The sequence below is a fragment of the Crocodylus siamensis genome, chromosome 4 (assembly GCF_052110815.1).
Source record: "Crocodylus siamensis isolate JL-2025a chromosome 4, ASM5211081v1, whole genome shotgun sequence".
NCBI classification, from domain to species: Eukaryota; Metazoa; Chordata; order Crocodylia; family Crocodylidae; genus Crocodylus; species Crocodylus siamensis.
In genome coordinates, this window is record NC_143398.1 from 72,684,850 (window position 1) to 72,973,207 (window position 288,358).

The 288,358-nt window shown below is 42.8% G+C and overlaps 2 protein-coding genes and 1 pseudogene across 4 annotated transcripts; 2 read left to right on the forward strand and 1 right to left on the reverse strand.

Annotated features, from left to right (window-relative positions):
* Nucleotides 1–80,339: 80,339 nt before the first annotated feature.
* On the forward strand, nucleotides 80,340–211,319 carry ZDHHC17 (zDHHC palmitoyltransferase 17). Of its 2 annotated transcripts, XM_090042569.1 has the most exons (17): nucleotides 80,342–80,498; nucleotides 113,923–114,026; nucleotides 144,875–144,997; nucleotides 148,817–148,894; nucleotides 153,632–153,776; nucleotides 163,190–163,254; nucleotides 164,982–165,144; nucleotides 173,814–173,939; nucleotides 175,763–175,905; nucleotides 181,262–181,362; nucleotides 196,269–196,393; nucleotides 198,158–198,220; nucleotides 201,503–201,596; nucleotides 203,203–203,286; nucleotides 203,674–203,831; nucleotides 207,611–207,705; nucleotides 208,169–211,319. In XM_090042569.1, exons 1-17 carry the CDS (start codon nucleotides 80,436–80,438, stop codon nucleotides 208,305–208,307), a joined length of 1,869 nt encoding a protein of 622 aa, XP_089898695.1. In that variant the 5' UTR covers nucleotides 80,342–80,435; the 3' UTR covers nucleotides 208,308–211,319. The 2 variants fall into 2 exon arrangements, with proteins under 2 accessions (XP_089898696.1, XP_089898695.1); XM_090042570.1 differs by lacking the exons at nucleotides 163,190–163,254; nucleotides 164,982–165,144 and having other exon boundaries at nucleotides 80,340–80,498.
* A 6,063-nt stretch (nucleotides 211,320–217,382) lies between these two features.
* CSRP2 (cysteine and glycine rich protein 2) lies at nucleotides 217,383–235,053 on the reverse strand. 2 transcript variants are annotated; one of them, XM_090042572.1, is made up of 6 exons: nucleotides 234,932–235,053; nucleotides 224,804–224,922; nucleotides 221,989–222,157; nucleotides 220,745–220,877; nucleotides 219,656–219,749; nucleotides 217,383–217,687 (listed from the first exon to the last, which is right to left on the reverse strand). In XM_090042572.1, the coding sequence occupies exons 2-6, from the start codon at nucleotides 224,913–224,915 to the stop codon at nucleotides 217,611–217,613; spliced, it is 585 nt and encodes a 194-aa protein (XP_089898698.1). In that variant the 5' UTR covers nucleotides 224,916–224,922; nucleotides 234,932–235,053; the 3' UTR covers nucleotides 217,383–217,610. The 2 variants fall into 2 exon arrangements, with proteins under 2 accessions (XP_089898698.1, XP_089898697.1); XM_090042571.1 differs by lacking the exon at nucleotides 234,932–235,053 and adding an exon at nucleotides 234,727–234,881.
* On the forward strand, nucleotides 226,625–226,856 carry LOC149865867 (U2 spliceosomal RNA; annotated as a pseudogene).
* Nucleotides 235,054–288,358: the final 53,305 nt, after the last annotated feature.

Here is a 288,358-nt window from a genome sequence, read left to right on the forward strand (position 1 = left end):
AGTAATAATCACTTCTGACTGCATGTGTTGTGTGAGTCTCTCCGTTTTACTCAAAAGTATCATGGTTCTTTTATCTACTGTGTGTCCATATATTCCACTGGGCTTTAGATGAAATCAAGAAAAACTTCACAGTTACCAATATGTTTTCTGGCACCAAGTCCTTCATCTATAGCGGGGCTGTCCAACTTTCAAGCAGCCAGGGACCACATGCTCTGTGGGCTGCACTAGTGTTGCAGGATGACCTCTAGGGGTGCCGTGACCTCCCCTAGCGCCCCTACCTGCCGTGCCAGATTGGGTCTTGAATGCACCCTCTATCTCGCCCGCCACGTCTTGTTGGTATATCATTAATGGGAGGCTGCCTTCCTGCCGTCCTTGGCATGAGGCCTGCCTTGCTGTACCAGGACTCTGTCCTACTCCCTGCCATGCTCTCCCGGGGCCTGCTCCAATATATGCGCCCTCTCCCGGGGTCTGCTCAGTATGCTCGCCCCCTCGGGTCTGCTCGATCTGTTCGCCTGCTCTGGAGCTTACTGCGTTCTGTCACGGAGTGGGACCTAGGAGCGGCCGTGAAGCTCCCTAGTGCCCCCTTGCCATGTCCAATTAGGTGATTCAGCACCCTCAACTCACCTGCTACGTCTTTGCTGTTATAAAGTTCAGTATGGGAGGCTGCCTACTTTCACCTTAGACACCGCGCTGGTGTTGCCTCCGTTCCCAGTGGGGTGCTCCAACACTCCCAGCCTTATGGGCAATGCATGCCTCCTACCTCCCCTTCAGCACGCCCCAAGCCTCACAGTTGTCCCTGGACATTATTAGGTCCCTCGCCCTCTAGCGCCCTCTCTGGCACCCTTGGGCTTGCTGCACACCTGGCACCCCTGGGCTTGTCACACCCTGACACCCCTCTCAGTGGTTCCTAGACTTATTACGTGCCTGGCGCCCCTTCACCGGTGCCCCGGGCTGCAACTTGCGCCCCTCTTACTGGTGCCTCTGGGCCAGTCACGTACCTGGTGCCCCTTTACCGGTGCCTCTGGGCCAGTCACGTACCTGGTGCCCCTCTATCGGGGTCCCTGGGCTTGCCTCGCCCAGGCAACTCCCCACCAGGGCCTGTCTTGCGCTCTCCATGCTCCTTGCCCTCTCTGGGGCTCCTGGCCCCCCCCCCCCCCGGGGCCCATGCCGCGCTTCCTGGCCCCCCCCCCCGGGGCCCATGCCGCGCTTCCTGGCCCCCCCCCCCCGGGGCCCATGCCGCGCTTCCTGGCCCCCCCCCCCCCCCGGGGGCCCCCCCCCCCCGGGGCCCATGCCGCGCTTCCTGGCCCCCCCCCCCCCCCCGGGGCCCATGCCGCGCTTCCTGGCCCCCCCCCCCCCCCCGGGGCCCATGCCGCGCTTCCTGGCCCCCCCCCCCCCCCGGGGCCCATGCCGCGCTTCCTGGCCCCCCCCCCCCCCGGGGCCCATGCCGCGCTTCCTGGCCCCCCCCCCCGGGGCCCATGCCGCGCTTCCTGGCCCCCCCCCCCCGGGGCCCATGCCGCGCTTCCTGGCCCCCCCCCCCCCCATGCCGCGCTTCCTGGCCCCCCCCCCCCCCGGGCCCATGCCGCGCTTCCTGGCCCCCCCCCCCGGGGCCCATGCCGCGCTTCCTGGCCCCCCCCCCCCCCGGGGCCCATGCCGCGCTTCCTGGCCCCCCCCCCCCCGGGCCCATGCCGCGCTTCCTGGCCCCCCCCCCCCCGGGGCCCATGCCGCGCTTCCTGGCCCCCCCCCCCCGGGGCCCATGCCGCGCTTCCTGGCCCCCCCCCCCCGGGGCCCATGCCGCGCTTCCTGGCCCCCCCCCCCCCGGGGCCCATGCCGCGCTTCCTGGCCCCCCCCCCCCGGGGCCCATGCCGCGCTTCCTGGCCCCCCCCCCCCCGGGGCCCATGCCGCGCTTCCTGGCCCCCCCCCCCGGGGCCCATGCCGCGCTTCCTGGCCCCCCCCCCCGGGGCCCATGCCGCGCTTCCTGGCCCCCCCCCCCCCGGGGCCCATGCCGCGCTTCCTGGCCCCCCCCCCGGGGCCCATGCCGCGCCTCCTGGCCCCCCCCCCCCGGGGCCCATGCCGCGCCTCCTGGCCCCCCCCCCCCGGGGCCCATGCCGCGCTTCCTGGCCCCCCCCCCCCGGGGCCCATGCCGCGCTTCCTGGCCCGCACTCGGGGCTTCCCATGGTTGGGGCTCAGGCGGCCTTAGCCTTACCTGACTCCCAGACCCACCTTCTCGGCCCTAACTCACGCGCTTCCCATGCTTGGGGCTCAGGTGGCCCATAGCCGTGCCTGGCCCCTGACCCTTCTTCTGGGTTGTATACCCCACTGGGCAGGATACTGCCCCCTTACAGGGCCAGGGTCACAATACCCCACAATGTCGCGCCTCTCCCTGGCGCTCACCCGTAGTGCCAGTTCCAGCACCAATCACTGTGCCACCCTGGCACTGCTTGCCGTGCCCTTACTGGGCACCAGGAACCCCCGAATTATTGGGGAGCTCCTGTGAGGCCTCCTCGCACCCCTACAGCCTCACCCGGTCCTCCGGTCTAACAATAACTCAACCATGAGCCAAACGGCTGCAACATAAACAACAAGGAGCCTCCAGGCTCATAGCATAAACTTCAAGCCACCCTGGCTCCCAACCATACCTCGCTTAGGGTTTGCACTCTCCCGCATTATTGCAGCTGGTCAGCGTGTTCAGGCTGCAACCCTCTATTTGGCCTGCTCAGCTCTCCCACAGAGCTCCTGCTCCTGTGGCTGCCAGAAGGGAACTGCTCCCTAGGCTCCGGCCTGGGCTGTTTATAAAGGCCCAGCCCTGCTCCCTTCCGGCCACATGACCTGCCTGGTTGCCCCAGCAACCGGCACCTGAGCTGCCCTGATGATTGGCAGCTCTCCTTAATTACTCTCCAGGCATGGGGCACCCTAGTGCCCCCGTGACACGTACATGCCCTCTCCCGGGCTCCCTGCACACTCACCCTCACCAGGGCATCTCAAACAGCTCACCCGCTTCCGGGGCTTTTTCCCCTCACCGACAGTGCCCCACTGGGGCCTGTCTCTCCGCGCTCACCGTGCTTTTGCCCACCCGCACTGGGGCCCTTGCCTACGCTGGGGCCCTTGCCCGCGCTCCCCGCCCATACTGGGGCCTTGCTCATGCCTCACACGCTTTCCGCAGTTGGGGCTCAGGCGGCCACAGCCTTACCTGGCCCCAGACCCCTTCTAGGGTCCTATGCCCACTGGGCTTCTGCCTATGCCGAGCTCTTCCCGAAGCTGCCCACACTGTGCTGGGGTCGGGACACCCCCAAAACGCAGCACCCTCTGTGGTACTAGGAACTCCCCTTTTCTATCGGGGAGCTCCCTTGAGGCCTCCTCCACCCGTACAGCCTTGCCCGGTCCTCCAGTTCGTAATTACCACTATCAACCCAAAACAAAAACTCAAAGCCCCTCGGCTACAACGTAAATCTCAAGCCAACCTGGATAACATTCTCTCATCCCTGTCAGGGTCCTCTCCACCCTGTATCTGCACGCTAATGCACAACACCGCCCTGCTCACTCTAGCAGAGCTCTTGCTCCTTAGGCTGCCAGAGGGGAACTGAACTCTGGCCTCAGCATCCTCTGTTTATAAAGGCCAGGCCCTGCCCCCTTCCGGTCAGCTGACACAATCAGTTGCTTTAGCAACTTCAAAAAAGCTTTTGATCTGGTATCCCATGATCACCTCTTGGCCAAACTGCCCAGTTGTGGCCTTGGCTCCACCACGATCCGCTGGCTGGGAAATTGGCTTCGTGGTCGGACCCAGAGGGTTGTGATTGATGGCAGTCACTCATCATGGTGCCCTGTGACCAGTGGGGTCCCTCAAGGCTCTGTCCTGGGACCCATACTGTTCAACATCTTCATTAACTATGTGGACACTGGAGTCAGGAGTGGACTGGCCAAGTTCACCGATGACACCAAACTTTGGGGCAAAGCATCCACACCAGAAGATAGACCGGTGATCCAGGCTGACCTGGACAAGCTCAGCAAATGGGCGGACGAGAACCTCATGGTGTTTAACACCGAAAAATGCAAGGTTCTCCACCTTGGGAGGAAAAACCTGCTGCATCCTTATAGGCTCGGCAGTGCTACGTTGGTTAGCACTACAGAAGAAAGAGACTTGGGGGTCATCATTGACCACAAGATGAACATGAGCCTGCAATGCGATGCTGTGGCTAGTAAAGCGACCAAAATGCTGGCGTGCATCCATAGATGCTTCTCGAGCAAATCCCGGGACGTCATTCTCCCCTTGTACTCGGTCTTGGTGAGGCTGCAGCTGGAGTACTGCATCCAGTTTTGGGCTCCACAATTCAAAAAGGATGTGGAGAAGCTTGAGAGAGTCCAGAGGAGAGCCACGCTCATGATCAGAGGTCAGGAAAACAGATCTTACGATGACAGGCTGAGAGACATGGGGCTCTTTAGCCTGGAAAAGCGCAGGCTCAGGGGTGATCTGATGGCCACCTATAAGTTTATCGGGGTGACCACCAGGATCTGGGGGAATGTTTGTTCACCAGAGCGCCCCAAGGGATGACGAGGTCGAACGGTCACAAACTCCTGCAAGACCGCTTCAGGCTGGACATAAGGAAGAATTTCTTTACTGTCCGAGCCCCCAAGGTCTGGAACAGTCTGCCAGCGGAGGTGGTTCAAGCACCTACATTGAACACCTTCAAGAGTAAATTGGATGCTTATCTTGCTGGGATCCTATGACCCCAGCTGACTTCCTGCCCTTTGGGCAGGGGGCTGGACTCGATGATCTCCCGAGGTCCCTTCCAGCCCTAATGTCTATGAAATCTATGAAATCTATGAAAACTCACACCTGTGCTGCCCTACTGAGTGGCAGCTAAGCCCATGTTACCATTATCAGTAGCAGGCACCTTAGTGCCCTGCTACAACTAGCATGAGCCATGGGCTCTGTGGGCACCCTGGCTTTACCCGCAGCTTCTCAGGCCATGGGCTTACCCACAGGGCAGATCAGTTTCTGGATTATACCATTACAGAGCACTAAACACTGTTCAGTTTGATTAACTTGTGTAGACAGCAATGACATTCACAAAGGCTGACATTAGAATAGTTGGCATGATCAACTGCTGTTGCATAGTCCACACTTCTGGCAAAAGTGAATATAATTAATGGAGAGTCTCTGAATATTGCCCCTGCTGATGAGCTATAGAGGTCTGAAATTTGAACCTCTAAAGCTAGTCTTCCATTTTTGAGATATGATAACATATGGCAGTCTTTTCTGGATTTTTAAAAGAATTAATTAAATTGAAAGTTTGATTTATATTAGCACCTTTTACTGCCTCATTAGTTGCTACCTTTGTTAACTTATATTCCTTGTCTGAAATTAATTGATTCACTTCACAGGAATTAGAGATGAAAAAGTCTAATCAGGTACTTTCGTCCTTACCCCTTTGAATGCTCATTTAATTTATTTTACCTGCCTTTTGATTCATGTGTGTGGAACAAAATGCATTTCTAGGAGACAAACTACCATTGTTCCTGTATATATATATTACTATAGTAATACTTTATTTACAAAGCGTACATACTATTCTATACTAGATTTTATTCATTGCTTACTTCTCATATTGGTTGGAGAAATAAATCTTATTAATTATAAATGGAGTTGGGAGCACCTCCATTTACACTAATATTGGTGGAAACTTACTATTCCAAGAGCCTAAAATCACATGCTGATTCCTTTGCTAAACTTCTGCTGTTCAGACTGGACCTTTCTGGAATTGCTCAAGGATTCCATGCCGTAGGCCTTTTTTGCTCTCTCTCCCCTCTCTCTCTCTTGCATATATTTGAAAAAATTCAGTAAAAAAAATTGTTCCACTCTGCAGCAAGATTAGTGAAAAATATGTTGTTTTGTCCATGTTTAAAAAGTCCTTACCATCATGTCATAGAGAAGCTGTAACATCTCCAAGCTTTGACATTTACAATAGAGGTGTGAAAAATGGCTCAAACATAGCCAGATTATAAACATTTGAAACCAGGTCACATGTGCTCACTAGAGACACTGGAGTTCAACAGCAGACTTCCCTGAATATTTTGTCTACCTGAAAATATTCTGCAACTCAAAGTTTTAGAGTATGAATGGGACAGTCCCAGCAATTGCTGCTCCTAACTGCTGCAGCTTGCTGTGATACAAGGTACAAAGACCTTATCCCTTTTAAGTTCTCAGTGGTCCTCCTGCTGCCCTTGGGCAGGACTGAGCTGGTCTTGTAGAAATCATAGAAAAGTAGGGCTGGAAGGGGTCTCTTGAAGTCATCTAGTCTAGCCCACTGCCTAAGGCAGGATCATTCCTATCCAAATCATCTTATATAAGTCATAATCTAAGCTCTTCGTAAAGCTACTGTCAGCCCTGACATAACTCAAGACGTCATGTCCTGCACAGGTACAGGAGAGAAACCACGGCAGCAGACAAATGCAGAGCAGGCAAGAACTGGGTTGCAGGAGCAGGGGTTAGAGGAAACAGCAGTTGTGGACAGATGATATTTGAAGTGTTTTAATCTTCCAGTGCTGGTGGAGGGGGTAGTCAAGGACAGTGGAGGTGGGGTGGACAGGAGACCTCTCACTGATATCAGCTCTGGGAGACTGGATGCTACAGAGCCACACTGGCAGTCTGCTCTGCCACCAGATACACAGGTCACTGCATTTCCCTGCTGTGCCCCCTTGCTGGAGAGCATACCTCTGAATCAGCTCAGCTGGAGTCCATAGCAGGCAGCGTTAGATCTATCCATGGCTGAAATACTACATTTCTGAAGTGCTTCAAATATTACATCTGTCTCTACGCAGAACTTTAAGCTAGGACTCAGGCTTGCAGAAGAGGGAGGAGTTGGGCATTAGAGCCATGTGGGTGAGACAAAGCTGTGAGAAAGTCTCAGCTGACCTAGGATACACAGCAAAAAATGCAGAAAATCCTAGGCAAATTAAGTGAGAGGCAGGAATTCCATAGGGCAATATCATTTATTGGACCAATTATGTAGTTTACATAAAGTTAGACAAGCTTTCGAATGCAAGACATTCTTGATCAGGGCTGTCTTGCATTGAATAGCTTGTCTATCTTTACTTCAACTACATAATTGGTCCAACAAAAATATATCACCCTAAGATATCGTTGCCTTTAGGAAAATTAAAACATAAGACCATTATATAAAAATAAAATGTTTGTAAATAAACAAGTTATTTACAGTTTGTAAATAAAAGAGGCAAACTGAATCAGTGTTTAAAATGAGTAAATCATTCAACATCAGAAATCTGACGGAAATGGAGGAAAGAAACAGAAGAGTGAATGGGGTGAAAGGAAAGCAAAGATACAGAAAAAAAATCAGTGTATCAGGACTGGAGGAAAAAAGAAAAGAGTTTGAAATTATAAAATGGCAGTAACAGAAACAAATATAAAGAAGATTGTAATAGCTACTATAAGGCTTTACAAACCCAGATCTAAAGTGAGAAATGGTAATTTGCCCCAAACTTATAGGACTCGGTCAAATAACTTATTTTAGGTTGGTGGGTTTTTTTAGGAAAATTTGCCTTCAAGCTTCCTAAACTAATTGCACTTGCAAGGCAATTATCCCTCTTACTTGTCTAACAGTATTGGCAGGGCTGAAGAAACACTAATGCTCAGTCATCATTAAAAACATCTACATTCTTGATCCTTTACAGCACGCTCTGGGCACAACACAGAAAGGAAGAAAGGTTTAATAAACCGGATACAAGTAGCACAAGCTTCATTACTCTTTCTTTGTGGCTGTGAGGCTATTCTAGAAAGAGTAAACAAAATTAACTGCAGGAAATAGAAGGGAGAGAAGCAAATAAAAGGGAGAGAGCAAGAACTGTGGAAATGGACTCCTTAGCATATAACTACTCTTTAGTGCAGAGAAGCTGCATAGACTTCAAGCTAATTATCTTGACCACAGATCTACCCACTTCACTTTAGGGCTGAATTTATCTTCAGTCTTCTAGAATTGATATTCTATAGCTGAGAGAGAGCAGGCATTTCCAATAGCTTTGTCTCTGGTCAGAAAAGAGGGCAGAAGAATCAGGACTCTGAATTTTATTCATAGTTATACCACTGAGTTGCAAAGGAGAGATGATACCACTGTTACACACCATAGTTATACCACTGAGTGGTAAAAGAGAGATGATGAGTAGACTTATGTAAATACAAAGGCTTTGAGAAGCTTTCCCCACCCTTCTACATCTGTTCAGGAACCAAGCACAGTCCTGGTCCTTGTGCTCTTGGTACACAGGAACCGAAGAATTCCAGTGCTGAGTTGAGTAGACTTTTGGGAGACATACAGGGATAAAGCATTGGTGACATCATTATCCACCTGCCCTCTACCCAGTCTGAGAACTGTATAAGTATAGGAGAGGTAAAAGCTCACACTGTAAAAAAGGAGTAAGAACTGCTAACCATGTTCAGCTGATCCTTGTGTTTGTCCATGAAAAAATTCCTCATAGAGTAATCAATGACGTACTGCTACTGCTCATGCTTTAAGGGGTGGCTCAAAGCCACTATCTTGACTTGTCCCTACTTCATCCATCTCCAAAATGTGCAAGCTGTATATGACTTAGCATATACATGCAGAGTGTGTGTGTGTGTGTGTGTGTACACACACACACTCACACACGTATAAAATACACACACATATAAAATACACGCACACACACACACATATAAAATACACACACACACACACACACACACACACATATAGGAAAGAGCTAAGTTTTTCACATTCCCAAAGTGTAGACTTCAAGAACAATGCCACAGATCATGAGTTGGCAACACTGTAAATGTCTGTAAAGAAAAGGTTGGCAACATTTTCTGGCAGAGGGCTGGCACAACCCAGCTTGGGGGCAGGTACTAGAACCTGGCTGCTGCTGCTACTTCTCACCACCCTCCGGATGTGGTATAGTGAAAACCCTACTTTGCCAGAGGCCATGCTGGCCAGCTGTGGTATGGCATGGGCAGAGCTCCTGCTGTGCTGAAGCCCTGGACATTCAGCTACAGTGCTGTGCCAAGAGACCTCCCCTGCTGCTGAAGCCATAGCTCCAGTACAGAGGTTGCCAACCCTCAGTGTAAAGTAGTTTCAGGTCTTTGGAGGAAAGTCAATAAACAAATTACAATGGTAATTAGTAATGTTGCAATCCTAAATCAGTTTTTAGAGACCCAGTGCAGATGAGGATAAAGTGTTTATATTTCAGCCAAGTTAAATGTGGGCAAAGTGTCATGTTGAACAGACGTTAGAAGCAGCAGTCATTCTAGGCCTTAATTATCGGTATCTTTGGTCTTGCCATGTTTATCGGTATCTTTGGTCTTGCCATGTTTGAAATATAACTTTCTCTATTAGTATTTGGTACTTTTCCCAACCCTTTGCTTTTAGTTACCTGATGAGAGATTTGTTTTTATTTACTCCTATCAGCAACCCACTTCTCACATCTACAAATCTAGTTTCAGGTCTTCAGAACAAGTAAATCATTAGACATTATTTCCACAGATTTAATCTTGATCTAATCTGGCATGATGCAGTTGTCTGTATAAGTACCTATAGTTTATCCATCACCATGACATCAGGCTTAAGCTATCCCCTTGATGTTCTGCCACTCAGTTGATTTAAGACAGATCTCACTTCTTGCAAATCTACATATGCAAATAAGAATATGGAAATGAAAGTAGTGATGAAAGCTGTGCCTCTAAAGACTGTCCTCCTCAAAAAGTAGAAAGAAAGTGGAGGAGACGCTTCTGAACAGTAGGCATGAGGCACATTTGTCTGAGGACAGGAATCATTTCTGAATATAGGAGTGATTATCTGAATAGACATAGTACAAGAAAGGACAAAGCTCTCAAAAGGACACTGGAGCACAGCATTGACTGTGCAATAACTCAATCATTAAGCAAACGTGACACTGACTGATAACTTGGTTGCCCTGCTAACATTGCAGAAGAGGAATATCACCCATTTTAATTTACTTGTAAATACAGGACTAAAATTCCAGACCAGAGAAGTATGTAACATAAATATCTCAGATCAATAAAAGACTTGAGGTCATCTACACATGCGACTTCTAATTCTTCCTTAAAATCAGGTCCCAGGTATATCTAGCTAAAAACCCAAAATAGGAGGCCGCTCAGAATTAGAGGAAACTTGACATTTCAGTTGGAAAGTCTAATCTTTGTTGTGTTGACAGTCTTAAGAAAGGTATCATCTCCCATTCTTATGATGTAACATGGGGTCAGAAGTGTTTTGAAATTTAGAACATTCAAAGGACTTTCCCCCCACAAATTGTACATTGTGTTAAATTTCAGTCCAATGAGCAGAACAACTTAACTGGGACAGTTTATTCTCTCCTGCATGATGGAAAGAAAGACTGGATATATTATATAATTAAAGAGCCAAGAAAATAATTATGGTGCTATAACATGGAAGTTTGACATGGCATCATAAATGAGTGGGCAGTCAGGAGAGTTTGCCAGAATCTGTGGAGAGACATTTGCTGGAACTCTAAATGAAGTTGTTGAATACAGGAATATGCATCAGACAAGAAAGGGAAATCAGAAGAACATTTGTATTGGCAGTGGTAAAATAGTGTTGCTAAAATTACAGATAGAATCGGAGTTGGTACTGAAGAAAATTATCTTCATAGTTTGATCCTCTTATCTCTTTAAGAAGCAAAACACCAGCCACAGAGCAGCTGAGAAACTTAGTCAGGTTGCTCATCCTTCAGCTCAGTTTAAGCAGATAGAATGGAGAGCTGGAATATGTTCCAGAAAACTAATTGAGGGCAAGGAATGGGGCTGAGAGCAAGTAGGGCACATGCCAAAAAGAAAACAAGACTGCTTTAACCCGGCAAGGTAAAGCACTCTGTGTGTTCTAGCACAACGGTACCCAACCTTTTGACCCTGTGGGCCGGATGAGTGGTGCAGGGTTGGTCCAAGGGCTGGATCTAGTACACTCAGGGCTGGGGCATGTTGTGCCTGCAGCCTCTGTCCCAGACCCACATGTACCAGATTGGGGCCACCACCCAGTTCTGGCCCCACATGCTCCAAATCAGGGCCACTGCCCCAGCTCCAGCCCTGTGTGCCAACCAGGTCCCACACATGAGGCCATGTCATTGAGCCCACCAGACTTGGAAATGCGATGGTGGGCAAGCAGTGGCAATGGTAATGGCCACTACTCCCCCACTGCCAAATTTCTGCACCTTTGGGGTGCCCTGAAATCACACGGTTTGCAAGCCAGATCTGGCTCACAGGCAAGGGATTGAGTACTTCTGTTCTAGCAAATATAATCTACAAACACAATGCTAAATTGTGGCTAAAAGTCCATTGGAAAATAGCATGGAGAGGGCAGTTGCAGTGTTCCTGAAGGAATTCTTGACCACATTGCTAAAAATTATTTTTGTGACAGGAGAGAAAAATCACTGCACTGGACTGAAATTTCTCTCATATGAAGAGGAAGAACATATTCAAATAAGGTTTTCTTAGAAAAAAACTAAAATTTTAACAGAAAAATACTGATTTTTGTAAAAAAAAAAAAAAAAATTAAATGAACGAGTTGAAGTGCCAGCAAAAAAATCCTGAGTTTTTACCCCAAAAAAGTAATTTAAATGGCACCCACCAAATTGTTGGAACAGTCTGTACAGCTTAATTTAATAAATGGGTCATTATGTATTTTTCTTTCTAGTTAGGAAATAAATAAATGCTTTGGGCTTTTCTTTTTTTATCAGAAACCTAAAAATAAACTAATCTGGGCAATGTTTTTAAAGATAAGTCATTGTTGTTTTGATCACACCTATTCTGGTTTCAGAAACTGAAATCAAGAAATAAAAATTAGAGCAGTGAGCAAGGAAAAGGAACAGACACACCTAGGCAAAAAGAGCAACTTTACTTGCGTGATCTTGAAGTCAATCCAAAGGCATCAGCATTTTTGGTTCTGTTTCCCTTTGTATTTTTACCATTTTCACAGTGCTTGTTAACATATTTTCAAATGATAAGGATTTTTAATTTATTGCTGGACACCTAAACTCACGCTGAATTGCATTTCATTACTTGCTATGGTGGTGGTAGAAACAAACCCTAGGTACTGTACTTAACATGTTACACATACTCAGGGAAGCTATGTAGGAGCCATGAAACTCTACATTTCCCTAGGAAAAAATTCCAAAATAATTCCACGGTGCATGAAAGAGAATGTAGCACAGATTTTTGTCTCCTTTTGTTAATACTATGCTACTCTGTGTGTCACTTATTATGGGGCCCTATACAACCCAGAGCTATTCAATTTGTTAGTGATGATAAGTATATTCATACCTTATCTCTGTGACAGAATACCCTCTTTACATATTTACTCCTGTACCCCTACTATTTTTAGAAGATAACGGAAGTAAAAACTTATGTAAGTGTTAACAGTCATTCATGTTTAAGTGAAGTATGTGACCTACAGGCAAGCAGAGTCTATGGTGAAAGTGCTTTTGAAGACTCCATTGAGATTTTTCAGTTTCAAAAGCAGTTGATAGATTTGATTCCTAGTTGCCTTTTCCCTTTTTTGCAGGGTCTTCAGACATTAAGCTATGCAATTCACTCTGAGAGCAATGAAAAGTGAACACTGTTCTGAGCTTGTTCTTATGACAGTTTATCCTATCATCTGGTACCTGGCAGTCTTTCATATACATTGGCTTGAGTTGCCCAGGTCTTCAGGATAGGAAACCAGAGTAGCAAGGTTGAAATGGCAGAACTAATTTATATGGCACTTCTTTAAGTTACAAAGATCAGATGCCACAGAAATAGAGGGGGAAGAATGGGTTGCATGTATAGCTGACCATGGGGTAATAGTAAAAAGAAGTTAATTTTTTTAACATAATTTACCCCGTGAAGGAGGAGGAAGAACTGTGTCTGTTTACTTGTTTTTTGCTGGATTCTGCAGCTAAGATGTAGCCCATATTAAGGGATGGAGCTCCAACTGCAGCTCTGAGAGCAATTTCTCCCCACTATTTCAGGGGTAGTAATCTACTGCAGATTACGGGGCTTTCTGAGCTCCACTGCTTAACAAATCCATTTTCTACAACTCCAGATCAACCTCTTCCTCAGATTAGGGATTGCTAATCCCCTTCACATTACTGCAGTGATAGATACACAATTCAGGGTACAGTTTAATTGTAAGTGAGCCTTCATTTCTGCAGGCAAAGGGGAAGACCAACTTGTGGCCGTTATGAAAATAACTGCTTGCCTTTTCTATCTATTCCAGTGTCTCTTATTAAAGAAGGAAGGGGGAAGAAAATTTCTGGGCTCCTACAATCAATTTTCCTGCCAAGTACCTCCAGTATAATGATTTTGACTATGTTGGTTATTTATTTCAACGTCACTTCTTCCAGAGCAAGGGTATTCTGAATTCATTAATAGTCTTATTAATTTCTACTGCTACCTTAATCCAAAAGACTTGTGCCCTGGTACAGTAACACATTATTTTCCATGTGTTCTAAATTATACTCAGTTACCTTTTTACTGTATTTCTAGGGCTTGTAGGTACACAGCAGGACAAGGGAACATTGCTGAGTTCTGATTATATTATAGGCCATTATGCTAATTCTTGTCTAACTTAAAATACTGGCCCAGTCATCCAAATCATTGTATTAATGTGAAATACCTTCTCTCCATTTATTGAAGAAATGACCAGGATTGCTTTTGCTCTGACAGACTCTGGCAGTCATTCTTACTGGCATGTGAAAGTCGAATAAAGCCCTGAAGAAAAGACTTGTCAAAATTCCTGTCTCCTGCACTGTGAGGTAAGAGCAGTTTAGAGAAGAGGAGGTTTCAAAAAAATCAATCCGTTTCAGTAAAGAAAAAAAGAGGGAGTGTTTTTAAAGTCCAGTGCCTAGTGGTAAAATGCTCACATCACAAAACCAACAGTTCAGCTGGAAGGGGTAACACTTTTATATCAGTCATAGGATTTTTACTCAACCATATGTAATAACATCTAGTGGCATGAACTGAAATGCATGAGGTAAATCTCCCACAATACAGGGGAGAACCTTCCTTTTAAACTGCATTACTTTATACACATCTAAGACACTAAAATGATTCAAGTTTAAACCATGTTTTATCAGGATGAGCCACTGTGTGTGTATATATATGTATGTTTGAGAGAGAGGATCAGTTTTTATGCCTTTTGACTGTCTCTTATATTGCAGTATTTTCTGTATGTAATGTGAATATGCCTCATGATAAACTTGTGGATTTTAATACAGTCCCAATTCTCAGAAATGAAATTACTAATATTTTAAAAGTGGGATCCTCTCCCAAACATTTGTGCTACAGTAGAGAAAGATATTACAGCCCCATTTCTTTTATTATGTTGTTTGTCTGAATGAAGAAACACTGTGAAAGTGACAGTACAAGGAGCAGACATGAAAAGCAGCATGCAGACTACTCAGGAATATCCAGAAAGGCTTGATGTTAGTATCCTCTAATGAGGCTGCCAAATGCTCACTGAATTTCAGACACTTTTTGTTGAAAACACTGGAAATACCTATAAGCATCACCAACAGATTGTTAAAAATAACACTAGGAACACACCCTTTGTAGGTCAGAGCTGACTGTGAGGCCAAGTGCGCTGTAATTATAATGCGCAAATGAGTTACAGCTTGAGCTAATCATACCCTACTGAACTAAAAAGCTGTAATTACATACAGTTATAATTTTAGCTTGGCACTATTTTCTAGAGTAGTCAAACAGCATCTGGTAAAGTTAAAAGTCCAACTTGCTGGTCACTGCAAGCCAAAGCTTAAATAGGCCAAATTAAGGCTTAGAAGAGAAAGCAGACCAAGTCCTGTGCTCACTGACAAGTGAAAGTAAGTCACCTTAACTGTTACGTAAGACCCCTTAACAATGAAGGGTCGCTCCTCTAAATATGAGGTTAAAAATCTAAATTGCAATGCATTGAACAGTTTCATCTAATTAATGCTATTATATCAAAGATTAACAAGATCATTATAAGAACTGATGTAGAGCAGATTTACACCAGTGAAATGCTATAATTTGAATGGAGTAACAGCATGTAACAAAGAGCCTGGGGGTCTCCTGTTCCTTTAGGCTAGGGTCAGACATTTAAAGAGCCTGAGCCTGAATTGACTCAATCTTTGCAGGTTAGTCTAACTTGCAAAGCTTGAACAAATTTGGAGATGGATAGACATTCCCTTTTCATTCCAGAAATGTAGGCACATGCCTGCAGTGGCTCAGACTAAAAGCCAGGGGGGGCGCTAGAGCAGCCCTCCCTTCCCTTTCACAGGACTAAGCTGAAGATGGGTGTGGCCAGGCCTCGGCAGGACGCTTTTATTACCCTTTTCCCTGTGCTAAGCAGCTCAGCAGGGAATGTTTATCAACCCCCACCCATTAAGTGTCTTTCAGCCCATTAAGAAACAAAGCCTCTCTCCATTAACTAAAGGAGCTCTTCTTAAATAGCTCTTCTTAAATAGCTTTTCCAAGGAAGGATATTAAGCTACCTGTTGATTAACTCCAAAAAGCCTGTCTGCCCAACAGCACAGACTGTAGCCAGCATGTGGTGTGCTAGCTAATGCTGAGGTGTCTGCGTAAACCAGAGGGGAGGGGCAAATAATCCCTACTTAACAAGGAGAAGCCAGGCAGATGTTCTGTGCCTGCAGTCTCTGCTGGAGCTCCAGCTAGGGAGCAGAGGGGTAGGGCCAACCCTGCTGTGGAGCAGTGAGCCCTGCCCAGCCCAAAGAGCATGCTGGGATGCTGGGGGAGTCTGATATATCTTAAACCAACAAGGGGTCTGGGACAGACATTGCATAAACTGCTTTGACCCAAATCAGTTACATCTGATACTACATTCAACCAGGTTTATCTCAAACTGGTTTCATCCATTTTCAAACTGGTTTATATGCACTGAACATCTGTTCTGTTACAGGTTTAAACCAGTTTTGGATCACTTAAATTAGTTTGTGTGTAATGTCTGTCCCTAGCCTTAAGGTAAAAGCAACTTAGTTAGGGAGCACTGTAGGCTAGGCAAATGAAGCAATTAGCAGGCACCTGCAGGTAGCCTGCTGACTGGAAGTGGGCAGGGCCCTGGGAGGATAAAAGCCTAGGGCTTGGGCTGACAAGATAATCTAGGAAAGGAAGGATGAAGAGCAGCAGAGAAAGGACCCTGGACTTCAGAAAAGTAGACTGCTACTTGCTCAGGGACTCATGGGCAGGATCCCCTGGGAAGCCAGACTGAGGGGGAGAGGAATCCAGGAGAGTTGGCTGTACTTGAAAGAAGCCTTACTGAGAGTGCAGGAACAAACTGTCCTGATGCACAGGAAGACTAGCAAATATGGCAGAAGACCAGCTTGGCTTAGCAGGGAACTCTTCAGGAAATTAAATCACAAAAAAGGAAGCTTATAAGAAGAAGAAACTTGGACAAATAACTAGGGAATAATATAAAAGCATTACTTGGGCATGCAGGGATAAAGTCAGGAAGGCCAAAGCCCAATTGGAGTTAAAGCTAACAAGGGATGTGAAGGGTAACAAGAAGGGTTTCTACAAGTATGTTGGTAGGAAGAGAAAAATCAGGAAAAGCGTGGGTCCCTTACTGAATGGGGGAAGCAACCTTGTGACAGAGGATGCAGAAAAGGCTGAAGTGCTCAATGCCTTTTTTGCCTCCATTTTCATAGGCAAGGTCAGCTCCCAGGCTAGTGCACTGGGTAATACAGTTTGGGGAGGAGATGAGCAGCTCTCTATGATGAAAGAACAGGTTGGGAACTACTTAGAAAAACTGAATGTCCATGGGGTCGGATGGGATGCACCCAAGGGTGCTGAGGGAGTTGGCTGATGTGATTACAGAGCCATTGGCAATCATCTTTAAAAACTCATGGTGATCAGAAGAGGCCCTGGATGATTGGAAAAGGGCAAACTTAATGCCCATATTTAAGAAAGGGAAAAAGGAGGATCCAGGGTACTACAGACCAGTCAGCTTCACCTCAGTCCCTGGAAAAATCATGAAGCAGATCCTCAAGGAATCCATTTCTAAGCACTTGGAGCAGAAGGTGATAAGGAACACTCAGCATCGATTCACCAGGGGAAAGTCATGCCTGACTGATCTGATTGTCTTTCATGACGTGGTGACTGGCTCTATGGATGCAAGGAGACTGGTGTATGTGATGTACCTTGATTGTAGCAAGGCTTTTCATAGTTTTTAGGGGCTGGAAGGGTCCTTACAGATAATTGGGTCCAGCCCACCTGGACTTGGGCAGGAAAGACTGCTGGGGTGAGATGAACACAGCAAGATGGGCAGCAAGACACTTTTTGAAGATCACCTGGGTGGGTGACAGTTTGCTTTGGGTCACCAGGGTGGGTGATCTCTGGGGGGGAGCCTGTTACAAACCCTCAGTACTTGACTTGTTAAGACGCTTTTTCTTATGTTTAGTCTTAAGCAATCTTCAGCCAGCTTGTGCTCATTATTTCTACTCCTCTCCTGGGGGGCCTTGGTGAATAGTTGCTCCCCCAGGCCCCTGATATATTTATAGGCTGCCACCAAGTCCCCTCTGAGTCTTCTTTTTTCCAAGCTGAACAGTCCCAGGTCTCTCAGCCTCTCCTCATATGACTTGGTCTCTAAACCTCTAATCATGCATGTAGCCTTCCTTTGGACTTTCTCAAGCTTCTCCACATCCTTCCTGAAGTGCAGCGCCCAGAACTGGATGCAGGTCTCCAGTTGCAGTCTCACCAAAGCCAAGTAGAGCAGAAGGATAACATCTTTTTATATGGTTTTGAGTCTCATGAGATTCCTTATGGCCCAATCCTCCAATTTGTCTAGGTCACTCTGAATCCTAGCCCTACCTTCCAGCATGTCTACCACTCCCCACAGATTACTGTCATCTGCAAACTTGCTGAGGGTGCACTCTATGCCGTCTTCCAGATTCATGAAGACATTGAACAAAACCAGCTCTAGGACCGACCCCTGGGGGACTTCACTTGAGACTGGCTGCCAAACAGAGATTAAACCACTGATTACTACTCTCTGAGCCCAATGCTCCAGCCAGTTTTCTATCCATCTTACAGTCCATTCATCCAGCTTCCTTAGCTTACCCGAAAGAGTGTTGTGGGAGACCATATCATAAGCCTTGCTAAAGTCAAGGCACACCACATCCACTGGTCCCCACCGGATCCCCACAACATCACCCTTGTTTCTTTCTCCTCTGACCCCAGCCCAGAGACTGTCAACAGGCCTCTCTCCAGCTTCATACTGGAGCTCTAAGAAATCATATAGTTCTTTTACATAAAGTCCAACTCCCCCTACCATTCTCCCTGGCCTGTCCTTTTTGAACAGTTTGTACCCATCCATAATAGTGCTCCAGTCATGCCAGCTTTCCCACCAAGTCTCTGTTATTCCAGTCATGTCATAGTTCCATGCTGTGCAAGAACTTCCAATTCTTCCTGCTTGTTTCCCAGTCTGTGCATTTGTTTACAGGCACCTGGGGTAACTATTTGATTGCCCTGATTTCTCAGGAAGTATGAGAGTACCTCCCCTGCTGCCCCTTCCTACTTGCTCTTCCTCCAGGTCACCCTCTTCCTCACTTACCTCAAGGCTTTGGTCTCCATCCCCTGGTAAACCTAGTTTAAAGCTCTCCTCACTAGGTTAGTGAGCCTGTCTGTGAAGAGGCTCTTCTCTCTGCCAGGTGGATCCCATCTCTTCCCAGCAATCCTTCTTCTTGGAAGAACACCCCATGGTCGAAGAAGGCCAAGCCCTGCTGGCAACACCACCTGTGAAGCCAGGTGTTGATCCGCAGGGTGCACCTGTTCCTACCTGGGCCCCTTCCCTTGACTGGAAGGATCAATGAGAACACAACATGAGCCCTAGACCTCTTTACCCTTGCACCCAGAGCCCTGTAGTCACTTTGATATGCTCAGGGTCTCCTCTGGAAGTATCATTTGTGCCCGCATTGATGAGTAGCATGGGGTAGCAGTCAGAGGGCCAAATGAGCCTTGGTAGTCCCTCTGTAACATCTTGGATCCCAGCTCTGGGCAAGCAGAAGACCTCCCAAGACAAGGGATCAGGTCAGCAAATGGCTCCCTCTATCCTCTGCAGAAGGGAGTCTCCAACTACCACCACCTATCACTTCTTCTTGGTGGCGATTGTCTCCATCCTTCCCATCTCAGTGAGGTCTGGCCTGTCTTTCTCCACCAATGAAACATGCTCCTCCCTCTCTGCTGCCAGGGCTGCATATCTGTTCTCCAGACAAAACACTGCAGGTGGAGGTGAAGATCTCTGCTTGCTGCTAGAAGTCAAAAACCTCCAACTTCCACTCTCCTGGGTGCCCACATCCTCTTTCTCTAGTACTGTATCTGGCATTTCTTCCTCCACAATCCCGGAGTTTTCCTCCAGCATCAAATCGATGAATGCCTCATGGTGGAGGATGCTTCAGAGCCTCGTCACCTCCTCCAGTAGTTCTCTTGCCTGTTCCCTGAGAGATACCACCAGGAGGCACTGCTCACACCATAGGAACTCCCTGACCTGGCCATCACTGGAAGGAACCTGCAAGTTGCAATCCCCACAGTGCCAAACCTGGACCTTGGTTGAAGCCTTGATGGCGAGCAGTCCTGCCTGGACAGAAACCTCACAGGTGCATGCAGTGGCAGTGTCTCTGGCATTGCAGTGTCCTTCCATGGGTCTCTTACTCTGCTTTCTCTCTCTTACTGCTCTTCTTCCAAGTAGACCTTCCCTAGCAAACTCACCTGGAAGCTGGCCCGCTTATTGCTCATTGGCCCCAAAGGACTTCTTTTATTTATGCTTCCTCATGCCAACCTGAAAGTCTTACCCCTCAAAAAGAGGCGAGGGTGGGGAGGCAGTGGCAACATGTCTGGGGTCCATGGGGGGTGCACATGCACCCTTTTAAGGCACTGGTGCACTCCCAGCCAACCATGCTCACTGCTTAGATGATGGGCAGGGGGCCAGGTGGGAGTGCCGGTGCCCCCTCCTGCAAGCACTGGCTGATCGCTACAGCTGCTCCTAGAAGTGGCTGCAGCCACTCCAGGAAGCAGCCACAGTGATCAGCCATCATGGGATTTGCCGTAGGCATCCCCCTGGGCAGTGAGATTGACTGTGGTGGGATCCCCCCTGGTTGACAGGATAAGCCAGGGCCCTCTCCTCTGGTTGGCAGGACTGGTCACAGGTGGGGTACGTGCCCCCCCTAACTAAGGCAGCACCAGTCGCCCATGGGGAGAGGGGTCTGCAACCTTCTTACCCTGTTTGCAGCCCCTGGTCACTGGCTTTCTGGTTGCCTGGGGAGTCTCCTGCTTGGCCTGAACTGGCTCTGACCCCTCATTAGGACATCTGTCAGGCGCAGGCAGCTATCACTCAGCAATCACTCACAGCTTCTCAGAGTGCACACCGCAAACACACACATCCTACCAAACAAACACTCAGCAAACCAAAGGTACAGGCAGCTGGATCACTTACCTTCCCTGGGCAGGATTTGGTGCCTGGTGCCTGGCTTCTCTCTCCCTTCATCCTCTTGCCCCTAGCAACTGCTTGCAAACTGTTTACCCTTTTATAAACCCTGTTTGCTGACTTCCTGGCCACTGGCTCCCCGGTTGCCAAGGGAGTCTCCTTTTATACCCTGCTGAGCCTGGACTCAAGAGCCTTCCAAACCCTGTTCCTTCCCCATTGGAGCTTCCAGCAATTACAGTTTTAGGAAGTTTATATTTCAAAGCTGTACCCCTATACACCATAGTCAATACTCTCTGATGGACCTTTCCTCCCAAGAATCTATCTAATCTTCTTTTGAACTGGGTTAAGGTATTAGCTTCCACATCAACTTGTGGCAATGAGTTCCATAAGCTAATTACCCACTGTGTAAAATATAACTTATTTTTGTTGGTTTTAAAATTAGTACCTAATAGTTTTTTTTTCTCTAGTTCTAGTATTTTAAGACACCATAAATAATAAATCACATTTACTATCTCTGTGCCATTTAAAATTGTGTACACCTCTACCAGTCCCCTCTCAAGCACCTCTCTTCTTAACTGAAAAATCCTAGCTTATTTATTTGGTCTCTCCTCCTATGGAAGCCCCTCCATAGCCCTAATCATCTTTACTAGCCTTTTCTAGTTCCCTGTACTTTTTCTAGTTTTTCTATTTTCTTTTCAAGGTGCAGGGATCAAAACCATGCACAGTACTCATGGTGTGCACACTATTAATTTTTAAAGTAATACAACAAAATACTTTCTGTTTTCAATTCCTTTCATGATAAACTCCTAACATTTTTTTTATCCTTCTGATTGCACTGAGCTGATGTTTTTAGCAAACTTCACAATGATTCCAAGAGCCCATCAATATGAGGAATTTAAGTCAATGCCTGCAAAAGGTCATAAAAGGCTCATAAGCAGCAGGCAGACCAGCACTGTCAGCCAGGCCCCCCTACTCTGTGGGCAGTAAGTGTGGCTGTCAACTGAATACCTCCAAATAGACCAGCCGACAGGGAAACTGGATCATTGCTTCCTCAGCTCCTTCTGCATAACTGTGACAGGAGTGCCTCTTCTGGAGTCCTTCTATTGGTGACCCCACCCTCCTGTTATGGGCCAACCGCTTGCCTTCTCGCTTACCATGCCTTGATCTTAATTGATTAATTGATGTAATTAAGTGGGAGGATGCCCATTTCCTGCCCTGCTGCTAGGGGGCGCTATCTGTGGCTCCTTTTCCTCCCCTACACTCACAGATGATACCGACGTGGTTTGATCTGGGGCCTTGTTGTAATTTGGCCCTTCCCTTGTCCTCCTTGGGCTTTCCACAGCCCTATCTCACTCTATCTCGTTCTGCATCTTCCTGGTGCTCGGGCTCTCCGCAGTCCTGTCTGGCACTGCGCCTTCACTGGTGCTCACCGCCCCCTCTCTCTGGGGCTGAGGTTCCTGCGCTGCTGCAGGTCCTCTATGAGGCCTCCTCCATCCGTAATAGCCTCACCCAGCCTGCCAGTCAAAAAGCAAACACAAACACAAAGCCTCTAGGCTATAACAAAAATCCATGCCACTTGGCTAAAACATCATTCAATCCCTACCAGGGAATACTCCATCCCATAACAGCATCAGGAGCTGCTTGTCCAGTCAGGCCTCTTTTCTTTACTCACTCAGGCAGAGCTTCTTCCCCCTTGGCTGCCAGCACGGAACTGCCCTCCTGGCCTCAGGCCTGAGGTTTATGTGGGAGCCAGGCCCTGCCCCTTCTGGTCAGCTGACCAGGTGCAGATGCGGCCAATTCCCTCCTTAACCGGTTGTCCCAGCAGCCAGCACCTGGGTTCCTGCCTCTGCTCTGAGAGTAGCAGGCACCTTAGTGTCCTGCTTCAATAACCAAACAAATACACCCAGTATCCTATGAATTACAACTGCCCTGGAACCTTAAGATTTGTACTTCATGTGTCACTAATCAAGCTGTAGATAGCTTCCCACCATACCCAACCTCTACACTCTGAGTAATGATCCAGGGACAGGAAAATAATCCATGAGGTTTTACATTCATACTGGAGGCAGGGGGAAGTTTCACGGCTTGATAGGCTAGGAGGGATCTGGGCCTGAGGTTTGCATGTGGGAGCCAGCAAAAAACATCTATGCCTAAACCTGCTCAAAAAATTCCACAAAGGCCAGCTGGAGAAATCAAGCCAGCATGCTGCATGCCCCAAGTCACCCAGACTGTCCTGAAGCCTCCATGAGGGACTCTCTGCCTACTCACTGGCATTGGAGTGGCTAGCTGGAGTCAGCTGACTCTCCAGTTCCCCCTGCTATCTCTGACCCAAAACAAAAAGTGTCAGGGGACCTGATCCCATATTGCCTTGCTGGTTTCTCCAGCTTGTGCTCAACTCTGCTCTGTGCTTGATCTCCTGGCTTCTTGACTCAGCTTCCTTTCTGATTCCACTCTCTGCCTAATCCCGAGCTTCCTGACTTGGCCTGTTTCTAGATCCTGTTCTTATATTGACCTCTGGGCCTCCTGACCCAGCTTGCCCCTGGAAACTGCTTGTTCGTTCTGACTCCAGTTTGCACCTTGGTCCATGAGTGGTTCCAAGCCTGGCCACCCATGGCCCAGCATGACATCCGTGTCCATCACTTTGCACTTTTCAGATTGAATATCATCTGCCATTTTGTTGCCCATTTACTTAATTTGGCAAGATCCTCCTGTAACTTTTCATGGTCTGCCTTAGTCTTTTCACTTTGAATAACTTTGTGTCACAAGCAAACTTGCCCACCTTGTAATTCACCCACCTTTGATTTTTATTTACAAATATTTTAAACATCACCAGTCCCAACACAGGTACCTGGAGGACCCTGCTATTTGCTTCTAGCATTGTGGTCATGCTCTTCCTCCCCCTTTTGTAGGATTAAAGGTGGGATTTAACTTTTTTCCATTTAAATGTACAATATTATATGCCAGCAGTTCTATTATATTCATAACCACGCAAAAAATCTCATATCCACCAGCAATGGTGTTGCTCTACTCAACACTTTCATACCTTAAGCTACTCAAGGCATATGGTTATGGTAGAAAGCAAAGACAGTGCATCCCTCTCTGGAATATTAGGGGCATAGGAGATGTGGGGAGTCTGAGGTGAGTTGGGCAAAAGAAGGGAGCATATTTGTGCATGGGACTAGGATGAAGAGTTCCTATCCTTCATCAAATGAGCAGAAGATGGTGATAGTGAGGTCAGTTTTGCTTTGTGATGACTCTCACTTCTCCATTCTTTCCTCTGTGAAGGAGCAGGATGCAGCTGAAGGTATAGCATTGGGTAGGACAACACCAGGGCAAAACCAGTACTGCACACACACACAAAGGGGGCATACCAGGAACCCAGAACCATCAATATCCCAGGAGATGTGCTACAGAAAGTAGCTGCCATTTAATTTTAAGGAGTGCATACCCAATTATTAATCCTGTGGCATTAAAGTAAATGGTAATTTTAACCAAAGATTAGCGCAACCTTCTGAAAATGTCTAGCACAGTATCTAGGGCACTGAGACAAACAGATACAACTTAAGTAGGCAGATTATTTTTTTTAAACAAAATGCCACTTTATTTAGAAAAGGGTGGAGACACTAAGGAATTTGGGATTGAAGGTGTTAAACCAAACCCACAGGAAATAAAACAAATACTTAATGAGAAGCCATCTGTAACAGCTCAGAGAGAACCTTTTTGCCTAGCTCCTTATGCACTGCAGTCTGGAAGCAGAAGACTAAGGGAGTAGATTGTCATGCTTAACAATATGCAAATCTTATAATTTCTTCTAGGAAGAACACATCTGCAGGAAACTTCTCATATGCAGGTGAAAGCCAAAGAGCAGTTGATCAAATGACCGTGTCAGCAGAACGAAGCAAGCAATGATACTGCTGTTGCTGAGCTTGGTGGTGTGGCCATGAGTAGAAAAGGGCAACATTAGGGAAGAAGTAACAAAATGAAGACAAAATGAGAAAGAAGGTCAAAAGATTTATATCAGCTAGAGCATGTTAACGTTACATGAGTCCTATAGAAAAGTGCCATTTAAAACACCAGTGCCTGGACTTACATGGTCAAAAGGTATCTGTACAACTTAATAGGTTAAATATTCAAACACACAGAAGGTTGACAGAGGTTAAAAAAAAATCTTTCACAGTTTACAAATGCCTTTTAAGTTTCCTAAAATAGTGATCTGATATTTTAAAACCTCTTGTTGTTCTGTCCTACCTCTGCTTTCCTACTCTGTTCACTCCTGCCTTTTTCCCTGACTCAGCACCTAAAACAGAGCCTTCTGAATGATTGACATACAGCCCAGTTAGTGGTGCTGATTTAGCATAGTTGAGAAACAGCAGATGGGCAGAGTCTGACAGAAAGATATGATGGAATAATAAAACAGTGCAGGAAAATGCAGAAGGGAAGAACTAGTGCCCTTACATTCTTGCAGCAATAACATAAGTGTCTTTTTTTCTTCAAATGCAGGTACCATTCAAAATACATTCTCTAATTTTATAGATTTCTTTTATCATCCAGAAATTCTCACATGAATGAAACTATGCAAATGCAAAATTGGAATCATTATTATTTTCTTGCCCATTCAAATTCCTCTTGAAAATATCTCTAAATGACACACTACAGCTCCTCCCTTAAAATTCACTGGAAATTCAGAAGCAGATACACATCTGAAATCTGCAGTTCAGACAGTTTCCTAGTTCTTAGAGAGGCTCTTCCAGTTCATCTGTCTCTTTCCCCTTTAGATTTTACCAGATACCTATAATTATTGTACACTGAAACATAGTGCAGCAGTCATTAACCACACTTTCTCATAATTTCAAGTCTTCTAGGCTGCAGCTGTTTCCTCCAGTTTTCATAGAGTCGCCAATTCTTGAGAGTCTTATTGGTTTAAGTAGAAAAGTCTAGGAATTGCCAAGACCTCTTGAAGAGGAAGGCATTTGAAGAGCATTACATTATCCAAAAAATTAACATTTGTTTGCCATTCTCTTCAATCCTCGTTCACATATGGGTACATGCACAAACAATTCATTTGGTCTATTATTTTTCTATCTGTTCTCTCCTATCTTCACTCCCGAGTTCTTTTCCATCTCTCTGTCTCTTCTCACGATTTCTTCCTCCCTTAGCATGGCATCCCATCCTCCAGTTTTTGTCCTTTCTTTTATACATTGTAATCTTTATAGATAATTTAATATAAAAATATAAAACATCCAGGAATGTGCTAAGTACCTTTAACAGCTGGCTCTTGTGTAACACCTCTTAGCAATTTCTTCTCAAATTATCTTCATAACTTAATAGCCAATTTCTCTCACCTTTATGCAAACCATTAATTGCACTACATCAAAGGAGAGTAACACTTAGTCTTAAAATACTTCAGAATTGTTCTATTATTCCCTTCTTTAAAGGTTGTAGAGAGGGTATGGCTATACTGCAGATTGCATTGAAGGATAGAGATACCCAAGCTGCCTTTAAACAAGAAGAGGAGTAATTTATCCAGCATGGGAAAGTGCAAAAACAAACAAAAAAACCCCCTCAGACTGGAAAGTTACAAGTACCCTAAAAATCGTTTTTATAAGCCCCTTCTTATTGACTAAGTTGAATGCTGGTATAAATGCAGTGAAGACCAGGAAAGCAACCAGCCTTGATGACATACTTACTGAATAAATCAAATGATTTGTATCCTAGACTTGGGAATAGCTCTGTTGCCTATACAACATGTGCACAGACAGTTAAAAAATTGTAAAGATACGGCAATATGCTCAGGTAGTGGCATTTCTAAAGCCAGGGAAAGATCCATTCAGCCCAAAGAGCTTCAGACCTATCTCCCTGTTATGCTACACATACAAATTATACAAATGACTGATATTGAACCGGCTTGCCCCATATATACACCTGATCCCAGAACAGGGCTGCTTTTGCCCTGGAAAATCGACAATGAGCCAGATGCTAAATCTAACTTAACATATTGAGGACAGTTTTGAAAAAGGCAAAATCACTAGAGCTGTGTTCATTGACCTAACAGCCACCTACAATACAGTTAATCAGCAATGGCTCCTCCACAAAACCGTGGAAATGACAAAAGATCTACTACACCTTACAGAGCTGATAGGACGTCTGCTGGAAAACAGATACTTTTTGTCAAATTAGATAGCAAGCAAAGCAGATGGAAGTGACATGTTAATGGCCTCCCCCAAGGAAGCATACTTACACCCCACTATCCCACTGTCGAAACCCCGTTTGCCTTGCAGCCACTATCCCACTGTCCAAACCCCGTTTACCTTGCAGCCTTCCAGCCTTGATTGAACCTCTCATACAAAGAACACAGCATGAAGGCAAAAGCAAAGGTAAGCACTCATAACATTTTATATAAGCTCAACAACTCAAAATGGGGAAAGCCCCTCAACTATCTGAGCCACTGCTCTAGCTTTCAGCTTCTCCTCTGCTGCTTATGCATGCCTTGTATGGGAGAGATTCCTACCTGCTAAGCTCCTTGATCCCATCCTGATAGCTGCTGATGCATCACAGGATGTCTGAACCCTAACAGCCTAAATAGTGTGTATCTGCTGGCTGGTGTTAGCACTGGATTTATGACCCAGATACTTTATTCCAGGCCATCCCAAACCCTCAGACCAACCATGACTTCTCCATTTGATAATAGGCACATTTTATTGATACACAGTGATAGGAAATAAGAATAATGTACATCTGGCCAGTACATGAACTTCACCCCAAGGTTCTTTCTTGAATGTCAGATGTCATCAGCCTAGAGGTTGAGGGCTAAGCCTTCTCCTCACCCTGCTGTGGGGTGGATGAAATGGGCTGGTGATATGCCCTCTGTCCATTGTGTTGCCCCGGGTTCCCCTCTTGGGGACACTTTGCTGCTCTGAAATCCCTCCTTTTGTATTCTTTCTCCCCTATGATGACTCTTCATCCCCAGGCATTGTTGATTGGTCTCCCCGTGGTCATCATACTGTCCACATTCTGTTCTGTCAGCATATTCCTTTCTTTCAACAAACCCATATGCACACGTCTTAACATAGTTATTTACTGGTCCTTCTAATTTGGTCTGTTCACCAAAACCGGAAATCCCAAGGGCTTTGCAGTTTGGCACTGTGACCTAATGCCACCTTATCTCATGTATGGAACAGTGTGGTATATGTCTTCAGTTTCCCAGCCTGTGTATACCAGCTTGTCCATTGGCCTCAAACATGGTGTTTGCTGGTTCCAGACACAGTGAGCCTTCAAGGACAGAACAGTCTGCACTGTAAATAAACTCATATACTTCCTTTGCAGTTTCTTCTTCTGAAGCCTTTAGAGTATCTGACTTTGGAGCGCCCTCTTCTGAGAACCAGTGTTCGGAGACTGTTTTTTACAAATTTTTAATTTCTTGTTAGACATGCTTAAGTCTTCACCTGTGCTATTTTTATGTGGATTTTAATCACTCGATGGATTATGAATTTTTTTACTAACCCGGAGTCAGATTTCAGCACCCTTACTCTCTTTGAATAATACTGTAATTGCTGATTCTCAATACCCTAGAGTACCATGCTCACCAAACTGTCTTTTAATACTCCATCATAGCAGGCACTTCAGCTACTAAACTCAAGCATGTGAGGGGTCCCAATAGCCTTTTACTGCTCTTTTGTCTGAGGTGCAGCTCTTCTTGGGGCTGAGTGTATTTCCCCAATGGGATCTGTTGATTTCTGATGCTGGCAACTTCTGAAGTTGAACGTTGTTCACTGTTATACTTTGTAGGAAAGCATGCCAAACATTCTTGACTGACTCAAGTAACTGATATCTGGACTACACCCAAGGAAGCTGTGTAAACATTTTTATCAGAAGTTTTTAAGAAGTTGGATAGGTGTTGGTCCGGGATAGCTTAGAAATAGCCTATCTTGCGCTCAAGTGAGCATTTGGAATAGATGACCCTTGATTTCCTCTCCAAACCTCAGGTTCTATGATTCAATAACTCTCTTTTCCCACCTCTCATCAAGTGCATTTTTTCTGATTGCTAGCTCTTCCAGAGCTATTTTGGCTCTGTTAATTTACCATGCAATTTAAATTGTGGGCAAATTCATGTAAATCTTGATTTTTCTCTTGTTACAGGCCTTAAAAATCATAGGAACATATAAGTTATAAGCAGGGGTGGATCCAGGGAGGTGCATGGGTGCACTTGCACCCCTTTTGATCCCTTTTCTACCCAAAGTTTAAAACCAACTGTGTGGCAGTGGCACCAGCATTTCTAGTTAGGTAGCACTGAAGGAGTCAATTGACTTCAAGGCTCATTATAATCTACCTCAGGGGTTGGCATTGTTTTTGGCCAGAGTGCCAAAATCACTCCAATGTCCACCCACTCTTCAACATGGCATGCCAGAGATGGGGAGGCTACAAGGGGCCCAGTCCTCATGGCTGGGGGTGGCTGCACACGTGCCTCTGGATGAATGGTGGGGGAGGGGCCAGGGTTGTGCTGCCCAGCCCCTTCCGTGCCATGCACTGTGAGTCACGCATGCACAAGCTGCCACCATGAAGCTGCTGCTGGAGCCTGCTGCCACCATACAGCTGGGGCTCCAGAGCCCAGCGCAGCTGTTTGCATCCTCCCAGCTGCCTGCCACAGCTGTCCCAGGGCCCTTCCCAGCCATGTGCCCAGAGGTGCATGCACAGCTGCCACAGCCACGGAACTGGTACCAGGGCTGCAGACCCCATGAAGCTGTTTGCAGCCTCCCAGGTGCAGCCAGCTTGAGCCCTGGGCAGCTGCTGGCAGAAGCTGCCCCGAGTCCAGGTCAGCTGTGGCATGCTAAGGAAAACAGCTTCACTCTGGCACATGTTCCGGGGGTTGTCAATCCCTGATCTACCTGATACCTTCTTAACACTTCATTCCACAGGTGTTAATGACCCTCTCATTTTTAATGTTCTTGATGGTCTAGCAATCAGGCTATCCTGTGTTCAGCAATTCTGCTGTCTTTTTAGCTGCTCCTGGTAAAGAATCTCCTATTTCACAGCTCTGCAGATTGTTTTTACCACTTTTCAATGAAGTTATATTTGTTTTCCTTCAATCTTAAAATGAATAACACAGCCCTAGCATATTAGTAAAACTTCTAGTTTATTTTTAACTGGAGAAATCTGTGTTGTTTCGAATGTGATGATGACCCTTACCATCAAACCCCCACTTCCTGTCTTGAAATTCCAGAAGGATGAATAGATTTAAATTACTGGCAGATACTTAAAAAGAGCTTATTTTAGTGCTTCATTATTTGAACTTACCATTGGGTTCTGTGCAAATCCACCACTTAGAATGGCTCCTGTTACTTTAAGGAGATGCAGCAGTTTAAGCATGGTGAATGGAACTGTTGCACTTGCAAGTGGGTTTTAAATCTAGTGATTTAAGAACTGACGCAACACTTGGCTAATTAATAGCAGAAAGGCTTGCTTTAATAACTACACAAGTTATACAACTGAATGACAGGAAGTCTCTTTCTTAATATTTAATACATGGGCTATTACAATTCTCATATTATTTTAGCTGCAAGAGATTTTAACCCAAGCAGGCAGGAAGCAGTTCTTATCTTTACAGCTTTCGAAGAGCATGGGTTCTTCACTCATGGACTGGGTATAGGATGGCTTCTTGATCTTCCCTGGATTGCACAACTTGCTGGCAGTTTTGTTTTGCTTTTTATACTGTTTTAATTGTAAAGCTTCAGAGCATTTTTTCCTTGATGGTTGGTTGATTAAAGTCTGAACAATACAGGGAGGGAAACTGTGACCATCACATTACAACTGTTAAACTGGTTTTGGATTTGTCCAGTTTTGAAGACTTACGTTTATCGCAGCTACCGACTAGCTTGGCGTTTAAATGGGATAGGTCTTGAGTGGCTAAACAGGATACCTAGAGGCATTGGTTACCAGACCTATCTTTGGGTATTTGTTTAATAATGGGGCAAATTTGCACTAGCCTGTACCGGTGATGGTCTATTTACAAAACTCCAGACAGACATTGAATGATTGAGACATTTGTAACACCTTAGACATTGGATGCCTGTTTTGAGAATATGATTTATTTATATCAAGGCATGCATTTTTTGTCATGTATAGGACACCTTACCTGTACTCAGTGCACCTTTTACGGGTCTTGCTTGACATGTTTATTTAGTCTTTTGTCTTTTTTAGTTGCTAGTTCAATTGAAGTATATATGTAGTTTTCTTGCCGTCTCTTGTTAGCTAGCTCAGCCTTTCTGTCTTGCTTTCTTAGCTTGGAGATATATATGTGATGAGTGTGTCAGGTCTCTGCCAACAATTTTCCTTTTACAGGAACCATCACTCTTATTTTTATGGCATGGGCCTGGTATTGGGTGCCGCAAGCTTCACTTTCTCTATGCCTAATGTGTTGCAACCATAACGGAGACTTGATTTTTCTTGTGGCAGACTTGTCGCCACAACTCAGTCTTGCCCCAGCCACTGTCTTGCATTTTTGTGCAAGAGGCAGTATCCAAGCTGTCACAGCCATCAGGACTAGCAGCTGAGCCAGGGCTAGTCACTGTGAAAGAAGCTGGCCAGTAACAGCTGGAATAGGAGCTACCACTGCAATAAACACAAGAGTGAAGAGGACTATCCCAGGAGCTAGCTGCACTGCAATTAGCATCCCAGGAGCAGAACTTCAGGCACCACAGGTGTAACAGTTGCAGGCACCTGAGCTGAGCTCCAGTAGAAGAAGGAAAGGTGGCTATGAGACCTAAATGGAAACCCCCATGGGTGGCTGAAGAGCAACCTGAATGGAAGGGGTAGGGCTTTGGAGGTACATAAGGCCAGTGCGGAGATCAGGAAGTGAGTCTGGCTCCTGTGAATGCAGGGAGACGACGTCCTGAATGAGATGGCTGTGGGAAAGGAATTGACTACTACCAAACCTGTCCCAGAAAGCCATAAAAAAGAGATAAGTGGGAGTGATAACTCCCCCCAAACCAACATGGCCCTTTCCCCCACTCTTGGAACCCCTGCCTCCTGCTCTCAGAACCTGTGCGCCACCCCGACCCCTACTCCTACCCCTGTCCCCCACCCCTACTCCCACACTTGGAACCATGTGCCTCTTCCGCTTTGCCACAGGATTTTGTCCCAGGCACCAACTCTGTTTGTTACACCGCTGCATGCATAGGTTCTTAGCAACAGGCTGAACACCCTGTGAGCAATTATCCTTCTGTAATTGTTTGATGCTCCACTCAGAAGCTGACATGATATTTTCCAGTTGTCAGTATATTTGGACTAACTTAAGCCTTTCACTGCAGATCCTCCACAACATAGTGCTGGCTGTTCTGCTATGATCCGTTAAAACGTCATTAAAATCAATAGAGTGGTAAAATACCTGGTATATTCAGCTGCCCAGCAGATGGGTTTATAGACAATTCAAGGAACATGCAGTTGCAGAAGTCAAACAGTTAAAGAATTTAAACACTTAGAGCATCAAATGCAAAGATTTTTAATATAGTCTAAGATCAAAGTGAATCTTGTAGTTTTGGGAATCATGTCTATAGTTGAGTTACATTTTTATATTATTTGATCTATTTGCAGTTGGTTTGGGTACAGGAAGAATAGTAAGCAAGTCTCATTGTTCATTGACTTCAAATGACTTACACCTGGAAAAAAATTGGCCCTGCTTTTTGCTGTCACCTGGGGAGTAAAGAAAATCAATCCCAATTAGATATACAGTATTAACGAGCTATGTCCTTATTGTTTACAGGATTGCCTTACATTAATAAACCAGATTTTGTATTGCACGGCTAATGATAGTCAGCAATTACCAAACCCGGGGTGGATGGTTGCTTCCAAATTAGAATAGCAGTTCTCGTGAAAATTTGTACTCAAGGATTTGAAATAATAGCCTTAATGGGGCATTACTCTTGTTTCTAATTTTCAATAAGCACATTTATAGACCTTCACCTCAGATGTTCAATTTAGGTGATTATATGCAGCAAACTAGAAGACTGGAAATTGATTCAGCTGCTGCTTCTAGTAGGCCTGTTATTTCTGCTTTATCCTCCCTGTATGAGTCGAGGCAAAACTCCAGCATTATTAAAATATGCAGAAGTGCTTTTTTCTGTATAAAATGTTAGTTGTGTGTCAAGCGTATGTAATTATATGACTCAGCTGGTAGAAAATTGATGAGGTGCCAGTGACATCAACACCCTCTTTTCTTTGGTTATACTCACTTTGTCAGTGGCTGGAAGAGGAAACATGGAAGACTGTACTATAGATTTTTGCCACCAGTGATTTTTGCTATCATTCTGAAGGAATTCTCCGCTAGCCAGCTAAAACAGCCTGCGGACTGTCTCACTACCCAGAGCACCACCAAACAACCAGAGCAGGGGTTCTTGTGTGAGGAGTCATCTGTTTTAAAAAAAAACAGAATCCAGATCTCTCAAACTTGTATATCAGTTTTGTTTCTAGTATAGTGCTTGCCAACCCAATTTTGTGAATATTTTTTGATGTTCCTTAATTTACTGTGGGTTATTTCCAAACTGAGCATAAAGGAAATATACATAAATTATCAAATTCTATTTTAGATACTGAGATTTGTATTTTAATTATTCAAGGTTTCTCCAATTTTTCTATTTCATGAATTATTTGATAAAACAAAAAAAAGTTATTTTAATTTCCCCACTTACCTCTCTTCAGAAATATTGCCCTGCTGCATGCTTCCCTAGCTATCTTGCAGTGAAAAGCATCTGGAGGGGCCTTTATATCTTTTGGGAATCACTGGCATTTGTTGGTATGCATTGTGCTTGGCACTAACCTAAAGAAAAGTGTTCCACACTTTCTCTTCCATGAAAATCTGGCCAGCTTTTAGCCGGCTATGGCTTCTTTATTATGAATAATTCACAATATGATTTCAGAATGACAAGCTCAAATACATAATTTTTCTGTATGTACAGTTAATACAGCTTGTTAATGGGAATCTGGACTTTTCCCAACTGCCACAATAAAATGTTGAAATTGCTTTTTAAAATCAGAAATACTTACTGTATGTAGGTATGGGAAGCTCATTAATTACCTACAGAAGTCTAGGTAGATTAATTTTAATTGCATTTCTTATGCCCTATAGGCTTAGGTTTTATTGCTTTCTCATTTACCTACCATAGGCTTAATTTAATTTATTCTTTATTATGTCTATTGAACTAAACTATATCTTCTGAGTTTTTGTGAAGATAGCAACTAATAGCAACACTTAGGCATTCCAAGTGCAGTTTAATTTTCCCTTTGCTAAAATTCATATATAGAAAACATAAAACTCTAATATACCCCCATTTTAGCTTGTATTTGGACAGAAAACCACTTCTGTTGCAGCTGGAGATAATGTAGGGATAACAGAATCAAATAGTCAGAAAGGACTTACAGGTTTACTTCCACAGTGATTTTTACCTGAGGATATTAAAATGCTTCAAAATATGAATAATTTAACCCACACAACCACAGCTGCCTCAGTTCACATACAGCTAATTTCAGAAGTGGGATTATGCCACTCAGCCTGATGATTCAGGATGGCTTAACCTTTGAACAGAGTATGGAAGACACAGGACTAAATCCTATTTCACTTTGCATATGTAAATGGCAGTTATGCAGCCATGTAACTGCAGGTCTTGGCACTTACACACAGTTTGCAGTTCAGCTCTAGGTGTACAAATGTTCATGTACCCATTTGGTTTGCTCACAAAAACATGCTTTAGTACGACAGGTACACAACAATGTATGCTTACCAAGGTGCATGCTCGAGGCCATGCAAGCTCCAAAATAGAAGCTGGGCAAAGATCTGTGATTACGAAATCTTCTATTCCAAATTTTAATCCAATAGCTTAGTGGTTTGGGCACTTACCCAGGGAGCATGAGGCCCAAGTTCTACATACAGAAAGTATCTGAATCTGCATCTCCCACTTTTCAGCAAAGTGTTCTACCTACCAGGCCATGGGTTAACAATTATTCAAGCTCCTCTCCAGCCCTGGGTAGTAAGAGAGGGAAATATATGGGGCCAGGAGGAAGAAAGCAAGGCAGAGGGTATATGGGTAAGTACCATGAATGAAAGAGCAGTTCCCTGGTGCTGTTTATCCATTTTCCCCAATGACTGGCCTGTTAAGTGCAAAGTACAATGGATCAGTTTTAAAAGAGCCTGGATAAAGTTTCAGTTATGGCCTGGTGATTGGAGCAATTTGAGAAGCAGGGAACACAAGTTCAAACCCCTTCTTGGTGATGGGGGTCTAGAACATGCATCTCCTGCTCATCAGCCAAATGCCCTGGTCACTAGGCTCTTGGACTAAAATGTAGGAGGTGCCTCTTCCTCTAGTTTACCCCAAGCAGATATACACATGTGGTAATTTTGTTTTGCCACAAGGTAACATAGAATCCAAAACATGCATAAATACCGCAAGCAGTGGTTATGCAGCTGCATATGGGCATAAAGTGAAATACCATATTTACTAGAATACACGATTACCCTGATTATAAGATGACCCCCCAATGATTGTTTTCTATAAATATAGAAAAGTTATACATTTGTTATAATTTTCCAGGTATTGAATCAAATTATTGGAGGTTTGCCTTGAATGTGTCCCCATCTTACTGCTACAGCAGGGAAAATAAATCTGGGGGATCAGGCTCCTTTGCTCTCTGCTTCCACCCAACTTTTTCCCCTAGCAGCCCCTTCCCCTTCTCCTTACTGTCAGGCTCTGCTTTTCCTGAACATGTGCAAGTGAAGGGGCAAATTTGAAAACAATAGCCTTGAAATTAAACACAGCTGTAACAATTTGCATATGGTATCCATTAGGGGTGTGCAAAGCACGCCCTATTCAATTCGGATTTGGCCCAAATCAGGGATAGTGATGGACCAGTGGACCAAGTGGACCAGAAGTACTTTCGGAGGGTTCTGATTTGATTCAGAGAGATCAAAGGGTCCTCTGATTCAATCTATTTTTTTATTGTAGAATTTTTTTGGGGGGTGGGGTTTATTATGGAAAACTAAGATTGTTGGTGACTATAAGATGTGGCCCATGCCAACTGGAAGAAAATACCTTGGCTTGTATTTGAGTCATTATGGTTGGTAGTCACTAGTGACTATTTCAGTGGAAATAGAAGGCAGAATTAGAAAAAAGGAACTGAGGACCACAGTTTCAGATTACTTGCTCCATGAAATTGGGAATCCAGGGGGGGATGGAGATGAGTCAATAACTGGAGGGAAAGATGGAACTCAGGCTGTTCTGAATAGGAGTAACATTTTTATTTGTGATTGGAAGGAATATGAGTATGACTGGCAGGCCTTCCCCAGCTGCCCAAGGGTGGCTCTGATCTCCTGGCAGTTGTCTCTGCCCCTTCTGGGCCTGTTCGTCACCGGGGTAGTTCTTCTTCCCGTGCCACCAACCCCGCTCTCTCCTGCCATGACTTGATGTTCCCCAGTGGGCAAAGCTAGTTCGCGGGTCCCTCAGTGGCTCAGGCTAGGCCCGACGGTTGCTCATGGGGCTCCGCCACCCCTACACCCTGGCCTCACGCCTCCTTCATTGTGTCACCTTCTCATTCCCCAGGGTAGTCTCTGCAGGCCTCTGACGCCGTTCTAATTTTCAGAGCCAAATACTGGGGGGGAGGGGCACAACTACCCTGAAGTGTCGTACGCCCTCACTCTATCCTATAAAGGAACCTATGCCGTCACCTCACCACAAGCTCCTCCACCGTGCACACCTCTGTGTTCCATGCCCCTACTTGGGGATGCTGGAATCCTTACTACTCCTAACTGACCCTCCACCAGCTCCCCATCCGGGGACCCTTATGAGTAGGGAGGGCGCTCTTCTCTTGTCAGCTACTTATTGCCCAGCTCGGGCCCCTCCATCAGAGTCCAAAGCCTTCAGCGGTGATCCCGCCCCAATTACCCTCCAGCTGGGTTGTCCTCGGCTCTTTGCCCATCTTCAGTGTCCTCCACGCCCACTGTCTCAATACTCACTTCAGGGACCTCCGATGCTCTCTGGGTTGCCCCGGTCTTCCCCCACTTGCCCCATCGCTTCTCTGGAGATTGGCCAGTGTCCAGGTTGCCATGCCTCTCTCCTTGGCCACCAGTCCCTCCTGCATGCTGGATCTTCGGGGGCTTGTCCATGGAGCATGCTCTGCTGCTGATGCTGGCTGCAGCCTGGTCTCTGGGCTATCCGCCCCCTCTGGAGTGGCGGCTGCCATTTTAACTCTGCCGGCCGGTGTCTGACGCCGACGTCACTGGCTGGCCACAGCTGTAAAAAGAGGCAGCTAACGAGCTGTGCAGGTTTCTCTTCCTGCTCTGCATGGCTTTTGTACCGGGCTGAGGATAAGTGTTCCATGTTACCATGGCCCCCAGGACAATGAGAAGGTAAGGAGAAGAATGAGAACAAGTGTTGAGGGAGATTGAGACACTCAGCTCAGGAGGAAGATTGTGATTAAGGTTCCTAGGGACCCTGATACACGTGCATAGCAGGAGGTGCAATTGTGGGATTCCACATCAGATCCTATTGCGCCATATTGCCAGTGCAGAAGGAGCCCAATCCCTTGCTCCCACTGCATGATCAAGTAACCAGCTTGGCTTCCTGTTCTCCTTTGGCTGAGAGCCCAGGGCAGCTGATCAGAGCTCTGAGCCAGGGGAGTCCATGGTACAATCCCCAACTGGCAACCTCAATTAGCTGAGGGGTGCTCCCAGTCCCTAGAGCAGACGGGAGTCTTGAAAGGCTCCAGTGTGCTCCAGAGGCTAGACACTGGCCATATATTCAATTAAAGGAATAATAGGAACCAGTCACAAAGTTAATACACATATTCTGTGCATTGATTTTGTGGCTTATTTCTCTTTTTATCATGCCATTAATTGAATGAACACGTGGCCAGGTCCCAACTTAAGACATGATTAACTAGTTAATTACATCTTAAGTGTAATGTCTATCAGGGCATTTATCCCTTAAACATAATATCAGAAGACATGAAGCAAGATTATATTCTACCTATTATATATGTAGTGAGCAACATGGCCATGTAACTCCAAGTCCATGAAAAATATGTGTGTATCCGCCTCTTCTTGGCTGTTTTTTTATGACTCAGTCTTAAGAGTAAGATGATGGTGAGTTACCAAATAAATATATTTTCAGGACTCCCTTTCCTTCTTCATGTTCTTGTGACAGAATTTTGTAGCAGAATTTGTAGATTCATTGGAATCTGATAGGCCTTACCATGCCCACTTTTGCTACAGCCTCAAGCTTGCAACCTCCAGATTGTCAACCATGCACCTTAGTGCCTGCACCACCCCAGGTACCTCTCAGTACTTGAACAGAGTGGAATAGAATTGTTGTCAGACACCTACTTAGATGCCATACCTTAGTAGATGGAATAGAGTCAGGCCCATAGAGTAGAATTTTTTTTTCTTTGTGGTTCACTGTATTGTTCTTTTGAAAGTTGTAGAAAAACATCATATCTACTAAATACAGGAGAGAAAGAAATGGCATCTCATTTTTTTCTACCACATAAGGGTTGGATTCTTCTCTGACCTGTGATTTTCATGGGGTACTAGTCAGGCTAGTATGTGGCATGCTATGTTTCATGGTGATGACTTATAAGATGTAGGTATTTTATTCAGAAAGTGCTAAATCCTATCTACCACAGAAGCCAGAGTATTTTTTCTCAGTAGGAATCTATATTGATTTGGGGAGAAGGAATCCTTGCTAGGCTGCATTATGTATACTGCTGAAGAGCTCATAGAGAAGTCACTAGCAGGTACATTTGCTGATGGAAATTATTAGTCTTACTGATTTCCCAGCATGCCTTTCCTCTGCATAACCCACTGTGTAATAAGGACATGCTGAGAAATGTGTATTGATTCCTTGTGAGGGTTTTCCATGCCATTGCCCCTCCTCCCTTTTATTTTTCACCCACTGTGCAATAAACCACACTTTGCTGCACCTGGAACCTTCTACAACATTAGAAAATACCTACTAGGATTCACTTCCTAGTAGGTATTAAATTCATTTCGTAGTGAAAAATCAAATATCTAATGCCTTATATGCTCCATTTCAATAGGGAGAAGGTACAGTGCACTGGAAAGTACATATTTATGGGTAAAATAGCTGATTTTTCCAGTTCATGTACTAATCAGTGATTTAAACAAAGCTTTTGAATAAACAAGAATAATAGCTGTGGAGGACAGGGGATGCAATGTTTGGTACAAAGTGACAAGGAGGTCAGTGACATGAAGACTCTGTTAAAATCCAGGTGAATAGTTTTAGAAAATGAAGTGAAATTTAAATCAAATAAAAAGACAATCTTGCCTTTCTCTGTGTAGAAAGGGTGAGCCAACATACAAGATTAGAAACATGAAAGCGCAGATCAGAAGATACTCCCAACCTAAGGAGAGAGGAAATTTCAAGCCAGTTATAACTAGGGACCTACTGAATTTGAGGTGACTGCCCACTAATTTTGTAGGCAAAACATAGGGCCTGGCAACCATTTTGTTGGCGAAGTACAGCAGTCCCCCAACACCTCTAATTGGCCAAGGGACCCTGGTGGCTCCACCCCTCACCACTGATTGGCTGCAAAGGCTGCCTGTCATGTGGCCCCCACCTCAACACTGATGAGCTGTGAGGGCTGTCTGTCACATGTCCCCACCTCTTGTTGCCAATTGGTGGAGAGGGGTGGGGCCACATGACAGGTAGTCCTTAAAGCCAATCAGTGGTGAGGGGCAGAGGCCACAGTCATCTTGCCAACAGCCCTTTGAGCAGGCAGGCCCTCTCTCCCCTTCCCTCCCCACCCCGCAGCAGGCTGCCAGCTCCCTCTAAGATCCAGCATTTTATTTTCAGAAAGTTTTCTTCCCCTTCCCTCCCTCACCCTGTGGATTTTTCAGGCAGTGCTGGATTTTGCAAAATCCATAAACTTGCGAATTCAGTAGGTCCAGAGCTATAGCTTTCCCAAAATAACCTAACACCCAATCAATATGAAGAGGCTAAAGTAAACCTCCAAAGACTTGCACAGAGATAAAAGCATTGGTTTGGAAGTCGTACATTCATTGTTTTTATCCATACTTATTAAATTTTACCAGGGAGCTACATTTTTCTCTTATGTAACCTGTTTTCTGAAAAAATAGCTTAGCAAGGCAGTTTTTATTGCTGGGAATCAGGTGCATATGAGCTCTATAAGAATATAAAGAGCAGAACTCATTTTATGTTGAATAGAAAACAGAGGAAGTAATTATCTGCATAAAACAAAGTTCTAATTGATTCATTGGAGTGATGTGATCAGCATTTGAGAGGAAAGACCTCTAACTGACCTCAGAAGGTTAGAGAGGTTAAATCTTTGAAACATGCCTGTTGGCAGGTCTGGCTGCTTCATGTTGGAACCCTTCAATAAAGAGACCCATACATCAGTGAACTCGTGCAGCTACTGCCATAAATATGCCAAGTAAAATACAAGGTAATTAGAAAATGCTCTAATCCTCCAGAGTCTTTTCAAATGAAGAGTTTTGTTTTCATGCTACAGCATTTTAGAGCCTGCATACCATTTGTCACTTTCTCGCTTCATATTCAGCAGTGATCTTGCCTTGTAGGATTTTTGAGAGACTTTATTCCTCCTTTCTTTCATCTGTTTCCTCATTCGATGGCAAAGCTACAGATAGAGTGAGGTTTCTATACAGAGAGTCATTCTGTGGTGAGTGGAAGGGGCCATGCAATGAGGAAGTAGTTGACAAGAGAACTTCAGGAAGTATAGTGAAGGCTTTCTTTGCTTATTTGAACAATTATTGCCTGCTTCCTTAGATCAAAAAAGATCTAAGTCTGACCTAGTGTAACTGGGTTACCTCCAAGTAAGGCTGTGGAAATGTATTCTCTTATGCTTCATCTAATTTTGTTTTTAAATGTTTCTTTTTATTATAACTAGCTATTCATGGGGATCTTATGTCACTAATTCTCCTAAAGATAGATTAATGTTGCTCAGTAAGTCTTCTGGTGAAGAGTACTGAAGTCAATAAATTTAAATTTATTAAAAAAAAATCAAGTTCAGATAAATATCTTTTCAGAATCTGCAAGTTACCTGGGTATAAGAAAACAGAATCGTGACTTAGGTTCTTATAACAAAGGAACTTTTTCTATAACGTTATCCTGGTCTGTAATTCAGCTATTGGAGTTCTTAACCTTGGAGTTGTGAACAACTATTTATTACTGGGAAAATTCTGAAGTCTTCCAGTATTTTTTTGCATACTGCCTCTAGTTCCTTCAGGAAGCAGGGAGCCACATATAATCAGATTGTTGCCTTTTAGAAATGGTCTCTGTAGGGGATTCTTTTCAGTTTTGCATCTGTTCTATTCCCAATACCCACTTCCACCTCTCACAAAAGACTATTACAGGCAGTCCTCGGACTTACGACACAATTGGTTCCTGACAACTGCGTCTTAATCCGAAAAGTCATAACTCAGAACTGATTTTCCCATAGGAACAATGTTATAAGTGGGGGATTGGTTCCTGAACCAAGGCCCGATACCCTATTTTCACCAGAAATAACCCAGAATGTTGTACTCAATCAATTATTGATGAGTAATATAGATACATTAATATATTTATATTATAAACAGCAATTGTATTGATTTGGAAGGTCTTTTTGAGGTGACTGCTGGATTTTTTTGAAGGGCTCTTGGTTGGACTTTTTGAAGGGTCCTTGGCTGATGTCTTCTCTGGAGTCTTGGCTGCAGGTTTTTTTGGAGTCTTGTCTGCTTTCTTAAAGAAAGTATCCCAGGAAGTTTGGACAGATGTTCTCCAGGGAGATGGATAATGCAGCAAACTTGTTCGCTCGTGTGGCGTGGCATTGGATCAAGCATTGTAAAGTCAAAACTGATGTCAGAAAGTCGAAACAGAGTGTCAATTTATAAACATTGTAAGTGCCATTCATTGTAACTCGAAATGTCTTAAGGTGAGGACTGCCTGTATTTCAAGAGGCAGGATCTCTTCTTACAGGAGGGACAATAGAGGAAGTTCCATTACCATGTAGGGGAAAGGGTTTCTATTGCAACAATTTCCTGTTCCCCCAAAAAGATGAAAGATGCTCTTTCCTGTGCTTAAGGAAATTCAGTGCCTTGATTCCTAATTTCTGGTTCCAAATACAAAGGTCATCTCCATAATTTCATCATTAGGTTCTCATGACTTGTTTGAAATGTTTGACCGGCAGGATACATTTCCCTCTCTCTCTTGCTCTTTTCTCTCTCTCTCTCTTTCTCTATCTCTACCAAGATGCTGGTCATAGGAAGAATCTGAGAGTGTAGCTTTGACTAACAGTGAGCAGGACATCAAGAGAACTGAAGTTTTTTATCAAATGCATACCAAAGGTGTCAGTTAATTTCAGAAATTGGGGGATAATAGGATACTGATACCTCAATAACTAGTTGACTGGAGGAAAATCACCCAGCTATGGATAAAATGCCATGAGCTACTGGCAGGCTCCACTGATGCCACAACTCACCTGCCTCAATTCTATGATATCACCCTTGTCATCCAACTGCAAAAATCAGCCATGGTCATCACTGAGAAACTGTATGAGTCTTTTCTTTTTCATGACTTTCTGTATGCTCATGACATGCCAGGTTATTTCTATACTATCTATAGGGCAGGCATACTTTCTAAGTAAACACAAACATCCTAATGCAAGTTCTCCTCAAAGTCTTTTCCTCACTGAAATTGTGAAAAGATTTCAATAAGACATACAAAAGGAGTAACATCCTCTTTATCTCTCCCCATCAAGATCTCTGATTCATCTATCTGAGTGTGGAGATAATATCTAGATCGCCCTCAAGTTCAAGGAGACAATAATACACATAAACGTAAAAGAACTCAGGACAGTCTGTCAAGTCTGTGTGCTCCTTTTCCAATGGCTGCCTTCCCAGTGACTCAAGGATTGATATAGATTTTATGATGGAGCAACACCACTGTCACGTTTTATAAAACCAGATATGGAAAAGCGAGCTGATTCTGCACCCCTGGTCCTCGGAGCTTGGTTATAGAACTGGTGCATCTATCCTCAGGTCTTACCTATTATAGAGCATTCTTCATGACTACTGAATGCTTTGGGAAATCATTTAAGCAGACAGATCTCTGTGAACCAGAAGTGGATGATTAATGAAAAGGGATTCTCCTTGGACCATCCATTGACTTCTTTGGGATAGACAGGAAAACATGGGATGGTTGAGACTGCTGTACCATTTATGGTAACAAGCTCTAGGGCACTCAGAATTCATGCACAGCCGCAAGAGATAATGCTGGCAGAAGGTTCTGCCATCAAGCGCGTGGGACACATGCACAGAAACAATGGCTTATATATACACAAAACATCTAAAAAATCACTGTACAGTGAGTAACTATTTATTTTACTATACAGGTTTCCCTCGAATTTATGCTGGACATGAGTTCCTGGAAAATGGCACGTCACTTGGATATGCATAAAGGAAACCCACTTTACAATGTAACAAATAGGGATACATTCCAGGACCTCTACTGTACTGACCCCCAGACCCATTTCTACCATTTTTACAAGACAGTGTTGGTACCCACCAACAGCAGACAGTACACACAAGCACAGGGCACTATCATAATGGGGATGGCAACTATAGAAACACATGTCGCAGACAATGAGCAAGGAGCACTGATCCGCATAGGAGACTATATTTTGGTGCACATCAGTCCCCCAGTGCACTGCCCAAAGCAGCTGACTGCAGGCTTCCACAACACTGATTGCGTAAGAGTGAATTTACCTTGCATATAACGATTTTTTGATATAAAAAGGGTCATTGCATAAGAGTGAGTAAGCACATGCAGAACCCACATAAAGTGAGGGGAACCTGTATTTTCTCACATATAACATTCCCCCATGCTCACATCCTATTTTTGAAAGGGCCTGAGGAGGGAAAAAAATCTTACCTTGAAGCACCAGAAGTCTGGGGTTTCTGAAGCTGTGGAGCATGCATTGAGGCTGGGGGCTGAGAGCCATGTAGTGGGGCCTGCCCAGTCTGGTACACTGCATGGCAAGGCCCAATCTGGTGCTATACTAGCAGTGAGGCTATGTAACACAGCAGAACCAAATCAGGCACACCAGTGCTGGGGCTGCAGGCTCCCAGAATCGTGGCAATTAATGCTGCCACCATTCCATTCCCCCCCAAATCCCTGGACCATTGGGAGTGCTTTTCCATATATAAAATGCACACCCAAATTTTCTCTCACTAATCATGGGGAAAAGGGTGCAGGAAAATGTGGTACTCACAGTTTAATATAACAGGGGTTCTCAACCTGTCAGCACTGTGGACTGGATGAGTGGCATGGGACAGATCCCTCATGAGGTTTGGCCCTGCATACCTGGGCTGGGCTTTGTCTCCCCCCAGCCCGGTCCCACTTGCCTAATCTGGCTTGCAGGATCCCATTACCCAGCTCATGGATATTTAATGCACCCCCTGGCAGCAGTGAAGCAGCAATTAATGCTGCCACTGCTTCCTCACCATCAATTTTTCAGACCTATGGGGAAGCTGATGAGCCAGTGAGGTTGCTCCATGAGCTGGCTCTGGGTCATGGGCCAGATGTTGACCATGTTTGTTATATAATTTTACTTTACATTTCTCTAGTGTCCCCAGTACACAAATCTCAAAGGGAAAAAGCTATTGAAGCATTAATGAATGGTTCATTATTAATAATTCATTATTATTAATGATGACACAATGACAGGTAAATGTTGTTATCCCTATTACACAGGTAGTGAATTGTGGCACAGTTTTTTGATCACTCCTTTTTCCAAAGAACTTGACGGCAAAACTGGCTTTGATGTGAATGTGAGGATGCCTGATGAATAAAGAGTAAGGAAACTCTTATAACGGAGGCTGTAGATGAGCCCCCTTTGTATATGGCTCGACCAGTGCTGTGCACCCCTAAAGGGATACACTACTTCCTCGGGACACTCGCCTGCCACAACTTGATGGTAATAATTGGAGAATTCTCTCCCCAAGAAGGAAAAACTGGTTCTGTCATCAGGGCCGTGTCCAATATTCCAAAATAATCAGTTATGGCCTTTAACAGAGCCTTACAGGGGGTTCCTCCAACCCCAGTACCCCCACCATAGTCCTCTGGTTTTAAGTATGGGCTCCTGCTGTTAAGGCATCACAGCTAGGAGCAGGTCTCAGTACCTTCCTGGATGACTCCCAGGAAGCCTCTGCAGGTCATTAGAAACAAAAATGCAAAAATAATGGCCAGGGTATTCCTCACTGTGGCGGAGCACCTTTGGTGGGTGCTTGCCATTTGAGGGCTCTCACAGGCTTTGAGGGGAACCTGCTTTGGAGGATCAGCAGGGGAAACCTCCCCCAGGTACCATTTTAAGGGGGAAGGTGTGTGGCAGGGCACTGTTGGGGCCTGCCACTTTAAGACCAGAGCCAAGCAGCCACCAGGTGCTTTATTGCAGTGGCCATTTTATATCTCTGGCCACCCATACAAACAGGGCAGTTCATTGCTGGCAAGCCAGGCAGTAACATCACCTGGCTGCAAGGCTCCATAACATCCTGGAGGTAAGGGCAGGAGCTGCAGGGGATGGTTTGGAGGCTCCTGGTCCTGGGCATGACCTAAAACTGCACCCTGCCAGGAGTGGGTGTCCTGGTGGGTCTCTCAGTGGTATGGAAGCCCCCAGGAAATGCCAGGCCAGTTATCACCCCAGTGAAAGGCGGGTAGGGGCACCTTAACCCTAGCCCTCACCTTTGGGTGGGTCACATAACACTGGAGGTAGTGGGGACCAGGCATGGCTGTGGCCACCTGAGCCCTGTGGGGTGCAAGACCCCGAGGAGGCAGAGTTGGGGCTAGGCACGGCTGTGGCCACCTGAGCCCTGTGGGGTGTAGGACCCTGAGGAAAGACAGTTGGGGCCAGGCACGGCTACAGCCACCTGAGCCCACCAGTGAGGGAAGCCCCGTGGCCCTAAGTGGAAAGGGTGGTGTGGAGCCCCAAGTGGAGGGAGTGGGGATGAGGAGCCTCAGTGAAGTGGGAGGAAAACCAGAGAGCTGAGAGGTCAGTATTTTTATACATATAGAGTTGCCTCCAGAAGGGGCCAGAGCAAGCTTAGACCCAGTCAGGTAATTGGCTGGCGATTACCCTGGTGAGGGTCACAGGAGAGACCCAAAAGACAGTATGTCTGCCACCCAAGGTATGAACTAGGTAAGCCTATGGCCTAAGGCACCCACTCCAAGAGGGAGCAAAGTAGCATAAGTTGTCAATGCGTAAAAGAGACCCTGTGAGAGGGGTAGAGTGTGAGAGGCTCTTGTGAGAGGAGGGCGGTATGAATGTGAGTGTGTCTGAGGCCCGACAATGAGGCCTAAGCTTGGTCCAGCTGTAGGCCGGGAGCACTGTGTCATCTGGATGCCATCTGCGAGGCATGGGCTAAAGTGCAGGGAAGGATTGGAGCCACAGATAGTGCCCCCTGGCATCGGGGCAAGAATGGGCAGCCTCCCACCTTAATTAACATCGTAATTAATTAAGAACAAGGCGTGGCAGGAGAGTCAGGTGATGGCATGCACAAAGCCAAGTGGGGAAACTAGCACTATGGGTAGTCGGGGAGCCCCACTATGCCTCACTCACTCCTGGCCTCCGTTGCTTTCCAGTGCAGGGTTTTCCCTCTCACTACTGCTTGTGTCCTTTTGGGCTCTCTGCTGTACACTCCCAGCCTATCAATGCTGGTGTCTGGTCCTCAGATGTAGCTTGTCTGTCCTATATTGAGGGGAGACACCTGGGCTGAGTTAATATCAAGTGACTCCTCCTCTGAGGTTATAAACAGCCTGGGCTGTTCCAGCCCCATCTTAGTGTTTCCAAATTGGGCCTTCCCTTTCCAGGGGTTCTGTTTCCCAGTGGAAACCTTAAGGAAGCCAAACTGTCTCTGTGTTCTCTGGGGCTCTCTGCAACACAGGCTTTTCCTGTCAGGATACTTCTCCCCTCCACTTGAGAGCACTATGCAGGTAAATATTTAGTCCTTTCCGTGCTCCCAGATGTGTCTAGGGGCTTCTTCTGTTTGCTGCCTCTGAGCCGGCTCTGCAGTTCCCATTTCTACCGCTCCTGTGGCCTGCCCCTTTACTGTTGGGGCCACTTGACTTCCAGATACTAAGGGGAAGGGACCGAGTATAGATTTTCCTCCTCCTACTTTTCTACAGATGCGTAAGACTGAAAAATCAGGAGATATAAGTTATGTTCCCAGGTCTCTCACAGACTAAATAAACATAGTTGAACAATTTACAATCTTTCCACCCTCACTTTCATCTTCTGTCTCTCAGCAGGACTCTAACTCTGTTCTTTTTGTGCTCATCCTTGTTGCTTATATATGAAATATAGGTTTGGTGTTTACATCTGAAACTGTATTCATTCAATAAGAGAAATAATCCAAAAATAATTTATGGTAATAAATTTGATGGCACCCCCCTTTGAAATCAGGTTATTTTGATTAATACGTCAAAGAACATGTGCAGACTCTTCAGTTCCAGCATTATATTTTCAGCCAATATTTCCACAAGCTGCTGGAGTTGGAGAATAATGCTTCATACCATTTGGAATCTGTGATTGCAGGTCTTGGGAAGTACAGCTTTGTTTCAAGCATAAATCATTTTGGAGGCAGCAGCCACCTAAATTAGGTTAGAACTGAAGTGAACAAGGTGCATGGCAGGGAGATGATAATCAAAGTAGTGTGATTTTTACCTTCAGCACCTCATGAAACACTGGGTTTAGATATAAGCTTCTATGCATCTTGGAAAGCTGATTTCTCAGTTTTCCAATGGTCTCGAGTATTATTGTCTAACCCTGGTAGTTCATGAGTCATTAAAAATCAGTAGTCTCTCAGACCAGACAAAAATACAAGCCTTTTAGTAGGCAGGTCAGAATGCTTTCTTCCGCTCAAGTAACTTGTGCAATTTATGTGATACCACACAACCCTAGTAAGATAAAGGTTAGCCAGCAGGAAGAGAGAGACTCTCAAATCACTATCCTTTGTTCATGCAGATATTCCATGCGGGTGGCAGAGACTGAAATGCAGATAATGATACATAAGCAGAAGTCTCTCTATGTAGAATGACTTTCAAAGGCTTCCATGGGAAGTGTAAGGCTCTTCTACACGCACCACTTCTCTTGGAACTGCACTAATCACTCTCTGTGCACAGACCTTGGATTTAAAAACAGCTGCTTAGGGGGAAAAGAAGGTTCAGCTCTCTGCTTTTCTAATTCTATTTGCATTTGTTTTAAAACCATGCTTTGCATCCAAAGGCATTTGGGAAAAAAAACCTGTTTTTCATTTTCAGGATCTGTGGGTTACTGGATAGGATGGATAGACCAAGGCCATGACCACTGTTCTTGGCATTTCAAAGTCAGTTAAGCCAAAAATTAAATTACTTCTGATCCTCGAAAGAAAAAGGGATTGTAGGTAGTAATCAAACATAACATTTGGGGGAACCCACTCCCTCCCTGGACTACATGCATTTCTATGGAAGATGATAAAGAGGATCTCCAATAAATGTCATGGTTTTCTAATCTATTAGCAACTGATTAAAACTAATGGTTTACCATGAGAAATGCTACAACAAAGAATCTCCATTTTCTTTTTTTTATCCTACCTCACTTTTCTCCTTTAATTTGTCCTCCCATTGTCTCTTACTGTTTTTCCACTTCTTTGGTTCAGATTCCCTTTCCAACCTCTTGATCTTTACTGATTTATTTTACTCCATGATCTGCCCACTGCTCTTCTCTTATTTTCCTTTGTATTCTTGTGCAGCCCCTCCTCATATGCTGTATTTTATCCATTTCCTGTGTCACTTCTTACCACATGTATTGAGGATAGTGCCATTTTACGCCCAGGCTGCTGGCAGGGTGTAAGGTCTGGCTTCACGCTACAAGATAGCCTCTTGAAGACTGTAGGAGTGTAATAAAGCTAGTAGGTATCAGTAAAATCTTCATTATGCACTTGGAGAACTTGGAGACTGAAATACTTCTTTTGGCATGGAAGTAGGTGCAGAGTGTTCCCCTGACTCACTCAAAACATATGCACCCTCAATCCCTTAACCAATTCAGAAACAGTCTTATATAATCCTGGGTTGTAATATTCTAGTTTTAAATTAGTATCTAACGTATTAAGCCCAGATGTCAAAAAGTGGTATTTCACTGGGACAGCAAGGGTCCAGGCTCCAACCTCAGAACAGCAATGTAAAATGAGGAGCAACACCATTGATGTTACTAGAATTGCACCGCATTTACATTGACGTGACAAAGATAACATATGCCTCTACATGATGAAAAGAAATGATAGCTGAAAATATTGAACCTGATTCACTTGAGTTACTCCAGTTTTATGTATCTCCATTGATTTCAGTGGATTATGCCAGTTATGCTGTAGTAAACTAGAGTAATGGGTGAATCTAACTGATTTTCTTCAAGTAGATTTTATTGTACCTGCACAAGTACTTGTAGTACCTTGTAGTGTTAAAGATGGCAACTCCAGGACCCACTTCAAAAACCGGAAAGAAAAATAAAGCTTATGTTCCCTGGAGAAAATATTCCTTGTTGCTTTCTGTTCTTTAAGAAAAACTGACAGATCTTGTCTTATCATTTCAGGTCTTAGTTCATGATGCTGTCTGCCTTCTGAAACATCTCAATTATTTTCTATTAACAGATGTTTTTATTAGAATTATAATCCCATGCCTCATATCCCTACAACATCCTCAGTGTTCTACCATTGCTAAACAATTATCAAGATGTTATATTTTCTCCCTTATGGATTTCAAACTTTTCTTCCAGAAACTAGATTTTATTGCAGATTTTATAACAGGACAACAGAAGCTCATTGTTTCCTTTTAATTGTTCCCAATAGAAGTCAGAACTATAAATCTAGGGAGGGGGAGGAGGGAGGAGGAGTGGGGAGAAAGCAATAAACCAGGTAAAAGAGAAAAAAATTATGATGTCCAACATCCACATAAAAATTCATTGCATGCCTCAGATGACCTCCTTTTTGTTGATTCATGACAGATAAACAGAACACCTTTTTCCATTTTTTCTCCCCTGTGATTTTGTAGCAGGGAGGCCAGAGTCAGCTCTCTCACTGTGCTTTTTACTGTAGATTATGGATGCTGAGGAAAGGCAGAATAAGTTTTATGTCTTTTAATTTTAGACCATTTTTCTCTGCTTTCATTAACTTATCCCATTCATGTAGTGTAAACCTTCATCCAGAGGTGTTATTCTATTTCACTAATCAAAATCTCACCAAAACATATGCTGACATCCTCCCCTCCAAAAAAATTGAAGGCTGTCCACATAGCCTTTCTGCAATACTCCCAGCATTCTATAGCTAATACAGCAGAATTTCCAGGAGCACAAAATCAGATTACCTGCTTGCAAATAGTCACTGCACATGAATCTGTAGCTAGTGTTGAGTTTACACTTCCATTCTAGCCCTTATTTTCTATTCTTTTGCAACTCTGTTTTGCATGAATGCCACATGCCCCTGGAGGCTGGGAGGGCACAGTGAGCTCCCACAGGTGGTGGTAGTGGTGTTGGTGGCAGGAGCGTGGTGGTAGCAAGCGGGGAGCTACCACAGGCAACCACAGTGTTGTGGGTGGCAGGGGAGGCAAGCACCGACTGGCAGTTGGCAACCACCTGCTTAGATGCCATGAGCAGCATCAGTGGTGGCCAGCAGTGACTGTGGACCGCCTGCAGATGCCACCAGCAGTGTCGGTGGAAAAGGGAGGGGAGTAGTGAGTGGCAACCACCAGCAGTGTTGGCAGCACCTTTTCTCAGGGGGTACACTGCCATGTTCAGGGGTGCACATGCACCCACATGCACCCACTATACGTTGCCAATGCTGGTTTTGAATAAAACATGTATTTTGAAAAGAAGATACTACAAATATGACCAAAACAGATTCCCCTCTTCCATTCCCCACCCATTTCAATAGGTTTTTAAATATATCTTTTTTTAAGTCCCATAAGCTTTACACTTATTTCTTTTTTCCTGGTGCCAGAATTTGTGGATGTAACAGAAGAATGCCTGTGGCCCTGTTCCAAAGGGAAGAAAAGCAAAAAAAGAAAGGAAATGTACTTACCAGGAACTTGTCCTCCTGCTCATTGCAAATGATTATGATATCATTGGGATAATGAAACCTGGTGGGACTCCACCCATGACTGGACCATAGATATAGATGGTTATACCTTGTACAGGAGAGATTGAGTACATAAAAGGGGTGGGGGTGTAGCTCTCTATGTTAAGGAAAGCTATGTGTCCCTGCAAGCTGATGTTGGTGACCAAGGTGGACAACTGGAGACCCTCTGGGTTAAAATCCATGGGGAACACAGCACAGGGGACACAACGGTGGGAGTCTACTACAGACCTCCCACCCAAAGTCAAGGGCTTGACCAGGAGTTTGCCCGGGAACTGGCTGAGGCCGCATGCTCCAGGACCATGGTTGTCATGGGTGACTTCAATTACCCGGACATCTCGTGGGAGGATCATTCAGCAAAATCTGAGCAGCTGCAAAGCTTCCTATCATGCGTGGATGACCTCTACCTGACTCAAGAAGTCTATGGGTCAATGAGAGGCAAAGTGCTGCTCAACCTGGTACTGGCTACTGGGGATGACCTAATCAGTGACCTAGTGATTGATGGGAAGCTGGGTGACAGCAACCATGAGCTGATCACCTTCACAGTCCTCCGTAAAGCTGGCAAGTCAGTCAGCAACATGGAAGTCCTTGACTTTAGGAAAGCCAACTTGGACAAGCTCAGAAGGCTTGTCAGTGAGGACCTAAGGGACCATGACCCCAGGGGAGAGGAGTCCAGGAAGAGTGGTTGCTCCTCAAGGGAGCAATCCTCAATGCACAAGGTAATTTGATTCCATCTCGGAGGAAAGGCAGCATGAGGGCACAGCAGCCCCGCTGGCTCTCTAGGGACCTAGCAGACCTCCTGAGGCTAAAAAGAAAGGTCTACAAAGGATGGAGGATGGGATTCACCTCCAAGGAAGAATATTCTGCAGGGAGCAAACCAGGAAGCCAAGGCTGCAACTGAACTCCAACTAGCTTCGAGCATCAAGGACAATGTCCCAGGGAAAGAAGTAACAAGGAGTACTCACCGGCAACAGGAGATGCAGCACAGCAGGGGCAGAAAGAAGAGCCCGCATGGCTCATCAGCCGCCTCTTTATCCAGTTAAGGCCGGCCAGTGACATCACCCCCAAACGTTGGCCAGCGGAGATAAAAATGGCGGCTGATGCTGTGGAGGAGAGAGGAGAGAGCAGTGAGAAAGGGGAGCTTCCCACCTCTGGGAGGGAAGAGGATCTTTCCCATGGGACCTGCAGAGCCCAATGAGCTGGGGGCAGACACAGACAGTGTGGGGCAGAGCACTCTATCAGGAGCACGGATGGGAAGACGAATGGGTGACAGGCACTCTGGACTCAGAGACAGAGTCAGAGCCACACCCGACATTCAAGCAGACCCCAAGTGAGAGCACTGGGACGACCAGGGAGAGGAGGGAGCCCCCCCAGAGGGAAAAGACCTCCGGAGAGACCCAAGGGGGTTACAATTGGGGAGGGCACTGCCACCGGTCCTGGCCGGGTCGATGGGAGAATGGGAGTGAATCCCAGAGGCGACAGGCAATGAGAAGAGCATCCCCAAGCTGGAGCAAGGGGGAAGGATAGTAAGGGGACAGGGCGTAGTCACGTCAGGAGGTGGCTCATCACTTTAGTGTTTTGTTGACACGTTTTGTTTGATTGCCCTGTGCGAAGGGGGAGAGTAGAAAGTGCTGGGGTATCCCCGAGGAACGGGCCTGAGGAAGAGCCTCAGAAGTTTTTTTGTGTTTCCCCAAAGAAGGGGTGGAGGCAGGGAAGGCAGAGGGGCAGGCCTGTACAGGCGAACTTTGCCATAGGTGATGAGCATACAGATGTCAAGCCATGAGACGCGACTCCACAAGAGGGGACAAGACTGACGGAGGGACAACACACACAAGGGGGCATGAGGCCAGGCTGTAGGGGTGGCGGAGCCCCGTGAATGACCTCCGGGTGAACCACGGGCCGCCGAGCACACCTGACGACCAATCCCATCTACTGAAGAACAACAAGTTGTGGCAGGCAAGGACAGGGGAGGTGACTTGAGGAGAAGACACCTGCTTGGTCAATGACACGAGCTTGTAGGACGCCTTATGTTTACCACCAGGTCGAAGGTCGCATGAGAACGAATATTCAAAGCCCAGTGGCCACAGAAAATAAAAAGTCCTTTTTGAGGTATGAGGGGAGTCAGAGGAAAAGCAAGGGCAACATTGGACTCCTGCTGAACCAGATGGAACAACTGACAACTGACGCCCAGGAAAAAGCCAACCTATTAAATGGGTACTTTGCAACCTATTAAATCAGTCTTTCATCAGTCCCATGGGATGACCGTGCCCACTATGGGATCGGGAGGTCCAGGTGAGGGACATCCCCTGCCCTCCATCAATGCTGACCTCATAAAGGAACACCTTGAGAGGTTGGACCTTCAAGTCACCTGGCTCTGACAATCTACAACCCAGGGTACTCAAGGAGCTGCTGAGCATCATAGCCCAGCCTCTGGCATGGATCTTTGAGAACTTCTGGTGCTCTGGTGTAGAGCCCAAAGACTGGAAGAAGGCCAATGTGGTGCCTATCTTCAAGAAAGGGAGGAAAGTGGATCTGGCAAACTAGAGGCCCATCAGCCTGATATCTATCCCGGGGAAGATCTTAGAAAAGTTTTTTAAAGAGGCCATCCTTAATGGACTGGCTGACGCCAGAATCCTGAGGGATAGCCAGCGTGGGTTTGTTGCGGGTAGGTCTTGCTTGATCAATCTCATTTCATTTTATGACCAGGTGACCTATCACCTGGACAAGGGAGAAGAAATTGATGTCATATATCTTGACTTCAAAAAAGCCTTCGATCTGGTATCCTATGATCACCTCATGTGAAACTGGCCAATTGTGGCCTTGGGTCCACCACGATCAGCTGGCTGGGAAATTGGCTTTATGGTCAGACTCAGAGGGTGGTAATTGATGGAAGTCAACCGTCATGGTGTCCTGTGACCAGTGGGGTCCCCCAAGGCTCTATCCTTGGACCCATATTGTTCAAAATCTTCATTAATGATGCAGACATTGGAGTCAGAAATGGACTGGCAAAGTTCGCCGATGACACCAAAATTTGTGGCAAAGCATCCACACCTGAAGACAGGAGGGCTATCCAGGCTGACCTGGATAGGCTCAGCAGATGGGAGGACAACAACCTGATGGTGTTTAACACTGAAAAATGCAAGGTTCTCCACCTTGGGAGGAAAAACCTGCTGCATCTTTATAGGCTTGGCTGTGCTATGCTGGCTAGCACTATGGAAGAAAGAGATTTGGGAGTCCTCATTGACCACAACATGAACATGAGCCTGCAATGCAATGCTGAGGCTAAGTAGAGTGACCAAAACACTGGCTTGCATCCATAGATGCTTCTCAAGCTAATCCCAGGACATCATTCGCCCCTTGTACTCTGCCTTGGTGAGGCCGCAGCTGGAGTACTGCGTCCAGTTTTGGGCTCCACAATTCAAAAAGGATGTGGAGAAGTTTGAGAGAGTCCAGAGAAGAGCCATGCACATAATCAGAGGTCAGGAAAACAGACCTTACAATGACAGGCTGAGAGCTATGAGCCTCTTTAGCCTGGAAAAGCGCAGGCTCAGGGGTGATCTGATGGCCACCTATAAGTTTATCAGAGGTGACCATCAGTATCTGGGGGAACTTTTGTTCACCAGAACACCCCAAGGGATAACAAGGTTGAACAGTTATAAACTCCTGCAAGACCGTTTCAGGCTGGACATAAGGAAGAATTTCTTTACTGTCCGAGCCCCCAAGGTCTGGAACAGCCTGCCATCGGAGGTGGTTCAAGCACCTACATTGAACACCTTCAAGAGTAAACTGGATGCTTATCTTGCTGGGATCCTATGACTCCAGCTGACTACCTGCCCTTCGAGCGAGGGGCTGGACTCAATGATCTTCTGAGGTCCCTTCCAGCCCAAATGTCTATGAAATCTGTGAAATTACCAGGACAATGAGTTCTCCCGTGCATTACAGGAGACACTGCTAGAAAAGCAGATGGGTTTTCCTGGCTGTGGCAGCAAAGATCATGCTTCCAGCGCTGAGGATGGTCTAGGGCCTGGGAGAAAGGGCCTTGCAGACTGCAAAGATGGCCAGAGAGTTTGCTCTGGGTATAAGTACTTACCTTGTCAGGAGCAAGAGGCAAAAGCACAGGATGCACCAGAACTGCAGAAGACAGAATTTATCAGTTCCTGCTCGTTCCAGTTGGCTGGGTGTTTGATGAATGATATAGAATAGCGCACGCAGCAATGGGTGCAGGGAGAGAGGAGAGACATGGAGATAGGAGAAGTTATTGAAGGAGCAGATGCTTGGACTGTGCCCTAGCAGGGGCAAAGGAGTAGAGTAGGAAACTCTCCTTTTGAGGATCAGAGGACTCTACTCATCTGAGTTCAGGAATGAGAAGACGTAGAAGCACCCGTGCCTATCGTTTGAAGCATGCCTCAACTTTTCCATCAGATCTCTCTCAGTCTCAGTGGCCTTATGAGCAGACAGATTGCGCTTAACCTTGTATAACTGGGACTGGGGTAAAACCAACCACTCTTTCCTGCCGCAACTTGTTCTTCAGTATAAATTGGGAGGAAGTTCTTAGTCCTCACGTGTATTGTCTTTAATCCAGCTCTGGCACTGTCTTCTGGGGCTCTGCCTCTGCTACACCCCACCTTACGCCAACCTCTGAGATCTTAAATAGATGTTCAAGGGTATGAAGACTAGACTCTCCTATGTTGCCTTCTGAGGTAGGTAACGTATAAAGCAAAAGAATACACAACTCAAAGATTACTCCGGGGCTTAGTCCCTTCTTACAGTCCTTTAGCCCAGAGTCATTTGGCTCCTTTGAGCTGCCTCAGTGGGCTTGCTGCTGACAGGCTGCTTTCCACCTGTCGCTCCTCCTGGGGATTCTGGACCTCACTTCCAGTCTACCCATCTCCTCAAACTGGGCTGCTTTTAACCCAGGTGCAGGGTTCTTCCTGTTCATGCAGCAGCAGCACGTGCTTACAAAGCATGACCATGCTGGTGCTGGGGTTACCCCAGCGCTCATCTTTTACTCTGAGCTGTTTCTTGTTGGTGTTCCGCCACTCCCTGCTGACTCTGCAGGCAATCTTCTTGTATTTCCTCTACATTTTCACAGAAGAAGATGGGCCAGCATTTGGAGGGATGCAGTCTGTCCTGTTTGGGGGTACCTACAGGAGCAGAGAAGATGACTAACTGTGAATGGTGACATTTCAGGGCCCTGAACCAGCGGGACATGCCACAACCAGAGGTCTCACAACTGTGGGTGATTAAGTTGTGCTAGCTCATGAATGTGGACTATGTTGCTATAGAGAGATAACAGTCAGTCCCTGTGGACAGAGTCAGGGTCAAGTCTGTAGACACGTTGTTGTTGCTTGCCTGTGACCCAAAAGCAGGTCATATTGTGCATGTGTGGCCTCCATTACTTCACGGGCGAATGCTAGATCAAGTTCCTCCCGTTGGTTAGGCAGCCTGTAGTCAGGTCTCTCTCGCTGTACCTCCCCCGGAGCTTGACCCAGAGGGTTTCATGCTATTCTTCTCTGGGGCCAACATGGGCCTGTAGGAAGGTATACTGCTCCTTCCCATGGAGGGCAACACCCCCACCTCTCTTCCCTACCTGATCCCTTCTGTGAAGAATGTAGCCCTTTATGGCTATGCTCCAGTTGTGAGAGGAGTCCCACCAGGTCTCTGTGATCTTTACTAGATCATAGTGCCCAGCAGAAAGCAGGAGGACTAGTTCTTAAAGTGGGTGCTGAGGTTATAGAAGCTGAAGCCTTCTTGATGGCACCACTGTCAGAGACGCCGGTTCACCTCATCGATGCATTCTTGCCTCCTTGGACCGTGTTCTGCAACAGGGAGCATAGAGGAAAAAATTACCTGAGCCCCTGATCCTTTAAGGCCAGCTCCCAGAGCCTTATAGTCACTCATGACATGGTCTGGATTCCTCCTGGCCTACGTTATTATTTCCCACATGGATAAGTAGCACGGAGTAGTAATCTGTGGGATGGACAAGCCTGGGGATCCTTTCTGTGACATCACGGATCCATGCCCCAGGCACACCTCCCATGCTGTGGGGTCTGGGCAACAGATGTCTCCCTTCATTCCTCTCAGCAGGGTATCACCTACTACAATTACTTGATGTCTTCTCCTCCAGGCAGTAGCTTTGCTGTTAGAGAGAGAGACAAAGCTTTGCTGTCAAGGTAAAGCAGGGCTGGAAGTTCAGGGAGACGCATAGGATGAATGTTAAGACCCAGAAGAGATTGTGGGCACTTCACAGCTCTGATGGAGAGAGAGAGAGATGGATAGTGAGAGATCTACATATGGGCTTGAGAGGACAGACTCACAGGGCATGTCCAGACGAGCACAGATGTTTGGTTCCCCAGGGACAAGTAACCTTGCGCCACAGCTACTTGTCCCCAGGGAATGCCTGTGCGATGTGCACTTTGGCACACAGCAAGTTACCCCAGGGGTGGTAGGAGAGGCTGAGGCCAGCACTGTGCTGGCCCCAGCAGTCTTACCTGGGGTCCTGGGGGCCTCCCAGTGCTGCAGCCGCGGTGCTACTTCTGGGTGGAGCCTAGCTGGCATCCGCAGCGTGGCTCCAGGAAGTCTGATATCCAGGGGTCAAAAAACCTGTGGAAAAAAAACCACAGTAGCACACACACAGGCATCATACCTTTGCAGTGAGGAGAACATGGGACTGTGTGATATGTGGTGCTGTAATGTGTTTGCAGCGCCACATACCACGTAATGATGCTCATCTGGGCATACCCACAGAGTCCAGAGAGGGACTGAGAGAGGGGGCCAAAGAGCAGGGCGCAACCAAAGGTCACGAAAAGCTAGGGACTCACAGCCTGAAAGGTATGTGAAGCCAAGTCAGTGACTTGTAGCCCAGGAAGGGCTTGAAGAGAGTGGGACGAGATGGGTCCAGAGGCTTAAGATGGAGCTGAGGACAAGAGAGTCCTAATGAGAGGTCTGTCAGCCCAAAAGGGGCTCAGTATCGGTGAGGCTAGAGAGCCAGAGGTCTGCAGCCCAGGAGAGCCAAGTGTTAGCAGGGTCAGGTGCCAAACTTTCACTGGCCCAGGAGATGGGCCAAGACCCAGGGAGCACTCATAGTTCAGGGAACACAGTATTGTGGAAGTATTACTGGTAACACTGAAAACTCAGTTCTAATACACATCTCTCAGTGTCACTAGATGGTGCACCAGAGCAGTATTGCATTAGGCAAAATAGAAAGTTTGCAATGGTGGGAGTGGAGAGAGAAGGGGTGGAATATTGCAAAATGTTAAGATAACTTAAGCGTAATAGAATAAGGGAATGTATCCCATGCAAGTTGAAGATTAAAAGCAGAACATGAATTGAGAAGAGAATTTTAAAGCAGACCCTCCACAGTTATATTTGCCAGCACCTATCTGTCTATTTGCCTACAAACATAAAGCATCAAGAGTATGCTGCTAAGAAGAGGTATCAGCTTCAAAAGCTGAAGTATTAAACATGGACTGAGACTGAAGGGAAATGAAGAAACTTCTAAGAAGCTAAGAATTTGAACAACTTAGGTTTCATTGCATCCTGGTTTGTTCTTCCCTGAGACTGATATTGGAATTGTTAGTAGTACTGTGTAAGTAGCATGCAGGGGAATTTAATCTGCACAAGATTTGGTAAATTTGAAGTAAGCTCTGTTGATCTTCAAGTTTTTCATTATTGGTATAGACAGAAGTAACAATTGCATTGCTATCAAAGAGTACTGCTGTAAGCTGTTACAAAGCAGCTATATATCTGCATGATTTATGTTAAGTGCAGCAAAACTGTTCTGACTTTTAACCCTGCTTCATTCAGGGTCAAAGTTAGAACAATTTTTCTAACTTGTATTGCTACAGGATCACGTCTAACAATTACAGAGAAACATTTGATGAATTCTCTGAGCTGAAATGTGTTTTGTCCATTTCTTGTAACTGATTGTTTTGGTGTCAACCCTCTTTCATTATTTAAATCCAGTTTTATGGCACAAGCTTCGTTTTTATGAAAGCATATGCATATGCTACCAAAAATCCTAAACCCAAAATGAAACAATTAAAAATGAACTGTAGTAGGTTGCAAAGTGGTAAAATACCAGTACAGTTCTGTTACTATCAAACATGACCATTTATAACAGCTCAAAATGTAATTATTCTGTTATCTTTTAAATGCTATTCAGCATGCCAAGCCTTTCAGTTACACTATATTAAAGTGTCAATGAAAGAAAAAAATATGATGAGAGATTAAAAGAGTAACTGGAGTGCAAAGCATTGGGGGGGACTTAAATATGTCTCCCATACCTTTCATTTTAAATGCTGTTCGTGATGTTTTTATTTAGCTCCTGGTGTATTCTAGCAAAAAAGGGTAGATATGCTACTGCCCAGTTTTTTGCTGAAGCACAGACCAGTTTGCTTGTGCTGGGGCCTGTGCATACCATTCTTGCCTGCTTGTAAATACTGATACTATTAAACAATTAATTGAGTAAGCTGAGTACCCATGGATTGCTTTGCATTCTGTACTTGAAAGAATATTGTGATTAACATCAGTTTGTGTTCTCTGTCTTCTCTAACAATTTGAAGAACTCAGATTTTATTCTAAGATGAATGCTGAATGCTCCACATAGCCAGCCTATCACATTCTCCAGTGTTTTTAGAAAAGGTGACAGAGAACATCTGCATGAGGGTAACACAGAAAATGTCCTGAAAAATCACTAAGCTAAACAGCTTCTTTCTTTCTTTCATTCTTACCACATTAATATTTTATTTTTCATATATTTTTTATTTTTATTATGTCCTTTGTCTCCTTCTCAGCAAGAGCACAGGAAACATTATAGCATTGCGCAGATATACCCGCAGATAGACTGCAGATACAAGCAGACTTAGACAGGCTGGCACGTTGGGCAGAATGGAACCAGATGAGGTTCAACGGAGAGAAATGCAAAGTACTGCATCTGGGAAGGAAGAACCCCCAGCATACCTACAGGCTATGCAACACTAACCTGACCTGCACTACAAATGAAAGGGATCTGGGTGTAACAATAGACCCCAGCATGAATGAACCAGCAATGCAATGCAGTAGCCACTAGGGGCAATCTTTTCCAGTGTATCCTGCTTATTAGGGGTGTGTGAAATGGGCCATATTCGAACTGGATTCAGATTCGGCCCAAATCAGGGGACAGTGATTCGATTCGTTGATTCAGATCACTGTCCCAATTTGATTCAACTGAATACGAATCTGAAGATTCAATGCTGATTCAGAGAATCAGTGATTCGGCCATAGACAGGTTTAAATGTTTTTTCTACATACTTCAAGGTACCAGGTGTGGCTCGTGAATGGTGAGATGGTGGGGCAGAAGGACTGTCCCACAGGAGCACAAGGGGGCCCCCAGCATGCTCGACGGTGGACCTGGAAGTGGACTGGAAGTAGTTCTGGTTCACATCCGGGTCCAACTCCGAGTGTGCAGGGGACTCACCCCCCCCACGCTGTTCTGGCTCAGCGATCAGCCATGGGGGGATCCCAGGTGCCCCCCCAGACTCAGGAGACACAAGTTGCTGAGCTGGGAGGTTGTGGGGGGATCCCCTCTGGCCAAGTGCTTCTGATCCACTTCTGGGTCTGCCAGCAAGCATGCTGGGGACCACCCCCACACTCCTGTGGGATGCTCCATCCACCCCAGCATCATGAGCTGCCTGGTAACTTGAGGTATGTAGAAAAAACATTTAAAGCTGTGTCTACACCCGAATCATTGAATCTCTCCGAATTGATTTTGGAGGGTTCTGAATCAATTTGGAGAGATTAAAGGGTCTTCTGATTCAGTTTGGATTCAGAGATTCAGCCATCAAATCAGGTGGAATCTCCACCGAATCAAATCAGTAACCAAAACTTTGAGCGACCCTACTGCCCAGTGGTGATACGTAGGAGGTGCACAAGGGGTTCATGTGCACCCTCTGAAAGAGCTGGTGCACCCCCTGACAGACAGCATTCCCCACTTAGGCGATGGGCAGGGAGACCAGGCAGGAGCACCGGTGTCCCCCGCCCTGTGAGCACTGGCTGGGGAGTAGGGGTGTGCTAGATGAGGCACTACTGGCACTTCTGGGAACACTGCTGGCACTTCCAGGAGCATTGCTCACACTTCCCAGTTGGCGCAATTGGCCACAGGGGACTCCCCCCCCGGTGGTGAGATTGGCCATGGGGGGACTCCCCCGGTCACTGACTGGTCGCTTGGGGGGCATGTGCCTCCCCTGACTCAGGTGGCACCAGTTTCCCATGCTGCTGCCTATCACAGCAGCCAGTACTAGATACTTCACAGTACCAGCTCCCAAGCTATAATCCATGGATCATAGGTGGTCCATGAAGCTGCAGTAAGACCTACAGCTGATCCATAGACTGCACCTCTATAGGGTTTTCAAATTAAAAGTTTGATGATTAGGGTACATGACAGGTGTTCCTGAGAAATGTTGAGAGTTGTCACTGGTGTGTTGGTCCCAAACACTGGGGAACTGTGCTTCAGAGGAAGGTGAAACCCTTGCTATAAAGCCGGGGTGTCAAACGTACAGCCTGCAGCTGGATCCAGCCCATGGAGTGCTATGGTATGGTCCACATGTCTAGAACTGACCTGTGCAGAGCTAAGCTGGTGCACAGGCTGAACCAAACCGATACTGCACACAGCATGGGGAGAGGGTTGCAGTCCATGGTGTATGCTGCACATGGTGCCTATGCTGGTTCAACTCTAAGTGCTGGCTCCAGGGCCAGTCCAGATCAGGCTGTGCCACAGCTGACACACAGGGCAGTTCTGATTGTGTGCCACGGTGTATGCCTCATGCTGGCCTCATGTGCCCTGTGTTGGCCCCATTGTGCCCCATGCCAACCCCCTGTGCCATGTGCTAGCTCTGGTGCCTGGTTCTGATCCAGCCCACAGACAGCTTAGTGGTATTGATGAGGGCCTAATAATAGGTTACTAGTACTAGTGTCCATAGTTTGTAGCGAGTGATGGCTATTGAGGTTAAAATTGTTGTGATTGAGGATAAAATGGAAGGGTTGTGCAGTATGCTGTATCTAGAAATTCAAGTGTTGTCCATGGTCTTGTAGATTCTTCTGCCAAGGTGTGATGCCTTTGTGATGTGTGATGTTGATGGGTAGGCTGGCAAAATCTGTGGTGTCAAGGATGGCATTCTCAGGGAAGCATTTATAGATTTTATTGAGGAAATCTATTGTGTCTTATAGAAAATTCATTTTTTGAATGAGAAATGGCTTGAGGATGGTTTCTGTGAATCTTGATTATTCTTTGGAGATGGGTACTGAAGTTGTCTATGATATATCTGCCAGGATTCCCTTCTGAGTGTATTGTAACAGGGAACCCTATCCCTGTTACAAAAAGGAGAGTGCCAAGTGAGAAAAAGCAGCAAGCTCACTTTAAGCCAAGGACTTTTGTAGCCCAAGGGAGAGGGTTGACATCTTGCAGTTGGTGATTGGCAGCACCTGGGCCAAGCAGGTAGAAGGCTAGCCTGCTGACTGTGTGGGAGAGGATAACTGGGATATAAACCTTCCTCAAGGCAGTGGCAGCAGAGAAGGATGGAGCCCTCAAGGGAGGCAAGAGTGAATACAAGACCCGAGAGATAAACTGAGGCCTGAGAAGAGGAGATACTGAAGATAGGAAGGGAATGATAGGGAGTGGGGGTTCCTGAGGAATGGGTGCACCCAGAGGATTGGGGATTACTTATGTTGGCCCAGAAGGGGACCAAGGGATTGGGAGCCCTCCAAGGACTGTTATATTGACCCAAGAGCGGTTTGCTTTGCTTTTCTTGTTTTGTGCTGATTTCTTGGTAACACCTGGTAGATGGAGCAGCTGTGAGGGGAGGTATGGAGGCCGTGGAGCAGAATGCCCAGCACCTGCAATTTTTTCCCTATGAGTTTTTTTAAAGTTTACTCATTCCTTCTTTTTTCTTGTTAGTCTCAGAGAGGAAGGTAGGCAGCTGCCTCTGAGAGGCAGATGCACAGGAGGTGGTCAAATCCCCAGAGCAGCTAGAGGCCGTGAATCATGTTAGGTGGGTTGGGAGGTCAACAGAGTTGGAGCCCCAATGAACACTATAAGGAGAGAACAGTGGGGGAGAAAAGGGCATCTGCACACTACCCAGGTAGGTCAGTAGCCAAAGAAGGAGGAGAAGAGGCAAGGCACCCTCAGCTAGAGTCTAGCCACCTAGAGAAAGCCTCCTATATACCATTTTAACCATAACATCAAGGCATGGCAGACAGAGAGAGGAGTCAGATAAGGAGGCTAGGTAGGCAGATGGGTGCCATAAAGCCACCAGGAGGCAACATGGCCACCCCTGGAGGTGCACCCTGTTACAGCATCCAAGAGCAAGATTTAAGATCTCTCTTTAGTACACCTGCTCCCATTTGCTCATTCTAGCAGCTCTTTGGTCAATATGTTAGTTGTTTTAAATTCCCTTCCAAGGTACACAGATCTCCACATGCAATGGATGGATGCAATGGATCAGGGTTCTGGATTTTGCACTGTGGGCCAGTGTAAAAAACATTTCAGTGCTGATCATTTTGGTACAAAGTTCTTTTGCAGATCTGTGGCAGGGCACTATTTGTGCCTGACACTTTAAGATCATAGTCAAACAGCCAGCAGGTGCTTGATTGCGGCAGCCATTTTAGATCCCTGGCTGCCTATATAAACAGTTCAGTTGCCTGCTGGCAGGCCAGGCAGCAACAGTGTCTGGCTGGGAGGCTTCTTGGAACATCCTGAAGGTAAGGGAGGAGTTGTAGGGGATGGCTAGGAGGTTCCTGGTCCTGGGCATGACCGAGGCATGGTCTTGGGCATGACCTAAAACTGCACCCTGCTGAGAGTGGGTGGCCCGGACCAGACCGGTCAAAAGGGCCAGGGGGATGCCCAGAGGTAGGAGGGCCTGGGGTTTCTGACTGGCTTTGGAGGTGAGGCCTGTATGGCCAAAGGTCCGGGGGGGACCACACCTGAGACGGGAAGTAGTTTCAGGGAGCTAGATAGCCTAAATGAAGGTGTGGTAGGCCTCCTGAATGGAAGGATCTTAGAGGGATCCTGACTGGAGACGTCTGGGACACACTGTGAAAACTATGGATGCCATCTGTGAGGTATAGGCTGTAGTGTAGGGGATATATGGAGCCACAGATAGTGCCCCCTGGCATCGGGGCAAGAAAATGGTCATCCTCCTGCATAATTAAGATAATGAATTAATTAACAATAAGGCATGGCAGGAAAGAAGGTGGGCGGTTGGCCCAGAAACAGGTGGGCGGGCCAAAGGTAAAATCGGCCCCGAGAAAGCCCCCTGCTACAAGAGCTTATAAATCTTAGAAGTAATCTTATAAAATGAATAAGCAAGGAGCACTACTTCCATTTTGTGGCTGAGATATCTGTAAATTCCATATTTTATTTTGCAATATATCTGTAGATTTTACAGAAACTGGTATTATCCTGGTGATGCATATCAGCATGGTTTCTGAATGTAATTGTAATACAGAACAAGTTTATGTAAAAGTTGAATTGTTCTACAATACTAATTTTTGAATATGGTTTCTACTTTTAGTAAGTTCAAATTTAGAAAAAGCCATCATATTTGCTTAGTACTTAATCACGTGCATTGATGTTGCTTTATTTGACTTGTCACTGCATTTACCATAATTGCTCATAAACTGGTTATTTATCAACCTTCATAAAAAATTATACAGGTCTTTATACTGTACCTGCCTGTCTTGTTTTATGTATACTCTGCTTTGGGATTTGTAGGATAAAATGCATATAATTGGGTCTGTAAGTGAATCTGGTCCTTTTATGACTGCATTTCCAGCTGTAAGGCATACATTGAGTGTCATGCATTTAATCTGTTCTATTGCTCAGTAGCATTGCTGATTTTTTGTGTTTGACAAACAGTTTGTACTTTATTGTGTCCTTCAACCAAGTAGGTTGTTGCAAAGGCACGTTCTACATATTCTTCAGGTGCACTTGAAAAACTCATCCATATATATGCAAAAGGAGGTCTCTGGGTAAGTAAATGGACAGTGAAAAGAAGAATGACAGGACAAAGTTGCTGAATTGCAATACATGATTCATAGCTTCCTTTTAAAGTCTGTTCAATTTCCACTTACAAATACAAATTTATGTCTAGTATCACTAGTGATGCAGGATGAATTTTAGTTTTACATCATGGTCTGTCTTCCATATTAAAAAAAGAGCAAAATTATAGGTTTGGCATATAGAACAAATATAGGTTCTCAACCTTGATAGACTCAAGGACCTCCTTGTTAGACTTAAAGCACACCTCATTAGACTTAAGGCACCCCTCAGAAAAGGGCAGCTCTTAGCTTTCACATCTTTTGTGACTGAAAAAATAATAGCACCAGTCTTTTATTGCAAAGCACTCAGACCACAACAGATGAGAGTATTTTTGACACTGGATTCCTATTTGAAATCTCTGGTTTATCTTGTGAATCATGTGTAAGTGTTGGCACACCTAACAGTGCTAATATCATGTGGCACTGTGTGGCACCCTTAATAGGAACTTACAGCACCCTAATTGAGAATCACTGTGTTAGATGATACCAAATGCAGAGGATATTTTGGGGAGCAATGGTCTCAACTTGCAGCAAGGGAAGTTTAGGTTATATATTAGGGAAAACTTTCTCACTGGAGGGGTAATAAGACACTGAAACAAACTACCCGGAGAGGTTGTGGAATCTCATCCTTGGAGGTTTTTAAGACCCAGCTAGACAAAGCCTTAGCTGGGATGATATAGGTGGGGGTGGTCCTGCTTTGAGCAAAGGGTTGGATTAGATCATAGTTTCTCAACCTGTGGTATGTGTACCCGTGTGGGTATTCAAGACACAGACGGGGTACACGGGTACCCCAACACACTCTCTCGCTTGCCCTCTTTTCCTCTCAAACCTGTGGCAAAAAATGTGGTGTGCCACACATTGTGCAGCACTTTAAATTCCCCAGTAATAGTCTGGTAGCCCTCCTAGCTTTGGCCAACATTACCTGTAGCCCAGGTACCTACTTGAGTTGTGCACCCCCATGTAAAAGGTGGCAACTCTACTCACACCAGATCAGACATCTCTCATATCATGGCCTTATATACATTGCCCTTCTTCCAACATACGGCACACAGTAGTCTGCAAATATAAAATCCCCTGGAAAATTGAGTTTTGGGGTACTTAATATAATGTTCAGAAGTTAGTGAGTACTTACTACTTAAAAGGTTGAGAAACACTGGATTAGATGACCTTCTGAGGTCCCTTTTAACCCTCATTGTCTATGATTCTGTGTTCAAAGAAAGCTGACTGGCAAACAGATTTTTATTATCATAGATTTTTTTAAAACGTGCGCTAGGAAGTTAGGTATAATATCTTTCATACTCATCGCTCATGCTCTACTTTCAGTACATGATAGATCAGATGCTACTTTCAGTACATGATAGATCAGATGAGTGGTATGGGGCTGATGCATGAGCCAGATAAGGAGCACATGGTGTTGGCAATGTTAATTACTGTGGCTCCCAGGGTTGCAGCAGCTGCAGCTCCTCCTGGCACCGAATTTCTGGTCCTGAGGCAGACCTATGAGCCAAATGGCATGGTTCCATGGTTCGGATCCAGCCTGTGGGGCTCCTCATATCTCCAGAAATTTGACAAATGGGATGAGTGGCGGCAGCATTAGTTGCAGTGGCTCCATGGAATGGAAAGAAAGCTTTAAACAGCTTGTCAGGAATGATATGTTAGTTACTCCTTTACTTGACCTATGGGAGTGATCATCCTCAACCTTGAGGGATTGTCACTGCAACCGCTGCCATTCGTGCATCCAGTGTCTAACTTAAAGAAGCTCTCGGCCATATGCTGGAGTTGGAGTATTTTGACATGTAGAATTTCTTAATGTAATAGGTGAACTGGTCCTTGTCAACTTTTTGAAGCACCTAAGAGAGAGGATTGTCTGATGGTACAGTGTTTCTTCAGGAGGTAAGTCACTTGAGGTGAGCATAAGTATATATGAATAGGAAGCCTGTCTGAATCAACTCCAAAAATTAACATTAAATAAGTGAAGTAAGTTTAAATGTATAACCTAAGTAAAATCAACATTTGTCTATATTTGTCTATATATACCTATGGTGTATTCTTTAATACAAATACAAATCCATAGAGAAAATATTGGCTCAATGGTGGCCAACATTTGTTGCCTTCCCAAGGCATACTTAACTAAAGTTTTATGCCTTGGATGCCAGAATGGCAACGGGGGGCTCAAGCGTCCAGCCATGTGGAGTAGAGTGTGGAGGGGGAAGGCAGAACATTGTCATGAGAGGAGGTATCACTGCCAAGATATGAGATATGAGGCTTTCCTGGCCCTGCAACTGCTGCAGTTCTATATAGCAGGCAAGGATCCAAAACCTTTAATTCAGTTGTGACTGGAGAGCCAGGGCAGGGTTAACCTGACTCCTGATAATGACATCTGATTCATCCTCTTGCAGTAGCCTTCTCCCTCTCCTCTCACCCCACCACAGGGCAGGAAGCTCCAGCCTCCCTGCCTCCATTTCAGCAGTTCCCTTTACTGAGCATCCACTAGAACTTGCATTCTAACAGAAGCCCCAGTCACTTGTGACACATGTGCCATGGTTTGACCCCACTTGAGACAGATCATACGAAAACTACAAAGATATAGTCATGACAACATAAGAACAAAAGGCTAAATTTTGCTTCTTTTTTCATGCCTACACAGCAATTACCCAGATGCATGAAGACATGAGAGAGAAATAGAACTCTCGATTAGGTGAAAATTTTAAGTATCAAGCTAATGAAGAAAAAACAATTTGGCTTCTTTCTAATAACTTACAACCTGCCCTATCCTCTGTAGGTGTATTTGCAAAGGATAAGGGCCAAAATCAAATAGTTTTACATTTTTAATTCTATTTTTATCTTTTATTACTTTTTAATTTTTTATTCTACTATCCTTATTCTCAGTTTTTAATTTTTATCCTACTCCTATATATTGCTTCATTTTATTTATTTTTATAGATCTTTTAATGAATTAGTATGTACTATTGTCATATATTAGGCTTGATTTTACTTGTGTTTCAGTTAGTATAATGCGTAATGTTATTGTATGCTTTTACCAATGACCATAAAACTTTTAATTTTATTATTATATAACATATAATTTTATTGTTAGTATTCCTGTTTTGTTTTAGTGACAGCTGTAAATAAACTACTGTTATGACTGCACAGGTATAGTTTGGGGCACTTGCACACCATTTACAATTTAGCTCTGGGCACACAAGCATGCGCACATTCTAATGAGCATGTTCAGCCAAGCTGCATGTTGGCCAAGCAAATACGTGATGCTACATGTATAGCAGGCTTCGGCTTCCTAGACAATGATTCCTACATCACGACAAGAGACGTGCTCGGAAAGGATGGACTCCACCTTACCCCTAAAGGTAAGTGTGACAGGAGTATCACTATCGGAGCCTTTCCGGGAGTGGCTCAGCCCTCCTGTAATGGGCCAACCACCTGCTTACTCGCCTGCCATGCCTTGATCTTATTTGATTAATAAGTTGTTGTAATCAGCAGGAGGCTGCCCATTTTACGCGCCCCGACGACAGGGGGTGCTACCTGCGGCTCCTTTTCCTCCCCTACACTGCAGCCCAAGCCTCGCAGATGGTGCTGACGTGGTTTGCCCTGGGCCCTGTAATGTCTTGGCCCTCGTCTTTACTGCTCCCCACTGCCCCATCTCGCTCTGGGGCTCCCCGCTGCCCCCCCCCCTCGCTTGGGACTGGGTCCAATGCACCCTGCAAATGCTGCGCCCTCTCTGGTGCCAGGAACCCCCATGCTACTGGGGAGTCCCTATGAGGCCTCCTCCAACCCCTAATAGCCTCACCCGGTCCTCCAGTTAAACCGTAAACACAAAGCACAAAGCCCCTGGGCTATAACGTAAAACTAAACCGTCCAGTTGAACAACATTTGATCCCTACCGGGAAAAATACTCCAGCCCCTGGCAGTGAACCAGTGGATACTCGTGCAGTCAAACCTTGCCCCTCTCCCCGCACTGGCCAAGCTCCCCCCTCCTTGGCTGCCAGAGGGGAACTGCCAACCTGGCCTCCTGCCTGGGTTTAAGAAGGGCTAAGCCCTGCCCCTTCCTGTCAGCAGGTTTTGCTGGTTGCCCCAGCAACCAGCACCTGTGTTGCCCCGGTGACTGGCAGCTGCGCCTCCCCCTTCTTACCACTAGGGGTCTCTCTTGAGTTGTTTCTGTTCCCAGGTGCAGGGCACCTAAGTGCTCTGAGACAGTAAGCATGTGTTCTCTTCTAGGTTGGCAGATCTCCTCTGGCGGGCTTTAAACTAGGCTGATTGGGGGAAGGGGAAGATGAGGGCGGAGGAAGCCTTGGACTGCTGAACGAAGCAGCACCCACAAGTACAGCCCAGCCTGGACTGATGAGCAAAACATATACCCAGGTAAGCAACAGGGACCAGGGCAATGATGAGATTAGAGGGCCAGTGCACACATCCTCAGGAGGCCTCAACTGCCTCTACACAAATGCTCGTAGTATGGGAAACAAGCAGGAGGAACTTACCCTCCTGCTAGCTGACACCAACTCAGACATAGTGGGGCTCACTGAAACGTGGTGGGACCCAACGCATGACTCGGCAGTGAATATCAAGGGCTATAGGCTGTACAGGAGGAACAGGACAGGGAGGAAAGGTGGGGGCGTGGCACTCTACATTAAGGAGGAATACATATCCTCATCAAGTAACACAGGGTCAGAGGAGGGGCAAACTGAAGTGCTCTGGGTTAGAATACAAGGCAGTCAAAGGGAAAAAGACTTAACAGTGGGGGTCTACTACAGACCACCCAACCAAGGGGAAGAGCTAGACCAGGAATTGTTAAGTCAGCTCATGGAGGTAGTTAGGTCAAAGGACGTGGTCATCATGGGTGACCTGAACTTTCCAGACATCTGCTGGAAAGAGCAGTCAGCCAAGTCCGAACACTCACGTAGGTTCCTAGCCAAAATGCAGGACCTCCATCTAACTCAGGAGGTGCACAGCCCCACCAGGGGAGATGCCTTGTTGGACCTGGTGCTGGCCACAGGCCATGACCTGGTGAGGAGGCTGCGGGTGCTCGACCACCTGGGAGACAGCTATCTTTGCCTGTAGAATTCACCATCCAGCGCAAGGTGGCAAAGGCCTACAGCAAGGCAGCAGCCCTAGATTTCAGGAGGGTGGACTTCAATAAGATAAGGAGAATAGTCGGGGAGGCACTGAGGTCCCGGAGGGGAGGGGAGTCAGGTGTCCAAGAAGAGTGGTCTCTCCTTAAGGAGACTATCCTCCAAGCCCAAAGGGAGGTAACCCCAATATGGATCAAAGGGAGCAAGAGGGTGCAAAAGCCCCCATGACTCACCAAAAGTATCCGAGATTGTCTTCTAGCTAAAAGGGAGGCGTATACCCAATGGAAGGGAGGGGCCATCACCAGGGAAGATTATACTGTGGTTGCTTGGGGATGCAGGAAGGCAGTCAGGAAAGCCAAGGCGGTGATGGAACTGGGACTAGCTACCTGGATCAAGGACAACAAGAAGTCCTTTTCTAAATACATAGGGGGCAAAAAGAAGGTACCAGATAACGTGGGGCCCCTGCAAGACACACTGGGAAATCTGGTCGTCATACCAGACAACAAAGCTAACCTACTTAACAACGTCTTTGCCTCCATTTTCCTGAGCAAGGACCAGATCAGCCCCTGCACTGGGCCCTCTTGGGCCCAAGGGGAGGCACACCCAGACCAAGGGTCAGTGAGGATCTAGTCAGGGAACTTCTGGAGGGACTGGATGTATTTAAATCAGGTGGTCTGGATGATCTTCACCCCAGAGCGCTGAGAGAATTAGCAGAGGTCATTGCGGGACCCCTGGCATGGCTTTACGAGCATTCGTGGTGCTCTGGTGTAGTGCCAGAGGACTGGAAGGGGGCAACGTGGTTCCCATTTTCAAAGAAGGGAGGAAGAAGGACCCAGGAAACTATAGGCCAGTTAGTCTTACCTCAATCCTGGGTAAGCTTTTTGAGAGAATTATCCTGGCACATGTCCACGAGGGGCCAGCAGGGGAGGTTATGCTTAGGGGCAACCAACACGGGTTCATTAGAGGCAGGTCCTGTCAGACCAACCTGGTGGCCTTCTATGACCAGGTCACCAAATCCTTAGATGCAGGGGTAGCAGTAGACATAGTCTTTCTGGAGTTTAGGAAGGCCTTCCTGTCTCTCACCCCATTCTTGTTAAAAAACTGGGGGACTGTGGTGTCAACACCTGCACAGTCAAAAGAGTAGCTAACTGGCTGGAGGGCTGCACCCAGAGAGTGGTGGTGGATGGGTTATTTTTGACCTGGAGAGATGTGGGCAGTGGGGTCCCCCAGGACTCGGTCCTTGGGCCCGCACTTTTCAACAGCTTCACCAGTGATTTGGACGAGAGGGTAAAAAGCACCCTGTTCAAATTCGCAGATGACACTAAGATGTGGGGGATGTGAACATGCTATAAGGGAGGAATAGGCTGCAATTGGACCTAGATAGGTTGCAGGGGTGGGTGATTGAGAATAGGATGGGATTCAACACTGACAAGTGCAAGGTGATGCACCTGGGGAGGAAGAACAAGCAGCATACCTACAAGCTGGGGAACTCCCTTCTCATCAGTGCAGAGGCAGAAAAGGATCTTGGAGTCATCATTGATGCCAAGATGAACATGGGCCAACAGTATGGGAACATGGTCAGGAAGGCCAACCATACGTTGTCATGCACCCACAGATGCATCTCGAGCAGGCGCAAGGAGATGATACTCCCCCTCTATGTGGCACTGGTAAGGCCACAGCTGGAATACTGCGTCCAGTTCTGGGCACCGCACTTCAAGAGGGATGTGGACAACATGGAGAGGGTCCAGAGGAGGGCCACTTGCATGATCAGGGGGCAGCAGGGCAGGCCCTACGAGGAAAGGCTCAGGGACCTGAACCTGTTCAAGAGAAGGCTGAGAGGGGAACTAGTGGCCTGTTACAAACTAGTCAGAGGGGACCAGCAGGCATTGGGGGAGTCCCTGTTCCCCTGAGCACCACCAGGAATGACAGAGATTAAATTCAGATTAGACATCAGGAGGTGCTATTTCAGTGTTAGGATCTGCAACCAACTTCCAAGAGAAGTGATGCTGGCTCCTACCCTGGGGGTCTTTAAGACAAGGCTAGACAATCGTCTTGCTGGGGTCGTTTGACCTCAGTACTCTTTCCTGCCATGACAGGGGGTCAGACTTGATGATCTGCTCAGGTCTCTTTCAACTCTAGAAACTATGAAACTATGAAACATGTCAGCCTGGATAAGTCCCAAAATTGTGGCTGGGCCAAAACCCATGACTAGCAGGTTTTAGATGTAGGAGGAAAGTATTCTTCCCACCTCAGTGAGTAGGACACTCACCCAGGGAGTTAGAGTCCCAAGTTCTACCCCCCTCATCCAGAGGGACTCTGAATCTGCAGGCTCCTATATATGTGCAGGAAGCCTACTCTGACATGCTATAATTCCAGTGTGTCAGAGTAGGCTTGATTAGTTGTGTCTGCTGGAGCAGGGAAATTAACGTGCTCCAGCAGTCTCCAGCATCACATGTATCAGCATTCCCATGCTGAAAAATGGTGGCAGGGCGCTGTAAGTTAAAGCTCAAGCTTTAGTTCAAAGCACCCCACTACCATTTTTCAGCATGGGGATGCTGATACACATGATCTTCTGGGTGATTTTAATTAGCACGGCTCTCAGAACTGTGCTAATTAAAGCTTCCCCAATGCCTTTTGGAGCATGTGTATAAACGTTCCCTATGTCCTGTTTCTTAGTGAAGTGTTCTAAACCACCAGGCCACAAGTGAGACATTATACCACCCTCTCTTTCACCCTTCACTTGAAATCGAGTCCCTGGGCAGTCCAAGGAAGGCAACGTATGGGGCCTCAAGCAAGCCAGAGGGAGTGTTCCTTAATAACATGGATGCTGCCTTTAGTGGCAGGAGGCAGTGGGTTCTAGCCTTGGCGTTTAATATCAATAGGACAGATTTCCCCACTGTTCCCTAACCAATACATATTAAAAGTAAGAACAGTTGGTTAGCTTCAAGAAGTGTTTGGACAGTGCCTAACCTGTGGGCTGGTGACTGGAGCAATTTGCTAGGAAGCAGGAGACTGAAGGCCTTTGCTGGAGGATGGGGGATCAAGAGTTGGATAAGTGTCTTAACTACCAGACTAGTGATTCTCAGCCATAACCTAGTAATTCAGAACCTTATGGTGCCTTGAGATCCTTTCAAGGGTGCTGTGGGGTGCCCTGCACTGTTAGGTGTGCAAACATGATTCACAAGATAAATCCAGATAATTCAAATAGAAATCCATAGTGTTAAAAACATTCTGACTTATTGTAGTCTTTCTGAAGTTTTTGCAGCAGAAAAATTGGTCTAGTGTTTTTCTGTAGTCAAAAACCCACTATTAAGAGCTGCTGCCTTGAGTCTAACAAGGGGAGTCTGGCATCTGAAAAGATAGAACCACTGCACTGGTCTATTGGGCATAAGCATTAGAGGGTCTTCCTTCTCCACTTTGCTTCTAGCAGCTATGCACATGGGGCAGTTCGGTTTTACCACAGAACAAAATGGAATCCAAAACTGTAAAGAAGTGCTGAAAATTGTAGTGACATGAAAGAAGCAGGACCCTAGGATTCTGTCCAAAGACCCTAATATTTTTTGGAAAAGAAAAAATTTTGAGGATTTCAGTCAAGCAACATATAAACCTCTCTAGTGTTTATTTCACTTGGCTTGCACCACTCTTATGGTGAAAAGGGTTCAGAAGGCTGCCCTAAAGAACTTAATCACTTCCAAGCAAAGTGGTTTTATGGCTGCTTCATGTTGATACTAGTATGTAAAGTAGCCAGAGCATACTGGTAAATTTGCCACATGCCATTTAACTTGAGTTACATTACTTGAAGTTATGCCTGAAAAATGAGAGGAGAAACCCAGTGGCTTCTGAATATTATATTTACTCTCATATACTCTGTTTACTTTTGGGTGAAGCTGTATGTTATACCTAGACCACACTAAATCTGTGAAATGTTAAGCAGTGTTAAAGTTAGAACATGTTGTGACCAATTGTATGTTAATGGTTAATACCATTCCTTGCTTGCAGAGTTCTGACTTGCCACTGGAGAGCTGGTGAGCATGAGTGTGGTTAGAATCTAGGATACATGGGCTCTATATCCCTGATCTATGTGGTGCATCCTGGGAGCAGTCCATCCTGGGATGCTAGAGGACTGAAAATTGTTGGGTTTATTTCTATAGAGCAGACCGAAGTTACCCTAACATGAACTAGGTAGCATTAGCCAGCGTTAACCATTGCTGGAAGTGGTATAACTTTGAGATGTTCACAGAACACTTAGCATAAGTTTAGCATGTGGACGCTCACATTTTAAGTACCCTTAGTATGGTGCAGCTTGGCAAGCATTTTCATCCAGCCCACGGCACACACTAACAAACTGTACCCTGCCCAGCCCTTCCGCCCACAAAGGTGGGAGCAAGGTGCCCAGGTATACACTGCCCCCACACATACCCTATTCCACCTCACTCCCACCGTCGTGGCAGAAGTGCCTGGCCTGGCCAGAAGCTTCTGGGCAGCACTGCTCCTGCTGCCCCCAGGGACCTGCTCCACTTCTGTGATCTCCTGCTGTCTCCGAGCAACAGGTAGGAAAGCAGCAGGGCAGAGCTGCAGCTGGGTGGGAGTGTGGCACTTGGGGCTGGGGCTGGCAGCAGCATGGAGCCTGTGCTCAAGGGGGCAGCAACAGTTCAGAGCTCAGGTGGGCAACATGTAGGTGTGAGGGAGGGTGGTGGGGTGTGGGGACCTCCTCACACTTCCCCCCATGGCATGCATCCCTGGCAGGTGGTGACAGTAGCAACAGCAGGAGGTGGGGGCACTCAGGGTGCTTGTGCCTGCTGCAGGCACCCAGAGAGGCAAGGCTCTGACTAGCGCTGCATATTGCAGTGAGAGGCACAGCCTCCACCAGGCTGTCTGTATTGCTAGCACTTCCTCTGACACATGCACAGCCCCTGGACTCACTGGGCATAGGAGGGAAACCCCATGTGCTATAATTGGCTGCCTTCCCCGCCAGGGCTGTGATGCATGTGAGGGAAGCTCCAGATGCCTTCCCTTGTGGGTCAGAGAAGGCAGCCAGGTCCAGTGCCTGGGACTTCCCTCCCATGCCCAGCAAGTGCAGGAGCTGTGCATGAGTGGCAGGTTGTGCCGGCAATACAGACTGCCCAGTGGAGGTTGCGCTCTGAGTGCCCTGCCTGCTGCTGCTGTGCCATGAGGGAGTGGGGGGAGGGATCCCCATGCCCCCCACCCTCCCTCACACCCCGCACTCCCACACCCTGCCCCCAGAACCCCCCCACATATACACACCACCCAACAAACCTTATGCCCCCGAACACATAGCCATGTCCCTCTACAAGACCCCCATACACACCCCCCCACCATACCAAATACACATACACCCACCCTCCCATACCCGATCATACACACATACACTCACCCACACCCCATCATACACACACACACTCACTCTGCCCTCACCATGCACCCCCCCACACAATATACAAGACTAAGAATTTATTTTGAGTTATTATACAATCCTCTCTATATACAGTACGCAACACACGATGATAAAAATATTTTTCATAATAAAATTAAAATATGTTATAGTAGGTGTTTGACTTTTAGTATATGATTTGGTTTTTTTTCTAGTCTGAGGATGGCAAACCCCTCCCCCCTGCAAAAGTATTTCCAGAGTGTAGGAGGAGAGACTCCTGGTGGCCAAGTTCAGGGATTAGGGATGGGACTTCCCGTCCCAAGGTGGTGACAAGGGGGTGGGGCAGCAGTCATGGTGCAGGGCTACCCATGCAACCCTCATTAAGTGGCCCTCCCCTCAAAATAATTGCCTGCCCCTGGTCTAAGCATAATGTGTAACTTCACCCATTGTTTATCTTAGCCCCTCTTTTTATTTGTTTGCACTTAAATTTCAATACATTGCCACTTTCAAATTCTTGCCTGATTATAGCTGAGTACAGACACAGCTTTAATTGGGTAACCCGTTGAAATGCTTTCTTAATTGTTTTAAATAGCTATATACTGATAAAATTATTACCATTGGATTATATATGTTTTATGTGTGGTCAGCAGAACATGGACATGTTTTTAATTTCAGTGTTACATTCACAACTCAGAAAGAGTTAGAATTACCAAAGGGACATCATTTATAGAATACTCTATGCTTTGTTGTGTCCCCTGTAAATAAATAAGATCTCATTACTTCTGCAAAGTCTTATTTCTCTTAACAATTTGTTTAGAAAGGATGGACACCTTATTGTACAAAAGGCTAGCAAGTGCTGCTGAACCATTTTCATCTTGATCAAGTTTTGTTTGGATATTGGAAATAAATGATGCATGGATCTCGTCTGTCCTCCTGCACAGGGATGCTTTTAATCTAAAACTAAAAGGAAGACAAAATGAAAGTTCCTGATATTAGTGAATATTATTATTGTTTTTATCAGCCTGGAAGCTAACCTAATTTTACTGTGAATGTCATGATTTGCCAATATTATAGACTTGCCCTACTTCACCCCCACTGCACACATAGCAAATAGCATTAGATAAAAATCTCTTTGTTCAATATGGTAAACTTTTCACACATCAAATATTGATAATCCATGGTGACCACATACAAAAGAATGTTCTGGGATCAATTAAAAATGATTTCTTGCTCTTACAAGGCACCTTTAATCTGAGTACCTTAAATAATTTTGCAACCTTAATAAATTAATTCAAGTAATACATTTTCAAAACAGCCTTGTGAACTAGATTTGCAGCTGAGTAAACTAAGGCATAGAGAAGCAGAATAATTTGTCCAAGGTCACAGAGCCAATCACTGGCAGAGCCAAGAATAAAATTAAGGGTTCTTGGCTTTTGGGCAATCATTTAGATTTGTGTAAAATGGATGTGAAGTGCTACTGAAACAGAATATTGGCTTCTTATTGACTGTGTATTTGCTCTGCATATATATAATTGACAACCGACTATGAAAAGCAGGGAAGTATAAATTTTCCAAGGGATTGTACCTGTGCATGGGAGGGTTTTAGGGAACACTGAGTAAGGCAGGTGGACTAATGGGAATATACTTCCCCACACCTGGTTTAATTTGATGTAATTGTCCAAATTGAACGCGGAGAAATGTTAGGGCATTGTAACCTAATGCTGAAGATAATGTAGACTGGTGGAGGAAGGAACACTCAGGCTTAGGGAGGCAGAAGTATTCACTGGAAGAGATGACAACATGTCCCCTCAGCTCATGTAACTATAGGAGGATTGGGCTCCAAGACAAATTTTCTGCACTGGTGCAACTGAGAACAGAATTTTTCCCAATATGTACATTATGGAGATACATGTGAAGAGCACCTGTAATGAGTGGAATATAAATACTGAGATAAATGACAGCGTGGACATTTATGAGCCATTTAAAAATAGACATTGACTGTGGTGAGGGATGAAATACCATTCCTTTGGCCCTTAAAGATAAAGAAATAGCCTAATAAAATATATAAAAAGATGGGTTTTTGCAATTTTACTTCTATTAGTTTTATTACAAATATGTGTGAAATGCCATAATGATCTACATGCTTTATATTTCTGAAGTATGCAGTTAATAGGGTTGAGCTACAATCAAATTGTAGCTTACATCAGAGCCATGTTACATTTTATATTATACATAGCTAAAAATAGTTCCTCTTCTCCACTCTGTGCATCTTGTACTGCTCTTATAACACTTCCATGTCTCTAGCCTTCAAGCCTCATTTTTTTGTCCTGTACTTTACCTTTCTATTCCTCCTCCTCCTTCTGCTTGCCAGTTCTAAATTTAAATATATTTATATAGCAGAAGATTTTTATAGCTTTAATATTCTAATAATGTACTAAATTTTATTGATGCGTTTCCATCACATTTTATATGAGCTAGTACAAAATAGTGAAGAGGTGTGTCATCTGCATTTTTAGCTCGTGAGTTTAATATATAAAGAGATAATACATCTTATTATTTAAATACCCCTTCACACAAGGGAAATGAGAGCACTGTATATATAACAATCTAACAGCACTGACATGTTGTATTAAAAAAATAACTGTATTAACACATGCTCCTATTTGTGGGTCAAGATGGTGGTTAAATGATTTTGGAATACCAACTTGGTCTTCAAAATCTAAAACGGGTGGATAGTCAAAATAACAGAAAATATGAGAAACCAAAAAGCTGTTTCCCACAAGATCTAATCTGACCCCTGACACCTGCAACCTACAGCTTCGCCATCTGGACAGGATATATAACAGGATGTAAAAAAATCATCAGTTTAGTTAAATATAAAAGATCAAAAAGAACCCTTTGTGTACCTTCCTGTTGTAAATATAGGGTTGTAAAAATATTAGTAATCAAGTTGACAAGGAACTGTATTTTTAAACTCTTTCCTCACACTCTCATTTGTATATCAGCATCCATCAAGAGAAGACTAAGAAAAAAAGTTATAAAAGGCCAGGAGCTAATTAAAGCTCAGGATTTCCAGTTACCATAAAATTTCTAAATTTGGCTTCAGTTCAATTTGGAACAGAAATAGTTTTGGTTCTACATTTCCCATGAAATAGGAATGCTATAAAATTTCATCTCAGGGCCCTTCTAGGTATTCAGGTAAATGTGTGATAGGATCTGATGTGTAATCACACCTTTTGACATGCCACTCATGCATGACAGGAGGTGTGATTGAGGAATCCAGCATCAGATCCAATCGTGTCTTATTGTGTGTGCAGGGGGAGGCTGGGATCACTTCCCTGGGATCCCCCTTCTCCTTCAAGTAGTAAGCTCCCATGGCTATGAATCCTGCAGTTGATGAGGTGCATAGGCAAGGCAGTGGGTGGTGCACCCCTGTGGCTGGGAGCATCAGCTGATGGGGCTCCCAGCCACAGGGGAACACCTGACCACATGGTTAATTACTGGCATGATAAGAACAAGCTGCCATTTTTTTGCAGAATAACTTTGTGGCATATTCCTTGTTTCATCAAGCCATTAATTGATTGAACATGTAGGTAGGTTACAATTTAAGATATGACTGGATAACCCCACCTTAAGTGTAAGGTGTAGATGGGGCCTTAGAAACATACTGACAAAAGAAAAGGTGCTTTTCAGGACCTCTGTGACTGCTGACTGAAAGGGATCTGTTTCTTCTCAGGCTCCCTGCACTGACCAGCAGCTGTGACTCAGACCAGCCATGGGGAGAGCTGGGGTAGGGAGTCCAGACCTTCTGGATGTTCGCAATTTGGAGGCCATTTGTGTGGTAACAGCACTGCAGAACCGCATGCTTGGTGAAGTGGGGAGGCCAATACCTGGCAGGGTCATAAAATGAAACTAGTAGGTAGCAAGTTTAAAATGAACACAAGGATGTTTTTTCACACAGTGTGTGGTAAAGTGTGGCCTTTTTATGACCCTGCCTAGTCTTTGCCTCCCCACAAAGTTTACAACACCTTCACCACACAATAGACTCCAAACTGGGGCTGTTGGTTGTAGCCATGTTGGTCTAAGGACATCAGCAGACAAGGGTCTTTGGGTGGATGTGATATCTTTCATTAGACCAACTGAGTGTTCTCCAAATTGGGAATACCTAATGGACTGGACTCCAAGCCCCTCTGGTTCCCCCACATGGCTGGTCTGAGTCACATCCCCCCCCCTTTTTTTTTTAAAGAAAATTTTTGTATTCCAAGCCAAATCAGCCAAATGAAGTCAAAATCCATGAGTCAGTCCAGAACCAAAAGTGGCCCTACAACCGGAAAACATCCTCTACCCCTGCCAGGGGCTTCAGATATTTCCAAAGTCTTTTGGTGGGCATCCTACATGCAGGCCCAAGCCCGGAGGTGTGGGGTTTGAATGACTCTAGTTTCTCCTGCCCTCAGCCCTATGGCCACAGGAGCAAGCTAGGGAGGAGCCTTCCATTTCCATCAAGTGGGCTTTAAGCCCTGACACCTCGGCAGGTACTAAGCCACACCAGAAGAACAGTTGTCCCCTGGGGGCTTAAGGAAAACTGCCTTCATGGACCCAGATACATGGTGTTTCCCCAACCCCTGTGGGCGCTACTTGCAGGGAGTCTGGCAAGAACTGGGTCCTTTTCTGTCCTCAGCCGCAGAGGTGCTGAGGGACCTGTGTCCTTCCAGGGAGGGTGCCGGGGTGTTCCCAAGGCCCCGTCTGCACTCCACCCTTAAGAAGGGATCGACCAGCCCCCCACGTCTATAGCCACATGTCTGTAGCTACACTTCAGTCAGCGACGGCTGATGAAACCAGGAACAAGCCACAAAGTCGTTTCGCCAACGATGTGGAAGCTCCTCTCCCCAGCGCTGTGGAGGCGGCGGGGCAGGGGCGGGGCGGGGCAGCCGCAGGTCCCAGAGCCCGGGAGAGGAGCGGCGGGGCGGCGGGGCCGGTTCACCCGCGCTCTCCGCCCCGCGCCACGCGGCCCGGCCGCCGCCCTTCAGCACCTTGGAAAGGGCCGGCGGGGGGGCGGGGCCTGGGGCCCGACTCGGCCCCGCCCCCGGGAGCTGGGCCCCGCTCCTCTGCGGGACCGAGGCTCCCAGCGGCCGAAGAGAACAAGCCCCGCCCACCCCACGGCCCGGGCCGGCGCCCCTTAGCGGGAAGGGGGCGGGGGCGGGGCGAGAGCCGTCCCGGCATGCAGCGAGCGGCGGGTTCGCACCAAGATGGCGGCGCCTCTGGATGAGTACGAGAAGGAGGCGGGTTGCGTCCCCATTCTGCACCCCGAGGTGAGGCCCAGCCCGCTCCACTCCTCTTCGCTCGCGTGCGGCTCGGTCCGGCACGGGCGGGTGACGTCGCCGTCGCACTTGCTCCCCTCCATCCCTGGCTGGGGCGGCCGCGGCTCGGCCTGGCGGGGCCGGGGCGGGGCACGGGGCTTCCCCCGCGCGGGCCCGTGGGGGTGGGCCGCCTTCCCTTCCTGCCCGGCTGCCGCAGCAAGCTGCGGCCCACGGCAGTCGCAGGCGCTGGTCCCGCGCTGGCAGGTCGTGCCGCGGCCTCCGCCCGGATCCCGCTGTCTCGGGGCAGGGCCTCGTGTGCCGGCGGTGGGCAGCTGTCACAGGCAGGAGGGGTTTTGGCACTGTCTTCGTGCATTTTAGGGCTGGCAGGTTTGTTTTCTTTATGGGTCATCAGCGCAGAATCGCAGGGTGGAGGGTGCCCAACCTGGCCAGCAAATGTTTCCTGCCTGAACTTTCTCCCCGCTTTGTGCCAGGGTTCATCAGCTCTGGTTTGCAGGTGGGGAAAAGCTGGAAGTCTCAGTTGTTGAACAGACAGCGTTCCCTTTACTCAGTCGGTACTGTCAGGATGCTTTCAGGTGCCTTTAGGCTAAGCTGAGGCTCTAGTCTGAATGGGACTGTTCATTCTTCCTGCTCACCTGCCTTTCCTGGCTGCACTTAGATCTGGAAAACGCTGGTTGTATTACCAGTACCAAGCAAAGCAGAACCAGTGGCTCTGCAGGTTAAATGTTAGACCGTGCCCTATGAACAAAAGGTCCTTGACGGCACCTTAAGGTGTTTAAGTAACCATGCGGTATGTTTCCTCTTGGGGCCCAGAGCACTTACCCAAGTCATGGCTTTGAAAGGATCCTCTTGATATGGGAAGTTCCTCATGTCACTTCTGAAAGTTTTTTCCCTAATTGTCCTGCATCAGTCTTCTCACATTTTTCATGCAGCTGATGGTTACGCCTTTGGATAGACTTTAAGAAAAATGCTATCTTGGGCAATTAGTCTCAAACAAGTCCACTCCTACAGTGTTACCCATGCAGGTATACCTGGCTTCCTGACTTCATTGGATCCTCACATAAAGGCAGATGTTTGTCTGCCAAGTTCTCAATGTGGGATCATAACCTTAGTTTTTAGATGGGTAATCTGAATCGCGAGAGAACAAAAAATAAAGCGTGCACAAACTCTCCAGAAAGCCACTGAACTCTAGTGCTGAAAACTAGGTTGTCAGTGTCACTTTGGAACAGTTCCTTTATTTACAAAAGTCTATGACAAACAGAAATATGATGTCACTATAAATTGCTTGAAGAAGGTTTTGGTGTTGTAAAGCAGAATATTGTAATTCACGATCTAAAAGATTTACAGAGTAATAAGAGAACAAATAGATGCACTTTTCTTTTTACTTATCAAACCAAGTGTTGTCACAGTGTTTAAAGGACAGTTCTGTTCAATAAACAAAACATTGCCAATTTGATACAGCTTCTGTATAGAGTCCATTTGCAGGGTTGAGGTTTGAACTCTTGTTTTACACTCCATATAAACTTCATATAAATTTCATTGGACAGAGGATCAGAGGTTTAATTCCCCGAGGCAGGCTCTTTGAAATGGAATGGATTTTGTTAATATTTATGATGTTGGAGATGGAAAAAAGCAAATCCAGAATGGCCTTTTAAGAGCAAGGGTCCCATGCATACCCATGCATATCATTGCTCATGTGAAGAAGCCTGTTGAAAATAATGGGGACTGGTTCCAGACAAAACTGTGCACTTGAGTTCATTGTTTGAAGGTTGGTGGCTTACATAACAGTTTTATCCCTTTGTGTTTTGAACATAAATACTGCAGGTATACACTGAACCCTCTAATTAGCATGTCTGTCTCTCATCATATTTTTTTCATCTGGCCGTACCGGTTTGTGTGGTTCTGTAGAGTTGTTTTCAATGTCATATACTCAGTATAAAAGAGGATTTTGGAAACTACTACAATTGTTCAAAATTAATAATGTTGTTAAAAGGCACCAAACCTCTCCAGATGCTAAAAGATTGATTTAATTTTATTTTCTCAAGAGGTTCAACTGTAAAACACAAGATCAATAATGAACTGGTGTTATGTCTTGTGGTTGTGTCAAGGTTGACTGTGTAGTTCTGCTAATAGGTCAGGTCAGTGGCATGGGCCTGACTGGACCCACACACGGAGCATCCATTTTCGATCTGGAGTGAGCCCTGTGTGTGTGGCATGATCCTGCCCCAGTGGCTACAGAACTGTGCAGCATGGCTCTGGAGTCCCAAAGTGGCCACTTCAAGGCTGTGCTGCTTGCTGCAGCTGCTCCAGGAAGCAAGCTGCAATGAACGCTCTGCACCCATAGGTAGTACCCAGGGTAGATGCTGTGGGCCAGATGTGACTGATGACCTCTGGAGATCCCTTCCATCTGATTCTATGGCCCTCTAAACTTTGGAGAGCAAAGTTGAAAATCAGAGTCCTTTACTTAGTTTGTAAACTTTTGTGGGCAGGGAGTGTCTTTCTGTTCTTGATTTGCAGTGTCTCACCTAAAGATATACTGGTCCATAACTGGGGGGCCTGAGGCAGTGTGATATCTTTACCACAGTACCAGCCTGCCCCAAAAAGGAGTGCAGTCTAGGTTAAGGGATTTGATAGGAGAAGGTTTCATTTTACTTTGAGTAAACAATATTTAGCATTAGATAAAATCAAAGTATATCTTTTATAGATGAAGGTGTAGCTACATAACAGATTTCAGAAAATAACAATAGGGAATCCTTGATGACTTACGTTTTTAGTGGAGTTGTTGCATCTCCAACATTTTCATTAATGTTTTGGAAATAAATATGAAATGCCTACAATTTTAGATTTTGCAGATGACACAAAGATGGATGATGTGGTACATAGGGATGAAGCTAGGATGGTCATACATGGCAGGGGTTGCTAGGTACACTATTCAATAAGATATATTTTTAATACAGCCAAATGCGAAGTAATATATTGAGCAGCATGGAATGTGGGGTATACCTATAGAATGAAAAACTTTATGGTGAAAAGCAGTCACTTTGGTGCAGCTGGGGTCACCATGGAGACCTAGCCAAGACATGAGGGCAGTGGCTGCTGGGAAATGGAGTCTGGCTGCCAGCCAGATGAGCCATTTTGTCCACCTCTGGGGTAGGGGCTGATCTTGATGGGCAGGGGCATCGCCATGCCATTCATGTGGCCTGCAGGGCCAAAGCTGAGCATTACTGCTGTAGGTGATTTAATGATCCCATTGACCTTAGATCCATAGAGGTGATTAAACTATTGTTTCATAGATTTCATAGACGTTAGGGCTGGAAGGAACCTCAGAAGATTATCGAGTCCAGCCTCCTGCCCAAGGGGCAGGAAGTCAGCTGAAGTCATAGGATCCCAGCAAGATAAGCATCCAAATTTCTCTTGAAGGTGTTCAATGTAAGTGCTTGAACCACTTCCGATGGCAGGCTGTTCCAGACCTTGGGGGCTCGGACAGTAAACACATTCTTCTTTATGTCCAGCCAGAAATGATCTTGCAGGAGTTTATAACTGTTCGACCTTGTCATCCCTTGGGGGACTCTGAATAGTCATTCCCCCAGATTCTGGTGGTCACCCCAGTTACACTTATAGGTAGCCATCAGATTGCCCCTGAGCTTGCACTTTTCCAGGCTAAAGAGTCCCATAGCTCTCAGTGTGTCATTGTAAGGTCTGCTTTGGACTAATCTCATTCATAATAGGTACAAAAATGTGCTGCTTAAAAGTGTGCTTAGGGAGTATTTGTGCTAAAACTTCACAGCCATTTCAAAAAAGGTAAAATGTAGGGCTGTGTGAAGCTTCAGTCGGTGATTCAGTTTGGCAGACATCTGGTCCAAGTTTTAGAGGCCAAAACTCCGACTCAAACTGGGACCTCTTTAACCTCTCCAAATCAAATCAGAACCCTCCAAATCGATTTGGAGAGATTCGATGATTTGGACACAGATGCAGCCCCAAACGTTTCCTCTACATACTAGTCTCTCACGCTTAATTTTGGCGATGCTGGTAGTTGGATTGGGATGCTACATTTTCTTAGGAAATGTATTTTACACTGCCTATAATTTGTCTTGCATGCAGATATTTTTAACATTACCTGAAATGCAGAAAAAACTTAACTCTTCCAAACTCCAAAAATATACTATCGGAGAGAATATTTTTTAAGTTGTTAATGAAATTTAATTTTTTTCAGTCTTATAAAGATAGAGTTGAGCCTACTAAGCTATTATGGAAACATGGCAGTTATCAGCTATTATAAATCTCTTTTCTGGCCCCCTTTGTAAATGTTTTGACGTAAAAATGACCAACCTGTATAAAGACAAAGGAGAAAAGTTCCTGAAAGGTGAAAGAGGACTTGTCTAAGGTGGTGTTTATTAGAAACATTACTCTGATCAGAAGCATTTCTCTTTATTTTTGCTTTGTTGCTCAGTAACTTACTACTCCTCAGACTCTGTCTGTAGTTATACCTCATTGAGTGTATGTACCATGTGACTATTTTTGAGGGCAACTCTCTTGTTCGTTTGAGGCCATTCCTCCTTCTGTTAAGCTACTGAGAGTAGAACTGGCTGTTGTAGTCCCAGTCTTTCAGCCTGGTTTTCATGTAGTAAAGCATTCTGTTGAAGTCATTGGGTCTGGATGTAGGTACTAATGGGCCATAGTTTTAATTTAGTCTGTACATTTAGTCTGGTTATGTATCATGGAGAGACTGGAGTCACTGCAGCAGCTAGCATTCAAGACTCCATTTTAATGCTGATTGTCATTTCCTTTGTGATTTAAAAGAAAAGAAAGTCTGTCACTGCTTTGAATTTTTAAGGTTAAGTACCACTGACAATAAGAGCTTAGCTTGTCTTGTCATTAGATTGTGAGGCGAGAGGGGGCCATTGTGATTATCTTCTCTGATCCCTTGTCTAACACTGGCCACAGGATATTTCTGAGTTATGATCTAGTTTAGGACTGTCCAGCTTCAAGCACCCAGGGGTGTATGACCCAGGGGTTGCACCAGAGGTGGGGGAAGGTCCTATGTTGCAGGTGGCCATGGGCCCCCCAGACTACGTGTCACATGCATGTAGGTGCTTACCCCCTTGCTGCACCATACTGCACTGGCTTCCCTAACTGTGGACTGCTTTGCCCTGCTCTGCCACCCCTTATTGTTAGGGACACGCAGCAGAAGCTGAAAGAGGGAGGGGGATCCTGGAGATCATTAGCAGCTGCTGCAGCTAGAGTGGAACAGCAGTGGCAGCTGGATAGGAACCTGAGGGCTTCATGTTGACTCTTTATGGGCTGCCCGTTGCACAGCAGTGATATAGTTCAAAAAAGAATTTTCTGTCAATATTTATACAGCTGTGATATAAAAGAAATTCAGTGTTGGGGAATAGTCTTTGAACTTTGGCAAGTTATTCCATGGTTAATTATCCTTGCTTGTGGGTGTATATGTATAATGCTTTATTTCTAAAGTTAACTTCCATTTCCCATTGTCAGATTTTTTTATACTTCAGTCTGCTAGATAGAAATATCCATCGCTACCAAATTTCCATTCCCCCCCATAAGTACTTATGCCTTGCAACCATATTCACCCTTAACCTTGCTAAGTTAAACCAGTTGAGCTCCTTCAAGCTTTCTAAACCTTTAGTCATTTTCATGGCTCTTCTCTGAATTTCCTCCTATATCCTCCTTGAGTTGTGGATATGAGAATTAATCAGTATTTCAGTAACATTTTGAATTAACATCTGAACAGAGGTGAGAGAACCTCCTTATTCTGACTCTGTGTTCTTTTCTCTATGCATCCAAGGATCCCACAGGCCTTTTTGGTTACAGTGTTGTACTGGAAGATGGCTGTCTCCAGTAAAAAAAAACCCAAACAAACAAAAACAAAAACCCCGCCAGAAAAACAGAAAAAGCCCCTCAAAACCAAAATATAAATTTCGAGTCACTGCTTGCTAGTATAGTGTCCCGTCCTCCCGGTATGCCTTGTATTCTTTGCAAAGAACACATTATCTGGAAGTATTTGGTCCTTTAAAAATGTATTTGTGTCCAGTTAACTCAAGTGATTCAGGTTGTTTTTTATTGTTGATCTGTTCCCCTCACAATTTATTACTGCTTCAGTCTGTCTATTAAGTTCAGCCTTTATCATTTATGACTTTGTTTTTTCACTAATGACTTGGATTCTCCCCTCCCCCCACCTCTGCGGAGAGGAAAGAGGACATAGGTCTTTTCCAGATTAAATCTTTGTAGAAATGAATAAAGTGATTTTTTTCCCCCCAGGGCCTCAACCCCCCTCCCCAAAATGTTTATAGCAGAGGCAGACAACAGAGTGTTGATGTCTAATGTGCAGGAAACATGATTTAGAAATTAAACTACACAGCTTCTCTTGTAACTGTAGAACAGGGTTGGGCAAAATATGGCCTGCAGGCTGCATCCAGCCCACTGGGCAATTCCATCAGGCCCACAGGGCCCCTCCATGAGCCCCGTGTAAGCCCTGGCCTTCACTGCCCCTCTGCAACCCAGAGTGTCCCTGCAGGAGGTATGGCTCTGGTTGCTAAGCAATGCCCCCCCCCAGCCCTGAGACAGGGGGTATTAGAGGCAAGACGTGTATGCTTGGCAGAGGCTTTTGCTGGTGATCCCATGGCTGTTTCCAGCACTCCCTGCCTGTAAGAGTGGGAATTCAGGTAAGGGCCCCACCAGGCTGGGGCCAGGGACTCCCACTGGGGGAAAGGGGAAGAAGTGCTTGGAGCTGTGCGCTATTGGACTGGGTCAGGCTGGCCCTGCACACTGCCACCAGTTGTGGCTGGAGATTGGGGTGGGAGCTGCGGCTGTGGGGCTGAGTTGCTTTGTCCCCACACCCTGCCATCACATGCAGCTAGGGACTTAGGTGGGCTAGTCTGGCCCCACATGCTGCTGCCACTTGCAGCTCCCGCCTGAGTCCGTGGCTGCATGATATGGGGCTGGGTGAAGCTGGTACTGCACCCTGCCATTATGGGTGTCTGGGGACCTGGGCAGGAGTGCTATGGGGCTGGTCTCATATGCTGCCACCACTTATGGCTGCAGACTGGGGTGGGAGCATGAGAACTATGCGCTGTGGGGCCCAGCGGGGCTAATCCCACTTGCTGCCATCCCATGCAGATTCAGGGACTGGCATACTCTGGGGACTTCTAGGGCCCCCCCACATGCACACCCCACCCTTACCATATCCCCAAACATTCCCACACCCCCTCACCATAGGTCTTCACACACCCACACTCTCCCACAGCTCCCATTCCAATCACATACCCCATGCCTCTATGCATCCTCCCACCCACTGTCTCCCACACACCCTAACCACCATGCACACACACCCCCACTCCCCAACTATACCCCCCATATACACTTCCTTAGCCCTGCCCCACAAGATACAAGAGTGAGACTGTATTTTGAGCTGTTATACAGTCACCTCTACATACACTATGCAAACACACTTGGATCAGGACAAAAATATTTAAATATTAAAAAATAAAATGAAATAAGTTATAATAGATGTTTGGGTTGTGGGTTTTTTTGGGGGTGGGGAGGGGGTTAGTATATGATTTGGGTTTTTTTTTTTCCCCCCTGGTTTCAAGAAGGTGGCACCCTCCCTCCCAAAAGGAGTACTTTCAGGGCAAGGGGAGGGATTTTCGGTGGCAAAGGTCAGGGGCTACGGGGTAGGACTTCTGGGTCCAAGATTGTGACCAGGCGATGAGGCACTCATCAAGGGGTGGGACTTCCTCTTGCAGCCCTTGACAACTTGCCAAAACTACTTAAGCAGTCCTCCAACTGAAATAATTGCCCATCTCTGCTCTAGAAGCAAATTGATAATGTGCACCCACAATTGTAAAGTGCCCTGAAATCTTCAGGTGCAAGAACATGCATGTGCAGAGCATTGCTAACCAGGCATTTTAAAACAACTATCTGGTTTTAAAGAGAAGTCATTTGGTTCTACAGCCTGTCCTAATCTGAGGCAACAGTATCTCGCTGTCAGAACAGGCCTGTGTTGTAGCTTTTGTTTGACCTCTTCATCCCTGCTCTGTCGTATCTGTCTCTGCAGGCAGAGGTGACCAACCTGCAGAATAAGTGCACGCAGCAGATGCAGCATGAAGAATAGCAATAGATAGGGCATGGACGAGAGAGCACGGCAGTGGTTTGGTAAGGGGCTAGGGGTTGGAGTAGCACTTGGAGGGGTGGGACTTACTTTGAGCCATGTCTGCCAGAAAGGTTGATGCTCAGTGGTTCAGATGGATAAATGAACCGTGTATTTCCATAAAAGTATGTATTGTATGATGCAGGACTCTGGAGGCATGGTTAGTTTAACAGGCACCCTTCAGTTTAACCTGGCATCCTTGCTCATGCAGTTATGGAAGACAAAATATCTACATTTATCTACAAAAAAGGATGCTTTTAAACCCCCAAATTAGGGGATTCCAAAAAATCCCAACTAACAGGGGAGGAGTTTGAGGAGGGAAAAACACGAAACAGAATGTGTCAGAACAAGGAAAAGACTAATTAATTTTGAGCTTCCTTTTATGATGGTGTGATTTGATCATTCTAGGTGCCTCGCTATTCCGGCTACCAAATGAGAGATGCATAGGCCCCTGCCTTTGACACTTGTCATTTCTGTAAATGTGTACTTATTTTTTATCAAGTATGAAGAAATGCATTTCTTCATCCCAGAATAATAGCCTTAAACTGATCCAAAATGCGTGTTAATACACAAAGGTTACAGGACTACAAGATGACACAACCTTTTTGGAAAAGAAATCAAAATCGTATAAAGAAAAATATGGTTGGAAGAGACCTTAGAGCATCTGCTGTACCCGCCTACTGGATTGTCCCTGTCTAAACCATTTCATCCAGCTGTTGGATCCAGCCCATAGAGCCAAGGGCGTCAGCGGTGTCTGGCAGTGAGGGGTTTTCACTGTGGCTGAGCAGAATTGTGGAAAAAGCAGCACTGCTTGCCAGCTTCTGGCAGTGAACCTCAGATGTAAACTGGGTCATTCTGGCCTGCTGCCCAAAAACACTGCTGACAGCTGCTCTAGCCTGGTCCTAAAAAAAATTCTGATGGTGGGATCTCCATAACCTCTCTAGGTAATCTGTTGCAGTGCTTAACCACCCTCTTAGTTAAAAAAGTTCTTTGTAATACCAGATTTAAAATTTCATTTTTCCAGTATAAGATGTACAGGTAACTTTTTTTTGTTGGGTCAGAAAGAAAAATTATGTGCATATATGCAACTAGTTATTTTTGAGCAACTTTTTATATGTTGGTCTCAAGAAATATACTGTATTTACTTGAGTAGAAGATGACCTGGATTATAAGGTGACCCCCAAATAATTAGGTTCTATATATGGAAAATTTATACATTTGCTATATTATTATTGGAGGTTTGCCCTGAATTTGTCCCTCTCCCAGTGCTACAGCAGGGAAAATTAAATTTGAGGGGTGGGATCAGGTAGCCCTTTTGATCTCTGCTTCCACCTAACTTTTTGCCTGGGGAGCCCCTTCTCCCTCCTTACTTTCAGACCCTGCTCTCCCAGAGTACATTGAAGTGAGGAACAAATTTGAAAACAACAGCCTTGAAATGAAACATGGCTATAACAATTTGCATATAGCATCCATACACTTGATTGATGTATGTTATCTTTTTTTTTTTTTTTTGAGTTTTAGTATAGATGCTGTATAAACTCTGTTTTGAATAGCACTTTGGCACCTACTTATATAGTACAAATTATTTGTGATATTAGTCAGAAGCCAGAGGCTTGTGATTTATCGTTTAATTCATTGGGCTGCGCCCCATCAGAGTCAACAGTGTTTCAAGCCCTGGTGACCCCACAGCTTTGTACTGCTGTGTGTGTGTGTGCACGCCTTTCCCCCAACCAAGATTCATTTGCTAATTAGCCACCACTCATAACTGGAACTCAAGGTTCTTGTCTCAAGTCCTGTGATACTCCAAAAATTTATATGCAGGTGAGATGTAGGGCAACCTTGTTTTGATTCATCTCATAAAGGGTGGAGTCATATTAATTGTGTATGCTAGGCTGAGAGATGGGGGGTGACAGAGGGTTTCTAGGTAAACTGTTTTGTGATGTCTGCTAGGCATTTAAAGCTATTAAAGGAACAGGAATCAATGGGAATGGGTAAGAGGTACACCTAGCTGTGGGAGTGAAGAGGAAGTAAAAATGTGTGTAGTGCAGTGGCTCACTATGACTTGAAAAAGAGTTGGCGATGAGGGGGACTGCACTTAATGGGCACTACTATATGTCTTATTCAAATGGGTTGTGCTAACCTTGTGGTAGGTTCCCATCAGCATGTTTGCTTAGTGTGAGCCTTGTGTTTTTATAGTCATGCTCAGTATTGGCTGGATTTATTTACCTTCATAGTTGGTTTTCATTGCTGAACACATGCTGCTTTTGGCAGTAGTTTAATGATATATAGTGTATTTAATGAAATTTTCTTGTATGCGGTTATCAGATGAGGGGCTTTTCTCCATGCTCATTGCAGGGGGTGGAACCTTGTATTGTATTTGAGTAAATATGCTAAATAAAAATTGTACTGTTATTTGTTATATCAGTTGCAATTTTTCCCCATGTAAAATCATATCTGAATATTTTAAGGTAATAAAACACTGAAGTAACAAAAGTATGTGTAAAAAAAAAAAACAAAACAAAAAAACAAAAACAAAAAAACCCCCAAAAAAACAAAAACCAGAGCTCACAGGTAGAGTAGTTGTATTGTAATTAATACCCCCCCCACACACACACACACATTTTGTTCACTACTTTTTACCAAAATGAACTTCTAATGTCTTTAACTATTCATCCTTTGCTTTAAGTGCTTCTGTTTTGTAAATAAGTAGCTGTTATCACTTGTCTAATCTCAACTGTCTTTAGAAACCAGTATGCATCTGTTTGTGTGTGTAAATAAATAAATATATATTGCATATGCACAATATACCCCAAGGATCCATGGAAAAGTTTATACTCTGTATGCTAAGGATTTCAGTTCCCTGATAAAAACATATAGAGAATTTGCACTGGTTTGGGTATCTCTGATTTCTTGAAAATTAGAAAAAGTGTCTTTAGTTGTAGATGTTTTAAGAAAAATGCTTCCTTAAAGTGTAACATAATAGTTCATGTGATATTTATTATTTAGCATATGACACCTGCCAGTTGCATAATTTAGCCACATTCCCAACATACTGTACATGATGTTTGTAGCAAGGGAATTCTTAATTTCAGACTGTCAAACCAGAAAAGTTAACAGTAAAAATTCAGTGGCGAAACCAATGCTAATGCATTGATCACTATATCATTATTGACTCCAAGATGGACATGAGCCACCAATGCCAGACTGCAGCCAACAAGGCCAGCCATACCTTGTCTTGCATCCAAAGGTGCATCTCAAGGCAGTCCAGAGAGGTGATACTCCCTCTCTATGCAACTTTGGTCAGGCTGCAGTTGGAGTACTGCGTCCAACACTGGGTGCCACACTTCAAAAAGGATGTGGCCAGCCTGGAGAGGGTTCAGAGGAGGGCCACCTGCTTGGTGAAAGGGAAGCAGGACAGGCCCTATGAGGAGAGACTGAGGACCTGAACCTGTTCAGTCTCAGCAAGAGGAGGCTGAGGGGGAACCTGGTGGCTGCCTACAAACTCATCAGGGGAGATCAGCAGCAAATAGGTAGAGCCCTTTTCTCTCCACCACCACCTGGGGTGACAAGGAACAATGGTAATAAGCTGATGGAGAATAGGTTTAGGTTAGAGATCAGAAGGCAATATTTTACAGTTTGGGTGGCCAAAATCTGGAACCAGCTTCCCAGGGGAGTGGTCCTTGCCCTTACCTTGAGCAAATTCAAGAGGAGGTTGGATGATCACCTGTCTGGGGTCTTGTGGACCCAGCATTCATTCCTGCCTGTGTCAGGGGGTCAGGCTAGATGATCTGTTCAGGTCCCTTAGGACCCTAGCTACTATGAAACTGTATCTGTATCTTATTTAAAGAGGTTTTTAATTTTAAATGACAGTAGTCAGATTTTAGGACTTACTAGTTTGTACCAAATATTTATGTAGCAGGGCACTGAGATGCCTGCTACTTGTGGAGCTGTAAGTGAGGAGCCTAGCTGTGGGTTGCCAGGGTAACCACTGGGAGTCAGCTGACCAGAAGGGGTAGGGCCTGACTACGATATAACTCCCAGGCTGAAGCCAGGCAGGCAGTTGCCTGCCAGCAGCCATAGGGGTAGGAACTCTGCCGGAGTGAGGAAAAGGAAGAGGCTAGAATGCTTGGGTGAGAGATGGAGAAATCCAGTGACAGACTTGAAGGTGATTATGTCCAGATGGCTTAGGTTTATGTTATATCCAAAGGGCTTGAGTTTGTGTTGACGGTTTACAACTGGAGGACCGGGTGAGGCTATAAGGGGATGGAGGAGGCCTCATAGGGGAGCCATGGCTGTGTGGAGACCCCCAAGAATCCCCAGGGGGGGCAGTGAGAAGCCCCAAAAAGGGGGCTGTAGAAAGCCGTAGCACCTGTGGAGAGTGATTCTGAGACAAGGTTGTGGAAAGCCAGAGTCCCTGTGAGGCACGTTTCTGAGACAAGCCTACAGAAGCCGTAGCACCTGTGGGGCGCGGCTGAGAGACAAGGGCTGCGAAGTGCCCGGGAACCAGAGAGGGTGCAACGTCCGGTACATCTGCGAGGCTTGGGGCATGGTGCAGGGGTGGTTGGAGCCATGCATAGTCTATAAGGCTGGGGTGTTCGGAACCCTGTTGTATAAACAAGGATTGGGGTAGTAGGAACCATGACCAGGAAGACGACAGGCAACCTCCCTTTAACTTTCATAAGATCAAGACGTGGCAGGCGAGAATGAGGGTGCATTAACGCAAACTTGGCACGGTAGCACTAGGGGAGAGCACTAACACTAGGACTTTCCCCCCTCCTGGTACAATATAGAAAGCACATAATTTTAACAAATTAATTTTGTGTGATATTTTAATATGAAGCATTGCTGTTCCTTAAAAACCTGGTAAAAGATTGCTTTTCTTTCTTTTTTAGCAGGGGGTTGTACAATATTACCTTATGAGATCTTTTCCAGCCATATTTTTTATGATTCTGTGAATCTGCTAAATAGTGATACAAGTAGGAAATTGCTGTTAAGTCAGGATTCATGCATTGTTAAAATGATTTGAATGAAATACCAGTAGCTGACAATACAGATCTATTAGTAATTGATCTATTAGTAATAGATCAATACAGATCTATTAGTAATTGATATCTGTGTCTTAAAGCATCTGGAGCCGATTAGAAATGGGTATTGTAACATACCACTTTAAATGTTCAGTAGTTAAGTCTTTAAAACTAGCTTATTTTTATACTTTAAGCTTTAGGCTTAATGTATTAGTGTGCTTCCTGAATATTATAGCTTAAGCTATGCATTTAAGCTTTTTTAACTGGAAGTTTTTTTAACTGGAACTCAGGCAATGTATCTGGCCAGATACTCCCAATACTTGTGTGCTGTATCATTTTTGATAGTTGGGAAATTCTTATTTAACATATCAGTATTGATATCTGTTAACATTTCATACTGTCCTTCAGTCTGGAAGTGTTCATAAAGTTACTGAATGATGATAAGTCAGTGAATTAGGTTTGGACAGTTGCTTTTCAGCAAGCAGTACTTATTCTTCGTCAGCTGTATGTGAAATCACATAATTTTTCTGACTTAAATACAGTGGCTATTTTGTCTGCCTCTTTCTTATGGTAGTTTTTTTTTTAAAGTGCCCATTTGGGGATGTGCAGGAACATTTGCTCTGTTTGATGGATACTTTGCTGAGAAAATGCCTCCTGTAAACAGTTTCTTAATGTAAGGATTATTTTAGAAATCTTAAATCAGAGTATGTCTATTTAGTTTCCTTTTCTTTTGTGTAAGAGTGTGCTATAGACTTGAAACTGATTTCAGTTCCATGTAATGTGTGTTACTTTGTTTGCGGTATTACATTTCCTCTGCATCTTTTTGGCTTTACAGTCCTATTTTCACACTTCTCACAAAGCATGATGTCCCTATTGTTGGTGTGTGAAGGATCCATGCTAATAAGAGGGGACTGTAAAAGGGAAGCAATGAGATGGACCGTATTCGAAGCACTAAATGCACAAAAAATAAAGCAACTGAAAATGACAGAACCAGAATTATTATTAGCAGTATTATTTTTATAATGTTATACTTCCCTTTTAACAACTTTGTCTCTTTCTAAATCAGGCTTTTAGCTTTTAAGTTACAGGCTAGGCCAAAAAATATCCATCCGTGGCAAATAAGAAATCCACAATTTATGGATTCTTAGCTCTCATTTTATCACTTAAAAACTTAATCCCTTTCTCCTTTCTGCCTCCCCTTCCCTTTCTAATAAAACCACTGCCTTGTTTGTTTACCTGTCCCTCAGTGATCACTTAAATTTGAGAAGTTCTTTTTTCATATGTAGGAAGGGGATGTTAGGTATTAATCTTTGGAGGTACAGTAAAATCCCTGTTATCCAGCCTGAGTGGGGAAGGCTGGGGGCTGGTTATGTGAAAATTCCTCCCTCCATGTTACCTGAGAAAGCTGCCCAGTTGGGGGTGGGGAGGATGGCCACACATGGAGCGATACCAGCTCGGGGGAGGCGGGGTGGTGACAGTGGCTGCCACGTGCGAGCATTCCCTGCTTCCCTTGTGTCTGGCCAGTTGGCCGGAAATTCTGGTTAATAGTGTATTCTGGCTTGTAGAATGCTGGATAACAGGGATTTTACTGTATTATTTGCCATACTTTGTGCTAAGTTCTTTAATCTTTTGATGTAACATTTTTATAAAGAGTGGTTTGACTTTTCCACCCTAAACAATACTCTATAATTGCCAGTTTCACAATTTTCATTAATATTTTTTGCTTGAATCAAGACACGCATGGAAGAATTCAGTTGCTTGTGTAAATCAGCTGTCTATATTTTTTTCACACTCTCCGTTGCTTTCTTAGCTATCTTTTTAGATTGACAATTTAGTATGCTATGCTTATAGATATAATTTTATGTGATAATAGAAACTTTTAGTATCTTATTGGAGTTTTTTGGTAGGACTTCGTTTAACTCCATAGGAACATGAAATTTGTACAACTTTGATTACAGTCATTATCCCCTTACTGCACTATTACATAACATTTTAAAGGGTAAGGAATTCCAGCCATCTGTTCTGTCCTCCTGAGCTCCATGTAACAGCTGTAAGCCACAGTATTTCCCTCCCTTCCTTATGTCCAGGGAGGTAGACTGACCTGCTTGTTGTCTTTTGCTGTATATAAATTGAAAGTAAGAGTTGCTAACACAGTAACACCATTTTTTTTCCATTCTTAGTCTGTGTATTCATGCACTATATTTCTTTAGAAAAATTTCTGTGGATCGTCTCCCTGGAGTTTTTGTTTAAATTAATACCCCCTCTTTGTTCCTTTGTTGAAGAAGTTGGAGGGATGTGTGTTTGTTGTTGGGTAGAAGATTGGGATTTGGTATATTGGAGGAGTTGGATTGGGGAGTGGGAATGTGAAAGGTTAATATTGAAAGTACCAATGATTCATTTGTTTTTCAGAAAGGGGAAAAAAAGATGTCTTTTAGAGAATTCTAACTAAATAAAGATGAGATTGAAAACTTAAGCCCTGATACATTTCTGGTCAAGTTGTTCCCACCCAGTAAGAACTTAATTTTCTTCGCTTTTTTTAAGTCACTCAAAGATTTGGATCACGCACAAAATACAGCCAATGGGCTGTATTTGGCTACTGAGTGATCCTGTCTGGCCCACTGCGTGCCTTCAAGAGCCTGAGGAGGGAGGGCTGTGTCCTGCACTGCTCTGCTTTGCCACAGCTTGGGCTGGGCCATGAGCAGACTCCACCATGTCCCCCATTCCCACCCCTCCCTGTTCCCTGCCACCCGGCATGGTTTTCTGTTGGCTGGGCACCAGGACTGCACAGTGCTGCCAGTGTCTGGGCCCGCACAGGACATTGTGTGATGCAGCATGCCAAGTAGCCATCCTGCCTGCCTGCTTGCTGTGACGAGCCCCTACAGTGCCATTAGTCTGTGCTGGCCCTGGTGGGGCTTGGCCTGTGGTTGCCACCTCAGACTTTCCTGATGTGGCTGGGCAGCTGTCGCTTGTTGCAGTAGGCGGGTGAGATGGCTGCTTCTTAAGCTTGTGTAGGTCAGTTATTACGAAATTCTTCCTAATTCTTTGGATGGCTAAGTAGTGGAGGTAGGTTACCAAGACAGAATCTCTCTCAGGAGGTTCTTTCTTGCAGATTAGACTAACGTTTGTCAGGGATGATTTAGATGCATGTACTTCTGTACTGAGCAAGGGTTTGGGTTGCGAGGGACCTCAGGTGGTCTTCTAATTCCTTTTTTTCTGCATTCTTTCTGCCCCACTGTGCATCTCTTTATATCCTGTATTACTTTTCTCTAGTTTATTCCCCCCAAAATAGTACTTATTCTCTTCCCCTCAACCTTTGCAAATTTTACCGGAAAACAGACGGTGGAGTAATAATAGCTGCAGATGGACATAAGTGGAGCATTGTAGAAGCATAATTTCATGTGAAAAACCATCCCCCGCATGTCCACCCCACCACTGTTCTGATTTTCCATGAACAGAGCTGTGCAACCCATGTTTCATATTTGCTTGCAGCTAAGTGTCTGAAGTGGATGACCCTGTGTTCTCCTTCCCCATCCCAATAACCAACAGATTTTCTGTGGAAAGGATCAGCAGTAGTTTCCTTTCTCCGTTTCAGTCCATAGATTCCTGGCTTCACACATTTAACTGAGGTGTTGTACGTACAGAAATATGTTTAGCGTATCGCTTTGTTTTGGTTGGAAACATTTTTGGACCCTCCAAGTGAGGAGAATATTAAGGTTCAAATATGACTCTAGTGATGCCCTACCACCAATCAAAAACACCTATAAAAGTTGTTCCAAATGCTTGCTTGCTCACTCTGTATCTGTATATGTATGTGTGTGTGTCCCTGACAGTTTGGGAAATCGTTTTTTAAAATCCCCTATTTTCTCTCTCTCTCTCTCTCTCTCTCTTTCCCCTTTCCTGTGGTATTTGAGCACCCACATAAACCAGATGGATGGTGGTGATAGCAGAACTGAATAGAGGCAGTTTGTTGCCCAATGCACAAAGTGAATTAAAACAAGATGATTTTTTCATCCATTCTTGTTGCTTTGATAATGGTAGGTGAAATATTTGGTGCCAGAATAGTCGTTCTCTTTCTTAAGCTAATGTTGTCCTTTTAATTCCCCAAAGCAGAAAATAATTTGTATTATCACATTTTAATTTTCCTTTTTGTTCAGAAAATAAAAACAATTGACCATATCCACAATTGCCCAGAACTTTTATGACTCCCTTCTCGGGATTCAGCATCAGCAGCTGATTAATGTTGAGCAAACTCATCCCTGGTTTTATTACAGTCTGGATGAATTTGTCTCATTATTCCCAGGTCAGAGTGACATAGGTTGCTTTTTGTGGTAGCCTCCTATTAACTTCACTGGGACTCCATATGGGCTCTGGGGTTTCTCTACATAGAGTAGCATATTTAGCCAAGGCTGCAGTCCTTAATGATGCGCAAAAAGATATCGTGACTTGACATCCATTGCTTTTAAATTGAAGTCTGTTAAATTGCCATATTGAATCAACCCTCTCAAAGTGTTTGGAGAATGGAAAATGGCTAGATTGCTTGAACAATATATTTTTTGACTTTTTAAAGTGTACTACAAAATAACAGTTTAGAAGCACAAGAACTCTTGCTTCTACTTTAGTTTTTAGTTTCTAATACTACTTGGGCTTTTTATTAGTTTATTTCGAGGGAACAAGTCCCGTTATATGAAGATGATGTAGTTACGGTTGACTTTTAAAAATTTTTATTGGTCTGTGCAAAGTTCTTTTTCCTTTCAGAGTCTCAGTCTAAATGGTATCAGTGAGATCTTTCTTCTACACACTTTTTTTATACTTTTGCTAAATGGCAGATCTACTATTGAAGTATCACACCCATGCAGTAGAGCCCACAAGTTTGGACATAGAATGTCAATAGATTACCTGTATCATTTGAATCTTTGAATAAAGATTCAAATATAAAGAGAGAAATATAAAACCACCTGCAAATAAAATGTGGTTTTAATGTAGTGGCTTCATAAGTTATTTTCTGTTATTTTGCACCTATACTACATTAGCAGCAGGACTCCAGATATGGAAGTGGCTGCACAAGTAGGGTTATCTTGGTATTATTGACACCAGGCTTAGGGTTGAACTATATGTAAAATCTCTTCTGTGTTATTTTATCTGCAAGTCAGGATTAATGAGTGAATGTGTGTATTTGTTTACTATTTTAGCTTTAAAAGTTTTGTTAAAATGGTCACTTATTTTTCTCAGTATGTCTTTCACTGAAACTACTAAAGTTCCAGATATATGTAATGGGTAACTAGATTTTCAGCTATGTAATTATTAGGGTTTTTTTAAGGCACAGTGTTCAACAGCATCACATTTCTTTCCTCTTACATTTGAGTTCTTAAGTCACGTTTGGTGGTAGGAGGAATATTTTAGAGTAATAGTTTGAGCTTTTTAAACGTGTTAACAACTAAACCAACTAGCAAGAGATGAATATAAATGAGGGCGTGAGAGAGCTTGTGGGATCTTCTTGGAATCCCTTGTGATAAAAATGGTCTTTATAAATGATCATATGGCTTTACATCCTTGACCATGTGAAATATTGGAGTTTTTATGCTATCCCTTTTGTCTTATTGGTGACATTAATTTTAAATGTCTGTCTATTAATCACCTTTGAATACTTGCTGCCAACTCTGTAGTAAGTTTTTCTTGTTATAGTCTTTGACATTTGAATGAGGATAAAACCCTTTGTTAATTAGGATTGTGATAATCCAGTATATTCAGGTTTTAAATGTGAGTTTTACTTCCCTTCTGAATCACAGTATGCTGAAGCAGAATTTGCTTGCTTAAGTATTTACTGTAGAAGGAAATAAGTTTCAAGTTATGTTTTAACATGTTATACACTAGAAAAGAGGTAGTTAGAATCATAGAATCAATGAGTGGGAAGGGACCTAGACAGATCATCTAGTCCAACCCCCTGCCATGGGCAGGAAGGAGCACTGGGGGTGGCAGCGGTCATAAGACCCCAGCCAGGTGCCTGTCCAGTCTCCTCTTGAAGATTTCCAGGGAAGGTGAGAGCACCACCTCTCTGGGAAGCCTATTCCAGGGTCTGGCCACCCTTACCGTGAAGTAGTTCTTCCTAATATCTAACCTAAACCTATCCTCCCTCAGCTTGTGGCCATTGTTCCTGGTGACTCAATGGGAGGCCCTGGTGAACAGACTTTCCCCTGCTGCTGGCCCCTGATAAGGTTGTAGGCAGCCACAAGATCCCCCCTCAGTCTCCTCTTGCGGAGACTGAAGGGATTCAGGTCCCTCAGCCTCTCCTCATAGGGCTGGCTACGGAGGCCCCCAACCATACGAGTGGCCTCCTCTGGACCACAGTTGTGTTGCCTGTTTCTAGTTGGAGAGCAGTTTTTTCAAAAAGCATTTTTAATGTGCTTCTATATTGCAGTATGTTGCAGTATGTAGTTTTGGATTATGGGATATGAGAGACATAATTAAATTTTATCTAAGAGCTGGCTCCAACAATGCGCATGCTGTTTTGTTGGGGATTACTATGCGTTACACTTCAAGCAGGTTGGAAGAACTCTTTCTAACCTGGCTTGACAGTGACTGCAGTCAATGAGGCCAAATTCATATTGGGCATAAACAAGCATGATTCTGTTTCTAAAGGCAACCTAGACCTGATTTTTTTTTTTCATTAGTGACTGTACAGACTTCCCCCAAACCTCCTTTTCTGAGATAAGGCTTCCAGCAGTGTAAGGCTTGGATGTACTCCATTTTAGCTGTCACTTGGTCATGAAACATTCAGTTTTCTTACTTAAATAGTGTTTAAAGACAGAAGGGACTATTAGATTATCTGATGTGACCTTTTGTATGTCACAAGCTTTTAAATGTGTCCTAGAAAAATCATGTCATGTTGCATCTAGTAATTTTAGTTGAAATACTTCATTCCTCAGGAAACAAACTTTTTACATGGCACAGGTGAACAGGAGAAGTTGAGGTTCCTGCCAATATCTAAGATCCCTGCAATAGCAGGGATTGAATTAGGTAAGGGATGCCCAGATTATCTTAGTAGGTGATCCTCACGATATACTGCTGAGAAAAGCCAGGAGAATTCCAAGCCCCCTGCTGAATTTACCTGAGGAAATATGTCTTTCCAACCTCAAATGTGTTGATCAGTTTGAAAATATGAGCAAGACTTAATAGTCAGGTATATGGTATATCTTCAGCTGTGATTTCAAAAAGAATGCATGTGGTCAATTGTGCATTGGGGAAATAAATTCCGTATTTGTTTCCTGATGTCTGGTTATTTAGTGAGTATAGAGATGGTCATTATTTTTACGAGCATATTGGGAGTGAGTCAGATGACGCTATTCCTAATTTCATCTGCGAAGGAAAGGAATGGAAATGGAGACACTAACAAATTTCAAACCCAGAATTCCAAAACCATGATGACCATCCATGTGTTGGCCTGGTTTAAATATATCTTTTAGAACAGGGGTGTCAAAGATTTTCGTTATGGACTGGATTCATCCTGTGGAGTCCTATTATCCAGTTTGCAGTGCTTTCTGTAGATTTTATCAGACTGGCCTAGATGCCACACGGAACATGCATTGGTGTTAACTCTGGCTCCATCTCAGAGCCCATCTGGTGCAAGCTGCACACGGTGTGAGGGCTGGACCAGGGCTTTATGCTGTACAAGGTTTGTAGGATTGTTCCTGGGTACATGCTGTATTTGGTGCCTGTACTGGACCAGCCCTGTGTCACATCTCTAGGACTAATCCAGATCAGGCTTCCAGACTGGTTTTCTGTGCTGGATCCTTGTGCAGGGTTGGGGCCAGTGTGTGCTACATGTCGTGTGTGGGACAGGAGCTGGTGCATGTGCTGCATGCAGCACATGAGGCTGGTCCAGGCATGTGCTGTATGTAGCACTGGCATTGAACTGATCCAATGCACTGGATGTGGTGCATAGGCCTGTCTGTGGGCCTGTTCTGGACCAGAAACTTGCCCTGCACCCCTCCATTTGCCGCATAGGAATGAATGAGCTTGACACACCTGTTTCAGAAGAGTAACTACTGTATTTACTTGAATTCAAGTCAGTATTCTCCCCCACATTTAACTTTGAGGGGAGATATCCAACTTTGAGAAGTGGGTTCATCTTGGAGTAGAGTATGAGGTAGTGTAGGGGAGGCTGGCAGCTTGTGCAGCCCAGCTGGAGCTCCCATGCCACCCTCACTGCCACCAAGCCAAGCAGGGGGCCATGCTTTGTGCCCCAGGCTAGAGTGTGAGTGGAGTGAGGCTAAGCTGGGACCAGGGGGTAGAGGCTGTGGGGCCTGGAGGGTGCCGAGTCTGTGGGGGGCAGGCACAAGGGAGGCAAGTGGTGAGGGAAGCAGGCAGAAAGGGGCAAGGTATTGGGCAGGGTTCAAGTTGCTTGACTGCCCCCACCTGCCTCCCTACTGTCTCCCCTACCACCTGCCCCTCCCAGCACTGCTTGCCCCACTGCAGCAGTGGGAGGTAGAAATTTAAGATGGCCTTCCAGTAATTAGATTCTGTACATGGAAAATTACAATGAATTATATATTCTCCAGGTATAGAATCAAATTACTGGCTGGTCACCTTAAATTCAAGGTTCTCTTGGATTTGTGTAAATATGGTCATTTCATTTAAAGGACCCCCTCAAAATACTGGTGTCCCAGCCACCCTGATAAGTCTCTTACCACTTCTATTATTTGTTTAAAGCCCTCCTGACTACCTTATTCAGTCTGTTGCCCAGGAGACTAGTAGGCTTACTACCAAGATACATGCCATAAAGAAAGTTTGCTTTCCCTGTAAGGAGAAAGCCAAACATAGGAGATTGTTGCCAAGGGGGAAGTTGTGATGTAACAACTATAAACAGAGAGGGGGGTAGTTAGATGAGTTAGGCTGAAGCCGGGCAGAAAGCAGTGTAGCAATATACCTTACAGACTGACGAAATCAGAGGTGGCTGTTTAATTACCATAATTTCTAGGAAGCTGTAGTTTTTATTTCAAAATGGAATTTGTTTAATTCCAGTTTCCAGGTACTGAGTGATTTATGCAAATTTAAGAAGCATCCGCCCTCCCCCCCCTCAGCTTTCTGCATGTGTAACTACTTGTAAGGGCCTAGTTAAATTGCAGTTTCATAATTTTGTGGAAACCATGATAAACAATGATCTCTGTGGAAATTGGCTGCGATTTCCTGCAGCATCAACCCCACAAAATGCTTACAGGAATACAAACATTTGGTTTTAAGTTTAATTATTACACTTATAATAATATGATAATTTATATGATATTTCTGAGTCTTTTCCGAGCCTCCAGAGTCTGGAATAGACTCCCCCCAGAAGTGGTGCAAGCACTACTCTGGATGTGTTCAAGCAGCATTTGGATGATTATTTTGCAGGGGTCATCTGACCCAATTGAATTCCTGCCCTTTGCAGGGGGCTGGACCTGATGACCTCGCAAGGTCCCTTTCAGCCCTGTTGGCTGAGTCTGGAGAATTTGCTATTTATGAGGTTTTAGCCTCTTGGCCGATCAGCAAGAATGGACAGAGCTGCTTCTTTCCCTCTCTCTGCCAATCAACGGTGAGGGTTGGACCCTCCAACATGCTCATGAAATCAGCTAAGCTTTCCATGAGTGGGCCATGAAAAACCCTTTGTCTTGTCACCATTTAAGTAGGTCCCTACTCGTATGTAGACATCCCTTTTCAAGTCACTGTTCAGTAAGCTTAAGTTCAGTTTCTTGCACCATATGTCATTTAAGGCTTGTTTTTCTAGACCCTAGATAGTTTTGGGGCCATAGTATTCTTTGCAACATTGAAATACCTTCCTCTACAATGGATTTCCAAACTGGATACAGTATTCTTGTAGTGGTCATAAGTGCTACATGCAGAGACAAGATCATTTTTCATCTTCTTAACAAGAGAGTTGTTTAGCCCTTTTTGCCACAGCGTTGTACTGAGCACTTTTGTTGATAGTTATTCTCAGTGCCCTTAAGTATTTCTGTGTATCATTGCTTTCTAAGTTAGACTAACATCCTTCTGGCATAGTTCGTTGTCTTGGTTCCCCACTGTGTACCCCATGTTTTTGGCTTCATTAAAATTCATTATACCAATTAATTTAAGATCTGTTCTGCGGTGGTGATGTGCTGTTCTCATTATTTGTTAGCTGCTGGGATCTGGTGGTCTGCAACACTTGCTTGCTCATACCCATCTTAATTAGGACTTCATAAGCATTTAAGATCCTGTAATTTTGTATTGTCTGTGTCTCTGCAAGGTGAGATGATGCCTTATGTAAAGTGCTTCCCCTTCTTCCCATTTGGATGTTGTCTTATGAATGAATTTTAACCATAGTTGTTAATGAAGCACCTTTATAGACCAACTGAATTGGAGATGCAAAAACCTTAGTTCACCTCTGATTTAGTTTATTTTTGAGGTATATGTCTACACTGCTTTCTTCCTGACTTCAGACTAATGCATCTATCTACCCTTCTCTGTTTATAGTTGTTAATGTTACATCTCAAGTTTCCCTTTGGCAACAATCTCTTGTGTTTGGTTTTCTCCTCCTAGGGAGAGAAAACTATGATCTGGGACAGAAGTTCCATAAACCGGTTTGAGCCAAATCAGTTAATTCTGATGCTACATTAAACAGAATTTATCTTAAACCAGTTTTGGCCATTTTGAAACTGGTTTATGTGCACTGAACTTATGTTCTATTACAGGTTTAAAGCAGTTCCTGATTACTTAAACTGGTTTATGTGTAGCTTCTGTCCCTAGCATATATGACATGCTTCTTGGTAGTAAGCCTTCTGGTCTCTTGGGCAATACAGTAAGGTAGTCAGGAGGGCTTAGAACCAGTAATAAAAGTGGGAAACCTGAAGCTGCAGTAATACCAACTATGTTGCTATATTCTACTACTTGTTTATTATCTAGGCTCCTACCACTGGTGTATAGGCAATTAAATATGTTCCTTATGTCTTTGAATTTTACTCATGTTTGATGATATGTGGAAGCTGGTTTACAGATTTGGATGTTTGTATCCTTTTTACCCTTATCCCCTCTTATTGCTGCTTTTAATGTCCTCTTGACTTACCATATCTAGTATATTGGCTGGGAAAGTAGTATTATTACAACTGAAATGCATTGCGCATGGAGCATATGGAAAGAGGCATCAGCTATCTTTAGTCATTGAGGGGAAATTGTCTATAAAACAGTGGCCCTAAACTCCCACAGAAATTTTAGTATTTGTTGTTCCTTGTTAACAGCTCTATATTTTATAAATTAAGGTTTCATATCAATATCTTCCTATTTCTGGTTGAACTAGCAGCAGATGCCTCTGGGCAAGATGAGTGCTACAGTCCAATTTTTTTGCATCTTGCATTACAGCTGGTAATGTAGAGATCTTAATTGGAAAGAGAGATACAACTGGTTTCCTGAGTTCTGTGCCGTGGTTTCCTGAATCCTGTGTTGGGGTGTAGTGTCTCTGCCCTTCACATCTCAGTTCCTCTTCAGCCAGCTATAGTTGAGAAAGGGCAGGATAACTTGACTTGCTTTCTTTCCTGTTTATAGTGTTTCAGCATATGAGTAAACTACAGAAAGGACATCTTGGTTAGCAGAGCTGAAGATTTTAGCATAGTGACTGGATTTTTTCCCCTTTTATTTTTCCTACTTTAAGTGTACAAAATCAATTTTTAGGAGTATTTGGGAGAAGTGATTTAGTTAGCTTAACTGTATGGAGCTATAAGATATGCTTAGGAATACTGTGTTTTATTTGGACTGCAGCATTCTGTCATTCATAGTGTATTATACACTCTTCGTATTTAATGTAGCTCTCATGCTGTATTTCATAAAACAACATGTCAATACAATGACACTATTATACACACCCCTCTTCTCACTCTTCAACACACTGCATTATTTCTCCCAATAGTTAAGGTCTTGCTTTTTTCTTCCTCTAAATTCTACCAGAAAGTGGAGGTGCAAGTTCTGTAGTATGTATTTGTTAGATTTCTGCTTAGAGACTAGATTGAGAAGTTGGCCAACATAGTTTTGTGGTATACAGGAAGAGTGTTCATAACCTGTTCCGGGGTTTGGTCTTTTGCTACTGGGTAAAATTTGAGCAAGAAGGGACAGAGAGAAATATTTGCCTGCAGTTAACACTAATAATATCCTAGGAGTAAGAAGTCCAATTTGGATGAAAATTAGAGGATAAAAGAACAAATTGGACTTCACTACAGATAAGAACCTCTATCATCCTGTGGCTGAAAGAGGTATTGTTTCTAGAAAGCCACTGCCTTGGTCTTAAACAAAATATGGCTTCATTCCCAGATTTTAAGAGCATCAGCTGTAGCATGACTGTCCCTCATTTTGTCTTCACAGCAGATGCCCCGATGTTGCTCTTAGCTCACGTCTCTTGCTTGGATGACCGTATTAAACAGCCAGGCCATTGGACTATGGATATTTTTAATCAGTTAATCTGTTTAGCTTTCAGGCTTCACAGAATGGTGAAAGGACTGAATAGTGTATGAAACAGTGTCGCTGGGAAGTCACCCTCCATTTGTTGATTGTTTGGCTCCAGATGTTTTCTCATGAATATTGTCTTGCAGACATATAAAGAGAAGTTTATTTGTAAATTCTTTATAGGTTTATATATAGTTAGAGTAATCACTTATGTGGAAAATGGCAGTCAGGAAGCTATTATCCTTATTTTCAGGCTGATTGGTCTGAAGAAGTTTGGCAAACAATAGTGAGTGGCTACCATAATACTGTGTGCTTACTCCTTCCTTTTGCCTTTATTTATTTATTCATTTATTTATTATATCTGGAAAGCTTTGTGGGCCTTACTCACTCTGGAATAAAAGTTCTTTTGAAATCCAGATTTGGACCTGGCATTGCTTGCTTTCTCTCAATCTAATTATGTGTACACGGTCCTCTTGAGTAAAAGACTATACTTCCTTTCTTCTTGACTACTGATTTTACTTAGTGTTGTCTCTTAGGGACATTTCTGTTGCTTAGTTTTAAAGTACCAAACAATAAATGAGAGTCCATATGTAGATAGTGTTTTGCATTTTTGCCAGGATTGTGTATTTTATGAATGTAGCCAACCCTATCAATTCCAAACTCTTGTTAAATAGCATCTAAGTGTGTTTAGTAAGTACTTAATGGAATAAACAGTGCTCTGTAACTTCATACCTTGATTTGCCTCTTTATTGATTTAAGAGGGAAAAAACCTCTAAAATGTATCCATACAGACTAATCTGTACTGCCCAGTCGTACAGAAATAGTTTCAGGATGAAATGAAGAAGTTCTGAAAAACTTTAAATCTTGAGGTTGTATGGATACAGTAATGACTTGCAACCAGCAAGAAAGTGGGTTAAAACAGATTTGAATGTTACACTTTTGTACCCTGTTTAGGCCTACATTTCTTTTCAGAAAGAGAGCCAAAGCACAGTTTGTTTTAGAGAGACCATTTAGACCAGTGACTTCCAACTAGGGAACCCTTCCAACTGAGGGCCATGAGATCCTTTTAAGAGTGCTATAGGCTTCTCGTCCTCTTGGAGGCCCTAATGTGCATGTGCCTGTCCACAACTTAAGGGTTGATGCCTGTGTCTGGCTCTGTGCAGTGAGGAGGTGGTGCAGAATCCTTCTTCCTTCTGCTCCACACTGAGGTCACTACCTAGAGATCAGTGTGCTGCTGCTCAGCCCAGCATGCTGCAGGCCCTGAAGGACATGGATGGCCAAAAGGCTTTGCATCGGCTCCTTCGGGACCACCATGGCTTCTGGTGAGTTGGGGACCACCAAGCTCAGAGTTCAGTTCCTGCCCTCGTGCAGTTTAAGTCTCAGCTTGCTACAGCTCCCCAGTATAACCTGCCCTCCCCCAAGACTCTGCCCCAGCAGATGTCCCCTGGCCTACCCTTTCCCCTTCAGGCATCCTGCCCTGTTCCATGCACCTTTTTGCCCCTCTGACCTCCTTGTTGCCCCCCATGTACTAATGTGCTTCCATGTATTCAGCCTGGCGCCTTGTCTCCTCTTATGGTCCCAGGACCAGAGTTCGGAGGGAAGTTTCCCGAGGAAACTAAGAGTAGAAACTGACCTGCCAGTTCTCAGTCCTCGGTAGTGATCTGTCTATTTGTAGCCTTCAAGTACCATGGCCCCTAAGGCCCACCTGGCTAACTAATAGCCTGGGTGAAAGATGCACCAGAATACTTGGGACAACAAAGGCAAAAAGCAGGACAGGAGTGACATGAAGGTCAAAACATGAAACTGAGTGCGCCTGAGGGGGACACCGACCAGAGCCCCCCAGGCCACACTCACTGGTCCTCAAAGGCATCCAAGGAACTGGTGGATGCCGCCCACTGGTGTTCTGCCCAGAAACGTGCACAGACAAGTGAGAGGAAAGCGGCCCCGCAGTCTCTGGGAACCTACCTTCCTGGCCAGAACCCTCTTCCTGGTCAAGGGCAGGGCCAGAAGGAGGTTGACCAGGAGGTCAGGACTTGGAGCTGTGGATGGGGTGATCAAAAACAAAAAGATGGGGGTGAAATTCAACCAGAACCTCAGGAGGAGGTTCTGGAGTTGGAGGTGGAGGGGCTGTAGCCTGGTGCACTTGAATGTCATGTGCACCAGGGTCTCCCTCTTCTTGCAGAAGGGGCAAGAGACTGGGGTGTATGTGAAGCTTGCCATATACATTCCCATGGCCCTCAGTAGTAACCTGGAGTCGCATGTGGAAAATCCATGTGCCACTCTTGAAGCTAAAGTGTGTAAGGCCTGGCCAAGCCAGGAGAACAGTTCCTGCTGGTAGCCTGAAGGAGTCCATATTATATTTATGTTATATTTCCATGCTGTAATATATATGTGATTTAATATGTTAATAGTAATATTACACTATTTATATTATGCTATTTATACAGGTTTATCTTGGGTTTTGCTCATTCTGTATATGTGAATTCGCTCTTATGCAATGACCCTGTTTATACTGAAAATTCATTATATGTGAGGTGTGTTGGAAGCCTGCAGTCAGCTGCTTTGTACAGTGCGTTCTGGGAGTGATGCACACCAATATATAGTCTCCTGTGCGGATCTGTGCTCCTCACTTGTTGTCTGCAACGCGTGTTTCTGCAGTTGCCACCCCCTTTATGGTAGCATTTACCACCACCCTGTGCTTGTGTGTGCCGTCTGCTGTTGGTGAGTACCAAAACTGTCTTGTAAAAGTGGTAGAAATGCCTCTGGGAGTCAGTACAGTCAAGGTCTTGGAACATATCCCATTCGTTACATTGTAAAGTGAGATCCCTTTATGCAAATTTGAGTTATGCGCCGTTTTCCAGGAACACTTGTATAGCATAAAGCAAGGGAAACCTGTACTGTATTTAAAATTATTGTATTTATACTATATTTATATTATTTTTTGAAATGGTGTGCCACTAACTTCTGAGAAGTTACAGAAGGATACTTTGAATCTAAAACGGTTGAGAATGACTGGTTTGGGCACTAAACAGTTTTCACTCTTGAATGTTGATATTTGCTACTTAATACTTAGTTGTTTGCATTTGTTTTCTGATGCTCCATGACGTTGCTCCAATAAGATATAACTTTTCTTTTTAATAGTGTCACCTCTCTATGCACAATCTGAAGAATTCTCTTTGGAGTCCTATGTGTTTATTCTATGAAATCACAATAAAACATTTATCTAGTGTAATTTGGGCCCATGCATTAACAGAGTACTTAACTTGTGTTATGTAACTGGCTCAGTCTGTTTCTGATTTTTTTTTTTCCCTCCCGTCTAAAATTAAGCAAAAATAATACTGTTGTGAACTTTTTTTACTGTTAGTGAGTAATTGGAAAAGAAGGGATAGAGTGGGGTGAAGATATGTAGTGGCTGAATTGCTTCAAATATATTGTGTTTGAGCTTATTTTTATAATGGCAATCAAACTTTCCTGGACAGCATTTTACTACATGTTTAAAATTGCTTTTTCTGATTGATATCCAACAAATCTAGAACTCTGCTGAAATGAGTCTCAGGATGATGAATTCTAGAGAGATAAATTCAAAATTCTGTTTTCAAGCTTTATGGAAATCTGGGCTATATCTCTTTAACAATTTTTCTCTCTGAGTATAATTACTTGAAAAGACTAGGAAAAAAGTGATTATATTGTGTTGTGAAATATGAGAGGCTTGATCACTTACGTATATACAAACTGAAGACTTACTGTGTAGCCATTGCATTTCTTCATCAAATGTCTCACATGCTGCTTTAAGGCAAACATTATTATTGAGAGATGGTTAGGCTTGGCTGAATTCAATTTTTATTTTCTAATAATTATGATGGATATCAATGTTTGTTTGTTTGTTTATTTTTAAGCTTTTATTTTGATTTTTATCAATTTTAAATTTTCAGGATTGCGTGAAATTAGTGGTGTGGGGTGTAGAGACTTGCCAGCTGAGTGGCAGACCTGCCATCAGTCCTGGCACTGCCCACCAGTAGCGCTGTTGTCTACTTTGTTGCTTCCTTTTCCTCTGTTTCCAGTCCTTAGGGTTTCTGATACTTGCAGTCCAAACTACAGTCAACACAGTTCTGTAGGACTGCTCACCCTGTCATCACACACTCCTTCAGCCATCATTTTTCTCAGTCTCCTTCCTGTAAATTTCAGTTATTAACGATGGAAATTTATATCTAGCTATATATATATCTATATAGTTGCCCTGCAAGTTTGCTGTGAAATCTATGTTTATCAGTGTTTACTAATTAAAATCGAATCCTACCAAGACTAGAGATGGTGTTTAGTCTAGTTATGATGTAACTCTTCAGAACTGCCAGTTCATTTTCTAGGGTATATTTCTGTTCTTGACAGAGTGAAAACTGAGACTGACTTCTCATGCCTGTAAAATCTGTTATCCTGGACAAACTGTATCTGTGGTCTGTTAGCTTAAGTGCTTCTTCCTTAAGTGCTTTTTAATATTGGGATATAGGTCATTGATCACCGAATCAGATTTTTCCAAAGAATGACCGATTACATCATGCCTAACAGTCTTTTTGTGAAGGAGCATCATTTTTGTCTTTTGCTGGTGTGATCCATGGAGGGAAATGCCTTTTAATAAATAGTGTTTTCTAGGGTGCTGGAAACATTTCCATGCACAGCTGAGGAAACATAATTTTTACCTATTTAAAAAAAAAAAAAGCCTTGTTACTTATTTGGGGGAAAATACTGTCTTTGAAAGTGTTTTTAAGTTGAACATAATTTAATAAAAAGACAATTTAATTAAATGTATGGAACTGCTACTGTAGAAAGCTCTTTCTTAAATGCATTCCATCTGATGCAGTATGCAAACTCTTAAGCTCTTTGGTTTTTATGCAGATTTATTTAATTATATGACTGTACAAAGACACTAAATTACAGTATTTTCCATAGCTGGAAAATACTGTTCTAGCACATTACAGTGGAATAATGAACTCATTAGTCTTACTGACACTTTTTTTTTTTTTTAAATCTTCCACATGCAGATCATAAATTGTACTTTTGCTAGGTTACTGCCATAAGACTCTGGTGTTTTGTGAAGAGAGATAAGAAAGTGTATATTCTATTTCAGGAAAGATGAAGCATTAAAAACTATGTTCTGCAATAGAAAACTTAATAGCAGTTAGCAAAAATGACTGTGTAGTCCATCTAAATACAAGCTGCCACGGTCCTTTTGCACATTTGTGCTGAAAAGTTTATGGCAAAATCCAGTTGCTCCTCCTGCTCCAAGGGAACCTTTATTTCTTTTACTTCACACAAGTTTCTAATAGTTGCCCGGTAGTTGACTAGCTCTAGTCAACTTCAGTGTTCCTAGTAGCAGCCTTTTGGTATTTATTTCCCATTCACTGTTTCTGTACAATTAACCAGAGCACCATTATGTTTCAGAGTAGATCATGGGGCTTAAAGGTGCTATGCATCAGAGTGGCTTATGCACTGAACCAACATGCAGGTAACAGGAGTTTGTTGTAATGTAGGCAAAAAATGTTGGATTGGCATTTTGGAAGTACATAATTTGCTTAGCTGCATAATTGGCACACATGTAAATGGAGTGTAGTGTTTGTAGGAATATTGTGCAGTTTAGAATCTGCTTTTGTATGCTTCAACCTTTGTAGTAGCTCTGCCTTAAAGTCTATGGGTAGACCAGTGAGTCTCAAGTAGGGTGCCATGGTACCCTGGGCTTCCTTGAGATCCTTTCACGGGTGCTATGAGGGACCACATAAATTAAGCACTGTTAGGTGTGCAGACGGGACTTGCAAGATAAACTCACAGAGATTTAAAATGGGAATCCATAGTGCTGAAAACGTTATGATCTGCTGTGGTCTTTCTTAGTTCTTTGCAACAGAAAATTGCTCTGTTATTCTGGAGTCAAAAAATGAGTGAAAACTAAGAGCTGGCATTTTCTGAGGATCACCTTGAGTCCAGAAAGTTTGAGAATCACTGCTGTAGACTATAAGAATTTATCCCTTGGTGGGTAATTTTAAGGTTTTTGTCTCTATCAAGGAAGAGAAGCATTAAGAATTTTTGGAGTGGAGAAACTCCATTAAATTGATAGAACGTTATTGAAAATGGATCTAATCCAAAAATAGGTTGAATCATATTCAAGTCTCTTGGGCTGTTCTCTGTATGCATTCATATATGACCATTTATATGCTATGTTTTTTTATGTTGCTGGGTTTTTGGTTATAGCCATATTGGTGTAAGGACATAGGCAGGCAAGATTCTTTGGGTAGATGTTATACCTTTTATTAGACCAACTCAGTTATCACTTCTACCCAAAGAACCCTGCCTGCATGTGTTTTTTTTTCAGGAGGCTGTCAAAAAAGGCATTTTTTAAAAATGTGGAACGATAGTAAAAATGCTGTGTATCATTACTATGTCCTGAAAACTTTGGGCAGTTTTTTCCATATTTAATCTTACTGCATTTACTGGCTGAAGCCTGCCCTCCCTACCCAGTCAGTCCTTCAGAATTGGGGTTCATGTCTTACATGTGTAGGTTGAGTAATAGTAGCAGTATTTTGAAATCTGTGACTTGAAAATGAAAAGAAGGCGAGACTCTGATCAGCTCTACGTTCAAGTACAATCACATTCTTTTGCTGGCTCCCCACATTCCTTTTTCTTCCCTTTAATATATTCATGGCATATACCCTCCAAGTGCTCCATCACCTGTATGGAGTTTTCCAAGGGTACATGATTTATGCTGAGGGGAAGGATGAATAAATGGTTTTTGGGGACTGGGGTTTAAATGGATATTAATAAGCACCCTAACATTTGGGTCCTGCAGAGGTTCTGAGGAAATTACTGTACAAATTGAGCTGTACTTCTCTCTTTCCCCATTGATCTCTTGCTTATGTATTTTTATTTTTCTGGTGGGTGGCTTAGTACTTAGTGAGGCTGTTCATTAAATAGATTAAGGACTATGTGACATATACATTTTCTTACTATGCTAACATGGGTGGTGAAAAACCTAGCTTAACATTGTACATTATGTAGAGGAGAACTGGAAGATAAAGTTGTTCAGCAGTGGCTTTTTAAAATGATAATAATAGGTAAAACTGCATTTATTTATCCCAACAGTTTGAAAAGTTGCAAGTTAAGAATCCCTGGAAAAGTTGTGGGGTATGCTGTGTCTTCTAAAAATGTTGAAGAGTAAAGTGGTATTATTAATCCTGCTGGGAGGGATAGCCATTCTGCTGAAAAGTGGCATTAGCATGTGTCCGAGAAACTTGGTATAAAATGGGTTGGCAACCCATAGCACGCAGAACCATTGGACCTGGCAGGTAGACCAAGAATGCATCAGTAGCATTCTGGGAATGGGGACTTTGCTTGTGCCATACCACAGCCTTGTCATTCCATTCCACGATGGCAAAAAAGTTGACCTGTGATGTAAGAGTTGAGTCCTTCCCTTTCCACTTGTTAAATCAGTATCCAATATAAAATTAGAAATATTTCAATATCCTTGATGTGGTGTAAAATTAAGGACAAATTTTAAGTGTTTAAATTAAAAAATGTTTGCTAAAGAATACCTTGGTACATTGTGCAAACTATAGAGGATTGTGATCTTGTATATTGACTGTGGTCATATTTTTAAGTAACTTTTATTTGACATTCAGTTGGATACTGTAAGGAGTCTTTTGTTTGCATGTGGAATTTTTTCCCAAATAAATTACAATTTTAAAATGACAATTCCAGCAGTGATTCTGAACCTAATTTCTGAACATTGTTTCTCTCTCAGGAAATCAAGCCCCAAAGTCATTATAGCCATGGATACAGTGAAACTCTGGGCCGGAAAATCCACAATGATGATTATAGCACTTGGGACATTGTCAAAGCAACACAGTAAGTTTAGTTTTTGGGTTTTTTTTGCAGTTTTAACTTTGTATTAGTGGGAAGACATGAAAATATACCATATTTACTCAACTACAAAGGGAGGTTCGCCCTCCCCATTCAGCATGGGGGGGAAGCCCTTTGTCTTATGATTGCACACAAAGAAACCTCCTTAAATACATTGTCTGTCATAGTGGTTCCTGAACTCTGACAGATTGCGCACCACCAATTTAAAGCACTACACCCTTAAATAGCACCAGCATATGTTTCAGTTCAATTTTAAGTACCACCCGCACATTTTTTTTCATATAAAGAAATTATAATAAAACTGTTAATGCATACCACTGACAGGTTGTCTTTGTACCCCTGGTGGTACCTGTACCACAGGTTGGGAACCGCTGGATCATTTAGCTGCTGCCAAAAGGAGCATGTGCTCAGTAATGGAAACCAACTATGCAATCAGTTAAATGCAACGAACACTCAGCATGACTATAAAACACACAGCTTATATTGCGCAGACATACTGATAGGAACACACTGATGGTGTGTGTGTGTCCCTTTAAAAAAACAACAAAAAGTCCCCCCCAAAAGTTGCTTCTTCAGGAGGGAATGAGCACCCGGCCTGGATATGCTGCAGTACCAGGCTGGCAGTGGGAGAGGCTGGAGCAAGCTCTTACACCCCCCCTGGTGCCAGTAATCCTGTTTGTTTGCTTTCATGTTTGTTTTTTGTTGTTTTGCAAGGAATGTATCAACTACCTAGCTAAGCTTAGCTAGCGATCAGCCTGTCTTGTGTCCTCTGTGGTTCAACACACTCTTACAGTTGTACCATTTTCAGTCCTGTTACCAAAACTGCCACACACACCCTCATTACCATCGGAATTATGTAAAGGACTACTTCAGTGACCTCCCCTCTCTCTTCTGATCCCCTCCCCCACCCTCCTTCCCAAGTCCTTCGCCTGTTTGCCCAGTTTTTTCACTTGTCACTGTATTTATCATAGTCTCTATCATCATCATCATCATTGCTTTCTTTGGAAGGCTTGTCTCTGAATGTTTTATGCCAGTCCTTTCTCTTCTACGTGATGTCAGCCATCTTTTGCCCATGGTCTTCCATTGTCTTCCTGTAGTACCAGTACACCTCACCCAGTCGCACTTTAATATAGCCCTTGACTGGGAGGTCCTCTGTTTGTTTATGAGCAAGTTCCTAGCGTTTCTGAAGCAGGAGATGAATTGCTCTAAAGCAGGCTGTTAGGGTCCCTTGCTGCTTAGCCAAGTGCCTGTACAGAACTGCCTTGTTGGTCATTGTTATGAACCCTGTCACCATCAGGAGGAGTATGCATCTCTCTTCCACATCTCTCTGGCTTATAGGCAGTCCCAGAGGGGGTGGTTGATTTTTGTTTCTGCCTCCCACCAGCAGGATTACTTGGGGCAGTCTGGGCCTCTCTGCCCCACACTGTTTCTCCATGACTGCATGAGGAGTGTCTAGTGGGCTATTGACAGTTCAAGTTCAACACCTTCTCTGGGTCCTTGTGAAAGATTTGCTTCCACACAGGGGCAGTATGATGTCTCTTGCCCTTATCACTGTCTGCATCTTACAGTGATTTGCCAGGGTCACTGGGGCCTTGTTGTGCAGTTTGTGTTTGTGCAGTGGGAAGGGAACAAATTCAAGGCAAACCTCCAATAACTAGATTCTACACCTGGGATATTATAACACATTTATAAATTTTTCCATGTGTAGAATCTAATTATTGGAGGGTCATCTTATATTTGACTACATACGGTACTGTTACACGTTTATGTAATTAAATACCTTGCACCTGCAGAATGAACCATCGAGGCTTAATGGATTATACTCTTGATTCCGAATTTTGAGTTTCAAAAAACACTACTGTTGTTGGAAACCACATCTTTTTTGTAAGGGTGTGTTTAAACAAAATGTCAATACCCGGGCTGTTGTTGCAGGGGCAGGCAAATAAATATTTTTCTTTCCATTTAGGGTGTTCCTTGTTCTCTGGTGATTTTTAAATAATTTATTATGTAGGGTGGACCACATACAATTTGGATGTGTGTGATTTGAGGTATCAGATTTGGAGTAAAGCTAGCATGGTTAAGTGTTTTTTGGGGTTTTTTTAATTATTTTTTCACTGCTGCTCTGAAGTTGTAGTGCATATAAATCATTGTGACATTTCTAAATAAGTATTGAAATAAGTATCTCTTTCTTATGGGTACTGTTTTACCTTTATTGTAAAGCTCATCCTAGATATGGAGTTCCTTAATTTATACTTATAAAAAATATTTGTGGGATCTGGGTCAGGGAGTGAAGAGGTGGCTGGTTGTCTTACTGACTGTTTGGCTGCTTATATGAAGCTGTAAGGTTTTTTTTGATGTCTCCATGGCATAATAGTCCTGCAGAGTTCTCTGAGCTTGCTTGGGTGTCATAGTAAATAAGTATTGGCTTGTTATGTAGCAGTCTGTCCAGGCTAACTTATCCCTTTCACTACTTCGTCATATAGATGCCTGAAAAGCCTTTAACATAAAATCAATAGTGAAGATCCCTCTGGACTTCAGGGATACTCTCTTCTCTTTCAGGGTCTAAACTGCACTTGGAGTTTTATATTTTCTTACATAAGAAAATCCTACCCCAAGTGGAGTTACAGATATCTATATATTATTGTGTGTGAATCTGTGTGAGAGAGCACAGAAGTTGCGGCCTCTGGTGGTGGTGGTGTTTGTCTTTTGGTTTTTTTGCTGGTGTTCAAGGTTAGATGGTCAATGTTGAGTGAATACTAACTTGAGCATCTTTGTGTTCGATGTGCCTTCAGATACCAGAAAATTGGGTAACAGTTTAAAACTCAGAAATAGTTGGACGGGGTCAGCTGTATAGATTTTATTTTAATTGACCCTGAGAAAGGATGCCTTCAGGGTCGCTAGGTGCTGGTAGAAAATGACAGCATGATGATGATGCACTTGGGGGAGAGACTGTTTTTTTCCAGGAGAAACCTAGAAACAAGTACCATTGGATGTTTGAGGAGGAAATAGCATTTAGTACTAAAATCTAATGCTCTTTCTGAGGAAGGCAAGCGAAACTAGGGGCTCAGACAGAAATTACATTTTTTGTGCGATCAGTCCCCTGAAAGCACTCTATGGCTGTGCCATGACACACATGCACAGCTGCAGAATGCTTTAAATGTGGCTGATTGTGCAAAAAATTAACCTCCTCAGATGGGGTATCAGACAAAGGTGCTGTACTTGAGATGCCTTAGGGAACTCGTGTTCCCTACAGTTCATTTTGTCGTGCAGTTGGGGCCGTCAGCAGGAAGGGAGGGAGAACCGGTTTCCCTGGCCAGTGCTGGAGTGGGGTGGATGGACTGGAGTCTCCTCCCTTTGTGCCCAGCCTCTACCTACCCCTCCAAGTTCAAGCTGGCCAAACCTGAGTTGGCAGTTGCTGACTTCTTGATCCCTTCCTGCTGGTAGCCTCAGAGTTGGGAGGGTGGACAGGGCTGGGGAGGGGGGCAACTCTTCAGCTGGCTGTCCTCCTGCAGGAGGGCTTGATCTCTCCCTCCTCCTACTCCCCCAACCCAACAGGCAAATGTCTGTTGGTTAAGGGGGGTGGGGTGCTCCAATACATGGTACTTTGTTAAACACCATGAGTTAGAGCAGGGATCTTCACATCTGTCAGTGCCATAAGTGATTTAGTGCTATTTTACACCAGAGGTATATAAGAAGTAGTCTTATCCGGAGGGTTTCCACTACCTTAGGATCATGTTTCATATAGTATAAACCAGATTCTGCTTATTAAATATAATTACATCCAGCCTTTTCTGTGAAGAGCTAAGTGTGTGGTATAGGGTGCTTTTTAAGATCCATCTTGTGCCAGAAGGTTGGAATAAGTATGTTAATGATAGATAGTTGATCTAATAGTTGTTCTTCATTTAAATCCCATTTTCCCCCCTTCCTCTGTTTTTTGTTTTTTGTTTTTTTTTCCCCCCTTGAAGTACTACATTTGTTATTGTGGACATTGTCATTAGTATTGGCAAATCATGGTGATGATACCAAATATACTAACTGGCACATTTGCATGAAGATTGAGGAAAACAAGTTGTGATACTTATTGTAATGCATCAAAGTTCAAGGTCCATTTCCCAAACATAAGTGGCTCATCATCCCAGAATGGTTAAGTCATGCCAGTGCATGTAGCCAGGGTATACGTGTGCTATGGCCTGAATAATATTTAGCTATCCCTGGTTCCTCAAGCTGATCATCAGGGATCCTCATTTTTCCTGATTAAAAAATTGCAAATTCTCTGATTAAAACTCCCCAAATGTGCAATTAAAATGAAATGCCACTATACATAGGTGGCAATTAAACACACTGTTTTACTGATATATTTACAATTTTAAAGCGATTTGAAGCCTACCAGTGCCTTAATCACTACAGTAAAATAAATTCAAATTTTGGTATTTGATTGTGGGATTTTTTTATCATGGAAAATCGGCTCCCCCTGCTCCCTTAGCTCACCAGGGTACAGGTCCAAGCCCTTCACTCCCAAACCACAGCCCCATGTCCTGCCCCCCAGCTCTGCCAGAGGGGGCTACTAGTTGCCAGAGCTAGAGGGCCAGGGACCTGGGTTTGCAGACCCCTGTCCCCTGCAGAAATGCCTGAAACCCTAGCTGCCACCTATGGGAGGTGGCAGCTGCTGTGGCCTGAGCGGGGAGCCCAGCTTCCCCTCCCCTGTGGGCAGAACAGCCGAAGTGCAGCATGTTGGGGACGGGGGAGAGGAGAAGTGCAGGGTTTGGATAGGGGATGGGGCTGACTCCCCTCTGCTGCATGGACTCCTGGGGAACAGGTGGAGCATGTGCCCCCTAGATCTGTGTGTGTGGTGGGAACAGGTATGGGTTGCCTCTTGCAGGTTCAGGCTCCCTGCCCTGCTTCCCTTCCCCGTGGGGCCTCCGCAGTCTGGTAGGGGGGACATGGCAGGGCAGGGCAGGTCAGGGTAGAGCAGAGTGGGGCCACGTGGGGAAGCTCATTGTCATCGCTGTGAGCCCCTTGTAACCCTGGTGCCTGGGCCTGATGTAGTCAGCCTGCACCTGCCACTGCCCCATGCACAGATCTGTGGGGCATGAGTTTTCCTTGTCCCTCCTCCTTGGCCCCCCCCCCCCCCCCCCCAACAAGCCACCCACAGTTCTGTCCCAGTTCCCACCGGGCCATGCTGCTGTGCTCTGCCTTGGCTCTGGACCACCCTGTTACCGCTGCAAGATCCCAGTCAGGCTCTGGAACAGCTCTGCACCCTGCCAGTGCTGCTGGGGCCGGTCTCCATGGAAACCCTGGCCTTGTGCTATCACAGTGTGGCTGCTGCTGGGGTTTCCATGGAAACCGGCCCCAGTCATGCAAGCAGGGGCTGCTGGGAAATGGAGTCCAGCCACCAGCCAAATCTACCATTTTGCCTACCCTGATGTACATGCACGTGCCACCCCCTGCCGGACCACCCTCCTCCTGCTCCCCCCAGCCCCTTGCAGGCTGGAACTCTGCCAGCTGGCAGAGAGCTCTTTGCAAAAGAGCAAAGTCCACGTTTCTCTATTAAAATGAGTAACCCATGTTTTTCTCAGGCAAAAGGGAAAATCCACATTTTTTTTGTGGGATCCCTGCTGATCATCTACCCATTCTCAATTGAATTGATAAGGAGCTGCCTTTGGTAGAAGCCTGGAACAAGGGACAAACTCATATATCTGGACCTTGAGCAAAGCACCTGTGTTGTTCTGCCACCACACCTTCTTGTTCAACCTCCTATGTTGTGTTTTTCCACTTAAAGTGAAAAGACAACACATCTTTCAATCAAGAATATTGTCCAGCAAATAGAAATAGGGTGTTTTTTCCACCCCCCTGAAAAGTGTCATGCTCCAAAGGAAGGGGTGAACTTGATGAGCTCTTTATTTTTCACCTGCAACATGGCACACTATTGGTTATGAGAGCAGCCTTCTGTCCTTGGGAGCAATGGAAGGTTACAGTACAGAGTTGAGATGAATTATTTTCTGTCGTTGTTGTTCTTGATGACAGGAATTGATTAAATTCGCAGTGTCTGAACTGGAAAGTAACAGGAGCACAGAAAAAATTTAGAAGCATTTGACAATATTCAATTTTTCATAAGAAAATATTGGCTGAAAAATTATAGATTTATTCAGTGATAAAATGTTGTGTGTATGAAGCCACACTGAAGATAACTAGAGGTATCTGCTTCATGCTGAAGCAGATTGTGTAGATTCTGGAAACCAGCAGAAAATTGTATTTTTACTGTTTAAGACCCTGATTTTGCATTTGTGAAAGCTGCATTTTAGTTCTGTAATCTTTTTTCACAAAGAAAAGTTATTCCAGGAGATTTTGAAATATGCGGCATGCTATGTGGCATAGTATTGAGTGAGTTAGCTGTGGGGTGTCATGAAGGAAGAGTGTTTAGGGAGTGGTCTTTATTCAGGCTTTCAAAAAACAGCAGGTGAGAGAGGAGATGAGTCAGCTTGCCAGAATCAGTGAGCACTATGAATGTCAAGAGATGACCAATGCAGTACGAGTTACAAAGAGATGATCATCAAGGAGGCTATGATTTGTGTGTTCACACTCGTGTTAGAGGGCAGGCAGACCTATCAGTCTTCTAGTCCGTGGCAGCAAGCAAGGTGGGGACCTGCCTCAAAATGTAGGTTCCTCTACTGCCTTAATGCAGGCAAGTTGGAGTATGTATCAGGCTGGCTTTATTTAGTAGTTTCACAGGAAATGAATGTTAATTTTTTTAATGTACCACATGTATGTGTGTATATGTGTACGTATGTATATGTATACAAGTTGAACACAATGTTTTATTTGTCGATATTTGGCTATTATTGGCACCATTAGAAACAAGCTGCAGATACCCAAAAGCCACTGTCTAATTTAAGGCAGGTGCTCCACCAATGATGACTGAAGAGTTTAATATTACTAAAATCAATGCTTCTATCAGTTGTAATAACCAAAATGATGATTTGACTTATTCCACTTACAAATGAAAAACTGAGACTTCATAGGTCATATCCTGCCTCCCCCTTTCCTTCCCCACAAAGCTAGTCTCTGGAATATTCATTCAAAATCTTTATATTCCTGCTCAACCTATAGATTATCGGTGCCTTTTCCAACTCCATTTAAGCCTTTATGTTAATTTTACTAATTTACAGTTCACTTCCATGGAAACAAATGGGAACCAAGACCTCAAGCTGATTCTCTCTTGCCTGAAAACTGTATGTGCCAGTGGTCAGAAAGTAACTGTGGGCTTTAGGCTTTTTGTGGCTCTAAGTGTGCAGTATCTTGTATAACTTGGCATCTTTTCATATTGCTTCGTAAGCATGATCTATATGTTTATCTTTAGAGTTATCTAACAATTTAAAATGCTTTAGTATTCTGAGTCACCAGTTAAAATCCAGATATTATACAAAGCAGTAAGTGTATTGTACTACAATATAACAATTATTTATTATGCTAATCCAAGCAGGCAGTTTCGTAATAGTAGCAGCTAACCAGTCGTTTATAAAATTAACTTTTTTGATTGATGGTTATTCATATTTCATTTACATACACTGCATTGTTAATGATATTTCTCCTCTAATGTGAATCCATTACATTGCACATTGTTACAACATTTATCAAGGAAAACAAATTGCAGATGTGAAATGTAGCTCAATTTAATGTTAGGGTAGAACTCTTCATTCTTATAATGTATAGCCTTGTAAGTGCTTCATTAGAGGCAGAATTTGCATTCATGCAATTTTTTGTATTTAATTTGGTGTGCGTGCGCACATGGTTTGTTGTTTTTGTTTTGTTTTTTTAAAGGAAAGTTGTTTACACTACACAATTTGCAAACTGTCTACTTTTTCTGGTAGAGCTTGTGAACTTCCTTCAGTACTTGTTGACCTAATATGATTTTACATTCCCAGTCTTTGTATTGGTAGTTTACTGAACTAATCCATTACATGCTTCAACATTGCTGAATTTTACAATTGCTGCCTGTTTTTGAGCTTGTAAACCTTTTCATGTATAAAACCGGTGTCCATTTTAAGTGTGTAGTTAAATGTTGCTGATTGTGCTCATTGTAATTGTATTAAAATGTTTTTGTAACACTTTAAAATTAACTTATCGCGTGTAGTAGGTTCTCACTGTTGTTTATTTCTGTAAAATCAGGTTTTTAACAGTGTAAAAATCTTTTTTGTTGTTGCTGTTTCTTTTAATGCCAAAGCGGGAGAGTATGCAGGGGCGAGAGAAACTTTCAGTAGGAAGTAAGCCTGGAAAAACTCAGCCTAACGTGCTCTGAAATTAGTAAACACATTTATGTGAACACAGGTATACTGTAAACTGTTTTAGGTCCATGGTAACATCCGGTAAATAAAATATTAAAAGAACTTAATAGGGAAGGTAGCTTACAAAAAAAAAATAGAAAGAATTGCTCTTTAGATAAGAGCTTGATGGAAAAATCAGTAATTAATAGAGGTGCACCAAAATATTGGTTGCATATTGGATTAGCATTGGTGAAAAGAAAATTAACAGCTCTTTTTGGCCGGTGTAGCCAATAATGTTCAACAATAAATATTCCTTCTGGACAGTGCCCCCAGACACCGTGTGCATGTGTGCAGCTGCACTCATGCACATGGCCAGGAATGCAGCTGGGCAGTGCGGAGAGCAGTGCCCTGAAGGTAAGTCTGCGCAGGGGAAGGAACACGGGGAAGGCAGATCAAGGCCCCCAGGGTGAGGGAGAGAGTGGGGCAAGGGCTGGGAGCACCGTCCAGCCACGGCAGTGAATGGGGCTGGGGCATGGAGCAGGATGGAGCCGTAGGGGCTCGTCCAGGGGACTGGTGTCCTGACACTTAAAATTGGCAGTGGGGGGATGTGAACTAAAGCATGTCAATGTTTGCCTTCCCTCCCATGCCCCTTTGCCTCCACAGATTTAGCTGCACGGAGCTGCTCTCCACGCTGCCTGGCTGCATTCCTGTAAATCGGTTATCACATCGGTATTGGTGATGTGGTTGGTTGTTAATCAGCTATCAGTATTGGCCAAGGAAATCTTTATTGGTGCGCACTTAGTAATTAACATGTGCATGGTTAATCTGGCAGGGAGAGAGGGGACCTTTTCTTTTCCTTTATTTGTGATGTTAATCTACGTCTGCATTAATGAGAGAAGAAAAACCTACTATACATTTTCTACTAGTTCTAGGCTTTCTTGTCTTATTTTTTATCACTGGCAATGTATTCTTAGATGTTTGCTTTCAGTTAGGTACTTTATGAAACCTGTGGGTGGGGGCTGGGGGGGGAGGAGATTCAGAAAACGTTCTGCTTTTCCTTTTTAATGCAAGGGCTGTGCTGTTTAGAAAAAAAATCACTTCCATGACGTATTTAAAGAACCAACTTTATTTAATGTAGAGCAAATGGAAGCTCTCTAGATTTTTCTTGTAGTGGACCCAGACAAAGCTCCATTCTTGATGACAAATATAACATGACCCTTTTGCACATAAGTGGGGGGACTTGGAATATTTGCACTGGCATCTGCATTACTTTCCAAAGAACTGATGGCATACTTAAATTAAAATCTGCACTGCAGAAACTTGTTTTTGGAGGTTTTTCTGTTTTTTTACTGTGCATTGACTAGTCAGTCTAAGGAAAGCACTGTAAAGCCATGAACAGATATTCATGTGTAGCACTGCAAGTATGAGGGGTATACATCCATTCACAGCTGCTTGGCTGGAGTGCTGCAAAGTTGCCACAAAGGTATGTTTTCTAGCCAGGGGATAGTAGTGGGCTACTGCGTTGATCCTGTGTGCCCAGTGGAGCCCTTCAGTATGCCCAGTGAGTAATAGTATGTTTTCTCCCTTGCTGTGGAAAGGCTGCTGGGTAGGCTCTCAGCATCTTGTGGGGGCTGGCATGCTGTCAAAGAGCATGCTCTTGCCCTGGTGTGTGCTGCAGCACCAATAAATAGCCTTACTCTCGCTGCACCCCCCCCCTCCCCCCCAGAGGGCAATAAGCTATCAAGATGAGAGCAGCAGGCTCTGCAAGAGCTTGCCATAGCAAGCAGAGATGCAGCGTCCTATCCTGGCTGGGCTGTAGCTTTGCTTCTGGCAGGCTGTGAAGGACGCAGCCCTGCCTTGCACGCCCCGACCCTCCCCCCAGCAAGTCGAGCGTCCAGGGGTGTTTAGATGTTTACACACATCTAAAATGTTGTGCTACAGAAAAGTTCTTGTTTTAAACTGGAATGCCTTTGTAGCACTTGTGCCATTTGGTAGCACTATGGGGGAATGTGCACGTGTCCCCTCAACTTTACAAACATAACTTTTCTCAATGGCTTTTGGGGACACAAGACCACAGGCTGCTCACAACTAGAGTGGAAAAATACCTTTGCCCCTGTATGGGCAGCAGTGTTAAAGCTGTGTTTTGTTTTGTTTTTTATTCTTTGTTTAATTATAAGCAAACATAGCTTGCTCATGTACATGAAAGCAGAACTGACCCTTCATTTTATTCCCTCCCACCCCCCAGTCATGTTTATTTACTGGATCCCAGTGTTCAAATAACAAATTTAGCATTTGAAGATGGATCCTATTCTTCTAAGGTATGTATAAAGATGGATATTTATCTTCCATTAATGTGGCCTTTTTTTTTTTTTTTTAAACCCAAGTCACTGTCCACAGAGCAGTCTTGTATTCGGTTCTTTTCTTTTGGCCCTTGATTTTTAAATAAGTATAAAAGCATCCTTAAAATAATTGCTAAAAAACAAACCATACTTTTGTAAAGAGTGGAAATTTGAACTGGAGGTACACTGAACTTTCTCCAATAATCATTTAATTTATTTTACTAGTAATGTAGCAAGTCTTGTGATATGTCCTATCTTCTCAAAGCACACTTCTGGAACATATCATTTAAGTAACAGTAGGGTATTAAGATTCAGCTTTTCACAAGAAGTATCATGTTAAAATTTAAAGCACACTTCCTTTTTCTTTTTTGTTTTCTGTTTTGTTTTAAGGGCAGATATGTAAATGAAAAATATACCTTGTATTCACATGTATTGCAATATGTAATAGGATGTGTGTAGGAGGGAGAAACCAGGGACATTTTAATAGTGCCTGCTCTTCATGAATTGCAGTACTATTCAAATAAATCTCATTTAGCACACACTGTTCTCACTGGAGTTGAGCGTTTTCCCATTATGTTGTGAGGGTATTTTAAATAACAGTTATGAATATTAAAAATGAGTTCAAATGTCACGAATGCAAGTACTTTCATGTATCCTGGTTGTATAAGATTAATTTCTTAAGCATACTGTTATCGCTTTAGAATTAAAAGATCAATTTTTTTTATAGTATCCCTATTTCCACATACCAAGTCCCTCAAAGACTCTTCACTTGCAAAAGACTGGCAAATGGTGCAATGTATTGGCCACCTCCCTGTCATCTAGATACATACAGGAGACCCTCACTGTGGGAGCGCAGCAGCAGCAAGCGCAGAGCTCCTGAGGAGCTCCTTTAAGTGTATTTAAGATGTGGGTTTGGCATTTGTGAATACTTGAAACCACAAATGCCAAACCCATGAATAACGAGGGTTTCCTGTATTACTGTATCTCTTACTTTTTCACTTAGAATATTTTTTTTAAAAGTAGAGGGGGAGAGAAAGGTAGGGGTAGTACATGACTTGTTTAAAACATGCACACTTTTTCATATTTTCTCTTGTACAGATTAAAAAATAATTAACCTCCACAGATTGTAAAATCCTTTAAATGGCCAGACTAATCCCTCTTTCTCCCAGGTACCTTTGCATTCTTCAACCTAATAAGCCTTTTAGGCTCAATTCTCAGTTTCGCCTGAGTTGAGAATAAACTATCAGGAAACTAGTTATGGCCATTTGTCCCATGGTTTTGGAGCAATCAGACTGTTTGTACACGTTAAAAAAACCAAAACCAACCCCCCTGGGTATGTGCTTTACTGGAAGGAAGCAGCATGTTACTTCGGCAGATCTTGCCCAATGTCTATATAGATAGGGTGCTTCAGTGGGGTACTTTGACCTAAATCTGATTTAATCACCTACTAGATAAAAGTGCCAAAAAAGCTCCACTAAAGCACCCAGTCTATACAGGTGTTAGGTGAGCCAGGTCCAACTAATGCATTGTCTCTTCTGGGCATGTGCTAGGCTCAAGGCAGGGGTGTGTGGAGTATAAAGTAAAGCACTGGGTTTTTTGGTTTTTAACATCTGCAAGCAGCCACAGTGATTAGCAGAGTAGAGCTCTGTCACATACGTAGATCCCAGTAATTTCTAGACTCACAGATGGTGAGAAAATAGCTGCCAGAGGTTCTGGCTCTGCCAGCTTCGTTTTGGTAAGTAGTTTCCTTTCAGTGGAGAAATTTTTTCATTGTGTAAGACCAGGTTTCATCCCCTCTGAACCAGCTTAGAAGTGTAGAGGAGGTAGGCACATAATGAAGAGCCAACCCCATAATTTTATACCAGTGTTTAAGCATACAGTTTATGATTAGACAGGATTTGATAATGCCTCAATTAAAAATACTGTTTGATATCCTAGATAGGCATAATTGACCATAATTGATCCCATTTTAACAATACTATCTCATTTTGTTCTGCAACTGGTACTCTGCTTCGAAGCCTTTTGGTATTGAGATGAGACTTCTTCAATTCTAGGGTCTGGCTGCTATTTTCAAATATTACTTGGCCTTTAGTACTCTTTTTTTTTTTTTTTTGGTGTTTTTGTTTCATATTTCTGATTGTTGATTAATTATATCCCCAGCTTGTTTAACCATTAACTAGACTTTCTTCTGAATTATTTTGTGATTGTATAATTTTGGAAGTCTGAGAAGTGATACTTCTGGACTTCAGTATTCAAGGATATATTCTGAAGTTGCAAAAATTACAGATCAGTAGAGATGGTCACTGTACCTTCACTTGTCAGAAGAGCTGCCAGTTAGTGGTAGTTGTACTTGCAAAAAAAAATCATCATCATCAACAGTAACTTTTATATCCATTGCTGGGTTATGCCTGCTTTTATGTAATTTTCAGCGATTTGTAGTTGCATGTTATAATTGCATATATTACCCTGGTCTCCAATGAGGATGGGGCATCTTTTAGCTTCAACAGGTTGTGAATTACATGGGTCAGAAACCTAGCTCACCTTGGGCGCATTTACATATGGGCTTTAATGCATATTAGACTAATTTAGTGCACAGTCTATGTGTGTCACCATATACATGTGGGCCATAGTTAGGGCGCAGTAGATTAATTTACTCCAGCTCAGGATAATCCTGTCAGACACTGGTACTATCTGACAGCAGAGTAAATTACTGCACTTAAAGACGCATGTAAACTGTGGCATTGGGAGTAGTTTATTCTGGCTCAAATTACACCAGAGTTTATTCAGTTGCATAATTGTATGTGCAGATGTGCCTCTTGTCAGACATACACTGTAGAACAAATGCTGTTAAAAATGTTATAGCCCATGTACTCCTGGATTTTATAGCTGACTGCTTTTCTTCACCAAATAATCATGGAACCAACAAGAGATCATGCTATATTAAAGCTGGTTTTCGTGGGGCTTGTCAATTTAAAAACAACAATCCTTGGATTGCGTGAGGTAGTTAGCTGTGTTAGTCTAAGGCAGAAAACAGGGCAGGGTGGCACTTTCAGAAAGCTAACTTGTTCAGAGGCATGAGCCTTTACTAAAAAAAAAAAAGGCCCTAAAAAAAGACCTACATAAAAGCTCCTGTTTTTCTGAATGAGTTAGGTCTCTAAGGTGCCACCCTGCCCTGCCTTCTGCTTGGAGTGAATGATTTTGAGTTGACTCGGGTTAAATTTTAAGTAGAAGATTAAGCAAACAGGTATTTTGATTGTGAAAAAGCAAAAAAATAAAATGGAGAAACTACTTAATAAAGTCAACTAGACTTTAAGAGAATAGGTATTTGAATGTGGAAGAGCGTTGTAATCCCTAAGTAAAAGGTATAAACATGTCTGGAATTTGGAAGACAAAGGTAAAACCTGTAGGAAAGGGTTCCAATCTAACCATGAAAATGTGCCTAAAAGGACAATTAGCGTAATCAAAAAACCTTCATGGAACAGAGGAGGGAGTGACTTAAGAAAAAAAAGCTACACCTTGGAAATCTGAAAATATTGGATGCAGAAGAAAATTGCCAGAGGTAGATCTTTTAAAACAGAGGTGTTGGAGATATGCCCTTAGGGTCCTTACCTGCCCCACAGGGCTGGGAATTCAGGCATAGAGTGAGCAGGAACTGGGCCTGCCCCAAAACTCTGGCATACAGCACCTCTTTGCGGATGTGTGTTGGCAAGTGATGGCTGTGTTAAATCCCTGCAGCTCAAGAACCAGTAGCAGCTAATCCTGCTGCCATTCACCCCACTCCATCCTGAGTGGAGGCAGCCAAGGGAATTTAATGCTCTTATTTTAAAAGAAACTTATAGTAAAAGGTTGTTCACCATGTAAACAAAAGGAGAACAAAGGAAGAAGTATTGACTACTAGTAAGCATGGGGTCAAGATTAAAGATAATGTTTTGTGGTTCAAAAACTAGATTCTAGCTCCGTTTTCTGCAACAAAGATGTCTAGCAGAAAGAGCTAATAGAAATGAACAAAAGGAAATTTAAAGTTTTAAATTCCAAAGCGGTAGCAAACTTGAAATGGCAAGTATGCTTAAGTTGGGAGAACCAGCTAATTCCCATTCCATACATCTGGAAGAACTGCTGTGTAAAATTGCAAGTCCTGCAGCAAGCAGTTAAAATCAAGCCCATTCAGTTGTAAGTAGTACTATTTGACTGGAGAATAGTAAACATAGTGATTACAGGGAAGGAGAAAGTAATCTAGACTAGGGCTGTCCAACTGGAAGCCCACAGGTTACATGCAGACCTCCTAGGGATTAAACTATGGCCCCTAGGCATGTGGTCCAGGCACCATTCCTCCCTCCCCCCAATCACTCTCCTGCTGCTGGACTCCCCTTCTCCACCCCACTATTTCCCGCTTCTGAGGGGGTGGGGTGATATGGCACCATGGCATTGAGGGGTCCTGCAGCTGGGAGGTGGGGGATCTAAGGTGCCACCGCACTGGGAGGTGGGTGGCAGAGGTGGAGCTTGTGGCATAGCGTAGAAGGAGTCCCCACTGCGTGGCTTGCACTGCATGGCATGGTGCTGGAGTGGCTTATGGCCCCTGGCTACTCAGATATTGGACAGTCCTGATTTAGATGTTTGATAGTATCTAAGGCTTTAGAGTATACTTAAAAGAAACACAAATTAAAGACATAGATGGCATTTTCTACATACTTCTGATTTTTACTAAGGTTAGACCATGCCAGACTATGCTTTTTACCTTTCTTTGATAGGATAGCTGACAAAGGAGATAAAGTAAATTGAATTGGTTTGGATTTAAAGATACTGTTTTAATGCAGGGTCACATGGGGAATCATTAAAATGGAGAAGATTGGGATTAATGCTAGAATTGTTGTTTGGGTAAGGAGTTGGTTGGAAGGGAAAGGATAGCAGGCTGTACTGAAAGGAAAACCACTGGCCTGGAGGAAAGCTACTAGTAAAATTTAGGCAAGGAACCATTTTGACTTTAATGCATTCAATAGTGACTTTCCCACAAAAGGTAAGAGTGTAACTGAAACTTGCTATTATTAAAAATTAGGAGTCCTTACATTTTACTGGGAGAAAGCAGGGCAGGATAACAGTTTAGGCCAGTGGTTTTCAACCTTTTTTTGATTTGTGGACCCCTAAAAAAATTCAAATGGAGGTGGAGACCCCTTTGGAAACATTGAATGGAAGTGCAGACCCCTTTGAATTGTAAGTATGGGTATTCACATGCTTTTGATCACGGTAATTTTTCATGGATCCCTTAGACATAGTGTGCAGACCCCCAGGGGTTTACGGACCACAGGTTGAAAACTACTGATTTAGACAAACTGGTTCAGAGAGGCTTGAGCTACCTCCTCCATCAGATGCTTTGTTAGATGTTAAGTCCCATTCTTAGCATCTGAGTTTCCTCAGAAAAGCACATGCCTCACTGAAACAGTTAGTTTGAAAGTTGCCATCGGCCTGGACTTCAGACCGACATGGCTTACTGTCTCTTAGGTTTTATTGGAAGTTACTAGCCCTGGTGTACAAAATCCAAGGATGGTGCTAATACTTAAGAAGGGACAGTAGAAGACATGTTACCCACAATCCTGTGACATACATTACAGGGATGTTATCACTACTCTTTTATTTGCCACAACAGCAAGTCCACATTGGTTCATGCTGTTAGGAATACTTTGATTAACATGCCACAGGCTGAGAGGACTGGTTGGTTTGTTTGATTTGGCTTTAGATGCTTTAAAGACGGGATTATCCTGGAATCCAGGGAACTGACAACTGAACTGCAAAAGTGGGGTGTGGGAAATCCTTTAATCATTTTCTGCAAAACTGCTGCTTCACCAGTTTTCCTCCATTTTACATGGATGTGATTTGAATAGTTATATTCAAGTGTATTGCCTCATGCTTGTTCTTACTGAATCCATTTTATTTCAGACCATTTTTTCTACTTTGAGATCATTTTGAAGTCTAATTCTATCCTTCAGGAACTTGCTGCTCCTCCAAGCTGTCATCCACAAATTTTTAATATGTACACTTGCTGTTTCATCATCTTAGTCACTAATGAAAACAGAGTAGTATCCAATCCAAGAACAAATTAAAAAAAAAAATCAGACTGAGGGGGTGCAAAGAAAGTCTCTGAAAGATTGAGGGAGTGGAGAGATTCTCTTATAAGAGGCATCTAGAGGAGTTTGGCGTGTTGAACTTAAATAAAAAAGTGCCCAAAGCTCATGTGGCTGCTCTATATATAAATACGTAGCATGGGTATGCAGGGAGAACATTAGGAATGCCAGAATACAATTTGAGATGTGTCTTGCAAAGGGCATAAAGTAATAAAAAGGGGTCCTACAAATATGTCAAGAGTAAGAAGAGAGTGAGAGAAATCTTAACTCCTTTACAGAATGTGGAAGGCACTCTAGATATAGATGGTGCAGAGAACACTCAAGTATTTAATGTCCGTCTTTAATTGAGTCTTCACAAATAAGTGCGCTACCAGGTGATGTGTGCAGTTGGCAGCAAAGATAAGGAAGGAGACAAAAAGCCTACGGTAGTAGAACAGGTTAGGGATTACTTAAAGAAGCTAGATGCTTTCAGGTTGGCAGAGCCACATGGGATGCATTCTAGGGTACTGATGGAATTGACTGAGGTAATTTCAAAGCCACCAGCTATCCTGTTTGCAAACTCATGGAGGTCATGTAAGTCCTGGTGACTGGAAAGGGATGCCCATTTAAGAAACTGATGAAGGAAGATCCTGGGAATTATAGATTAGTTGGTCTGACCTCCATACCTGGAAAGATCATGGAGCAGGTCCTCAAGGAATCCATTGTGAAATACCTAGAGTTGTACAAGATGATCAGGAACAGCCAGCTTGACATCACTAAGAACAAGCTATTCCTGACCAATCTCATTTCCTCATATGATGAAGTGACAGGCTCTGTGAATGAAGGAAGAGCAGTGGATGTAATGTACCTTGACTTTGTCAAGGCTTTTGACAGTCTCCTTTGGTTCTCATTAACAAGCTACTGAAATACAGAGTAGATGAAAGTACACTAATGTGGATATATAACTTAGGTCATTGTACTCAACAAGTAGTCATCAGTGGTTTGGTGTCTAGTTGGGAGTCGGTATCAAATGGAGTTTCCCTAGGGTCTGTCCTGGGTTGGTATTGTTTCATATCTTTATTAATGGTTTGGATGATGGAATTGAGAGAATGCTTAGCAAAAGTGAGGACTTTACCAAGTTGGTGGTGTTGTGGATGCTCTAGTGGGTAGGTCTAGGATCCCCAATGACTTGAATAGATTGGAAAAATGGTCCGCAATTGGAAACTGTCTAATACAAATGTCTGGAGCCTTCCTAATCTTCTCTTCACTGTTCCTGGATGTTTGGAGAGTGAGACTGTTGAAGTGTGGCAGTCCAGTCACCACAATTGTTTCTAGCCACCATAGGTTGAAAAAATCAAGAACTTATCAGGATCTTCAGTCCCACTTCTTAGCTTGGACAATGCCTCTTTACACTATTAGCAGATATTTTAGGTTCTAACAGCAAAGGTTATTTAGTGTTTAGTTTTCTTTTCTTTAAAATCTTAATAATTAGCTGTGAAGAAGTAGAGCTGAGCTTCCACTAATGAGATCCTTTGAGATGCTCAGGGATTGAAAGGTTGGCTTGGGAAGATATGCCTCATGTCTTTGTCTCTTTGGCACTAAATACTTGTAAGATACTTAGCCTACCTTGTGGATGGATGAAGTCTCTTGTGATGCTTAAACATGTTGTACATTCAGCCTTAGGGCTCAAAAGAATAACAGAACCAGATGCAAGTATTGCCTCTGCAGGGGGAAGCCAAGCTTGCCTGAATCTTTGTATCATAGGCATGTCTCAAAGTCCTCTTAGATTCCCTTTCTGACCGTGACTAGATAGGTTCAATATGTGATCTCTCTCCAGTGCTGGCTGGCCAAGAATTATAGTTCAGACTTGGATTCCTGTAACAGAGGTGGTCATCCTGTGGCACATGTGCCACAAATTGCATGTACAACTACTTTCTGTGGTATGTGGCAGATCTGATAGGAAGCTGGGAGAGCAGCAGGAGATAAGGCAGGCAAGAAAAAACAGAGCAGTAGATCAGGCATGGAGAACAATGGCAGGTAGGACAGAGAAGAGATCAGAACAATAGATCAGACAGGGGAAAGGAATTGGAATGATACTCACAGAGTATGGGGCTTACCTTGTCTGCCAGGAAAGTTGACCCCTTGTAGTCTATCACATGGACTACAGCTATGTCAAAAAACTATTGCTATGTTTCTTGTGTTAGTCAGTTTTTAACTACTATGAAGGGGAGTGATTTTTGACACTTCAGCCCTATCAGTAACGATCACATCAGATCCTATCAACCAGGATAGGAGAGTACATTTTCACAAATTGATAGTTTGTAGTCCCTGGTATTTCCAGGACATGTTAGAGCTGAGAGCAGGCTTTCAAAGCTTTTCCTGCCTCATTACAGGCTGATAACCATTTACTATACAAAGAAGCAAGGACATTGTGGCTGTGTGAGAGGTGCGTTCAACCTGAGACTTACCCTATAGCTCCTATGTAGCAGGGAAAGAACACTTGCAGATTAGTTGAGCAAAAACACAACAGAATTTTACAAACAGCCATTAGAGTGGTTATTAATAGGAGACCTTCAACTTGCATGGCTTGTTTAGGTGAAAAATAGTTTTGCAGTCAGATATAGCATGATATATCCTACACCTTTTTCAGAAGTATAGGAAAAGAATCAGTGCATTTTGGGTTTATTGTTAACAAACTGAGAACATGGTGCTCTCTCTTTTTCCTTGTCAGAGTAATTACTAAGATGACATAGGCCAGAGCCCAAGTAATTCTAGTTTTCTCGCATGGTTGAAGCTACAGCAAATTTGGAAGCTCCTTTTACTATCTAAAAGGGTTTCCCGTCTTTTCTTTTTAGCCTACATCTGTAGATTACATAGTATGGAGAACGTTATTCAGAACTACCTTTATGCTGATGGCTTTACCTTTGTACGTGAAAGAATTAAACAATTTGTGCAAGTAATAATGTAGCCCCAGCCACATGTCCAATTCACATTATTTTGGAGCATCTTCAGTAGAAATTTTCCAGGTTTTCCTGTCATTGATCTAAGATCTATTTCGCACCTATTTTCTTGCTGAAGCCAATTTGTGTTCGCATGTTGCTCAAAGAAGAGATTTAGGCAACAGCTGACCAATATCCCTTTGCTGCTTAAGGTTTTTTTGCTCATAAGGTCCCATAACTGGTATATAGCTTCTGAAATCCTCCTTTGATGCAGTTGGAGAATGTTCTTTAATTAATATTTCAGTTATGATTAATATGGTATGCAATTAAGGAAAGACCATCAGCAAAAGCATCCATTTCTGTCCCCAGAGGAGTTGTGTTCCCATTTCATTAGAGCCAAGTTACCCTCAATACTATTCCGTAAGTACCTTTGTTTCACAGATTTATTTGCAAAACCCTAGTCTTTGGATTTAGTGTTCAGTCAGATGTTGACTACTTCAGTCCCTCTTAATTAGGTCACTTTTGTCCCAGTGTTCTTGAAGGGGAATTGACTACTTAAAGTGTTCAGTGAGTGGGAACATGTGAAAATTGCTTTTGCGCAAAAAAAAAAAGAAGTTTACTTATTTGTAACCTAGTTCTTGGATATACTGCCTATCTACCTTCCTCCCATCTTTGGAGATCTAATTATAAACTTGGATTTGAGAGAACTGCTGGAAGGAGCTGAGTGGGTTATGCCCTCTCCCGTATCTTCATCTTCTGAACATTGAGAGAGAGTGCACTGTTGGTAGTTGCCCTAAGTTAAAATATGAAGAGAAAATGTCTAAGAACTCTATTTACAACTGAGTAACTTGTTCTTTCTTGTTCCATTAATGATATGCTGACCTTTTAGGGAGAGTTGTGTTGTCGGCAATCCCTCAATTAAGGATCATCTCTAACAAGGCTTATTGATGGGCCTTGAAATGACTTAAAAGTCTAGTCCTTAAGTCACAGGCCCATCTGCACAAGCTGCAGGTTGTTCTGCAGGAGAGGGTTGGCCATAGGCCTGCTCTCTTTTCTGCTTCAAGGTCAAGGTGCTTTACCTCAAGACAAGCAGCCATTGGAGTTGGTCAGCAGCTAGCTCCTCCCAAGTCTTGACATCAGCATCCATTGTCTTGAGGTATGACTTCAGTGTGTCCTTGTAGCATTTCCTCCCGGCCACTGTGAGATCTCAGGCCATTACTAAATAGGGAGTAGAGTACTTATTTTGAGAGGCAAGCATCAGGCATCCTCACCATGTCTGGCCCAGTGAAGTTGAGGATCACTGACTTAATGCTGGTAACATTGCCTTCAGCAAGGATGCTGACATTTGTACCATGATCTTCCCATTTGATGTGAAGGATTTTTTGGAGGCATCGTTGGTGATACCTCTCTGGACTCTTGAGATAATGATGGTAGGTCACCCATGTTTCATGTCCATAAGAGAGTGGGGAGGATGACTGCATTGTAGACCTGGATCTTGATGTCTTTCCAGACATCATGATCAATAAAGACAGACTGAAGCAATTTCCCAAGGGAGGCACTTGCACACCAGATGTTTTGCTTGATCTCCTCATCAGTATTCACTCAGAGGTGGCTACCAAGGCAGGGGAAGTGCTCAACTATCTTCATGGTCTCTTCTTTAATGGTAATTTGGGAACAGAGGTGAAGAGGGTTACATTCATGGCCCAGGGCAAGCTGATAGAGCACTTCAGTCATCTGAATGTTGAGAGAGAGGCCTGAAGTTTGATAGGCTTCCCTGAAAAGATCCATTGTGATCTGGAGGTTTTCCTTAGTATCCTCAAGGATGGCATAGTTTTTAGCATATTGAAGGTCAAGGATTGTTTTGAGTACTTTGGACCTAGGCTGAAAATGCCCCAGATTGAAGAGCCCTTCTTTCATTTAGTATTTAATGTCAATTCTGGAAGGAAGGCAGTCCTTAATGAGAAGAGCCAGTATGATGGTCAAAAATGGAGAACAAAATTGGGGGGATGATACATCCTTGGTTGACCTCAGTTAGGATGACAAATGGGTCTGTTTCCAATCCACTGCATAGAATGGTCACAGTCATCTGGTGGTAGAAAAGCCTCTGGACCCTGATATACTTTCCCAGGCATCCAAATCTGGCCAGTATTTTCCTCAGGGCTTTGTGACTGATGGAATTAAAGGACTTGGTGAGATCAGTGAAGGGCATATACAGGTCCTGGTGTGGTTCCCAACACTTTACTTGGACCTGTTGGGCAACAGAGATCATGCCAATTGTCTCATTGGATGGTCTGAAACCACACTGAGATTCTGGCAGGACTTAATCAGCAAGGAGCAGAAGATGGTTCAGAAGATGCAGGCAAGCATTTTTCCTTGCTATGGAAAGGAAGGTGATACCTCAATAGTTCCCACACGCAGGCTTATCTGCTATCTTGAAGACGGTCACAATTGCTGGTATTGCTCAGGTCACTAGGGATGCCTTCATTTTTCCAAGTGTGTGGGGAAAATCTGTGGAGTCTCGGTACCAGTTCCTTGCTACCAGCCTTGTAGATTTCAGCAGATATGCCATCTGGTCCAATAGCCTTGGCTTCCTTGATGGCATGCCAGACTTCTGGAATACAAGGGTTGGTAAGGGATCCATTTTAAGAGTTCTGAGGAGATAGATTTGACTGGTATCTGCCCCAGTGGACTCATGGTGCAAAAGTGCCCAGGCCATATGAATGGTAGATTTAAACCCTTCCAGAGTTCTTCAGTATTGTCTTAATTTGTGTACGGGACAGAGAGCTTTTCATGAAGACACTGTTGGAGATCTTTATAGAGGTGTTTGGGTCTTGAAGAGATTTGGTGCTGAGAGACCTTTGTATAACTTATGACTTTTTTCAGTGTTTCAGAGCAAGCTGATTTTTTCAGAGTGGATCTGACAAGACAGTGATATGTGCACCAGTCAAAGAAGATTAAGGTCAGAAGGGACCTCAGGAGCAAGACCATCCCCAAATATATAATCCCAGCCAAGGATTTGCCTAGCTTAAAAACGTCCAAGGATGGAGATTCTACAACCTCTCTCAGTAACCTGTTCCAGTGCTTTAATACCCTCCTAGTGAGAGAATTTTCCCTAATATTTAACCTAAACTTTCCTTGCTACAACTTGAGACCATTGCTCCTTGTTCTATCATCTGCCACCACTGAGAACAGTCTAACTTCATCCTCTTTGGAACCACCCTTCAGGTGGCAGTTATTAAAACCTCACCCTCAGTCTGCTCTTCTCCAGACCTAAATAAATCCAGGTCCCTCAACCTCTCCTCAGAAGTCATGTGCCATTTTTGTTAGAGGTACACCGATAGCTTGGTCTGATATTGGATTGGCACTGATATAAAGAAAATTGTCTGTATTGGAAATTGGCCTGATATGGCCAATAATATGGCTGATAAATGCCTGTGCATGTGCGCAGCTGCAGTGCAGCACGTGCATGGTGAGGAGCACAGCCTGGCAGCATGGAGAGCTGCTTGCAGCTGGTAAGTCTGTTGTGGTGGATGGGAAGGGTTTTGTGGGGGCAGATCAAGGTCCCCTTGCAGTGAGGGAGGGAGTGGGGCTACAGCTGGGACTGGGACTGGGGCAAGCACTGTCCAGCTGGGGTGGGGCAGGCACAGGATGGCCTGGCTTGTCTCGGGGGCATAGGGAAGGGAGAGGGTGGTGCTGCTGGGTGCCACACATCTGGTGGCTCATTCCCCTACTCCCGCCACTTATCCAGGATGGGAAGCGGGGTGTGTACCCTCAGATTTGCACAGTATAGGGTGGGCTACTACCCTTTGAGCCTGATGATACAGCCAGTTTTCTATCCACCTTAGTCCTTTCATCCAACCTGGACTTAGCTTGCTTGTGTGAAAGTTGTGGGAGACATATCCAGAGGTTTGGTATGATGTCCGCTGCTCTCCCAGAATTCATGGAGCCAGTCATCTTGTCATAGAAGGCAATAAGGTTGGTCAGGCATGACTTCCGCTTGGTGAATCCATGCTGACTGTTCCTCCTTTACCTTCTTCTCCTCCAAATGATTAGAAATGGATTGCTTGAGGACCTGCTCCACAATTTGCCCAGGGACTCAGGTGAGGCTGACTTGTCTGTAGTTCCCCAAAGCCTCTCTTCCCTTTCTTCAAAATTGCTTCTATATTTGCTCTTTTCCAGTTGTCTAGGACCCCTTCTGATCGCCATGAATTATCAAAGTAATGGTTGGCAGCTCTGCAGTTACATTGGCCAACTCCTTTAGCACCCTCGGGTGCATTGCACCTGGACCCATGGACTTGTACACATCCAACTTCTCTAAACAGTTCCTAACCTGTTCTTTTGCCACTGTTGGTTGCTCACCTTCTCCCTAAACTGTGCTGCCAGGTGCAGTCGTCTGGGAACTGATCTGGCTTGAGAAGACTGAGGTGAAAAAGGCATTTTCCACAATGTTTTCATTAGGTTGCCTCCCCCATTCAGTAGGGGATCCACGTCTTCACTGATCTTCCTCTTGTTGCTGACAGATTTTTAGAAACCCTTCTTGTTACCCTTCGTGTCCCCTGCTAGCTACAACTTCAATTTTACTTTAGCCTTTTTGATTGTATCCTTGTATGCTCAAGTAATATTCTTATATTCCTCCCTAGTTTTGTCAAAGTTTCACTAAAGAGTTCCCTAAGCTGAACTGGTCTTCTGCCATGCTTGCTTGTCTTCCTGCACATTGGGATGGTTTTTTCCTATGCCTGCAGTAAAGTTTCTTTACAAAACAACTATCTTGGACTGTTCTCCCCCTCAGACTGGCCTACCAGGGGATCTGGCCCATCAGATCCCTGAGTGAATCAGTCTGTTTTTCTGAAGTCCAGGGTCCTTATTTTGCTGCTCTTCTTCCTTCTTTTCCTAAAACTTTTCCTAAAAACTTCCTTACTTCTCCAGAAATGGTTATCAGCTCCTCACATGGCTTGGTTGATACGGACATCCATTCCATCCCAGGCTTTAAGAATAACGTTGAGGAGGTGCCAGTTCTTAGAGCAAGGCTGCCTCCAGGTTTTCATATTTCATAGATTTCATAGACGTTAGGGCTGGAAGGGACCTTGGAAGATCATCGAGTCCAGCCCCCCGCCCAAAGGGCAGGAAGTCAGGTGGGGTCATAGGATCCCAGCAAGATAAGCATCCAATTTGCTCTTGAATGTAGGTGGTTCAAGCAATGTAGGTGCTTGAACCACCTCCGATGGCAGACTGTTCCAGACCTTGGGGGCTCGGACAGCAAAAAAAATTCTTCCTTATGTCCAGCTTGAAACGGTCTCGCAGTAGTTTATGACCATTCGACCTCGTCATCCCTTGGGGCGCTCTGGTGAACAAACGTTCCCCCAGATCCTGGTCACCCCGATAAACTTATAGGTGGCCATCAGGTCACCCCTGAGCCTGCGCTTTTCCAGGCTAAAGAGCCCCATGGCTCTCAGCCCGTTGTCTTAAGGTCTGTTTTCCTGATCTTGTATTTGTCACACTGCCTGAAAATGGCATTTGTGATGACAAGTCTATATTCCATGGATTTGCTAAGGAGAAGGATGCTGTTGGAGTTGGCTTTCCATACATCTTCATTCCCAGTGATGCTACTTGAGAGTTCCAGGTCACATCCAACTCTGGCATTGAAGTTACCCAGGAGAATGATCTTGTCCTCCTTGTGAGTGTTAGTACATGATCCAGGCTGGAGTAGAACTGTTCTTTGATGTTATTGTTAGGGCATACACACTGATGATGCTGACATATTGATTGTTGTATAGTTTAAGATGGAGGGTCATATCATAAGACATTCATTAATTCACACAGGTAGCTCAGTAAGGTGACTGACAAGCTGATTCTTGATAGTGAAGGTGATGCTGTGAGCCTATCTGTCCTTAACCAGTTTCCCTTTACAGAAGGTGTAGCCTTGACCCTCGTCCCTCAGCTGACCCATATCCGGTCATCTCATTTCACTCGAAGCTGCAGTGTTCATGGTGGAAGGGTAAAGTTATTATTGAAGAAGAATCTTAAGCAAGACAGCTCAAGAAACTGGAAAGAAGTCAGAATCCATTTTCCTTCATTACATTCTCTCAATCCTCTTTCACCAGGAACAGGCACAAATTATTTATAGTTTTTTTTCGAATTGCTTACTTGACTTTTCCCAGACTGGTTCTATCTTATTCTTTAAATGTGCCTTCCTTTGCAATTGAAGAGGAAAATAATTGTTTTATCTGTCAGCATTCTAGGCTTGGTTTGTGGCCTTGGAAACTGTCTGGAGATTGTAGTTAGGCATCCATGGCATGCCTAACAATCAATAATAGTAAGTCTAGAGACCTGATTATAGTGCTACTGCAAATGTTTATTTGCACACATGCACCAGTCTTTGATGAGGTGGTTACAAATAGCAGGCAGGCAACAGTCCCCTCTGCTGAAACACCCTGCCTCAAGAACTGATGATATAGAGGTTAGTGCAGTGGGCCAACTTGTTTGCTGATTACCACAGTTGGTCTATTTGCGACTATAACGGTTGCCTTTTTCCTACCTTTAGTGAGTAAGGCTAGAAGACTAACAGCAACATGGCACTTTTCCACCAAGACTAAAACTTTGCTGGAGAGCCAGAAAACCCTCTTGAAACAAAATAAAACAAATAAAAAAAACAAGTTCTCTTCTCACACCCCTGGAAAAAAAACACCCCTGTATACTGTGTATAACAGCGCCATCTGGTGTCCTTTCCCTAAACGGTATATTGTAATAGTGATTTTTCTTCTTTGCATGTTGTTAATCTAATGAAGATGGATTTTTGTGTTTCTGAGAGTCCCCCACTTTTGAAACCAGTAGGAAGCTACTCATCTAGTTTGTTTGTGTGTAATACTTGACATAGTTGATAAAATTGGCTCAATAAGGAACTGTTTCAGGAAAATATTGATACTCATCTGTCTGATTGGAAGTTTGATGCGTCAGATCTTCTGTACTGTTGGCATGGGCACAGTCCTGTACACATTTTGCCCTTCCAAACTGCGTTGCTGTCACCATTTGGTGGCTAGCAAGAGGATGCAGGCTGACAGGTTGGTGGTCCCTAGAATGAGCTGGAATAACTATAGAAATGTACAGCTTAAAATGCACTAACCCTTTTCCTTGGGATGTCATCTGGCATATTTCAGAGGGACTTGAAACAGGGTAATGAATGTGTATGTTGTTCCTCTATGTTGTCTCTTGGTCAGTTCAGTTCTTTCCCCTTTAAGTATCCCTCTGTCAGGGTGGTGGAGTCTGTATGCTTCTCCAAAAGAATGACTACATAGGCTGGTACGTTGTAAAAGCTCAGCCAGGTTAATTTTCCTACACAGCAACTACTTACTTAAACACGTGTCTAAAAGGTTACAAGTTGTTAGCCCTGAATGCTGTTGGTTAAGGCTCCTAATGGTTTGTGTGCTCTAGGCTTAGCAGATAGTTCCAAAAGTTTCCAGTTCCTACACATTAAGTAGTTCTGTTTACATCAGATACTTGAATAACAAGTATCAACCCCTCTATGATGTTATTGATATCCGTAGACCTTCTGCCACTTGTGTTCTAGACTTTGGCACCATCCGTATTAATCAGCTTTAACAATCAATTTGAACACTGGTGCTTGTCAAGTTTACTTCCACAGGCACCTGAGTGATGTGGGGTCACTCCTGTTTTGGTCAAAGCTCTGTGCTCTTAGCAAAGCCTTTATGGCAGCTGTACATGCATTGATCAGCACCTAAGTGATTTGTTACTCCATTGAGGCCCATGATCCTAGGACTAAAAATTTTCTCCCAGAATAAATATGACATGCATTTGTATCCCTATACATTCTGAATGCTGTACATATAGTGACACTGATATTTCTGTTTTCAACGCTGCTGCTTGTGTGAATGGATTTTGGATTTTACTGATTCCCTCCTTTACTTTGCTTCCCAAATGTGGAGAGCAGGGAGTAGGAAGGCAGTAGCCCAAGGCTGACGTGGATTGGTTAATGGATGTAGTTTGTAATATGGGTTTCTTTTACCGGTTCTTGGGTTTCTTTAATGCAGTGCCATGCAGAGGTACCCGGGCTAGTTCCATGAACTAGCTTTGATGTTGGAGGCAGCCTAATTAGCTCTTCAGAGAAGGACTTGTTACAGAGCTAGCTTTGGTATCACTACATGACACTGCATTGTGCATTTTAGACCTCCCCATAGTCTTGCAGGAACTCCTTAGGGTGGTGATCCTCAACAAGGGTGATACAGTATTCTGGAGAGGGTGCTGTGGGGTATCATGCAGTTACCACTGCAAACACCTACATTGGAGTTCACAAGGTAAACCCAGAGATTTCAAATAAGAATTCATAGGGTCAAAAACATTCTGACCTGTTGTGGTCTTTCTGAGTTCTTTGCAGCAGAAGAACTGCTCTATTATTTTTCCATAGTCAAAAAACAAGTGAAAGCAAAGACTAGGCATTTTCTAGTGAGTGCCTTGAGCCTAACAAGGGGTGTTCTGAGTCTAAAAATGTTGGGCTTATGGGCTTAGTCAGTCATGTCTGTTGGTCTCTCACTCTCTCCTTCATGTGGCTTCTTCCATTGGCAGCAGATTGAACCAAGGAAAAAAGCAAAACCATATTAATAATTCGTGATGCTTCTCAACCACTGTTAATATTTTTGTTTCTTGTTGGTAAAAGTGGCTATGAGTTTTGCCCAAAGAACTAATAAATGTAGCTTTCCATTTGGCTTTTGTTTTATATGTAGAAGAGGTAAGCAGATTAGAAATTTTCAATTGGGAAAAGAGCAGCTGTTAATTACCTAAAAGGGGAGAAAAGACTTCTGTGTCATTTAATTAAACAACTGTAATAGACTTATGAGTTATCAAATTAACCAGGGTTGAACTTTTGTAGAAACTGCACAAATAGGAGGAAAATTCCTTTAACAAACCCTTGAGCTTGAACTGAAAAGTCTGCTCCAGAGCAGTCAAGTTTTGTAGGAAAGGAAACCAAGCGTGCTTTTCCAGTCTTGGTCTGCAAATAATATTTCTTCCAATATGTCCCATATGGTAGATTTCCAAATTGCAAGTATGATCGTAACTCTACTTTCAGGTAGGCCAGGGCTGTAAACTACTAGGCTGCCAGGAGCTGCACCCTGTGAAGGAGCCATCCATCCCTCAGCTCTCCCCTTCTCCCATCCTTCTGCACACTGTGGGGAACCCAGCTGCCCCCACCTCCACCCCAACTGGACACACCTCACAGGTAGTCAGTCCCACTCTGCTGCTGCATACACAGCCAGAGCACCTGGAGAAGGGGCAGGAAGCAGAAACTGGATGAGGAAGAGGGAGCCCAGAGACCCTGGCTACTGCTTCAGCAGGTGCAATGGCAGCACTTGTGGTTGGGCAGGAGCCTGTGGGCCACTCTAACTCCCTGCACTCTGTCTGTTAGACAGCCCTGATATAGGCTGACTCCATATTAACAGGCATCTCAGTTAATGCTACATTAGATATATAAAGGCCTTTCACACTTTCGAGTTATTGCTTCATATTTGAAATACATTACTGTATTTGTTTTATAAGGTAGCAACCTTATTAAGGTAGCTTCATATTACAGTGGTTTCTTTTGCCAAATGGTGAGGGCTTAAGACGTGATTTAAATGAAAGCTTAGCTTGTAAAGTCCAAAATGGTATCTTAATACATAAATAAGTACAAATATACCAAGCCACTATGAATTGAAGTGTCAGCATGAGCTAGTAGTGGGCCATGGAGAAAACGGAGGGAAGGTAAGATACGCTACTGTCCTAGGCACTGTTGAAGTTGTTTTTGAATCTTACAAGTTATTGGGTTAGGTATCTCCTGAACAAACCAGTTGGAATTGGTGGACAGTGGTTCATTGAACATCTGTCTCCGCGTAAGAGATCAGGAAAAGAATACGAATATAAGTAGCATAAATGCATCTGAGGCCCCAGGAGGTGAGAGAATTTTTTTCCATTCAGGTTAACTCACTGAACTATGTTGCTGAAAGAGCAGGAATGTACTGTGGGTACAACTATTCTATCAGCTGCTGAACTAATAAATCAAGCTTCTGCTGACAGGTTTTAGAATATCGGGTCTCTAAATGTGTAAATCCTTAGAGTGTGACCCTATTATCTTTCTGTTTTAAAATTGAAGGATAGGATTCAGAGTGACCTGGACAAATTGGAGTATTGGGCTAAAAGAAATTTCATGAGGTTCAACAAGGATAGTTGTCAAGGAAAGTAATTACGCTGCTGTTTTCTTCACTGGTGAGGCTACATCCAGAGTCCTGTGTCCAGTTTTGGGCTCCTCATTACAGAAAGGATGTGGACAAGTTGGAGGGAGTCCAGCAGAAGGCAACGAAAATGATTCCGGGAGCTGGGGTACATGACTTCTGAGCAGAGGCTGAAGGACCTGGGTTAATTTAGTTTGGAGAAGAGAAGACAGGGATTTGATAGCAGTCTTTAATTACCTGAAGGGCAGTGCCAAAGAGGATGGAGCTAGACTGTTCTCAGTGGTGGCAGGTGAGAGAACATGGAGCAAGCATCTCAAGTTGCAGCCAGGGAGGTTTAAGTTAGATATTAGGAAAAACTTTCTCACTAGGAGGGTGATAAAGCATTGGAACAGGTTACATAAAGAGATGATGGAATCTCTATCCCTGGAGGTGTTTTAAGACCAGGGTAGACAGAGGCTTGGGTGGGATGATATAGTTGAGGATGGTCCTGCTTTGAGCAGGGGGTTGGACTAGATAACCTCCTGAGCTCCATTTCACCCCTAACTTTATATGATTACAGACATAACCCCCCCCTAAAAATGGCACTTTAAACTCTGTGTGCTCCCACCAAAACCCAGCATATACCCAAAAGGGGCATCACATTAGTTGGATCTGGCTTGCCCAACATCTGTATAGATTGGGTGCTTTAACAGGGCTTTTACGGCACTTTTATCTAAAAGCTGATTGAATCAGCTTTGGATAAAAGCTTCAAAAAGCCCCACTGAAGCACCTGGTCTAAACAAACATTGCAGAACCAGGTCAAACTAACATGCTGCTTCTTCCAGTAAAGGCCCCCATACTCCCCTCCACACACATGTATGTCATCAGCCTAAGGTCCTGCTATTCACTAATCCTGATAGCACGTGGGCACCTGTCTTTTTTCCTATGCATTGTCATTTTTTTTGGCCTTAAATAACGATTTTGAATTTATTTCTTCTTAAAGGTATGGGATATATGAACGATGCAGAGAGTTGGTGGAAGCTGGTTATGATGTACGGCAGCCAGACAAAGAAAATGTAACACTCCTCCACTGGGCTGCAATCAACAACAGGATAGATCTGGTGAAGTATGTGTTATTATTAAACTAAACATTAGGCAATCAGAGCTATAAACGGATTTAATGTTTAGAATGTGAAGTAGTTTTAATAGTTCCTTTCATGGCCATCCAATTTCAGTTTTAAGTGTAAAATTTGAAAGTGAGGAACCTACTAGCTTAGATACTTTGCAGAGATTCTAATGTCTAGTGCTAAAATGAAAACCTGTTAAGTCCAGGTCTAATTCAGATTGTTTTAATGAACTGGATAAGGTGCAATTTTTTCAGTGCAGTTATGCTACTGTAAAATTTCTCATGTTAAGCTAATGGTTCCTTTTTGGTTTTCAATGCGCAATGTGGCAAAATAGTGTGCATGCAGTCAGTGAACTTGAAAGCTCTCTTTTATTTGTGACCATTCCATTGTATTGCCAGATGAAAGGAAGAAATGTGTTTCCTAGTTTAATAAGGGTAAGTGCTTTACAAGGAAATATTCTGTTATCTCATTTCTGTTCTTTTTGTCTTCTGTAATACAAGAGGCGATAACTGAATTAATCCTTTGGTAGTCTAGAACCAGATACAACAGTGCTTTTAATATGGTAACCCCTTTCTTTTAACTTAATACAAGGGTTAAAGCCTAGGGGTCGGAGAATTATGGATTTAGTGTTAAAACTGAAAGACTAAAAGTAAAATTCCAAGTCCAAGATCTATAAGGATGTTTTAAAGCATACGATTTTCTTTTTGAGAACCTTAAGAGCCCAGTTTTGGAGGGTTAATGTCTACTATTTAATATTTTGTCATCTGTATATGAACACTAATCATTTTATCTGACGTTAAAAAATTATGAGCTTAAATGTATGCAGTAAATAACATGGGTACCTCAGAGTACCTGGTATAAAACGCATGGATTCAAACTGCATTCTGCAGAATAGTTCCAATTTTGTTAGCAGGTTGTACAACAACATAGGCACCCACATAAAATGAGCACAAATAGATTTATTTTAGGTGCTACCTAAGCATTGTGTGCTTCATCAGAAGCCATTACCAAACCAAACTGTTTCCTATGTTGAAAAAAAAGGTTCCATCATGATTTGCTTTTAAAAGGAGCTCTCTTACTCCCCACCCCTCTTTTGTTGATGACTCTACCTTCTATGGAAAAGGACAGAAGAACTGGGAATTAGTTGGTGTTTCTTAAAGACTGAGGAACACCTTTTTAAAGCAGCTCTCATGGCAAGGGCAATTGCTAGTTTCCTTTAACACTGTCATGGACAAATATAAAAGGATGACAGCACTGATGTTGCAATATCTTTGAATTTAGGTCTGTGGCTTTCTTCTTTTAACAGAAAACAGATAGTGTTCTACCTCCTGCTATCATCCTAAAGCAGAGTCTGTATGTGGAATTGATAAGTAAATCTATGGATCTTCTTAAAAAAAAAAAAAAAAAAAGCAAGAACTTTTGTGAGGCCTGTTGTATCTTAATCCTTCTCTTTCAATACTCCCTTTCTGTGTTTTCCTTCCATCTGACAATTTAACTATTTAGTTTATTAATAATCCTTAATTTGGACCACTAGAACATATATAGTTTTTCTTTAATAAACAATAAAAGCCTTTGTTAAAAATGTAACTTACTTTTGTATGTGTTTAGTCGGTTACAAGGCTGACTTACGTGTAATGAATTAATCATTGGAGTCAAATGGAAAGGCATATACTTATGCTGTAAATACTCCTATCAGAGTTAGCACTTTTCTTAATGGTGTCTACGAATTGACTAGGCATTGAAACAGCTATTCACTCATCTGCAAAAAGGAACATTGGATTTGATGAAAATGTAGATGTAGACCTTATGTATATGGAGATAGGTACTGTGGAAATTTTTCCTTCAGGCTAGGGACAGGAATTACACATGAACCAGTATAAGTGGTCAGAAACCAGTTTAAATCTGTAACACAATAGAAGTTCAGTGCACATAAACCACTTTCAAAATGGCCAAAACCAGTTTAAGATAAACCTGGATAGATATCGTATCAGACTGAACTGGTTTAGGTAAAATTGGTTTATTGAACTTCTGTTCCAGATCCCTTCCAGATTCAAGTTAAGTCTGTCTCCCAGCTTCCCAGGATGCTTTACACCTTCTTTGCAAACCACCCCCAAATTGCCAGGTGGGTGGGCTAGCCTTGTCCCAGGCTGTTTGCTCCAGCTGAGCAGGGAGGCATACTTTAGTACCCGGCTTCTGGCTTGAACTGTGGGGGCATGTGGCAGCATTTCCAGAATCAAAAGTGAAAGTTGGTTCACTTGCTTGTTGGTTCAGTCTGTGCAACTCAGACTACCCTGCACAGATTGAATTGGTTTAGCCTCGGGCTTTTTGACTGTCTGTACTTAGCCTTAACATTATGTGTTTGATGCCAAATTCTTATCTGTTTTGTGAGCCCTAAATGCATCTACAAAATAAGGGAGCTTTTAGCACTTTCTGGTTGTGCGCTTGTCCTTTCTTCCATAAATTAAAAAAAAAAAATACAGATTTTGTAGGTATCATTCCTAAGGCTGATTTTAAACTCTGCCTCACTCCAGAAAAGGAAAAGAGATTTGAAATTATGTAAAATTTATCTTTATTGGCACTTGAATTTAAGAACACCACGGTTTCCCATCTCTCTTCTGTCGTAGCTATGATTCTGAAAAGAGAAATGTGTTATGGCTCAAAACACTTAGTTATGATTCCAGAGACAATTTTGTACATGTTTTATCAGCAAAATAACCTCTTAAAACAACTTTGAGAACAGAAATGGCTCCAAACAGGAATTGACAGATTTGAAAATTTGTAGGTGGTTATTTCTGAATAAGTATTCAGATTGTATAGTAGCTTGCTTAGATCTGAACGCCTACATTTTAGGGTACCTGAAATCTGGCTGTGACCAAATTTTTCATGTAGCGCTATGAACACATTTAATAGAGGTAATAGAGGTTTGATGATGAAAGCATAAACCCTGAAGCAACCAGCACCATGACAGCTGCTTAAAAAGGAGTAAGCCATGTTCATAAAAAATATATAAATAAATAAAAATTGGCAAATGTACCCCTGATTAATTCATCTTTATTAGGTCAGGGCATCCTATCACAAGTTTACCTGTACATGTGCTTATGACCAAAGACTCAACTTCAGTTGTAACAGGTGTTTTCTGTTAATCTGCACTGAAAACATTATACCATCATAAGACTTTTGACAAAATTAACATGTAAAAAATGATTGCTTTTTACTGTTAGGTGCTTTGTTACTCAAACAAAAAAAATAGTTTCTCACCAACTTGATCACTTCGGGAAAAGTGTTCTCCAGTAAGAAAAACAATTATCTCAGCTCACAAGAACTACATGTGGTTATAAATATGAATTACTACAGATTAGATATGGATAATTCATTTTGGTCCTACAGGTGGTTGGTCTGCTTAAAAATGTTTTTTTAGAAAATTTAATTTCTATCCAGTCATTTTTAAAGTATCTTATGTTTTTGTCTTTGCCTAACAACTGTAATTGAGAAGCATGTAAAATCTTTGCACTCGTTAAAAGCATAACAAAAACATTAATTCTTGGAATTATGATTTCAGTGGGGACATTCCAGTGATAACATGTGCTACAAGTTAAATTGTGTAAAACTGTATTATACCTTCGCCAAAATTTTGTGCGCCTTTCTTTAATGGGCAAATATAAACTTCTGCCTAAGATTTTGTTTTAAAATCAGCTTTTAAAAAATAGAAAATTGAATGCACCTATACCGTATACATTTCAAGTAAATCACTTCTTTCATGAGAATAATTTTAATTGGCACTATCTGGACTAAAATTGTGCTTTTTATTCTGTTTTCAGATACTACATATCTAAGGGTGCCATTGTTGATCAGCTGGGAGGAGATTTAAATTCCACCCCTCTTCATTGGGCAACGAGGTGGGGAGCCAAATTCTAGATTTTCTTTACTCCTGTACTTGTTTTGCTTGTTTGTTTTTTAACAGTCTATTAGTTATTCCACTTCAGAATGATGTTTAGACATTTGGTTGCAAGTAAGAATGGAGCATATATGATTGATTGGTGTCCAAGGATGTGGGCTCTTCTGATCAGGCTGTCAGTTTTAGTTATAAAAGAAAGTAATCACTGAGAAAAGAAAGATGTATTGCATCAAGATTAGAGTTATCGGTCACCTGGTGGCTGTTTTAATCCTGCTTTTGGGATCTCTCTTGTTTATCTAGCATGTTTAGCAACATGGAGACTACGTGACTCAAAAAATGGTTTGCACAGGATGTGGTCCACAGAGAGCTCCCTTTCAGGTTCAGGGAATTATCAAAAATAAATTTCAAATGAAGGAAGAAATCTGATTCATAATTGGGAACTTGTCAAAGACTGAGGGGATGAATACATATCTGAGGATGGTACCAGCAGTTTACTTTTCTCCGGTGATTTATTTGTTTAGGTGAAGTACATCCCCTATAGGCAGAAATGAATGGGGAAAGAAGAACGTCTACAAATATTTATAATTAAGCACTGCAAAAGAGGCTCAGAATATTGGCTTCTGAAAGATTTAAATAATCAAGTTTATTTTTCATAAATGTATCAGGGGGATGGAGACCAAAGCCCTGAGTTAAGTGGGGAAGCAGGTGACCTGGAAGAAGCACAAGCAGGAGGCAGCAATGTATGCTGTCTTCTCATTCTTCATGGGAGAGTAAGGCAATTGGCAAGTTACCTCATATGTCTGTACATGAATGCACAGAGCCTGGAAAACGAGCAGGAAGAATTTGAAATCCTGCATGTGGTGACAGGGAGCAGGGCCAGACTTGATCATGTGAGGCTTCCACCTGATGGTGCACAAGTCCTGGGAGTTGTACGCGAGTTGTGGGGCATCCTGTGTGATAGTTTGACTGGCCTGACTCTTTTCCTTGCTGCCATGTGCAGCTTTCAGAACTGATTGGAGCCATGTGCCACTGGGCAAATGTGCCTGCACAGGCAATGAGCAGCCTAATGGCCCACCACTTGCTGCTGCTAAGATGAGGGGGTGCTGGTGAGATGTGCTGGGGCGTGTGGGGTGGGGTCACATGTTCCCCCACCCGGCCTACATCCCCCTCTACAATCTCCTCACACATGCACACCCCTCATAAAGACAAATCCCCCACACATACCCACCCACATCCCACACCCCACCACGCACACCGCCCCCCCAGCCACACCCCACACATGCAATGAACAAGAGTAAGACTTAATTTTTGAGCTATTATTCAATCACCTCTGTATATACAAATACTTAAATCAGGACAATTTTTTTTAAATACAATTAAAATATGTTATAGTAGATGTTTGACTTGCAGTATGTGATTTTAGGGGTTTCTTTTTCCTGTTTCAAGGTGGCAACCTCCCTAGGCATACTTCTGGGGGCAAGGGGAGGGACTATTGATCCCAAGATGGTAACTGGGGCCAGGCATCTGTCAAGGGGCAGGCTATCCTTGTGGCTCTCAACAGCTCACCAAAACTCATTAAGTGGCCCTCCAGCTGAAGTTATTGCCCGCCCCTGGTGTAAACTGTTCAGAGAGGACAGGGAGGGGAGAAGAGGAGGAGTAGCACTTTATATATAAAAGAAAAACTATGATTACTTGGAGATAGGCCTGTTGAAAGTCTCTGGGTTAGGGATGGGGGAGAGTGCAACAAGGGTGATGTCATGATAGGTGTCTGCAGTAGGCCACCAGGCCAGGAGGATGAGGTTTTCTTTAGACAGCTAGTGGAAGATTCCTGATCACGGGCCCTGGTTCTTGTGGTGGATTTCAGTTACCCTGGTGTCTGCTGGGAGGGCAATACAAGGGACAAGAGAGGTAATGAGAAGGGTTTCTAGCAGTCTGTCAACAAGAAGAAGAAGATCAGGGGAAGTGTGGGTCCCTTAATGAATGGGAGAGGCAACCTAGTGACCGATATTGTGGAAAACACTGTTGTTGTGGAAAATTACTTTTTTGAATCAGTCTTCTCATGCAGGGTCAGCTCCCAGTCTCTTGCACTTGGCAGCAGTGTTTGGGGAGGAGGTGAGCAGCAATGGCAAAAGAACAGGTTAGGGACTGTTCAGAGAAGTTGGACATGGGGCTGGACACTATGTACCTGAAGGAGCTGAGGGAGTTGGCCGATGTGATTGTAGAGCCTCCAGCCATTAACTTTGAAAACTCATGGTAACTGGGAGAAGTCCCATACATGGAAAAGGGCAAATATAATGCCTATCTTGGAGGAAGGGAGAAAGAGGACCTGCTGAGCTACAGATGCGTCTGCCTCACTTCGCTTAGTCCCTGGAAAATCATGGAGCAAGTCTTCAAGGAATCCATTTCTAAAAACTTGGAGGAGGAGAACGTGATTAGGAACAGTTAACGTGTTCACCAAGAGGAAGTCATGCCTGACCAACCTGATTGTCTTGTATGACAAGATGACTTGCTCTGTGGATGCTGGGAAAGCAGTGGACGTGATATACTTTAACTTCAGCAAAGCTTTGGATACAGTTCTCCCACAACATTCTCACAAGCAAACTAAAGAAGTCCAGGCTGGACTAAAAGATTGCAAGATATGTAGAAAACTGGCTGGATTGTCAGGCTCAATCAATGGCGCGATTTCTAGTTGGCAGCCAGTATCAAGTGGAGTGCCCCAGGGGTTGGTCCTGGGGCTAGTTTTGTTCAAAATCTTCATCAACTATCTTGAAGATGGGATGGAGTGGATTCCAAGTTGCAGATGACACCCAGACTGGGGAGTAGTAGATATATTGGAGGGTAAAGCTAGGATCTAGAGAGAGCTAGACAAATTGGAGGACTGGACTAAAAAATTCTCATGAGGTTCAGTAAGGATAAGTGCAAAGTCCTGCACTTAGGATGGAACAATCCCATGCATCAGTATAGACTGGGGACCAGCTGGCTTAGCAGCAGCTCTGCAAAATAGGCCCTGAGGGTTACAGTGAATAATAAGCTGAAGATGAGCCAATAGTGTGCCCTTGTTATGAAGGAAACTAACAGCTTAGTAGGAGCATTGCCAGCAGATTGAGGGGAATGATTATTCCCTCTATTTGGCAATATTGAGGCCACATCTTGAGTACTGTTTCCAGTTTTGGGGCCCTCCCTATAGAAAGGATGTGGATAAATTGGACAGAGTCCACTGGAGGGCAACAAAAATGGTTAGAAGGGTAGGGCACATGACTTCTGAAGAAAGGCTGAGGGAACTGGGCTTGTTTGGTCTAGGGAAGAGGAGGCTGAGAGGGGACTTGCTAGCAGCCTTCAACTCCCTGAAGGGGGGTTCAAAAGAAGATGGTGCTAGACTGTTCTCAGTGGTGGCAGATGACAGAACAAGGAACAATGGCCTCAAGTTGCAGCAAGGGAGGCTTAGGTTAGATATCAGGAAAAATATTTGCAGGTAAGAAAGCACTGGAACAGGTTACCCAGAGAGGTTGTGGAATCTCCAACCATGGAGGTTTTTAAGACCTGGGTAAACAAAGCCTGATTTAGTTGGGGATGGTCCAGCTTTGAGCAGGGGGTTGGACTAGATGACCTCCTGAGGTCCTGTCCAACCCCAAGTTTCTGTGACCTATGATTTTGACAAGTTCAAGCAGAAAATCCACTAATTAAACCAATCTGCTAGGCTCTACATTTAAGTGTTATAACTAATTTAACAACACATAACTATGCAACGGTTACTGAAGGAAATTTTTAATTTGAATTAGTAATAATCTTTTCAAGTTTGATTCAAAGAATATCTGACTGAATGATAATTGTTCAAAGCCATTTTCTGATAGCATGAGAGGCCTTCTCTAACAATTATGTATATTTGGCGTGATCAACAAAATGACGAGTAGCCCTAGCCCTATTGGCTGCTTATAGATGTTTAAAAAAAACCTATAAAAATTGCCTTTTACATTAAACTTGGCATATCCGTGTGCGGAGCCCAGCACGTGCTTGGAAGAGGCATTGCCATAGTTGGACCTGCTTTACCCAGTGTCTGTATAGATCATGCATTTCGGTTGGGTTTTTTTGGTGCCCTACCAAAATGATGCTGTGGACCCAGATCAAACGAATATGCTGCTGCTTTGGTAAAGCACAGGGTTTTGTTTTGTGTAGTTTTTTTCTACACCTGTAAGCAGCCATTATGCTAAAAAGATCTTTATAGAATTTTTAATGCAGTAGCGGGGGAAGCTCAGCCTGAGAACTACCGTACTTGTTTTCCCTGTTTTCTCTCAACGTTCTAGTAGAAATTGTTGTTCCACACATCCACAGGCTCTGGATGAATTAAATAAAATTAAATGAACTAGCCTACTACATAGACTCTGGAAAGCCATTGAAGTATGTGTTAGTAGATTACTGGTTCACTTGTGTTTTGAAAGCTTTTAGCCCTTTTGCCTGGAAATGCATATGAGGCCGTCATCAACAGTGTATTAATTTGTGTTTGGTGACTTCTGTAGGATGGTCATATGAGTTAAGCTAGTCTTATATTTGCAGAATTGGATTCAAAGTGATTATCATTTTCAAACTCACTGTTGTCTTATGTTTCAGTTTAGAAGTATTAAACACATAAACTAGAGTTTAACATTTTTAGTTAACAATTATTATCCAAATAATGAATATGTTACCAGGTTTTATATACACAATTAACTAGGTGTGTTTTGTGTTCACTTCTTATGTTTAGACAGGGTCACTTATCCATGGTTGTACAACTGATGAAATATGGTGCTGATCCGTCACTAATTGATGGAGAAGGATGCAGCTGTATTCACTTGGCTGCCCAGTTTGGACATACTTCTATTGTTGCTTACCTGATAGCAAAGGGACAGGTAAATTTTAGTAAAATAATTCACATTAATTAAAGTGACTTCTAAGCAGATGTGTTCCAGTAGTAAGGAAACAATAGAAAACTCTGCTTACAATTCAGGTAATTAAATGTTTTGCCATTTTGAAACTCTTCTGTCTTTATGTTATTTTGTTTTACTTTCAACCACTTCTTTTAAAATTTAAGCATGTGTAATATGCCCATGTATGATTTTTTTTCCAATGGCATAAATATTTTAGCTTTTATTCACATGTGAAGTAACAGTATAATGTATGTAAATATTAATGGATGTGTTGCTTTCATAGTTTCATATTTAGTAGGGTCAGAAGGGACCTGAGCAGATCATTAAGTCCGACCCCCTGCCATGGCAGGAAAGAGTACTGGGGTCAAACAACCCCAGCAAGGTGATTGTCTAGCCTTGTCTTAAAGACCCCCAGAGTAGGAGCCAGCACCACTTTGCTTGGAAACTGGTTCCAGATCCTAGCCACCGTGACAGTGAAGTAGCGCCTCCTGATGTCTAATCTGAATCTATCCTCTGCCAGTTTGTGATCGTTATTTCTAGTCACTCCTGGTAGTGCTGGGGGAACCGGGACTCCCCCAATGCCTGCTGGTCCCCTCTGACTACTTTGTAAACAGCACTAGATCCCCCCTCAGCCTTCTCTTGTGGAGGCTGAACAGGTTCAGGTCCCTGAGCCTGTCCTCATAGGGCCTTCCCTGCTGCCCCCGATCATGCGAGTGGCCCTCCTCTGGACCATCTCCATGTTGTCCACATCCCTCTTGAAGTGCAGCACCCAGAACTGGATGCAGTACTCCAAGTGCTGCCTGACCAATGCCGCATAGAGAGGGAGTATCACCTCCTTGGACCTGCTCGAGGTGCATCTGTGGATGCATGACGGCGTGTGGTTGACCGTCCTGACTGCATCCCCACACTGCCGGCCCATGTTCATCTTGGCACCAATGATGACTCCAAGATCCTTCTCTGCCTCTGCACTGATGAGAAGGGAGTTCTTCAACCTGTAGGTGTGGTGCTGGTTCTTCCTCCCCAGGTGCATCACCTTGCACTTCTCGGTGTTGAAACACATCCTATTCTTATCCACCCACCCCTGTAACCTGTCTAGGTCTAATTGTAGCCTATTCCTCCCTTCTAGTGTGCCCACATCCCCCCACATCTTAGTATCATCAGCAAATTTGAACAGGGTGCTTTTTACCCCCTCGTCCAAGTTGCTGATGAAGATGTTGAACAGTGTGGGCCCAAGGACGGAGTCCTGGGGGACCCCACTGCCCACATCCCTCCAGGTCAAAAATGACCCATCCACCACCGCTCTCTGGGTGCGGCCCTCCAGCTAGTTACTGACCTATTTGACTGTGTAGGTGTCGACACCACAGTCCCCCAGTTTCTTAATGAGAACGGGGTGAGAGGCAGTGTCAAAGGCCTTCTGAAAATCTGGGAAGACTATGTCCACTGCTACCCCTGCATCTAAGGATTTGGTGATCTGGTCATAGAAGGCCACCAGGTTGGCCCATGTTGAACCCATGTTGGTTGCCCCTAAGCATAATCTCCCCTGCTGGCCCCTCGTGGACATGTGCCAGAATAATTCTCTAAAAAAGCTTACCCAGGATCGTGGTAAGACTAACTGGCCTGTAGTTCCCTGGGTCCTCCTTCCTCCCTTTTTTGAAGATGGGAACCACGTTAGCCCTCTTCCAGTCCTCTGGCACCACACCAAACCACCACTAGTGCTTGTAAAGCCGTGGCAGGGGTCCTGCAATGACCTCAGCTAATTCCTCAGCACTCGGGTGGAGATCGTCCAGACCAGCTGATTTAAATATATCCAGTCCTTCCAGAAGTTCCCTGACTAGATCCTCACTGACCCTTGGCCTAGGTGAGCCTCCCTTGGGGCCCGAGGGGAGCCCAGTGAGGGCGGGGGGAGAGGGGGGGGATGATCTGGTCCCTGCTCAGGAAAATGGAGGCAAAGAAGTTGTTAAACAGGTTAGCTTTTTCATGTGGTGTGACAACCAAATTTCCTAACATGTCTTGCAGGGGCCCCATGTTACCTGGTACCTTCTTTTTGCCCCCTATGTATTTAAAAAGGACTTCTTGTTGTCCTTGATCCGGGTAGCTAGTCCCAGTTCCATCGCAACCTTGGCCTTCCTGGCTGCCCCCTTGCATCCCTGAGCACCCACAATATAATCCTCCCTGGTGATGGCCCTCCCTTCCATTGGGTGTATGCCTCCCTTTTAGCTAGAAGACATTCCCGGATGCTTTTGGTGAGCTATGGGGGCTTTTGCACCCTCCTGCTCTCTTTGATCCATGTTGGGATTACCTCCCTTTGGGCTTGGAGGATCGTCTCCTTAAGGAGCGACCACTCTTCCTGGACACCTGGCTCCCCTCCCCTTTGTTTTATTTTATTTTCATTGAACTTCACTTTAATGATTCTCAAGTGTGATGAGTTATAACAAATCTCCAAAACATTAAAATACGTACCAGCAAGATCTAGGAAAGATGCTATTGTAAGACAGTATCATAAGTTTAGATGTTTTCATTTTAACTACACCTGTACATGTGTGCCCTAACTCCAGTCAAACAAACTGCACTGACTTGCTTTTAAAATTTTGAATACATTATGACAATACCAGACTTCCTTTTCAATTTTAGCAGTGTCCTGCTATCCTTCATTATGTGCACTTTAAAGGTGTTATAAGAAGATTCATCATCTGTATTTTAAAATAAATTTTCAATTGGTTCCCACACCAGACTCGATAATCTTTTGGCTCTTGCTGGAAGAGAATTCTGATCTGATCTCTAAATTGTTAAACAAACAAAACCTTGAACAAAATCCCAAATCAACCCCTGTTCCTTATTTGATGCTCTCAGTTGCATATCTTTGTTGCTGTTCATTTTTTTTTAAAAACAGTTTGGCAAGTATGTACAATTATTTGGATAACATGGATTATAATATGTACTACCAGACTGCTTTATTATATTTAGTTCAACTGAGGGTATGGACAAACTAAATAATTATATTTTATTTGCAGAAGGAAATGTGGGTGCATCCACTCTATCCTGTGGTAAGTGGAAGCTAAACTGCAGGAACTATCACTTGTTAATTCAGCAGCAACTTACCATAGGATAGTGTGGACACATGTAACAATTACCATGGATCAGTTAGTGCATCATTCCTCTTCCCCTTTGTGATCGTTCTTTGTTCATAACTTCAAACTTAGATGAGCAAAATAAGGGAACAAAAATTCTAATTTGTAGCTGACTGTTATAGTAAACCCAATCTCTAAGCATAACATTTATTGCATCTATTAAATCTGACGGTCTTTCACTGTGGAATCAATATGTGGTGTCATTTGTAAGTAGGTATTAGCATATTATGTAATTATATGTAAACAATAAATCCCGTGTGTATTTTAGGTAGAAAACAGTAAGTATCCAAATATAATTGAGTTTTATAAATCTTTTCTCACTTTATTTTTATGTTCTGACTGCTCTGACCTTTAAACTTATTTTATTCTTTTACAAAGTGGCAGAGATGAAACAGTAGATGGTGCTGTAGCATATGTTACCACATTTAATCTGTTTTTCTTGTACATTGATCATTACCTCCATATTTAACCTTAAGTTCTGCTTTATTGTAAAAGAATGCAGAAAGTAGTCGTAGTTTATGCGGGGGAGGTTAAAAGATTTTCCTTAGCATTTTTTTTCCTTGAATAGTTGGTTTTATTAAATCACTTTTGTCAAGACAAGCAAGATGTAAATGTATAATAGTAAGAACATACATTTAAAGTTGAGTAAGTGATTATGAGATGAAGTTGACCATGTGCAGTAGGCCAAGCATGTCTGTTAGAAGAGCACTGCATACATAAACAGAAATTTGGGTAAATAACATGAAAGGTCTCAGGCATTGAAACTTAAACATTAGCAAATTCATAATCATACATTTTGTTCCTGAGTTGTATATAGAATACAGTTTTGTTGTGTGTACATACACACACATGCCTGTGTACTCGTGTGTCAGATAGGCCTTATGTATGTTTCTGTTTTTGTTTTCAAACTGATTGGTTAAAAGAGCACTGTCAGGGTTTTAAAAAATCCAGAGAAAGGTTTGTTTTTTAAATATCGTAATGTTTTTGCAATCATTCTTATTATGTGTAGTTACTATTATTATACATCACATAACATATTTCTAATTTCAAGATGTGTGGGTGGGTGGGTGTAGAGAATTAAAAACAGTAACCTCTCCAAAACTTTTCTTCTGATCATATGCTTTATAAAAGCTTATTCTTACTAAAACTTAAAACTTCTGTCAAAACTGAACCTACAGGGTCACTTTAATCTTATGTGATAAATCCACAATATGGATATTTTTTTTAATTATTTTGAAAAATAGCTGGAAAATTAAAGGTGAAAATTTTGAATCTGTGTAGGTTAACAGTATTCCTAGTAATTTGATCAATAAATACTGCAATGTTGTTTAAAAAATCTGAATGTAGAATGGTGCTATACTTAAAGTAATATTTCATTTGTTTTTTAAAAGTCAAAGATAAACATTATATAAAATGAAAAATGTCCATTTTTGTGTGGGTTTTTTTTAAAGTAAATCTTTTGTAGAAAAAATACTCTGCCACTGTGCCTCTTGCATTCCAATCTTTGGCTAGGAATGTAAGTACCTGTGCATGACTAACTCTAATGAATTATTTCCATGGAACTCCTTTCAAAAGTGTTTTTAAGAATTAGGACCCTAAGAGCATTCAGCTCTCCACTTGTTTGTATTGGTTTTTAGCTGTTTCCTTAGGACACTGTTTAGTCATGGATATTGGAGTCACTATCACGCAGACAAGACTTTTATGCTGTTATTTTTTATTTTTGATCTTCCCTTAAAGCCATTAATGTCTCTGGTACCCTAGCTTTACAGCTTAGGTATCTTGGTTCTTAACTGGGCTGCCATAATGTAAGTACCAGTGCTGAAACTGGGCAAAATTGCCCCAAGTGGCTTGTTTTGATCCAGACTAGGAAGAGCTGTGGCAAGAGCCTGCAGTCCTGCTGCAACCTTTCTTGGTCCAACCATGAATGCTTGTCAAGGAAACGGGCTCACAGAGCAGATGCAGCTGTTCTGTGTGCCTTTGTTCTCAGGAGGAAGGTTGGGTGACTGAGACTCGCTGCAGCAAGATTGCACGTTCCTTCTTTCTTTAGGTTTATCAGATAACCTTAGTGCAGGTGGGAGTGCATGCTCTTGCCATAGGCATTTCCAGTTTGGCTTCATGAGGTATATGGGCCAGTCCCACCCAGTTGTGGTGGCAGCACCTTAGTTGAAAACTACTAAGCTAAGCTGAGGCAGTCTAGTGGTGGGTCTCAACCAGGGTTGCTGCCAAAATTAAAGGCAGGCAAGGTTCTTTGGGTAGATGTGATATCTTTTATTAGACTAACTAAATATTTATATATCACATCTACCCAAAGAACCTTGCCTGCCTATGTCCTTATATCAACACGGCTACAACCAAGAGCCCTGCCAAAATTAAACACACTTATACAGGTGTGCCCTGAATCTAAAAAGGTTAAGAACCACTGTCTTGAATAACAAATGGTCTTTTTGAAAAATAAGCTTTATTTATTTTTAAAAAAATTATTATTTTTTTTTTTAGGTTTTTGGGGTTTTTTTAATTATTATTCAGGCAACTATAGAAGCAAAAGTTGTTTTTGTTACCTGGTCACTACATGAAGTGAGGTATAAATTACTGAAAAATCATGGAAAACCTGGAGTATCAAACTGGATTCTCACAGCTCCCATTTTGTGTGTACTGTCTGTGGTTCCAGCCTCTTTAAGCATGTACCTTACACGGGTGATATTGGGATTGGAATCTTTTGAATAGCAGTATCCAGTGAAGCCACCCATGGACCTTAATTGTTCTCTTGCCCCTTGTAGCTGAGGGCATAAAGGGTTGGGTAGCCCTAATCTGTACTTATTACCTCCTTATCTACTTGTAGTGTTCCCACTCCTTGTTTAAAAACTTGGTAGCACAGTTTTGGTTCTTTGAGAGATATTTTCCTTGCAGATCCCACAACCTCTCTCTTATACCTCTTCTGTGGTATTCTTATTGGCAAATGAGTTGAGTGTGAGTTGCGTCAAGCCCTCCTTTATATCCCCAGTGACAGAGAATCAGAAGGTACACAGGATACAGGTGCAGCCCCAAGAGACACTGCTATTCAAAAGAATATGATTTCATGTGCATGGAGGTATATAAACCAAGAGTGGAATCTGGGTTGTCAATGTGTCATGAAGAGCCGTAGTTACTGTAATGTAATTACTTTTCTTATCCCAGGGAAAATGGGCATGTTTCTGAAATCTTTTTGGCCCAAACTGTATTGAAGAATCAGAAATATGAACTCTTCTCCAAAAATTAATCTTGAAAAGTCTCCATTTTGAAAAATTAATTTTATTTATTTATTGCCATCTGGGTCAGCAGAGTGTCTTTGGCAGCACCAGTATAGATCTTGGGGAGCCGGTCAGTCTGACAGACAGCAGGGGTTGTAATGGTGCTGAAGAATCGCACATGTTTTCCAGAATCCAGCTTGCCTCCTGGCTTTTTTGAACGTTCCACTGGAATATGGTTTCATTGGAAAATTTTCAAGCAGCTTTAATTAGCAGAGATAAAGGGATAGCATAGGAGCTGCTATTATATCTCTGTTGCCTCTGAGGAGGCTTTCACAGAACTTGACCAGACTTGATGTAGAGCAGTTTTTTTCGCAGAATATAACTGCTCAAATGCACCCAGGAATCTAACCTCTGCTGCGTTTTGAAGAATTCCCAATTCTCAGTGAAGGAGCCTGTAGATAATTATTGTAGATACATAGGTATCTTTCCTTTGGCACACATATTAGGCATTTTGAAACTCAGGTTACTTTTATGTGATGTTGTTCAATCAAGCACAGTAACAGGATTAATTTCTTTCCATTTTGCTATCTATTTGGCCACTTGCTTGATTAGGTGAGCATTATTTTTGAATATGAAAGTTACTTTATTCATTATGGTGGTTTATGCTAAAAACTTTTGTCATGCAGTTAAAACTCTTGTTAACTGCTTATGTTAAATCTGCATCTGAATGCTCCTCCTTTCAGTGTACTGATTGGCTTATACAAAGAGCTTTGTCATGTGCATTGATAGACCCACCCTGTTTTGCAATTGTCCTTAAAGAGGTGCATCTGTTACTAAGTGTGCCTGAACATTATTTGTCATAAAATGAGGGTTTGCTTAAGAGCTGCAGTTCATATTGGACAAAGCTGGCTGCCATCCATCACAGATACAAAAAGGGAAATAAAAATGATGGTTGTTAAAATGATGTGTTTACTTTGGTAAAATGTGAACTGAAGACAGGCCACACCTGAGGATTAGTGAGAAATGTTTTACGGTAGCAAACAGCCTGTTCCCAGTGGCTTAGAATCAAGAATTTGATTGATTCACTATTGTTACCAAATCAGAACTATTACAAGAATTAAATTGGGACTCAAATCACTAGTTGGCCATAACACTAAGATTATTTAAAAGAAAAAAAAAGTATCAACATGACTCCACATTTTGTAACGGGTCAGTTGTCCTAAGCAAACACATTTCAGGGTATCTGTGCACATATTTGCATAATGTACCTATTTGTTGTGCTCTGATGGTAAATGCTGCCCTTTTCCCATCAGTAATTTATTAAATGAAGTAAAATATAGGGAAAAAATGAACTACTTTAAGTATGTAGAAAATATGATAAAAGGCAGCTGATAATAAAACATGGAAAAAGACTATAAGCACAATATTACCATCCATTTAGTGGTTGTCAGCAAACACACACATACTGGTAAAGTTTAAAGTAATATTTGGTGAACCTGACAGGTTTCACTTAATTTTCTGTGGTCTCATTCATTTCATCTACCTTAAATGTGTTATCTGTAACATGGCAGGCGAGGTTCTTTGAAGTAGATATGATATTTTTTTATTAGACTGAGTAGCTGGAAAAAAGTTCTTAGCAAGCTTTCAGGCGCAATCACCCCTTTTCAGGCATAGGGAATCTGCTATTCTGAGTCTCCAAAGAATGAGAGAAGCTAAAAGTGTGACAGGATGTCAGTGAGAATGTAAATAGGTAGACATTAGGAAAACAAAAAGTCAAGCAGGGAAGGGAAGGGGGCAGGGGGGTGGAAAAAAAAGCCAAAGATGAGTAAGAGAGACTCTGCAGTGGTAGTAATTCAAGGTAGAAAAGAAGCTGTCTGTGAAAAAGGAAACAGCTGGAAGTTAAGAAGACAAAGGGCAGAAAATGAGGGGAGGAGAGAAGAAGGTGGGGGGAGGAAAAAAAATGTAAGAAGTCAGGTCTGGCAGGTACCTGGTTTATTTGTGATATGGTACTGTTTAGAATTAACATACTTAATTTTTTTTTCTTTTTAAGGAATCATTTTCCTGCCAGTTTAAAACCAGTATTAACTAGCTTGCTATACTGGAATACTGTTTTCCTTTTAGAATTGATCACTAATTTTACAGTTAGATTTAACTTGTTCTGAACACTTACTAATAACAGTACTCTGAATGAAAGTTAAAAAAAATCAGGACTTGATAATACAAAAAAAATACAGAAGATAGATAATTTTGAGGTAAGGATAGCCCTAAATTGTAAGAAGAGTTTTTATGCCAAGAACTGTAATATAATGCTGAAGGAAATGAAAAAAATGCTGTACTCTTGAATGGTAGAGGCACTGAGGCCTTTTAAATAAAGTTTATTTTGTTGGGATTAAAAGGTTAATCTTATTTAATAGTAAAGGCTCAAAGCGAGGCAAATATATATATATATTTTATTTTATTTTTTCTGTACTAGATTACGGGAATTATTTGAAAGAAATTGCATTGTAAGTGAGAAACATTTGATATTTTATGATCAACCATTTCAAGGTGATGAATTATTCTTCTGCATGTATTGTTTCTTTAGTGTTTAGGGTGTTACTTTTATACTAGGTACAGGAAAAATCTCTCTCCCCTCCCAACTGCAGCATTTTACAACTTTGCTATATTTTTGTTTTTTCTTGAGATACCATTTAGGGAGGAATCAAGCAGCGGGGAAGTGTATAGATATTCATACTCCTCAGAGAAACTCTGCTGGAAGCAGCCTCTCCCAGGCCTGATATGGGTTACTTTTCTTCTGGAACCACCGTTTTTGTTCCAAGAGAAAATGTGTGAATATCTGTATGCTTATAGCTTCTACTAGGAGAGCTGCCTTTCTCCTGGTAGACATGTAGCTATGCCTGTACATGGCCTTAGTTTCTATATTAAAGATGATGCTGAACTAAAATGATCAAGATCGATCCATCATTGCAAATTCCATGATTCTGAAGTATTGGAATTTAAGTATTTTTACTTATCTCACTAATACTTTTCTTTTTATCAGGATGTAGATATGATGGATCAAAATGGAATGACACCCTTAATGTGGGCAGCTTACAGAACGCATAGGTAACAAACTCATTGCAATATAGACTTGTTCCAAGCACTTTGTATTAGCTAGAGAGTATAAAATAGTTTTTGTTTTTTACTTATATATCTTTTTAGCAACGTGATTTATTTTCCATAATGCCACCCAACTCCCTGCTATAACTCTCTTCATTTGTAACGTTTTCTGAAGAAGAGAGAACATTTCTCATCTTACATTAGTGCCTTGTTTTTATTTACTCTGTAGGAGTGGCATGGAGGTGGGATAAGTTTGGTACCTGCTTTGCCATATGTCATATACATAATTGTCAGCATGATACTACACGTTTGCAATAATTTTGTTCATTTGCTGTGAAATGTGGGGAAATAAAATATGTATGAAATATGGTCTACATCTGTAAGCATAGGTGGTGGAAGCGGGGTGGGGCTAATGGGGCTTAACCCTCACAAACACGGGGCAGTGGTAGGGCTACAAGGCAGCCCAGCTCAGGGCTTCCGGCAGCTGCACCGGGGTGGGGAGAGAGTGGGGCTGGGCCTGGGGCTAGAGGAGGGGCAGGCACTGCACAGCCACCAGGGCGAGGGACTGAGCCATGAGGGGTTTGTCTGGGGGTTGTGGCTCCTGCTACTGCATGCACCCCAGGAGACATGTGCCCCTGGATCTGAGTGGGGAAGGGCAGACTACTGCTGCAGGCTGGGGCTGGGGTCAGGATTGTGCCAGGCTCTTCCCGGAGATGACTGAGTGGGGTGGGGTGGGGTGGCTGCAGAGGGCCCGGGCACTCCATCTCCTCCAGCCTGATGGTATGGCCGAGCCTGGCCCTGTTACGGCTCCCAGCTCCGGGCCCCTCCGGGCAGTGCGGAACCTGGACCAGTGCAGGGAGGTGGCTGGGCCAGGGCTGGGGAGCAGTGGATTTTATGCGGTGTGCCAGCGCCAGGCAATGACCCTGGGTGCAGGGGAAAGGACGGGTGCAGCAGGCCCTGGCCCCAATCCCAATCCTGGGCTCTGCTCCCTCCTAATCCCTGCCTGGTCCCAGCCCCCACAGCCCTTCCCCTTCCCCTTCCCCCTGCCCGTTCCCTGGCAGACTTTCCCTCCTGGTGTGGGAGTGCGTGCTTGTACGCACGTGCTCAGCCCCTCCCAATTTTTTTTTCCTTCTGCCTATGTCTGTAGGAAAAATATATTAATAGACTGACTAACTTCAGAACTATGTTTGCTTTATCAATGGGAACAGAATCATGTCAGTTATATTTACTACTCCTTTTTTTCTCTAGAGCTGAGATGGTGATACGAAATCTTTAGGTTTAAGTCAGGGATTTTCAACGTTTTTTAAGGAGGGTACGACACCTGAACTGTACCCTCTGGATGAATGGGGGAGGGCAGCAGCCGGTTAACAGTGGGAGTGCCCTGGTGGCTAGTTGATGAGCTGGGGGGGGGTGTGAGGGGCAGGGTCCCCCGGCGGTCAGGCAGTGAGTGTGGGGGGGTACTTGGGTGACAGCGTGTAATGGCGGCAGAAGAAGTGGAGGTACTTAGGAAGCACACCTCTGCCACTGGCCGTGCGGTAGTGCACAGCAGCGTGCTCCCCAAGTAGACTTGCTTCTCTGTGCTGCTGCTGTGTACCCCTGCGGCCTTCCCAAGTACCCCCAGAGGTACTCCTGGTTGGCAACCCCTGGTTTAAGTAAATCAGACTCCTAGATCAGTTTTGAATGTGTGCATCATTTAGTTCTATACATGTCTAATTTGGCTTTTGTTTTTCTAGTGTGGACCCAACTCGATTGCTGCTTACTTTTAATGTTTCTGTTAATCTTGGGGATAAATATCATAAAAACACAGCACTACATTGGGCTGTGCTAGCAGGAAATACTACAGTGATTAGTCTTCTACTAGAAGCAGGAGCTAATGTTGATGCCCAAAATATCAAGGTAAAAATGTACCTTAAATCTCTTGTAATTTTAATACAGAAATGACTGATATCATCTGTAGTAAGTCTTGATTTTTAGATTAGATAACTGCCCTTTGATGGTATATAAGGTCACGAAGAAACTGAGAAAGCTAGTTTCCTTTAAATTTAGGTATCAGTTTTTCAGCAATCATGGACATAACCTTTAATTCTGCACACAGAACAAAATCCTTGTGTAAGTATATATATATCCACAGAAATGCGTAAGAAATTGTATTATGTACTCAGCTATTCAAATTTGGCTTTTTAATGGAAGTACATGCTTGTGGGTGCAAAATTGGAGACCATCACTGGAAATGTCATCTTGTATATAAATTTTTGGTTCGACCTCAGTGTTGGTGTTCCATGTTGTTTGAGAGAAGGACAGATGCTCCAGTATGACTTCACTTACTGGCAGTCAAAATGTTGCATCTCAAAGAATATTGGTAAAAGTAAAATGACGAGTATGTTTCCCGTTGTTAGTTTGCTAGGTGAAGGGTTTTGGATGGGAGTTTCAGGAGTTAAGGTTGAGAACTAGTTCAATAAAGACTTAGTTTAGAGCAGCCAGGGTGCTTCTTGAACCTATGCCTTAAGAGACCTTACAGTAGTGGCGAATTGGCACAGTGGAGCTTTGATCTCATCTAGTTTCCTTCCCTCCAACAAACTTTGTATACCAGACTTGACATACAACTCTGCTATCTATGCCTGCCTCTAAGGAGTTTATCTCCCCAAAAGGAATTGGTAACTGTTTTCAGGCTTAATCCATCTGCTTTACTTTAGAAGCACTTTACCTCTGAGGCACAAAGGAGGTGGGCAGGTAGATGAACCCAGGATAATATTTTCAATTGTATTGTATATGATTTAGGCCAGTTAATCTGGTATTTCAGAATATTTCTGTCCTGTTATTCACACTGGTTCAGGGTTGTCTTTTGTCATCAACCACAGAGGCAATCCATTTATGGACCTTAAGGAATATAAGTGTGTGGGTATTCTTCAATACAAGACACTCATCCATTTTCCAAACTACAGGAATAGCTAATACACAAATACATACACAAGTTTAATGCAAATTTACAATACTAAACATTCCATTTTTGCCAGTCATATGTCTTGATGGTCTTGAATGAGAGCTTATGTAGTCCATGTATGGTGTTCCACCTTGTTTTGAAGCAATGCACCTGTTTCTCACACTTGTTGACATGAATATGCTGTAATGCTCTATGAGCCTGTGCTGTTAACCGTGGAGGTGTTGTATTTTAGTTTCAACTTCTGCAAGCTCATACAAGGCTCTCTTCTGTGGCATCTCTTCAAATTATTAATCGTAAAATGATTGCGTCCTGTGAAATGAATATCTTATAACTTCATTCAAACACATTCCTTATCCTTGTATCTTGAATACTGCCAGAGTTACTTTCTGAGCTTTTGTAATTTTCATTGACCCTTTAATAAATGTTCATACACTTCAGTCACATAAAGGGATATCCTCTTGTCTGGAACTAGGATGTTATGTCATCTTAACTCTTGACAGGCAGCAGCAGTCAGTCAGAAAAGAGGCTTTTGAACCTGCTGGATCATGGTATTTTCGCTCCTAAAATGCTTGTTCTGTAGTCCATGGTTTTCAGAGCCACAGGAACTACAAATTGATAGAGTAAAAAAATAATATAGGAAGTAGAAACGTTACCTAAAATGTGAAAAAGCTTAATACATTACTCTGTAATAAAACAGCTAAATAGATGTTGCTTGTTAGGAAGAGTAAGTTAATTGTGAATCATGCAGAAACCAAATTTGCATGACTTGTTACATTCTTTTTGCTAAATTGAAATGTGCTTATTGTAGACAGACTAGGAAGATTCTTACAACATAACTGTTCTCCAGTTTCTGACCAGAAAGTTCCTACTTTCCATTGTTTAGTGAAATAATTGCGAGAGAGAGAAAATACAGTGGTCAGTTAGAAGTCATCTTCTATATAGGAGAAATCTGTAGCTTTGATTGAGTGATCTTTTAACACAAGACGGACAAGAAACTTTTTGTCTTAAGTAGTGTCTGGTGGAACTAATCGGACATGTTTTTTGGAACCAAGCTCCAAAGTAGTACAACTAGCTATTGTGAAACTTATTTATTCCTAAATGGCTTTTAAATTTCATTGCAGGTATAAAACTTAAATTTGGGACTTGAGTTCCTATAAAACAAGGCAAGGTTATGTTCTGATTTCAGTGAAGAACTGAGGAGAAGCAGAGACAATCCTTTGCAAGTCTTTGTTCATTATGTAAAAGGGATTTTATAAGGAACAGCCACCAGTATATCTCCCTTTAAGACCTAGGAAATCTTAAAATGCTTAAAGTTCTTAAGGTAAGAAAATTAGGACCTTCCAAATTGCCTAATTTATTATAGCACTACTTTTTCTGGGGAAGGTTAAAATTCCAAGGAGGCACAGTAGGTGTCAGGGAAATTAAAATAAAATGTTCTATAAGTAGTTGTGTAGACCGTATTTGCGGCCTAAGGACTCACAGAAGTTCATCTTGAAACCAAATAATACTTGAGCAACTTCTTACCTAGTATCTTCTTGAAAGACAAGTGGAATATGTTTACAAAACAGTACCTACTGTGATGAAACTATTAGCACGTCCCTATCTGACACATCTCTTTTGGATTTAATAGTTGTTAGAGTTGGGGGATTTTATAAGAGCCTAATTTCAGCAGGCAGCTAGACTAACTTGCTCCTTCTGCTATCTTTTCTTCTGCAAGCTTTTTAGCTCTGAAAAAAAACACAGTTTTATACGGTGCTTTGCCAGAGAAGAATTATAGACGGTCTCTGTGGCTTTCTATCATAAATATGCATGTCACATGCCTTTGGCAGTTCTTTATTCATAATAATGTCTCAGGTTTTACTTTTAATTTCTCATTACCTTGTGCATGAAAATTAGGGCTGAGGGTTTATGAAATATTTGATAGTTGGAAAACTGCACCCAACTGTCAGAGGTTAATCTGGGAGATAAGGAGGGGAAGAATCCTCCCTCAAGGTCCAGCCAAGGGTAATACCTAGGTGGATTCCTCATGCTCAGCCCTGGGAAAGGGGTAGGATTTGGGCTGTTTTGAGGAAGGTGAGATGGTCTCTGTGCATTGGGCTCCCTTACCAATAATTTTTTTCTACCCATGTTGTTGCTAATATCTTTCCAAAGCAGTAATCAGTCAACAAGGAAAGCTAAAAATACCTAGTATTCCACCAGGGCCACAGCCACTGTCAGTGTTAAAGCTGAAATTAGACTACGGAGTCTGTTGTTCTAAGTTCTGGGCTTAGGTTTCTACACTGTACTACTCTGTAGCTATTAAACTTTTTTCCCTATGGCCAAATGGCTGCTTTGAAGAGGAGCTGACTTAGCCTAGGCATTTGACTGGAAGGAAAGTTAATGGAATCTCCTATATGTCCCCTTTTTCTTACGATCGTAAAAGTGTTCCATTAATCTCCATGCATTGGGCAGACTGTTTGTCCTCAGGATTTAAACATTGGCTGTCCTGTGATAGATTGATCCCTAACAAGGGTGGACACAGGAAATGTTTCTCCCAAAGGAAGAGCTGCATATGGACAATGCAAATTCAGGCATGCACAGCTCAAGCTAGATCTAATAGAGCAGTCTGTGACAGTCATGTCAGACTCAAAGGTGCTGGTCCCTTGGATGCTTCTTTCAGCCTGTGTCATGACCCAGGATCAAGCACTGGAAAGAGGGCAGTGTATGTGCTGGCAGAGCCAAAGTAGTAATTGCTTTCCACATCAGTGTGAATGCCAAGGCACTGACAGTATTGTCATCACTGATTCTGAAACCTGGACCTAAATGCTTATGGTCTGAATTCAGAACCAGGACATGCCTTGTATAGGAAACCATAATTTATAGTCCAGGCTCAGCAAGATAGGAATAGACTGGGCCCAGTTCCAAACAATATCATCCTCTAGTGGAGCTGTTTGGATCAGGAAATTCAGCTCTCTTTACTATAAATTGTGTATGACATTGAGATGGAATTTGTGGCTCTAGTAGTCTGACACGCTACAAAAGCATTGTGTGTTTATGTATTTCATCCAAAATCTGTTTAATGCAAAGTCTGAATGTATCTGGGAAATCATCTGGACCATTTACAAATGCAGGGAACCTAGCTCCAGAAGATGGAGGTAGGCACACCAGTGTCTTTGAAGCTGGAGTTATCAGGTTAGACTGCATGGTCTTCAAGATTCAGTAGTGCAGATACTGCTGACAGCTCATCTGCAATGCCGTCGGTCAACAAGCAGATAGGCACTTTGGTCTGGAAGCTATCGAGCCGTGGATGTTGCAAACCTGGGGTAATGTCAGTGTCCCTTGACCTCCAGGATGTCTGCGTAATGTGGTGGACTACCTGTTCACAGTCACAACCCTATTTGTAATAGGCTATGGACTTCTTGCCACCAAATTACCAGAATTTCTGTGCCTGAGGAAACATGAGCCCAGGCTTATTGTCAGTTGTCCTCTTTTCTGGAATGGAATCTGCATTTACTTTATGCCTTTCTACAGATTCCTCTGCTTTTCTCAAGCAATTTCAAAATCAAGAAATAGAGCCATGAATGTAAGTATGAAGCAGTGAGAACAGAGGCTCAGTTGCCTGACAGGACTGATGTAGTTGTCCATTCAGTAACTGAGCCATTCCAAAGAGTCCCAAGACCTGATCTCTCAACATTGGGGTCAGAAATTCCATGCTCCAATCTCATTCATGGCCTTGAGGTTAGCCAGTTGAACAGATCAGCCACCTGTCATTTAACTGGAGGAGAGCCTTATACAGAGTAGAAGGGCATCCACCAGAAGGACTTTAGTCAAAATGGAACAGATTCTTTTGGGGAGCTCAACAGGACTGTGACCAAATGCATGCTTCATGTTCTTTGGCTCCCTGCTGCATGCATACAACTCTAGCCTTCTGTTTCTGTTCAGTTGAATTAAGGTTCACCTAAGCAGTTGTCTTGACTGCCTGTACAGTCCTTTTCTTTCTTTCATCCAAGCTTATTGACATTTTCTCAGTGGCCAGTTGCATCATAATTCACAAATTAATTTTTTTTTCCTGCTGTACTAGGACCTCCATATCCTCTAGAAATTCATGGGTTTTCCCTTTAGGTCCCATTTACAATGCTTCTTACTCCAGCTAACTCTGAAGACCATTTTCCCTGTTGAAGACACCACTTTCTGGCCAGAAGTGTGTGAGCAAGATCCAAGCATTTACATTTTGCCACTGCTGTAGCAAGGAAAGCAGCAGGGGAGCAGGTGGTACAGGAATAGAGCAGCCTGATGCCTAAACCCCTACCCCTTCACTTGCCACCATCTGTAGTGGCTCTGGCCTGGAGCACAGAGCACGTGCTGGCTCTGGCCCTTGCCCTTGCCCTTGCCCTTGCCCTTGCCCATCCACACACCAGTGGTTGTAACAGCAGTAGCTCTATTGGGCCGGTGGTGTCCCATGCCCCAGGGACAGGGTCTACACAGGAGTGGAGAGAGTGCAGCAGCTCTGACCCCAACCTTGACCCAGGTCAGAGCTTGAGCCATGACAGCTGTCTCGCCCCTGCTTTGTACTTGCATCCAAAATGAGGGGGTTTCTGTCCTGCACCATGTTGAAGGGCAGGAAAGACAGGGGACCTCATCTTGGATTTGAGTAAATAAGGGATATGGCATCAAGTATTCCTTGATTCCTCTGGATGGAGATATTGGTCCTTTATTCCCAGGTTAGACTGAACTGTTTGCTATGAGATTGTTTCAGATTTTTGTGACGTTCACAATCAACTTGAGGCACTAGGTGCTGGCAAAGTATGTTCTAGCAGCCTCTGAGCTTTGGCTCTGAATCAAGTTAGTTCCCTCACAAATTGTTCAAATAAGGCCCTGGTTTCTTTTTCAACAGAAGGAATATCGTCCTTGATTTCAGCCAACCGTCAAGAGGTAGTTGGTGGTGGTAGTAGTAACAGAAGTAGATGTTTATATTTAGATGGCTGTATACTAAGAAGAACAAATGTCTAGGGTAAACCTGAGAAAATCTATTAATATGAAGGCATATATCTCTTAGGTAGAAGGCACGGTTGATTTGCACCTTTGTAGATTGACTAAATTAGAGATGGATATAGCATAAGCTTTTGTGAGCTAGAGCTCACTTCATCAAATACAGGTATCTTAGGTAGCATCCTAGATTGAAAACCTCACAGGATCAGTTGTAAAGTGCCTGTGGTTCACAAATTAGTTGAGCTATTTCTAAATTATTAAAATGGGTCTGTGGTCACCTGAGTTTTTGCACAGTAAAATCAAGAAGACAAATAATAAGAAATTGTTTTTTCTGGCAGTAAGATCAAATTGATTTCCTTTAAGGACCAGAAAGGAGATAGTTGCTGTGATTGTTGGGAGGAGAAACTAAATCCTGTGCAGTAATTTTGCTACAACTGATACATACTTATCTGATGTGATGACCCGTACCTTTCGGGGCTGTCTCATAGATGAAGAGTTGATGTGGAACTATTTGAGGAGTTACAGTGTATTAGCAGAAATGTTATGGGTACTTTATAACATCTTCCATGCACAAGGGAAGAATGACAGAAATTATACTGTCTAACCCTGAATTTCTAAAATAAGAGTGTTTATCAAAAGAGAAATGAGCTCAGTGCACTAGAGAATCTTTGGAAAGCCTCTTGATGTACTTTCTTAGTTTTGTGATGTCTTCAAGGGCTCAGCCATAAAGAATGTCCCCACTAACATTGTACCCTATAATAACTACACGTCAGATTAATTGTGCTAATCATTTAGCCTCTTGAAAACACATCCTATTAGTTCTTGCTTTCTGGCAAAGATAAATAGTAATAGACCAAGTGTGAGATACCTGATTTGTGGTATAAGTGAAATTTATTTAACAAATCCATAGGAGTTCAGGTAATACACTAAAATGGCCAATTAGTCAAAAACAATTTTTTTTTAAATTCCCTCAATCTTTTTATCTAGGCAGTCCCTAGGTGTCAGATGGCCCTCTAGTGGAAGGGATGCTGATCTGGACCCCAAGACAACAACAAGAATTACTTGGGAGAACAACTCCCAGAGGGAATTGCTTGTGCACAGGTAATCTTTATAGTCTGGATACATACATAAAATGCTATCAAAACCTTAGTATCTAGGGTTCTCCATAGATTAGTGGTAAAAAAATGCCAGTAGATTGGTGACTAAGTAGGACATTTACTGTGGTTTGGCCTCAGACATTTCCGTAGAGGGTTGAGCTAACTTTCTTTCGGTATTTTAGTATTCTGAATAAAAGACTCTAAGGACAGGAATAACTTTTTTTTTTTGTTTAAACGTTCTGATAGATTAGGCTGAGTCAGCTCCTCATGGAAAAGAAGAAGGACACTCCCCTTAGTATCCAGAAGAATCCACCTCTGGGTTTCCATTATGTGCTACTTAATCCGCTATCTGAGATTCAGGACAAGATTTTCAGAGGCAGAAATCAGAGTTGGATGCTTAAATTCTGTTAACTTTCAGTCGGAGATAAGTGGCCAGCTCTTCTTTGTGCCTGTGTAAATCTCACTCTTTAATACTTTTTGCCCTTTCTGGGTGATTTCAGTTTCTGGTACCTGTCTCATTTTTTTTTAGGCGGGGGCCGAACGATGGAGGATTCAGCCATTTTTCAAGCCTCCATGAATGCTTTGTTTAGGAGGGGAATTAACTCCAATAGAAGAGAGGAGGAGTCAAATGCATAACTGGAGCTGGAGGTACCTGCAATTGGTTGTCTCTTGCCTCCTCTGTAATATCAGACCCCAATTACAAATTTTCACTTAGCTTTTTTACTTGGGGTAGAAAAGAACTGTAAGTCTCTGTGGCTTGAAATCTATTAAGTGCCTTCTCTCTGTGTGTCTATGATTCACTTCTGAGAGGTATTAGGGGGAGAAAAAAGGGAAGGGGGTTGGGGAAGGGAAGGAGACTATATGACAATGTTGTTATTGACTTGGGAGCCCTCCAAGAAAAATGAATCACAACCCAGATATACAAAGGTAGGATGACCTGGGTCTGAGCAATCAATAATCCTTTTCAATTTTCCTCCTAGAACTTAAGTGGCTGAGGCAGACTTGGTAACATTAAATTATCTGAGAAGCCTTTCTCATAAAAGTATTTTATAGTGGTTTCTTCTTATGAGGCAGAAAAGTAACTGAGGAACAAGAATATGCAGTGGAATATTTCCATGATCCAGTGGGCCACAAATGCCAATCTTTGTTTGATTTCTGCTGCCTGTCAATAGTTAATGGGGAAACATGGTCCTCCATTTTTAGATTAGTAGAACAAATGTGCAAAACAAACAGATTTTATGTTAGTGAATCCCTAAGGCTGTAGTTGTTGCCATGGTGAGGCATAGGAAAAATTTAAAGATCACTGATGAAGCATTACGTTTCCTACTTACGTGCAGTTAGAAGGGAACTGGAGAAAGAGACCAAAGGAACTAAATGATCTTTTTGTTATGAAAGTAAGCATCAAGATTATTAATAGCCTAATAATAATACCAGATTATTTTATTATTTTTCATTCAAATAATAATTTTAGGTTTGTAATTTTCTATTTTGAAAATAAACTGTTCGCAGTGCATTTTAGTTGTAAATTAGATTTTTCCCATTTTTTATACTCCTGACAGGGAGAATCGCCACTTGATTTGGCAAAGCAGAGAAAAAATGTTTGGATGATCAACCATTTACAGGAGGCAAGACAGGCAAAAGGGTATGATAATCCATCCTTTCTCAGAAAACTAAAGGCTGATAAGGTGAGAAGAAACATTACTTTTTTTTATATGTAAAATCTTTTTTTCCTTCTTGGCAACATTGCATCACTACTCTTATTAAATAGGTATTTCCATACTTAAGTAGCGAGTATGATATTAAAATTACATAAGTAGACACTAACAGGAACTTTCTGTTTTGGTATTTCTTCATCTTCTCTGTAGCTAGCACAGCCATAGCAATCTTTCCTGAAGGCCAGTGGTTTTCAAACTAGGGTACATGTACCCTCAGAAGTGTGCGGGGCCTGGCCAAAGAATACGTGCCTAAATTTTAATAATGGCAATGAAGCTTCTAATTGGTCAGCACAGGTTAAGTAACAGTGTTGCTGTGTGTTGATGTTGGTGTCAACACTCTTCCTAAAGAATGAACATGCAGCAATGTGTTTAAAGGTAGGGGGTATGAGCAGCAATATTTTGCAGGCGCTAGGCAGTATAAACCCATTACAAAGAGAGATGACTCCTTTTGCTGAAGAGTTTGTAATCTAAGTATGAGAATGGACTTCACACGATGAATGTTAGGTTAAGTAGTCTGTACTTTTTGTTGGCTATATAGAATCAGCTGTTCAATTACGCAGTATTGTTGATTTGCTTGGCAGTTTTAATTTAACCTGTGCTCTGAACTAACTTCATATTTACGTTGTAATTGCCTTGTTTAAGTGCCTACCTTCCTTTGCTTATGTACTTACTATATCTTCACCACTTACTATGTAGTTCTTTTGCTGTTGTGTGTTTGGGGGTTTTTTACCCTGGTTTCTCATTTCTTCTCTCCTGTATAGATGTTAAGCTCTGATCCCTTTTGTATTGTGCTCCCAAGGGGTGTCATGCCTAGAGTATGTAATGTGGCTGGCACCTTGTAGAGGATTGAATATGTGACTTTCCTTCATGCTCTTTCTCTGAGATGTTATAAAATTTATTCACTTACCTTTACGCATTTAACAGCATGGAATTTCAGTGCGTTGCAGCCACAAAATCAGGGTGAACTCAGTTTTATATAAAATTGAAGCTACTGGTGCACAGAGAATACAATCTTTTTTTAGATAATGGTGACATCTTCTCAATCCACAGACCTTATTATGTCAGCTCAGCTCACTGACAAAATATATTAATAGTGCAGAGAAAATGCAGTATGAGCTTTAGCATAGCTCGGTAGTAGCTTCATGGGCACAATGGATGACATGCAAGACAGGCAGAGCATAACTTAATTTTTCTATCCCAGAGTGAGTTTACACCTCTGGAAAGTATGAAATAGAACCTTTCACTTCTTAATTCAGCACTTTTAACATAGAAGTCTTTCAGGCTCACAATAAACATGGATCCTTATATTATTTTTGGTAGTTATTACCACATTTTAACACCTTTTACTCTTTCAATTTAATCCTTACGTATGTATCAGTACAGTTTGCAGTCTACCATGTTTAATATAAATTACTTTCTTAATTCTAAAACTTTCCAACCTAATTCCATTATAACCTTTTTTTTTTACATGTTTGTGTGTAAATTAAAGCTGAACAAGTAAACTTTGTAACTTAATCTTATTCATGAATATTATTTGGCTTATTACTCGTACCAGATGAAAAATCAAGGAAACTTAGCAAGGTATCTTAAGTACAGGGAGCAAATGGTTAGACATAATCTGAGAGTATTAACAAGAAAAAAATAGAAGAAAAACAACTTTTTCTCCCATTACCATGGCGTGGTCTTTAAAGACTTGAATGAATTTTTATCATAACTGGGTTATGTGGCAGTTTACTACAAGAACTGTTTTTAAAACATGTAAATTGTTTACTGGAATATTTGTTTCTGTTCAGGAATTTCGTCAGAAGGTGATGCTAGGAACTCCTTTCCTAGTTATTTGGCTTATTGGGTTTATTGCAGACCTAGACATTGATTCTTGGCTCATTAAAGGGCTAATGTATGGCGGCGTATGGGCGGTGGTACAATTCCTTTCAAAGTAAGTGTTTTACCAGAAATTTTTTTCAATTTTACTACGAAAATATTTATGTCCTATTGACTTAAATAACAAGTATTCATTTTCTTTGTCTGGTCTTTATGCACCTTTTAAATATGCAGTATTGTCTGCAGTCATTTGTAGTTTTATCATCATATTTCAGAAAAAGAACTTCTGTAATTTAGTGCTGTCATGTCACATCTTGGAAATTTAGCCTTTGATTTAATTTTAGTGGAAGGGCACTAAGTTAACAGAAGCTAGCAGCAGAGAAGACACATTCAGTCTCTAGAGAATGTCCTGCAGAATCAGTGGCATAACCTCTGAAGAGAGCAGTCAACAATAAGTTGCTAGAGGTAGGAAAAGCAGGGTAGAATTGAAAATACAGTAATTTAAAAAAAAACACTGCCAAGTATATACATAAAAAAACAACTCCCAAAGAGTGTGGCAGGCAGAGTGAAAGCAATACAAAGTGGGAGCTTTGGCTAGATTTCACCTGACACTTTTGCTACTATAAAACAAAATTCTTGTAAATTGTGTGTGTTTGTCATTCAGTCATTAAAAGCCATGCACTATGCTCTTAAGAGTGGTTTAACCCCATATTCTCCATGATTTCCAAGATCCTAAAATGTCTATTGACAGTTTTCCTTGTAAACTTAAGTACTGTATATTTGAGTTCAAATATTTGAGTATTTCTTCAGTTGTGAACTTGGTTCTTCCTGATATTGTTTCTTCTTGGGCCAGTTGTCTTCTGTGGTCTCTCTTCAAGGAAGATTCAGACAATATGCAACTTTCCATTGGTTTCTTTTTAATTTCCAAAGATGCAGCAAGCTCAGATGCTTTCTGTCTTCAAGACGGGATGAGAGCATCTTGAAGCCTGTCTAATTGACCCCTGATTTCTGAATTGCAGAGATACTTCACAAGAAGACCTGGTGAATCCTCTGAAAATCAAGAACTTTTGCCAAAACAAATCTGTTTTAAATATTGTTGTTGATTATACTTTAGAGTGCAAACATTAAATACAATGTCTGAGGTCTACCAGTGTTATAAGCAGGACTTCAATTTCAGTCCCAGTTGCTCAAGACTCTGTTCCCTGCTAACTTTATTACATTATTAATTTTATTATAAGATTAAATATCGGGTGAGTGATGCTCTGTGTTATGCTAAAATGCATAAAGTAATTGCTTTGTATTGATGGCCATACCAAAGAAAATTAGGGGTTTTTTTCTTACCAATATACTTGTTTATGCTGTATGTATGATAGGGTTGATATATTAATTTAGTTGCCTCTGAGGCATCCTCTCCAGTGCTTTTAGGACCAGTGTTTCCCTTTGACTAGGGACAGAAATGACACATTAACTGGAATAAGTAATTGGAAACCAGTTCAGATCTGTAATGCAACAGAAGTTCATTCGACATTAAACCACTTTCAAAATGGCTGGAACCAGTTTAAGATAAACCTGGATGGATGTAGTATCAGACTTAACTGATTTAGGTTAAATTGGTTTATTGAACTTCTGTCCCAGGTCTTTGTGCCGAACTGACCTCTTTGTCATATGAAGACCTCCTTCTTCCTTCCTTATTGCTTAGTTATAGCTCATGAACCTGAAGATGCAAAATAAATAGCTGATGCCCTCTAAAATGTAATTCACATGTAAAATATTTGTATTCCTATGCCCATTTCCAGTTTCAAATCTCATCAGGGTTGTAATATATTTAGACTGATATTCTACCTCTGTTCTTGTGACGACTTGCCAGCTACATGTTTGTTTGTCGTTACTAAAAGGTGTTTGCAAACTAATCCTGAGGCAGTGTTTGCCTTCCAACTGTCTTTTTCCTTGATTAACAAAAATATTTTTCTTTTTTTGAAGCTCTCTGTGCTTCAAGAGAAAAATGGCTTTTCACAGAAATCTGGGAGAGTGAATTTACATTAGTTCTATTTTATTTACGTTCTATCTAGAGCTGATGCTCATTTTGGCAGTTTTGCAATCTTCATTCACATGCCTTACCTGTATAAGAGATCATACTCCATACTAGTATCACAGATGGGGAATATGCAAAGGCCTTTTAAAGGAGAAAGGAAACAATACTTGCGTGCACCTGGTTTTCAAGATGTTGCTTGCCTTATCAACCTTGCCCACTTCTTTGGAGTCTCAGTCCAGGAACTCCAGTTAGAAAAGTATCTGTATGTTCATTGGAGACGATTCCACCTTGGTCCTTTCTCAGTATTTCAGGAGGGAGGGACAGATGGTCCCAACGGACACCATTCTCTAAGAGGTACCGTTTCCACCAATGGGAACTTGCACAGAGGTAACGTTCTCTAAGGACAACACTTACATAGGAGTAATCTGTCACTAATATATATAGTGACAGATTACTCCTATATATATATATATAATTTTACACAGTGACATAACACAAACTGAAAAGAAAAGCTTGATGGTTCATGAATAACAGTTGACTGAAAGAGAAATGCAGCTGTCTCAGAAATGTAGTAATGTTTTTTTCTCTCCTATTTTGAGCAGGTGGATGTGTAATAGAGTTCTCTATTAGGCTTTACTGATGGGCATGAATAGGCTGACAGAAGATTGGGTTTTAAAGCGGTGATAGTAGAACAGATCGTGAGATTACTCTTACCAAAAACAGACAAACGAGTGAGGTTGAGTCTGTGGGATGAGCTGAAGGATATGTGGATCAGTTTGTTAATAATTTATGATTTGAATAGAAGTTCAAGATATAATGCATCAAATTCTTGTTCCTTCTGGTATAATTCTAAACGGTTTTAATAGTAAGAAGAATGTATTTGTTGTGTAATGTAACTCTGATAAGTTGCTTTATAGGCACTTAAAATGATGTTGGTTTGAGGCGAATAATGTAATAGTTATCAAGAGAAATCCTTTATTTGCATTTGGGTTAAATAGAGGCTGATAAACCAGTTTTATCTCAATAGCATTGAATGGTTAACAAATTGCAACAGAAATTTCTCTGTGTAAATTTTAAAACTGGAGTCTTTCATTGATGCTTTGAATAATGATGTAACTTTTTGGTCCAATTAAAATGTTTGTAACTGCATTTTAAAAACAAGCTTTCAGTTTAATTTATAAAAAGCCTTTTAAGGCAGTTTAGAAAATACATAGCTGTTTTGCATTATACCATTTAGATGCTTTGTAGGAGACACAGTGTGTTTAAATGTATTTAGCATCCTTATATTTTTCTGTGAAAAAGTTGTTTTTACTTTTCATAGTTGCATTAAGTCTCTTAATAGGTGCCCTTTTTGGTCATTAAAGGGTTCCTTGGTGAGGTAACAGTCTTTCTGTGCTAGAATTTTGCTAAAGGCACTCAATTTCAAGTTGGAAACATTAAAACAGTTTATAAAATAATTATGAAGCACCTGTGCACTGACTCACTTCGAGCCCTCTGCTAAGGCACCCACTGGGACGTAGTGTGCTTGGAGGTGGGGATGCCTCAGGTGCCATAGCAGAGCCCCTGTGCCAAGGCACATGGAGATAAGGGAGCATTCAGCCCAGGGCTCCTGCTCCCCCGTCTTGAGACACATGATGCCCGAACCAGCTTGGGTCGCAGGGGCTCTGCAGCATGGGGAGATCGGGGAGCAAACAATCTTAGGCAGTAGCAAGAGATATAAGGCTATAGACACATGATACAAATGCACAGACTAAGCAAAATGAGGCTTTCTTATTTAACAGTTTTAATATAGTGTGTTATATGTATTTCTTAAGTACTTCCTGACATTGCAGTGTCTTGTATAGATGTAATTCATAACTCTTGCCCATGCTGCAGTAGGCATTTACTTTAAACTCTGTTGAAATAAGCAGCTGTGTGAATACTGCTGAGTTAGCACTTTAGCAGTGATTTCTAGCTGCTGTCAGAATGTGGTTTTAGACTAAACATTTGTCAAGGCTTCTCCATTTCATTTGCCACTGTGGAATTGTATATTGTAAGTGTCATATGAAATATTATACTGTAATCCAAATATGGAATCACAGAATAAATATTAAGTCACTAATTAAGACAATATGACATTGGGTGAACAACTTCAAAACAAATCAGAGTATTGTTGGTATGTGGAAGATTGTAGGCTATTTACTTTCATATTGAGATTATGACAGCAAAAAGTGAAGGGCCAGATTTACTTTTTTTCAGGGATACTGGTTTTCTCTGTTTAGAAATCACAACTTCGCTGATAATTTCCGCAAATTCTCTGATTTTAAACCCCCCAAATCCGCATTTTTCCATGATTAAAATGAAGCACCACCCTCTGTATGGGTATCAGTTGAACACAATGTTTTATTGGTATATTTACACCTTTAAAGCAATTTGGAAGCCCATCAGTTCCTCAATCACTATAATAAAATAATTTCTAAATACCTATAAATTTTAGCATTTGATTTTCAATTTTTTATCATGGAAAATCAGAGCTCCCCCTGCTTCACTCACCAAGGCGCAGGTCCAGGTGCAGCTATTCCCCCCCACCCCCCACTTAGCGGTGCTGAGCAGCCCTGATACGCCAGTTGCTGCTCACTGCCAACTTGCAGCCTCCCAGCTCTGCTGGTGCCTCTCACTCCACACCCACAGCCACTTGCCCTGCCATGTGTTCCAGCTCTGGGCCCCGAGCCCTATGCACTGCCTGGGCTGGGCAGCACCCCAGCCCTGCCCAACTCCCTCCATGCAGAAGCTGGTCTCCTGGTATACCTGTGCACATGCAGATGGTATCCCCTGCCTGACTGCCCTCTTTCCACTGTCCCCAGCCCCTTCCAGGCTGGAACTCTGCCAGCCTGCAAGGGGAAAGCCACCATTTCCCACGTTTGTCTCCTTTAAAGGAGAAAATCAAGGTTTTTCTCCTCAAAATGAGAACATCTAGTCTTTACTGTGTTTTTCCATTGCGAATGGGGGAAAAACCCAGATTCCTGCTTATTTTATATAATTTGTAAGATTAAGGTGAAAATTTCTATCAATATAGAAAGAAAACAAGTACTAATCTTTTATTAATCAAAGTTGGCCATGCAGGTTTATTTTCAGCCCAGTAATTAATTGATTGCATTGGCCATGGAATACTATCATGTATGTTCACATTTAAATTAAAAAGTCACATCACTCACATTTTCTGTCATAGTTGCCCCTTTTATTCCACTAAGAAGTGGCATTAACTGTGTCATTTATCTGTGTTCTTCAGTATATTTTATTAAATAGGAGTCCTCTCCTATGGGCTCAGGGATCAATGGTTTTATGAAGAATATATGAAGATATAGTCATAATTTGTGTTCTAAGAAAGGTGGCTTATATGAGCACCAGTGCAGATTAACTTTTATATACTACTCTGATCATAATTTCTTTTGTCTTACAGATCGTTCTTTGATCACTCCATGCATAGTGCACTGCCTCTTGGAATATACTTGGCAACCAAATTCTGGATGTATGTGACGTGGTTTCTCTGGTTTTGGAACGATATCCTTTTTTCTTATGTTCAGTAGTACAAATTTATCATTTTAGTGATTGTACTTAACATCACTGCTGAGATATAGTTACAATTTCAAAGTTAAAGGGTGAATCATGCTTTAAAAATGGCCGATATTTTTTTTAAATGTTTAATTGTTAGCATGGAGTTTCTTATAATAGTAATAAGAAATCCTAATATTTCTTTATATAGTGCTTTAAAATATATATTGCTGTTTTGTGCCCACAGCCTTAGAGTTGCCTACCCAAACATTTTTCTGTATTTTCTTTAGGAGAAGAATCTAAATGGCTATTGAGACATACCATGGCCATATGTTCCCAGAAAGATTAGAAAGAGCCTGTACTTCGTAAAATTTAAAGTAGAATTTTACTAGAGTAAATAGGTAACTTCATATCCATTATATAAAATTATATGGAAAAAAGAGTAGATTCTGGTGTCAGATTTAATGAAAGTACAGCTGTGACTAGATATTCCTGAAGAGTTTGCAAATTCTATTTCATGTGAGAAAAAAAAATATAATATGTATATTTGTATGGATATGTTATCTGTAAGGTGCACAATATATGTATTACATTTAGAAAGTAAATACTTTCTGTGTTTAAACTAAATACTATACAAAACCAATTAGAATTGCTGAGATTCAGTATCATCATATCTTTCAGAAGTTTGCCATTGGGCAAAAAAATTATATCTGCCTAAGCATAAACTTAGCATTTCCGCAAAGAAATTGAGGAATGTTTTATAAAGAAAATCAGTGCACCACATTAAATATATGACTAAAGTTTCTAACTACTGCCTTTGTTATCACAAATTTATGAATCTTAACAAAAAACACTTTTTTCAGCAAATCCAGTTACATTTTTATGTAATTCTTCTAGCTATATGGATTTTTATGTGGATTAAGCATTTGCGAGAGAGATCAGGTTGACAGCCGGGGGAACCTGGGACAGCAACAGTAAATCCTTCTCCTAGCAGGACACCTTTGGTGCCTGCCACTTCAAGGTCTGAGGGCAGCCTGCATGTGTGGGCTAGCCGTAATGAGGAAGTCGCATGGTTGTAGGAGACACCTGGGATAGGTGGAGAGGGCTGAGCTGCCTCCATTTTAGATCCATGCTCTCCAGACTGGGGCAGCAGCCTGCTTCTGGCAGCTGAAGGAACAACAAATGACTGAGCTGGTGCTCAGAACATCCTTCGATGTAGGGGCAGGAGCTGTGGGGATGGCAGGAGGCTCCTGGTCCTGGCTATGACAAACTGCACCCTGCTGGGGAAGTCGTGGCAGGCAAGACTGGGCAGACTGCCCTACTTAGACAGGTGGGTGGGCTGATGTGAGACTTGGCCCCAAGTATGCCACCCATCACACCTTCCTTTGTCATCCTGCCTATATGTACCCAATGTATACCTGGTAGCACCTCACCTTTCAGGGTTGAAAATATACTTTGGATTCCATTTCCATTCCGTGTTGGGCTTCTCTGACACTGACATCATTCTAGGCACTGTGATGATGGCCTTTGTAATATGCTGTCACCGAGTCCACTATAGTTAGGGGTGATGTAATCATTTTCAGGTAGGAAATGTTTGGACCACTATCAGTCTACATCTATTTTATTATCTGTAACTATTTAGAAGAGAATAGCACTCATGCATTTTATTACAGTCTCCAGAACTAGCATGTTCTTCTGGACTTCAGGGGAGGTGGCCGTTTTATCTTCAGTGTTTTTCTTTTTTATAATGTAAGTATTAATTCAGCATTAACTCATGGCCCAGAAGCACAGCTACTTCTTAATCAAAAGGATTTTTCAAGCAACGCTTCCTGAATTTGGCGTCCTGTTGTTTGTCAAAGTAGTGAAGTAGCAAGGTAGACCCATTTGAAGATCCAGGAGGGTGAAAAACAGGGTGTTATAGGACTGGAGCTGCTGGCAACATGGGTGGTGTGACCAAACTCCCCTCTGGATCTTCCCCTGGGTGAAATGGTGGGATAAGGTACACAAATCTAGTGTCTGGTCAATAAATCCCGTAAAACACCTTAAAACAGAGGCTTTTCTTTGTTACTTTGGTACAAAGTGAGTTTAGCAAAACATTTGAAAAGCCATATTTCTTAAACATTTACAACAAGCTAAGATATTTCAAATTTATTCCTTTATTCTTTTTATTTTGGATTTTCTTTAGTTGTTCACTTGAAAATCTTGGCTTAGTAACTACTCATAATATTTTTTGGCCAGTAAAACTAGTAAATATAGCAATCAGAACATTAAGATGATCTCAAACTAAGTTTTTAAAAATCAGTGAAATACTGTAATCTTTGACAGTGAAAGGTAAGTGTCTGTAAATTTGCCACGACTCAACAAAGCTTGTGCGTGTATGTATATTTTTTCATTATACTCACATACTTTCACTTTGGCTAGTCTATAAGTCACAAATCTGCCTTCTAAAATGCTTTATGACAAGCTTATTTTAAAAACTTGGTCCTGTAAGCTATCTTGTTGGTAGTTGATCTTATAAAATTGGAAGTCCTTGAAATAAGATTCCAGACTCATTCTGCTTCTAGCACATTGTCCTTTAGTAGGCATGTAACTTCTTTTTTCAATAAAGCTATATTTCTTTAGCTTAAGCCAGAGAATTCTGGTTAGAGTAAGATTTTTTTTTTTTGTATTTTTACAGCTTTACTTAATTACAGTAAGTACAACAGAGTACAACAGAATACTTTCTTATTCTCAGTAGTGCTGGTAAAAGGATATTTCATGAAGTTCTTCCTCCTGTCAGTTTTTAGTAATTCTGGCAATATATTTAGCCCAGAAATTAAAGTATTTCCAAAAGGTCTCCTGTAAAAAGATACATTAAGCATCAAGAGTTGTCTTATTTGAACTTTCAGTCTAATATTGTAAGAAAAAAAATTCTTTCATACCTGTACTACCTAATGACTATTTAAATTTAAAGGGTTATTACTGCAAGTGTAACTTAAATATTAAAGAACCCCAGCACGTCTTATATTGATTGCACCTGTTTTTACAGATAAATATTTAACATGGTCAATTTGATGTCCAGTTAAGGTAATGAAATTTTCTTCTTTGTATAGTAAGGAAAGTCAGAGGATGAACACTGGTCCTCATGAATAAATACATAAAAACTTTCAATGTTTTATTTAGTTGTTTTTGCATTGTAGCACGTTTACATGAAAAGTGGGACAGCTTATAAATCTATAGGGTTTTATAGAGCAGATGTGAAATACTGAGTTTAAAAAATCAGATATTACACAAATTAAACTATAGAAATTCCAAATATTATCATAGGACAGTGATGCTCAGTCTCTGGCTCATGGAGGTTGGATCCTGTGGAGTCTCCATGAGTCAAGAAATTTGGCAGTGCAGGAGGAGTTGTAGTGTTAATTGTTTGCAGAGCTGAGCTGAGCCTCTGTAGTCCTGGAGCAGAGTCTGGTGGGGACGTGAAGCAGTGTGGTGTGCCATAGACCCTGCTTCAGTCTGTACACCTTGCTTCCATCCCGCAGCAGTGGTGCCTGGCTGCCCAGTGCTCCACATCCCCGCCGGACTGCACTCGATTTTTGAGCAATCAGCTGGGACTGGACTACAGAAGCCAGGACTGTTCTGGTTTGCCTGGGATGTATGGTCACCCTATCCCTGTCAATCTGCTGCTCCGTTTTTTCTCCCTGCCCTATCTGTCACTGTGCTGCCTATCACCTCCGGTCTGCCCCATGCCACACACGCAAGCTGCCCATGCCATTTGTGCAGGGTTGCCAACTGTCCATAAATTTAGGGGCAGCCTGTAAAATAGAGGGAAAAAATGACATTCCACTTAATTAAAAAAAGCCATAAACAACCCTGTAGTTGTACATAAACAAACTAAGTAACAGTGAGCTTGATGGACTACAGCAGTACTACAGGGAGTACAGCACCCTGCAGGAAGCTCTTGTCAGCCTTCTGGCTTGGGGGATACTGTGTAGCCCTCTCCTCCCTGTCCAGTCATGTGCAGTTGCCTGTTGCTGTTCCCTGCCTCAAACAGCTGCTTGCCTCAAAAGGACAGAGTGGGGCTAGTGCTACCAGGACAGAGCTGTGGGCCATGGGGGAAAAGAGGCAGTGGGTGAGGGTCCATGCCAGATCAGGAGGAACGGGGCAAGTGGAGGTAAGTTTTGGGGGGTGGAAAGGCAGGGTTGTGAGTGCAGAACTATGCAGGGAACAGTTGGGATTGTCAGTGTGGGGATGAGTATGGGCCCCATGTTGGGGTGGAGGCATCACAGTGATTAAAACCATTGCTGTGGTCAAGCAGGGTTGCCAACCCAAGGTGGGTTGTTTGTTTTTTCCCTACTTACAACCAGACCAGCTTTTACTGACAGCCAAATTTTTTTTACTATTGTTAGTGTTAAATGCATAAATTTGAATCCCACCTGTACTACTGCTATGCGGGGCCTGACATAAAGGTTACATTTACATTATATGAAACAAGTCAGTAAAAACTTCTGTCTGTAAAAAGTTTGCAGATCTTTCTAATATAATAAAGGGCTTAGTCTGTCTGATTGGCCATAACGCTCTTGGAGCACTCTGATTGGTTACTGAAACAAGCAATCAGAGCGCTCCAAGAGTGTTATAGACAGGAGATGGTCCCTGGAGGTGGCAGCGTGCGGTGCTGGGGGATGGAGGAGCAAGATCCCCCCCTCCCCCCCCACTGGTCATTTTTGACAGGCAATTGGCTAGTCAGTAAATAAAAGTTTTCTTGCATTGGCAACCTTGCACGTGTGAGACCTGTGCAGCAGGCTAATTCCCTCTGGCATATAACACTTCATGCTTTCTATCTTCTCTTATTAGAATGCAAGATTAATAATTTCCATGATATTTTGTAATTTGCTTTTGTTCCAAGGTCAAAAAATGTAATTTTTTTCTATTGTTATTGGAGGATAATACCTTTTAATATATTTTTATCTAAGTTAAAATTTCTTTTTAAAATCCATCAGTTTGCAGGTGAAAGAAATAAAATAGCGTGTGTACACAACATACAAAGATAGGGGGGAAAAAGATTGTGTATGTACCACATCTTGATTCAGGAAGGTGGTTTTTTAGAAACTGCTAAATGCAAGATGGTTCATCGTGTTTTTCAAACACAAGTTACAGGGTTGTTCTTGTATACAAAAGATTTATTGTGTTTAAAATTGTACTTCAGTACTGGTTTCTGTATTACGTCTGGAAACAGTACTCATTAGATTGCATAAAGTAACGTTATCCAGCTGAGGTGTTTTTCATTGGCTTTAAGTAGGATTTAATTTATACATGTCTACTTCTAGTTTCACAGTATAGCCATATAATACTGCAGTCAGAAACTCTGTATAGAGTTTTGATGAAACTCAGATTAAACAGATTGAAATTGTTTTTTCCTTTCAGTTGAACAGAAATATGTATTTGGTTCATACAGTTTCTATTGTATGATTGTTCATTGTGGATTTACGGTTCTTAATTTAAATGATCTTGTCCAAAATAAATTCTGATCTTCAAGTTATTACTCATTTTACACTGGACCAGCTGTTTCCAGACTTCTTCTGGTCACAGTTCCACTTCCAAGCCTAAAATCTTGTTCCTTTTATGTTCCTGCAGTTACGAGGAGGTGGGACTTACTGTGAGTTAGCAGCTGTAGGGTAAATGTCACTTTGGCCACAATTACTTCATGGTAGGTGAGAACTGAACCTGGTAAGTCATCCTTGTTTCTCCCAGGGTAAATGCCATTTGACTAACACTTGCTATGAGGCAACAGTGAACACAGGGATAGTTACCAAGGAGTAATTTGAGATATGGTTTAATACCTGTCCTTTTTGAATTCCAGGCTCCCACAGTTCTGAGGCACGAATCCCAATCTATTTTTTATCCCACAGTGAGAGTTAATCCTGGGCAGTTTACCCTGGAGGGAAATGGTGCCTGGTTTAGTTCAATTACCAGATGGTAATTGTGGATACGGAGACAGTTAACATCTGAAGCATAAGAAGCCCTGCATCTTGTTAGTTGCAGCAGCACAGGGTAACTGCAGGTTCAGGGGAATTAAGGCCTATGTGTGGTTTGACATCTTCCTTTTGGAACTGCTGTGCTGAATATTTAACTTTTTACATTTAAAGACTTCCATATACATTAATCTGATTATTCCAGGCAGCGTTTTAAGACTTTAAATAAGGCGGTCCTGTATATTTGTAGCAGTGGAACCCGGCTTTGTGTGCTTACGTTCGTAGAGTTAAGCAAGACCCAAAACAATAATGACGATCTTGCAACACTAGTCTCTAATCTTAATGCAGGCTTTAAAACATTCTAGGAGAAACTGATCATATTAGAGTGAAAAAGCAATAGCAGTTATAGTGTGACTGCAGTCACCAAAATGCCACTTAACTGAAATGTTGGTTTTATGACTTCCTACACTGGACATGTACAAGTCCCTGGGGCCAGACGACATGCACCTGAGGGTCCTGAGGGAGTTGGCTGATGAGATTGCAGAACCACTGGCCATCATCTTTGAGAACTCATGGCAATCAGGAGAGGTCCCAGGTGATTGGAAAAGGGCAAAGATGGTGTCCATATTTAAGAAAGGGAAAAAGGAGAATTCAGGGAACTGCAGGCCAGTCAGTCTCACCTCAGTACCTGGAAAAAATCCCATGCATCAATACAGGCTGGGGACTGACTGGCTGGGCAGCAGTTTTGCAGAAAATGACCTGGGGTTCACAGTGGAATATAAGCTGAATATGAGCCAACAGTTTGCCCTTGTTGCAAAGAAGGCTAACAGCTTACTGAGCTCCACGGGTAGGAGAGTTGCCAGCAGGTCAAGGGAAGTGGTTATTTCCCTCTATTCAGCACTGGTGAGGCCACATCTGGAGTACTGTGTTCAATTTTGGGTCCCCCTGCTGCAGAAAGGATGTGGACAAATTGAGGCGAGTCCAGTGGGGGGCAATAAAAATGATGAGAGGGTTGGGGGACATGACTTCTGAGGAAAGACTGAGGGAATTGGGCTCATTTAGTCTATAGAAGTGGAGACAGAGAGGGGATTTAATAGCAACTACCTGAAGCCGGGTTCAAAAGAGAATGGATTTGGACTGTTCTCAGTGATGACAGAACAAGGAGCAGTGGTCTCAAGTTGCAGTAAGGGAAGTTTAAGTTAGATATTAGAAAGAATTTTCTGACTAGGAAAGTAGTAAAGCACTGGAACAGCTTACCCAGAAAGGTTGTGAAATCTTCATCCTTGGAGGTTTTTAAGACCTGGCTAGACAAAACTTTGGCTGGGATGATGTAGTTGGGGATGGTCCTGCCTTTAGCATGTGGTTGTACTAGATGACTTCCTGAGGTCCCTTCCATGATTTAAGATTGGCACTGTTAGGTGTGCAGATCCACATGATTCACAAAGTAAACATAGGGATTTCAAGTAGAAATCTATAGTTTCAAAAACATTGTGACCTCCTGTGGTCTTTCAGATTTCTTTGCAACAGAAGAATCTGTCATCTGTAGTCAAAAAGCAAGTGAAAAATAGAAGCTGGCACTTTCAGAGGGGTGCCTTGAGTTTAATGAGATTGAGAACCACTAGTTTATGTTGTGTACAATTTGAGGGTGATCAGAAGGTAGGAAGGGATCAGTTTTGGGTCAAGTAAACATTTAATAATTAATGAGTATAGCATCTTTTACTAACCTGTTTTAAATGAGTCAGACGCACAGTACTTTTCTGGAAGTGTGAAAATTAAACTACTCTGGGAGAGGGTTTAGAATGAGTGGAAGCTTTGCATGAACTAAGTGGATTCATCCTGAGCTAGATGAATCAGGAGAAAAAATGGTGGATCTTTATTCAGAAAGTAGAAAGTTTAGAATCAAAAGGGAGATTCAGTAAGACAGGAGACGGTGTAGATTACAGCACCAGATGCGCTCAGCATCTTTGGTCCCAATCCGTAGGTTACATAAATTGACAAAGCTCCATTGACTTGTGTGGAATTGTGGTAACATGCCAGCTGAGGATCATACTCTTGAGGGTGGGGAGGAGGTAGGACTTTTCCATTAGATTTGCTGCTGATAAATGTGTAGTCGTTGAGATTTTTCTTTCACTTGATGTATGCATACTTCTCTTTATAGCCCAGTTTCAAGCCAAGACATGAGCACCATGTTTATCTGTTGCTATCTGAATGGAGATTATGACCAAACATATCCATTGCTCACATCCCTGTTATGTATTTTACCATTTTCCTAAGACAATTTTATTGGCTCAAACTGCATTGTTGGAATAGTTTGAGCCTGCTGTTTTTGCTCTGTTAATTACACTGGAGGTTTTAATTGGGTTTAAAGTAGTAATTAGTTCATGGGTTTTGCTCTCTGTTCCACACAAAGAAAACCTAGGGAGTGTCTAGTTTTAAATTACAGGGTTGTTGGTTGTAGTGATGCTGGTCTAAGGACATAGGCAGGCAAGGTTCTTTGGGTAGGTGTGATATCTTTTATTAGACCAACTAAATAGTTGAAAAAAGTTCTTGGAAGCTTTTGGGCACAAACACTCTTCTTCAGGTAATGGGAGAATGCTGATGTTATGAGCTCTCCAAGGGAGAAAAGAACCCCTCTCTTACCTCTCCCCTCCTATCTACCCATTGGCTTCTAAACTGGCACTTATTTGCCCCTTCACAGACTTCTTGTTTGCCATAGCTTCTTTTCTGCCTGAGAACTCAAAACATCAGCAGTCTCTCATTGCCTGAAGGAGGGTGTTTGTGCCCAAAAACTCGCAAAGAACTTTGTTCCAGCTATTCTGTGTGTGGTATATGGCAGGTTGGGGAGGGAAAAGGGGATCATACTGGCATTCAGGGAGGGTATGTGGCATGCCTGCGAAAATATTGGCTCCCACTGCTCTAACCCTTTAACCAATAGACTTTTGAATTTTCTCTGGCAGTCCCATGTCTTACCTACTCATTCTTTGGATTGTTCCCCTCACTTCCCTGCTCCCTGTTTCATTTTGTAGAACTTAAGTCTTGCTATTGTGCTGACTCTAAATCCTTCCCCTTCTCATGCCTCATGTCATTACCTTAACATCCTACATAACTAATTGTTTCTCTGTTCAGTCTCCCTTTAACTTCATCACTTCCAGCCTCCTAACTTCTGCATCCATCTGGATCATTTCTGTAACCACACTGTAGCTGTTCCTGTCTTAATGAAAGGAGGTAGAGCATTGCCACTTTTAGACTTTGACCACATTTTTATGTGGTGAGAAGGAACATGCAGAAACTTCTGTAGGACTCCACATGCAGCTTCTTGATCACAAAAACATACTGTCCAAATTTGTTCAGCCTTTGGACAGAAGCTGAGGCCAAAACACATAGGACATAACTCATTTGCTTGAAAAAAATATAAATTGTTTCCCTCCTATCTTTTAGCAGTCTAGACATGACGTTCAGTAATTTGGAATGAGTCAAGTCCATTTTTTCAGTTATATCTGTGTTGTTTATAGCCGATGTCTGTTTAAAGAATTTTTAAATATAAAAGTTCACATATTTTCAGCATTTTTACCGTTGTAGAAGTACCAGTGATAGTAACTTAGTAACTCTTAAAGCTCTGTGACTTAGTTTTGGCCAGTGCTAACTTTAGAAAATAAATCTAGCAAGAAACTGAGTTCTGCAAAGAATAACGTGGCAAATATAAAACTCAATAAAGATAATCTGTAATGGATCAAATAAAGGTAGACATGGTGTAGGTAATATTATGCCTGGGTTATGCTAGCTGAAAACCTGCTGAACAGTTTGTTACATTAAAGATTAATTAGCTGTTAGTTTGCTAAAATGTTAAGCGACTTTCATATTAAAAATGATTTTTCAGTACCAACTTTTTCAATGAAAATCATTTAAAGCTACTTTCTCCTTCCAGAAAAGGGAATCCCTAAAAAATATTAGATCACAGTAGTAGTTTTAAAATGTAGAATTAACAAAATATCCTTTACCTTAACAAGTTGTTTAAGTACTGTGGACTTCATTCTTGCTTACCCTACTCCAGCAGTATAGAGAACCTTCATTACGTTTACATTCATTTTAAGGTTTCTTCACTATGCCATAAGGGTGGAAGGGGATTGTAGGATGAATGACTATCAGACTATACCATTTTTTTTTTTGTGTTTTCATTTGGTAAATTTGTCTGTATTCTGTACAGATTTATTAACTAATAATGTAAAACATTTTAGGTAATTCTACTTGTTTAATTACTTGCTTATATTTTTCCTAAGGAAGTAACGATGCCTAGCATTCATGATCTTGTGTTGTTCCAAAATCTGATAGTTCATAATATTTGTAAATGTAACTTTTATATTTTAAATCTCTATAACCAGAATTTTATGCATGATCAGTGCAAAAAATCTCTAGATACATACTATAGTATCTGTTACCTGGCAAAACTTTATTAATCCATATTTGAGGCCTTATGTTACAAACATTTATGTGTGTAACAAACTTTAGTTACCAAGTTGGTCCTGATCACTACTGAAGTCTGTGCACGTAAAATTACTTGCGGATATTGTGACTATAGAATAAAATATTTTCTTGCTGCAACATGCCCCCAGATAAAACACACAGCTTGTTTCTGGAAGGCAGAATGTAGAAAAAAAAATAGTTCAAGAGTTATGTTTGGCCAATCAAGAGTTATGTTTGGCCAACTGTGTGACATAGAGCAAGTCCTGTTGGACACACTGGTCATGTCCGGACGAGTGAGCACGTGCCTGTTGGGGTAGTTTGAGATGTTGTAAGAGGCATGCTAGGAATGAAAAATTGTTCCCCGCTGCATGTTTGTAGCATGGGCTCCAATTTTGATACTGGGAAATCCCCATATATATATAAAAAAAAAAAAGAAAAAGAAAAAAAAGAAAAAACACCACTCGGGGCAGGGGGGGGAAGTGGTGCAAGAAAACACTCTGGGAAAATTGGTGTATGCTCCTGGAGCATGCCCTAAGGCAACAGAAGCTGGGTCCTCCAAAGGCACACTCTGGCACCCAGTCAGAGCATCTCTATTCCTGCCTCCTTCCCCTGCTGCTTCAGCACACTGCGTCAGTGTGCTGAGGCAATATAGGAGTGGGTAATGGCTGCAGCAGTGGCATGGACCCAGATGCTGTCCCAGGTAAGTAGTGATGTGGGGGTGGAGGGACTGTTTGGGTGGGGTGGGTCACCACCTGCCCCCCTACACAGTGCAGCAGCAGTCGGGGCACTTATATCTGCTTCTGGCAGAGACCCCCAGCGGTGTGGGGCCACCTCAGACCAGCGGCTGCACATGACACCAGCCCTTGCAATCTTGGACACAACCAACTCAGCTCCTGCTGTCATCCATAGCTTCCAGTGCTGCATGCAGGGGCCATGCAGCCTCCTACTGGGCTGGGTCCTGCCTACATGGAGCCAGCCCGACCCAATGATGCACAGGGCACATGGAGACGGGACCAAGACCAGCTTGAGGATACACAGCCCCTGTGTGCAATGCCAGAAGTCATGAGTGATGGCAGGAGCCAGCCCAGTTCTATCTAAGGGTGCATGGGCCAGGCCGGTGCTATGTGCAGCCGCTGGTTTGAGGTGGCCCTGTGCTCTCGGGGGTCTCTGCCAGGAGCAGTCATGAGTGCCCTGACAGCCGCTGCTGCTTCAGGGGGCTGTGCACTGTGTGGGGGGCGGGCTGGGGACCCACCCCTCCTAGGCAGTTCTTCCAACCCGCACACAGTCCTGTTTCCACCCCCACACCCACAAATTCTCCCACAATCTGCCCACACTCCCACACTTCTCCCACAAACCTCACCCTACAAACTCCCCACATCCCTTCCTTCCAAACCCCTCATCCCCCCACACATCTTGCACCCTGCGTGCGCAGCTGCCAGACAGGAGAAGACCTGTTAGCAGGAGCCATGGCTGCAGGGACAGCTGCCACACTGCAGCCCTGTCCCATGCCCACACTGTTGCTGTGATATGGGGCTCCAGCCTGTGGGGGGGCATGCTGGGCTGTGGGGAGGGTGGAGGTGGCAGCAGGGTGGTGTGTGAGAGAGAGAGAGAAATGGGGGTTGGGTTGGGAAAGAGCTCTGGGTAGGAGGGGCCACCAGAGCTGGGCTTAGCCCCCCTGCCTTCCTAGTGCAGTCTGTGGAGGCCAGCTTGGAGGGGAAGGGGCTTGCCCAGCCCAGTCCCTGAGCCCCATTCAAGGTCTTTCCAGGACTGACATGGGGATCACTGGGACCTGGGCACAGGGAGCAGAACAGTAAGGGCTGGCACCACTCAGAGCCACAAAGCAGCAGGTGGTACAGCTGCAGCTGGATGCATGTCTTGGTGCTGGGATGGAACTGTGGCCAAGAGGGAGCTAATAGGAGCAGGCAGGGACTGCAGGTCAGGAGCAAGGGGCGCTGCGGGGGGGGCGGGCTGGGGATTGGGAATGAGGGGGGAAGGGCATAGGCAGGGCACTGGTATATCAGTGCTGCTCAGCGCTGCACATCCTGATGAGCAAAAAGGGCAGGCGTAGCTCTGACTTCTGTATGGTGGGGTGTGTGTGTGTGTGTGTGTGTGTAAAATAAAATGCAAACCCCAAAGTGTATAACTGGATAGTTATTTAGAATTTGTTTTACTATGATGATAGAGGCACTGGTAGGCTTCCAAATAGTTTTAAACTTGTAAATGTCAGTAAAACATTGCCGAACTGATCTCTCTGTATATAGTAGCACTTAATTTTAATCATGGAAGAACACAGATTTTGGCTCTTTTAATGAGAGAATTTGGATTTATCAGAGAATTTGCAGTTTTTAAATGGGGAACACCAGGATCCCTGCTGGAGAGGCAAGTGGTGGGACCCAGGCAGAGGAGACTACCTAGGGCCTGCACTGGGGACCCAGCTGGAGGGCAGATGATGTAGCTGACCTCCTGGCCATGTAGGGTCAGGAGGAAAGTGCTTTGACAGTTCAAAGCAGGCCACCGCAAGGAGCACATCTGGGCAATAGCTGCCCAGATGGCAGAGCAGAGACACCAGGAGACATGACAGCAATGCTGCCCAAAGGCCAACTATGCAGCCACAGCCCAATGGCAGCTGGCCTAGAGGTGCAGGAGGCTTTCCAGGTAGCTGTGCTGTCCCCATCTGGGTCTAGCATGCTCTCAGCCATGGGGACACAGGTCCAAGGGGGTGGATGCTGCAGTAAGTCACAGCCAGGCAGCAGTCCCCACTGCCAAACTGCTGCAGTGGGTAGAGGGTGCAGGGGCCACTCCAAATTAGGGCTGCTTCAGCAGTCCAGCTGGCGCAAGGAGCTAGTGTCCCCAGATACCAGCTGGCCGGGCCTCAGAAGCTCCTGAGGGCAAGAAGCCCTGAGTTGCTCACCCGGGCAGGTTTTTATGCTGCTGGGATCAGCACATAGTTCCCCCGGGCTGAAGATCTGGGAGGAACCGGGCAGGGTCAGTTTGCCCAAATTGGCACGATTTGCCTCACACCAAAGTGGATGTTCAGGTATGTGTGCTGAGGCATAAGTCTCCGGCACAAATTTGTGCCTCTGTTATTTGAGCTGCTGCAAGTGCACGAGCCTGCAGGTGTGGATGCGCCCACGGTGTTCTCACGAGGAGTTTGTCACACAAGGCAAAGACCCAGGGCAGTTATAAGACTGGTAGTTCTTAATTGTAAGTAGTGTTGTATATAGGTTCCTGTAAATAAATTCTTGTTTCCACATCACAGCCTGATTAAGATGCTACCAGCAGTTCGTTTGCTGCTTTGGCCACAAGATACGCTGTTCAGCCAATAGCTAAGGCTGTGAGAGAGTTATCCCAAGATGCTTTTCCTTCATTTTGCTGAGCAGATGCAAGTGGCTGACATCTTTGCAGCTGTATAACCTGTGCGGTGTTTCCAAGAGTGCTCCTCTTCCAGTGAAGAAAACAGCTTCCCTGCTTAAAACACATCCAAATTTGTGGGGGTTGATTTGGGGCGGGGGGGTTTAAGTTGTAGGTAAAAAAAAAAAAAAAAAAAAATACAGTAGTATCTACAACAGAAGTTCTTTGCATTTTTTAAGTAAACCAGTAAATGGTACTGTTGAGGTCCTCCTACGATAAGTGTAGGTGGTTTACATTAAAATGGCTTTTTACCAATTTAAACATCCATGTATTGGCGACATTGCTGGCACAGCTGTGTCAACCAGGGATCATGCCTGACCAGCAGAACTGTATTGGCAGAAATCTTTAGTATTGGCATAATCTCATTTGAAAACTCATTTCCTCTATTTATATGGGAATTAAATTTATAAACATTTTTAGGAACTAATAAGAATGCTTTGTAAGGGGGGTTTGCTTATGTGTGTATGTGTGTGTGTGTGTAAAAAAAAAAAAAAAATAATAATAAAAAAAAAAAATCAGTTAAACTGGACTAAAATATAAGTATCCTTTAAGAAGAATGTTTCAAAACACTCCGTCCACTTTAGAAATAACCAGAGGTTGAGAGATTACTATCATTTAACCTCATTTTTTGTTAGACAGTCCCCTCTATGATTAGAAGCATTGCTTTTGGTAATGTAACTGGAATTGCAAGCTAGTGAAAAGATATAGCAGACATAAGCTATAAATAGATCCTGTGGATGTTTGCTGTGAAAACAGGAAACAGTCTCTAAAAGATATGTTTTATGGCATTATAACAATAGCACAATTGGAAGTGCTGAACTCTAATCATTCACAAGTGTAAATCATTATAAAAATGAAACGGCAAACTTTGTAAGAACTTCAAGTGAATTAGCTACAGAAAAAATCAAGTATGGAAAAAAATGTCATTGTCAGATGTCTTTGTGTTTAGCTGAAGCATTATTTTGGCCTGTAGCAACTTTAAAAAAAAAAATGTAGGTTGTTTTCAGGTGGACACATGTTAGTAATGTGTCTCAATTTGATCTTCTGAAAGAGATTTTCATTTTAAACGTGAGGTTCCTTGACTTCAAACACATCTCAGTTTTTTCTTTATACATCTTCCATTCCTTGTCAATAGTGTTGCACTTTTCTACAATTTTGGAAAATCTTGGAAATCAGACCCAGGAATAATAAAAGCCACAGAAGAACAAAAGAAAAAGGTGAAAAAATGCCATTGACATTTTTAGGATGAGAGGAAAAAATGGCATGAACGCTTTCAAGGATGGCTCGTCTGTGTTCTTAAAAAGGGGAATAGCAGCAAATTACTATGCAAATAAAAGCCTAGCTATGTCAAACATTTTTCTGTATATGTTTTTTAAAAATATCTTGCATATTTGCAAAGGCTGAAGATCTAATTAGTCTGAGCAGAATATTCTGGTAACAATAAAATTGCAACCTTCCTTTGTGTAGATTTGGGAATGAGGTGAGGTTGAAATAATAACAAAAGGCACTTAATTGTGAGACCAATGACATCTGATTTTATTTTTTTTTAACGCTTTAAATTTTTTTCCAAGTACTCTAAGTAAGGACTGCACCAAATTACTGTAACCACAATGTATTATGCATGTAAAGCAAGAGTTCCTACTGACAACATGAATAAAAATATATGTTTAAAAATAGGAGGTTATGTTCAAAGATGCAAGGTATCCAAATCTAGTGTCTCAGATCTGCATTTATGCATTTCATAGAAAACTGGAATGATAGTCTATTTTTCGTTTGTTATTGTAATCAGTGGAAAGCGATGGTGATCAGTTAGATTGTTTTTGTGTTTTGTTTCATTTTAATGTTGGTGAATGTGTAGATTCAGCAATACAAATTGCTTGTCTGATATTCTAACAAGCCTAGCATTCTAATTTAAATGCCATTCTGGCAAGGAGACTAAGTAAATTAAGTAGATTTCGCTAGAGCTGTCTTGTGGCCCTAAATAAAACAGAAACTTAAGTTGTCCTATTGAAATAATTTGGAGACACTTAAGCAAATAAATATTTGCCCCTCCACTGCATGGCCTTCCCCAGCCCATTGCCCTTCACTCTCTTTGAATAGTTTCCCCTGCTACCGTGCAGGCTCACTCCCCTGCCACGTGGGGACACCTGGATTTCAAAGCCCTGGGCTTCCCAGATGTACCATTCTTCCCCCAGGGGTAGGGACAGGAAATGCAAGCTGGAGTGGGGAAGGGGAGCCAGGAGGCTTCAGGGATAGCAGCAGCTGAAGCAATGGGCAACTGAACTGTGCCCAGGAGGGAGTTCAGGGGCTGCCATTTAACACCTTGCTGATTGCATGGCTGATGGGCCATAAGTTGAATAGCCCTTGTTGTAACTGAAATCTAATGTATCACATGATCCATGGTGGCTATAATATATGCCTTTTATTACTGCCTTCCTTTTTCAAAGTGAGTTTTTTATATATGCATATAAATACATATATATGCATAAATGCAGATTTGGGGTTTGGATACTTTATATCTTTGAAGCTGCATTTATCTTTTTGACTAGTAAGTCCTGCTACTCTTGACTGGAGGACAGTGTAAAGCATTTTGTTAATGTGTAGAGTTGTATTAGTTTCAGTAAATATGTGAATTTAAAATCATTGTAGTTAAACCAGTGCTAAAAGATGTATGAATACTGAACTTGATATAAACTTGTTTTATACGTATTTAGCTTGAGCATACTACTGGGTTTAAACTAAACTGAAATACAATAATTTTGCAAGGAAATAAAGTTTCTATATAGGATTTTGTATTGGTTTGACTCAGGAGATTTAAACCACACTTTTGCAATGACACAGGAGTTGCATAGCCTGAGATGGTCCATGTCTTCAGGCCTGAAGCCAAGAAAGAAATCATATTTCCATACTGGAAATTAAGAGGGCATCAATCTAAAAAGTTTAAATACTAATTTTCTTTATTTTTATTTCTTCTTTTGAAGACAATAGTTGAACTTGCAGAAACAGGAAGTCTGGATCTCAGTATATTCTGCAGTACCTGTTTGGTAGTATGCTTTTTTTTATCTTTAACAAATTGAAATGTAAATCTCAGTGTTAAGTTTCCTCCAATTGTACCTCCACAGCAGAATTTAGTCCATCGTTAGTTCTCATTTACTCATGAACGTAATTTGCACAAGTTATTTATAGAATGGTTTATCTGTCTTTCCTAGATGGATAGTATTCATATCTTATGTCTTTTGCCTACATTGCTTTAGGCTCTGCAGACCAAAAAAAGATTTTAGGTCTAGAAATATTTACAGTTTTTAGAGTTAATTCTTGAGTATCTACAATAGAATGAGGATATATTCAAATCTATCTGAATTCACTGAACTGTGAACATTTAATAAAACTAAAGATATGGAATTCTGTAGGTAAAAGTGGTGGATAAATGTTTTGTTAGTATTATAATGGTCTTAAGCTAAAACGTTTATCTACTAGTTTCACTGTTGTAACCTTCCCTTCTCTTGACAGTTGCAGATCAGTACATATTAATCTGGTTGCTTCTACCATGTCATCAGTGCGGTACACTGCTGACATCATTTTACTATGGGGCTGACTGGCATTTTTTGTACTTCTAGGCCCACTTACAGTTATTTTAGAAGCAATGTTTAATTATGATAGCTTTTAAAAGCAGGAAAAATTATTATGAAATTTTTTTAATTAAACAACCTCCTGTGCATTTATAATTATGTAGAAGAACATAGTCCGTAATCAATAATAAACTAAAGTAGCAATTTGTTTAGCTATTTTCACATACGTATGAATTATTTTTGGTGCTGTTCAATATGAATAACCATTTGAGTTAATCACCTTGCAGTATAAAATGAAGACTTTAGATTATGCCATTGCATAAATTTGTCCTTATTAATAAGCTGTTAGGTATTTATTTTTTGTAGATCAAATCATAAGAGATTAAATGCCAGGAATAAAATCAAAGAGTGGCATGGAATAAACAGATTTGTGACTGAGATAACAGAATGCCATAGAGTGGGGGTTTTGCTAATTTTTATCTCAGTCCTTTAATTGATAATGTCCAAATAGACTGAGAAAGCAATCCAAGCAGTGCTGTATTGAAATCAGTGGGCTTTTATGCTGCATAATCAGGTTTTGAGAGTGAATATACATGTTCAAAAGTGAGATGCATTTATTAAATTAAACTGTGGACTTAAAAATGAAGAAATAAATCTTGATTCTGTAGAGAAGTTTACCAACCAAGGAAGAGTGGCAGGATATGTATTGAACTCATTTGTAGTTCCTGCTACAGAGTTTTTTTAAATGGATGTTAGCTTCAAGAAAACAAGATTTGGTTAATTTAATTCCACAGTAAAACATATTTTGTTTTGTTTTGTTTTGTTTTTTAAATATTCTTTTAAATAGGTGATCAGCCAATATAAAGACTGCCAACAGGGCACTTTTGCATTGCACTAGATGTAAGACTATTTAGTAATTTTTTTTTAAACCATCAATTCTTTTTGCCTTAATACAGTATGATTTTATACAAACAGGGCACATCTACATGTGTCGCTATGGTGACTTACTGTGCCGTAACAGCAGTAACAGCCCATACTGCACCGTGTGAGCCGCACATCGTTATTTTAGGCACTATGTTGCTGTAGCGATGCACTATAGCAGGGTAGTGCATTGGTGTGGTGATGTAGCTGCAGTGACATGGTTCTTGACCGTGGATGCTATGTCACTGTAGTGCACTGCTGTGGTGATGTAGCATCATGTATAGACATCCCCACAAACACTTGTATTAACCCCATTTTAATAGTAATTCTTTGTCCAAGTAGCGGAAACCCATTCTGTTCCTAAAAGACCCATATAGGTAATTGCCACCCAATTAATGAAAGAATATATTGCCTATCTAGTGCAGATAGCAGGGACCCTGCCTGATGCCTGTTGTGGCTGTCTGCTACATGTATGGTTTGAAAGGATTAAATTATTTTAGGGAACATTAAAAAATGCACTCTTGGACAATGCATCAAACTTACTGCCCGGTGTTATGCATTATAATCTGCATTTAGGCACCTAAGCAACCTGATTTCAAATAAGCAGAGTTCTTATTGTACTCGATACTTATTTTGTTGAACATTTTTGTGGCTGGTCTTTCCTCTTGTTATGCCATTAATTCTCTTATCGTGCATCAGGTTTAGAATTTATGATATGATACCTATTAATTGGGCCATAAACATATAATGTCTGCTAGGGCTCTGAAAGGCATTTGTTAAAGGTACAAATCAGCTCTGCACTCACCCATCTTTTCTTGTTTTAGTTGAATTTGTAATACACACATCATTTGTGAAGGATGCTTGTGAAAAGCTGCAAAGATTAGATGTACACAAACACATTTCATTTCAATACTATATTTTATTTTTTAAAAATTATCTGATGAATTATCATATCCTTATAAGTGGGTATCCTTCTAACAAAACTGTTTTATACAAACATTTAGTCTCTCCCACCTGCTGTGTACTTGAGAAATTTTTGACACACAAAAGGCCATATAAAGAAGTGCTTATGCCGATATTAATTCCACCTTCCAGTTCTGTTGCATCATAAGTTTAAAAATATATTTATTATTTTCAGCAAGCACTATCACTTGACTCAGAATGGTTTTATCTGGCTTTTTCTGTATAATTCCTAAAATCTTATTAGTTCCAAAAATCCATAGTACTTCTAGAAGTTTTATGAAACTTAAATGGATTTTCTAAGACATAATTTCAGTAATATACCTACTTGTGTACATGTTTGTGAACATGTACATGTATCCATACATAAAGTCAGTCATGAAGGACACTATTTTGTTGGTGTACATGAACAATACCACAATTTGAATGATCATTTTTTTATAAAGTTCTCCAAAACTTTCTATAGTACAAAATAAACCTAGATATATGCTTAGAGTATCAAAAGATACTAATACTAGCTTTTATGATGGAATGGTTAATTATACAGTCCTAACTGTGATGCTTTATCAGTGATAAATAAGTGAAATGAACTGATATTGTTACCAAACTTGTGAGATCTAAAAGATTTAGAAAGATTTATTGTGTATAAATAGAAAAACTACTCACGGGTAGCATACGGTCTACAGGCTGCCTGTTGGACAGGCTTGGCTTAATGCAGTTTTAATTGGGCAGTAGACTCTGAAATTCCTGTTGGTCTGTGTCTAAGAAAGAAGACCAGAAGTATTTTAACATGTCCGTACAATTCTTTTTCACAATTGTAAATGTCATACTTCACCAGAAATCTGTTATAATCAAGTGTTAATATTTTTCTGTCAGATACGGAAGCCAGTGAGGTCCAAACATTGTGGTGTATGCAATCGATGTATAGCCAAGTTTGATCATCATTGCCCGTGGGTGGGTAACTGTGTAGGTAAGTTGTTTGCTGAAATACAGAATCATAAATAAAGACAAAAAAGACTAGTTTTTCTTTTCAGTGCAGAATTGTTCCCTACAACATATTCATCATATTTGAAACCATCCTATAAATTTGTTTTCTGTCATGTATCTGAGAGAGATAATTTTGAGGCCTTTAAAATCAAGAAAAGCATCTTGATATTCAGCTTAACTTTTCTTCTACTCTGATTCATTACTTTACTCATAGTTCTGCTCTCTCCTATCAGACCGTATGTAACTATTTTTCTTTGCTTCTAAGTCAGTCACTTTTAAGTATGAATTTTTTTAACATTTCATTTTTTAAATGATTATAATATCTCATAATTGGTATTTTTGTTAAAAATTAATTCTTACGGTAGAATTTGTATTTCAGTTGCATTTCCAGTGAGTTATCATAATTGCAGCCTTTACATTTCCTACAAAAAAGGAAGAGTGCATATACTAAGAACAATACTGACTAGAACTTCCGTTTTATGAAGCTTTGAAATAAGTACCAGAAAATTCAAGTGTAGGTAACAAGAGAATTCAGAGCCAAATATGTGAAGGAGCTATACATCAATATTCAGTTAATTCTTTGCTATTGCTAAGTGTAGTAGAATCTCGGCTATCTGGCATTTAACTAACTGGAAATTCCAGTAACCAGAATTTCTGGCTAGTCGGTTGGACGCGCATGGGTTGGGGACCACAGGGGAAAGCTTGAATGCAGCCCACCACCCTGTGCTGCTGCTGCTCTGCTGTTGGAAATGTCTCAGAAATTTCCAGTAGTATAAAACTCTCCAGGAGATGGAGCATATTAGATGTTCATCCTCCGGCTGCTCCTGCTACCCCAGACAGAACCTCTTTGAGCCCAGTCCCCAGCTCCATTGGCTTCCAGCTGGGTGGTGGTGACAGCAGTTTAAAACCAGTGCTGTCCCCGAGACTGGCTTGACAGAGAAAATATTTGCCAAATGACTAACTAAATACTCTGCTGATTGAATTCTGACACCTATGTCTTCTGTAGCAGATGATCATATCTGTGCCTGCTTGTCAGATGTATAGTCTAAAGATGTTGGATGTTGTGCTGATCAGCTATTGTTACATATTTGACAGTCACCTTTCGGTTTAGTAATCAAGGCTTTTCTCAATCTTATTAATCAGTTTAATCCCTGGTTTTGTTTAATCTTTTTAACTAAATGACTTCCTAGCCATCATCTATAGCATTTTATTTTAATGGGTTTCTTCAACAGCTGAAGGCAAAATTATTTACCTTAAATTGTCAGAAGAAAACTTGAATTTTGTTTTGGGTTTCACATTTCTGTCCTTCATGTTAAAAACAGAAAAAAACTGAAGTGCAATCTGTATCAAAGAATAAAAATCTATAGGAACTGTTTTATGCTATTGAGAGAGGGCATAATTTCTGAGAGAGAGACTTTTTCTCAAGCTGCTTTGAAGCCACGTAACCTTAACAGACTATGGAGAATAATGTTTCTTAAACTTTTTATTAACATTATTTAAGCAATGCATTCTCATACAAATCAGCCTTCTCATATTACTGACTTTTTCTCAAGATAAAGCAAATTGATTACTGTTATTTCTGTTTATAGGGGCAGGGAACCATCGCTATTTCATGGGATACCTGTTCTTTTTGCTTTTTATGATCTGCTGGATGATCTATGGGTGTATTTCTTGTGAGTAATTTTTAAGTACTACATTTAGCTTCTAGTATGAGATTTTGCACTGTCAGAGGGCTTTTTTTTTATACGTATTGAAACTGAGCTATGTATAGAACTGCCCAATTTAGGTGTAAAATAAGGCATGTTAAGTTCAAAATTATGGCCTCTGACTTTATTTTGTGACCTTTACTAACTCGTCATTGTCATTGTCGTAATCATGCCTGTGAACTTGAACTGGAGCTGGATGGGAAAGGGTGGGGATGTATTGTGAAATTTTTGCTATTACTCCCCCCCCGATTTCATCCAAGATTTGGTCAAAAGTTTTGACCAGCTCTAACCAAACATTCTGTTATATAAGTACATGGTATGAGCTCTCTTCTTTCCATATTGTTTTTCTTTTAGACTGGGGATTCCATTGTGAGACTAGTTATGCAAAAGATGGATTTTGGACGTACATTACACAAATTGCCACCTGTTCACCTTGGATGTTTTGGATGTTTCTAAACAGTGTTTTTCACTTCATGTGGGTGGCTGTGTTGCTCATGTGTCAGATGTATCAGGTATAAGAGAGCTTTTTATTTTAGTTCTTAAGTCAACTCTGAGTATTGAATGTATTAATCGTTCCTACTGTATCAAATAAATTACCATAAAAAGGATATATGCTTACAAGTGGAATAGAGATCTTGACTGTGTTGTCTCTCTGTCAGTCTTGGAGGGTACCTTGGTTAGCACAGAAAGGAACCCAGTGTCACTGGGCAAGAGGAGAATAGTCTTACTGAGAGTAGAAACTGTTTAGAGGTGTTAAGGATAGGCAAGGATCATTAGGGTATCAAGGGTATTGTAGGTTCCTTCTAACAGCTATCCAAAAGTTTGTTTGAGAAGAGGTAAAAGAACCGCATTTGGCAGAAAGCTTTCTTCAGTTGCTCTTGGTTAATATTACCTTGACTTGTAACCTTAATTAAAAACGTTGTGAAGTATCTACATCCCTTTCCAAAAGTGGTTTAGAAACTTGAGCCTAAATCCCTTCTAGCTTTGTGGTTAGATTTAAAAAAGTATTTAGATGCTGAGCTCCTTTAAAAATTTGCAACTTTGGACTCCTTAGTGCCTAAGTCACCATACAAAATAAGACTTGTGAATCTAAGTCACTTAAACACTCTTGAAAATTGTTCACTTCATTTTGCAATGCATGGGAATACCTGTGGCAAATTCTTGCTGTCTTTTAAGCGACAGAAACAGCCGCATCCTGTTAATCTTTCACTAGTCACATTCACTGGACTTTATCTTTACTGGAATAGTCATCAGGCGCTTGAGACGGCCTACGAATGAAGGGTTTTTGGAATCTAATAGGAATATGCAACTGGACAATCTAATGATAGCTTAAATTCAGTATAATCAAATACAAAACACCACATATTAGAAAAAATAAATTAAAATTCTTGTACACACTGAGTCTAACTTCTAGTCCTAAGAGTTTCATGAACAGCTCTGTGTAATGTGCAGGCTCAGTCAGAAACGAAGTAAAATCTTAAGAGAATACAGAGAATGTGTTCTTATGAAGTATAGCCATTATATAAATCAAATCAACTGCAAAATTGAAAATGACATACCACTGATCACTTTGTTTAGGAAAAGGCCTGTCAGAAATGAAAAATCTGAGACATTAAAAATGTTCAGAGGCCTGGGGCAGAGGTAGCTCTGTGTTGGGAGAATTATTTTTTTTTAAAGGAGAAATTACTTAATAAAAACTAGTAAAAAGAAGAATGATAAAAGTGTGTGAAATAATGAATGGGACAGTGATGATGAATGGCTGGGCACTTCTTTATAACCTTTCGTATATGAGAATAGAAGGAATGCCCTAAATAAAAAACAATTAACAGGTTCAAAACTTTTAGAAATATATTTTAATGTAAAACAAACAGCATAACCCCTCTCTTTTCCCACCCCATATATATATTGAGAGAGAATAAGACCCTGATTTGTCTAAGACTGAGACAAACATTTCATTATAATCTTGAGGGAATAGAATCTGTATTTCCAGTAGTCTCCTCTGCCATTCCAGTGAAGTTAGCATTTGATTGTGGTATCTGTGTCATGACCAGTATATGTCCATATAAAAGCCACAGAAAGAAAGCTTGCTCAAATATTTGACAGAGTATTCAGCCAGATATTTGCAACTGGTAGGAACTATAGGTTTAAATAAATATATTACTGAAGCCTGTGGAAGAATGCTTTGTACATGCAACAAAACAGTAAAGTACATTATAATAACCTCTTTAAAAAAGTAGGCTATCTTATCTTTCCTAAGACTAAAGAAAAAAAACATGTCAAAAATCTCCTCACAGCCTTTATTACTTTGTAAGGACTACAGATCTCAATAATAAGGTTCATGCTCCAACTTTTTGGTAAAATACTTAAGGAACTGTCTTTTCCTTTCTTTTTCTGTAGCTGTGATTTAGAGAAACCACCAGTTTAGCTTCCAAGTTTATGCTTGTGAACCAGGGCCACAAAGAATCCAACAGGATTTCCTGCCCAAGACAAATGAGCCGGGGTAACCACTTCTACTCAATGTGGTTACCAAGCCAGTGTAAACCACCAGACTGTTACAGCAGTATAAATATTTATTTTTCCAGCCCCCATTTTGCTGAGGAGAGCTGAGAAATGATGTATCCCTAAATGTGATGAATACATAATAATCATCATTGAACACTGTTTACAAGGTAGAGGATAATGCAGCATGGGGACCTAGAAAAATCAAATCACAACTACATTATTAAACCTGTCTGAGACAAAGTATAGTAATTTATGTAGAAAGGTAAAGAATGCCTTTAAAGAACCCCTGTGCAGTTATTCTCAGAGATGCTAACTTGGTCTCTATTTGAGGACCTCCCTGATGTTCTGGAAGTGGTATGAGTGAGTAAGTTCAGTGACAGACACTTGGGGTATGTCTGTGCCATGACAACAGTGTACCTTGATCCCTGAGTATACCCTGCCCACCTACCCTTGCCCACAGGCACCAAACTCATTTAGCTGTATTCCCTAGCAGCCACTCTTAAGCACACTGGAGACCAAGGGTTTGACAGGAAGCTTGATGGTGGAGGGGCGGGTGGATTGGTTTACACAACTGGATTGGTTTCTTCAGAACGTCTCCAGTTTTGGACTGAAGGTGGGAACGGGGACAGGATGTGCTTGGGGGCATCCTGGCTGAGATGTTTTAACTGAGGTGTGAACTGTTAGGGTTGAAACAGTTTTTGCCTCCATGTCCTTTGTCTTGTCTTGCCACAAAGGCCCCAAATATGTGGCCATGACATTGATGGTCTCAATTTGTGCTGCTTTATTGCAGCAAATATGTGTGAGGTTTAAGGTGGGAGATCATGGTCAGCTTGGAGCTGCCTATGCTCTCCAGCTGTCCTGGGCACACATCCCTGGGTCTGCAGGGTCCCAATCTTGGGTGCCCCAGAAACTCATGTTCCTAGGGCTCACAGGATTGGGCTCCTGAAGCCCCAGGAGTGCCTACCTGGGTTCTCCAGGAGCCCATTGACTCCTTGGTGTTCTCACAGGGCTGGGATTGACAGTCAGCTGATTCATGGTCCCAGCCCTGGGTCCACACTAGAGTATAGAATTCATTCTGGTGCTGTCTCTGGGTTGGGACTCTGTAAGCAGGGAAAGCCAGGGTTTCCCCACTTTAAAGAGACACCCTGGATAGTCATGGAATCTTGTGGGACTGTAGGTGATGTGTTTCCTATTCTCAGAGATGCATCTCAGAGATTCTGGGGTTGCATCTTTGTAAATGGGGAATATGTTGCCTTGTCCTGCAGGAAACTGAACTTGCAGGACAACAGGCAATGTGCATTTTGCCCAGTGAAGCAGTTCAACCATACTAGGACACATCCCAGCATAGCTGACCTGCTTCACTTGGCAATGTCTGTGAGTAACTTGACTTCCATAGGTAGCCCTTTTGTGGGTCCAAGCAGTTGGGGAGTTTTATTAAAAATCTCTTTGCAGTACTTAAATGAAATGAGTTTTTAAAAAAATCTCAGCTGAAAAAATTTGTATTTTGAAGAACAGAAAATTCTTGTGATTTAGACAAAATTATATAAAGAAATGTCCAGGGTCAAAAAAAACTGTAACCTGGTTTGGTTCAGCTGTGCTCTCAGTCCAAATAACGTGAGTAATTCAGATGTTTAGGTGTGGTGCATAGCCTTTCACAGTCACTTAATTTGTCCAGCAAAATTAAGGCAATAAAACAGCAAATCTAATATATTTCATGCCTTTGTCTTGTGATCTGTGAGAATAAATTTTAGATGTACTTAAGTGTTTTACTCTTTCCCCATATTTCTAGATATCTTGTTTAGGTATCACGACAAATGAAAGGATGAATGCCAGACGATACAAGCACTTTAAAGTTACAACAACTTCTATTGAAAGTCCATTCAAGTGAGTTTGTATGACTCTATAAACATATATTTCTCATGTATTTAATTATCCACACGAAATGGACTTTACAGTTGACTGAATCAACATAGGGAAACACCGACTATTGTCTTCCAGATGCTGATTATATCTCAGAATTTCAGTTCCTAAATCCTAAATTTGATTTCTGTTTTCATCATAAAGCAATGTATCTGCTTTAGGGTCCAGTAGTTACTGTAACTATTTAAAGTGAATCTAGTCATCAGTGCTTTTACATAGGAGATTTACCACAACCAAAATGGGGATCTAATCTTTTGTAGAGGTGCTTGGTAGAGAAAAGAGAAAAAACATTATTTTAGGAATATGCTGCTACTTCACAAAGCTAGTGAGAAGATGAGTTAAAGTTGGAAGCAGACAAAACAGAGTTGTGCGATGCTTGCTGAATTGTGATGCCACTAACTTGTCTTTTGTTTGTTTGTTTTTTTAGCCATGGATGTATAAGAAATATTATAGACTTCTTTGAATTCAGATGTTGTGGTCTTTTTCGTCCTGTAATTGTGGACTGGACAAGGCAGTATACAATAGAATATGACCAGACTTCAGGAACGGGCTACCAACTAGTGTAGCACCACCTTGACCCTGCGAGCATATCATATATGAGTGGTGCCTGAAAATTTCTCTCTCTCGACTCCACATCCCTTGAACAGTAGCATGCTATATGTAGGGCTAATGATGAATCTTATGGTACCTTCTCTTCATCAGAATTTTATTAACAAACATAAAAATGGACAGAAAAAACTGCCAATCCTGAAAAGGAAGAGGAGGAAGATCAAAAAGGGATTTTAACAGTTCTTAACATGAGAATTATTTGCAACCACATATTCATGGTATTTGCTGTTGTTTTTTTATTTAACACATTTCACAATGAAGCATGAGGTTATTAAAGTATTGTCATACAGATGTTTTCATTTCATTGTCTGATACTTCCACTGGAATGGGAATCTAGAGCATAAAGTAAACTTCATGATGCGGTCATACTTCAATGAGATTGCTGCATTGTAGTTCCTGTAATGTGATTTTATATAGATTTTCTATAGTATTATGTACATTGAAAAATGTGCATTTCAATACTGTGATTAAAATTATGTGGTTTTATTGGGGATCCACTGTAATGTGTTAAGTTGCTGAAGTGGGGCACATGAAGATAATACTAACAAAAACGTTTCCTACAGTGTGTGGCTTTTGGCTGTTAGGGCCATTTGTTTCTGGTACCGTGAAATATTTGTAATAACCTTGTTTTGAGGTGGTATAGTCTGAGAATAAACAGCTGCACAAGCAAAGGTCTTCTGTTGAAGTTAAAGCCCTGCTTTGTGCATGGTATACTTTTAAAATATAGACCACCATAGAGTATAAGATATTCAGTTAAAAAAATAAAGAGGAAATGAATTTGATATCTCTCGAGTAGTTATATAAACAATTAATTAAATGGCTATGTTTAAATATTATGAGCAATCCAATGTAATATATGGTATAATGACTGGAAAGGTAGTATATTTGAAGAGAAGTTACCAAGGGGGAACCAAAGATATGAATGCAAATTCTCTTTAATAAAAGAAATGTTCTAATTGTTTTAAATTCCAGATTGCAGAAGTAGTAATAGTGAAAACGGAATGAAATGCTCTCTTTTTTTTTTTTTTTTTTTGCACATTAAACCCAAGCCTAAGCACAGCATTATCCCTGTTAATAGCCCATATGACTAGAAAATCTAATACAACTTTCTAAAGAAGATATCAACTAGAAACTTTCTGTTAAGTTTTTCTACTACAAGCTTGTTCAAAAGGTAAGGAATGATATGAAATCGCATTCCAAAGGGGCTTTTGTTGTTGGATATGATGCACTGATTTTGTTATGGCATTTTCATATATTCATGGTGAATTATTCACTGCTTCCTTAACTATTGTTTACAGAGAGAATGAGACTCTGATCAGTTCTCTTTAAGTGCTGTAGCAACATTGTGGTTCGAGAAACCTGTGAGGGGAGTTTGGGAAGGGGACTTGAAAGCAGATGATAGACCAGTGTAAAGAATGTGTATCTATATAAATAATTTATCAAATAGTTTTCTCTTTGTGAGTGTGTGTTAGTATATTTAAAGCTGCTCATTTCATTTTATCCAACCAAAAAGTGTAGAAGATATCTAATGAGCTTTTAGTGATGTTCAATATTGCTGTTAATAGGCATTATACCCTGCAAATTCATTGCATGTTTGATGCTTGGAAAAATTAGCATTCCCTGTAATATGCAGAATACAGGCATTAAAGCAATCTAGTGGTTTTCCCACCCCTTGCCTTAGTAAGAGGAGCAGCAAAACTGTAAATAGTTGATGTTCAGTATTTGCAAGTAGACATTTTTTATCTAGCTGTTTCTTTGACTGCAAGACATGCATAGTTTGTAAGTACCAGATATCAAGATTTACAGAAATGCAACATTCATGTTCTTGAATGTTTAACACTGGAAAAAAATCAGTGTTATCTTTGACACTATTTTTGAGGGGACAAGGGTCAGGTACAAGGGTGGCAAGAGGTGAAGGCCAACTTGTCGGACAGAATTTAGAACTATAATGATGACACTGTTAACAATAACAAAATGTACACCAACTATTTTTCATTTTAATTTCATGAAAAAGCGTGCCCAGGACTTTAACATTTTGTTACTTATTTTTTAAATGAAATGTTCTGCACTTCTGTTTAAACCTCTTTTCCCACTTCTGTTTGGAGTCAGTTGATGCAACTGATATACTAAAATATTTTTATTAACTGCATTTCCACCAGTAGAAAACTCCAGCATGTAACATACATTCATTTGAGTTGCCCTGCTCCATTAATTATCATTAAGTGTGTGTACCATGTGCATTTAATGTAAAAATATTTGTTAAGGAAGGAATAGTATCTGGTAATAATATGGAGTGCCTTCTGCAGGCAATAACTAAGCATAATTCCCCAATGAGAGTTTTGCTTAATTAAGGTCTGCAGAATAAGGCCAATAGAAAATATACTCACTGCTTCAGAATTAACTTACAAATATTGTGGATTTGGGGCACACAAGAAATTCCAATGCAAAGAGTTAATTGTTTTGTGGAATAGTTAAAACTAGGATCTGGAACCATCAGAATAGGAAAAGTCTTCTGTGCAGCATTTGCCTCCCAAGTAACCTATTAAGCTTTACAGTTTGCATATTACAACAAAACTACATCACTTCCAAAACTGAAGCTGATCCAGACCAAGAATGGAAGAGAGTCATGTAATCTGATATAGGTCGAATAAATGGCAATTTTCGTCTTGGCCCTAAACATGTGCTGCTGCTTTGCAGGTTTCTGTGTCCTTCAGTGTCCACCAGATTTTGTTTTTGAGAATTCATATGCATAAAATAGCATCACTGCATCTTAAGCTGTGGATATTTTGGTTTTGTGTTCTGTTTATTTATAACTGTGCCAAGTATTATTTTACTACTGTCAGGATCTTGATGTATTACATTGTGAACAAAAACCTGTAAATGTTTAATAAATTAGCTCTCCTTACATAAATTAAATCTGTCAAATTTTTGTAAGTTATTAATCAAATAAATATTGACTCTTAGATGCACTGTTTGTCTTAGTGTGAAATTACAACCCAAGTTGAGTGGCTTATTCAGCAATCTGTCTAGCTCCTACTACTACAAGAGAATTGTTCTTGCAATGAGATTCAACAGGAGTTGCATGTACTGGGCAGCATAACACCAGATGTCTGATTTATAATTTTGAACAAACTAGAATATAATTGCTTCATGCCATGTTTTGAAGAAAATAATGATGTAGCATAATAATGTTTTATATTTACCCTATTGTAGCACTTTTCCTGAGTCATTTCTCAGGTGGTTTACAGGTGGCATAAGATCCCATGCTAAAGTAGAGATCCATAAGCCTCCGATTTCTTCAGTGGGGTTATGAGAATTGTAAATCTGAAAGTATACTATAATTATCACTCTCCACTAATTAATTGTGCTTTTCTCTGCGGTAGAATGTGCTGGTAACACTTTTTGTTGTTGTTGTTGTTGTTGTTTTTGTTTTTTTTTAAAGAAAGGGCAAACTTCAAAGTCTAAACCAGAAGTATAACTTTAGCATGGAGAAAGTGATTGCCTAAATTAGAATTTAACCAGGGTGTTTGTAAAAAGTTGCAACATCATCTTTTATAAGAAGAGGCCTTTGTTTTTACATTTCACTCAAATTAAAATTAATTAAAATCAAAACTAAAAATAATACTTCTCCCAGCACAGTTTTCCTGCTGTTCTGTTGGGGCTTTGGAGCATTGTTGTCAGAAAGAGGCGTGTCGCTTCCAGATTGGTCACCGCTGTTCCATGGGATGATTCCAGTGGCTTTTGAGAGTTCATATATATTGAAACACTGACCAGACACACGTGTATAGTTACTCAGATTATAACAATGTTATATCAGAGTCAAATCCCTGGTATAGGAAATGGGCAAAAAAGCCCAGAAAGCCAGCATGGCCTGCTTAAGACTTGAACCTTTGGGGCCAGTAGGAGCCAGAGGCCTGAAGGGGAGTTTAAGGAGAGGCAGAGGGAGCCAAATAGTAATCATTGGCATATAGAGACTGCTGAGGCAGAGGAGGTCATGTGACTGGAAAAGGGGACAGGCTAGTGAGCATAAAAGCTACCCCAGGAGAGAAGGGGTCGGTTGAGCCCAGACCGTGGAAGAGGATGGATTGTCCTTTCCAGACTGAAGTAAGGCCAGTGCAAATTAAGTAAACAGACTGGCAGCTAGGAAAAGCCTCAATTGGTATTGTTTTTGTTCAGGTAGCAAGCCTATGGGGCAAAAGCTTTGGTTATTGACTGGGTCCATTTACCCCAAGGTGGAGATGAGCCTAAATTGGAATTTCAGTTCAACAGACACTTGGTAGACCAGGAGCAGCTGGAAGGGGAGATGAGTGCTGTGAGAGATGCTTGCATCAGGGGAATAAGCCAGACGGTGCAAGCATAAAAGCCACAAGGCTTGCGCCTGAGCTGGACGTTTGCCATTGCCTAGAAGATAGGCTGTGGGCTTGCCAATCCTGGGGCTCTGGGTCCTAGACCCCAGAGGGGCAGAAGCAAGGAGGGACTTCATAGACTAGGAGAAGGGGCTGAAGGCATAAGGACCCCAAGCCCAGTGGGACACGGGGCCCAGGACTCTTAACTTCAACTGCATAAATTACAGAACAACCCAGGGGACCAGTGCGCACCACTGCAAGCCCCATGGGACATGGTCATCATCAGGTTTCTCCTCTGCCTAATGTAGAAGCAAGGCACCTCCATGATTACTTTTGACAGCAGAGTGAGTTTGGAGGTTTGTGAAGGGACTATGGGCAACGGGGCCAGCTGGAGTGAGGAGGAGGACCCCCTCTGGTAGAGTCCTGTCACAAATGTGGAATAAGTTCAGTTTTAGGGTAAACTGTTAAAAAAAAAATGCCTAAGAAAAGCAACTTCCATTGAAGCTGACCTGGGTTAGTCTAAGCCGGGAGTTGGTAAAGTATGCCCAGAAGGCTGGATCCAGTTCGTGAAGCAATTTCATCTGTCCTGCACAGCTAGAACTTCAGCCCAGGTTGCAAGCACAGCAGCAGTAAGGGAAGTGGCAGTGGTAATTGGGTTGCAGGTGGCACCCCACCTGGGACCAAGCTGAATTATTTTGGCCCGTCACTTGTAAAAAGGTTGCTGACCCCTAGTCTTAAACCATTTAAGTTGTCTACATGGCACAATCCCATTTTCTGTAGATAGCCAAGCTAGCTAAGATGCCAAAATCATTGTAGTCACATTAGCATAACCTGCCATGCAGGCCAATCAGGGTAAGAAGCAGGCAAGACTAATATGGTGACCCCATTTCTGGCACTCAAACTTGCTCTAAATGAGGTCTAAATGACTCTAGTGTTTCATATTAGACATACCATTAATCTCTTGTAAAAATCTCACCTTTTGGATGGTGTTTAAATAAGTAAAATAGAAAGTGGCCTCTTTCTTTCATTGCTAAAACATCATTTAATATCAAAGCAATGCATGTGCGCGCACACACAGACTATTTCATACTAGGATAAAATGAAGTTGAAATATTTAAACGTTGTGGGTTGTAGGTGTTCAAGGCCAATCTAATGTAATTTAAACCAAATTAGCTGGACAGCAGACATCCTCTAAACAAAGTGGATTATAGCTACAAACATGAGTAGTAACTTCCACACTTCTGTGCTCTTACCAAGATACTCAGGAACATGAAGGAAATATGGAGCATGCTGAGGAATCATTAATAACTTGATGATCCTTGGCTGCCCCAGAATGGCCCCATAGGACTCTTTGACGTTTGGGTTAAATTTACATATCTAGGTAGTTTCCATTTGTCCCTGGGACCAAATTGGTGCTGGCTTCACACTTGATCAGCACCATGGGATGAGAGCTTGTAGCTACTTTAACAATCCTGGACTGAGCTGTGACATGTTCTTTGACCATAGCCAAGCACCTGTTGAATTGACTAGACTCCTGACTTTGGTGTGACAGAAGAATTTGGGTCTGATATCAGCCAGCCAAAGAAGTGGCATGATGAGGTAAATAAGTGTAATTTGAATTGTTTTTAGCAGCTGGGCGATATAATTGTATTCACCATCATTGCCTTCTGAAAGAGTGAAAGGGATGTTGCAGCAACAACTCCTGAAATGTCAAATAGAGCAGAGGGCTTGCTTTTCCTTTTCATATTCTTGTTGTTGCTGCTTGTATGCCTGTATTCCACTCCTCTGCACTTAGTGCACACCCAAAGCTTGATCATACCCCATTCAACTTCACATGGAAAGGACTTTGTGTATGGATCTCACCAAACCAAATGGAAGTATGGGAAGGGAACACCGCTGTTCATTTCTTGTGACTTGCTGAAAGTGAGAAGGGGAAGCTGAGAATGAAGACTGGCTTCTCTTAGGGATGTAAATATATAGCGCCTGTGCTTACCCTGTGAGGATCGAGGGTCCTTTCCTTAAGGACCCTTTGTGATGGATTTCTCAGTTCTGCCTTTTAATGCAGCCAACTGCAAGCAGCAGGAACTGAAAGGGCAATGGAAGGTGTTTTCTGAGGAGCGAGAGGCTGGTCCTTTGTCTAGTGGTACGGTATTTGAAACAAACTTTGCCATTACACATTCCCTCTGTAATATCTACAAGTAGACCTTTGCACCTTCACACACTCACACCAAGCAATGTACCCTAACCTAATACCAAATTAATCCTAGTCAGGTGCCCATCACTGTTATCCATTCTCTGAGCTCACACCCCTGCATCTCTCTCAAACTTTTAACAGGGTTGTATCAACCAAATCCAGATTGAATTTAGTGAGAAGTTAATATTTGATACGTGACCTATATTCACATTACCCAAATAGTATCCTAAATGCCAATAAGACACCTTTAGGCCACAGGATCAATACCATTTGGCTTTGAGGTTACACCAGAATAGCTTGAGAGAGGTCCATTTTCAGGAAGTTTTACTCCAGGCTCTGGGGTAACTGAATGGATATAAAAAGGGCTGGTTGCAACTGGAATCTTTACCAGCCCTATGTGCAAGAGGGATGCAGCCATCTTGGTGGCAGTCTGGTTTTTGTTGGGAAGGGGTGACATTTCTGGCATTTCAAGCTTGCATCCTTGCTTTTTTGTGGCTTCAATGAGACACTTACATGAGAGCCTGGAGTAACATGGAGTCATAATTGATCATGACTCCAGAAAATATGTGGACTTCTGTTTTTATTGATACAATCAGTTCTGCTTAAAAATTAAAACGTTTATTATAGATAGAAAATGAACAAGGCTCCAGTGTGCCTAACATAAATACAAACTTTTTGCTAATGCTGCACACTTACATAATCATGTGTCGGCTCACTGGCTACAACAAATAATATAAGTTGCTGTTAAGGAGTATTTAACTACAACTTATGTAGTGTGCATCTTTTTTGTGAAGTGTATTAGTTTAGCTTCAATATGGCATACAGTGGTGGTCAGCCCTTTATAGCACACACAGCAAAAGATGAAGAAGTTTACTCTGGTATTGGTGTGAAGAATTAAAGTACAGTTAACAAAGGGGCCTATGCTGGCTGGTTACAAGCTGTAACAGATGAACCAAAGTTAATCTTACCCAGAAGCCTTGATATATTTTCTCCTTTCAAGTTCATGTGTTAAATAAACACATTTCTGATAGAAGCAGTACCCTGGTTCTCCACTTATTAATGGCTAATTTAGTGTGCAAATGCATTTATCTTTCAGCTTAACAAATCTTTCTCACTTAAGCCTGCCAGTGAAGTGACATTCCCAGGTTGTTAGAGAACCTTGCAAAACTGAGTATGATGCCCAATTAATGTTTTTGGAACTGCACTGTGCATTTTCCATTGCTCCAACTGCACACAGCAGGCATAATGCAGCTTAACAAATTTGGAGAGTTCTCCCAGCAAGGCACTTCTACACCATTTCCTTAACAAGAGCTAGTTGAAGGGAGCATTATCATGCTTTTGTGCTTCCCAGCTACTCCAGTGGTCCCTTGGGGAAATAATCCCTGATTGTTCAGCGTCAAGAGTAGTAACTCGCCTTACAAAATTCTTATTTTAATGAAGGTAGAGCCAGCCAGGCTTGTTTTCTCTTTCTCACTTCCAAAGTGAACAAGGTAGAAGACAGGGGTAAATTAAAGCAATCCCAGTTCTTTAGCAATTCTTGTGATTTCTGGTTGCTTACTTATGCTTAAGTGGAAGTGGAAGCAGGACTGGAAAGGGACCTTATGAGATCATTTAGTCCAGACCCTTACTCAGGGCAGGATCATCTTCAACTAAACCTAGTATGTCTGTCCATCTCTTCTGCTCTTGAAAATTTACAGGGATGGAGATGCCTCCCTTTTTTTTAACCAAAAGCACAGACTTAAGGCACAAGTCCTCCATTAAGGGAATCTTTGGAAGAAAAACTTTTTGCCATGACTTTGAGAGAATGGCTCCAGCCCTCTGCTACTGAGGCCTACGCTGTGCTGCTGGTAATAAGATCTTTGAGCTACAATTGACTGTCATAGGTGGAGAATTTCATATTTATTTTAAGCTCTGTGCTGCTTCTATCATGGTTTCAATGGTTCCTCACCCATCATCTTAAGAGACTAGGGAAAAGGCAGGCCTTGAAATAGGATCTTTCTTTTTCAGGCTCCAGCACCTCTCAATAGGTTTGAGATGTTCATTCCCTCCATCCCCAAACTTGTGAGTTGAGCAGTACCCCATTTCAAAAAATGAACATGTTTTACTACACTTATCTTCTTGCAGATGGGCAGGGTGGTGGGAGTAGGGGAATGGCTATGTAGGGATCAAGTCTAAGCCTGTGCTCATCTGCTCATTTCCTCACACCTTACCCTTCAAATGATCTCATGGCACCCGGAGGGACCCCAGCTCCCCAGCTGAGAATCCCTGCTTTAAATAGCAATTTGTTCAAAAACGAAGAAACCCCCACCCCCTCTCTCAAGGAGTCTCTCTAAAAAGGTGCTTTCTGCCTAATTTCATGGTTAAATTCCATCTCTCCCTACAAGAAACATTTCTCATGAAGACTGAGTAGGGATTTAAATCACACACCCCCTACAAGCATCTAATTCCAGCTCTGCTCTTCTTCACTATTAAAAAAGTAAAGAGTATGAGAGTCACATTATGCAAAAGGTTTATTAGAGAAGAATAGTAGTGCTATGAGTGTTAACGTGGCATACACAAGCAAAGGGAATTATGCAGTGTTTTAATATTTGATAAAAACTTTGCATTAGCAGTAATAAACTAGTATCAGTTTCACAGTAGTTAGTAACACATAAGAAGCAGTTTCTTTTCACAGAGGAAGAATTTCAGTGAGTTACAGGAGGTTGACTTCAGCTGCTCCTTCACTGAGCATGAACAAGGGCACCTGCTCCCTGGCCATATCCAAATCCTTTGGGACCAAAATTCTTGGCATAACAACCTGCAAGGAAGAAAAAAAAAAGTTGTCCCTCTTAAAGTCATTGCTATTTGCCCATTATGTCTAAGTTTTTAGACTTTGTGCCTGGAATTACTGTATTGACTTGATTCCAGGATGAAATTCTTCTCTCCCAATCAGCATGGGGGTAAGAAAAAATGCACTACTTGGATCCAAGTATCAGCCTGGGGCAGGCAGTGGTTCAGGGTCAACTTCAGCCCAGGATTTAAGTTTGAAGCCAGAGCTTAGCCACTGCCTGCCTCAGGCCATGATGGCTCATTTGGCACGGATGGAACAGGGCCAAAATAGTGGCTAGCCATGCATGTGGCCTAGGGGAGACTGTGTAGCCCTCCAAAAAACAACCCAGCTACCTCCTCCTCTCCTCCCATTACTTTCTGCTCTTGTTTGAGTTCCTTTAGCCCTGGTGCAGCCCATCTGTGAACTGCCACTACATCTTCCTGGCCGAGCAGAGTGGGACTGGGTGAGGAGCTGTTGCTGACTGCTCCAGAGCAGAGCTATGGCAGAAAGTAAGCAGCATGGGGGAAGAGGGTACAGGCACAGGTGGCAGGTAGGGACAAGGATTGGGGTCTGGCCTGTCAACCCTTGCTGCTGCTGCTTTCCCCATTCCGGGAGTGGGGTGGGGCACGGCAGAAAAGGTAAGAGGTGGTTTTCCACTAATTAGCATTGATATATAGAATTTTTTTTAAACCACACACATTTATAAATTTGTATAGAATCTAATTACCAAGGGGTCATCTTTAAATCCAGTGTTGTCTTGGATTTGGGTAAATACATAAGCAAGGGAGTAGACAAACTTCTCAGAGAAACCAAGCACCTATTGAAGCCTGTAGAAATTCCTATTATTCAGCATTTCTGAAAAATAGTCCCTTTATCCAATACCTAGTTTAAATGAGACTTACAGGTCAATGATTCTCAGCCTTGTCTGACTTGAGGTACCCCATTTAAAAAGACTAGTTCATTTAGTGTTTACCTCTTTGTAGAGAGGCTGGGTAGTGGGGGACGAGCAACAGCCAAGCAGCAAACAGCTGGAGCCTACCCTTATGTCCACACCCCACAGCACCCTTCAAGAGATCTGACAACACTCTGGGGTATTACAGCACTATATTTGAGAATCACTTCCTTAAGAGTGAGAATACTTGGGGGGGGGGGAGCAAAAAAAAAAAAGCAAGCTTCTGCCATCCTTAGAGACAGAGCAGTTCACAGGTCAGCACTATCCAAAGCTGAAGACCAGCACTTAGGTGATTTCTAGACAGCGATTCTTAACTGGGGTACCATAGCACCCTGGGTGCCTTGAGAGCCTTTCAAGAGTGATATACAATGAATGTTAGCATGGTTAGGTGTGCAAACATGAGTCACAAGATAAACTAAGATTTCAAACAGGAATCCACAGAGTTAAATACATTCTGACCCCCTGTGGTCTTTCTGAGTTCTTTGCAATAGAAGGATTGCTCCAATATTTTTCTGTGGTCAGAAATAAGTGAAAACTAAAAGCTGGCCTTCTCCATGTGGTATTTTGCATCTATCCTGGGGTGCCTCAAGTCTAAAAGGGTTAAGAATTACTTACTTAAGAGTAAGGTGGCTTGTTACACAAAGCATAGTCAGGATAACTGTCAGTTTATTTCCTAATCTATTTTTATGGCAGCTTTACAGTTTTCTACCTTCCTACTGCCCCACCACTGCAGAGCAGGTCATGAACACTAGAAGAGTACCCAGTCAGTCAGTTGTCTAGTTCTGGGCCTCAAAAATAAACATCATTAAGTTTGATACTGCACAGCTTTTAGCAATAATGAATTCGAGTTGTTCAGTCCTGTCAAGATAAAAGATTCCTTATGTCAGCACAAGATTTCTACTCCAGAAACTGACCCAGATTCTTAACTAGAGTATCTTTTCTCCAGACAGCATGCTCCTCTGAGCAGTAAGCAATTAGGCTTTGTACATATTTGTTCATCTTACCTTTACAATAAATTTCGCCTTCTTTCTCAGTAAGGGTTGTAGATTCTAGACTCTTGCCACACTTAGCACATCGGAAACAATTTTTGTGCCAAGGCTAAGAGGAAACAGAGTACAGTACACAGTATAAAAGGAGAAAGCCGCCCACCAAAAAAACAAAAAACAAAAACACAGAAGTGCACACACCCCATTAATATTAATTACAAGACACAAGCCAGAGTAACTTGGATAGCAACAAGTTCACTAGTACAGACTCCTGCAAGATAAACAAACAAGGTTCTAGGATTATATGCTGATTAGTGTAATCATGTAGATCGCTTACCGATGAGACAGTAGTTCTTATTAAATATGGACATTAAGCAGGTTGTAATTAAATACTGATGCATGTAACTGACAAGTCAAGCAATCTTGAGCAGGTGTCAAATTATTTAGTCTTCCTTCACCTTTAACTTAGAGACTATTGGAAGCTGGCATATAGAAGTCATTTTAAAAAGGAGTTATTATAGTCCCCTTGAACTATGAGAGGAATTCAGAGGCCTCATTTGAAAGTAATGGTTTTAGGGACAGATTCAAGAGACTATCACCAAAGGACGGAAGCCATAGTTGCAACTCACTTTTACTTGGTTGTTTTAATTCCCAAGTCTGCACTCAGATTGCTGAAGACCCAGGTTCAGTTTCTCTCTGAAGGGATCTGAACCCACATCTTGCTATTTGTCCAAAGTGCCTGAACCTCCAGCCCTAGAGTATTCCAGGGTGCCCTTTGTTTGCATTTTTGCATTTTTTGGGCAAGGACAACCACCACAATCGATCCACTGCAAAGTATTCATTTTGCTATAGCTGCCAAGCCAAAAAAATAAGGTGTATCCATTAATTGCACAGTTGTGGCTTGGTTTATAAATAACCCCTTTGGGTAAGAGTTTTCTGTTCTAAGGAACTACCATCGTAAGGAACTTCGCATTCTATTGGCACACCTACTCTATTCTGGCTGAACATGCTAGGAAGCAAGGTTCTTTCTAGCAAGCTCATAAGTAAATTGCAACATCCACAACCCAAACCTGTTTAACAAGGAGCCCAACTACCATACCACCTTACCTTTCCAGCTCCTATTACTTTTTCAGCAGCATAAACAGAGTCACCACATCTGGAGCACTTCTCTGAACCTCCAAATTTCTGAGCAAACTTTGAAGTATTTGGATTTGTTGTAGGTCGATGAGGCGAAGGAGTGCTGAAAGGAGCAGGTCAGAGGTTTAGAAACAAGTCTTGTACTCTTACCCTCCAACACAAAGAAAATAGGGAATATCTGAAGAGATGCAATGTGCAACTCACTGCTAGGGCATAGCAGAATAAACAGCTTTAAGATCAGGTGTTAATAAGGATATTTAATTATGCGTAATAAAGAGATGGAGGATATGAACAAATCATGCATCAAAATGTGAGGCAAGCAGCAACTGTCTGATACGTTTCTTCACAATAAAGCATTTCCTATTTATCCTTTTGAATCATGCCATACTGGCTTTGAGGCCTGAACCACATTTGCAAGTGTAAAAGCTAGTACTGCTGACTACACACTCAACATCATCCAAATCTCAGCTGTTAAGATTTAAAAAGCTAGATCTGAGCTTCACAAAGCACTAATTCTGTCCATCAAGTGCCCCCAAGAAGTTGGAGGCCTCTCTTGCTGTCATTAAAAAGAGAAAGTGTTATCTTGACAATAGATGCCCTAACTTGTCAACTCTTACTTAGATTAAGCTCTGTGATATACTTTGAATTACTTCTACCCAACTCCACTTTAACAAGGCTTTTTCTTTTTTTAAATTGGACCTGGCACTTTTGCTACTTAGGGCACTTGTTCCTATGCTTAAAACAAAAATAAAAAGTATTAGATTTGCTAAACATTAACATCTTTATAATTCTCACATTCAAATAAATTTAAATTTGTAAGTCATGTCACAGCTTAATGGACGATAGCATTCAGATCCTGCTTAGCATGTGAACTTAACAAGCAAGGTCATAGAGAATACAAAAAGTATCTGCATAAAGCCAGTACTAATATAACAACCCAGATGCAGTACAGATTTAGCAGCAGGTAAAAATTCAAGTGACAAGTTCTAGTGACCTCAATGGAAGTTGACATGAGGCCTGCAAGGGCAGGGGCACCATGGTTCAGATGTACACTGGTTCTCTAGAACAAGTGTCTTTGCATTTTTTTTGCATTTAGATGCCAGATCATGATATGGTTGTCAAGAGCATTTGACCTTTAAGATGCATATGAAGACAACTTCAGAACAAAGATCATGCTCCAACTACAATAAGATGCAGTGAAGACTTTAACTTACCTGTCAGGCTTGATACCCAGTCTCTCCCCTCTGTCCATGTTGAGAGTGCCTGCTCCTTGGCCATAACCATAACCTTTAGGACCATACTTTTTTCCATAGCAGGATTTGCAGTAAACTTCAGCATCATGAATTGCTACAGTTGTGCTGTCTAGGTTTTTCCGGCAGACCACTGTGGGTAAGGGGAAGGGAAGTTAGAGGGGAAAAGAAAGAAAGAAAGAAAATGTGAAAATTGCCTGAAGGGACAATTTCTAAATCACCACACGCAGTAAACCAAAATGTCAAAGTGCCAGATATGGGTTTCCCTGTCCACAGTTCTTTATAAGCAGCTGTAGATAGTCTCTTTTATAAAGAGCTGTCTCTTGAATTGGTGAATTATGCGTAGTTCTATAAAGGGACTCTATTTCCTCCCACCCTTTCATGGTTATGACATTTAAAGAATAGAAACTTGCTGTAGTTTGATGAATGAGACTGTACAGAAAACCAGATATTCAAGTCAGCAGTTTCCCCACTTCTGCTTCAAGTTACATGAAGCTAGGCATCTATCAGTGCAGAAAAGGGGTTTTGACAGTTTCTAGCCGCAATCCCTTTCCCTGCAGCATTTCATAGGTACCAATTTTCTCCAAGGCTGATGGTGAATTCTGATGTTTAATTTTTTTAGTATCAGTATATTACACATAAGTGGGGGGGACGGGGGGGAGGGGGGAGGGAAAACAGGCACGACAAAAAGTTAAGCAAGTTGCCCAAGTTCACTACAGGTATTCCAATGCTTTTATTTATATTTAAAACCTTACTCTTGTAACAGGATTTAGAATTTGACTGGATGCTCAGCTACATCAGATTCTTTACCACATCAAAGGCTAAGAGGGTTTCAGAGATGCAGAGGAACCTTTGTTTCATCACCCCCCCCAGATTTCATTCAATATAATGAAGATGGACAACATGCAAATGTTTAATAAGCCAAGGGTAAAATGTTTCACCTAGTGGATGACCAATATGCACTTCAGACTAATGAAAGTGTTACCAAGTAAGTGTAGGAACAAGCTTATAAACCCTTGCATTAGTCTCAAGTTGCACTTTGGTCATAGTTTCATAGTTAGTAGGGTTGAAAGGGACCTGAGCAGATCATCAAGTCTGACCCCCTGCCATGGCAGGAAAGAGTACTGGGGTCAAATGACCCCAGCAAGGTGATTGTCAAGCCTCGTCTTAAAGACCCCCAGGGTAGGAGCCAGCGCCACTTTGCTTGGAAGTTACTGTAGCTGCCCTAACAGTAAAGCAGCGCCTCCTGATGTGTAATCTGAATCTACCCTCTGCCAACTTGTGACCGCTATTTCTAGTCACTCCTGGTAGTGCTCAGGGAAACAGTGACTCTCCCAATGCCCACTGGTACCCTCTGACTAGTTTGTAACAGGCCACTAGATCCCCCGTCAGCCTTCTCTTGTGGAGGCTGAACAGGTTCAGGTCCTGTAGCCTCTCCTTGTAGGGTCTGCCCTGCTGCCCCCTAATTATGTGAGTGGCCCTCCTCTGGACCCTCTCCATGTTGTCCACATCCCCCTTGAAGTGCGGCGCCCAGAACTGGAGGCAGTACTCCAGCTGCGGCCTGACCAGTGCCGCATAGACGGGGGGGGTATCACCTCCCTGGACCTGCTTGAGATGCATCTGTGGATACATGCATTAGGTGAAACAATTTTGCCCTAAGTCTCTCAATTCTGAACTTGGTAGAACCATGTAGTTGTTTTGGTCCTTGGAGGGATACAAGTTAAGGCAACTCTTGGGTCTACGTTCCAAAATTATTACAAAACGCTCAAAAAGAAAAAACCCACCTTAGGATTGCTGCAAAAGGTAAGAAAAAAAGGAATCCAAGGCACAGGCACACTTATGTCCCATCATAAATACACAGATGGTATGTTTCAGATGTATTAGTAGCAAGCTATTTTTGAATAACATCCAGTTTGTAATAGAGCAGCGTTCTACAAACCAAGACTGAATCAAATCTGTCCTTAGCTATTCCGTGCCAGAAAGCTGCTGAAGTGCTACTGCAGATTTCCAGTAAGTTTAACTTCTTCGATTTAAATCAGGCACGCATTTTGCAAACCAGTCTAGAATTTAAGGTGAGTTTTTACCTAATTAACAAACTTTTCAGTAGAAAAAAAGTATTTTCCATCTCTCACCGACTTGTTGGTTAGACTGAAAAATAACGCACTGGATTCTATTTATCTGAAACAATCCACAGTCCTCTATGCCAAGGGCTAGGATGTTGGCTCTGTTAAATGCATTCATTAGAAATTCAACCAAAGTACAAATGTGTTAACATCCCACACAATCTGCATGGAACGCTCATTCAAGCGAAGGGCCCATAATAATATCTTCAGTCCCTGTTCTATTTTGCCTGAGATTCAGAGGCAGAAGCTTGGCAGAAGTTCACATAGCAAAACAAATCCAGCCTTATTGCTGTTCTTTTTCCCTGTCTGGACAATGCTCAAGTTTAAGTTTCTCATTCCAAAAATGTGCATCTTGCCTCAGTAACTGAAGCAAGGTGGGGGATAGGCAAGGCGAGTCCTGTATTCAGTTGAACATATAATCTCCTGCATTAGGAGAATTAACTTCTGGATACTGGACTAGCCCTCCCCTTGGTGATCTAGGTGCTCACATGGCATGAGGAGGTAAGCAATTTTGGTCAGTAAGTGAAATCCAGCTTATTCCTTTGGCCACTGCCTCATCATCTAGCTTCACAGGCATCAATTTATCCTTTATTATGCAGCACCTAAAGGAATGCTGTTTAGAATAAGCTCTTTAATAAACTATCAAGAATACTTACTGCAGAGAAAACAGCATCTGTGGAAACTCCTCCCATCACACTGGACTTCTTCAGCATGGTAAACTGTCCGGCCGCAGGCCCCGCATTTGTTACCCCCTCCCCAGTTTGGCATCCTGATTCTGTGGGAGTGACACAAATTGCAAGTGATAAGATTTTTTTTTTTTAAATGGTTTAGAGCTGTAGTTTTAAGTCTTGGTACTACTGGAGTTTTTCAGCAGTGGTTATAGACAGTGCCTAACTACCAGGCTTATTCTTTCCAAATTCTTTGACTCTTAAAGAGTTTGTTATACAAGAAAGCATTGTCAGTAGTCAGAACATGTTTTGTCATTGTGTTCTTATACTACAGGAACAGAACCCACAGGGTCAGAGAGAGAGAGAGAGAGAGAGAGAGTGAGTGTGTGTGTGTGTGTGTGCGCGCGCGCGCTGTACGTACATGCTGATCTCCAGTGCAGTATGACCCTCCAAATAAGCTTAAGGGAACAGACTTGAGCAGACACGAGCCTCCCTGTCCTGCCCTTCTATTAGGAAGTTCACTGTTGTATGCATCAAGCCCTATTACATTTGATCGACACAGAAACATAAGATACAGGCTTGGGAAAATATGTTTTACATTCCCTTTTCAGGATTTTGAAAGGTTACATAAATTGGATATGCACAAAGTAGAGCTGCATGCATAAGGGCTTTACTGTACCATAAATGAACACCCTCCCAGATGGATGTAATTTCAGTCTCCATGGTTCATTAATCCCAGGCCTCTCTTCTGATGGAAGCAAACCAATTGTGCCAACAATGGCATTTTGTTTTACTGCAGAGTATAGTAGTTAGAATACAGAATAAGGCATAAGGTTAACCTCACTAGAGAGACATTTGCTAGGACAATAAGTACATTTTGTTTCTCTGAAATGTAGCAGCAAATAGGGGTTTGTTCCCCAGGCATCCCATTGCTACTTACGTGAACTCCTGCCATCTTCAAGCAGGTATAGTCACTGAACCAAGTCATTGAAGAAATTGCTAAAGAAAAACCATCAGACTGTAGGACCAAACATTAGCTTGTTACAGTCATTTAGTAAGGTCTTGTTAAGATACAAAGCTATAGGAAGTCACTTTCTGGTTTGATATTCAAGCTATTCACTTCTACAAAGTGAAATTTTTTCCACTGTTGCTGGCTACAGCACTACATTTTCAACCAAGGCGCTGTGAGCCCCCCTCACGGGTGCACAGACAGACAACTGTCCTGCATGCCCTCCTGCTGCACTGAGGCTGATCAACCTCAAGGGCTAGGGACAGAAGTTGCACATAAACCAGTTTAAAGGATCAGAAACTGATTTAAACTTGTAACAGAAGTTCAGTGTACATAAACCAGTCTGAAAGTGGCCAAAACCGGTTTAAGATAAGCCTGGCTGGGCTGGTTGGATGTAGTGTCAGACTTAACAGATTTAGGTCAAACTGGTTTATGGCACATCTGTCCCAGATCCTTCCTGGTTCAAACTAACTCATAGTCCCCCAGCATCCCAGGGCTACGTTGCCTGTTCCAGTGGAGCAGGGACTGCTTCACCCTTCTGCTCCTTAGCCTGCTTCCTGCCCGTGTCCATCCATCAGCGCATAGGGAGGTGGGGTAGGGGCAGGGGAACAGATCCCCAGACCTGTGCCCCCCCCCCCCCCGCCAGGGGCTACACAGCATGTGGTGGGGGCTTTTTGACACTCAGTAACTCTCCCTTTCCCAGCTGCTGATTGCTTCAGTTGCTGTCACAGGAGGGAAGGAAAAGACATCCTCCCAGTCAGGTGCCTGCCAGTGCAGCCCAGCATGGGAGCATCAGGCCACTCCCATCTTGGGGGCAGAGGAGACACCATGATCAATCAGGTCCTGGCAGGGGAAGCAGCGTGACCACGTAGACAGGCTCCCCAGGGCAGGTGATTGTCTCTGATATGTCCTCCATCGGAGGTCTATATTGAGCAGATTCTTTTTGGTGTTGGGTGGTAGAACCGGTGCTTGCTCCATCCACTCCATGCATTGACCTGGTATTGCAGTGCTTCCAGGACCGGTGCAAAAAAGCGGGGGGGGGGGGGAAAAAAAAAAAAAAAAAAAAAAGGCTTTCCCCTCACCCTAGCCCAGGGCAGCTTCAGGAATCCTTTCTCCCCTCCCCCCATAACCACAAAGCTGCTTGCCTTAGCCCAGGCAGCCTCAAGGAGCAAAGGGAAATTCTCCTGCTCTCCCATAGCCAGTTTTCCCTCAGCTACTGCAAGTCTGAAAAAAACTAGTTGCAGGGAAGTGGAAGAATTTCCCTCTGTTCCCTGAAGCCAATTTGGGCTATCCCTGAGACTGGCAGCAGGCTGATGGACTCTGGGCTGGGGTGGGGGCTCCCCAGTGCCCCCATGCAGGGCTCCATAGGCAGGCACTCAGCTGGAAGGACTTCTTCCTATGGCAGTGACTGAAGCAATCAGCAGCTGGGAACTGGGGGAAAGGGGTGTTCCCCTTGGCTCTCCAGGGCTGTCTGGGCTGGGGAAATGCTCTGACAGGGAGGCTGCCCCTAGGTGGGCCAGCATCCAGACAGCAGCTGGGAAAGGGGGTGGGGGGGAGAAGGAGTACACTCAGGAGGTTGGGAGCATGTATTGGGGAGCCAATCAGGGACACTTGCCTGGGCTGGCAATGGCCAGCAGGCTGGGAGATGTGCTCTGGTGCTACTGGCCTGGGTCAGTGCATGCCTTCCCCATTTGAAAACTGAACATCAGTGCAGTTGGTTATTGGTTCAACCTACGCAGCTTGGAGGACGCTGCCACAGATTCTGCCTCAGGCTTCTTGACTGCCTGTACAAAGAGTCAAAAATAGCCCTTCCCTGTCTGGCCCCTCCTGCAATCCTCCCAGAAACAGGCATGCAGGACAGTTCCACCTGCATATCTGTTTCCAGGATAAGAACAAGAGGGCTGGACTGGGATGGGCTGCACAGCACAAGGCAGCTCCCATCAGCTTTCGGCTATCAGAGACCCACTGCAGGAGGCAAGCAAGCCACGTGCCACAGCCCTTCCTCCAACTCTGAAAGAGGGTGGGAGCTACTGAGCTAGAGGATCAAGCTATGGCTACAGATGTCGTGCTCTGAGACAGCACCACAACTTATTTAAGGCCATTGCCTTTAAGGCAAGTGCTAACATTGCCTTTTGACAAGTTTTCTTCTCTTTGTTCTTCCCTAGACTACCAAGATAACTGTATGCATGAGCACATAAAGTTAGCTGGAAGAGGACTTTACTATAAGAGATATACAGATTAGGACTCTAATGACAATTTAGAGTTAGAGTTCAGTTATTTCGTGAGGCCTAACTGCTCCTACCTTTTTTCTCCCCCGCCACCCCAAATGTTGGATATCTTTTGGGATAGGGTTTGTGACGTCTTCACACAGCTTAACAAGATAGAAGCCCAGTTGGGATCTCTCTCTGTGCTTTACTAAAAAACCCTGCAGCTCATTGGGGCGGGGGGGAGCAGCAGGACAGAGGGGAAGGAAAAAAAAGAAAAAAAAAAAAAAAAGAGAGTGTGTTAAAAGAAGAAAAGGGTGTTAAAGTCAATTTTATTGATGAAGGTTCACCCATATATACAGGCATACCTCGGAGATACTGCGGGTTCGGTTCCAGACCACCGCAATAAAGCGAATATCACAATAAAGCGAGTCACACGAATTTTTTGGTTTCCCAGTGCATATAAAAGTTATGTTTACACTATTACTGTAGTCTATTAAGTGTGCAATAGCATTATGTCTAAAAAAACCAATTATCTTAGCTAGATCTTCTGGATAACTTGCTGCAGCTTCTACATCAGCACTTGCTGCTTCACCTTGCACTTATGTTATGGAGACGGCTTCTTTCCTTAAACCTCATGAACCAACCTCTGCTAGCTTCAAACTTTTCTTCTGCAGCTTCCTCACCTCTCTCAGCCTTCATAGGATTGAAGAGAGTTAGGGCCTTGCTCTGGATTAGGCTTTGGCTTAAGGGAACATTGTGGCTGGTCTGATCTTCTATCCAGACCACTAGAACTTTCTCCGTATCAGCAATAAGGCTGTTTCGCTTTCTTATCATTCGTGTGTTCGCTGGAGTAGCACTTCTAATTTCCTTCAAGAACTTTTCCTTTGCATTCACAACTTGGCTAACTGTTTGGCGCAAGAGGCCCAGCTTTCGGCCTGTCTCGGCTTTCGACATGCCTTCCTCTCACTAAGCTTCATCATTTCTAGCTTTTGATTTGAAGTGAGAGACGTGCGACTCTTCCTTTCACTTGAACACTTAGAGGCCATTGTAGGGTTATTAATTGGCCTAATTTCAATATTGTTGCGTCTCAGGGAATAGGGAGGCCCGAGGAGAGGGAGAGAGACGGAGGAATGGCCGGTCGGTGGAGCAGTCAGAACGCACACAACATTTATCGATTAAGTTCGCCATCTTATATGGGCGCAGTTCGTGGCGCCCCAAAACAATTACAATAGTAACATCAAAGATCACAGATCACCATAACAAGTATAATAATACTGAAAAAGTTTGAAATATTGCGAGAATTACCAAAATGTGACACAGAGACACGAAGTGAGCAAATGCTGTTGGAAAAATGGCGCCAATGGACTTGCTCGACACAGGGTTGCCACAAACCTCCAATTTGTGAAAAACGCAATATCTGCGAAGCGCAATAAAACGAGGTATGCCTGTACACTAAATGGGTGCCGTAGTATTAATCTATTTATATGCATGCCTGCATGCATGAAGCATCAGTATATTAAGCCTTTAAAAGGCCACCAGCTTCCTCTTGAGCACATCTCTGGTCAGCTGTGAAACACTAACCTAACGAAAACTAGAGGTGAATCCTGGTATCTCTCCTACCCGCACTTAGTGGAAATTCTCCTTAGTCTGTGCTGTGGGCTTCATCTTCACCATGATGGTTGGCAAGAGCACAACACAATGCTCCAACTCCCTTCTGACCACTGGACACCAATGACCCTCTCAAAACACAAAGCATCTCATTACCTGCCGTAGCTGCTTCTGGTGCTTTTCCTTCTGAGAGAGGCAGCACAAAGTGGACATGACCTTTTAACCTTGTCACTGCCTACAGAGCGTTAAGTGACAACTGTAAACCTGATGGGTTATTTCAATTTTATTCTGTTGCATTTTGGCAATCCAGCACGCAGCAGAGAGACAACTGTTATCTGGCGATAGACTACGAAGTCTCCATTAGTTACATTCAGAAGTGTCCCCACAAGATTTTGCACAAGCTCATAGTAGGGAAGTTTAGTTTCTTTGAAAGGAGAGAATGCAGCCTCCTTCTCTCCCTCTACTCACTACTCCCTTAGGGTGTGGGACGAAGGGAAAGAACTTGCATGCTAATTATACTGTATTGAGGACCACACTTGGAACCAAGGCATGCTAAGGAATTAGTCAAGACCCCATTGCATGTTTTCCTTTCCCCTCTGAACTTGTTTTTAAGCCAAACCAATGCTTACCCCTCCTTATTACAAATGTGTACATGTCCCTCTTTTGCTTCCAACCACCTCTTTTTACCTCCCCTGATATTTGTGTTCTTCCGTTTGTTGTTGCTCCTTCTGTCAGCCTGATGTACATGCATGCTGCAATAGAACAGCTGAGCTAACTTTAGGCTAGCAGCAATTTAGGCTTCAGCTGGTGTTGCAGGTATCCTGCCTGGCCAAAAGTCAGCCTGCACTGCTACTATTTCACTGCTGGTATTGCCTGAAGTAGTTTGGATAAGTGTCTCCCAAGTGCAGTGGGAACACAAGTCTTAAGCATCCTGCTGCGTTTAGCTCTCCAACAGCTCCACTTGTTCTGTAGTAAAAGTTAACCTTCAGGAGTGTGTGGAGAGGGTGGCACAATATCCAACAAAGGAATGCTACTAAGTAACTCTTAAGAAACCTTTGTACCACTACAACAGAACAGCCACTCATAAATATGGGGAAATAAGATTAACTTATTAACTCAAACTGGGGCATCTTTAGCAAATTCCCAAGAAAAAGTTTTAAAAAGTTGTTCTGTTGTGCAATACAGAAGTCCCTTAGTAGTTCCATGTACAATGGAGATGCTCATTACTGAGCTGGAGATGCTCATTAGTGAGCAATTCTTTTGTAAGGTATCTTCAAGAAATTAGATGTGGCCATTTCTCCATGATTTTGGCAATAACTAAGATTTTGCACAAGCTCATAAAGTTAGTTTTATGACATTTACCACTACTTTTTGTCATCATTCTTGGCTTCACCACAGAGTCTAAAAATTAAGATTCCATTTCTTTTGTTCAAGTGTTTGGCTGTGCTACCACACAGCAGCTGACATCGATCATGGCAAACAGGACCCACAGTAAGATGGATATAAGCTGCGTTCTTTTTTCAAATCCTCACACACTAACTGCAGAATAGAGAAGAGATTTTTTTCTACGTTGAATGCCTTTCAGAACCAGCCAAGTAGAAATTGTTTATTAATTAGATTTCTTCCTTGGTCTCACAAGCAGACCTGCTTCCTGTTTTTGATTTTCATATTTGAAGTCCTGTGCACATGATTCATTCTTAATTTTGTAGGAAAGGAAGAAGTGTGGTCCAGTGATGGGCACTCGCTTGGAATTTGAGACTTTGGTTCAGTTTCCAGTCAGACTTCCTTGTAAATCCTTTTCATCTAGCCTGTTCTTCACAACCCCCAGCTGTAAAGAGGGGGTTGCACTGCCCTACTCCAAAAGGGGCAGGAAAAGGATACAGTCCATTACATGATTCCCCAATTGTGCACCTAATTGTGGTAAAGGCTATACATGCTCCCAGACACATCATGGTCTTCCTTAACCTTGATACACTGAAGGTGAACGGCCTTCTCTTTTAGCACTCTTATATAGCAGCACCATCAATATTCTTTTGGAGCTATGCTGTTAGCTTAAGCTATCTGTAAGCAGAAGATTGTTCATCTTTCAAGTCTGTCTTCTACTATATGGTTAAAGGCATCAAAAGGAAGGAGATAAGTTTGTAGTTCTGTCCATAAAATAAGTGGGGGATAAATCACACCCAACCAACCCACTTAAGTAGGGGCTTGTCCATACTAACCTACAGAGATGTCTGCCGAAGCAGAAAGCCTCACAGGTAGGTTAATATTTGAGTTCCCAGAGGGGCAGAAAAGATGTTCTTGCTTATGAAAGCTGTAAGGAGAACTCTGTTATCCTGCTGCTGGTTTGAGCAGGCTTTTAATGATTTTAAAAATACTGAAGTGATACTAAACGCTTCCAGATGTTTTCATCAATGGCGCCCTGTAATTCTGAGGTATTTAGTTTACATGTTCTTGGCAGCCACCCTCCTCTCCTGAGGAGTGTACACCTGGACTTCCAGCACGCTCCTGCCAAAAGGACTCTCTCATCATCATGCTAGTATAAATCGCTCTCTATGACTACAAGTTGCAGTCATGACAATACTCAGGTTCTGTCCCAGCATGTTACTGTAGGATTAAATCAGTAGTCACTAATATTTAAATTTAGACACCCACACACTCAGTGCAGACATTTGGAGACATTCTGTGTTACAAAGCAGTGTTTAAAGACACTTGCTCCTATTCTGCAATTGGTTTAGGAACCCGTTTACAGGTTTCCCTTGTTTTATGCAGGTTCTGCATGTGCAAATATGTGATGACCCTTTTGATACCAAAAATTTGTTATATGCAAGGTAAATTTGCTCTTATGCAATCTATGTGGTGGAACCCTGCAGTCAGCTGCTTTGTGTGGGACTGATGTGCACCCAGATATAGTCTCCTGTGTGGATCTGTGCTCCTCGCTCGTTGTCTGCAACACATGTTTCTGTAGTTGCCATCCCCATTATGATAGTGCCCTGTGCTCGTGTGTACTGTCTGCTGTTGGCGAGTGCCAAAATGGTCTTGTAGAAGTGGGTCTGGGGGGCAGTAGTGTCAACATCTTGGAATGTATCCCTATTTGTTACACTGTAAAGTGCATTTCCTATATATGGATTCAAGTTATGCACCATTTTCCAAGAATGCTGTTAAGATGCCATCAGCTACTGAGGATTTCCCCCACGCCCCAATAACACAAGCTAACTCTTACCCTGTAATTTTCATTTTCAACCAGTGAAAACCCTCCTCAAACTTATATTTATGGACCACAAGTCACTCTTGGAACCTGATCAAAGAGCAACAGACCTCCCTTCCTCCCAGAATGGTTTTGTCTTGGGCAGAGCTGGCCATTTTACACAAATCACAATAGATATAGGCAGAGGGGTGGAAGAAACTACCTAGTCTAATCTGCACAGATTGCAGGGTTCCTTGTTTTATCTGGCCTCTTGTTGAAAGTCTCCAATGAAGGAGATCCCACAGCTTCCCCAACATACCTCAGAAAGCCCCACAGTGGATAATGTACTTCTGTAATACACTCCCTACTTTCATAAAGGGGAAATAATAATAGTAATAATAATAGTAATGTCTACTCAAGCCTTGGTGACCCACTGGGAACTGTTAAGGTATACTAGTTTGTGGCCTTCAGCAACTGAGGTGCCCAGCATCACATCCATGCATCTTTCCCTTTATTGCCCAGGTGACTCGGCACCTATTTACACTGAGGTTGACTGGGTATGGCCTCCGGTATAAAACTATGGTGGGCTCTAATTAATGCCTTCGGATCCATAGCCAAATGCTTAGGGCAACTTGCTACTGCACTCCTGAACTACAGCTGGTGAAATCAGAGTTATTCTAGAAAATAAAACAAGGGGATTTATGCTTCTGTAAAAAGAGGATTTTGTAACATTAGACTATCGATGCTTCCCCAACACAAGTTCCTCAGTGCAGCTACCAACTTGGTACAGCACCAAGCATAGCCAGACTCAGACGTTAACAGAGAATGAAGTTTTACCTGTTGTACCCTTCAACTTCTAGAAATTGTTACAGGAAAAAAAAACCTTTTGCTCGCCTGCTTCTGAGAAAAGAACTAGGTAAAACACCAAAATGATGGGTTTTCTTTGTGATTGGATGAACCTTTAGGGCTCTTGGAGAGAGCAGACCTTACTGGTTGTATACCAGGCAAAACATGTCTTTCTAGAGTCAACACAAAAACCTGTCGTAAATAGAAGTCTCTTTGCCAGGAACACAAGCAATTAACTAAGTAAATGGGGCACATGCTAGGTTCCCCCTGTTCTCAGAGAGGATGTGCACCAATGCTGCCAAGGAAGCGCACATTAAAGTCCATTCAGCCCTTAGCACGCAGCACACTCAGGCGCCGAGGAAAGCAAACCCACTCTGAGCTTCATTTGCTGCCAAGTTACTTGGGGACAGCAGCTCAGAATGACTTTGCTTTCCTGACTGAGCGCCTGAGTGTTTCCATCCCCCTACTCCCAGCTAGCAGAAGGCACCCGAACCTAGCCACCTGCAGCCAGGCAAGTCATCTGCTTTAGGGCCTCGTTGCGTAGCCAGCTGTGCATCTGCTGGTCACCTCAGTGCCAGGCTGCTCTCACACCTTTAACGTGAGCAGCAACATTTGTGAGGAGTGCTCACACCTCGACAGAACAGGAGCTGGGTTATGCGGATCAAGGGATCATCCTGCCCCGGAGCGGCGCAACTTTGAGCTACACAGCCAGCGCTTTAAGCCACTTAAAGTGTTAACAGCCAGACAATCCCGGAGTTAAGCGTTGCCCCAAACTACTGCCTAACACGGCCCTTATATTTTCAGCGCTCCCAGTGGCTCCGGCCACCAGGCTGCTGCAGCGCTGCCACCACAAGAGAACAAGGAGATGGCAGCGAACATGGCAACCGCCGCCCTGTGACCGCAGCGCCAAAACGGGAGGGGCAGGGCGGGCCCGCGGCGCCCCGCTGCCCCAGGTGCGGGGCCGGGATGCGCGGAGGCCCTCGGGGCACCGCCTAAGCGCCCCGCACCGCTGGGGTGCGAGGGGATCAGCCGGGTACGGCCGCCCGGGGGGGCTTACCTCGCCTCGCCGGGCCGGCCGGGCTCGCAGCAGCCGAGGCGAAGCCGCTGCCGCCGCCGCTGTATAAAGGCTGCGAGCAGCGCCGGGGCGGGGCGAGAGGAGGCAGCCGGCCGCGCCACTCCCCGCGGCCCGATACCGCGCACAGCCCGGCGGGGGTTTCTAGCCCTCGCTTTTCACGTGCACGGACACTGACACACGTACGTACCTACACCTACACACACTCACGGCCCCGCACGGGCCTTCCCTCTGTTGCACACGCACTGCCTCGGCAGGCGATTCCTCTTGCACGCCCGTCGGCAGGAGCTCGCTCCTCGTCGCTCTTCCGTGCGCTGCCCCTGCCGCGTCTTGCCCTTCCTCTCTCTTGCATAATCAGGGCTCATGGTCAGAGGTGATGTCTTGTATTAGGCCAACAAGAGTTTTACCAAAGAAACAAAAGCCTTTAATTTCCTTGTGCAGGACGCTTTTTTTTTTTTTTTTTGCAAAAATCTTGTGGGTCTAATGAAAGAAATCACCTCTGCCCCATGAGCCCTGATTGCTTTTTCCTCTAGACCAGGGGGTTCCCAAAGTTTTTATGCTGCAGCCTGGGAAATGGCGGCCCACCAGTCACAGCCGACCGCAGCTGGCATTTCCAGCCAGCAGACGGGTAAGGATACCCCCAGCCCCTGGGCAGGGGGGTGGGCCAAACACAGCCCCTGCGGAAGGACCCGTGGCCTCTCCGTCCGGCTCTGGGGGGCTGCGGTTTGCTGGTCCATGGCCACTTCCAGTCCGGCAGCCAGCTGTGCAGCTGACCCAGCCCAGGGATTGAGAACCCATGCTCTGGACCAACACGGCTACAACCTGGATACCTCTCTCTTGTACACACTCGGGCTGACACGCACGCACGCATCCACACGGGCTCCAGTCCCAGTTGGCAGCTCTCAGGCCTCTTCCCAGCATTTGGGAACTATTTGGCTGTATATCTCCATTTCCCATCTTCCGCACAGGAGTGCTCAGAGCTAGGGCTTTATTTCAGGACTGGGTATAAGTCATCTGGATGTGGGTTTGGTGGGAGGTCTTTTTTTTTAATGCCCATAAGCAACCAACACTATGGGACAGGACAGGTGCTTCATCAGAGACACTAAGTCACCTAAAAATAAAGTCCTGGTGACCACCGTAAAACAACTTCTTTCTGTGCACACAGCTCTCTTCCTACAAAGCAGACTATCAAACCTGGAGTAAATGTAAATGCTTAAGCACCTTCAGTACAACACCTGCTTCAAAGGGATGGTGGCAATCTGGCTAGGCATTTAAAACAGGTTAAAGCAAAAAAGGGCACCAAGCAGAACCAGTTCATATTTTTTCTTGGCAATGAAATACGGTTTCAGCTATGCTATGCACACAGCTAACCATTCTTATTACAGCAGCATTTCTGAAAGAAAGTAACCTGTCACCTGTCCCTAAGAGAGATTTGCCAGTAAGACAATTTGTCTTATTGGCTCCGCAGCCAAGAAGTTGTTTTCTTGCATGTTTATGCCCATGGCTCACTTCACCTGCATCTTCAAATGCAGGTACTTCTGAAGCGAGATGCAGCACCTGAGGTAAAGGGAAAAGGGAGAACGAGGAAGCGAAAGATACCATAAGCAATAGCTACATATCAAAGTAGGGAGACAAACTGAGTATGTAAATTCATAGAAACTCACAGAATCATAGAAAGTTAGGTTTGGAAAGGACCTCTGGAGGTCATCTAGTCCAACCTCCTGCTCAAAGCAGGACCAAATTGTAGTTTAACCGTAGAAAAAAACACGGGATTTTTAATGCTCAGAAATATGTATGACATAGTCATTTCTAATCTGAAAGACGGCATTGCCAGTTAGGCAAGCACCTCAGTGTCATACTGAACCATTAGTGCAACACAAATCAGTCCAATATTAGTATTTTCAGGATTCAAATTATGGGGCAGCTTGGGGAGGGGGGAAGGTTGAGCCCCCCATAAGAGATGAGAGACCCAGTATAAAATTTGAAAATCATAACCTGGGGTGGGGGTCCTCTGATTTTTTTAGGGCTTCGTGATGGGCAGCCCAATTTTTTTGCGGACCCCTCCCAGAGTCAAAGTGTAATTCTAACCTTGAGTATCTTGAGTACTATTTTAATGATTACTTTATTTTAACACTTATTTTAATGATTACCAACAGTCAAAATGATTCTTTTGGAGAGAAAACGGTATTTTGGAAGCTATGCTTCAACTGTTTTAAAACATGGCCCTTTCACTAATGTCTGCAGACCTGTGATTATTTTTCTGATTTTTTTTTTTAATTCCCTCACAACGTTTTCTCTGCTCAGATAGAAGACCAGGTTAACCTTTACCTCTGTTTAACTAAACGCTGACTATTTATATAAATATCGACCTTCTCTATCTTATTTCAGTACAGGGATCTCTTTCTCAGCAACTGAAAATCAGAAAGCTATCTCATGGATATTTTGCACAAAAAGAAAAAGCTACATATAATTTTAGAGTGAAATGTCATTTTTGATGCTAGTATAATATATCGAAACAATATCCCCTGTGTTTGGATTGCATTAACCTAGGTAACACCATATTACATAAACTTTTGGATCTAACTGCCAAGTATACATTCAAGGGTCAGACTGCCTGCATTATAAGATTAAAAGCTATACGCACAAAAAAGTATGTGAATAACAAGAATTAACATTAGCTGGCCTCTCCTGTTACAATGATTTATTTTCATTGTCTGTCAATTATGAAGGGCCAGATTATGGCACTCTTACACATTCCTTAGTACTTTAGTCCACAAGAAGTTTAGTTGATTATCTCCTTCTGGGGGAAGGCAGTACTTACCATGAGGAAAAGAGGCAATTTGGCTAAAAACTGGTATCATATATTATACACTTTGAGAAAAAGAAACACAAACAAAAGCAAAGGTGGTTGGTTGGCTTTTGCTTCCCTGCCATTGAGACTGCAAAAGGAGAAAGAATCTGCTCCAAGAGAATAAAATGAGGCGTAGCACAAAGAGGTAGCATTTTGGTCACTGCAGACAATGTTTGTTTTGGTTGCTGCAGACTTCACATGTTGGAGCTAAAATATTTATCACTTCTCCATAGAGAGCCTCCAGAAGCCTCCATATTTTCCCATTTTAAAATGTTTTTCTAAAAATTATCATAAAAATAAAGAAAGTCTGAATTATAATGAAGTGACATTACAGGTCTGTTAAAATGTGAAACTACTTAAAGCAAAGAAATTCAGAGTTCAGCTGGTCTGTTTTTAATAATTTGTTGCAAATAGGTGCTGCCACTGATACAGTATGAGTGATCAAACAGTATGTGGAAGTCTGCTTGATAGCAGGATACTGATGAGTGACTTGAGGTGAGGGTGCTGGCAGTATTAATTCCAAGGTGAAATTTTTGCACTTTGATATATTGTCAGTCAATAGTCTAAAATACAGAAGAGGGAGCAGCGTAAATTTGTTGACATATACCCTCTAATTATTGAAGCAAACAGCCAGCAACAACATTACAGTCTTGTAGACCTGAGAATTTTGTATAACTCCCTATTTTGCAAACAGCAATCAGGACGCATTTATGTTAGCACTTTGCTTTTCTGTAGGAAGTTGACTTCTGTTGAAATTTGTGATCCATGTAGTTTCCAGTTAAGTTGACACAAATCAAGTTTTCTCTCCAATGAAGGACCTTGCAAAGGGGAAGATTTTATAGTCCAAATACATTTTGCATCTGAATGATAGTGTGCTGCCTCATTGCCCTTCCCTCTTTGTTTCATGTACAGCCCTGAATGAGCCCTTCCATTCATTCCTCATTACTGAATTCTTTGTCTGACCACTCCCTTGTCTCCTTTAATCTGTCCCCTTTCCCCCCTAAAAATATCCAGTCCTTCTTACTTTCAATTTATCAATGAACATTCTTATGTTCTAAATCTTTCCTGCCCTTTCTTCTTTTGTCTCAGTATACTATCTCCCATATACATCTGTCGTGCTATGTATATAATGACGGTCAAGATTGCAATATGTTTTTAATTATTCATTGTAAATATACCGTTCTTCAATCAATCCTGCAGAACTTCAGTGAAGGAGACAGTGAGCATATGTCCAGTCAAACAGACAATTATGGAAAAGCCTTGCTTCTTCAACATTTAAATATGCTGTGGTCATGTGTGTGTGTGAAAAGCAGGTGTTGAAATTGGATCGAGTATTTTTTTCAAAGGGAGCCTTATTTCCCAAATGGTGAATGTAGGCAAAATATGGATCCTGACAGGTTTGGGCCCAATCCCCTCAATTTCCATAACCTAAGTAGAGAAAAAAAACCTAGGTGTTGCCATTGTACAACACCTGGAGAGGAAGCTGAGGTAAACTTTGATGCAAAAGCACAGGTCTTATAAAAATCCCAAAGTCCTGGATCCTGCTATCATTTTGAGTTCAGCAATTTGTAACTGGAAAAATAATATTAAGTTTAAGTAACAAAAATTGAGCCCATTTAATGCCTCCTTTTTGCTGCTTTAAAGGAGGTGGCAAATATTGTGTTAGATTGTGGGTAGATAAGTATGATTCTTTTCCTGCCTTAAGTCCTTGCTATGTGATGAAGGATTTTGAAGAGTAACTGAAGTCATGTTACCAGCTCTCACCCTTCACTTTCAAAATTGACCAAGTTTGCTTCAAGAACACTTGGTGTATGTCACTGTCTCCATCTTTTATTGACCCATTCTTTAAAGACATTGACTTTCCACCCACCTGGGATTATTTTATCCTGGTTTGATTTTATAAGTTGCACCACCACCAATTCTTTTCTTATAGTAGAGTGTCAAACTGCTATTATTATTCTAATATCCTAAAAAACAAATTATTCAGAAATAAACAAATCTGTAGTACAGCATTCGCTGTATAAAGATCTAGGACTATGGCTAAGTACAGATATTCAGGAGGTTAAATCAGGTTCAAAATGGCCACCAGATTTAAATTTAGCTCATCTCAATGCCAACCTTACACTTATAGACGGGGTCTCAGTAACTGGCAATCAGTCTAAACCTGTAACTGAACAGAAGTTACATGCACACAAACTGGTTTAAAAATTGTAAAAACCATTTTAAGATAAACCCAGATCTATGTAGTATCACACTCATTCAATTTAGGTCAAACCAGTGCATGGAAATTCTGTCCACTTTCCCTGCACAGCCCTAGGGCAGGGAATACCCAGCCACTGGCCCCAGCACAGAGGATGAAATCTTTGCTCCCCTCTTCCCCTACACTGGGCTACTTTTTGGTCCTTGGCCCCTTGCTTACCTCCCCCTCTGCCCACTCGCTTTGGTTGGATATCCAGATGGAGGTGGTGACTGGGAGCACCTTTCACCAAGTCTATCTGGTAAGAAGCTGTGACCCTGTCTTTCATATTTGGATCTGCCACCCTCATCCATGCCTTCTGTAACCTTGAGGCTGAATTATTACAATGAGCTCTGTGGGACTGTCCTTGAAAACTGTTCATGAGCTGCAGCTGGTGCAGAACTCAAGAGTCTTCACTGGCTCCCAGTTATTTTCCAGGTGCGGTTCAAGGTGCTGGTTTTAACTATAAGGCTCCAAATAGTTTGGGCCCTATGTACCTAAGTGACTACTTTTTCACTTCTTTACACCCCATCATGATCCCAAAGATGAGCCAGAAACAATCCTGGGGAAAATACATAGGAGGTTGTTCTCAGCAAGTATTCCTCATCTCTGGGTCTTTTGCCCACTTGAGGCCTGAACCTAAAAGCCTAAGCCTGAACATGTTTTGGAAGCACTGAACACATCTTACTGTGTGACCAGAGATTTAGCTAGGCTGGAATATTGCTTAGGCTAGGGGGTCTCTGTCTTATGTTGATCTTCTGTTTTCCAGTTAAGTTGTGTCATTTATGTGCTTTGTAAGTATTCTTTTTCACTTACTGTAAGCTGCCTTTAGCTTTGCTGGGAAGGGCTAAATAAATAAATATATAAATGAAGTAAGTGCTGTTGAAATGCAGGAGACAGATTCATGACCATGCTTCAGAGTGGGATCTGAACTTGGATGCTGTAGAAACCATATTATGGAAGAAGGAGATGGAAAACACCCACTTCTGCATGGTTTAGGTATGCTGTGAGCACACCTGTCAGGGATGCTGACCAGGCAGACTGTCTTGGGCCCAGTGGTGTCAGGGACTCTGAGTTGGCAGGCCAGCCTGAACCAAGTACGGCAGCAACCACACCTGCAGTAAGCCCCAGCTAATGAACTCTGCCCCAGTTTAGGAGCAGCAAGCATCCTGATTGGCTGCTGGGAGCGCCACCAGCTGGGGCCCTGGGTTTGGAGGCCAGCTGCTGGTTCTGTTTTGGCAAGCCTCCTGGTTTCTGCACTCTAGTTCTCCTGGTTTTGTCTTATTTCTGGGCTTTGGCTTTTCCTGAGGTTCTGTTTTCTGGCTCCTGACCCTGGTTTGGCTCTGTTTTTTGGACTTTGCCCTGTGGCTTGCTCTGCTGCCCCCCCCTCCCATCTGTACTTGACATTTTTCCTCTGGATGCTGACTTGGACTGTGTTGTGGACTCTGCATCTGGATCTATCTCTGGCTTTGGTATATGGCTTCCACCTTTTGAGCCTGCCCCAGGATCTGCTTTCCTTGGATGGCCTAATCATTATACCAGGCCATCTACGCCCTGGTCCCTTACAACACACAAAGGGTTCAGGTAAGATATGTATGATAACATCTATTTTAGGAATCCTGCTTTACAGGCTTACTTTTGAGCTGGAGTTCAGAGCTGTAAAACAGCATTAGACCTTAAGTGGCTTTGTGCATGCCTAGTGGCAGGAATTTAAGTGCTTACAGCGGTAAGGTGGCATTTGAGCAGCAGTTTTCACCAAGCCAGTGGTAAGTAGATGAGATACCAGCTTAAAGTGACAGGTATACACTTAAGTGCTTTTGAGGATATGCTGTATGTTCCAACTGAAAGGAGTTTTTTGTCTTTACTACCACAGATTTTACCTCAGGTTCTTAGGCCCCAGTTCAGCAAACTATTGTGCTTGGGTGACCCCTGTGTCTTTACAGAGGCTCACTGACATAAATGCAGGTCCTAATATATGCATTCAGGTATGGATACAGAGGGGGTGCAGTAGTAAGGCTGCATCTCCTTTTTTCATTATGCAGCATCCAGGGACTTTTTAAAGTCCCCCAAAAAGGTAAGAATTCCTCCTCCCTCCCACTCTGTGCTCAGAAACACATTCCCTGCTCTCCCTTCTTCATTTCCTCCTTTCCCATTCCCCACTTCCCACCTGCTGCTGTCTTTGCTGTCCCAAGGGTAAGGGGAACTCCTGTCTCACTCTAGCCTGGCTGCACTGGGTTGGGCTCAACCCAGTGGCAGGGACGGTGGCAGCAGACAGGCAAGTTTCCCCTCACTCCCTGGTCCCCCTGGGTGTTCCCTGCCAAACTCTTGCCATTGTTGCTGTTGCTTCTGTCCTAGGCTGAGCCCAACTCTCGTGCAGCCTGGCTGGAGCATCTCTGGTGCTCTCCTTGGCCCTGGGACAGCAGAGGCAGTGGCAGTGGCAGGTGGGAGAGGGGGCAAGGGGCAGGGAGACGATGTACCTCTGTGTAAAGTAGGAAAGGTGGAGAATTTGTACTTGCTTTCAGGACTTAAAAAGTCCTTGACTACTGCTCCTGTGGTGTGGTCTGTCCACCCTGCTGAAAGTTGTGGGGCGGGGGAGACTGGGAGTGAGGGCTGCAGCCCTCCTACAACACCAGTCGCTGCTCCTGCACGCCCCTTTGTAATGTCTTGAATCTGCTTCTGTATGCAGAAGTCCACACCTGCAGACCAGCTTTCAGCATTAAAGTCTATTTTTTTCCTGATATATGTCTATGGTAATATCTATACTAAGTTATGATCCTTAGAAGTAGGCTTTAGAAACCTTTTCAATTAAGGTCGTTCAGAACTATAATAAACCTAAATTCCTGTAAATTGCTTAACTTCTCATTAGAGAAGTGGGGTAAAGTTACTTGTTTAAGCAACTCTTTACAATACATGTCGTGAAGAGACAGAGATCTTATATTTATTCTCTGTTTCTCTAATGCAAAGTTTAAACCCTGTTTGAGGTTTTTGTAGCCTTATCTAAAACCCACAAGGATGAAAGAGAAAAAAAATTTGTTTATGATCCTAAATACATGCAGTGGATTAACGTGTGATATAGATCACTGGTGCTGATGGTATCAGCCATTCAGCCGTATAAACCCAGCAAATTATTAAAGTTATTATATTCAAGTCCTGTGGTTTTGAACAGAGATCTCTAAAACAGATTAGTGAAAAAAGGTTTTCCATCTAAAGATGCCAACTCAGCGGGACACTAATACCCGTAGTAGTAATGATGTCACGTTCCTGGCAGGGAACATATTTTACTTCGAAATGTTTTATTTCCTTATTAAAGATTGACTAGTAACTATATACTGACATGGCCAGATTGCTTCTAACACTGCACCATGGAGGAACCTCTGTGAGGGCTTAAGTGGTCTCAAACATGTACAGAGCCTGTAATTGACTGACTGACAAAGGTAGTGGGCATGTTAGTATGAAGCTAAGCAGAATGCAGGGCAGTATAGTACCTTATAGATGAACTCATTTAGGGAGGCTTGAGCGTTCATAGGCTACAGTCTACTTTGTCAGATGCTATGAATGGACTTGCAGGAAGTACTCACCATATCTGCTCACCATAGCATCTGCCAAAGTAGTCTGTAGCCTATGAAAGCTCATGCCTCTCTGTAAGGCAGCCACGCTAAGAGAATTCAAGGCAAAACAAAATCTGGGGACATAACTGGTTCCAGTAGTGCCATTACTTACTTATCTTAAGGAGAGTAGGGTCAAGTTCTAATATTACATGGCACACACAGAGTGGCTGTCAAGGTGAAATGGTCTGACTTTGCCTCTTTATTGCTGCTCCTTGACTGTTGGAAATGACCCCAGAGTAGTGAGCCAACAGTATCTGACATGGCATTCCCTGAGAGTACATATTAGTGATGCTAAATCCATAAGAGGAAAAATGAGAGGTTGAAACAAAATAAAATAATGACATTTATTTCCACAAACTGGTTCCTAGTTTGTGTACCCTACACTCCATACAACACTATGGCACCACTGCATGTAGCTTCATGTCCTGATAAGAGCAGGAAACATAAAAGAAAATACCACAGTGTAGAGATGTTCATCCCAATCCTAGTCAGAAAGCCCTGCTTCAGGCTTGGTTTCATCACCCTGATTTTGTTGGTAACCAGTCCCTTTCATAGCCTCACTTCAGATCTTGGGACCTCGCCCACTGTAAGCTATTGTAAAACCTGGAAGGAATTTCCAGTGCAATTTCTTGCATCCTTCTATCAGAGTCACTCTCTCAGCAATCTGTGAAACTCCACTGGAAGAATCAGAAAATTTCTGTGGATCCCTGGCTTCTCCACACTGTTCCTCTTGATCTCCCCTTATGGTGGCAGCATGACTTGCTTAAGTACAATGATGCTATTGTCTGTGCCTTACAACTACCACACCCTTGCCTTCTTCTTCCAAAGAGGGGGGATGCTGTGGAAAGGGAGTGGAACTAATTCTGCAAGTGGATTTTTATTAGAAAATGTGCCAGGCCCCAAGATGAATAAGCTCAAGAAACTGGGTGCCCTGTAATTTATTTTCCTCATAAACCACAGAGTATTAATTACACACATTTTCTTTGAAGGAGCTCCGTGAAATCACATAATGTTTTTGCTTGTGTCTACCCACATATGTGAAAGGGAACTTTAGGCCTATTATTTGTAACATCTTATGAAGTTACAGGCTCCAGGCATGACAAATATACATCATGGTAAAGTGTAGAAGTATTTAATTTTTAATTCGCAGTAGCAAAAATTGGGAAGATATATATTCTCTATTTTATATGACACTCTTTTTAGAGAACATTTATTCTCAAAAATACTAAAGCCACAGATGAGCTAGATGAATTATACTGTATTAATTACCTGGCAAAGTGGAATAGGGGCTGTTTGAAGACAGGGCTTTCTTGTTTTTCTCCTTGAAGCAAAAGGATTTTGTGTTTCACAATAAGTTATTTTTATTTAACCATTACGTAAGAGAAGCATTGAAAGCTATCTGTAACCTACACCTTGCCATTGTCTGTCCTGTCCCTTGAAGGTTGAAACCTCTCCTTCTAAAAAGAAGGATCACTTTTGGTCTTTGGATCTTTATATAACCATAGTAATTACCTTCCCACAAAAGCAAAGGGGCATGGTCTCCAGTCCAGATGTTGACTGAGAGTCTGGAGCTAAGAATTGCTCAGATTCTGAAGATCTAATGCTTCATACATGTAGCAGTTTTATCTCCATTTGTCTCTGGCTTCCTGATGGTACAGCAACTTGAACAGTAGGCTTCCACTGGTCCTGAACACTGTACTGGTGTATCCATGACTTCCACTGGGGTTGACAAAGTACACACACAGTTTAGAAAAGGAGTCAATTAATATGAATGCCACTACTTTGGAAGGAGGAGCATACCAAGAGCAGCTCTTCCCTCTTTCTGCCTGTATTATGTCATAGATTCAGAGATTCATAGATGTAGGGTCAGAAGGGACCTAAGTAGGTCTTCAAGTCCAACCCCCTGTCCTGGGCAGGAGAGGGTACTGGGTTCAAATGATCCCAGCTAGGTAACTGTCAAGACTCCTCTTAAAGACCTCCTAGGTAGAAGCCAGCACCACTTCCCTTGAAAGTTGGTTCCAGATCCTAGCCGCCCTGACTGTGAAGTAGTGTCTTCTGATGTCCAGCCTGAACCTACTCTCAAACAACTTATGGCCATTATTCCTGGTTAGTCTGGGAGGTGCACAGGTGAACAGGGTCTCTCCCATTCCCTGCTGGTCCTCCTGGGTAAGTTTGTAGGTAGCCACCAGGTCCCCTCTCAGCCTTCTCTTGTGGAGGCTGAACAGATTCAGGTCCCGTAGCTTCTCCTCATAGCGCCTGCCCTGCTGTCCCCGGATCATGTGAGTGGCCCTCCTCTGGACCCTCTCAATGCTGGCCACATCTCTCCTAAAGTGCAGTGCCCAGAACTGGATGCAGCACTCCCAACTGTGTCCTGACCAGTGTCGCACAGAGGGGGAGGATCACCTCCTTGGCCCTGCTTGTGATGTCTGTTGTGAGTGGTTGGTATGAGAGTTACTGTCTGGTATTATATGATGCCATGTAGCTGGATTTTTCCTAGGCGCTTTGGGGTATAATTTAAACTTAATTGTTTCTATCAGTGTTGTATAAGGTGGGAAGTCTATAAACTTCAAGTGTTAAATCAGTGTTACAATTATAATCACTGGTTGAGGTCTTTTAATTATTATACTAATTAATTGTTTGTATCAGTAAAAATAGATAATTAATATACTGTGGAAACACAGATTGTGCGTGTTTCTCCAACAGGAAGAGTATATCAAGATTGAATGCTTACATATATTACTGTAACTGTATGCCAATCAGCTAATGTTAATTAATATATAGGCCAGCATAATCTACTGTGAGCCCTCATTGTCAGAAGCTGACAGCTAAAGCTGGATAATTTACAACTTCCTGTCCCAAATTATTAGGACAAAACTAGATGTGCATGGAAGAACAGTGCTGCAGCTAGCTATGGTCTCTCTGATTACACACTCGGCAATTACTCTTTCTTTCTGGCACAGGACCTGCGGCAGTAGGACAGCTATGGGGGTGTTTGGGGCCTCTTCTTTGTGCTGCTGGTGGTTGATTTTCAACACTTCACTCATTAACTGTCTTTATCAGTGCACTCCTTTTACAGTGGTTGCTCCTCTTATAATGGTTACATAATGCATGCCATGTAACACTGCAATGGAAAAAACAGTTTTTCAAAACAAAACAGAGCCTGTATAATGCATGTCTCCAGTTTCAAAACACTGATGTAAAAAAGGATGAAAGAACTAAAGGGATTTATACTGATCTGTATCACGGGGTTGGGGGGGGGAGTTGTTAATTAAAGGGTCACTCCATAGATAAGGGAGGGTCCTTGGTGGATGAAAATAGAGGGAAAGTCATAAGCCTAATAAAAGGCGTGATGCCCAGGTGGAAAAAGGAGACAAAAAAGTAAGGAGGCTGAGTCACAGCGGAAATGGGAGAAGTGAGATAGGGAGTAAAAGGAACTAAAATAATATGAATATAGAGAAATAGATGTGCAGGGCCTGTAGATGAGTGCAAGGAGCCTAAATCTGAAGGCTGTACATTGGGAGGTAGTAGAAGTCAACACAAGAATCAGTCAAAATATTGACAAGGGGTTTTAGCCATTGGGAGGATAAAGTGGATGTTGGAGTTATTAAAGAGAAATAATCTGCTTCTACACTAATATTAGATTTTCAAAACTTTTTTGTTCTTAAAACAAAACCTAATTGGATAGCTTCAGCTACTTGGTTGAATACGCACAACCCCTCTGCCTCCTTTCCCCCCTCTCCTCTCCAAGAGTATCATGCTCCCAACAAAAAATTGTAAAAAGATGCAAGCTTTTTAATATTTCTTTTAAGTCCTGATGTCCCTTGAGTGGCAAGAATACTTCTCCTGTATTCTGATAGTTTTCTTTATACATTCCAAAGGGGCATTATTCTTACTGTCTAGTTAATGAACAACTGGTTGGTTTATATTCTGTCCCCATCAACGTTTTTCTTTATTTGCCCTGAAAAAGTATAGCTCTTGAATACAAAAATAATTTGTATGGAAGTGAAGTTCATGGAGACTGATTTACAAAGCAGAATTTTGAATAGTCTTATATACAATTCACAATAAAGTCTCACTTGCTTTTAATTCATATCATACTCATTATCATTTATTCAGAATAACAGTCTTTAATAAAAACAGCTGAAAATAGTTTAAGTAAAAGTTGTCTTCTTTTAACACAACTGGAGGTTGGTGAGTTTGATGATGAGCAAGGGAAAGTATAGTATTAATTGGCGTCTGATGTGTAAGTGTGAAGGAAATGTAAAAGGGGGTGAAGGAATTTGAAAGGTAGCGGAGTGGTGTTGTGTATGTGGAATAGGCTCTGTGTTTGAATGCTGGGCAGGTACTGGCAGCTGCTGTTCAATACAGGTCATGTCACACATTCATCTATTAACGTGTTAATCAGCATGTTCTGGCAACACCCTTTTAAATTTGGGGCTTTGTCAGTGCTTACAAGCTCTGCTGGCATGGCTAGAAGAGTGAAAAACACTGGCAAAGGCTCTTTTCTGATAGACTTCATTCCAATCAGGGAACTGGTTAAGTTGAAGTGATAAAGAATGCTCACTGGTATAAGCTGCACTAGTGGGTGGAAATATAGCAGGTCAGCTCTGTGCCCTGGGCAGCGGTGATACATGGAGCGCCTCTACCCCCAAGCTGGTGTTTGGAGCTGCTGCCCTAGATGCTCCCTCTTACTTACACTACTGCTAGAGGGTTGGTGGGCAATACAAGCAAACCCTGTCTTAATTGTAGGCTATTTCCTTAGTCTAAGGCCCCTCTACATGTTACAGGTATTGTGCAATAAACTGCTTAATTGCACAGTTACGTGGAGACCAGCTACATTTGCAAAGTACCTATCACACAATAAAAAGCTCCAACCAGCTAGAAAGTTAGACTTTGAAAATGTGTACTAACTTTATAGCTGGTTGCTATCAGGCTTTAATTTGCATGTGTAGCAGGGTCTGTCTCTGGCTGGGAGTCCCATCACTTAGCAGGGTTCCCAGTCCCATGTAAAACCTTTGTGCTCTAGGGATCATGACAGCTGTGATTCCCAGAGTTTAGGTGTTTCCTACACCCCTGAGCCCTAGGGATCACAGCACCTGCAATCCTTAGGGTCTGGGGGTTTCCCAGAGGGCTGAAATGCCCAGATCCTGGGGATTGCAGCTGCTGCAATCCCTAGGGGTCTGTGATTTGGGAGACACCCAGGGACTGAGGATTCCCCTGCCCTGGGGATGCAGGAAAACCCCTGGAGCCAGAGGATCTTGGTGATCTTCTAGCCCCGGGGGTTTTCCTGCACTCCTGGGCAGGGAGGTATCACCCCTGCAGCAGTCTTCTGACCCCAGGGTGGGGGGTGGGATTGCCCCTGCAGTGATTCTCCAGCCCTGGGGGTGGGGTGGCTCCACAGCTTGGAGCCCCTTATTTGGGGTGTGTGGGTCTCCACTGGTATGGGATCTTGTTTCTTGCTGGTGTTGGGGGAGTCCAAGATCTGGCTTCCTCTGCACTGACAATAATGTGCAATCTCACAGTAGCACCTCCTGCCATGCATGTGTATTGTGCGATTGTATGAATTGTGTATTCATTCTCATAGAACCTTTACCTGCACGGGTAGAGGGGGCCTAGGTAAGACCACGGGGCTGGATTCAAAATGCATTAAGTACAATGAAAAGACTCCTATTAATTTCAGTGAGATTAGACAAGCCTGAAATCCCTTTCTTTGGTAGTTTTGCCCATTTCTGCAATGTGGGAGGAATAATAATCAACTGCATAAGAGATGCTGTGCAGCTTGGGGCCAAAGTGGATAGTACCTAGATTGATCTCATTACTAATTGCAGAGACATATTAGTTTGAATAAGTAAAGTTTGTATAGTACTTTTTAAGATGTTAAGGATTATTATGTTGGTACCATTCCTTTTGCAAACAGATTTGTCTTTCATTTTTTTATCAGTCACTTCCGCTCTTTTGATTCACTCGACTACAATGAGCATATTCAGCACTTACCACAGTTCAATGGACTATCTCTTAGAAACAGTAATGGAGCAAAAATATAAAAATCACTGCTTGATTACAGCAAGCAGTATTTTATTATATTAACTGTCATTCATATTAGGTTAGAGTTTGTGAAGCAAAAATATCTGTTTAATTTACATTCTAATCAAGGAGCTTTAATTTCAGGCTGTACTTATTTGGCAGGAATAAAGGCATTTTAAACCCTTCAGGCGCCATGCATGCTCCTTTAAAACTAGTTAATGTTATACAAATAATTATCTGTGCCTGAAATGTGCATTTTAAATTATTTTGATGTATTTACATCTATGTTCCTTCTGTTTTGTCTTGCAGTCAGATATTGTTTTCAGTTCAGTCTTATTTTCATAGCCAAAAATGTTAACAAAATCAAAATTAAGCAGCTCTGACTAAAAGGAAGGCATTTATTTGAAATCCAATACAGCATACAATGATTTCATATTACAAATAAACACAAGGTAGACTAAAACTAGTCTTGTAGGCAATTGCAGTATTTCTTAGTGTTTTTACTTTCTGACGTTTGATTCAAAAGCCTATTGAAGTTAATGCCAACCCTTTTGTTGACTTAAATTAGCTTAGAATCTGTCTCTATATACAGTAAGAAAATCAGCTAAAACTTTACTTTTTTTGTGATACCCTTCACTGAAAATGCGAACATTCACAACAATAAGTGCTAGGAGTAGCCACTGGCTGTGACACCTCTGCACTCAGAGAAGATTCTGTAAATTCTGGAGCCCCTGATATACTGATTAGTGATTACCTCCTCTCTCAGCAGAATGAGAGTTCACTTTACCTGTTCAGCATTTTGGTAAAAATTATAAAGGTGCCTAAGTGATTTAAAAGCCTAAGTCTAATTTTCAAGAATGATAGCGTCCAGAGCTTTGACAGGTCAGTTTTTCAAAAGTATTTAGGCATCTGGTGGAATTAAATGCAGATAGCCATATAGCTGAATTTTGAAAATCGCAGGTACGGCATGATAAATCCCATTGACTGCAGGGATTAATCCTTAATTTTGAGGATTTCGGCCTTAAATTCTTCCATAAATTTTACTTTTTGTTTCCAACCTGTTCATTCAAAGTTTGGCAATGAGATCTAGCTTAGCAGGGTGCAGCACTGGGTATTGTTTCCAGTGTGCCAGACTACATGTGTTTCTTGTTGTGCTGTGTTGCTGGATTGTGTGTGTTGGTGTGCTCACTTGGACAGGTCACAGGACTGGAAACTCAGTAATAGATGGGTAGGGGCCCAATATGTCCCTTCATTTAGGGTCCTTTTTTAGGAGAGGGATTTAACATTTTTCATAAGAACTTAAAGCTCACCAGAGCAGTCCCATCATTTACCTTGTCCAGCTTCCTGGAGTAAATCCTCACCTAGTGTGATATGTCATAGTACCACTGAAATCATGTTGTCCTCTCTCTGCAAGTAGTGTAAATGACACAATGCTGTATAATTCTCTAAAGCAAAATTCTAATCAACTCATGCTGGTGATCACAAAGAAAAAGTTGAAAGCTTTTATAATTGCAATTCTTGCGACCAGACTATCAGATGGTGTTTTAATCCATATGCGTGTAATCCTTTCCTACCTTTACTAAGTTAATTGTCTCACTGCTATTTATGGTTAATGGTTTACCAGTGATTACTGATTACTTTTTTGCATTAATAATTAGAGGTGCATTGATACATTGGGTCAGTACCGGATCAGGACCGATATAAAGAGAATTGACTATTGGAAGTCAGCCTGATATGGCCAATAATTTGGTCGATAAACGCCCATGCATGTGTGCATGCGTGCAGCTGCAGCACAGCACGCAGGCAGCAAGGAGCACAGCCCAGCAGCATGGACAGCTGCGTACGGCTGGTAAGTCTGTTGTGGTGGAAGGGGAAGGGGGAGCGAAGGGGTGTGCGGGGGCAGATCAATGTGCCCTGTGGTGAGGTGGGGAGTGGGGCTGGGGTTGGGACAGGCACTTTACTTTTTTGCCTCTTAATTCTGTAAATGCCCTGTTGTTCTTGTTTTATGAGAAGTATAAGGCACCGGAAGCACCTAGTCTGTTAAAATTCCAGTAGCATAACTAGGGTTGGGCGAGAGGGGCACCTGGTCTGTGTGCCAGGATTTCGCCCAACCTGCAGTCTGTGCCATGGCAGCATATCCCATGATGGGAACTCCTAAATAGACCCCAGCTGCTTCTGCTGCTACTGCTTGAAGAGCAACAGCCATATGGGTAGAGCACATGGCAGCAGTGACAACAGCTCATCTGTTTAGGAGTTCCCATCGGAATAAGACTACTGTCCCTCCCCACCCCTACTCTCAGAACCCATGTTCCCTCCCCACACTCTTGCATCTGCATGCCCTTGTCCCCCTGCTCTTAGAAACTTCAGGCTTCTCCCTAAGAGTGTTTTTCCTGGGCACCAACTTTGCTTCCTATGCAGCTGTAAATTACTCCTGGTGTGGGAGACCTCACTTAACCCTTTTGTATTTTTTGATATTCCTTGTATGAGGGCAGATCAAAAGTCAACATAGAAGGTACTGTGTTTGGTGTTTTTTTGTAGCGGATGGGTGCAAATGCTTTAAAAAAATCAAATGTTAGAAGAATCTAACTGTAAGAGAACAAGTAATAGAGACCAAGTTGCAATCCATGGCTCAGCATGTTCTCCTTCGTGTGCCCATCTACATTTTTAAAACAATGCCCATTGCCCTATAGCTACTCCTGCCTAGTTTATTAATACTGTATTTATTTGACAAGATGACCCCCCCAATAATTAGATTCTATATATGGAAAATGTATACATTTGTTATCATTACCAGGTGTAGAATATAATTATCGAAGGGTTCATCTCCTTCCCAGTGCCACAGAAAGAAAAATAGTGGTTGGGGGTCAAGTAGCCCTCTTGCCCCCCCCAAATTCTTCCTCGCGCAGCTTTCCTGCTCCTCTCTTCCTCCTCTTACTGTTAGCCCCTGCTCAGACTCTGTTCCCCTCCCAAGCACACTGTGGAAGTGAGCTGCATGTGACAGTAAGGGGGAGAAAGGGACACAGGGGAGGGCAGAAACTGCAGAGGGGAACAGGAGACTGCTTTTGTCTGACTCTGGCCCCAGCCCTGACTGCTTCAGGTTTCAGCACAGGTACTCCATAAACACACTTTTGAACACCACATTTAAACCTACTTATACATAGTTCAAACTGTGCATGTTATCAGTTCACAGCCAAAAGGCTCATGACTCATATTGGGCTAGGCCCCAGCATAGTCAACAGCATTTCACACAATGGTGAACCCAGTATCCAGCACTGGGGCTAGATAATTTTGATATCACTGTTCTATATAAAGAAACTCCCCCCAGTCTGACCTAGTCTTAGTTTAAGTTCATGACCTCTTATTCTTACAGTGAACAGTAACTCAAGTTATCCTGCAGCACGTCTTTTTCATTAACAATTTTGAATACTCTTTTTTTTTCTCTCCAAAGAGCACAGATCTAGTTGCATTGACCTAGTTGTATAATTTAGATCAAGTGTCTGTATTATTCCAGTCAGCCTTAGCAACACCTTTTCAATTTTGTTTATATATAAAATATTGTTACAGTTCAATTCTTTTTTCTTATTTTAGGTATAGAATGAGAAAAAAATACTGGAAGAATAAACACTGGTGGAGGATATTACTGTCATTTTAAAATTTCAGTATGGTTATAAATAATTTAATGTATAGATTAGGCATAGACTGCTTTGTGAAACTTTGAGTCATATATGGTAAATCACTGTAAGAGGATAATATTTGATTAAATGTGTATTATTATTGGCATTAAGTGATATTCTTTGCAGAACTGCTGAACTACTCACAGAACTAGACCAGTTTGTTATTTTGAGAGGAGATAAAGTCTTCCATTTAGTTTTTGGCACTCAATGCATCTCTTGAAACCATTTTTCTTTATTTTGCTTTAGATTTTCTGTTGATGTAAGATTAACTAGAATATATAAGGTTTGATCACAGGAGAGCACAGGCCCGAGTGTTACATGCACCCTTTCTTGGCTGTTTTCCCAGAAGATTTAATTGTGTGCGTATGTATATGTGTGTATGTGCTCACATGCACACAGGCATGTGAGTGTGTGTGCACACTATGTTGGGAGGAGGCTTTTGAAAATCAGATGCAATATTGTACATTCTTGATTGCAATGTCAGCATATATTTGTTCCAAGACCAACAATTGTCATTAGAGCTGCTGCCCATTGGACATTAAATAACAGTTTCGATTTAATAATGTCATAGCTGGAGACTTAAGCGGTTCAGTTATGGCTTTTTGTCACTGGGGTAAGTTTTGCATCACTGTCTGTCTGGGCTATAAGTAAACTTGGAGCCACTTTCAGCAAAGTCCTTAAGAACCGAGAATATGTTTTAGACAGAATGTAGACACTGATGTTCAAAATGTAGTCTTGCAAGTCCCTGCTCAGCCAACCTCCCTTTAGAGGTGCTTTACTTTCTGTCTTGGAAATTTTCCAGATGTCTAAGGTTGTGGCTCTGCCAGAGAAAAACAGCCCCAGGGCTGACTAGCTCAATGCCTATCTGATGCCTAATCCTAACTGGCACTGGGAAACTAGGTGCTGTTCCATCTAAGTCCCTGAAGTGCATGATTGGCAGTTGTTCTCATAGAGTGCCTAATAATTACTGACAGGATCAGACTCCTCACAGAAGGCAGTTGCAACTTTCGCTGCCTTTTAATCATGTGGTTGCTAGTTCCATTTGATAGACTATCCTATTGGCCGGAGCACTTGCCCATTTAATTCCTTCCTCTGAAAGCATTCAAACCCACTACCTGGGAAAGTGCCCTGTTGACCAGGCTGTGGGCACTGGTCTGGGTCAGGATAGTCACTACCCCTCCCTTTGAAACTGTGCCATTCATCAAGAAATCAAGATTCACTAAGGCACAGGATGGGGTCTGACTGTGTAGCCTACTGGTAAGAATTCTCATCAGGGAAAAGGGAGTTCTTGGCTCTGATCTCTGCTGCCAGGACTATTTCAGTAAGGTATCCATCCTATTTAATATGAAATACATGCCAAAGCAGTATTTGGAGCAGTGACTCAAGCCCAGGAGTCCCTCCCCACAATAGATGCCCTCACCAGTCAAGTCTTGCAATCTTTTGTGGACATTCAGTCTTGTCCAAGGAATAGTGAATTATTTTTATGGAAAGAGGCATTATGAGAGGAGAGAGGAGTATCCCCACCCTAGAACAGTGCATATCCTGTTACTTAGGGCACATTCTAGGGAGGTGAGGGAATCCAAGTTTGAACCTTATCAGGAAGGGGAGGCAGGGATTGAACGTGGGTCTCCCATGTCCTGGGAAAGCACTTTTAACCCCTAGGTTATTGTATAAGGTAATGCTGAGTTGCAACTAGCAGGATTTGTACTCCTGAGAAACCACCACTGACCTGTTCCAGGGACTCAAAAAAGCCCCTGGCTGCTGTTGGTGCAGCCTGCTCTGTCTGTGGCTGCTACAGTAGCAGTGCAGTGTCTGTGCGCCCAGTTGCTGCAGCATGGGGTTGTTGCTGCTGCTGGTGGGAGCCAAGGGGGTGCCATTCTGCACCCACATTAAGTTGATAGTTGATACTGAGGGCTAATGCCTCACTCAGCCACCCCAAGCAATGCTATTGAAGTGATCGGTGTCAGCACCAGCACCACCTTCTCCAGGCGTAGTTTAGAAGACAAGAGTAAACCCTGCTGCATTCTCTGAAGGAAAAAGTCCAAGTACCTGCCTTCAGGAGAAGGTCCCTAGCTGTGGCTCCTTGCAGATGGAGGTGCCTCCTTCAGCTTCTGAAAAAGGTACCTGAGAGGCATCTGTTAAGACTTATTCTCTTCCTTTTCTCCCATCTAGTTATAGGCAGCAGCAGGCTAAAGCTACTGATTTTAGGCAGCTCCTTGCTCAGTGCTTTGGATCCCATTCCAAGTGCCTGATTCTCCATGTGTAAGGGACAACATATATTCCATTTCTCTCTGTAGGTATAATAATCTAATAAACTTCATGTCTCTGGGTTCACATTTTCTAAGCTTAGAAGAGCTGGCAGATTTGGAGTATTTATGCATTTGAAGTCTGAAGTTTTGTTGGATAGTTTCTGTAGCTTAATATAGTTATGCAATTAGTGTGCTTCCCGTATCGAAAGGTTACCATGTTTGGCCAAACCATTGTTTGGTTAATAGCTAAGTAGTTAGTGTAAATCCTGTTATCCATCCATTTTTGCCATAGACACATTTTATTTCTATCCTGTGGTTGAGCTGTCTTGCTTGGGGCGCAATCCAGCAAACACTTGAGCATGCACTTAGCTTTTATGTTTATGCAATGTCTCACTGAATGCATTAGAACTACTTACGTACATAAACCATGCAAGGGTTTATAGGACCATTTTTAACCAGTTCTTTTAATCAGTACATCAGCTCTTGGGCTTCCTACTCCTCATCATGTTCCTTAGCAATGAAGCTGAAGCACAGTGGAGTTGATGGCCAGATAGCACTGCAGCACATGGCTTGGCTTGGCTTTCCCTGTTCCTGCCCTTCTCAACCCCTTCACAGATTTTCAGTCCTTAGAGGACCTCTGTGGGATCCAAAAATAAAGGGATAGTGTCTTGGAGAAAGTATCCTTCCTTCTTAGTATTATGTGCAAAAGACTAGGACTTAAACATATCACCATATAAGTCTTAAGGAACCTATTGAAGGAATAGTTTGGGGCATGATGGACATGGACAGGAGGGTGGTCTTCTGGCACACAAGATAAAAGCTAGTGGGACTCTCCTGGAACATACTAAATAAAAGACAAAATAATAGGCTCAAACAATAATTCTTTATTGCTCAGTTATTTGGCTGACTGACAGACTTATTTTCTTGTTTATTGGCTTAGTCACTGTAGTTACTACCATTTCATTGCAGGCTTGTCAATTTTTTATTAAATTTTCTGGCATGTTCAAAGAATGGGTTCCAATTAAGGCCATTTTCTTGAACTTTATCTTTGTGGACACCACTCAATTTGTGCATTCCAGCTACATGACAAATTTAGCAGAGCCATTCTGGTGCTGAGGGAATTGTGTAACTCTCATTTTCATAGAGTCAGAAATTACCCCGTCAGTGTGAGAAGGTCTGCTAGTTTGCTTCTGAGCTGAATTTACTCAGAGCTGGAAAGACTCCCAATAGGAAAGTTATAAGAGTAACTGGACCCTGTATTTCCCTTATCGTAAGTATATCTTCAAAAACTTCTGTCAGAAAAGGGATATTTGAATTAATAGGAATTGAAGGCACTCAGCATCTCATAGGGAGCATTGAGTAATGCAAAAGATTTGGCTCTATTTTGAGATATAACCAAAAGAGAGGTGCCAAAATACTGGTCTCTCCAAACTGAAGCATTTATCAAAGTTGGCAGCTGAGATTTTAGCTTATTCTAACTCACTTACATTCATGTTAGTTATTTGTAGCAGGAACAGTGATCCTGACAGGTTACCTTATTAGTGTAGCAGGATATATAAAGTTCAGGATAAGACCAATTGCTAAATCTTGACCATTCAAATTGTGCTAGAATTCTGCTATGAGGTTAACCATCACAGTGGAAACAAAGTTGTAGCTGGAAGGACTGTGGCCCAGTGTGGACAGGGCCATGGTAGGTCACAGTATGTTTTGCTGTCTTATTCTTCCCCCATCATGCAGCTAAATTCTTACTTTGACATAAACTACAAAGATTTCTTTTCATTTATAGCACTAGTGTTCTAGAGTCTTTACATCCATGTAACCAGGTGTAACTAGTCCATCCATCTATGTAACTAAGTGTCCTTCTCCCTCAGGTTATTATAAACTAAAAGCTGTTTCAGGTGAGGCTGGTTCTTTGCTAGGTCTGGGGGGGACGGTGTTTACATAGTAAAACTATAAATATAACAATAGAAAGATATCAAGAAGCATAAGAAGTAGTCCCTCTCTATAAATTGTAAAGGGAGCAATATGCTACTCCTAAAGACTGCTGATAAAGTTATACTCCTAAATGCAAGATTTCACTGGAGCTACTTTTTGTCGGGTTGAAATGTGACTTTTATTACTTTGGGATAGGGTAAGAAGTATATGGAAATTTCCAACTGGCACAGGCAACAAATCTTGCTTCTGAGGAAGTTAAGATTGAAAGACAGAGCTAATGCTTCCTCATGTTCCTTTTGTTCCAAAATGAGCTAAGCAAACTTTAATTTCTGTTTTCTTACATTCTGGCAGTCCTGGATAGAGGATTAGCGTGCCAAGGTACAGTGATGGTTTTTTTCTAACATAGAAAAATCCTTTCTACCTTTATGTAATCTATGATATATGTGGCAGGGCACTATGTGTACCTGCCACTTTAAGGCCCTGGAGCTGGCAGCCTCCAGGTGCATAATGAGGGCAGCCATTTTAGGCTCAGGGCTTCCTATATAAACAAGGCAGTTTGGCTGCCTAGAGGGAAGGCAATAACATTCCTTAGCTGGAGAGTTTCATCTGGAGGTAAGGGAGGAGCTGCAGGGGATGGTAGGAAGCTCCTGGTCCTGGGTACAACCAGAAACTACACGCTGCCGGGAGTGGGTGGCCTGGTGGGGCTCTTAGTGGTGTGGGAGCCCCCAGGAAATGCCATGCCAGTTACCACCCCAGTGAAAGGAGGGTCAGGGCGCCTTAACCCCTAGCCCTCACCTTCGGGTGGGTTTTGCACACCAGAGGTAGTTGTGGGGGTACAAGCCCTGAGGAGGAGAGTTGGAGGCCAGGGGTGGCCAAAGCCACTTGAGCCCTGCAGGGGTTTGAGACCCCGAAGAGGGGAGTTGGGGCCAGGAATGGCTATGGCCACCTGAGCCCACCTGTGGAGGGGAGCCCTGAGTAAAGGGGGCATTATGAGCTGTGTGGAGCCCCCAGTGTGAGGGAGGGGCAGCATGTGGAGCCCTGTAAAAGGAGAGGGGGCTCAGCCAGAGAGAGAGAGCTGAGTCCTGACCCCAGTAAGTCCTCCAATGTGGGGAGGCAGAGTTTGGGTCGAATATAACACCAGTAGTATTACCATGACCTGCTGCCCAGGGGGGGAGTGAGAGTCCCCTGTGAGAGCCTGAGGCTCCTGTTGTGGTGTGAGGTAACCCCAACTCTCCACGTCTGTGGAAGAGGACCCAGAGAGGGGGACCCCAGGATAATAATATGGGTCATACAGTGAGGCCTGCCAGAGCTTCCCCTGACTGGCCCAGGTGGGTCAGAAGGGCAAGGAGGCCCACTGAGAGGGACACCCAAGAACCAGGGCCTGGGGTCCCGACTGTCCTGCAGGTGGGCCAGGGCTAGCGTGAGCCGAAGGTCCCAGTGAAGGGACCACACTGGAAGGGGAACTGGTGGCAGGGAGATATAGGCCCAATATGATGATGGCAGAATCTGTCTGAAGGGAAGAACTCAGTTGGGGGTCCTACAGCAGAATTCTGGGCCCCATCATGGGTGGGGGGGGACTGGCGCATATGAGAAGATCATGATGTCGTCAGCAAGGCTTGGGCTGCGGTGTAGGGGAGGAATGGAGTCTCAGATAGCACCCCCTAGCAGCGGGGCAGAAAATGGGCAGCTTCCCACCTAATTACATCTATTAATTAAACAATTAAGACCAAGGTGCGGTGGGTGAGAAGGCAGGTGGTTAGCCCAAGAACAGGTGGACTGGCCACATGGAGATGGGCCCCGGTAGGCCCCCTGTTACAATATAATCTCTTACAATAAGATTAATTACTGTCAGTGCATATAGTTGGTATGTATCTCAGAAAGTCAGAATGCCTCTTTCATAAACTCATGGACAAGAAGAGCTGGAGGGGATCTCCAGCTGTTGCACCCAGTCCACCCCCCTGCCTGAGTCAGGATCATCTCTATGCAAACCATCCCATACAAACCATAATCTAAACTTTAGTCTTTTACATAAGACTACCCTCAGCCATGACACAACACAAACCTAATACCCTAACTTGCCACAGGTAAAGCAGGGGAACTATGGTTGCCAATGTCCTGCTTCTATGAAAAGTTGTCATAATATGCTCGAGACACCAGGCAGAGGACCACATCCCCTGCTACAGAGGAAGACAAAAACCCTCACAGTCTATACCAACCTGACAAGGGGGTAAAATTCCTTCCTGGTGATTAGTCTGACCCTGAACAGAAGGGCAAGATGCCTCAGCTAGGAACCTCCAGCTTTGGTTTGAGCAGGAGCATTGGCACATCCCAGTCAAAGTCCCCAGCCTTGGCTGGAGCCAACACCCAATGCCTCTGAGGAAGGCTTAAAAGCATCCTGATGCATGTAGCAGAAAGTGGGGGTGGGAGCAACTAGCAAAGCCCAGAAGCATAGGAAATACCCATAACAGAACATAAGCATAGCTGTGCCTAGATCATTCCTGACCAGTGACTGTTCCGGCTCTTCTTGAACACTTCTAGTGTTCAACAAGTTGTGTAACAAGGAATGGAAATCTGGCTCAGTCCCAGCATCTGGTGGATGGACAATGAACAAAGGTCTGATGTCACAGTAAATCATTTATATTACGAATTATTTAAACAATCTCCCCTCCCATATAAAAAATATTGTCCCCCTACATCTCATTTAAGAGCACATGGTTCAGCAGCATCTTGAGAGAATGTCTGGCACTGGGTGCAGCTCAACATGAAGCAACTTTGATCCAGAGGGTAGAAGTAAAGCGAGGAAGAAGAAAGAAGCATGTTGTAAACTTAGACTCCAACTCAGACAACATATGGATCCGTGAAACTTATAACAACACTCTCGAATTGGGCTTGCCAGCCACAAACATTCATCAGGCATCTGACTTGTACATCTTACTTGTACTTTTACATGTACACCATGATCCAGAGGATTTATGGTTGCCTACTTAAACATTCAGCAACAACAAGAAGTCTATTGATAATTGCACCAGATCTTGACATTTAACCAGACCCAGATGTGGGCTGCTCTGCATGCTAATAAAATGGACTGCAACCCATGCAGCCAAAGGCTAAGTTTCTGCTACCAACATCGAAGTGCACTTCTTGGCCACTTAAGCTGTTGGGGCAACCTCTCTCTTGTCCTTGCCTTGCTGACATGCACGCAAGTCACTCTCTTCCAGGAAAACTTTTTCAAACCTAATTCACCTCACCTAGATATAGGTCTTTATATGATCCGTCTTGTTCCAAAAAACTTCAGATCTTTCCTTCCAGTCAAATAAAAAGATCATCATCCGCTAGTGTTCTTACTTGAGAAGCTTTTTTAAAAAATTGAGGGTTGCTCATTCCATTAGTGAAATATGGGGGAGGGGTTTTTTTGGGGGGGTGTTAAATTTATGACAGGACTTTATTTGATTTCTGTGCTGATTACATTAATGCTATAAACAGTGAGTGAACACCAAAGACAGGGAAAACAGTGCATCAAATAGAATCAAGAGCTTATTTACAAATAAGATAATTAGAGGATCTGTGTAATTTGATGTTTCTTGTGAATGCTGTTTTATGACTTCAGCCATGTTGGACCAGCCTATGTCACTGTGAAGGGGCAAATTATATTGACATTTTAGTATTACCACTGTGATGTAACAGTTTTGTTTGCCTATGTGGATAGGACAAAATCTTACTAGAACACCAGGGTTGTACAATATTTCACCAGCATGGTTGGTATAAACATAGTTCCAGTCTCTCTGCATGATTTCCCCTAACCATGTCATAATACAGTTTTGTCTTGCTTTAAATATATTATTCCTCTGAATTAAGTATAATTTAGTCATTTTTCCCACCACAGCCCACACTTGATTACAAAGCCAAATTGTTCTTCCAGAAACCACAATGTATGTGTTATAACAATACTCTGCACCAGTTGCTGATTAGTTGGAACATTTTTTTCCATCTGCATCATCCATTCATTCAGAAATATATTGTTTTATTAAGTTAAATCTAGCCATATGACAACAAAGCTCTTATTTCTGTTTATAAGTTTGTGTTCCATAAAATAGAAAAACATCTTTTTTTACGATTTACATTTTTAATTTATGATTACTTCACTTTTTCCTGTTTATACCATGTGTCTTCTTTAAAGCATAAAAAGCACAATTTCTACCTCCCACTGATGCAAAAAAACCCCAAAACAAAACGAAACAACTACCCAAAGCAAATATACATCCAAGACCTAGTCCAGAATGTGGTTTATATAGACAGATCTCTGCATGAAGACTGATAGACAGAGATTATCACTGTGGGCTACATGTTTGTCTGCATGCGTTTCATTTTAGGACCGGGCCCTAAAACAGTAAAATGCTAATTATATTAATCATTCCCATGCCCTAGCTTTTAAAAATGAAAATACAGAGTTTTGTATTGTCACAATTCTGGTTCTGATTTAAAACTAGAGCATTACTAGGTAATATGAACAGAACATTTTTCTAGTCATGAGGTATCTAGCATTCTGTGCTAATACCCATTATCAGGTACTGGATCTGACCTGCTTTTTTCACGGATCTGTCTGTCCATCTCACAACTCAAAATGCAAAATCACAAGTTTGAGGAGTGATTAGTTTTAGTAATTGTTGTGCTGCTTTCGTTGTGCAATTTACTTCTATAAATTAACACTTGGTGAATAATTTATCTAGTGAACCATGGCACAGTAATTTCCTTTATAATTTCATCCAATTGCTAGTAGAACTCATTTTGGGTTAGTTGCAATTGTTAATAAATCATTAGCAATCATTAACTTTGAGGTTGCAGTGATTGCTAATCAAGATTTCCAGGTTGTATTTCAACCTCTGTAGGGTCTACATTAATCAAATTACTGATGTTTTTTAAAATTGCACTATGTATTATGGCAACATCAGTCCAACCCTATCAAACTTACACGTTAGTTTTTTTCAGAAGAAGTATTAGTGCTATAGTTATATTTTAAAATAGTTGTGCTCACTCTGACTCAAAAAAATCAGGGGCTTTTTTCTGTTGGTTAAATTGGTTTAGAATGTTTGGGGCTGGTAATTTCTCATTGGTTGTACTACTAAGAATTCAATTGTTATGAGTAGTTACAAAGCTTGATAAACATTTAAAGACGTGATCCTGATCATAGTGTTTTGTTTGGCAATTAGTCAATTTGTATGCCTCTTAACTCAGGGCTGTCAAAAATCTTGCCTACATGTAAACCTGTTAACCTCCCCCCCCGGTCCAGTATCATGATAATATGCCTAGAATCCAAATTCTTTGTCTACTGTAGCCCCTTTGCATTACTGTAGCAGTAGAAAAAGGCTAGAAATTCAGTAGGTCTGGCCAGCTGACAATCTCCTTAGTTTCAGAACTGGAAGAAATAAACAAGAAAGCCTATTTTTACACTTTATTTTTATACTTTATATCTGTAAGAATGGTCCCTTGGGACTATAGGCTACCAAATATAAATTGAATCAGCCCTTTTAGTATTGGGGAGCTGGAAAGAGGCTCTAAACCCATTAGGGTCTTATACCAGTCATCCCCTGGCCAGATCCCCAAATCAGCTCCACTGTCTTGAACATTCATAGGTTCTGGTGATCCAATTTTGAGAACCTAGTCCTGAAAAATCAAGACCTGTTCCATAGATTCGTAGGGCTGGAGGGGACCCTGAAGGAACATTGGGGCCAGTCCCCTGCATAAGCAGGAAAGACATCTGGGGTCAGGTGACCATCCAGTCTTCTCTTGAAGATCTCTAGGGTAGATGATTGCACCACCTCTGGGGGAGATTGTTCCATAGTCTGGATACCCTAGTTGTGAAGAAACTTTTCCTAATGTTCAGCCTGAAACTGTCTTCCAGGAGTTTGTGGCTGTTGTTTCTAGTTTTTCTCCAGGGTGCCCTGGTGAACAGTTGTTCACCGAGCCCCTGATGTACGGCTCTGATATAGTGGTAAGCTACAATCAGGTCTCCTCTCAGCCTTCTTTTCTCTAGGCTGAAGAGGTCTCTCAGCCTCTCCTTTTATGGCTTGCCATGCAAGTCTCTGATCATATGGGTGGCTCTTCTCTGGACCCTCTTGAGCTTTAGCATGTCCTTGCTGAAGTGCGGTGCTCAGAACTGGACGCAATATTCCAGCTGTGGCCACACCAATATTGAGTAAAGTGGGAGAATCGCTTCTTTGGTTTTACTGGAGATGCATCGATTGATGCATGCCAGAGTTTTATTGGCCCTAGCGGCTGCTGCACTGCGTTGCCAGCTAATTTATTCTGGGGTCTATTGTTACACCCCGATCCCTTCCATTTGTAGTGCAGGTCAGGTTAGCGTTGCATAGCCTGTAGGTGTGCTGGGGGTTCTTCCTTCCCAGATGCAGTACTTTGCATTTCTCTCCGTTGAACCGCAGCTGGTTCCATTCTGCCCAACATGCCAGCCTGTCTAGGTCTGCTTATATTTGCTGCCTATCTGTGAGTGTGTCTGCACAACCCCATATCTTGGTGTCATCCACAAACTTGGCCAATGGGCTTTTCACCTCCTTGTCCAGGTCACTGATGAAGATGTTGAACAGCAGTGGGCCAAGTACCAACCCCTGGGGTATGCCGCTGCCCACATCTTGCCAGGACAACACCAATCCATTCATTTGGGCTCTGCATCCTACCTCACAACCAGTTTCACACCCAGTTGACAATCCCGCAGTTGAGCCTGATATCTCCCAGTTTTCTGATCAGTATCTTGTGGGATACCAGGTCAGAGGCTTTCTGGAAGTCGAGGTATATGATGTCAACTGCTTTTCGCTCATCCAGGTGACAAGTAACTTGATCATAGAAAGAAATGAGGCTGGTCAGACAAGACATGCCCATAGCGAAGCCGTGCTTGCTGTCATTAATTATCATGCCTTCTGCACGTTTGTCACATATAGCCTCTTTGAATGTTTCTAGGATTTTTCCTGGAATAGAAGTTAAGTTAATTGGCCTGTAGTTTCCTGGGTCCTTGCACTTCCCCTTCTTGAAGATGGGCACAACATTGGACCTCTTCCAGTCCTCTGGGATTTCTCCAGAGGCCCATGATTTTTGAAAGATCTTTGCCAGGAGCTCCGCAATTACTTTGGCTGACTCTTGCAGCACTCTTGAGTAGAAGTCATCTGGTCCTTCTGATTTATGTACACTTAATTTCTTTAATTGATCGTACATCAGTTCTATGGCAATGGTGGGAATGGCGTCATTCCCACCCTGCTCGTTCTGTGCCCTACCTGGCGTGTTGTTCCCCTTGGTCTTGTGAAAGACTGAGGCAAAGCAGTCATTTAGGAGTTCTGTTTTTTCTGAGTGGTAGTGACCAGGTATCCTGAGGCATTGAGCAATGGCCCCACATTCCCATTACTTTTGCTTTTACTTCCTATGTAGCTAAAGAAAGACTTCTTGTTGTCCTTGATTCTTGTAGCTACTTTTAGTTCAGTTTCTGCCTTAGCTTGCCTAATCTGGTTTCTACAAGTACAAGCCATTGTCAAGTAGTCTTCCTTAGAGGCTGTTCCAAGCTTACATTGTTTGTATGCCTCTTTCTTTTTCTGTAGGAGCACTGCAACATCCCTGCTTAGCCAAGAGGGTTTTTTGACCCTTCTGCTACTCTTTCTTCATACGGGAATGGATTTTCTCTGAGCCTTAAAAAGATTGTGTCCTTAAGGAATGACCATTCTTCTCGTGTTCCCTTTACCTGTGGTCCTTGGTCTCTCAGAGCATTCTCTACTAGTGACCTGAGCTTATTAAAATTTGTGTTTTTGAAGTCTAAGACTTTGAGTTTGGTATCTGTTTTGTCAGCCTTGCAACAGACTGTGAATGTAATGATTTCATGGTCACTATCACCTAGGCTGCCCTCTTATGTTTAAGTTGGTCACCAAGTCATCACCTTTGGCCAGGACCAGGTCAAGAAGTGCATTGCCTCTAGTTGGCTTGTGCACCTCCTGAGTCAAAAAAAAGCTCTTTGGTACTGTTCAGGAAGGAGTCTGATCAATCTGAGGTGGCTGAGCATTCCTCCCAGGAGTTGTCTGGGTAGTTGAAGTCACCTATGACAACTATGTCCCGTGCATACGCAGCCTCTGTTAGTTCATGGGCAAATGCTAGATCAAGTTCCTCCCCTTGGTTAGGCAGCCTGTAGTATATATCCACAGTCTCTCTCACTGTGCCTCCCCCGGAGCTTCACCCAGAAGGTTTCAAGCTGTTCTTCTTTGGGGCTGACATTGGCCTCTAGGGGGGTGGACTGCTCCTTCACAAAAAGGGCAACACCCCTGCCTCTCTTCCTTACCCGATTCCCTTCTGTGGAGAACATAGCCCTTTATGGCTATGCTTCAGTCGTGAAAGAAGTCCCACCAGGTCTCTGTGATCCCTACTAGATTGTAGTGGCCAGTGGAAAACAGGAGGACTAGTTCCTCCTGCTTGTTCCCCGTGCTTCTGGCATTGATGTACAGGCACCTAAGACCTACTGGGGTCACTGACTGCCTGCCGTGTTGAAGGGGAGCTGTTTTCTCAGCTCCAGTTAGCATTTCCCCAGCCCCCTGTGATCTTAGTTTAAAACCCTATCCAGGAGATTGGCCATCCTGGCCGAGAAAAGGGACTTTCCTTTCCATGTGAAGTGGATGCCATCTCTCCCCAGGATTCCTCTGTCCTTGAAGTGGGTGCTGTGGTCGTAAAAGCCTTCTTGGCGGCACCACTGTTGGAGATGCTGGTTCACCTCATTGATGCGTTCTTGCCTCCTTGGACTGTGGCGTGCAACAGGGAGCACAGAGGAAAATACCTGAGCCCCTGATCCTTTAAGCCTAGCTCCCAGAGCCTTGTAGTCACTTACGATGCGGTCTGCATTGCTACTGGCTGTGTCATTTGTTCCCACATGGATAAGGAGCATGGGGTAGTAATGTGTGGGCTGGAGAAGCCTGGGGATCCTCTCTGTGACATCACGAATCCATGCCCCAGGGAGACAGCAGACCTCCCGTGGTGTGGGATCTGGGTGGCAGATGTCTCCCTCCATTCCTCTCAACAGGGAGTCACCTATTACTATTACCCGACATCTTCTCTGGTTCCTCTGTTGCCTCACAGCCTGCCCGGTGGTAGCTGTTGGTGCAGCCTCCATTGCTGCACTCTCTGTTGCTGCAATCACTCCCAGTGATGCCTGGGCCCCATATCAGTTCCTCACCTGCACTGGAGGAATTGTTCCAGCAATGCGGGGTCTAATTCTGTGTCGTTTAGAACTAGAGGTGACTGCCTTCCATACGTCCGTGTCAGGTCCCTCTTGTGTTGCCATCCCACTGTGTGGTGTTCACTCCATGAGTGCTCTGGGGCTCAAGCACCCACTGAAAAAAATTAGCAGGTGTTCAGCACTTATGGAGACATTTGCAGACATTAACCCCCACCCCCCCCAAAAAAACAAATCACACTTTACCAGAAGAAGCAGCACGTTACTTTGACCTGTCTTTACAGTGTCTGTAAAGATTGGGTGCTTCAGGAGGGCTTTTTGGCAATTTCAGCTAAAGCTGGATTCAGTCAGCTATTAGATAAGTGTCAAAAAGCTCCACTGAAACACCTGATCTTTACAGATGCTGCAGAGCTGAGTTGAAGTAATGCACTGCCTCTTCTGAGCATGTGTGGGGCTTGGCACAGGAAAGCACTGTGTTAAAAGCAAAGTGCTGGTTTTTCTTCTTTTCTTTTTTTTAATGTCTGCAAGCATTCACCAGCGAAAAACAAAATTGGCACCTATGACCCGTTCTCTTATGGAACTATAATTAAAGAACTAGTGAAGAAATACCATATTTAGTTGAATGTAAGACAAGGCTTCCCACCCCCAATCTGGGGTGGGGAGGGGAGGAAACACTTTGTCTTAGATTTGCATACGAAGTGGGCTGTGGGGGGCAAGGCAAGGGGCTGCTTCAGCTCTTGAGTCTAGCCCTGAGTCTAACCCACTCTAGCCTTCTGTTCTCCCCTGCTTCCTTCTGCACTTCTGCCCCCCACTCTGCCTCCTTCCCGCCCTCCTTATTGTTAGTTCCTGCCCAGCCAATCAGCAGTGCCAACATTGCTGCATAGCCTAACAAGGGCTGCGTTTCCACGTTCTGTGCTCTGGTAGGGAACAGAGCTTGAACAGCATCTGACAGTAATTGAGGGAGGGAGGCGGGGGTAAAAAAGGGGCAGAAACTGGGCTGTGGAGGGGGTAGAGGCTGTGGGGATCTGAGGCTGGGGGCTGCCAATGGCAGGGGGACAGAAAGGTTTTAAGGGGAAGAAGTTGAGGGGCAGAGGGCAAGGGAACTACCTGATGCCCCAGCTACTGCTTTCCCTGCTCTAGCAGTGGCAGGAATGAGTTTAAGACAACTCTCCGATACTTAGATTCTGTACCTGGAAAATTATAACAAATTATATAGTATCTTATTATTAGGGGGTCATCATCTTAAATTCAGGGTCATCTTCAATTCAAGTAAATATGGTGACTGTATTGAAAGAGAGCTCTTTTCTCACAAGGCTGATGGGTAAATTCTAATCTTTGATCCAATGTTGTGGCCATAGGCAAGTAACTCAAATTCTCCATTTCCTATGGTGCAAAAAGAGATTACTGCTACTGATCACACTGGGGCCATTTTGAGGATTAATTAATTAATGCATGCAAAGCTCTTTGAGGAGTAAAATTGTAGAAAATATATTCACAAAATTCTGTTGTTTGTGATTTATTAGGAAATGTATGAATGGTACCCAAGGGTAATAACGTGCTTTTAAAAATAAAGCTGAAGCAATTAAATAGAGGGACAAGGATTTCTCAGTTATGGGGTACTGAACCCTGCTCCTAGTAGCATTTCTAGAGTGGGGCAGTAGCCCTAGGCACTGATTCAGAGAGGGCACCAGACTGGCAGTATTCAGGGAGTCCATAGCATGGGGCTGCTGCACCAAGTGTGTTGAGCTTGCCTCCCAGCCACAGCAGCCCAAGCCCAAGCCTGTGCTGCCCCAGCAGCAGCCACTGCAGACGTAGTAGCTACCCCCACAATGTGGAGAGCTCAACCATGGTAGCTAGGGCTCTACTCCTCATTCACCGGTAGTTATAATATCCCTGGCCTGTCCTCAACTTTGCCCTGAAGGAGTTTGCTGCACCTTGATATGCTCCTGAGTGCTGCATAGCATCATTTGAGGTCTGATTTATGCTACATGGCAAACCAGCTCTGGAGCCTCACCCTCCAGTAGCCACACTTCAGTGCTACAGCCTGCCCCAACAGTGGCTGCCAGTTGGTATTGGGGTCCTGTCCTTTACCGTTGTTCCACCTGAATCCTTTCATATTATAATAGCATGTGAGCACTGGAACTACGCTCTGCTGTTATTGCTTGCTGAAGGTAGGGTAAAAAGCTTATCACAGCATTCAAAATTAATAGGATAACCACTGCCATACAGTTACTGAAAGAGATGAGCAATATACAACATGTTAAAAAGACCAGTTGGCTAATATTTGTAAAGTTCTTTGATGAAAACATTTTGTCCAATTCTGACTTTTTATCATCGTTGCTTACCATACAAAGACCTTGCTACTTCTTGCTGTTAAAACTGATTTTCCATGGAATTCCATGTCACAGTCATGTAAATAACTTCAGACTCTATTCAAAGTGGTCTCATTAAAATGGATTCCAAAGCAATGAACAATAATTTGCCACTAATTGTAAAGTGGCTTTGATAAAAAAAACTTTGCAAAGGTTCCTAACAACACAGATTTTCCAGAGCTTGGCTGGTAATTGTCATTAAACCAAGAACAGTATGACCATTAATAGTTAAGTTAAATGCCATCCAGAGTTGTTTGTATCATTCATTGTTTAATTGCCTCTTTTATATCTTTATTTTCATAATTTATGGTACATGTGTATATGTCAAAGTTTGGTCTTTGTGATAGTTTTGCTTGAACTTGAAATAAACTACCCAAGGGGCATGTGGTTTGTTTTCAGAGAAATGAAAATTTCACATTTGACTTTTCTTAAACAAGTATAACTATACCTTTGTGGCTCTGATTTGTAGGTTCAGTTATAGAATTGATTACAACTGCAAAAAGACCATTAAGTTTAAAGTTGGAAAAATACACTGTAAAACATATGAAAATAAACATTCTTGAAGCAATAGTGGCAACATTTAGTCTCAATAACAGAATCATAGAAAAATAAGGCTAGAAAGAACTTCAAGACGTCGAGTCCAGGGTTGTTCAACCAGTGGCCATGGAGCTGTGTCTTTTGGCCCCCAAGACTCCTACAGATCCAAAAGTTTGTCAGCAGGGGAGCAATGGCAGTATTAATTGCTGCTTCCCCATTGCCAAAGTCCTGGAACCAGTGATGAGCCTGGTAAGCTGGATAGCATGGCCCTGCGTACTAAATCAGATGCATGAGGCCAGGGTGGTGCGAGCCAGAAGCTGTGACACCATGGGCCTGGAATTGGGCATGTGGCAGTTGGATCCAGACAGTGCAGTGCCAGGCTGGGGTGGGCCAGAGCAATGAGCAGAGCCAGATCTGGGCAGCAAAGGGCCCAATTCAGATGCCTGGGATCATGCTTATGGGTTTATGACCCACTATAACTCCTGAATCATTTTCTGCAGTATTGCAGTCTAGCTAGTCATTCCTTGGTTTGTATTTGAACATCTGATTGTTGCATCCTAAGTGCAAGTCTTTGCATTTGTTCTTATTGAATTTCATTGGATTAATTTTGAATCGGTTTCCCAGCACGTTTTATGACATCCTCCATAATTTTTTTGTTTAGTGAGGTCAGACTCTAATTCCTAGAATTCTCCTCTTTTCGTTCCTTAGAGTTATCTGGGACATCACCCTAAGTTCTTAAAGATAACAGTGGTTCTGCAAATACCTCAGCCAATTCTTTGAGTACTCCATGATGCATCTTGTCTGGCCCTGCAGACTTTAAGATATCCAGCTTCTTTAAGTACTATATTTACCCAAATCCAAGATGACGTAGAATTCAAGATGACCCCCCAGTAATTAGATTCTATCCGTGGAACAGTATATATTTGTTATAATTTTCCATGTATGAAATCTTGTTATTGGAGGGCTGTCTTACATTTATTTGTCCCCATCCACCACTGCAGTAGTGAAAGCAGTGGCAGAGAAGCAAGCATTGGGGAAAGCAGCAGCTGGGTGGGCAGGTGGTGGGGAGGCAAGTGGCAAGGGAACAGGGATTCATGTTGCCTTCCCTGCTGCCACTAGCCCCCCCCCCATTTTGCCTGCCTTGGTGCCTACAGCCCCAGCTTCCCTTGTTTCCCTGTAGCTACCTGCTGCACTGTCAGGCAGCTCTGCACCAGTTCCTGTGCTGCCCTATGCCTCCACGCTGGGTTCCCTACCACCCTGACTTCTGCACCACACTGTTTCTCTACATTGGGTCTTGTGCTGCCCTGTGCCTGTACACAGGGTCCCTCCTCACCCTGGTTCCCACACTGCCGTATAACTTTGCAGCGAGTAACTTTGCAGCGAGTTACGTGCTGCTCTGTGCCTCACCAAATGGATTTCTGCCACCACTTCTGGCTACGTTTTCACTTGATACTCAATTCTGAGACAAGGCTTTGTTTTCCCCATGTTGAATTGGCAGAGGCGAGGACCTCATTTGACCGTGACGTCTAACCTGTCATTTCTTTACTCAAGGTTGTTTATGTCCTTTCCTATCCTTGCTACTACCAGTTGTGTTTGTCATCTGACAGCTTACTATATGCATGAAGACTGAATTTAAAAAAGGCATTTAATACCTCAGCCTTTTCTGCATCGTCCACTTTTACAATGCCTTCCCGATTTAGCAAGACTTTCCTTGGTGTACCCTTCTAACTTATTTGTAGAATGCTTTTTATTGCCCCTTACATCCCTTGGTTGTTGTAACTTAATTTGCATCTTGGTCTTTCTCATTTTCTCTCTGAACGCCTATGCTATACTCTTAATTCATGCCTAGTAAATATAAAAAAGTCATTAATAACATTGTTATATAAGAGTGGTAGTTTAAAGTGTTTGCTAAATCAGTAGTATTGTTACATTATTTTTATTTGAAATAAAAATATCAAATATAGTGACTGTGGTCATACTATTTGCTATTGGTAAGTATTCAGACTGCTTTCAGATACTATGAGAATGTTTAAGAGATTCAGCAAGAATATTTATTTTTCTGAAAATTCATACTGTGGATGTACTAAATTTCTCATATATGATATGTTGTTTACTATTCTCCTGTTGTAAGGTTCAAATCAGAGAGAAGAAACCAATCCTATGACTTAAGTAACTAACCACATAACAAGAATAGCAAACAGCTGAGGGATTTTTAAAAAATATGTCATGAGAAGAAAATGACTTGCCTAAACTATTCTAACAATTCTGCACATGCCTGGGAATAGCAAACATATCAAGTGGAAACTAGTATTAGCCTGTGAATGATTTACTTACCAAACATGGATATGAGATTGCAAAGAGTTACCCTTGCAACACAAATCCTTACCTTTCAAATACTTGTAGCTAAGATTGCTTGATAGCTTACAGTATCTTTTGATTTTTTTTAATTAAATTAATCCCTTTTTGAGATAAGAGTTTATAATAGCTCCTTTTTGACACTTTTGTAAAATACCAGAATTTCTTTTATATCACTATTTGCCTAGCAAAATCGTATACACCATATAATTTCAAATGTGGATCGATGTTTACTTTAATCCATACAAGACCATATTTTTTTCAAGGGCAGAAATAATAAATACTCAGGAAATTGCTATTTGTATGACATTCTTTATCAATTAAGTTCACAGAGAAGGGAAAAAAAATCTGTCTGCCACATATAAGAATATTTATGTTGTTTCATGATCCATTAGACCAGATTATATTTCAAAGGTGAAAGGAAACTCAAGGATGTGGTGAAATGATTTTTGCAACTGGAAAATTCTAAAACCAGAAAGGCCTCATTTGAAAAATGAGCTAAAATTACTAACAGAACTATCTAGTGTCTGCCTTACTTTTTTAAAAATACTATTCCAGTACTTTGGCCGCCTACAGTGAAATATTTGTTTTCAGCCCTTGTACATGATGTAATTCTGATAAAGTATAGTGATGATACTGGAACTGTCAGTATGTTTGTGAACTAGTTTTAGTAAAAGTAAGGGGCTGGAAAAATTAAGTAACCTGGTATTCCTTTTCCACTGAGCTAATATTCTTTCATATGCCCAAACCTCCCCCGCCGCTTTTTTCTTTTGGTTGAATAATAGTATGCGGCACTTTTCCTGATTTACATATGGTTTTGCCATTTGCAGAATACTCTTCATTTTCCAATTAGATTGCTCATTATATACATAATTAAAGAAAAATCAGATTATGTTGATTAGCATAAATTATAAATTGTGTTACTAATTTCTTACATTCTACAAGGGATAATGTAAATTAAAAGGGTAATTTGGCCAAAATTACCTTTGTTAATTAATTTAAGCATTCATCAAATCCTATTACAAAGTGATCTTTTTGTGCATTGGAGATTGAAGGTGTAATTCTCAAGTATCAATACTAGCAATTAATCCTTGAAATTTCAAGAAGATTAAATAGAGAGAGAGCTTGGTTCTAAATATTTATTATTGCTATTACATTTGTTACCAGTAGCTGTTTAACAGTGATACCATGATCCTGATGTTTAACTATTCTAGATCTTTAACCATGATACTGTGAGTGTCGGAGGAATGAATAACAAACATTTGTTTATGACCAGAGTACAAATATGTAAATGTTATTTGCAGTGTAAAAGAGGACAAATAAAGGAGTTCTAAAGAACTGATATGAAATTTTATAAGCTTTAGTGTAAGTATAAGCTTTATTCAATGCAGAATTCATTTCAGTTTGTAATATTCTATGCCTGCAATTGTTTTCTTGAGCCCTGATCAGCAGGCTTGGATACACCAGTGAAATTAATGAGATGCACAGGTGCTGGGTTTGCCATTGAAGAACTTATTAAAGGACTGGGGTTTGGATATGTGCTTGTCTCCTAGATCCTCTGATTCAGGGAAATGTCCTACTGAAGTCCAGGAAAGTCCAGGTATTGCTCAAGGATTCTAGAAACCCAGGTCCATTTTTCCATGTGCATCTTGTGCATGTCATTTAGGCTGATATTCTCAGGTATTTAGGTGCTTATTTCCAGTGAATATCAGGCACATACATACTTTTGAGGATTTGGGTCTTAATCACTCTATAACTATAGCCACAAATGTTGTGAGAACAAATACATTTACGATTTTGAGCTGCTTAAATAACATGGCAAGGAAGGAAAGAAGTACCTAAGATACCCAGAAAGAGGGCTGCACAATTTGAAGTCCTTTTATTTACAGTATTCAGTGTACAGTATTTATAATGTATTCATTTCTTAGCCTGTAGACCATCTGGTAGTATTAATTTTGGATTTCTTCACCAAGTTTTCCATTGAATCCTAAACACCATAGATCTATATCTGAGGTGGAATATTATAATTGAGCCATTTTGAAGGCCCCAATTTTAGTTGTGAGTTACCTGCTGAAATTTTCAGCCTTTTAGCTGAAGTTTTCCAGACTTGGTTACTGCCCAAACTGAGTTTCATTTAAAACTGTAAGTGAAAAGGTCTCAGCTGTTCTTGAGGTTGAGGAAAATATTTCTTAACGTTCATTGTAGGTCCTTTAGAACAGATCTAATGCTGAAGTGGGTGAATGTAGAAACTTGAATTCTGACAAGAAAATTGTCCGTTGGGAGGAATTGGGCCTTTCATTGTTCCAGTAAAGTTAGCCAAGTTTCAGAATTTTTTTATTGATGGTTTCCTTATGCACAGTTGTTTTATACAACCATCTACCACTGTCCTGAAATAAATTAGGAAGCATTGTGCATGGGTGCAGGCCTACTTAAAGGCATATTGAAAAATATAGTGATCTAGTGCAATGAGTAGACTGACCATAAGGAAATCTGGGACATTCATCTGGGACATCTAGGACTCCCTGCCATATTCTCACAAGTCAGTGGGGGTGGGGTGTCATGCTGGGTAGGCAGCGGTGCCTGCCTGCCCACCTGCAAGGCTTTCTGTGCCACTCTGACTCCCATCTAGACTGTGCCCCGTGCCCCTGCGTTTCCAGGATGCCCATTATAATTCTTAACAACTAGCTAGGACCAGCCTCTGAAATCCAGGACTGTCCCTGTTAAACTGGGATGCATGGTCATCCTAGCATTGAAACATTCTTTATTCACTTTGCAGGAAATGGTGAAGGTATAATAGTGAATAGTGGTGGCATAATAATGTATAAGAAATAAAGTGCAGTGTGTAGTGAGCTGCTTTCTCTTCTGAGGTGGCTTGTTTATTGTATTTTTGCACAGTTAGGTAATTGGTGTACTCTCCATTTAAGAGAAGCCCAGGAAGTGACCCCTTGAGGGGAGGGGCTTGGTTCTACCCCCTTGCCCCAGCTCTGGCCATCCAAAATGGCAGCTCTGTGCTGCTGCTGTCAAGAGGCCTGGGCAGGAGGTGTGGGAACGGAGGCCCCCCTTCACCTTGTAGGCATGGTGGCATGATTACCTTGTAGGCTATCAGGGGCCTGATTGTGTGAAAAATGTAACTTGTGTAAGCAACCTAAAATCCTGCTTCTTTGTCACTCTTGAGTGTGCCTGTTCTGTGCTAAGCTGCTGGGAGCAGTATGTTTGAGAAGTCTTCTTGTTTAGAAAACAGATACACAGCCCCTGTTTAAGTTTAGTCCTTCCCTTATGGATGCAATATTCTAAAATGGGCACTACCAGGTATCAGAAGAAAAAACAAATTAAGTATGGGTTCCGTTGGAACAACACAAGAAATCAGTTGTCTATAGACTTAGAAACTGGAAACATTGTAGAGAACTGAACTATATGCAAAATCCAGATATCAACAAATGTAGAGCCAGCGATGAATGCTCTGTAATGACTGCCAGTAATAAGGCCAAAAGCAAGTACGGCACTCCAGTGCATGACACAGCAGGGTATACCTAGAAAGGCTGAGGAATCATTGGACTAGGTTAGCTTGGTAGTTACAGTGGAAAAAACCCCACTGCTCTGATCTTTATTTATGTAAACCCTTTACATCATTGGTGACCTGTAGGGGGTGCATGTGCACCCCCTGAGATTGGCAGTGCATCCCCTGCGAAAAGCACCGCCAACGCTGCTGGCAGCATCCGCGGGCAGTCCATGATTGCCTCTGGCTGCCGCTGCCAGCAGCATCTACGGGTGGTCACTGACCACTGGTTGGCGCTTCCTAGCCCCACCCCTCCCCCGCTGCCACTGTCAACACCTTCGCAGCTCCCTGCTCACCAACACCAACTGCTTGCCAGCACCGCGGCCACTGCCACCTGTGGGTGGTTGCTGTGTCTCCCCAGCCTCCAGGGGCACGCAGTGTTCATGGTTTACACTTAGACCAGTGATGTGGAAGCATTCTGGCCAGCCTGTTTAGGACAGGAGAATCCCATGCACCGCTACCGGCTTGGGAAGCAACTGGCTAGGCAGCAGCTCTACAGAAGAGGACCTGGGGGTTACAGTGGACAAGAAGCTGAATATAAGCCAACAATATGCCATTGTTGCAAAGGAAGCTAGTGGCATTCTAGGCTGTATTAATAGGATCACTGCCAGAAGATCAAGGGAAGTAATTATTCTGCTGTATTCTTTACTGGTGAGGCCACATCTGGAGTCCAGCGTCCAGTTTTAGGCCCCCACTACAGAAAGGATGTGGACAAGTTGGAGAGAGTCCAATGGAGGGCAGCAGAAATGGTGAGAGGGCTGGGGTACATGACTTCTGAAGAGAGGCCAAGGGAACTCTGCTTATTTAGTCTGAAGAAGAAAAGACTCAGGGGGGATTTAATAGCAGCTTTTAACTACCTGAAGTGTGATTCCAAAGAGGATGGAGCTAGACTGTTTTCAGTGGTGACAGGTGACAAAACAAGGAGCAATTGTCTCAAATTGCAGCAAGATAAGGTTAGATTGGATATGAGGAAAAACTTTCTTGCTGGGAGGGTGGTGAACCTAGAGAGGTGGTGGAATATCCATCCTTGGAGGTTTTTAGGGCCCAGCTCGACAAAGCCCTGGCTGGAATGATCTAGTTGGGGATGGTCCTACCTTTACCAGGCGGTTGGATTAGATGACCTCAGGTCCCTTCCAACTCTGATTTTCTATGATTCTAGATGACATCACATACAAATAGTCCACAGCAAGTGAATTCAGAATGCTAGACAATCTAGATCCAGTCAAATCAAGCTGGACAAAAATAGCAGCCAGTTAACTGCTTTCTGTACGTTGTATGGAAGATGGCATGTCAACAGGATGCCTTGAAGAGAATGCACAAAAGATATTCCAGGAAAAAGGTGTGTGGTATACTGGAAGGCCTGAGAAGAATCAGTTGTCATCACTGGTGAACTACTAGTACATAGGAACATCTGAGAACGGCACTTGCTGTTTAATAGCACTGTGTGCATAGTAACAAGAGTGAAACCCAAAACTGATTAATAGCAGAATATATATCAACATACAGAAACTGAGTTAATTGCTTACATCTAGAAAAAAGAAGCATCAAACTTAATTGAAATAAAGTGAAAATGCCAACAATTAAACCCTCCCTACAAGAACTGGAAGGTAATTGAGCATAGTGAGCAAGATTTGTACTGAGATTAGCAGAAAGTGAAGTCCTTTCCTTTTTCGTGTCCTTGTGACAAGATAGTTAGCAGAATTCACAGATTCTTTAGAATCTGACATGGCCAGTCTGTGACTGCTTTTGCCATGGCCTAGAAATTGCAGTGGCTTCATCAAAAATGATATGGGAGGAGCAGTGAATGGTACCAGGACAGCAATCTGAATCAGTCCTTTTGAAACTTGCAGCACAGCATCACACTTGAAACAAACTAAAATACTAAGATAAATGAAATAACACTACAATTAGACACTTTGTGAAGAGCAGCAGAGTAGCAAGAAGGAGCAAAAGTGGTAAGGGTATCAAGAGTGCCCACCAATGAGGTAAATTATATGTTCAGCTAGGAAAATGGATGATTTGCTTTTGTTACTGGATGTCAGAAATTACATTAGTATATGTATGCCCACACAGTAATAGCTGAAGCAGATTACAAACCCCTAGAGAACATTTTTGACATATCTTTAGGGTTGACATTGTTAAGACTTCAGCTCGTGGCCTTAAACCTATGAAGACAGAGTTGTGGCCTATAAAGTCGGGAGCTAAGGATAGGGGATAGATCAGTCTGGATAAGCCCACCATAAATATTTTCCTTCTTAGCATCCATTTTGCCACCGTGAGAGAGATCACAGGCCTATCCAGCCCAGCCCAATATTCGAACCCCGTATGTCATTCTAATTTTCTTGAAGCATGACCTGAACGTGAAATACTACCTCAAAAGAAAGGTTCTTTAATAAATCGTCCAATACAATTTCACAGAAGGACAGGAGACAAAGGAGAAAGAAGACTTGGAGAAGAATACAGTGTCAACAGATAAACTAGCTGAAATAGTAAAAGAACAGAGATGAGGATGTGGCAAGTATTTCAAAACGAATGATGGACTCAGGATGACCTGGGCCAAACCAAGCTCTGTTAGCTATCAGAATTTTAGAATGAAAAATAAAATTGACTCTGGAGGCCGGGCAGTGCCAAAAGGGCAGAAAATAATGATTCGAAAGAAAATGCATTAGGAGAGTCTGAAAAAGCTTCATGAGGGATTCATTGTTGCAGTACTATGTGTAAGGCACTTTATGCAAGTTTGCAAACGGTATGTTTGGCCAATGTGAATGCACAAGTGGAAGAAAGCTCAGAGCTTGTTGCATTTGTACCAAGTACTACAGGCAGAACTGGGAGTAATATATTGCAATTTGTGAAGTACTTAGCAGATCTACGCAGCAATTGCAACTGATTTTTTTCAGGAAGCCATTGCCTGTTGATGCTTGGTAATACTTGCACCTGTTTTTTGTTTGTTTTGGAAGTAACTCAACTGAACAACTCATTAGCCAGCACCGTGTTGAATCGCAGTAGAGTAATGTTCATGCATGCTATTTCTAATTAACTCATTTGGATAATGGACTACAATACACGTCTGAGGAGTTTTTGAAAATTGGTACAGAACTGTTGTTTCACATGCACAGAGAATAGCCTGTATTGCTTGTAGTCTAATGGTGAAACATATGAACAATTAGTCAAGCAGATGCTAACCAAGGTAAATGTAGATGGTGTAGACCCTTCTTTCTCTCTACTAACCCACCAAAAATGGGGCTTTTACCTGAACAAATATTAATGAACTGAAAACTCTAATTAGTAGAACCTGCCAAAAGCATCTTCTGATGCTCAGACTTGGAAATTATGACAAAATTAATCAGAGCCAGTGAGATGGAAGAAGACAAAAATTCTATCACAGTAAAAATGTTAGACCACTGAATCTCACTGGCATCCCTGAAATAACAGCACAAAGCCTGGGTGGTCAGTGACATGTTGACATGATAAATGGACCAGTAGAATAACTTTAGTTATATGATATAAAGGTAGAGAATGGATGGATGTATAAAGTCAAAATCTCAGGCACTGGGGATAGATCTTACTAGTGATAAAACTAGTTTTTATCCCCAGTGATAAAAACATGACCAATAATGCATTTGAAATGGCAAGTGAGGACAACACTAACTGCATTATTAACAAGCCCTCAGAACTGCCTAGAATGTGGAGAAGAGACCATACAAATATGTACTACAAAGCACAGTCACTGGATGGCACACTGGCAGTATGTGCAAGTACAAGAAGCAACACTTACACCAGATGTGGGAGAAGATTCAAACACAGTCTGCAAGAATTATGGTAAGTCCTTATGCCATTTGTTAAGCAGGAATTTTAGTAATGATATAATCATAGTTCTTATTTACGAGTCAATGTATAGTATTCATACACCGTAAGGAAGAGAAGCACAGGTAGTGGCTCTAAAGAATACTGCTTCTTGATCACTGTCCGGAGTGGCTGAGAACAGTGTGTTTTGAAATGCTGTTTAACAAAACCCTATTTTATGTATATATCTGCTTCTCTGAACCATTTGAATGAAGACAGTAATACATGTCCCTTGGGAACCACAAAAAGAGAGATAGCAATCTTTGCATTCAGGAAAGGTCAGGAACAGAAATTGTGCTTACTGCCTGTGTAAGGATAAAAAGCACTTTGTATCATAAGAAGGGTCAGGTACAACCAGGCCTTTACTGTACAGTGAATGAGATAGGGCTCTGGACAACATACACTGGGATTAAGTTACTGTTTATATGGTGTAGGTGATGGGTTTGGTGGTACGTGACTCCAAACATGGAGGCATGGCATATGTAGTCAATGGGAAGTTGGAAGTCATCAGCCAGGGTCAAGTAGCCATGAAAGACTCAGGCCAGAGTCCTTTCATTTTGGGCACTCTGCCTAGGTTCATGATCCTGTTCTACATGCAGTATGTCTACATATCTACTGAGCTGTGCCCTGGTGAGAGAGGTCCATGGCTCTGTGCATACCTGGGCGAATCCTGAAATTACTGTCGGGCAAAACCCCATGACTATTAGATGTTAGACAGGGGAAAGCTCTTGCATGTTTAAACCCACTAGTCTAGTGTTTAGGTCACTTGCCCAGGAGGCAAGAGATTCAGGTTTAAGGCCTTCCTCATATAGAGGGGGTTTGAAGATACATTCCTTTGACTTTCTAATTACTAGGCCATGGTTTAAGCACTGGATCCAGGAGGAAAAGAATAAGTGAGTATGTGGCCCAGTGAGATTGATGCTGCCCTGGTAGGGAAGCGGCCTGAGTGCTATCTGGGCCCTTGCTCCCAGGTGGCCAGGAACTTCCTCACTGGTCTTCATCCCTTTTATCCAATGAATATTAAATGCAAGGTGAAGTGGCTAAGTTTCAAGAGGCACGCTAGATGGTGGCTGTGACCTGGTGGTTGTAGTGCTGTGCAAGGAAGTTGAAGAGATGCAAGTTCAGACCCCTTTGTAAGGAGGCCAGACTGTAGCCCTGGGGTAAGTCAACCCCTAAAGCAGCATCACCCATGGCAGCAAACCCAGAGCAGCATACTGCCTTTGGCTACAGTTTCCAAATCTAGTTCTGATGCCAGATAACTCTGGGCCTCCAGCTTTTTGGGAACCAATCTGGACTTCTCCCATGCTTTGGGTGTCTAACCACTAAACTAGACCACCCATGGCCCGGTTCATAACACCCTTCTGGGAAAGGGAACCACTTCTTCTGCGAGAGCCCTAACCATTCAGCTACAGGGGAAAGTGTGAGCAAGGGGACTCCCTTGGTAAATCTATGCTGGGTATTTATGATCAGCCTTTCTTCCTCCAGATGCTTGCAAAGAGACTTCCTTTAGGACAGGGCTGGGCAATTATTTTGGACAGAGTACCACTTAGGGAGCTAGTGAGCTGTCACATGCTGGGTCAATACCCTCCTGCCCTCCCATCCCCTCTTCCCACCCTGAAACAGCTCACCAAAACTCCCTAAGTAGCCCTTGTACACAGCCAGAGGGATAGGGTGGGGCTGTGGGTGGATGGGGAGCAGCATCCAGGAGTGGGACGAGCCAGCGAGCTGGGGCTGGGATTGCGGTTGTGGGGTGGTGACAGCATGGGGCCAGGACAGAGCTGTGATCCACTCCCTGTATGTCCCTGCCCGTGGAACCGTGACCTGTCACAGGAACATGCAAGGAGCAGATCATGGCTCTGCCTCAGGCCCTAGCCCAGTGTTGTCACTGCCCCATGATCTCAGTCCCAGCCCTGCTCACCCATTCCACTCCTGGATGGGGCTCCCCACCCACCCACAGCCCCATCCCAGCCACCTGTCTATGCGGGTTCATACCCTGGTTGTGGGTGTGGGGCAAATGGGTCATGGCACCCAGGCAGCAGGGTTGGATCTAGCCGTGGCAGCCAGAAGGAGCTACCATTGGAACTGCCATGAAATGGAGTCTGGCTGCTGTACCACCCCAGCTTGCTGTGCACCTGGAGGTGGCACGACTGGCTGCCCATGCCATGGCCCTGGCTGCCCTCCATGCCTGGGACAAGTAGGGCAAGGGATCCACTATGGACTAGACAAAATGCCTTGTTAAGTCAGATCTGCCCACCCCTGCTTTAGGATATTCTCTAGTAAATTCTAGGTATTGAGGTGAGGCTTGCTAGTCTGTTGCTCCCTTTTCCAGTCCTGTGTATCTTACCCATCTCCTATGATTTTGTGAATATCATTGCCATAAGTTTTGAGATTTCCTCTGCCTGTTCCTTCAGTACCCTTCTGCAGCAGAAATTTGTTCTCCATGCAAGCTAGAAACCGACTCAACAATTTATCTTTGGTTATATTGTTCTTCCAGAAAATGCCCAGAAAATTGAAGTCCCCATGAGTACCATCTCAGAATTTTTGGATAATTTTGTCACCTCCTTAAAGAGTGCCTCATCTGACTCTTCTTCCTAATGGGGTGGCCTGTAATAAATCCCCACCATTATATCAGAGTGGTATCTTTTACTTTTTATCTTTATCTAAATGCATTATGCTCTGCTATCTTCTTCCTCCTGAACCAGGAAACAAGTGTATATATTTTTGACATACAAAGCCATACTACCACCTTTTCTCCTAACCTGTCCTTCCAAAACAGAGCATAGCTCTCAATGTTGACATTCCAGTCATAAGAACTGTCCCACGAGGTCTCTGCAATACCAGTCATATTATAGGTCCTTTCACAGGCTGCAGCTTCCAGCTCATCTTGTTTATTCCCCATACTTCTCACGTTTGTTGATATTTATTGGATATATTTTGCATTTTGACCTACTCATTTCCCTTTTGCATCCTTCATTGCTGTCCTGTAGTGCCCTGGTCCTTGCCCAGAGTTGAACTGCTTTTCTGGTCCTTTCCCATCTGGATTGTTGCTCTGTTGCCAGAGGGTTTTGTTCACCATTCCCTATGGAACATAGTTTAAAGCCCTCCTTACTAGGTTGGTCAGATGACACCCAAAGATGCTCTTTCTGGTTCTGGTCAGATGGATCCCAACTCTTGATAGCAGTTGTCCTCACCAATATCCACCCATTATCAAAAAATCCAAAGCCTTCACACCAACACCACTATTTCAGCCACTTGTTTACTTCCAGGATACAATATTCACTTCCTGGATCTCCTGGAGTCAACTCCCCAATGCTGCAAAGTAGCAGCGCAGGAAATGTCTGTATATTTCATAGTTAGTAGGGACAGAAGGGACCTGAGCAGATCATCAAGTTCGACCCCCTGCCATGGCAGGAAAGAGTACTGGGGTCAAACGACCCCAGCAAGGTGATTGTCAAGCCTCCTCCTAAAGGCCCCCAGGGTAGGAGCCAGTACCACTTTGCTTAGAAGTTGGTTGCAGATCCTAGCCACCCTGACAGTGAAGTAGTGCCTCCTGATGTCTAATCTGAATTTACTCTGTCAGCTTGTGACCATTATTTCTAGTCACTCCTAGTAGTGCTCAGGGGAACAGGGACTCCCCTAATGCCTGCTGGTCCCCTCTGACTAGTTTGTAACAGGCCACTAGATCCCCTCTCAGCCTTCTCTTTTGGAGGCTGAACAGGTTCAGGTCCTGTAGCCTGTCCTCGTAGGGCCTTCCCTGCTGCCCTCTGATCATGCAAGTGGCCCTCTTCTGGATCCTCTCCATGTTGTCCACATCCCTCTTGAAGTGCGGTGCCCAGAACTGGACACAGTACTCCAGCTGCAGTCTGCCCAATGCCACATAGAGGGGGAGGATCACCTCCTTGGACCTGCTTGAGATGCATCTGTGGATGCATGACAGTGTGCGGTTGGCCTTCCTGACTGCATCCCCACGCTGCCGGCTCATGTTCATCTTGGCATCAGTGATGACTCCAAGATCTCTTTCTGCCTCTGCACTGATGAGAAGGGAGTTCCCCAGCCTGTAGGTATGCTGCTGGTTCTTCCTCCCCAGGTGCATCACCTTGCACTTGTCAGTGTTGAATCCTGTCCTATTCTCATCCGCCCACTCCTGTAACCTGTCTAGGTCTGATTGTAGCCTATTCCTTCCGTCTAGCATGCCCACATCCCCTCACATCTTAGTGTCATCAGACAGCTCTGTAGCATCACATACCACACATCTGTGCTTGTCTGGAAATGCCCCATGGATGTGTGGGCAGCACGCATGTGCTGTATGAGGCACCACAGACCCATCTGTGGCACTGCAAACTGCACATGCCACATATGCAAGTGTTTGCTATGCTACTGATTTGCAGTGTAGTGGGGGTTTTTGACAGCAGGAGATCCCAGTGTTAAAAAAAAAAACCCGTGCCTGAAAAAAGCAGAGTGTGTACTGCCTCAATGGAGCAATATAATGGAGCATTATAATTCTGTTTTTCACCAATAAGGCATGCTGTAAGGGTGCAAACTTGGAAGCATTCAATTTGAAGTCCTTGGCTAGGGACAAAAATTACACATAAAGTGGTTTAAGTGATCAGAAACTGGTTCAAATCTGTAACAACACAAGTTCAGTGCACAAGTTCAGATGCAAAATCGCTGAAATCAGTTTAAGATAAACCTGGATGGATGTAGTATCAGACTTAACTGATTTAGGCTAACTCAGTTTATTGAACTTCTGTCCCAGATCCCCTCCAGAATCAAGTTAAGTCACAGTCCCCCAGCATCCCAGGATGCTTTGCACCTCCCCTACAAACCTTCCCTTACAGGGTGGGTGGACTAGTTGCACACTCCAGCAGAGCAAGGAGGTATGCTCTAGTGCCCCCCAGCTTCTGGCTTGAGCTACTGCAGGCATGTGGCTGCATTTCTGGAATCAAAAGTGAATGCCTGTTCACTTGCTTATTGGTTCAATCTACACAGTTTAGATTAACCTGCAAAGATTGAATCGATTCAGCCTCGGGCTTTTTGACTGCTTGTCAATCATGCTAATCATTCCCTCTGCCATGCATGTACTTAGCCCTTAGGGATGTACCCAAGAATACACATATTTACCAAAAATATTAGAGCTGTATTTTGGAGTGATCTGGTTGTAAGGTACTTTTCTTCTAAACTTTCTATATTCTGAGGCACAAATGAACATCCCCAGTGATGGTTACCTAAGGGAGGAACTGTGAGTAATTAAACATAAAAAGGTAATAGACCACACTTTTATACCATAATGTAAATCAACTGTTAATTTTAGATGAACTTTTTGTAACATATTTCTCTCATGGGTCAAAAGGCAGGGGAATTTTTCCATTGCCAAGCCACCAAAACAAACTACTACACAGAACATTATGCTTAGTGGCCAACACCTTACTACACAGAGGAAAAACATTGGAATTTGTCAGGTTTATACCAGAAACATAATCTTGTTTTCCTTTCCTTTCCTTTGCTTTCCTAACAGCTCCATATCAGCAAAAGCCTTAGCATAGCCTCGGTTAAACCAAACAACTTGCTTGTGCTTCTGTACCTTATTTAGATTGAGGAACCACTGCAGTGTATATTTTTGCAAACTGAAATTGTCTAAGGCCATGCCGTGTTACACTTAAGACATGATTAAACAGTTAATCACATCTTAAGGTGTGACCTGACCCACATATTCAATCAATCATGTGATAAAAAGAGGAGTAAGCCACAAAGTTATTTCACAAAAAATATGGAATAACTTATAAAAAATGTGGAATAACTGTGTGGCTGGTTTCTATCATGCCACTAATCGAACATGTGGCCAGGAAAACCCCTGCAGCTGGGAGCCAGGCTCAGCTGGTGGAACTCCCAGCCATGATTCCAGGATTTTTCTACACTGGCAAATAAGGTATGATAGGATCTGATGCATGATCCCCCAATCATGCCCTCTGCCATGCATGTGCCATGACCACATGCTCAGTTCTATGACAAAAACTCACCTAGGTGTATTACCAACAAAGTATCCACTCATTAGAATGCATGGTCAGGGGGTTACTAGGTGTTAGCCAGGATGCTCGTAGTGCATGGCAGGAGGCATGATTGTGGGATTGACATCAGATCCCATCATGCCTTTTACCTGCACATCTGGAGGGAGGCCCCAAGTAGCTGATTTTGCTGTTGTATCTGTACAGGCATACACTACTCCTGAGACATCCTGAGTAATATAGTCCTCATTGAAGTATTGATGAATTCAATCAGTGCACATACAGCTCACACAAAGGCTCTTCTAAAGGCATTAACCAAAGTAGGCCTCAGTGAGAATGGGACTAAGTACTGTATCATCATATATTCGTTATATGGTAATGCTTGACTTAGAATAGATTGGTTTAGATTGTAAACTGCTGGGAAAGTTCAGTTACATAGACTTCTCACAAGGCTAATGGATAAGGGTGATTGATAAGCCGGGACAGGACACTAAAATAGGGATAAAATCTACAAGGATTAAGATGACTGAGTAAACAAGTTTTCCCATTCACAGGGACTGTTGTATTATTTGGTGAGAACTAGGATGTGTATGCTGTAAACAAGGGTTGTTTTGATGGGTATGTAAAAAGGGCTGCTTAGGAACCCTTGATCCTTTGTACATGATTTAAGGGGCACTATGTGCTGTGCCTTACCACAAGCATCCTGAATAACATTTAGTAATCCCTTGGCCATGCATTTAGTTGTAGGTAATAAACCTAGGTGAGTTTTTGTCATAGAACTGAGCCTGTGGTTAATCTTTCTACATACGGAAGTATTCAGGGGACATATGCTCTGCAACTGCACAGACAGTATCCTGTGTATAGTGACTTGACCTGGAGATTTCCAGTGAGTAAGAGAGTGAGCTGCCACAAATTGAGCTAAAGCGATGGTTCTCTGTAACAACTCTGGATCAAGATGACGGGAACCTGTAGCATGCAGTAATCTACTTGCCAATGGGTTACTGTTGCCCTGGTACGAAAATAATAATGTAGGCCAGGAAAGAACGTTGCAGTTTGTATTGGTGAAGTTTGCTTTGCTTTCAAGCAGGGAAATGTTCCTTTGGTACAAACACCTGTATATCCCACGGATTTACACTTGTAAGATGATACCATTTACTTGCTATTGACTGCTGAAATCCTGTCTGATCCTCATTATTAAGGCCTAAAAAATTCTACTAAGAGTACTCAATCCCACTACAAAGGCACTTGGCAAAGTTTATGACTGGCCAGTTGACAGAGGCTAAGGTTGAACCAGTATTACTAGTTTCTTCAAATTGTGGGCTTTGTGGGCCACCACAAAGGGTATCCATACCAGTTTTTTTCCTTGGACCAAGGAAGTAGAAAAGCCAAAGGAGTCTCTGAGAGATGCAATTTCAGCTTTCACTCTGGAACTACATATGCTGAAACAATGAATTACCTTGTTGATGTGAATAAAAGGGAATTTAAATTCACTAGACATACAAAAATGTAAAAAGGTGATTAAAATCATACAAGCTTTTTAGAAATGAACTTTAAAAAAAGGGAAGCTGCAGACTTTGGAGAGTGAGTTGTAAACCTGAACACAGGCATACAAGGAATCCCAGACAGCAAAGATTATGAGAGCTTGCCTCTGTAAATGGATAACCTAATACCTGAACTCCTGAAGCTAGATATTAAAGAAAAACTTCAGTTCTGTTGAAAAGAATTACAAAAACTCAGTGTGAAAGATAAGGAAGGAGGCCAACAAAGGCAGCTCTGTTAAAATCACTTTGCCTGATACAAAGGACAGGAAGAGGATCCTAATAATTGTTACATCTGCAGGAGACATTACTTGTGAGAGTAACAGGATTCTGATTTTCTTGACATAAGCCATATGGTGCAAGCAAGACAAAAACAGTTTATCCTCTTAAAAACCAGGAACTGGGGAAGGAGGGAGTATAGGCAGCACTCCCATTTCTGTAAAACTCTGCATTTTTTTAAGCCGAAGTGTTTATTTTAAAGGGAGTAAATGCTGGCAGACTTCAAGAAGATTACTAAAAAAAATGCATTTTGTATCTCTACAGATTATGGGGAAGTAAAGGATTGAGCTACCTAGACTGTCTGCATATCACGGATGTTACTGGAACATGAATACTTTAAAATGCTGATAAAACTCAAGCACTCTAACATATGAACTTACTCGATGTATCCTGGCTTATGATCACATCAATTCTTTGTTCACCAGACTTGGCTTATCTGACCTGTTCCTCCCCTCCTGACTGGATAAATTCTTACTATTCTCTATAGTGGTTTATTTTACTATCTTGAATAGTATGGTTTAATACCACTTGTGTATCTGATGTGTGCTTACCAGTATTTAGATGCATGCCAAACAAATGAATGCTAAACAAATGCATTAGTTTGGACTTAGTAGCATTTCATACCCTCTTTGTGCTTACTTCATGCAGACATAAGTGACTGGAGAAGGTGTAAAACAGTGGAGCAGACCAAGATATACATTGAGTCACTGGGTTGGGTAATCTCAGCCTAATGCTATCACACTCCTTTCGCACTTGAATTTTGGGTCTCCTATGGTGGTTTTGGCTAATTAATGCTTGTCTGCGCAGTTCAAAAAATCAGAAAGAGTCATGGATGAGGCAGGATTAAAAGACAATCTTCTCATATGAGGTTCTTTAGAAGTCAGCAGAAGAAAGCATGTGTTAATTGTTTAGCTGAGTTCAGAAGTAGAGGGGAGAGATGGGTTTTATACAATAGACAAATGGGTTTTATACGATAGACCTTTTTCCTGAGATGAGGAGTCTGAAATGAAAATCTCCCCCATTCCCTTTCTGTATTCCCAAAGACCCTCTGCTTTTCTGAGCTGCCCATCCACACTCTTTCTAAATGTCAAAGGAAATAGAATTTCATGTTGTTTTGAGTATTAGTGTTTTCAGAGGAATGGTTTGGGTAAGATCAAAGGACTTAAGAATGATAAGCAATACCATCTTGTGATTGTGTTATACCAGTGTTGTAAGCAACTTGGACTTGACAATCTGTGGTTTTCTCTGCCTAACTTTATCATCCCCTTTATGAAACTCCCTTGCCCTGACCTTGTTTAGCCCATCTCTGAGGCTTGTGACACTGTATCATAGGCTCATTCCTCCATA

Bases quoted from the DNA above. Each gene is read 5' to 3' on its own strand.
- ZDHHC17 (XM_090042569.1), top strand. From the start codon at position 80,436: ATGGCGGCGCCTCTGGATGAGTACGAGAAGGAGGCGGGTTGCGTCCCC. The intron at 163,255-164,981 runs GTAACAAACTCA...TTGTTTTTCTAG, and splicing joins GCAGCTTACAGAACGCATAG to TGTGGACCCAACTCGATTGC. The intron at 196,394-198,157 runs GTGAAAAAATGC...CTTCTTTTGAAG, and splicing joins CAGAAGAACAAAAGAAAAAG to ACAATAGTTGAACTTGCAGA.
- CSRP2 (XM_090042572.1), bottom strand. From the start codon at position 224,915: ATGCCAAACTGGGGAGGGGGTAACAAATGCGGGGCCTGCGGCCGGACA. The intron at 220,878-221,988 runs GTAAGTTAAAGT...TGCTCCTTTCAG, and splicing joins CTGGGTATCAAGCCTGACAG to CACTCCTTCGCCTCATCGAC. The intron at 219,750-220,744 runs GTAAGGTGGTAT...GTTTCCTCTTAG, and splicing joins AAGTAATAGGAGCTGGAAAG to CCTTGGCACAAAAATTGTTT.